The sequence below is a fragment of the Mus caroli genome, unplaced genomic scaffold (assembly GCF_978045245.1).
Source record: "Mus caroli unplaced genomic scaffold, Mus_caroli_1 scaffold_10, whole genome shotgun sequence".
Classification (NCBI taxonomy): domain Eukaryota; kingdom Metazoa; phylum Chordata; class Mammalia; order Rodentia; family Muridae; genus Mus; species Mus caroli.
In genome coordinates this window covers 6,070,001-6,325,000 of record NW_028227265.1, presented here as the reverse complement: position 1 = coordinate 6,325,000, position 255,000 = coordinate 6,070,001, and the positions used below count along the sequence as shown (strand labels likewise).

Genomic DNA, 255,000 nt, shown 5'->3' with positions numbered 1-255,000 from the left:
CTCCCGAGTGCTGGGATTAAAGGCGTGTGCCACCACTGCCCACGTTTTTTGTTTTTTGTTTTTTAATGTATATGAGTACACTGTAAATGTGTCCAGACATACAAGAAGAGGGCATCAGATCCCATTACAGATGGTTGTGAACCACCATGTGGTTGCTGGGATTTGAACTCAGAACCTCTGGAAGAACAGCCAGTGCTCTTAACTGCTGAGTCATCTCTCCAACCCCACCCCATCCCCTTTTTAAGTGAAGATTTTCTTGGTAAATTCATCTCCCTTTCTCTCTCTCTCTCTCTCTTTCTTTTTTTTTAATTTTTAATATTTTTATTACATATTTTCCTCAGTTACATTTCCAATGCTATCCCAAAAGTCCCCCATAGCGCCCCCCACTTCCCTACCCACCCATTCCCATTCTTTTGGCCCTGGCATTCCCCTATATTGGGGCATATAAAGTTTGCAAGTCCAATGGGCCTCTCTTTCCAGTGATGGCCGACTAGGCCATCTTTCGATACATATGCAGCTAGAGACAAGAGCTCCGGGGTTCTGGTTAGTACATCATGTTGTTCCGACAATAGGGTTGCAGATCCCTTTAGCTCCTTGGGTACTTTCTCTAGCTTCTCCATTGGGAGCCCTGTGATACATCCAATAGCTGACTGTGAACATCCACTCCTGTGTTTGCTAGGCCCCGGCATCGTCTCACAAGAGACAGCTATATTTGGGTTCTCTCTCTCTTTCTTTCTTTCTTTCTTTCTTTCTTTCTTTCTTTCTTTCTTTCTTTCTTTCTTTCTTTCTTTCTTTCTTTCTTTCTGTGTGTACGTGTATGGAAATCAGTTCTCTCCTTCTACCAAGTGGGTTCCAGAAGGTTGTGAGTCTTGGCAACAAGCGCCTTGTGAACTGAGCCGTCTTGTCAGCCCATGCTAAACCCTTTGGTGGCTCTTCCTTTGGGATGCAGCTGTTGAACAGGGCCACAGGTGACGCTGTCCAGCGTCTGCCTAGCGCTCAGTGTTGGAGGAATAAGTGAGTGGACATTCCATGACATCAAGGCAGGAAGTCTGCCTGGGGATCTGGGAACAGCCCAAAGGGCAGTGACCCAGAAGTCCTGTTGGGGAGTCCAGGGGCCCTGTGGGCACTGCTGGTCCTTTGTGGGGCTGGGGATCTGCTTTGAGCCTCGCTCTTTGTTTGGATTTCTCATTCTCTTTGCTCATGGTAAGTGCTGAGTGGCCAAGAGGTCCAGGGTCTGACCGAGAATGGAAGAATCCCAGGGAATCCTAGACTCTGGGATGACCATGAGTCCTTGTGAACAGAAAGCCACAACTACAACCCCACAAGCAACAGTGAGCTACAGATGGGTTCTCCCAACCCTACAGGACTGAGAAACCCAGAGCTCCCCAGGCTGGACTTAGCAGAGGGAAGGGCCCTGACTGGGGCCAGCTTTGGAGAAGGATGGACCGGAACAGCTGGGGAAGCAGGATGGTGATAGGTGAGCCTCAGGAAATGGAGATTAGATGCTGCAGCCCATAAGCAGACGCGTGGCTAATGGGAGGTGTTGTTCCCACAATACCCTTTGAGTTTACCACTTCATCGAAAGCTACGCTACCTCCCACACTCTCCTCCCACCGCCTTGTATATCCCTGTGTTGGTGTTAACACCATTTTGACCCCAGACTCTTCAGGAGTCTTGTTTGTTGATGCTGAACACACCACACCTCGCAATGACCCCACAGGCATATACATCCCGCCCTATACTCCGGATCTCTCGCCCCGTTCACCTCAATCCCCGCCCCAGCCATGGCTTTGGGTCCGGTTTCTGCCCTATATTTAGGCAGAAATTGGCAAAGAGAATGGGCTGAGGGCGATTGCTGTCCGAGCCAACACCTCCTCTTCCGAGTGCCTTTCTCTGGAAAGGAGAGGGAGGGTACAAGAGGGAGGGTAATGAAGACTCCCTTCCCCCTGGGGGAATGGTTGTGGACGCGCCGGGAGTGGCCGGGAGAGAACGCTCCTAGTCCCTCTCTGACCTTCAGCCATAGACCAGAGATTGATGAGGCACTCTCCTTGCCTGCCCCTGGCCTACAAATTCTGAGAAACAGGAACATCCTTCCTGCTGCCAGTGAGCGTCGGTCGAACAGGGAGCGCCCATTAAGTTGATCATTGGTTTAGGTGACAATCCCAAGAGGGACATGGGCTTTGGTGTGACTCTGGGGTGGCTAGTGCCTCTCTCGGAGGCTGTCTGGACGAAGCAAACCCGATGCCTAGGTTCGAGCAGTGCGGAGCCTCCAGAACCGATGGACCCTATAAAGAGACCACAATCCCATAGCCTGCGTGCAACCCAGACCCTATCCGCTCCAGTGAGGGGATCGAAACCCCTCTTCAAGGGGCGGCTCTCCGGGCTATCTCCTCCCCGCCAGGTCCCTGTGCTTTTCTCCGGTGGCCCCACCCAGGCCCCGCCCCTTCGTGGTCCCCTCCATCCCTTCCCCTCTGCATCGCCGCCCTACAGCCCCCGCTCCGTGGCGGCCGCCCGAGACACGTGTGCCCGCGCCCGGCGGGCGTGCGGGGAAGCGCGGCCACGCCTGGTCCGGCCACCATTTCTCCGGCGCCCACCGGTTCGAGTGCGGAGCCTGAAGCATGAGCGGCGACTCGGAGCGCGCGGTGGCCCCGGGGGTGGTGCCTGCACCCTGCGCCTCGAAGGTGGAGCTGCGGCTGAGCTGCCGGCACCTGCTGGATCGGGACCCACTGACCAAGTCCGACCCCAGCGTGGTGCTGCTGCAGCAGGCACAGGGCCAGTGGCTACAGGTAGGGCGGCCGATGTCCTGGAGCTGGGTACCTGAAGACCTAAGTGTGAGTTGAGATTTGGGGTGCTGGCAAGGGTGTTCTGAAAACTGGGGCTGCCGGGGCAAAAGAGGAGGTGTCCACCTGCTGCGAGGAAGGGCAGGGCAACGGGAGCAGCGGCAGAAAGGAACCTCGGTGGAAAAGTGCTCAGAAGTGCAGCCGAGGGTCTCAGCCTGGGGTTGTCGAGCAAGAGTGAAGCGCCCAGGCTAGACTAAGGAGCGCAGGAGGGAGTGCAGCTCAGGAGTGGGGACGCTGCCTGAGGCAGGTATAGGGACTGTCTAAGGTCATAGGGTCCCCCCTTTATTGGCTGCAGCAGCCATGAGCTTCTCGCCGGTGAAAGCAGTGGTGTTAGGGCTGCGAGCTAGACATGCTGGTTGGGTAGAATGGAGCTGGCCCTGGGCGGCACAGGGACTCCATCGCTCAGATTTAAGACGCCCTGGTTAGAGGACTCTCCACCCTACAACCTGTCTCCTCACTGCGATTTAGGAGAAATCGCAAATTGCGTGCGTGTGGCTACAGTTGAGGACTGAAAGCCCCTCCCCGCTCCTTAATGCCTCCTGCCGACCCAGATCTGAGTACCTGTTTCCAGCATGGGGTTTTTCCACTGGCCACCCATAAACCCGGGGTAGCCAGGGTCTTCAGAAAGTGGGCTTCCCCGTAGTCACCAGCTCTCATTAGCCCCCAGAAGGGAACTGCCCCTGTTCTGGGGTAGTGTCAGGATTCTGCCCATGTTCTGGGCTGCTGTTTTATATAGCCCGTGTTGTGGTGTGTATAAACCACTTTCTCAGATGCCAACTCCCATGGGACTGGCTTTGTCTCAAGAGTGGGAAACAGGGGCACACCTTAGTTGGAAGGCCTGACAGGCATAAAAAATTTGAACCTGAGTCTCTACTCAAGCAGGAGTGCCCCCCCCCAACCCTCCAACAGCAGCTCTGAGCCACCACTTGGCTGTGGCAGTCATATGCAGGAAACATGGGAGGAGAGCCAGGAAAGAGGTATCAGGTAGACTATGTGACTATCGTGGGGTAGCCAGGGCACCGAGAATGTGCAGGGGATCCAGAGAGGGAAGGGGAGGACGGATCCTGGGACCCACACAAGAAAGACAAACTCTGCATCTCAGCGTACTCCTTAGGCTCTGGGTCTGAGAAATCTTGTGGTTCGCTGCCCTAGAAGATAAAGAACCTGCCCAAAAGCATTTTGGTGCTCACGCCCCTAGAAGGTATTAAGGGGTTGCTCTGCTGCAGTCTGTTTAAGGACCATCTTGTGACCCAGGTCCTCTCATAGCATTGCCTGGCTTGATTGCTGCCTGGTACATACATTTCTGGGAAGGGCCCAGGCAGACCCTTGTCTTACATGCAGGAGCTTCCATGCTGAGAGGACTTGGTAGTCTATTAGCTAAGGTTTGTCAGTGGTGTATGTTCTGAAGGAAGGAGATGAACTCGGTGGGAGGGACTGGTGAACCCAAGTCCCTCTGGCAGGGAAATCCCTTTGCCACTCATCTGAGTGCTGGGGAAAATGTCTCCACATTAGGCTTGCCCTGCCCAGGACTAGAATCTGATTCTGTCCCTGACATCTTGGTCCTTAGGCAGGACCCTGCTGGTCCCTGAGCCTCAGTGTTACCATCTATAATGTGGAGATAGGAAGGCGGTGGTGGGCACGAGATGAGAGAATGCAGAGAATCTGCAGCCTGTGGCTGGCTAGGGGAAGGGTGCGCTTTTATCCCAGGCATGCAAGTATTGCTGGTGTACAATACGACCCTTCTGGGCAAGCAGCCCTATATATGCAGGTGGGAGCTGGGTCCCATGGATGGAAAACAGGCTTGGAATGGTACAGGTGAGTGGGAGGGGGGATGGCAGGAACCCAGACAAATCTGTAGGGAGGTCCCACCTGTGGGGATGGCTCATAAGATGGGACTTGTTGCAGGTGGACAGAACAGAGGTGGTGAAGAGCAGCCTGCATCCTGTGTTCTCCAAGGTCTTCACTGTTGACTACTACTTCGAGGAGGTGCAGAAGCTACGGTTTGAGGTGTATGACACCCACGGGCCTAGTGGACTGACTTGCCAGGATGATGACTTCCTAGGGGGCATGGAGTGTACCCTGGGTCAAGTGAGTTCCCCATCGTCTTGGAAGGGTAGGAGCAGCTTCTAGGGCCGAGATGCCCTCAGCTCAGGGATTCTGCATCTGGCTCCGCCCACCTCCACTTCTCCTTCAAACTGCTTTGTTTGTTTGAGACAGACAGCCCAGGCTGTCTTTGAAGTTGAGATCCTCCTGCCTCAGCCCCAAGGGCTGCTGGTGCAGGAGTGTACCAGCATGTCCACCTTTCCTTACTAGTTGTGATGTTGTCTCTTTGTTTTAGACAGTCTCACTGTGTAGCCCTGACTGACCTGAGTCTCACAGAGATCCATCTGCCTCTGCCTCCCAAGTGTTGGCATTAAAGGTGTGCCGCCAACCAGGGCCCTTATCAGGTTTTTTGTTTGTTTGGTTGGTTTGGTTTGGTTTTGGTTTTTTGAGGCAGGGTTTCTCTGTATGGCCCTGGCTGTCCTGGGACTCACTCTGTAGACCAGGCTGACCTCGAACTCAGAAATCCGCCTGCCTCTGCCTCCCAAGTGCTGGGATTAAAGGCGTGCACCACCATGCCCGGCTCAGTTTTGTTTTTTGTTTTTTTTTTAAAGATTTATTTATTTATTTATTATATGTGAGTACACTGTAGCTGTCTTAAGGCACACCAGAAGAAGGTGTCAGATCTTGTTACGGATGGTTGTGAGCCACCATGTGGTTGCTGGGATTTGAACTCTGGACCTTTGGAAGAGCAGTCAGGTGCTCTTACCCACTGAGCCATCTCACCAGCCCCAGTTCTGTTTTTTTAATGACTTATTATGTGTATAGGTGTTTTGCATGCAGCTATGTCTGGGTACCACATTCATCCCAGTCCTTGGAGAGCAGAGAGAGTAGCAGTGGCTCTGGGAGCAGAGTTGTTATTAAGCCTCTATGTGGTGCTGGGAGCCGAACCTGGGTCCTCTTGCAAGAACAGCAAGTATTCCTAACTGCTGAACAGTGTCTTCAGACCTCAGAGTGCCCGCTTGTTTTTGTTTGTTTGTTTGTTTGTTTTTAAGATTTATTATATGTGTGCACACTGCAGCTGCCTTCAGACACTCCAGAAGAGGGCATCAGATTTTTGTTACGGGTGGTTGTGAGCCACCATGTGGTTGCTGGGATTTGAACTCAGGACCTTTGGAAGAGCAGTTGGTGCTCTTAACCGCTGAGCCATCTCACCAGCCCTGCTTGTTTGTTTTTTAAGAAGTGTGTACCCAGCACTTGGGAGGCAGAGGCAGGTGGATTTCTGAGTTTGAGGCCAGCCTGGTCTACAGAGTGAGTTCCAGGACAGCCAGGGCTATACAGAGAAACCCTGTCTCCCTGTCTCAAAAAACTAACTAACTAACTAACTAACTAACTAACTAACTAACTAACTAACTAACTGCGTGTAAACACAGGATGCCATATAGCTCAGGTTGCCCTTGAATTCCATATGTAGCCAAGAATGATGGTGAATTTTGAATCCTCTTGCTCCCATCTTCCAATCACTCTAATTGCAGGCATGAAACACTGTACCAGTTTTTAATTTTGTTTCTCAAGACAGGGTTTCTCTGTGTAGCCCTGGCTCTCCTGGAACTCACTCTGTAGCCCAGTTCCGCCTGCCTCTGACTCCCGAGTGCTGGGATTACAGGGGTGCACCGCCACCATCAGGCTTAGTCTTGATATTTTTGAGCCGGGTTACATGCTCCTGTGTTCCTATAGACCTGTTCTAGCACGTCTCCCTCCAGCATCTCCTAGTCACTTCAGAGTCATGTTCTCATAGGAGTAAATAAACATATAATTTTTCCTTTAAAAATAGCCGGGCGTGGTGGCGCACGCCTTTAATCCCAGCACTCGGGAGGCAGAGGCAGGCGGATTTCTGAGTTCGAGGCCAGCCTGGTCTACAAAGTGAGTTCCAGGACAGCCAGAGCTATACAGAGAAACCCTGTCTCGAAAAAAAAAACTAAAAATAGCCAGGTGGGAATGTCCCTCATTTGGTGGGGTGCTTGCCTATTGTGCACAGGGGCCTGGGTTTGCTGCCCCCAACACCGTGTAAAAAGAAGTAGAGGCAGGAGGATCAGTAAGTCAAGGTTGTCTGGAGTGGTGGTGCACACTTTCATCCCAGCACTTGGGAGGCAGAGGTAGGCAGATTTCTGAGTTCGAGGCCAGCCTGGTCTACATAGTGAGTTCCAGGACAGCCAGGGCTACACAGAGAAACCCTGTCTCAAAAGAGGGGGGTGGTGGGCTATCCTCTGCTCTATGGTGAGTTTGGAACCAATCTGTATTAACGAGACTATCTTACCAAAAAAAAAAAAAAAAGGAGAAAGAACCGGGGAAATGGTCACCGGGTAAGAGCTCTTGATGCACAAACACGAGGATATGAGTTCAAATCTCCAGCACCCACAAGCTTTGAGAGGGAACAGACCAGAAATGTGTTGGAGCTTGTTGGCCACCAATCTAGCTCCAGGTTCTGTAAGGGACATTGAGTAAGGAAGAGAGTGGTAGACAAGACACCTGATGTCCTACTGTGGCCTTCACACACACAGCACGCATGCCCACAGGAACACACACACTTCCACTCCCTCCCACACACCAGGCATGGCATTGTATGCCTGTGATGCTAATATTTGGAAGTTGAAGGCAGGAGGGTCAGGAGTTCGAGACCATCATCACACACGTGTCACATCTAAGACTCAAAACCAGTCTAAGCGACTTGAGATCCTGACTCCACACAAGAAGGAAAAAAACAAAACAAAACTCAAGCAAACAAAAAGAAAAAGAAAAGAAAACCACAGCCAGCTGTAGCGGCCATGATCCCAGGCTGCGGCAGGCCGAGTGAGGGAGGAGGGCTGCCTCCCATTCCTCAGAAGCCTGGGCTGCATAGTAAGATCCTGTCTTTAAAATCTCTTACTCTCTCTCTCCCCCCACCCGGTCTCCCACTCCCGCCCCCACATACTCTACACACTGTTCTGCCTGCTCCTTGTGTTTGTCTCTTCATGAGTCTTTCTACAGCAGCACACACAAGCCTTCCTAAGTCTGACACACACACAGCTCCGTGGCAGTGTTTGCCTCTAATGTTTGAGGGTCTGGGTTCCGTCCCACACGTGACAGGGGGCAGACTCCATGTCTTTCCCTGCAGCTGGGGTTGGGATGGGAGTCCTAGGGGACTCCGCTAGCAGCCAGGAGCCACCGTCCTTGGCCTTTCCTCCTCTGTTGCCCCTGTGACAAGCACATTGCCCTGCTCGTGCTCTGGGCCTCATAGTACAGCCCTCTCACTTCACCTCGCCACAGGATGCCCTTTACATTAAGGGATAATTTGTAGATAACATGGAGGCACTGAGATGAACAGTTTCATGGGGCTGTCACCCAGCTGGGTGGGCATTTCTGTCACCCTGCAGGCTGCCCTTTCTGGCCAGTCCCTTCTGTTTTTGAGTTTCCTGTGTGTTCACACGAACCTGTTCTGGGTGTTTGATTCTCCATTCTGACATCATGTGTGTGACTCATCCCCACCACTGCCTGGTCAGGGCTCCTTCTCCGTAGATCTTTTTGCCATCCCCACTTTATGTAACAGTGGCTGAGATGAAGTGGGGCTCCCTCCCTCCCTGGTTCCTACAGAAGATGGCACAGGTACTGATCATGAGGCTGCAGTCACACATGCCTTCACATGCATACGCATATGCACCACAGTCCGGGCAGCACTGAGCTACATGAACATATATAGGCTTAGACATACATGACTACATGTGAATGGATACAGGTACGGCCACACACAGGCTCTGTACTTGAATACATCTGCATGCACTGTCAACTCTAAAGTCAACTTGGCCAACTGGTCAGGTGCCACAGTCTGTAGCTCTTTTTACCATGGTCCCCTGGTGTCCATTAACTAGGAGCAAATGTGAGCCGGAGGCCACTCCTGGGTGTCAAGGTGACAGCTACCCTATAGACCATCGTGGGCCCTTGAATACAGAGCTTTCTTCAGGGAGATGTGAAGGCCTGTTGTTCAGACCAGGTCTTGCTGCCCAAAAGGGTTCACCTTATCTTGTCCCTTCCTTAGACTCTGTTCCCTACTGGACAGGTGAAAAGCCATGTGCGCCCTGAGCCTGTGTAAAGTCATTTCCTTCCTTAGGTTAGGGGTACATTGCTCTGTGGGTGAGCTATGTACCCAGTGGGACAGGTGAGGTCCTCTCTAAGCAGGCACCTGTGCAGAAAAGCAAGCGTGAGTCTTGTGCCATCTCACGGCCACTCTGACTCATTTGGGACAGGAGGGGCCCAGAGCTCAGAGCTATTTAACCAGTCACCCTGAAGGCTTTTCACCCCAAGACCGATGAATATAATCATGCCAACTGTACAGTGAGTTCCTGGCTAATGGTGGATGGTTGATGTCCAAATGCATCTGCATCTGGTGCCCCTATTGGTACATGTGTACCCCACAGGCAGATGAGGGGAAGGCCCAGGAGAGATAGAAGTTCAGACACCAGCGGAAGGGCCACCAGAGGCTAGGGGAGGTGGGGAGCCAATGAGAGCAGAGCAAGCCCAGGGAGCCGAGCGATGTCCTCGTCCTCGTCCTCTTTTTTTTTTTTTTTTTTTTTTGGTTTTTCGAGACAGGGTTTCTCTGTGTAGCCCTGGCTGTCCTGGAACTCACTCTGTAGACCAGGCTGGCCTAGAACTCAGAAATCTGCCTGCTTCTGCCTCCCAAGTGCTGGGATTAAAGGTGTGCGCCACCACTGCCCGGCTCCTCTTCCTCTTTTAAGCCTGCCTGGCTTTCTTGGTTTCCAGATCGTGGCCCAGAAGAAGATGACACGGCCATTGCTGTTGAGATTCGGCAGGAATGCTGGCAAGTCCACCATCACGGTGAGGCCCAGAGCTTCGGGCAGGAGTGTCTTGGGAGGGGACGAGTGGGAGGTCTCAGATAGACTGTAGCTGTCTGTGTAGCTGCTAGGAGAGACCAGAACCCCCTCAGGACCAGTGGCAGCGGAGGCAGGGGGGTGAGACATCAGTCTCATCCTATGGGTCCCCTGTCCCACACCCAGGTGATAGCAGAGGACATCTCTGGGAACAATGGCTATGTGGAGCTCTCCTTCCAGGCCCGGAAACTGGATGACAAGGTGAGGTCAAGATCCCCTGCATGCTGGGCTCTGAGCCTCCCACAGGCCACTCACTGTGGAGACCTAGTTCCTGCTGAGCACTGGCTTCTAAGCTTCAGAAAACAAGAGACGTGCCGGGCATGGTGGTGCACGCCTTTAATCCCAGCACTCGGGAGGCAGAGGCAGGCGGATTTCTGAGTTCGAGGCCAGCCTGGTCTACAGAGTGAGTTCCAGGACAGCCAGGGCTACACAGAGAACCCACCCACCCACCCCCGCCAAAAAAACAAAAAACAAAAAAAGAAAACAAGAGACGTGAGAGACATGTGTAGAGCCGTTGGCACGCCGTGGTCACAGTCCTGCTCACTACATTCATTGTTAACCATTACTCTTTACAGTCATCACAGGCATGGCCGTCACCCTCCCAGCTACACACGCGCACACACATGCACACACATGCATGCAAACACACACACGTGCACACGTGTACACACATGCACACATGCACGCACACACATGCACACACATGCATGCACACACACATATACACACTCACACACATGCACACACACATGCACGCACACACACGCACACACACATACACACACGCACACACATGCACACACGTGCATGCAAACACACACACGTGCACACGTGTACACACATGCACACATGCATGCACACACTCACACACATGCACACACATGCATGCAAACACACACACGTGCACACGTGTACACACATGCACACACATGCACGCACGCACATGCACACACACGTGCACGCACACACATGCACACACACATACACACACTCACACACATGCATGCAGGCACACACACGTGCACACGTGTACACACATGCACACACACACATGCACGCACACACATGTACACACATACATGCAACACACACACTGCGATAAGCTGTAGAGAGCTTTGTTCCACCTTGGCATGTGACTATCAGACTACCTCCAGCAGCGTGCATATTTAATGATGGAGAGAGAGGCCCAGAGAAGACAAAGAGGTCACTGCGTTGAACTGGGACTGAACCTGGTTCATTGTTTCCTCTCATGGGTTGGAAACTGACCCTGCGTAGGTCCTCGTCTCCCTTGAGATATTTAAGCCAGGACAAGCAAGGGTGGGTGAGAGGGGTATGGACAACTGTTTAGACAGCAAGCAGCAGAGGTGAGGACTAGCAGGGTGGGGTCTGTGGAAGCGCACCCGGGGACAGGCTAAGTGAGGGTCCCCATGAGTGAAGCCAGTGAAGCCTCCAAACCATGACTCCTCACCACGACGGGCTCTCGGGGAGTGTTTCCAACTCGCTTACTCCCGGGAAAACTGGAGCTGGGGGGAGGGGGTGAATTACTAACCTGCAAAGGATGAAGCGAGCTGGCAGGCATCCAGCCATAAGGGATGGAGTCCTCCTCGGGCCAACAGCCGGCTAACCCTCTGGCACACCCTCTGCTGTCTCAGGACCTCTTCAGCAAGTCAGACCCCTTCCTAGAGCTGTATCGGGTCAATGACGACGGGAGTGAGCAGCTCGTGTACAGGACAGAGGTGAGGGTCACGCTGCCTGATGACAGAGGGGCTTCAGGAATCAAAGGAGGCGACCAGAAATGGGCCCAGCGTCCTCCCAGATGAGGGACAGGGAGATGCCATGACCCTGTGGCTGGGAGGTGGGGGTGGGGCTTTACTTCCAAGGCCCTCTACTCTCTCTCTCTCTCTCTCTCTCTCTCTCTCTCTCTGGAGGCAACAGCTGGCTGGATTGGCTCTCTGTCTGCCCAAATTTAGCGTGTCGGCTTTGTTGTTACCGGTCCTATTTTTAGGGATACCTGCTTCCTCCTGCAGGGAAACAGGATTTTAGTTACAGCGGGGAGAGAGTTTCCTTTTGAGACAAATTAATTTGAATGTAAAGAATCTATTTAAGGAGAAAACAGCCCAGGTGGTTGGCATGAGGCTGAAGCTATTAGGGTCAGGGGTGGAAGGGGTGGAGACTGGGAGCGTCTGGGCTACACCAGTTCTGTCTGCAGCCTGAAACAGGCATAGTCTCCTGGTACCCAGTCTCAGCTGAGACTCTGAGACTCTGAGAGTCCTGTACCCCAGCTAAGGGACCTATGACCTAAGGATTCCAGAGCTCCCTGGGCCCTAGCTCCCATGGGGTTCCCACCCAGGTCAGTCTTTTCTGGCCCACAGGTAGTGAAGAACAATCTTAACCCAGTGTGGGAACCCTTCAAGGTGTCCCTGAATTCACTCTGCAGCTGCGAGGAGACAAGGCCTATGAAGGTGGGGACGGGGTATGAAGCAGGGCTGAAAACGGGGTCCTGGAGTTAGGGGCGTGCCGTGGGGGCGTGGCCAGTGAGTTAGGGGCGTGGTCACAGGACAGGGCCAGCGTGTTGGGGGCGTGGCCATGGGGCAGGGGCAGGGCCAGGGCCCATGCGCAGGTAGATGTCCAGTTTCTCCAGACCCGCTGAATATTTGGAGAGTAAGGATTTGTGACTGAGGGAAGGTCAAGGAGGAGAATGATAAAGGATAGCCTGCCCAGGGCTGGGAGGGCCTTAGGTCCTCCGAGGAACGCCTCCACTGAGAGGCCTGGGCTCCCCAGTGCCTGGTCTGGGACTATGACTCCCGAGGAAAGCATGACTTCATTGGCGACTTCACCACCACGTTCGCAGAGATGCAGAAGGCCTTTGAGGAGGAGCAGCAGGTGAGTTGTTGGCCCTTCTCGGGCCACATAGGTTCTGACTTGTTCTAGTGGGTCTCTGGGAGGCTAGTCATTCTACCCCACCCCAGAGAAGGCACGAAGGTGACAAAGAGCAGTGACATCTACCACGTGGCCAGAACAGAGGCCTGCAAGCAAGTGACCCTGTGAGCAACCATGTCCTTCTGTGTGTCAAGGTGGGAGGGGTGCCCTTCCTGGGACCTGCCTAACCTTCTGTGGCTGGGTGGGCATGCCGGGAGAGTCGCCCTGGATCCTGGTGTCCCGGAGGAAATTCTACAGGTTCAGAATATGGCTGACCCAAGGCTGCAGTGTGTGCAGGGTCTAACCTCGGCCCCTATCTTGCTCATATCCTTATTTACATGATTGGTCTCTGTTCCACTGTGTGCTTGACGGTTCCCCCTGTGAAATGTGTATGCCCCCACAGAGGCCATTTCTAGCCCCCACAGGCAGCACGGGCTTCGTATGCACTGCTGGTGACAGTATTGTGGAGTGTGAGGTCCCCAGCAGGACTGGAACATCCAGGGGCTCCTGGCCTCTGTGGGGGAGGGGTCTGAATGGTGCTGCTCTGGGCGGGGTTTCTGCCTGTCCTTGTCCCTGTCCCAGGCCCAGTGGGACTGTGTGAATGCCAAGTACAAACAGAAGAAGCGCAATTACAAGAATTCCGGGGTGGTGATCCTGGCAGACCTGAAGGTGAGCCTCAGTCCTGCCGGAAGCCCCTAGGGAGATGGGTTGGTGGGATTAGCTTCTCCAAGTAGTCAGATGATTCTCAGAGGTTCAGTTCTGAGGTGCAGTGGGTTTCACTGTGGGGTCATGAAATACCTGGGAAGGGTGAGGGAGGAGGGAGTGGGGAAAACACTCTGACAGACTTCAGTGCCTAGGGGAGAGATGCCCAGTAGGCTCCATTCCCCCACTGACACAGATATGCTTAATGGGAGGGGTAGGGTGGGGTGAGAGGGTCACGAGTGGCTTTGCCAACCGCATTGCCTGGAAGCTCCACAGGGTCCACTCCTTCCTGGATTACATCATGGGTGGCTGCCAGATCCACTGCACGGTGAGTCTATGGGTCCTGCCTACCTCCACCCGACCCCCCCCCCCCCGTGTTACCCCCAGCCAACTGGGCAGGAGTGAACATAGAGGGTCAGGTTCCTAAGTGCTGTTTGTTCTCATCTACATTTCCCTGTATCTTCCCCTTAATGCTGATGAAGGAAAGGATACAGAAGTTCTGGACCAGCCCAGGGCCACCCTCCCTCAGCAGCCTCCAGGGCTTACCTTCTACAAACGTATAGGGTCAGGAGAACAAAAAAACACCTTAAAGAAGAAAACAGGAGTGGGCACTTCACTAATGAGGGCTGTAGAGTCCATCTGGCTTAGCCTCGAGCAGACCACAGATAGTCCAGGGGAGTCCATCACAGACTGTGATACCTGTGTGCACGCACAGCTATGCTGGGCTGCTGACCAGAGAGCCATTACTCAAGGTGGCTTTGAAATGAAGAGGTGGAAGGCACAGAGGGGACCATGCAGTTAAGAGAGAGTGTGTTTTCATGGGCCTTGTCCCTCTGAGGGGAGTTCAGCTCAAAGATTCTCCCAGAGGACAGGGTCAATGACATCCTGGGATTCCAAGGGTGACACTTAGAGTTTTCAGGTTCTGGGGAGCCTATCTCCTAGGGTAGTTCCAGCGAACAGTCAAGCTTGTGTAGAACTGGGGAAGCTGAGATTCCAGGTTCTTGACGTTAAGCTGGGCTTGGGTATCCTGTGCCTGTCCTGTGTGTGTGTGTGTGTGTGTGTGTGTGTGTGTGTGTGTAGGGGGAGGGGAGTGCAGGTGCACAGTGACATCCATCATCCTGGCCCCTGCAGGTAGCCATCGACTTCACAGCCTCCAACGGTGACCCGAGGAACAGCTGCTCCCTCCACCACATCAACCCTTACCAGCCCAACGAGTACCTGAGGGCATTGGTGGCAGTGGGCGAGGTCTGCCAGGATTATGACAGGTGTGGCCCCACCCATCTCTCTGGGCCAAGTTGGGCTTGGGGGGGGGGGAGCTCTTTGAAGTGGTGCTATGATTGACACCTGTTATGCAGGAGAGGGATCCAGCAGAGGCTGACAGTAGACCCAGTAGACACGAAGCTCAACTGACCTTGGGTACAGACCTTCAGGGGATGGACTTGGGAAGGGGTTGTGTCTTTAACATGGCCACATATCCCTGTGACACAAACCTGGGCATTGGCTGGAGATCATTTTATAGGGCAGAAAAAAATGCAGTCATGGAGGATGGGGTGACTGGCTATGAAGAGGCTGAGGGAAACCCAGATGGTCTGGTCTCTCTGAGCTCCACACCACGGCCCAGTTCCCCATCCTGAGCTCCCTGCCCCTGGAGGAGAACAGAGAGTACAGTGCGGTTAAAGTAGGTGTCTATCAGGAGCTACAACCTCAGGCCAGGGTCCTCAGGCCTGGAGGAACCAGGGTGTAGCTCCCAGTCTTCTGGTGCCAACTCTACCGTTTCCTGCCTGTGCTGAGGACAGTCTCAGCTCAGTTCCCTAGATTCTCCGCTGTAGCATGCATGGAATCCCTACTTCTGACCCAGCAAGGCCTAGGCCTCCTAGTCTCTCTCCAGGGTCTACTTCATTCTCCTGGGAACCTGGTTTCTGGAGCCATCAGTTTTGCCTCTTTTCCAGTGACAAGCGGTTTTCTGCTCTGGGATTTGGAGCCCGGATCCCTCCCAAGTATGAGGTAGGAGAGCCCTGGGCTGGGACCCCTTCTGCCTAGGCCTTTACCTCCCCAGGAAGGACTGTGTTGGGTATAAGAACCCTGGTTGCCCCATTCCCTTTTGGGATGGGCGTGGAGGGAGGGGAGACCCTGGCCTGTGGGCCAGAGACTGACTGTCAACCCCTCAGAGGATGGAGCTGCAGGCATGATGCATGTTCTTATCAGAAAGTGGCAGTTCAACTTCTTACATAGATGCTGGGATTTATTGCTTAATGTACCTTAGAAGATGCAGTTATTACGCATCCAGACACTAAAGTAATTGCCAAACATGAGTTTGTCTGTCTGTCTGCCTCCTTCTTGGCTTCCTCTTTCCATGGAGGTCTTTCCACACGGGCCCGAGAAGCAACAAACCAGCTTCCCCCAGTAAGTGGGAATCAAGCTGGTACTGGGAAAGTCCTGTCTGACTCTTGTCCCTACCAGGTGTCCCACGACTTTGCCATCAATTTCAACCCTGAGGATGACGAGTGTGAAGGTAGGAGCTGGAGGTGGGTTTGGCATAGCGCTGCATTGGGCCAGGCTCACCCCTCCGTTCCCTACAGGAATCCAGGGCGTGGTGGAGGCCTACCAGAACTGCCTGCCGAAGGTCCAGCTCTACGGCCCCACCAACGTGGCACCCATCATCTCTAAGGTGGCCCGCATGGCAGCAGCTGAGGAGAGCACAGGAGAGGCTTCTGTAGGTGACTGGGGACAGGGACTGCATGCCGCCAGCCGTGGCACCAGTTAACTGTGTCTGTAGTTGTGATGAAGCAGTTAGCTGGGTAGAGTCCAGGGCAAAGGCACTCAGGCGGTATGGGGTGGGATGAGGGACGGGGTCAGGTTGCCAGCTGGTAGCTCACTCAAAGCCCCAGGCAGTCCGATTTTTTAGTTCGGGGAAAGAACTGAATGAATCGCTTCAAAGTCAGCCCTTGGCTATCCAGGGCGGACACTGGTGTGCCTCAGTTTACCCTCTGTCCCTCTGCACCTCTGCAGGCATCAGCTTTCTTTAAGGCGTCCTCAGTGTGTACATTTTCCTCAGGGTGGTTTTCTGCTCTGTGTAGCCCTCTGCGTGTTGCTGAGACACAGCTGGCCTGCTGCTTTCTCTTAATTTTTCATTTTGAAAAAAAAAAATTGTATTTACAAGTGACCAGACTAGCACGTGACTTCTGGCCATCCACTGGGTCATAGTGGCTACCAGTTTGCCCCTTTCTTCCTTCCCTTCTCCCTCCCCTCTCCCTGGTCCCTTTTATCCTCTCCTCCTTCCCATCCCCCTCCTGCCAACGTCCCCTTCATGTATGTATGTATGAAGTGTTCTTCTGGACTATTTAAGAGGCTATAGCTTAGTATGGCTTCCTCCTCATTGCCTATGTCTGCAGAGTGGGCTTGGTGCACATCCCATGTCTGCCAGGGCACGGAAGGCAGCTCCTCCTGCTATCTAATCCTACCAGGTCCACATTCGTACCTGTCCCCAGATCTCCCCCAGGTGTGGTCTGATTTGGACTTTGCTTGTTTCCTTCATCTTGACCCCCTCCCCCATCCCACACACATACACAGACTCTATTGTGACCCTTCAGACTCCACTGGAATCCCCAGACTCTGGCCATGGGTAGTCCTGCTGCCCAACAGCACTCTGAGGGGGAGGAGGGTATAGAGAGCAGCAGCCTTGTCAGGGCCTGTTACACACTACCGGCAGTGGAGCCCTCTGCAGCGCAGGCTGTCAGGATTCCTCTGTGCTCCCGGAAGGAGCAACTCCAACGGATATCATCCTGGGCTCTAGGCAGTACTGTCCAGAGTGGACGGATATGGTGAACCAGTTTGTCTTCTGATGAGCGTACCTTCTCTTTTTTCACAATAACTTTTGTGCTCTTTGTTTTCCTTGGAAAAAAAACGTTTTTAAGACTTGAGGTCTCATAATGTTTTCCCAAAGTCAGGAAATTGCCAAGTGGGGCTGCTGAGGTGCAAGTCTGATGACCTCAGCTTGATTCCCGGAATCTGCACACAGGGAAAGGAGGGAGGCAGAAGGGTTGGCCCCTGACCTCCACATGGGCATGTGTGCATCACACAGTGATAATCTTTAAATTTTTTAACTTTAGAAATTAGAAATTGCAGCCAAGCAGTGGTGGCTCACACCTTTAATCCCAGCACTTGGGTTGGGAGGCAGAGGCAGGCAGATTTCTGAGTTCGAGGCCAGCCTGGTCTACAGAGTGAGTTCCAGGACAGCCAAGGCTACCCAGAGAAACCCTGTCTCGAGGAACCCTGTCTCAGAAGAAAAAAAGAAAGAAAGAAAGAAAGAAAGAAAGAAAGAAAGAAAGAAAGAAAGGAAAAAAAGAATTGCAAGATGATCCCCTACACTTTTTTTGTTGTTGTTGTTGTTTTTGTTGTTGAGACAGGGTCTCTCTGTGTAGCCCAGGCTGTCCTGGAACTCACTCTGTAGACCAGGCTGGCCTTGAACTCAGAAATCCACGTGCCTCTGCCTCCCGAGTACTGGGATTAAAGGCATGCGCCACCACAACCGGCTGATTCCCTACACTCTTAATCAACAAATGCCCTCTTGTCCCTTGTTCCTGAACTTAAACACTTTCACTTTTCACCTTGAGTTAATCTGAGACTTAGAGGAAAGTCCCAACAACATGGCCAAGAGCTCTGTCATATTCTCTTCTAGAGCTGTTTTGTGTCACGGTGGCTGGGCTTCAGTTTACTTATGTTTTGAAAAAAAATTGATTTAACTATTTTGTTGTGATAAAATACACACATACAATTGAAAATTTATGATTACAACTATCTTTAAATGCCCAGATGAGAGGTCTGAACACATTCCTGCATTTTGCAAATGCCCTGAGTTTCAGCTCTTCTTTTCTTACTTCACAAGGAAACTCTATACCTGCTTGCTTATGTGTTTTGACTGAATGGTGCTTTTACACACCTCAGTTCTGCATACACATGCATTTTGTGCACGTATGTATGTGCACACACGTGTATGTTTGAGAGAAACCTTGTTCTTTATCTCAGGCTGACTTAATCTTGCAATGTTGCTGCCCTAACCTCCTGGGTGCTGAAATCACAGTCAGCTTTATTTTTTGTTTGTCTCTTTATTCATCTGTAGCTCTGGCTAGCCTGAAACTTTCTGTGGAGACTAGGCTGTTCTCGGATTTGCAGCAGTACCTTGTGTCTGCCTCCTGAGTGTTGGGGATTCAAGTATGAGCCCCTGCTGGCTAACTTCCAGTGAATTCTCTGTTTTTGTTTTGTTTTGTTTTAAACTTTGCCTGTATGTATGTAGATGGTTGTGAGCTTCTATGAGTGCTGGGAATTAACCCAGGTCTTCTGGAAGAGCAGTCTGTCTCTTCAACCCCAATTGTCCAAGCTTTTAAACATTTTTTTTTGAAATATTTATTACACACGTCTCTTGCCTGCAGGCATGTATGGCTGTGCACCATGTGCATGCAGTGCCCACAGAGGCCAGAAGAGGGCGCTGGGTCTCCTGGAACTGGAGCTACAGATGGTTGGGAGCTACCATGTGGGTGCTGAAAATCAAACCTGGGTTCGCTGTAAGAGCAAGCAGTGCTCTTAACCACTGCGCCCTTTCTCTGGTTCTCTTGTCTCTGTCTGTACTTCCAGCCTAGAACTCAGGGATCAGCTTGCCTCTGCTTCCCTAGTGCTGGGATTAGGTGCACACCACCACATCTGGCTGGGTATTGTACTTTTTTTTTTTAAGATATATTTATTTATTATATGTAAGTACACTGTAGCTGTTTTCAGACATACCAGAAGAGGGCATCAGATACAATTACAGATGGTTGTAAGCCACCATGTGGCTGCTGGGAATTGAACTCATGACTTCCTTCTGATGCCTCCAGCAATATTACATACTGCTGATCCTCACGGACGGTGTGGTGACGGATATGTCGGACACTCGAGAGGCCATTGTGCGTGCCTCCCACCTGCCCATGTCTGTCATCATTGTTGGGGTGGGCAACGCTGACTTCACAGATATGCAAATCTTAGACGGGGATGATGGAGTCCTGCGTTCCCCACGGGGCGAGCCTGCACTCCGAGACATCGTCCAGTTTGTGCCCTTCCGTGAGCTAAAGAACGTAAGTGGCTGGAAGGGAGGGGGTGGCATTGAGAGTTGGGCCCTGGGGGCTGTCCCCACTGCTCTGTGCATGCATGGCCCCACTGCTCCGTGCATGCATGGTTTCCTTGCTCAGGATATGACCCCCTCACTGGAAGAGCAGGCCCTGGGGATGGCTTCTAGTCAGTCTCCACTCTGACTGCTGCCTGAGCAGTGAGCTTCTGACCCTAAAATCTATGACACAGAGAAGGCAGTGGGGGTTCTGTGGACCTGGGACACAGCGCCCCATGCCCACTCTACAGTAAACATCTCACCCCTTCACCTGTCTCTTTGTGCTGTGTTGGGAGAGATGTCCCCAGCACAGACATACTGGGGACAGTTGTAGGCACCTCCATAAGCTAACACTAGGACAGTCTAGGGGCTCGGAGGTTGCATTTCCAGTCTGTGTCCTTAGTAGCTCAACTGACTGCCAAGTCACACGTCCCTTAAGTAGATTTGAGTCCTAGGACTGTGACCCAGATAGGGAGATGAGGACATAGAAGGCCCTCAGATGTAACCATGTTCTCTCTGAACCCAGGCGTCCCCCGCAGCACTGGCCAAGTGTGTGTTGGCCGAGGTGCCAAAGCAGGTGGTTGAGTACTACAGCCACAAGGAGCTGCCTCCTCGAAGCCTTGGCGCCCAGACTGGAGAGGCTGCTGCCAGCTCAGCGCCATGAGGATGTCAGGGGAGGGAGCAGTAGGTCCGTCCATCTATGGCATCTCCCGTGCCCCCAGAAACCCTCAGAAACTGATCACCCAGCCCTGCTCCTGTGTTCTGCTGGCCTGCATCAGTGGCCTGGTCCCCAACATGAAGAGATCTAGACCTTGTGGCTTGACAGAAATCAGCAGCTCCCCCAGGTCCAGGCCTCCCTGCACCCAACAGGCAAGGAGCAGGGTGTTCTGAAAGAACTGGGGCTGCAAAGATGCTCTCCCCTCTTGCTTGAGGTCACTCTCCTGTCAATCATAGCACCACTTCAGAAGAGCCCTCAAGCCCAACTTGGCCTAGAGAGATGGGTGGGCTCATGCCTGTCATAATCCTGGCAGCTCAGCTATGGAAAGGGTGGTGAAGGGGTGGTCGACCTGGAGAACCTTGCCATTTGATCGTGTGGAGAGGAAGTACCCCAAGCCTTGAGGACACCCATATCTGGGCACTTTGTCCCCATAGGTTTCTCTGTCCTGTCTGGTGCCACTCCAACCTGTGCCCATACCTGGGGCTTGCGGGGCCTGGGAGGCAGCTTAGGGTGTAATAAAGTACCCCTCATTCTCACAGCCTGTGCCTTTCTTGCTTCAGGGGATCCGATGTGAATGTCCCTAGAATCAGGCTCACCAGGTCACCCACGCCAGTTGGGATTGTGGCCCTGGGCTTTAGGTGGCCCCCGCAGCTGATGTGTCAGGGAGAAAAAAGGATCACCAATTAATTTGTCTTGCGCTCAGGACTCACCAAGTACCACAAGCTGAGGGCAGCTTCCACCTGTCTGAGTGGGGGCGGGTTTTTAATTGAGATTTCCTCTCAATTATCTTGTCTGAGAAAAACAAATTGTCCCAACCCCGAATCAGACCCACCCACCTATCAATCTATCTATCCACTCTGGGGCTATTTTTAGCTACTGATTCATCTCCTGTTAAGCCCGGATAATAGGCATCACCATGGTAACCTGGCTATGATTCCGGAAGGGCCGGTGGATGTTGGTCTCTTTGGGGACAGAGAGGACACCAGAGAATTGTACCTTCCATGGATATATTGGAAAGGAGACACCAGCAGGGTGGGAGGTTGGGGGCCCAGGGTGTCAGCCACGTCTGACCCAGTCCACACAGTGCAAGAGCCTGACAGTTTTTAGATTTGCCTGGGTTCTTCTCTGGTGAAGCCAAGGCGCCTGGGATCCCAGCAGCAGCAGCAGCAGCAGATGGAAGAGAATGGAGGAAAGGTTTATGCATGTAGAAGAGTCAGTGTGGAGGGCTTGGGATAGCTGCTGCCTGGAGGGGTGAGAGATCACAAAGCAAGAAGAGGGTGAGTTTCTCCCAGCGCTTGAGGAACCTGGTCCAGAAGTGTGTCCTAGACTCTCACCTCACAAGGAAATCATGGCTCGGATTAGTGGAGGGACTTGCCTGGGTCAGGCGCTGGGTGGGGGCAGGGCCAGTACACCCTCGATTGGCGGAGTTCCTGTGTTCAGCCCCTTTGCTACTTTAAAGTGTGTGCTATATGATCTTGGAATCCAGGGGAGCCTGTGTGAGACAAAGCCAATGAGGCAGATAGAATGTGTTCCTAGATGCTCGGGGAGACTTCCAACCTAAGCTGGAGCCTCACTCTCCAGCAGATAGCGCGGGAATGACTTGGGTGAAGAATTTCCAAGTTGGCTGAACTAGGGGTCCTAGAGTGGCCACAGGCCCCACAAGCCCACCCACTGGGACTGACCCTGGAGGTTGACTCAAGCTATGGGATCAGCCCTTTCTCCACAGGCTCTGTAGAACTGGAGGCATTTGGGTGATCCGCCTAGCCAGCACCAGCGTTTAACAGCTGTGGACTTTTAACAGCTTTTGGCCTGAGATGGGGGCCTCTCCATCTGAGGGGGTCTGATCCTTGTTCCTTGTCTGCCAGAGACAAGTATGGCTACTTAACAGGGCTTTGAGTGTACCACTGAGGGGTAGGCTTACATTCTGTCTTTTTGAACTTGGGTTCCAATGTCACTTCTACAGCTAGGTCATTAAAATGCCAAGTGCTAAGTGATCTCAGAACTCAGAAAGTGGATATGTCAGATTTCTGTAAGTTCAAGGCCAGTCTGGTCTACATAGGAAATTCTAGGCTAGCCAAGGCTACATAAGAGGACCCTGTTTACAAAAACAAAAACAAACAAACAGAAAATGTTGGGTGGTGGTGGTGCACACCATTAATCCTAGTACTCAGGAGGTAGAGGCAGGCAGATCTCTGTGTTCAAGGCCAGCCTGTTCCAGAGACTGAGTTACAGGACAGCCAGGGCTACACAGAGAGACTCTGTCCTGAAAACAAAAATAAACAAAACTCCTACAAATACCACATACTGTCCTGCTCAGTTGAAATATTAGCCACCAAGGGGCCACCATGCCAAGAGTGGCCCATGGCCGGTGTCATGAGAATAAGTCTCCAGCCCCGGTGAGCTTCTGTCCTGTAGTAATACATGACTAAATGGATAAATGACCTCAGGACCCCTTGTGGTCCCCCTCTCTCAGTTAGCTGAGATTCAGCCCTGGCTGGCTGCTGTTAAGAGAGGAGAGACTTCAGGCAGAGCCACATAGCTGCCTTACTGAATCGACTGAGAGGATCCGTTTCTTATGCTCTGAGCGCTGCACTTCAGCTCGACCTGCCGTGCACTCTGATGTAACAGTAACATAAAGACTTTGGTAGGAGGTGGGGTGGGTGGTGGTCAGTCTGATTTGTGGTATCAGTTTCTTAGTCTAAGGGGACAGCCAGCTTCTGAAGGTCCCTCCTCTGTGTTCTAAATGTGTTCCCCCCTCACTGTCCCTCCTCCAGAGCCCCCTGGACCTCGGAGGCCAAGCTCTACCTGGCTGGATTAGTGCCTCTCCTGCTCCTCATCCAAGCTAGGCTGAGATGGAGGGGGTGGGAAGGACTAGCCCCGTCAAGGCTGTTCTTTCCCCTGCTGCTGAGAGGAAGTGCGGGCAGGAACCTGTGACTAAGTGCCTGTAATTGGTGTGGGGGCTGAAAAGCTGTCAGACAAGCCCCATGCAGTCCGGCCAATCACACAAGAGCTGTGAGTGAAGCCCGTTCCCTTCGCCACCTGGTCCTGTCCTGTCCTGTCTGTGCAGGGCCCTTATGGTGGGCAACCAGCCAACCCTAGGGGTGTGTCTTCCCTGCTCCCTCCCCTCTCTCTTCTAACTCTTTTCCCCCCTCCTCCTCTCACCAGATCCAGTGCCTGTACATGGTGGAGTATCCCTCCCTCCTCAGAACTCCCTAAGCGTTTGCTTAAACATTGCCCGCTGTGTTGAGTTCTCACAACAGCCCCACGTGATGGCCTCCTGTGAGTGCTTGTGTGCGTTTCATGGAAAGGGGAGCTGAACTCAGAGAAATGCAGCGTTTAGCCAAGAATGCACAGCAGAATTTTGAGCTGGGCCCTTCGTGCTTGACTCCCAGGTTTAAACAGAGCTTTGGTTATGTATGCAGGTGTGTTCAGGCATGTGTCTGTGCACGCACAAGTGTGTGTGCGTGTGTGCGCACATGTCTGTGTGTTATTTTACCATGTGTCTGAGTGTGCATGCGTGGGAAGGGCCGCACTCTCCTCTGTTGCTTTAACTTTTTTTTTTTTTTTTTTTTTTTTTTTTGGTTTTTCGAGACAGGGTTTCTCTGTGTAGCCCTGGCTGTCCTGGAACTCACTTTGTAGACCAGGCTGGCCTCGAACTCAGAAATCCGCCTGCCTCTGCCTCCCGAGTGCTGGGATTAAAGGCGTGTGCCACCACGCCCGGCTGCTTTAACTATTGAAGCCTCTTCCAAGACTCTCCCAGTTGGCCTACTCTATGGGGCTTTAACCTAACAGGAACATCCAGATTTAGAGAGGTTATTTGCAGGGTCTCGGTGAAGCCTGTATCTCTCTTGAACAGGTATGTCACTGTGCCCAGTTTGTAAATGAGCACTGGGGCTTGAAGGCCAGTGCACGAGAGAGCTATGCCCCTTACCACGTGCATGAAAATTCAGGCATTAGGTGGGTGCGTGGAGTTTGCTGTGGGTAGCCTCACCCCTAGAAGGTTCCATTTTACAAGTATACGAGAATCTCAGACAGAGGAAGTAGGGTAAGAAGCCATCTGTTCAGGGTGCCAGGAGTTACATGTCGTCCTCGTTTTAGGCTGTGGGTGGGGGAACTGATGGCCAAGGGTTAATGGGCTAAATCCTCAGAGTTACCAGTGTCAACAGAATATCCCTGAAAAACAGCCCTGGGCTAAAGGAGGTGGGCAGGGCTGTGAGGCAGCAGGGGGTCCTCCCTTGTTCAGGGCTCTAGCTTTCAGGCATCTACTTCAGCAACCAAGATGAGACTTGGGGACATGTCCTAAGACACCTCCAGAGCCAGCTGCTTCTCAGTGTTCTCTCTCAGCCAGGGCCACAACCCTGACCCTGGCCAGGCCTGAGGCCTAGACTTCAAGGTGATCCTTGGTGGGGTTTCAGGATAATAGATCTCAGTCATCATGTGAAACAGAGGGAGAGAGACAGAGAGACAGAGAGGGAGAGAGAGAGAGAGACAGAGAGACAGAGACAGAGAGAGACAGAGACAGAGAGAGATACAGAGAGACAGAGACAGAGAGGGAGAGAGAGAGAGAGACAGAGAGACAGAGACAGAGAGGGACAGAGACAGAGAGAGATACAGAGAGACAGAGACAGAGAGAGATACAGAGAGACAGAGACAGAGAGAGATACAGAGAGACAGAGACAGAGAGGGAGAGAGAGAGAGAGAGAGACAGAGACAGAGAGGGACAGAGACAGAGAGAGATACAGAGAGACAGAGACAGAGAGGGAGAGAGAGAGACAGAGACAGACAGAGAGAGACGGAGACATAGAAACATAGAGAGACAGACAGACAGACACAGAGAGAGAGAGAGAGAGAGAGAGAGAGAGAGAGAGAGAGAGAGAGAGAGAGAGAGCACTCCTTCTGGCTCACATAGTTTCCCTTTTTTCCTAGACTGCATTGCGTAGTCCAGGCTCCTGGCCCTAAAGGAGAGTCTAGCAGAGGGTCAGTATGTCCTTTAAGACTCCACTACACTCCCAATTCCAGTCTCTATTACCAAGAGAGCCTGCTCTTACTGTCTCAGCTCCATCCTAAGTCCTTGGGGAATCATCTAAAAAAACCCTGGGCCCATCCTGGATCATTAGCTATTGTGGCTCAGGACAAGTGTCTGTGCCTCTTTGTGGTCTGGAGCACCTCCTGGGAGCACCCTGGTGCTACTACTTCCCCAAATGGTCACAAAGTCACCGATTGTTTTGCTGGGCTTTGGACCTTATGTGCATGGAATCTCCATACGCGTGGCCCTCTTCTCACTGGCCTGTAGCGTCCAGCATACGTATCTCTCACCCCACGGTAGGAGGTTCCCCCTCCATTGCCTCTGTGCTGTGCATCCTTCTCTAGCTAGGGGGCTGCTCTGGACGTCCCTATACTCAGTTTTTGGAGGCTGGCCCGCTGGCCCCAGGGTGAACACAGTTCATCAGGAGGCAGGGCCCATCCAGAACCCTTGCCACCTTTTGTGCCTTCTTCTCAGCCCTTCTGGGCATGTGGCAAGTGCTAGGACTTGACTTTTATTTCTTTCTCTGCTGTTGAGATGCAGTGCTTCCAGGCCACTGGGGACTCCTGGGTTTTTCTTGTTGTTTTGAGACAAGGTCTCACCAAGTAGCACTGGGTGGCTTGGAACTCTCTATGTAGACTGTCTTAGTCAGGGTTTTACTGCTGTGAACAGACACCGTGACCAAGGCAAGTCTTATAAAAAAACAACATTTAATTGGGGCTGGCTTACAGGTTCAGAGGTTCAGTCCATTATCATCAAGGTGGGAGCATGGCAGTATCCAGGCAGGCATGGCGCAGGAGGAGCTGAGAGTTCTACGTCTTCATCCAAAGGCTGCTAGTGGAAGACTGACTTCCAGGCTATTAGGATGAGGATCTTAAACCCACACCCACAGTGACACACCTACTCCAACCAGGTCACACCTATTCCAACAAGGCCACACTTCCAAATGGTGCTGCTCCCTGGCCCAAGAATATACAAACCATCACATAGACCAAGCTGACCTTGACCTCCCAGAGATCCATTGGCCTCTGTCTCCCAAGTGCTACTAGGGATACAAGTGTGCTTCACCACATCAGGCTGTTTGAGCCAGAGTCTTATATAACCACTTACTATGTAGCTAACGATGACCTGTGGCTTCTGATCCTCCTATCCCTTCCTCCCGAGTGTCTGGATTCCAGGCATGAACCATCGTGTTAGGTTTCATGAATGCTTGAGATCATATTTGGGGCTTTCTGAACACCAGGCAAGCATCTCAGCGACCGGGTGACATTCCCAGCTCATGGGGTCTTTGGAAAAGTCACCTGTTGTCATAGGAACTCCCACTCTGGGACACATAGAAGGTCCAAAGTCAAGGCTGCTGCTGCTGTGTTTGCAACCATTATAAATGGCATCTATAATGAAGTCTGGGGGCAGTGCCCCTGGCTGTGGCCATTCAATTGTCCTTTAAGTACGAGGACTTGGGCTGCTAAGAGCAACCCCACAACAGACAGACCCTCCTTGGAGAACTCTTATGTAGTTCTCTCTCTCTCTCTCTCTCTCTGAGATAGGGTCTCTCTACATAGCCCTGGTTGTCCTGGAACTCACTATGTAGACTAGGCTGGCTTCCAGAAGTTGTAGAGTCCTTGCTAAGTGTGTGTGGATTCCTGGCTTCAGTGTCCAGTGCTGCAAGCCACCTTCCTTCCCTCTGCAGGCAACCCCAGTCCTATGTGCTTGATGCCTCCACCCTTGAGCTCCTCCTACCCATGGGCACTGGCGTGGAGGCATCCTGGGCTCTTGGCTGGACTGCTAAGAGCCCAGATCTGCATCTAAATGTTCACCCAAGAAACAGCGAAACAGAGCTTGGTGCTTCCCTGCCTCTCGCAGGATAGGCTCTACCTTTCTCTTCCAGGGCATCTTCCTTCCCAGTTCTCTTGATGTCCCCTGGTCTGAGGCAGGCAAGCTGGGCTTAGCTTTTTTATTTTTAAATAGTATATATATATATATATATATATATATATATATATATATAGTAGCTGTCTTCAGACACCCCAGAAGAGGGCATCAGATGCTATTACACATGGTTGTGAGCTACCATATGGTTGCTGGGAATTGAACTCAGAACCTCTGGAAGAGCAGTCAGTGCTCTTAACCGCTGAGCCATCTCTCCAGCCCCCTGGGCTTAGGTTTTTTTTTTTTAAGATTTATTTATTTATTATATGTAAGTACACTGTAGCTGTCTTCAGACACTCCAGAAGAGGGCGCCAGATCTCGTTACAGATGGTTGTGAGCCACCATGTGGTTGCTGGGATTTGAACTCCTGACCTTCGGAAGAGCAGTCGGGTGCTCTTACCCACTGAGCCATCTCACCAGCCCCATGGGTTTAGCTTTTGACCCCAAGATTCCGAGGGTGACAGCTCACAGTCACAGTACTCTAGCTGCCTGCCTCATACTCTGTACTCCCTCCTTGTAGACCATGGCTGGGGCTGAGCCGCGGATATCTGTGCCACAATGTTCCTGGCATCTGGATACCTTCATGTTCCACAGGCAAAGTGGGGGGAGCTTCCAGATCTGCAATCAGACCCCGAAAAGTCTGCATTCTCATGTGGCCTCATGGATTCTCTTGGCCTGGTTGGAGTAGGTGTGGCCTTGTTGAAGGGATAGATGTGTCACTGTGGGGGTGGGCTTCTATGCTCAGGCTATGTCTGGTGTGACACAGTCCTGTCCTGCCCAAAAAAAACAAAAAAACGAAAAACAACAACCCCCCCCCGAAACAACAACAAAAACAAAACAAAACAAAAAACCCCACAAGGGCCCTTTCCAATTGCTGAGCCAAGGCCCAAGGGTCTAGAGAGGGCTGTTCTCATCGCAGTGCGTGAGCAGACAGCTGCTATAAATGAAAACAGGACGGAGCTCTGAATCAACCGGTTCTGGAGCCAACTCCTTGGATCAAGTCACTCCTTGGCTCTAAGCCAGGGATGGATTTTTGTCATATTGCCATTAGAGTATTCCATGGAACTCAGGCAGATGGGCAGTGCACAGAGATGGAGAGGATGAGAAGGGACTTTCTGCCTCCACTTGGGTCTCATTATGCCCAGTGCTGCCAACCCTTCTTCTCAGAGCAGAAGCTTGCTGCTGTGCACATGTGGCTGTGATGGTAGCCATCTTGGAAGGCAGCCCACATACTCTGGGGGCCCCAATGAGTGGGCAGAGACCTTTCCCATTACTTGGGTTTGTTGGTGTTTGTTCCTAATGCTTGCTTTGGCTTCTCTGGTCCAGATTTGATCTCCTTGGGAACCCCACAGGCTCCTCCCGCTTTTCTACATTCTTTATCTTTGCCCTCTGGAAAAATGATCCTGGGGTATAAGGTCTAGGGAGTCTCATCTGGAGGTTCTAAAGAAAGTTTTGGGACTGCAGCCTAGTAAAGGGCCAAGCTCTAGAGAAAAAAGAGGGTCCCGGGGGTCTGTGTCCCCTTTTTTCCCTAACTTCCAAGGTAAAGGGTATAGTACACAGGTCTAGGCTGAGGTTGGGACAGAGTCTGTACAACATGAATCTGAGCTTTTATTGCTAGACCAGGAACATAGCACAGGATGAGGACAGGCTAGACCAGGGTCGTAGCACAGTAGGAGGACAGGCTAGACCAGGGTCGTAGCACAGGAGGAGGACAGGCTAGACCAGGGTTGTAGCACAGAAGGAAGACAGGCTAGACCAGGGTTTGTAGCATGGTGGGCCCATGTGAATAGGCTAGATGGGTCAAAAGGGTCAGTCCATGGTCCAGGGGAGGCAAAGGCCAGAGTCACCCATCTTGGACTGATAGACAGCGTTGAACTTCTCATTCATCTCAGGAGTAAAATATTCCTTCCAGTTCCCCACAACACCTAGAGTAAGGACAGATGGTGAGAGTCAGGCAGGGAGAGAAGACAATATACCACAGCTAACTCCTGAGAGCTTCTCCATCACCACATTCTGAATTATGTCCTGTAGGAGGCATGCAAACCTCCCATCTGGTACCTGGGAACATGACTTAATTTAGAAATAGGTTAAGAGGAGAGAGGCCTAATCTAGTGACTGGTGCCCTCAGAGTGTAGGAGTAGATCCTGGGGTTGTTTGAATAGGAATGGCCCCCATAGACTCATGTGTGTGATGCTTAGCCCGTAGAGTATAGCACTCTTAGGAAGTATGGTCTTGCTGGAGGAAATGTACCACTATGGGAGTGGGCCTTGAAGTCTTCTACGCTCAAGCTATGCCTGGTGTGGCACAGCGTCTCCTCCTGCAGATCAGGATGTAGAACCCTCAGCTCCTCCAGCACCATGTCTGCCTGCACACCTCCATGCTTCCCACCATGATGATGATGGCCTGAATAAATCCTCTGAAACTGTAAGCCAGCCCCAATTAAATGCTTTGCTTTGTAAGAATACCTCTCCGAAAGTGCCCCAAACTCCATCATTGCCAACTCTTCCAAAAGAGACTGACCTCCATTGTTAGAGGCAACAATGGTCAAGCATTGCCTGAGCCCAGCAGCGCCCACGCAGTTCTGAAGAAAGAGTAGCAGAAAGGTTCTTCTGCCTGAGTACCTGTGGTCATGGTGCCTCCTCACAGCGATGAAACCCTAATCAAGACAGAGCCTAACAGGGCAGTGGTGGCGCACGCCTTTAATCCCAGCACTCGGGAGGCAGAGGCAGGCAGATTTCTGAGTTCGAGGCCAGCCTGGTCTACAAAGTGATTTCCAGGACAGCCAGGGCTACACAGAGAAACCCTGTCTCAAAAAACCAAAAAAAAAAAAAAAAAAAAAAAAGACAGAGCCTAAAGTGATGTAGCCAAAAACTGTGAACACAGGTACCACAGGAGTAAAAGAGGCAGGAAGAAGGGTGGCCCAAGGATGCTCTGACCTTCAGGGCTGTGGGAGAACTCCCCCTAGTCTGTGTACTTTGGATGGCAGCGAAGGGATGTGGTCATGTACACCTATGGCTGCCCCATTCTGGACCAAGCTAAAACCTTGCTGTTTACAGATTTGGCTACGGGTTGGGGGCCAGTGTCTGGTTTCATGTACCCTGAAGACCTGCCCTGAGGATTTGTCTTGTTGGAGATGGTAAGGACAGTTCCAAGTATTCTGACTTTTGAGAAAGGCAAGGCCCAGTTTACACACAGGCCAGAGGTCCCCATGCACTGAGGGGTTTTATCAGGAGCAACGGCAAGGCGCACTCTTAGCTGCCATGAGGATCCACAGGCCCCTCTCTTTTCTACATCCAAGCATCCCACAAGTACACAGGCAGAGAGACCTTTTCTACCATCCATTCTTCAGAACTGGGTGGGCGGGGCTGGGCTCAGGCCGTGCCTGTACATGTTACCTGTAACAATGGGGAAGGTCAGTCTCTTTTGGAAGAGCTGGCAGAGATGGCGTTTGGGGCACTTTCTGAGAGGTATTCAGAAAGTTGAGTGGCTCTGGGAGGAGTGGTCTGAGACAGGGCTGTATCCTGGGGTCAAAAGGAGACCCCTGTGAAGGCAGCACCAGAATAGAATGGCACAGGGGCTGGGGATGTCCTCAGCATCACACTGATACTGTGGAGGAAAGAGGAAGTCCAGGAAGCAAGTAGACTGGGTAGGCTGGGGGCTGTTATCAGATGCAAAAGGATGGGGGTGCCAGGAGTAGGGGCTGACGCCTTTAATCCCAGCACTCAGGAGGCAGAAGCATGAAGATCTGTGTGAGTTTGAGGCCAGCCTGGTCTACAGACTGAGTTTCAAGACAGCCAGGACTGTGTAGAGACCTTTCTCAAAACCAAAACCAAAGCCAGGCGTGGTGGTGCACACCTTTAATCCCAGCACTTGGGGGCAGGAGAGGGGGGCAGAGACAGGCTGATTTCTGAGTTTGAGGCTAGCCTGGTCTACAGAGTGAGTTCCAGGACAGCCAGAGCTGCACAGAGAAACCCTGTCTCAAAACACCAAAACCAACCAACCAACCAACCAAACAACCCAAAACATACATACACAAAAAAGGGGTAGAATGGTCCCAGGATGGGCAGTGGGTATTTGGATGGAGGCTGGGAGGGAGGCCTACCTTTCCTGAGGAACTTGCTCTCGCTCTGGTCTATGATCTCCTTGGACAGCAGGCTGAAGTTGACCATGTTGCTCTGACTCATGAAGGAAAAGCTGCTGTGTTCCAGGATGATATCCTCCTCTTTTGGCCCCAGGGGGCGCCCCAGGAATTCACTTAACTTGCGGATGGTACAGCGAGGTTCCTGGACCCAGAGGAATGGATACATATTGAAGACATTAACACAGTACAAGAAGGGACGAGAGAAACAATGTAATGATTTAGAGCCCATTGTGCTCTTGCTATGGTTCCAAATCAGTTTCCAGCACCCACCCTGTAACTGTAGCTCCATGGGATCCAACTTAAATATCAATATAGACACAAATATACACTTAGATAAAAATAAAAACAATCAGTCGGGCAATTCCAGCACTCACGAGGCAGACTCAGGCAGATCTCTGTGAGTGTGAGGCCAGAGTGGTCTACAGAGTGAGTTCTAGGACTGCCAGAGCCACATAGATGCCTCAACACATCCCCCAGCATAGAGCAGTAGATAGCACAAGAGACTCGAAGTGTTGACAAACATACTCAATTCAGCATTAGCTGTTATAGGAAGTAGCTGGAGGGGCTGGTGAGATGGCTCAGTGGGTAAGAGCACCCGACTGCTCCTCCAAAGGTCCAGAGTTCAAATCCCAGCAACCACATGATGGCTCACAACCATCCGCAACGAGACCTGGCGCCCTCTTCTGGAGTGTCTGAAGACAGCTACAGTGTACTTACATATAATAAATAAATCTTAAAAAAAAAAAAAAAAAAAGGAAGTAGCTGGAAACAGTATAAAATCAACCACAAAGGGAATTTCTTTGGGCTATGTCTCTACCACAGCATATTTCAGAGTCATAAAGAATGCATGGGTGGGGTGTTGAAGAGACGAGACGGCTCAGCAGTTCAGAGTGCTTGTTCTTGCAAGAGGGACCAGGTTCTGTTCCTAGCAGCCACACAGAAGCTCAGAGCTGTCTGTAACTTGAGCAGTATCAGGCCAACACCACCAAGAGTATAAAAATCTTAAATAAAACCTCAAGTATTAATATATCTCTGTGTTTGGATCATGTTGTATTTTACATTCAGAAAGTGTCACATCTTAAAAGAATTCTTTTTTTTTTTAATTGAGCTTTAATTTTTAATACCAAGACACATTTTGTTGGGAAGGCCTAGACCTTGGCCAATGTGAATCTATTTATGATCGTTTTTGTTTCCCTTGTTTTAATGTCTTGAGGCCAAACCGATGCTGTCTGCTGGGGGGCAAATGTGTACAGTTTCTGAGGCCCAACAGATCTTGGATTCCTCCAAATCCCTAAGCACACAGAGCATCAACAGCTGGAGCCGAAGCTGCAGGCAGAGAAAGGTCAGCTTTGTGGGTGGAATTTAAAACATACTGTGAAGAAGTAGATCTCATCTTGTTATTCTGAGTTAGAATCTTGCTGTTTACACATAATATTGGAACAGCTCAGAGAACGCCAGGTTCTCCAGCATCGCGCATGCAGTTGCTGGCTGTGCCAGGGTGGGCTGAGTAAGCAATGGTGAGGCCTGTCTGTTCCGTTAGAAAGTGCAGGGGCTGGAAGGAGGATCAAATGAAGGGCCTGAATCCATGCAAAGCTGCTCGGAGGAGCTCATTTGTGTCTCCAAATGCAGTCGGTCGTGAATCAAAGATCACACTGATGAATAAATACAAAAGTAACATCAGTAGCCAAATGTATACATAGCTTAAGGCACAGGGGGAGAAGAGAGGGGTCGGCTCTCTGTCTCTACCCTATGGGTTCCAGGGACCAAACCAGGTCAACAAATGTCTTTATCCACTGAGCAATCTCATTGGTCCCTAAATTCTTGTTTCTCAGTGTGCCTATGTATTTGAGTCTCTCTCTGTCTCTCTCTGTCTCTGTCTCTCTGTCTCTGTCTCTCTCTCTCTATGTGTGTGTGTGTGTGTGTGTGTGTAGGCCAGAGGAAAATCTCAGGTGCCATTCTTTAGAGAAGCCCATTTTCTTTTATTGAAAGGTCTATCTCCACCCTTCAACTCACCAAATAGACTAGGCTGGCCAGCCAGGTGAGCTACAGGGATCTGCCTGCCTCTGCCTCTCCCTCTTGTTTTTACCAAACCTGGCTTCTTTACCTGGGTTCTGGGGAATCAAACGCAGGCCCCTGTACACATACTAGGAACACTTTACCAAGTTAGCTGTTTCCCTAGCCCCACAATATTAAAATTGTAAATGTATGTTAAAAAAATTCCTTGGGACTGAAAAGATGGCTGTGTAGTTGTGAGTACTTCTTCTGGAGAATGCAGGTTCAAATCCCAGCACCCACATCAAGCAGCTGAGAGCTCCCTGTAACTCCAGCTTCAGGGGATTCAGTGCCTTCTTCTAGTCCCCACTGACACTGGATGATACACACACACACACACACACACACACACACACACACACACACAAATAAAATAAATGTAAAACAATTCTTGAAACTCAGGTTGGAAAGATGACTCTGAAGTTAAGACTACTCATTGCTACTCATTGCTCTTGCAGAGGACCTGGGTTCGATTCCCAGCACCCACATGGTGGCTACAACTATCTATAATTCCCATTCCAGGGGATCCAGTGCCCTCTTCTGACCTCCTTGGGCACACGCATAGTCCAGACATACATGAAGACAAACAGTGATACACGTAAAATAAAATTGCTTGAAACTCCTACCAACGAGTCTCACAATGGCTGTTACTTTTGGAAAGCTGCAGGCAGGAGAGTATGTCTGACTCAGGAGCGGCTAGGAGTTCTGAGGGCACCAATATCGTTGGCAGTCCTGTCTTAGAAAAACAAGCTTCACCGAGTATTCTGGAAGAGCTGGGGACGCCACGTGCCAGGGCTTTGACTGAAAGAGATGGCCTGTTGGATATGTGGAAAGGGCGCCCACCTGGTGCATCTCCTCATAGGTGACAAAAAGCAAACTTAGGTCCTTCTGCAGACTCAGCCACCCCTTCACATGGTCAAACCAGGAGCCGAAGAAGCCTGAACCAAGAGGAAACAGAGAAGGTTCTGCAGCCCCAGCCATGTGTGGCTGGGCTCCAGGAGGAGCAGGGTGACCTCAGAGCAACTGGAACAAAGAAGCAAGGCTGCCCACCAGCTGGGGGACCAGGGGGGCTCTGAGAGCCACCTCAGTCCATGAGACTCACCTGTGCCCTCGAGAAACTCATCCACAAAGTCCTCAAAGGAGCTGGGATTGGGCAGGAAGCCGGCTATTCGGTGGAAGTGGAAGAAGGAAACAAGGACATCCTTGGGGTTCCGGGCCATGTACACCACCTGGTGGGCAGAGTCCTGAATCTCAGAGCTCTGAGCTCCAGGATGTCCCCCTGCTGCTCTTACTTTAAGTAATTGAGCCTGGGACCCCAGCTCCTGTCTAGAAGAGGGAAGAGTTGTGCAGTGCTGGCCTGTAGGCCCCACCACAGCAGTGATGAGGTGGACACCAGGCATGGACCATACCTGATCCCTGAGCGGCTGTGGGTGGAGTCCTGTATGGCTGGTGAATGGGTGGCCCATGGGGCGTGTTTTGATTTATTTATTATTACAGTTTACATTTTTATTGGGGGCGGCACTGTTCCTCATTCCCTCAGGTTCTAGGCAGCTTGTGGGCACTATCACCCCTCAGGGTAAGTGAGCACTGCCTATCAAGGCTCCACCAGAATCTACTGCCGGGAAGTCTGGTGTAGACCTGTGTCTCCAAGGCACACTTGAGTTTTTCTAGGGCCTTCCTACCAAGTTAGGAAGGGATCTCTCTTCCCCATGGACAATGAGTTAAACTGCTTGACGCATGCGCCCTCCTCCTCCTGGTCAGGGCAGCGCTGCTGGCCGGGGGCAAACTCCCTGCTGTGTAGACCCTGCCTCCCCTCCAGCCCACGTCTGCTGTTGCTGCTGCGATTTTTACCCACCTACACGTATTCCATGCCCATCACCCCAGGAGTCGAAGGTAAAGCCTTTAGACCCCCAAAGCCTGACTTCATCTTGGCTCTCGTGAGATGCTTAGGAACGTGAAGGCGCCTGTTCCTTACCTTGGCCTTGGACTTCATCAGAGCTGGGGACAGCCATTTAGCGTTCAGGTGGGAGGTGAGGAGCCGAGGCCAGGAAGTGTTCCGCTTGGAAAGGAGGCTATCGAAGGAGATTTGCTCTATCCAGGGCATGCGGGCCCAGGTCGGGAGGTTGTGAATGGGCCACAAGTGACCCTCACAGAAGAAAAGACTCAGAACCTGCTGCATCCAGGTGGTACCTGCAGGACCGGGGCGGGGCAGGTGTTGGGGTGTGGCTACTTTTGCCTAAAACATTCCCGGCTTTTCTCTCCCCCCGCCCCCCCCCCAGAGTAACAGATGTACTGTGTGCATCCCTTAATCCTTGAGAGGATTCGGAAACCAGCTAGGTGTGTGCGCAGACCACAGAACCCAAACCTGGTCCAGCTGAGAAATCTCCCACTCTTCCGTGTTCCTTACTCCGGTTGAGACCTTAATCAATATGTTTGTTTGTTGACAGGGAGTCTCTCTCCACAGCCCTGGCTGTCCTGGTTCTCATTATGTAGATCAGGCTGGCATTGAATCTACAGAGTTCGCCCTGCCTCTGCCTCCCGAGTGCTGGGATTAAAGGCTGGAGCTGTCATTCGGTGAGCTTTTATCTTCCTTATTTCTGGAACGTTCTGTACATGAGAACGCAGGGGTTTCCTAGACCCTCATCACAGCCACAGCGAGATAACTTCAAATTAGGGGTTTTCTAGAGAACTTGGGCTTTCTCTACAACACCCCCCCACTTCTGTTTTCTCTCCTCCTCCTCTCCTTGGGGTCCTACAGGCAGAACCCAGCCATGTGTATAATTTAAGCCTGAACTCTACCACTGAGCCAAATCTCAGCCACTTCCTCCTTTCTTCCTATGCCTTTACTACAGGACTGCCTGCTGTGGCAATGCACCTAAAATCCCTTCCCTGCATTCCCACCTATGGGTTTTCTTTTCTTTTCTTTTTGTATTTGTTATTGTAGAACCCTCGTTTTCAGCGTTGCTTTCTGTCTTGCAGCCCCAGGACTTCACTAAGAAGTTTGTTTTGCTTTGGGGATAGCATCATGAAGCCCTAGGTTTTTGTCTGTGCATCACAGGGGAAGTAAAGGAAGATAAAAAAGAAAGAGAAAAGTAAGAAGCTTTGGAAGAAAATCACAAGTCTTGGAACTGGAGACATGGCCCAGTCGTTAAGAACACTAGTGGCTCTTCCAGAGGATGTGGGTTCAAATCCCCGAGTGGCAGCTCACAACCATCTGTAACTCCAGTTCCAGGGGGTGTGACAACCTCTTCTGGCCTCCTCGGGCACCAGGCATTTACCATAAAGACAAACATGTACATTTTTTTAAAAAAAGCCATACATTAAACTTTCTTAAATTAATAAACGACAACAAGCAAAGCGGTGGTGGCACACACCTTTAATCCCAGCACTTGGGAGGAAGAGGCAGGCGGACTTCTGAGTACGAGGCCAGCCTGGTCTACAGAGTGAATTCTAAGACAGCCGGAGCTACACAGAGAAACCCTGTCTCAAGAAAACTGGAAAAAAATTTAAAAATTAAAAAAGCGATAATGAAGAGTCTTAGTTATCCTCATGGGCCCCAAAGCAACTGTGAGGTGCAACAGCAGAGAAAAGCTCCCCCCCCCCATCACACCAGAGAGAGACCAACAGGAAGGAACCAGTGAACAACAGCAGAGAAAAGCTCCCTCCCCCCCCCATCACACCAGAGAGAGACCAACAGGAAGGAACCAGTGAACAACAGCAGAGAAAAGCTCCCCCCCCCACCACACCAGAGAGAGACCAACAGGAAGGAACCAGTGAACAACAGCAGAGAAAAGCTCCCCCCCACCACCACACCAGAGAGAGACCAACAGGAAGGAACCAGTGAACAACAGCAGAGAAAAGCTCCCCCCCCACCACACCAGAGAGAGACCAACAGGAAGGAACCAGTGAACAACAGCAGAGAAAAGCTCCCCCCCCATCACACCAGAGAGAGACCAACAGGAAGGAACCAGTGAACAACAGCAGAGAAAAGCTCCCCCCCCCATCACACCAGAGAGAGACCAACAGGAAGGAACCAGTGAACAACAGCAGAGAAAAGCTCCCCCCCCCCCCATCACACCAGAGAGAGACCAACAGGAAGGAACCAGTGAACAACAGCAGAGAAAAGCTCCCTCCCCACCACACCAGTGAGAGACCAACAGGAAGGAACGGGTGAAGGCTAAGTGGGAAGAGCGTCCCCGCCTCTGTGAGGATGTGGGGGTGGGCTGGGCAGATGGAGAAGCTTCTGTCCTTAGACAGGATGTCTTAACTAAATAAACAGAGCAGCTCTCCCATGTTAATCTGTAAATCAAACTCAATTCCAATAAAAATACCCTCGGGTTCTACAGACTTAGGCAAGTCAGTGCAGAAATTATACAGAAAAGAAACACGCAGCAGCCGGGCCTCAACACAAGTGGAGCCCAGTGGGGGGAAATGTCATGGCTCCCGCGGGCAGCCCAGGGGTAGACTCAAGTGTGGTCATGAGTGTGGTGCAGGACAGCTGCTCTGGGTCGACAGAGTAGCTAGCCATTTGGCAAAACACAGCATGAGAGCTTACTTCACACCACACAGGAATAAACCAAGTGTGAAAATTGCAAACAATGGACAAATTCTTTAGTTTCCGTTGCTTTGTTTTATTGAGATAGGATCTCACCATGTAGCTGTTCTGGAACTTACAAACCAGGCTGGCCTCAAACTCCTAAGATCCAAGTGCACCAGACTTGGTGGCAGATGCCTTGGTAGCCTCCATACAGTGACTGTCCCTAAGTACAGCGCAAAATATTAGTGACCTCCCTCAAGCTCAGAGGCAAGCAGGACTAGGTCTGACAATACTTGCTAGCCAGCACGCTCGCTTGAATCCAGAATGTTTCTGAAGGGTTAACATGTTAGAGACTGAAGAGATGGGGACTGGTGGGAGGTCTTTGGATGATGGGGAAGTGTTTTCTGAGGTAATAGCGCCCCAGTCTCTTCCTTCTTTTGAGCAGGGTCTCCTGATAAACTTCTGATTCTCCTGCCTCCACCACCTGAGTGTCTTTTGAGTGCTGGGATTACAGACATGTGCTGCCTGCCTTGCCTGCTTCTTGTTTGTTTCCGGGCCTCAAACTCTGGGTCTTGCCAGTGCTAGGAATCATTCTTCCAACTTCCTGTATCCCTAGTGTTTCTCTTCTCTTGTTCTTTATATCTGGGATGGACCCAAGGGCTTTGTGCACAGCATGTGTGTGCTCTGTCACTAGACCCTAGTCCCTTTCACTTCTCAGTCATAGTGAATTTGCTCTGCCAAGTCCTCTCTACCCTGATGTGCCACAAGACCAAAGCCATGGTACTCCTGGGTCATGGACTGGGATCTCCAGAACCATGAGCCAACGGAAACTCTCTTTGCCTTGACTATTGGGGAGATTTTCTAAAGAAAGGGAAAACTGACTCACACTCACCGAGTGCTAGCTGTCAGTGTGGCGGGGTGAATTAGAAAGTTCCTACTGCCAGGAGTAGTAGAGCATACTTTTAATCTCTTGGGGAGGTAGAGGCAGGAGGATCTCTATGAGTTCAAGGCCTGTCTGGTCTACAAAGCAAGTTCTAGGCCAGCCAGGGCTCCATAGTGAGACCCTTTTTCCAAAAATAAAGAAAAGAAACAGTTTCCGTGTCCCAACAAGACACATTTTCATTACCAAGTCTGGCAGTAACCTACAGTAGTGGTATCTTGTGTGGCTTAACAATTACTTGTGGCAACTGTAACAATTCTGTAACAGGTTGTGGGAACACATTCTCCCAGTCTTACTTTTTCTTTTGTAAACCTTATTATACAAACACCATAGGCTGGGTCAATGTGGCATATGCCTTTAGTCCTATCAGGGGTAGCTGGATCTCTTTTGAGTTCTAGGTCAAACTGGTCTATATAGTGAGTTCCAGGTCAGCCATGGCTGCAAAGAGAGACTCTGTCTCAAAACAAAACAAAATAAAACAAAACAAAACAAACTTGAAAAACCCTGTAAATAAATAAGTAAGTAGAGCACACACCAAGATCAGTGGCAGCACCCTGCCATCAGTCATATCTTCCATCCATAACCTAGTGCCTTTTTTTCTCTGTGTCTCACCTGGCCCCAGGCTGGAGATTGCAGTTTGTTTCCCATGACCACAAGGGCCACTCTCTTCCTTTGTCCTGTGGGCAGTGGAGCTAGAGCGGGCACAGTTTGAGGGGGCACAGGCCACCCTACTACCCTCCCCAAAGGACACTCAAGGCCAAGCCCAGGACTTAAAGCTCCACTACCTTTTCCATGTTGCTCGGCGACCGATCTCACTCAAGGTAACAGCAAAACCAGCTTGGATTTCTTCCCTCGTTTTCATCCTTTCACAGATTGCTTTTCCCCCACAGACCTTGGCAACCTGAGACAATTTCTGTCTTTTCCTTATTAAGTTGAAAATGTGTACCTTTTCAGGGAGGGAAGTACTTTCTGGCTTTTCTGTCTGGGTTGGACGGCTCAGGTGCTCTGGGGCTTGAGGGCTACGTGAACAGGAGTACTGGGTTCTGTGGCCCTGGATTTGATAACTGGGAACTTTGATAAGAGATCAGTGGTGGCCACTACAGACGCAGCATGGAGAGAGTGGAAAAGTCACGTCCCAGGCTGGAGGAAGCGGATGGTGAGAGGTTTTCCTCACACACTTTAAGACAGGAGTTAGTGATTTCTAGAACTTTCCCTTTAATATTTTTACACTGAATTTGTGTAACTAAGATCACAAACAAGGGGAAAGGACTGTGTGTAAGACTTAACCCTATCAGGGCAGTAGTGGCACACGCCTTTAATCTCAGCACCTGGGAGGCAGAGGCAGGCAGATTTCTGAGTTCCAGGCCAGCTTGGTCTACAGAGTGAGTTCCAGGACAGCCATAGCTACACAGAGAAACCCTATCTTGGAAAAAAAAAAAGACGACATTATCAAGGAGATAGGAGACATGGATGTAAAAGACCCCAGTGAGAGTTCTGGGATCACACAGACCCGGGCATGAGTGGCTTCTAGGGAACACTAGGGCTTTTCACCTCCCTGCCTTATGGGCAGGTACACTTTAGCCATCCATTGCGTTTATGAAGGTAGGCTGAGACTGGCTCTGTGCCACTGGAGCAGGAAGGTACGGGTGTTCCTGAGGGCTGGGTGCTGCTCCATTCTACAGCTCCTGTCAGCCTCTGGGAGCTTGGGAAGGATACGCAGCTTCTACAGGAGTAGATGCAAAAGCAGGTTTTCTGCGAGGGGGGAGGAGAGACACCCACATCCCCTTGTGCTCTGCTAAAGCAAGACCTGGCCCTCAGCAGTTGGATGTCCACACGGTAGCCTGCTCAGGCCTCCATTTACAGCAGATCATGAGTGGCAGGCACCTGTACGGTGCTAGGTGTGGTGTGACCAGGATGTGGTCCTGGACATGGAGGCGGTGGTCAAGCATCTTCCTGGACACCACCGTCACCGCCACCATTACCACTGTCTCCTCCCATACAGCAGTTAGACAGGTGAGATGGTTCAATGGGTAAAGAGGTTTGTCACCAAGTCTGATAAACTCCCCTGAGAACTACATGGTAGAAGGAGAAAACTGACTCTTGAAAGTTGTCACCTGACCTCCGTACATCACGTACTGTGTCACAGTGTGTGCTGGGTGCTGAGTGGAAGTGATAGAAACATTTATGGCATTTTACTGGGATGACTTGGTCCTAGTCACTTTTTTCCCTTTTTTTGCCTATGATATTCTTTCTAATATATATTAGGGGGAGAAAATCTTATAGATCACATCTGGAAATTCTTTCCGGCTAATTTCATTTGGTCTTCTCAACATGTCATTTAGTAAGGTAGCTGTAGGCTTCTGAGAATGAAGCACACACACACACACACACACACACACACACACACAAATAAATAAATAAATAAATGTTCAGATAACCACCAAACCAGTGGCTTTCACCAACGCGCCTCATCCTGTAGCTCTGGTATCAATGCGCTAATGGGGGTGGTATTGCAGAAGATGCTGTTTCCTCACGATCTTTCCCTTTCCAGCTTCTTGGGGCTACCATCTTACTTCCAGACCATCTCATCCAAGGGCGAAAGCATCACCGTAGCACTGCCCCATCTCTCATCGGTCCCCGCTCCTGTCATCAGAACTCCTTTTATGTCTGAGCCTTACGCACCATTCTCTAGGGACACTGTGATGACACTGGGCTCCTTGATCCATGATGATCTGTCTCAAGGTCCTTAGTCTCATCATGACTGCAAAGTCCCCTCTGCCCCATGCGCTCGCATACCGTGAGGATTACATTATGAGCATGTTGGGGCTGCTGTTCAGGGGATGGCAGGCAGGGATAGACAGGAGGTTAGGACAGCCCTACATCTGCCAGGAAGGCATCAGATGCAGGAATGTGAGGGCAGGGCAGAGAGGAAGAGAGGATCCATTGTGGAAGAGCTGACCTGAGAACACCCGACTCCTACATGCCAGCTTCCTGCTTGGTTGTGTGTCCTTAGCCTACCGCCGCTCTTCCTGCAGAGTACTGGAGGGCCCTGGTCTGAGATGGACACTCACTGTATGAATGGTCGGGAGCCTCCTTGGTGTGTTTGATGCTATAGTGACCCCACCAGGCAGAGGAGGGAGATGAGGCAGAAAGAGGGCACAGTGTGATTCAGATCTTCAGAAGCCTTCCCAGGAAGGATGGCCAATGAACTGTGAGGATACTGGCCAGAGAAGTAAGAGGAGCAGTCGACATGGGCCTCTCACCTAGCTCCTGGTGGCTTTGAAGAAGTATTAAAAAAGTATAGCAAAGTAAAAACAAAATTCGAGGCTTTTGGGCCCAGGCTTGGGAGTGTAGCCTTTGTGGCTTAGTGCTCCAGGTGCTGGTCATAAAACAGATAGCTACATTCCTTCCTCCACCTACCCGCTTCCTGGGTTCAAATCAAAGAATGGCACCCTGACCATTACTGGAACCTACAATGCAAATGTGCTATCTTTAGGGGCTCTTAGATTGTTAGGGGTTCTTAGAAACTGTCTTGAGAGATAACCTGACACTTGTGACTTTATACTTCCTTGTGACTCTTAACTGGTATTTTTGGTATTTTCCAACAACGCCCTCCCCACCTCCTTGAGTTGTGGTTTCTTCCTTTAAATACCCCCTTACTCAGCTACTCGGGGCGCCATGGTCCTCTACCCCTGTGTGGTGTATGACCATGGGCCCTAGAGCGCTCTCGAATAAAAATCCTCTTGTAGTTGCAACAAGATCGTTTCTTGTGGGTGATTTTGGGGTGTCGCCTCTCCTGAGTCAGAACGTGAGGGAGTCCTCATGTTGTGGGTCTTTCATTTGGTGCGTTGGCCGGGAAACGCGACCACCCCTCACACCCAAGAACCGACTTGGAGGTATGGGGATCCCCTCTTGTGTGTGTGCCGGCCGGTGTCTCTGTTTTGAGTGTCTGTTTTCTGAAACGAACATTGGAACATGTGCTTGTTGTGCTGGGTTATTTGTGTCTTGGTTTTCAGGTTGCGAGATCGTGGGTTCGAGTCCCACCTCGTGCCTTGGTTTTACACCTAGCAGAGTGAGGGTCTCCCTTTGGGGGTCTTTCAGCTTCCCATGCATGTCTGCAGTCCCTGTTGTGAGCTCCCTGAGGGGAAACCATGGCACCTAATAAGTACCACTTTCTGGTTTGTTAGTTTGTTTTTTGAGCCAAGATACCTCTGTGTAGCTCTGACTGCACTGTAACTAGTTCTGTAGACCAGGCTAGCCTTGAACTCATAGAGATCTGCCTGCCCCTGCCTCTAAACTTCTAGGATTAAAGGAGTGAGCCACCACATTCATCTCTCTATTGCTTTCTAATGGAATGTTCCAGAGCATTCAAGCCTTAGCGACGGTCTTTCCAGAAAGCCTATCTGGCCTATTCCTCGCCTACACAAAGCAAACACTCCACCGGGCTGTGCCCCAACCCATTTCTCTACCTCAGACATCTGAAAAGGAGTTTTGGCCCTGGCCAGAGAGGAGGGTGCTCCGGGAGTTGTTCGGGTGTCTACTCCCCTCAAGCAACCACACTTTCCTGGGGTCACCTTCAGAGACAGCAAATCTTAGAGAGCTCAATAGGAATGGAAGGTCAGGGGCCCTCCCTTAGCTTCTCTGGCTTCCAGTAGGGGCAAGGTTATCACCTTTTTATTTTTAGGCCAGACAGAACCAGTCTAAGAAAAAGCAAACCAGAAGAGGTTCTTCAGAACAGGCATGGCCCTTCCCGTCCATCCCGCCTGGGCCCAGTTCAGGGACACGTGATTCAGCAGGGTATCTTCCCAATACAGGCCAGAACCTGCCTGCTCTGCAAGGATGGGCAGATGGTCGGTTCCCACCCCTGCCCACATACAGGGACAGTGACAGCCTGGATCCAGGATCCCATAGCTCTGCTGCCCTATCCTTTAAGATATACTGAGGCTGGAGGCACAGTCTGATAGATCTCAGCCCACCCACTGCATTCTTTCTGGTGGGAAGCCCAGCCCACAGACCAGGCCCCTGGGTAGATATGTTAAGATGTGAATGGAGGGATCTGATCCAGGGAGTAGGAGGGGGGCGGGGCAGGGCTGGAACTTGGGACAACTATGCAGGGTGGAGGGGAAAGGGGGTCTGGTGTGAGGGGAAGACTGTCAGGAATGTGGAATATAGGAGGGTTGCTTGGCCCTATCTGCTGAATTGCTGATTTACCTAGGTCACTACAGTCCAGGTGGCCCTGGTGGCCAAGTCACATGAGGCAGATCTTGCTCTCAGTGGCATTGTGTCCTAGCTGGGCTATGTCCAGGAGACAAAAGCAAACTACCCACTATGTGCCTTATGGATTCAGGTTGGGGAGGATGGTTATGCAGGGTCTGCAGCACTATGCTGCTACCCTGAGCACACTGGAGGAGAGTAGGCCAGGCAGGCTTACGGGATTAGGGAGTTCCTGTGCCCCACATAAACATACTTCACTGGGGTGATGTACACCATTCACCCCAGCATGATTCAGGACAAGGAAAAGCTTTGTCCCCCAAGGACCACACGCCTAAGAATAAAGCCGGATTCTCAGCACACACCCCATATCACCCCCCAGCATTCCTCCCATGGCCTCAGAAACACGTTTAAGCAAGTGCAGAGAGATTACAAGAAGCTTGTGTGAACCTGACCAAGGTACAGGGGGAGAGGGGGGCTGCTGGTACCCAGGATACCCTGCGCTTCTGAGGCTATTAGAAAGAGGAACAACCAGCCAAGGAGGCTAGTGAGGGGCTTCATACAGCTGGTACTGACTCAAGCCAGAAAGGCAGCCCTACAGCTTATATCAGAGTCCCAGGTGACAGAGAGGGCCCGGGTGTCTACAGTGCCGAGAAGGGGACTGAGGCACTATGGGTGGCAGGAAGCCCTAGTGTTGGATTGTCCAGGGTCCTTGTCCCAGCCTGTCTCTCACCTGATTTGGGGAATGTTACCAAGAGGATGTCTGTGTCCTGGAACTGGAAGGAGCAAGCCGCTTTCAGGGACTCTGGGGTGTGTATGAATCCTGGTAAGCGGACGCCATCGAAGATTTCAGTGGTGTTCATGCGCTCGGTCATGCTGGTGCTGTGCGGAACGGGGCTGGAGGTGAGGAAGTCTGTTACCCAGGGCCCAAGCTCTTTCCAGTAGATACAGACCAGTCTGCCATTCCCTCATGAAAGTGTTGAGATAGGTCCACACCCGGTGGCTACTGTTATTGCTCTCAGGCATCATCGCAGGACCATCTTAGAACCTTGGACAGACTTGTCTGTCGTCTGGCCCAAGGAAGGTCCCAACCCTATCAGAGGATATAGACCTCTGTGCTCTGGCCTTGGAGTGACAGTGACATCTGTCTGGCCTTGAGAGTGTGGCTGGTTGCTTGCAGAACTCTGCCCTAGCCACCAGCTCTTGGCCATCTGTATGCAGGGCTACACCTCGACAGCGAACTCGTGTGGTTGTGACGGATCATGAACATCCTTGCGGACTTGAGAGCTGCTTGTCTCGGTCTCAAAGCGTTGTGGAATCAGTATCCAAAGGCCCCATCTAGAGAGCAAGCAGCTCCCACCCACAGCCCCCCTCCAGTCTTGCTCTACAGCTGCCCAGACTGGGCTGACAGGAATGTTTCTACTGAATCCTGGAGCAGCCTCCGACAGAAGCCCCACCTCCCCTGTTTCCTCGGGATCCCCTACTTACCACAAAGTCCTTCTCCACGTGTGGTACCTGGCTGTGTGCACGCAGCTCAGACCTAGGAAATGTGGCTCAGGCTCTACTTGGGCACCTCCAAAGAGGCTCCACCCTAGAGTTGCAGGACCCTGGGGCATAAGACTGCAGGGTGCCCCGCCCCCAACCAGACCCATTTAGGGGAGGGGCTGGGAAGAGCGCCCCCATAGGCAAGCAATAAGTGGATAATCTTTGGGACAGAACCTATTTTTCAAGCAGACTAAGGTGCTCAAAAAAAAAAGCTTAACAGTGTCTGAGAATGACACAATTTTCCTGTTTCAACAATTCTCCCCTGTGAAGCATTCACTGGCCAGGAAGGGCCAGGAAGGGGCCAGGAAGAGGCAGTGCACCGTCCCTTTCTTGTATGCTGACAGCAGAAGGCAGCTTTCTCTACCACCCTAGGACCCACCATGCAGTTTATATAATTTTGACATTTGTGGTAAGATACAGTACGATCAGCTCTGACAGAGTACGTCCATGAAGACTTTTCCATCTTCTCCTCCAGCTGCCAACCAGCAGATTCCCTTGCCTCATCTTCTCATTAGGCAGCTGCCAACAAGCACGAAAATGTCTCACTGCCTACAGGGCCACTTGCAGCAACCAGAGTCCAGGAGATGTGTATACAACACAACAAAACTTCTTCCATTTGCTTAGGAGATTTGCGTTCATCCGTTTGGTTGGTTTGGGCTTCTGGTTTGTTTTGATCCATTTCGCTGCAGGGGAGTACCCAAGGGTCCTCATCCCCTTTGTCTTATAGGTAGGAAACTGTCAGCGTTATCCACACACACCCACAGAGCACACGCTGAGCCCGGTGTCTGCTTGTCCTCCCCTGTCCTTTAATGTGTAACTCTGGTCCTCATCCTTCTTCTCAGCTTCCCCGGGAGAAATCAGCACACGCAACCCAGAGAGACTCCAGCCAAGTTCTCCAAAGGTTCAGCTCAAACGATTTCACTAATTCACACACCATGTGACTACCACAGTCACGACTGGGACATATAAAACAGTTCAGGTCAGGCCTCCTTCTTACCATAAACCCGTGTCCTCCCCCGATAAGTTACACAAGCCTGTCATCACCTCTTGTTTCTTGGTTGTTGCACGCCACAGGATGCACGGCCTTGTGTCTGGGTTTGTTCCCTCCTCCTTGTGGTGTTTACGACATTCATCCATGTCATTGTTTGTATGGACAGTTCTTCCACACGGCTGTGTTGTGTTGAATAGCTAAGTGTTCACCTGCTCACCGTGTGTTTATGGACATCAGGGCTGTTTCTAGTTGTGATAGCTTTCTTTTTTGTTTGTTTGTTTGTTTTTGTTTTTTCGAGACAGGGTTTCTCTGTATAGTCCTGCTGGCTATCCTGGAACTCACTTTGTAGACCAGGCTGGCCTCGAACTCAGAAATCCACCTGCTTCTGCCTCCCAAGTGCTGGGATTAAAGGCGTGCACCCCCCGGCTGTGATAGCTTTCTTTCTTTCTTTCTTTTTTTTTTTTTTTTTTTTTTTTTTGTTTTTTTGAGACAGGGTTTCTCTGTGTAGCCCTGGCTGTCCTGGAACTCACTTTGTAGACCAGGCTGGCCTCGAACTCAGAAATCGCCTGCCTCTGCCTCCCGAGCGCTGGGATTAAAGGCGTGTGCCACCACGCCCGGCATGTGATAGCTTTCTTGAAGTGTGATTCATATAGAAGAGCTGAAGATGGGGCTCAGTCAGAAGAATGCTTACCTGGCATTCAGGAACCCTGGATTCAGTTTCCGCCATTGCACATACAAGGTGGCATACATGCCAATGCACATACATGGTGGCATATGTGCCATTGCACAAACTTGGTGACATATGCCTACAATCCCAGCATTCGGGAGGTAGAGGAGAGTCAAATATTTAAGGTCATCAGCTATACACTGACTTTAAGGCCAGCCTGAGCTACAGGAGACCCTGTCTCAAAAGCAGTGGGAGATTAGAGAGATGGCTCAGCAATTAACAGCACTTCCTGCTCTTGCAGGGGACTTGGATTCAGTTCCCAGTACCCACATGCTGGCTCACAACCATCTGTAACTCCAGTTCTGAGGGGTTTATGACTAGGACACTCTTCCGGCCATCAAAGTCACTGCCCCAGGTGGCACAAATATGTACGTGCAGGCTAAACACTCACACATGTAAGTTTAAAATATTTTTAAAAGATTTAATTCATATAACTTCTGTTATGGAATGAATATGTGTATCCCACCCCCAAATTAAGATGCTAAACTCCTAATCCCCAGTATAATAGTGCCAGGAGGTAGGTCTTTGGGAGGCAGTAGGCATAAAGCCTCCTGCGTTAGTTGTGAGTGGGAATAATGTATTTATTTGCTTGCTTATGGGTATCTTTACACAGTTTTTTTTTGTTTTGCTTTGATTTGCTTTGCTTTTTTGAGACAGGATCTCCCTATGTAGCCCTAAAACTCAAACCCCTCCTCAGCCCAGGGAGTACCAGGATTACAGGTGTGCACAATGAAGCCAGAACATTAGTGCCCCTTAAGAAGATGCACAGGGCCGGGCGTGGTGGCACACGCCTTTAATCCCAGCACTCGGGAGGCAGAGGCAGGCGGATTTCTGAGTTCGAGGCCAGCCTGGTCTACAAAGTGAGTGCCAGGACAGCCAGGGCTACACAGAGAAACCCTGTCTCGAAAAACCAAAAAAAAAAAGAAGATGCACAGGAGGGCTGGTGAGATGGCTCAGCGGGTAAGAGCACTGACTGCTCTTCCAGAGGTCCTGAGTTCAAATCCCAGCAACCACATGGTGGCTCACAACCATCCGTAATGAGATCTGACGCCCTCTTCTGGTGTGTCTGAAGACAACTATAGTGTCTTACATATGATAAATAAATAAATCTTTAAAAAATTATTTAAAAAAAAAAAAGAAGATGCACACAAGCCGGGGCATGGTGGTGCAATCCCAGCACTCTGGAGGCAGAGACAGGTGGATTTCTGAGTTCGAGGCCAGCCTGGTCTACAAAGTGAGTTCCAGGACAGCCAGGGCTATACAGAGAAACCCTGTCTCGAAAAACCAAAAAAAAAAAAAAAAAAAAAAAAGATGCACAGACCTGCTGTTCCCACATCACAATACAACAGGAAGAGGTCATTTGTCAACCAAGAAATGGGTGGTTATGAGCCACCATGTGGTTTGCTGGGATTTGAACTCAGGAACGTCAGAAAAGCAGTCAGTGCTCTTAACCGCTGAGCCACCTCTCCAGCCCAAGACCCTGTTTTAAAAGACAGAGTAGCCGGGCGTGGTGGCGCATGCCTTTAATCCCAGCAGAAGCAGAGGCAGGCGGATTTCTGAGTTTGAGGCCAGCCTGGTCTACAAAGTGAGTTCCAGGACAGCCAGGGCTACACAGAGAAAGCCTGTCTCGAAAAACCAAAAAAAAAAAAAAAAAAAGACAGAGTAGTTAGAACCATTCATTTGCTTCTAAATATGCTGTGAGGAGACCCTTACCTCCTGTAGCCGAGGCTAGAAGCGAAATGCAGACTCATCCTTTGAGTGGGAAAAAATGGGATCCTGTGATGGACCGTGTGCAAAGGCTCAGGCAAGCTGGGGACACTGAGCTGCTGTATCAGGAAGGGCAAGGTCTTTCCACCCCCAGTGGAACTGACCTTAGTTGGACTTTTCAAAATACTGAGAAAAACAAGTTCAGGGAAAAAAGATTCACTTACAGTTGAGAGATTGCAGTGCTCAGAGCAGGCAGATGGTAAAGAACAGGGCAGTGCACAGCATGACAGCCAGGACAGACACACACACACACACACACACACACACACACACACACACAGGCAGAGCAGGGGTTGGGGGTGAACTTGCTTGTCCTGACTGCTCGTCTTACCTTTTCTCTTTCTTCCACCCAAGCTGTAAGTCTACGGGATGGCACTGCCCACCCTCAGGGTCTGTCTCTGCTCAGTTTGTCTTCCCTGTAACTAGATGTCAGACCCAGAAAGAGACAAAAGAGACCACAAGAAAGCATCCCACGTGCCCTTGAGGGACCACTGAGCAGAGATGAAACAAACTTTGGAAATAACTGATCTGCCTTGGTTTATGGAGGAAAGATCCACCCGTGTAAGGACATTAGAATGTCAGTGGACAGGAGTTATACAGGTCCTTGCCTACACACTCAGGGAGGGCACAGAGGACACCCTGGGCTTCACAGCTCTATGAGACATTAAGTCTGAGTATAGAGTCTGAAGAGCTCGGGCACTGACTGGCCCAGAAGGGCAAACAGAAAGGCAGAACAGTGTGGACATAGGTTATTGTGAAGAGACCCCTGGCTGAGGGCCTCAGTGCCTTCATCATAGAGACAGGAAAACCATAATAGCAAAATCTGGACCACTTTGTGTAATTTATAGTTGTTCAGGGGCAAGTGGACTGTGTTCCTGAACATTGTGACCTTAGACAGATAGTCACACTGCATAAACTTCACCCTTTGACAGATTGGTTGTATGAGGGATGAGAGGTCTCTCAGGCAACAGGTTTTGTAGCAGCCCATCATTAGAAACACCCCAATGGGGCCTGGCAAAGTGACACAAAATTTTAATCAATCAAGAGGCGGAGACAGGGGGATCATAACAAGTTTGAGTTCAGCCTGGGCTACAGAGTGAGAACTCGTCTCTGAAAACAAAACAAACAAGCAAAAATCCCAACACAAAATCGTTAAGTGGACAGGCCCCTGAGAAGAGGATCGTGGTCTCCCTGCCATCAGCTCACTGATCACAGCTGATGGTCCTCCACTGCACTGAGGAAGAGTCTCTTTCTTCAGCCTCTTGGCATCTTGTTTCTACTTGGAGCAATAACGGACAGTCGGGCAATAAACACAGACACATCGGTTTCTGTGTGGATCTGCACACGTGGCTTCAGGACTCCTGGAGGAACGCTGTAGTTGCACAGCTAAAATGTCTACTATGGCGACTGAGGAAGGTTTGTCCCGTCCTAATCCGTAAGGCTCAGTGTCTCAGAGCTAACTTGCAAAGTTCAGCTGGCAGAACAAGGCTCCAGCACCCTAGGAGGGAAGTGCCGGGAGCCTGGCCTGCTGGGAGGCCATCTCAAGGATGCTCACAGGAGGTGTGTAAGCCAACAGCTATGGAGAGCAGCTCCACCCTGGGCTGAGGACTGGTCTTCTAGTGCATGAGGGCTCAGAAAGGAGGGGATTGGAGAGAATGTTCCTGCCTGCCTGCCACCTCTTCTTTCTTCCTGGTCCTCAAGACTTCTCCTCTTACCCCTCCTCCTTAATAAAAGAACCCAGGGCAGAAGTGGGGTTAGGAGAGGTCTGGGAGGGAAGGCAGGTGGTGGGGAGGAGCCAGCACCTGAGGCCTGGGAGCTGAGGAGACTAGGAGGGCCTTTCTGGGGCAAATCTGTATATTGCTTGGGTGAGTGGGCTGGGGTCAGAGGATGGGTGGAGACTAGAGAAGTATTGTCTGGAGGGAGGAGTTGTCCCCATCTGCGGGGCACCACAGAAGCAGAGGTTCAGGGAAGGGCTCTCCAGTGGTTCTAGCGGGTGGGAGAGCTGTCTTGGTGATGGCCTGTTGTGGTCTGGTCGTCTTTTTCAGTGAGCCTTCACCTCTGCCTTTGGCTCCAGCTCTCTCCTCCGATGCCCTCTTTGCCTCTTCGTGTCCCCTCTTTGCTTTCCTTTAGCCTCTCTACCTTGTCCCTTTGTTCCCAATGCTTTCCTGGAAACAGTGGTTTTTTTTCCTGGAACCAGGTTGGTTCTCTCTGAGCTTGGAATGTTCTGTCTTCCTGGCAGAGTAGACCTGCAACAGTGGTGACACAAAACAGCATCAGACACATTCAGGGAATGGTCTTTGCGTGAAGTGTAAAGGCATGTCCTCCACTGAATCTTCTTTTGGTATTCTAAATCTAATGCTTAGGACCTGATGCTTGCAGTCATCTGGACTGGTTCCTTGTGAGGAGCAGGTGCGGCTGCTGCCCCAAGATGGAGCCCAGGACGTCTGCCAGGTCTTATGACCTGCGCCTGACTTCCTCATTACCTCAGACTTAGCCACATCCCAGCCGCCTGCACTGCGCAGATGCCATGCCTCGTCAGCTCGCCTGAGGTGTCAAGCTGACGTCACTTGCTGTGAACCAATGGACTGCCGTTAAGTGACTGGGGTGATTGGGAGGAGTCAGTAGGGTATTTAAGGCGCACCGGGGGTTGTTTGGCGGATTCCCGTTCCTATGCGAAGTGTTCCTGAATAAACCTGCTTGAAGAAGGACAACATGGTGTTGCGTCTTTCCTGCTGCTCAGGGTGGATGCAACAAGTGGTGGAACCTGTACGGGGATGTCTGCTTTACAAGAGCGCTGTGGGTCCAGAACTTCAAGAGGTCAGGGTAGCTGGCTGGAAAGCTCCCAGGTAAGTGGGACGATTCAACTTCTCTGTTAGAGACAATAAGGTTCCCGGATTAGGGACTATTGAGGTAAGTGGGACATTCAAGTTCTCGGTTAGAGACAATAAGGTTCCCGGTTAGGGACGATGAAGATAAAACAGTTATGGGTAACACAACATCAGGGCAGTCCGTTTGCCAGGCATTAAAAGGATTTGCTGAAAGTAAAAGGAATCAGGCTGAAAAAGGAGACGTTAGAAAACTTTCTAAAGGCAGTTGATCAGGTGGCTCCGTGGTTCCCTGTGTCAGGGCATCTTCCAGGGCCTAGTTGGGAGAAATTAGGGAAGGATCTGAAGTTTGCTGAGGAGTAAGGGGTCCTCGTCAAGGGGGTGCTTCCGGTATGGAAGTTAGTACGTAACTGTATTAAGGACAGGGAAAAGGTCGGGGCTGAGTTGCAGAAAGTGAATGAGGCTTTGAACCAAGTAAGAGAGGAGAGATCACAGGAGTCTGATGTAGAAAGTAGCTCTAGCGAGGGGGACCTGTCCGAGGATGATTTAGAAAGCCTTGCAGACAGTCTCGAAAAAGTGAGAGTGAAGGTTCAGCCTTTGGCACCAGGTGGAGCACCTCGCTCATGCTTGCCTATCCCCGGGTCAGTATCTGGATTGGAAAGCATTTTTCATAGAATTTGCTGGTGAGCAAGCAGCTCAGAATGCTGGGGCAGGGCGGGCCGCTTGGGATCAAGATATGTTACTGGGGCAAGGGAGGTTTGCTGCAGCCCAAACCAATTATTCAAGCTTATGAGCAAATTAGTAAGGTGTGTACCAAAGCCTGGAAGGTGCTCCCCAACAGAGAAGTCAGCGGCAACTTAACGAAGATCTTGCAAGGCCCTACTGAGTCGTTTGCAGACGTTGTGGCTAGAATTGTGGAAGTTGCAGGCAAGATTTTTGGGGATCCCGACACAGCCATGCCACTTGTAAAACAGTTGATTTTTGAGCAGTGCACCAAGGAGTGTAGACAAGCTATTATTCCTTATAAGAATAGAGGATTGGAGGTCTGGATGAAGGTGTGCAGAGAGCTTGGAGGACCCTTGACTAATGCTGGCTTAGCTGCTGCTGTAGCCCAGGTTTCAAGAGGAAAGGGTGATGCCGGAAGCACTGGATGCTTTCCATGCGGTCAACCAGGTCATATGAAGAGACAGTGCCCTCAGCAGGCGGGAGCAGGAAGTGCTTCTAGGCCATGCCCTGGCTTATGTCCCAAATGTAAGAAAGGAAATCATTGGGCTAATGAGTGTCGCTACGTGAAAGATATCAATGGACAGCCTATTCCTCACAGCGGGGCTCGTCCCGTCCAAAAAACAGACGGCGGGGCCCCGACCCCAGGGCCCTCAAATATATGGGGCAGTTTCCGAGAGGTGGCCCAACCTGAGAATGCCAATGCAGTGGAACAGCCCCGGAGAGCAACAAGAGGGAGTGCAGGGCTCAACCACTGTTCCACCGCCAGACTCATATTAACACCTCGGATGGGGGTGCGGTTGGTCGAGTCTGATTTTAAAGGGCCACTGCCACCTAATACTGTAGGACTCCTGCTGGGCCGTAGCTCCGTGACCCTTCAAGGGTTGGTTGTACACCCTGGAGTGATAGATTCAGATTATACTGGACAGGTCAAAATTATGGTTTCCTCAACACGGGGAATTGTAGCCATTTCCCCTGGCGATTGTATTGCACAGCTCCTCTTATTGCCAAGTTGTCTTTCCAAGTTTCCAGCTAATGATAAAGAAAGAGGGAATAGAGGATTTGGTTCTACAGGAGCCACTTCAATTTACTACTCCATGGACCTTGATGAGAGACCTCTACTTGTATTGCAGGAAGAGGGAAAAGCTATTTCAGGATTGCTTGATACTGGCACTGACCAAAGCATAATTAGCGTAAAGGACTGGCCATCAGCTTGGCTATGTCAGCAGTCAGAACAAACCCTGAGAGGCCTGGGCTATGCCCAAATGCCCGAAGTGAGCTCACGCCGACTCAGTTGGAAGGACCAGGAGGGCCATTCCGGTTGTTTTCAGCCTTATGTGCTCCCTGTTCCGATCTCCCTTTGGGGACGGGACCTGATGCAAGAAATGGGATATAAATTGACAAATGAGTTGCCTAATAGCCAACAAGCTCAACAAATTATGCAGAATTATGGATATCATAATTCTGGAAAAGGATTAGGGCCTCGATTGCAGGGCAGGAAGTCCCCTATTCCTGTGAGTTTGAAGAAAGGTCGTGCTGGACTGGGCTTTTCCTAGGGGCCACTGAGGAGGCCATCCCCATTACTTGGAAGACTGAGGATCCAGTATGGGTTCCTCAGTGGCCTTTGCCCTCAGAGAAATTACAGGCTGCTAAAGAATTAGTTCAAGAACAGTTACAGATGGGCCATATTCGCCCCTCTACTTCTCTTTGGAATACCCCCATATTTGTCATTAAGAAAAAATCAGGGAAATGGAGGTTGTTACCTGATCTTAGAGAGATTAGTAAACAAATGGTCATTATGGGACCTATTCAAAGAGGTTTGTCCTTACCATTGGTGCTTCCAAAAGCATGGCCGATGATAGTTTTAGATATTAAAGATTGCTTCTTTTCCATCCCCTTGCATGAACAAGATGCAGTAAGATTTGCATTTACTTTGCCTTCTATAAATCATGAAGAACCAGATAAGAGGTTTGAGTGGGTTGTTTTGCCCCAGGGCATGGCCAATAGTCCCACTATGTGTCAGCTATATGTAGATGCAGCCTTATATGAGGTTAGACAGGAATTCCCCAGAATAAAATGTTATCATTATATGGATGATGTCCTTCTGGCAGCACTGACGGAGGAAATGCTGGATTTGGCATATAGTAAGACCATACAACAGCTACAAAAGAGAAGGCTTACAGTAGCCCCTGAAAAGGTGCAGAAGGGCAAGGTCATCCATTATTTGGGAAGCAAAATAACAGAACGATATATAACTCCACAGAAGATTCAAATCAGAACTGATCATCTAAGGACTTTAAATGATTTTCAAAAGTTGCTAGGAGATATTCAATGGGTTAGGCCTTATCTGGGTCTAACAAATAAGCAATTGCAACCTCTTTATGACATCTTGCCAGGAGCGACAGCCCTGGATTCAGAGAGAGTTCTTAGAGAAGAAGGAAGGGAAGCCTTAAAGTTAGTAGAGAAGGCTATTCAAACTGCTGCTTTGAAGAGGAGAGAGGTTGATCTTCCTATATCATTATGTATTTTGCCATCAGAAAATAAACCTACTGGAGCCCTTTGGCAAGGGGCTCCTTTCTTATGGATCCATCCTAAAATTTCCCCGGCCAAAGTGTTATCCTATTATCCTGCCTCGGTTGCCCAATTGGCATTGCTGGGTTTACAGCAATGCGTGCAGCATTTTGGCACCCTTCCTGATGAAATTATTGTACCACATGATAGTAGACAAGTTGAAGTGTTGTCTGTCACTATAGATGACTGGGCAGTTTTAAGATGCAGTTTTTTAGGCAAGATAGATAATCATTTTCCCAAAGATCCTATTTTACAGTTGTGTAAAGCTCACCTGGTAATTTTTCCTGTGATTACCTCTCGAGTACCATTGAAAGGGGCTCCTCTAATTTTTACAGATGGATCAAAGTCAGGATGCGGAGCCTATTTAGTTCAAGGCTCTGCGCCTATAGTTTTACAATCCTCCCCCCCCCCCACCTCACTGCAAGTTATAGAATTACAGATTGTGATTAAAGTTTTTGAACAACATTCAGGGGCCTTTAATATCAGATAGTCAATATGTGCTTAATGCTCTTGCTACCTTGGAGGTGGTTGGTAGGGTGAATCTTAGGTCCAGCATTGGGGATTTATTAAGTAAATTACAAAATTTGCTATTGCATAGATCCTCCCCCTTCTTTGTTCTGCATATCCGAGCTCATACTGGGTTACCAGGTCCATTGGCTGAGGGTAATGACATAGTGGATAAGGCAGCACAAGCTGCTGTATTTCTGGCATGTCCTGCCCTCGACCTTGCTCGTGATTTTCATTCTAAATTTCATGTAAATTCTAAAACATTAGCCTCTCGCTTTGGGATCACCCTAGCCGAGGCCAGGGAGATTGTCAAGGCCTGTCAGGCCTGCGCTCCTTTATTATCTCAACCCTCCTTTGGAGTTAACTCCCCCTACACATTTGGCAGATGGATGTAACTCATTTTGCTGAATTTGGAAAATTACAGTTTGTTCATGTTTCAATTGATACTGCCTCTGGAGTCATTTTTGCTTCTTTGCATACTGGAGAAAAGGCCCGTCATGCCATAGCTCATTGCTTTGAAGCATGGGGCACTTGGGGTCAACCCAAAGAATTAAAAACTGATAATGACCCTGCTTATACTTCCAATACTTTTGTTAGCTTTTGTAAGATGATGGGCGTTCATCTTGTACATGGTATTCCCTATAACCCACAGGGTCAGGGAATAATTGAACGTGCTCATCATACCTTAAAAGAATGCTTAATAAAACAAAAAGGGGGAGTTGCCCTAGGGGCGACTCCCCAGGAATGCCTTATTTACTCTTTTTTTTTTTTTTTTTTTGGTTTTTCGAGACAGGGTTTCTCTGTATAGCCCTGGCTGTCCTGGAACTCACTTTGTAGACCAGGCTGGCCTCGAACTCAGAAATCCACCTGCCTCTGCCTCCTGAGTGCTGGGATTAAAGGCGTGTGCCACCACACCCAGCTACCTTATTTACTCTTAATTTTTAAAATAAAGATAAATTTGATTGTACTGCTGCAGAGAGATTCAGTAATCCTGATGCATCTCAGAAGGGAACTGTTATGTGGAAGGATGTGTTGGATGGCCAATGGCATGGGCCAGATCCAGTGCTGATGTGGGCGAGAGGGTCTGTTTGTGTGTTTCCCCAGGACTGCCACCAGCCAGTGTGGGTACTTGAACGACTGACTCGAGTGCTGAAGGATGACCAGAGGTGTGATCCTGGGAATACTGATGACGGTGACAGGGTACATAAGTGAGGAGCTAAATCAGAGAGTTGATCTAGTGCAGGAACAAGTTGATGTATTGATGTGAGTGGATCTCACAGGGAACTGGTCAAATCAACTTGATGGTATGCTGAGGGACCTCCGACAGTCCATTGTTCACATCGTCACAGCAATATCGCACCTCAAGGAATGGGCTAGCATAGGAGGGCTGGCAATCATCTGCGTTGCCACAGGAGTAATGGCTCTGTGGTGCATTTGCCGTATGCAAAAAAAGGCATACCCGTGGGCAGGCACTGTTGATTCAGGCTTTTGCAGCACTAGAGCTGAGACAATCTTCTCAAGTGTGGCTTGGCATGCTAGAGAAGTAGTCAATGATGGGTAAGACTCCCTGGAGGTGTTACCAACCTAAGACAGGGACCAGACCACTGCTGTCTGTCCTCCCGATGATGGGTAAGGAGCATTATCGCAGGGGGCAACCTAAGACAGGCATTCTCTCTGCCAAAATAATAAATAAGGGGGAGATGTGAGGAGCGGGTGCAGCCGCCGTCCCAAGATGGCGCCTGGGATGGCTGCCAGGTCTTATGACCTGTGCCTGACTTCCTCATTACCTCAGACTTAGCCACATCCCAGCCGCCTGCACTGTGCAGATGCCATGCCTCATCAGCTTGCCTGAGGTGTCGAGCTGACGTCACTTGCTGTGAACCAATGGACTGCCGTTATGTGACTGGGGTGATTGGGAGGAGTCAGTAGGGTATTTAAGGCGCGCCCCGGGTTGTTTGGCAGATTCCTGTTCCTGCATTGCAATGCGAAGTGTTCCTGAATAAACCTGCTTGAAGAAGGACAACACGGTGTTGCGTCTTTCCTGCTGGTCAGGGTGGATGCGACAGTTCCTGTCTACACCGAGTCTATCTGGTCACGATCAAGCACCTGACTTGTTCAGATGTAGCTTCTTTTTTTCTTTTTTTCTGAGACAGGGTATCTCTGTACAGCCCTGGCTGTCCTGGAACTCACTTTGTAGGCTGCCCTCGAACTCAGATATCTGCCTGCCTCTGCCTGGGATTAAAGGGGTGTGCCACCATGCCCGGCCAGATGTAGCTTCTTTAAGGTGGGTTTTAATCTTAGCAGTCAAGAAGCAGAGGCAGGTGGATCTCTATGAATTTGAAGCCAGGCTGGTCTACATAGAGGGCTCCAGGCCAGTTAGCAAAGCCCAATCCCAACAGCAGCAAAGAGAACTGTTTGTAACAGTTTTAATTGCCTAGGACTAGGGTTGGATCTAGAGCTCAGTGGATGGGTGGGTGCCTCGCCTGTGTACCGCCCTGAAAGAAGGTTCAGCGTGATTGCCTTTCAAGTCGTGGTGATTAATCTTAGATTTGACTTTCTTTGTTTCATCTTAGGGATGAATTGCTGCCCAGAGATGGGAGGAGCTGACTCTGAGGTGGGAGGAGCTGACTCTGAGGTGGGAGGAGCTGACTCTGAGGTAGGAGGAGCTGACTTCTGAGATGGGAGGAGCTGACTTCTGAGATGGGAGGAGCTAACTTCTGAGATGGGAGGAGCTAACTTCTGAGATGGGAGGAGCTGAGTTCTGAGGTGGGAGGAGCTGACTGAGGTGGGAGGAGCTGACTTCTGAGATGGGAGGAGCTGACTCTGAGGTGGGAGGAGCTGACTCTGAGGTGGGAGGAGCTGACTCTGAGGTGGGAGGAGCTGACTTCTGAGATGGGAGGAGCTGACTTCTGAGATGGGAGGAGCTGACTTCTGAGATGGGAGGAGCTAACTTCTGAGATGGGAGGAGCTGACTTCTGAGGTGGGAGGAGCTGACTTCTGAGATGGGAGGAGCTGAGTTCTGAGATAGGAGGAGCTAACATCTGAGATGGGAGGAGCTGACTGAGGTGGGAGGAGCTGACTTCTGAGATGGGAGGAGCTGAGTTCTGAGATAGGAGGAGCTAACATCTGAGATGGAAGGAGCTGTGGCCCATTGGTGTTGAGTACCCGTGGCTTGGGCTCCTAGGCAGAAAAGACACCAGGACATCTCCCTAATATTCAAACGCCACCTTGTCATGCTTTCTCTGGGCCAGGTGAGTTCTCCTGTCTGTAAAGGAAGCAGCTCTCACTGAGGGATCTTGATGGAGCCCTAGGTCAGTGTCAGCCCTGAAGGCTAAGGTCAAAGAAACGGCATTATGAGTTCCCTGAGGGCAGGTGAGCACAACAGATAGATGCTGACCTCAGTTCCCCCAGGGAAGCAGAAGCAGTAATGGCGGCCCTTCTAAGAGGCAGATTCTTGGTTTGGTATGAGCTAGATGGAGAAGAGAGGTATTAGAAGGAGTTAGGGCTTTTCATACTGGATTCCCTTCCACCTCACAATAGTCCTGAGAGTTTCAGGGTCGGGAGAGCAGCCACAGTGGCCCAGGTGAGAGTTTAGAGCCCATCTGACGCTGTGCCAGAGTATGAATCATGGTGCTGCTCCTATGGCTCTGTGCTTTCACTGCTTGGTTTACAGAGTTAAGCAAGAGGGGTAACAGCAGGGCTTGCTCCCAGGGAGAAAGGATATGAGTTTTGGAGAGAGGGCACCATGGAAATTTGGGATGGTGCCAAGCGCTTGGCGAAAGTCCTCAGAGTCTGTAAACGGAGCCCACCATCAGCAATTCGGAACAGCTTTCCTGAGTGACTGACCTGTCGTTGTCCCCCAAGACCCTGATCAGACCATCAAGAAGAGCCAGTCAGGACAGTTGGCAGAGGGCGGCTGCCTGATGGATGTTAGTGCTGACCGGACTAGGTGCTGATAGGACTAGGTGCAGGGAGACCAGCTGTGTGGCTGGGCCTGTCTCCTTATCTGAAGTTCAAGACTGACAATGAGTAGCCTTGCAGGGCACTTGCCTGAGACTAGCCTGAGTGCCTGGCGTTCCTCCTGAGTGTTCACCGGGGTCTTAGGGTTTCCATTGCTGTGAAGAGACACCATGACCAAAGCAATTCCTAATAAGTGCCACTTCTTGGGCCAAGCCTATTCAAACTACCACATCCAACCTCAGGCTCTCAGGTTGTGAAAAGCCTGAAGAGGCACAGTCCACACAGGAGCCCCTCCCCCGTTCTGCATTCTGCCCCGACCCTGTCTTTGTTTTCTGGCATGACCTGTGGGAGGCTTCTGAAGCCACAATCAAGAGTTATCAAGAGATTTGCTGATGAAGCACAGAGGTGTCAGCAGCTAGGCTGGACCCACCCCATCCAGGGAGAAAGCTCAGGGCCAACTTCACCAAGATGATCCTTTAACAAACTGTCTCAGAATAACCAACAGGACTTACCCAGGGCGAGTCCTGACAAGGTGTGCAGACCTTCAAACTCCCTGACAGACATTGTATGTTCTCAGATGCCACATTTCATAGCAGTGGGAAGCACCAGAGTGGCCTCACTTGACCTTGATCTAGAAACTCCAAGTGGGGCCGGAGAGATGGCCTTGCTGGTTAGGAGAACTGGCTGTTCTTCCAGAGATTCTGAGTTTCAATTCCCAGCAACCACATGGTGGTTCACAACCATCTAGAAAGGGTAGGTCTGATGTCCCCTTCTGGCATGTGGGTGTACATGCAGGTAGACCACTCAGACATTAAAAACATACATAAATAAATAATTTTTTTTTAAAAAAAGAAGCTGAAAGTATGGTCATGGAAAGCCACTAGGAATAGCAGATAGGCCATCGTTGGGACAAACCACTCTTCTCCCTTCAAAACCAACTGGAACTCTGGGCGTGGCCGTGGACCCTAGGCAAAGATGGAGGTCATGTGTGGAAGCAGCCCTGGAGCCAAGGTGGCTAGGCAGGCTTCGGAAAGACTGAGTCTGCGCTTCACTCTTTGACCCTTCCATGTTTCACTCTTGGCTGGAACATGTCAGAATGAACAAATCAGCCTCCAAGGTCACAGTCGGCTCCCTAGGGGGAGGGGCAAGAGGTCAGCCAGACCTGAGCAATCCACAGCTGCTGGATGCTCAGCCAGACCTGAGCAATCTACAGCTGAGGGATGCCGGAGAGGCCGAGGCAGCTTGAGGCAGTGCTGAGGCAGGCCGGCCAAGGGAGGCCTGGAGTGGCTTCAGAACAGAATGTCCAGGTAGATGCCAATGCCCTGTGGCCCCAGGTGTACCTGGAGAGTCACAAGGGTGGAGCAGAGAGGGGTGAGGTCAAAGCTGGGGTCATATGTCATTGAAGGTCTCTTAAGAGTCTTCTCTGTGCCGATGGGACTTCTGAGGGTTCTGACAGGTCCGTAAGCCAGGCTAAAAGATGGTACCAGCCAGGCAGGGGGTGTTGCACACCTTTAATCCCAGTACTCGGGAGGCAGAGGCATGTGGATCTCTAAGTTCAAGGCTAACTTGGTCTACAGAGTGAGTTCCAGGACAGCCAGGGCTACACAGAGAAACCCTGTCTTGAAAAGATGCTGCATCACAGTATTGAGAACACAGAAAGAAGCTAACTAGGTATCGGTGGGGCACGCAGGGGATGAGAGAGTTGAGAGCAGGTTCCTCTGGCAGGGTTTACTGAAGGATGTACATATGGCACAGGGTCCTTGGAGAAGCAGAACCATCAGAAGTATGGGTAGTATGTAGAGCTTTCTTACTAAGGCTTGGTTCTACAACCAGCAAGCGGGGTGGGGGTGGGGGTGTGTCTTAGCTTAGGGTTTTACTGCTATGAACAGACACCATGACCAAGAAAAGTCTTATAAAGGACAACATTTAATTGAGGCTGGTTTAGAGGTTCAGAGGTTCAGTCCATTATCATCAAGGCAGGAGCATGGCAGCTTCCAGGCAGGCATGGTGCAGGAGGAGCTGAGAGTTCTACATCTTCATCCGGAGGCTGCTAGCAGAATACTGGCTTCCAGGCAGCTAGGATGAGGGTCTTAAAGCTCACAACCACAGTGACACACCCACTCCAACAAGGCCACATCTCCCAATAGTGCCAGGGCCAAGCATATACAAACCATCACACAAGGGGTCCCGGAGTGCTGGGGTACAAGCTCCAGCTGATGCTAAAGTCAGGTGAACACAGTCCTACTCAGGCAGCAGTGGAGAAGCAGGCTTACACTTGGGAACCCCGTGTTCCATTCAGGCCCCAATGGCACCCAGGAGACCCACCCACCTCAGAGGTATCTGCTTTGTGAGGCTAGAGGAGTCATGGCAAGTTTCATCTAGAAACAGCTTCAGACACTCTAAGAGCAAGGGACCTACTGCCTGGAATCCTGAGGGCCCAGTCACTCTGACACAGCATTAACCATCTTACTGGGCAATGGTGGTGCACGCCTTTAGTCCCAGCATTCAAGAGGCAGAGGTAGGAAGATCTCTGTCTTAGGAGAACAACTGTCTCATGGTTAGGAGACATTTTAGAGATCTTGAAGGAGCTGGAGCTTGCAGGAAGAGGGAAGGCCATGATGAGACAAGGTGGGGAAGTGTGCTGAGTAGGAAGCGCTCTGGATCTTCAGCCGTGGGTGTTCAGGAAGCAGCAGGGCCTGGGAGCGAGGTCCAGGCTCTGGGGGATTCTGGAGAATGGGGAAGTCATAGGAGCAGAGATGGGCTCTGATATAGGCAGACAGGAAGGTACAACCCATCTGTCAGGGGCAGCAGCAAACAAGGAGATAGGTCCTGGACTCAGTCTCAAGGAGGGGATACGGCAGAGCTTGCCTGGAGAGGGTGGTAGAGTCAGCCAGTGGGGACACCAGGCTGACTCTGAGGAAAAACTGCCTCTGAAAGAGGGAAAGGCTGGCTCTCAGCAGAGCCGGGGCAGGGGTCCGCTAGGGAATACCACACCTAGTGTAGATTCTGGGTGTCAGGTCCTGCAAGAAGGACCAGAGGCTGAGCTGCTGACCTGGGAGCCTTAAGCCCGGAGAGGGAGCCCTAAGGGTGATGACACCACCTGAGGCTTGTCATTAAAGTGGTGACCTAGGACAGTTAGGAGATAGGTAAGGCTGAAAACCAGCAGGGCAGTGACGGTTTTACCAGGAAAGCGAGCACACAGAGTGAGAGGAGCCAAAGGGCCGAGGCATCTCCAAAAAGTGAGGACAAGCTCTGTGTTCAGAAGGCAAAAATTCTAGGAACCAAGGGTGAGCGCCGGCCGTTGTCCACCCCTCTTGGGTGAAGAGCTGAGAAGTGGGCTGAAGGGCATTGGAGATGGTCTGGAGGAGGCCTCTGCTTGGCTAGCGTTAGGGACAACTGTCTACTATGACACACAAGAGCCATGATAGGGTCAGATAGAAAAGGAACAGGGAGTGTGTTGCATGCAGGGACTCCTGGGAACTGGCCTGGGAAGATGCAAGAAAGCTAAACCTAAAGACATGGACCCTAGTTGATGGAGAGGCAGAAGGAGAACGGAGGGCTCAAGGACAGAGCCTAGCCTTCTTTCTTTTAGGGACGTCCAAGTGCACAGGGGTGTGGGGAGTTCTGCCTCACATGCCACAGGCCACTAGGCTCCCTCAGCATGTGCCAGTTGCTCATTTATCATGAACTCTTACCCTGCACACACATCCCTGGAGACAGAGGCCTTGTCTATCTCAGAGGCTTCAGGCCAGCAGGTCAACAGTAGGAAGCGGCAGTGTCTGCAGTGCTGAAGACAGACAAGGAGGCCACACCTGTGCCTAGGAGGTCCCCTCAAGCTCGGGGCTTTATAATATAGGTGCATCAGACTTGCCCATAAAACACATCAAAGATGGGGCTGGAGAGATGGCTCAGCTGGCTGCTCTTCCAGAGGTCCTGAGTTCAATTCCCTGCAACCATATGGTATCTTGTAATCATCTATTAATAGGATCTGATGCCCTCTTCTGGTGTGTCTGAAGACAATGACAGTGTACCCATGTATACATAAACTAAATCAATAAATCTTGTAAAAAAATATATCAGAGATAAAAAACCAAGACTCGCAAGGTGATGGCAGGACTTTAGGGCAGCTCGGGGCTTCCTGGGCTGTTGATGGGACTCATCTCAGTGCTTCTGACCTTAAGCACTGCTGTCTCCGCTCAACAGGCCTTGTGTGCCTTCTCCCAGAAGCCCCACTCAAGCAGATGGAAAGCCTTCTGCAGCCTCATTCCCAGAGGAGATGGGAACCTAGGACTTGTCCTGGTGTCGTTTGCTGGGGGCCATTTATGAGGGGCTCCTGATTTAGCAACTTGCTAAGATGTTTCCTCTCCAGGGACTTTCAGAAGGATTAGTGAGCGTTCCCAGTTACGAGTGCCCTGCATCCTGTGTCTTCCCAGCATCCCACTGTGTGAGGAGACTGAGCCTCCAGGCAGAACCTGACAACCCCTAGATGAGCTAAGGATTCGGGAGTCATCTGGGGACCCTGCCTGTAGCCAGAGTTAGCAGGGATCTCAAAGCTATGCAAATGAGTGATGTACCCATTTGCTGGGTCTTTATCCTGAGCCCTCAACTCCCCCAGGACACAGGCCTTGCTAGCCACGCCTCCCTAGTCCTGGTCCACCCTTGGACTCACAAGAGTATGGTCTCCTAATAGTGGCAGTCTGCACTGGTTTGCTAAGGGAGAGTTAATTGGCTCCAGGGGGGGGAATAGGGTATGGTTTGTCCCTGTCTGTCTGTGTCCCACTCTCTCACCTATAGGGAGAAAGACACCCTGCCCCCCCCAGTCTGGCTCTCAGGCTCTTTCACTGTCTCTGTCCCCTCCTAAAACCTGGGATCTCAATGTCTTATGGCATCACTGGATAAATAGGTTGTCCTCGTCCATACACAGGATGACTGAAGCTCTGAGAGGGAGCAGCCCACACACAGTTACACAGCCAGGCCAGGGAGTGGGCCAAAGGAGGGGCAGAGGGCCCTGTGTGCTCCTTTTTATTGTGCCCTTCCCTGGCGACTGACCTGGCCTTTCCTTCTGTCTTACCACCAGAACCACCCTGCTGTCTGCTTCCACAGAATCTTAAAGCCACCGAGAAGCCCTGCCTCCCGCTTACAGAGAGGCACCAGACCCTCCCACAGTTTCGAAAGGCCTGTTGTTCTGCCAGAGAACATTCCAATCTGAGGTTGCTGTTGTTTCTCCTTATGGTGAGGATGGAGAGAGATCAACCCTCCTCGTTGGAACAATGGATCCAGGGGCTCCCAGGGGTGGGCCTAACAGTGCTGGCTCATTCCTGGGTTGGGGAACTGGCTGTCCCAACTGGGAAGCACGGGTCATTTTCACTTCAGTAATGAGGGGACTGATAAGGGGGTCAGAAGATGGAGGAAAATATGTGACTCCAGATCCCAAGGCCACCGCAGGACATTGAGCTCAGCAGAATGCACTGAAGAGTGTGTACATACTTTGAGACCACAGCTCAGACTCCTCTAGTGGCTCCCTAACTCTGTTCGCCTGGTAAATAACTCATTGCCCCTGCGCTTCGACCTCTGCGCTGGAGAGCTCAGGTTACTGGCTATGGCCCCAAAGGTCTATCATTCCCCAGACTTCTGACCCAGAGACCCGGACCCACCGGATGCTCTGCGTTACTGAGGGCTTGCGTGCCTTTCGGAGACGAGGAACAGCTGACACGTGTGATGAATTAGTCTCTGCTCTCCTTGGCACTCTGTGGAGCCCCGGGGAGTTTCCCTTTTAAAGAGGTGGCCCTTCAAAGCTGGAGGACTCAGGAGCAGGCTGTCCCGGCTCTCTGGGTGTCAGCCGCAGGACTGAAGCCACATTGGCACCCCTGACCCGCGTGTGCTCGTGGTGAGTGTTGGGGTGCTGGGAAGTAGCAGTGGGTGGAGGCCAAGCGGTAATGAGGGACAGAAAGCCCTTTCCATTTCTGGGTAGAAAAGATCCTGAGAGCAGAGGAAACTTACGGATAGACCGCAAACAGGACCTCAATGTGGAGGATGTCGTCGAGCAACACCTTGAAGGAAGAGGCTCAGCGAGGCAAGGGTGTTCAGATGATAGGCACGGAGGGGCAGGCAGAAAAAAAGTGTTCCCTCTGGATGCCCAGTCTGGTGTAGGGGAGGGTGAAGATGAAGCTAAAAGCGGGACCCCGTTTTAATGCAGGCAGGGCATTGAAAGCTGGGGCGATAAATGAGAAAGATGACCCTGTGGGGCAGAAAACTAGGAGCTATGTGAGACTCATAGGCAGGGTGAGGGGAGATATGAAGAAGTCACACCTGGGGATAGACTGGAGGTGTCAGAAGGAAGAACTACTCTTCAGGTGGCCTGCAACGTCATATGGCACAGCCATATGGAGCTAGGCTTTGGGGACAGAGGTCAGGGTGAGGGTTGGGCTGTTGGTCCTGAAAGTCTAGAGGTCTGAGGGATCTCTGTGCAGATGTCAGCCTGGTATACAGCTGGGAGACAGGCTGGTCTGCTGAGCCACTAGTGACCCAGTGACGTCCCCCTGGGGAAAAGGCATACGGATAGATGATGGGCAAGTTACTGCTCCATACAGCCTCGCCGGAAACCCTTCCTGGGGAGCCCCAGGTTCGAGACCCCACAAGTATTCATATGAAACTGAAGGCAGCATTGTAGACACCCAAGAAGGCATAGAACTGGGTGGTACCCGAGTGGCTGAGCGCATCCACCCCCGGGCCACAGGTAAGTGTGGCAGGAGCCATATGGAGACTGTATGTCCTGACAGATGATAGGCCTATGTGGGCACATATGTCTACAGTTGTCTGGGCATCTGAGTATCTGCTTAATACGTGTAGAAAAGTCCACACATGGATTCCAAAGCATATCCATGCATTTGGAACTCTTTGTTTGGGAATGCCCAAGCGTTTCTGTCTGTGGTGACCAGCGTGAGCATGTGGGACCCGGGCAGGTCCGTGTCTGCGTGGATCCCTCTGTACAGAGAGTCACGTTTAGATGTGGATATGTGTGTTCATATATGTCTACATGTATGTACATGTCTACTGAAGATGGTGTTTATGAGGGACTACCTGTGTAACAAGTAGTGTGTAACGTGTAGTTTTACAGGCATACATGTGGAGTATGTTTTTACTGTGCAGGGATGCCACCCCAACCCGTGTGTTGAGATGTCCTTGTGTTTGGACATGCGCTGTGACCTGTGCTTATGGAGGACATGAGATCATAGATCTGAGGTCTCTGTGCTGCGGTGCAGTTGTCTCTACTGCCCCATGGCTGGCTGGTGGCAGGACCAAGGTCAAATTAGCCCATTTGGGTCTCAAGTTACAAGAGGCTGCTTATAGGCAACTTCCTAAGGTCCCGTATCCCAAGGAGCCTTGGTAGAAGGATCTGTGATAAGTTCCGGCTAGTGATTCATTCCGGGGTCTTCTGTGTCAGGACTTGGTAACTGCAGGCCCATTGAGGCACCCTCTCAATGTAGCACATTTTTTAGGGGTTTGGGATATGGTTTACTGATTGCTCCATGGCATCCTCTCTGACTCTGGTTGGAGTTGAAGAACACTGTTTAGGTAGCATGTGTTTATTTTTACTGTGTTCTTTCTGCTTTTGGCAAGTAAGCGTGTTTTTCTAGTGAGTAACACCATCCTATACATAGAATAAAGGGATGTGGTTCAAGGCCAACTGTTAGTTTGAAAGCGATACTTGAGGCCAGTGTTGGGTATGGATCTCTTGAGAAGCAATCACCAAGGCAGGCAGAAAGCAGTGTCTGAAACACACACACACACACACACACCCACACCCACACACACACACACATCAAATAAAAATGTAAAAAGGAAAGCTGGCTGGCCCAATGAAGCCAGCCACCTGGCTTCTGGCCTGGGGCTGTCTGTGCACCTAGGCTGTTAACTGGTCCCTCAGTGGGGCCATGCCAACACCACATGGTATCAGGTGCACTCCAAAGGGAGCCCTGTGGAGAGTGTTTGCAAAGGGTCTGTAGGGAGGCTCCCAAACCCAGCAGAGATGTCGCAGACAGCTGGGGTTGGCATTGTTTGACAGTGGGATTCTGAAATGCCCAGGATGAGATTCAAGAGAGACAGAGAGACACAGAGGGAGTCAGAGAGAACTATACCCTAGTCAAGGCAGGAAGAAGCCACTGAGAGACACCCCCACCCCACCCCCGAGGCAGAAGTCTTCCAGAACCAGGATAGCTTTTCTCAGCAGTGCTTCTGGTTCACTTGGAGAACCTCACTTTGGGGGCAAGCTCCTCTTGTTGCCTGTCAGCCCAAGTTCCAGTCCCACACAGCCCTGCCCTGCCCTGCCCCACCCACTCAGCTGCTGCTCCTCTACCTTAAACTTCAGGTAGAGGAGCATCGGAGATTGCTGGTCACGGGACACTGTCAGTGCCATGGAAAGTCCGGAAATGGGAAAACAGAGGCTGGAGTCCATTCAGCAAACCAAAGGGAACAAAAGAAAATAGTGTTCCTGCAGAGGGAAGTGGCTTTCGCAAGCAAAGCTGAGTGCCAAGGGGAGAACAAGAAGCCAGTCTTGGGAAGCTGAAGATATAATTTCTGAGATAAAACATGAAGACAAAAGAGAGGAAGTCACCCAGGGACATAGAAAAAGAAAAAACACACACACACAAATGCATGCATGCACACACACAAATGCATGCACACACACAAACACACACACACACCTGAAATGAGGCAGGGCATGGGGTGTGAGCCTAGGCAGGAGTATTGAAAGTTCAAGGCCAGCCTAGGCACCTCCTCAAAATGAAAAGTAGGGTGTGGCCAGATAGTTCAGAGGTAAAATACTTGACACAAAGACATGAATGAGTACATGAGTTTGATCCCTGACACTCTTGTAAAAAAGCTGGGGGGTGGGGGCTGGCGAGATGGCTCAGTGGTTAAGAGCGCTGACTGCTCTTCCAAAGGTCCAGAGTTCAAATCCCAGCAACCACATGGTGGGTCACAACCATCCGTAATGAAATCTGATGCCCTCTTCTGGAGTGTCTGAAGACAGCTACCGTGTACTTACATATAATAAATAAATAAATCTTAAAAAAAAAAAAAAAAAGCTGTACGGGAGAGACAGAGACAGGCAGATCCCTGGAGCTCTTGGGCCAGCCAACCAGGCCAAATCCATAAATCCCGGTTCCCAAAGAGAGACCCTGTTCCCGAGAAACACCATCAAAGTGTGTGCACAAAGCTAGAGTCCAATCCCACACATTCCAGAAACAAAGTAGCCTTGTGGGCTAGCCCACTTACATACAAGCACACATCCACCTACACGTAGACACACCCGTAAGATAAGTGAAGAGGGCTGGGACGGGCAGAGGGGGCACGCGAGAACAAAGCGTCACATATGTATGTATGAAAGTGTCCATAAAACAGGGAGCTAGAGATGCACCTAAAGTGGCAGAGTCTTCTCTAGCACTCACGATGCGCTAGGGCTCTAGTCTGTCTTCCACATATAATTAGGTGTGCCCCACACCAGGGAGGCCAGAAGATCACAAATTCAAGGTTACATTCAGCTAGTAAGTTGGAGAATGCAGGAGACCCTGCCTTTAGAAACAGAAAAATAAAACAAAACAAAACAAACAAACAAACAAACAAAACCCTCTCCAGGCAGTGGTGGCACACACCTCCCAGCACTTAGAGGCAGAGAGGCAGGCGGATTTCTGAGTTCGAGGCCAGCCTGGGCTACACAGAGAAACCCTACCACGAAAAAATAACAAAAAACAACAACAAAAAGAACTCAATGACAAACATGTAATTCACTGAGAAATCACAGAACTGATATCAGGAGGAGGCTACAACTCCCCAGAAAAGAAAACAACATGCTGTCTGCAAAGAACTCGGGTAACAAAATATTATGATTTTATTATTATTTATATGCGGCTGACCCGACATCGTTCCTATCAACAGCTCAAGTGAGACAGACTTTGGAGCCTTCAAGTTCATGGGGAAATTGTTTACAACCCAGAACTGCACATCCAGCAAACCGTTGACCTTGTCTGAAAGCTGAATAGACATAATGCAGGCTTGCAAAAGCTCAGAAATGCGGTCCCTGCACACCCACTGCCAGAGGATGTTGTGAGAACTTGTCCTAATCAAGTACGAGGCTAAGCCAAAAAGGAGGAACAGTTAAAGCACAGATAATAAGTGGAACCCGTAGGCTCCAAGCTGGCAGCTAGGGATCCTGGAGGAGGCAAAGCCAGATGAGAGTGCTTGGGAGGGAGGAGGCTGTGGTATGAGGAGCCTGAAAGACCAGGAGAGTGTGGGAGCGCCACCCAGTGGGAGGACCTGGGCCAATCATAAGTTCAGAACAAATGGGAAGACAAAGATTTTTTTTTTTTTTTTTTTTTTTTTGGTTTTTTGAGTCAGGGTTTCTCTGTGTAGCCCTGGCTGTCCAGGAACTCACTCTGTAGACCAAGCTGGCCTCAAACTCAGAAATCCACCTGCCTCTGCCTCCCAAGTGCTGGGATTAAGGGCGTGGGCCACCATGCCCCGCTAAGACTCATCTTTTAAAGACAAAGGTTTTACTCTGCAGCCTAGGCTGGCCTCAAATGTGCCACTGCCGACCTCAGCCTCCCAAGTGCAGGATTATAGAAGTTATAAGGATGAGCAAGTCAATGTCTAGCCCTCTCCCAAAGGCTCAGTTCTGAGTCCTCTGACTCAGTGGTTCACAGCATGTGGGTCAAACGACCCTTTCACGGGGGTCACGTATCAGATATCCTGCACACCAGGTACGTACAATACGAATCATCAGAGTAGCAAAACTACAGTTCTGCAGTAGCAATGAAAATAGTTCTATGGTTGGGAGTCACCATAGCGTGAAGAACTGTATTTAAAGGGTCCCAGCATTAGGAAAGTTGGCTTTTTCTACTTAAGAAAAGAAGGCGACACAAGGACTTCTCAATTCTGAGAAATGTGAGCAGCTCATAAAATCCCGGATCGACCTACCTACAGTTGACGAAGTGGGATTCGAACGGGGAGCTTCAAGGCACACTATTCTGCTTTTGTGCTTTCCGCATCTGAAGCAGGAGCGGAACTCTAGCTTGATGCAGTCTAGACAAAGGCTGCAACACTGAGCGCCAATCCCCAGCTCCTTTAGGGCTTTCCAACCAGCACAGAGAAGACCGGAAACATTTGAAAAGCAGTTTTCAACAATCCGAGCTGGGCGTGGTGGTGTGCTTATACAATCCTGGTACTTGGATCACATGGGTAAGAGGCTAAGAGTTCAAGGCCAAGCTGGGCAGTGGTGGTACATACCTTTGATCCCAAACACCCAGGAGGAAGAGGGAGGCAGAGCCCTGAGTTCAAGGCCAGCCTGGTCCACAAAATAAAGTTCCAAGACTACACTGAGAAATCCTGTACAAAAAAAAAAAAAAAAAAGCAAAATTGCAAACAAGCAAAATAAATATCCCAAGAGAAATGATAGAGAGAACAGATGAACCCAGGGGGTGCTGCTCCTAAGGGGATGTTGTGGAAAATGATTTAGGCACTAAGGATTCTGGGAGGGAATTACATAAGGCTGCTAAACAAGGAGAGAAATCGCTACCAAAGGAGTAACAAAGAAATAATTGTTATGTCTAATTGAAGGGGTTGAGGAAGGATACCGATTTAAAAACTGTAGTGAAAGCAGCAGGGTGGGAGGCTGGAGAGATGGTTCAGTGGTTAAGAGCACTGACTGCTCTTCCGAAGGTCCTGAGTTCAAATCCCAGCAACAACCGACCGTAACTAGATCTGACACCCTCTTCTGGAGTGCCTGAAGATAGCCACAGTGTACTTACATATACTAAATAAATAAATCTTAAAAAAAAGAAAGAAAAAGCAGGGTGTGGTGGCCATGCCTGTAAGCCCAGATCTTGGGGGGCGAAGACAGCAGGATTACCACAAATTCCAGTCCAGCCTGGGTTACAATGGGTTACAATATCTCAGACATATCCTACCCAGAAGTGACAAGTTCTTTCCTGTCCCCGCACCCACCCACCCACCCACCCAACAGCCTTAAAACACAGACACTGATCACTGTGCAAACCCAACTCAGGGAACATGGCAGCGGCAGCTGGCAGAGTAGAGCAGGCAGGGCTGAGTGTGTATGGTCACCTGACCCAGATACCACAGAGGTACAAGGACAGTGGCTCTTCCTGGGACTCAGGATTCTTGGGGCCTCTTTGCCAGGCACAATGGGAGCTGGGAAGATGACATATAAGATATGCTGACGGCTGCTTCCTGACCCAGTCTCCCCAGCAATCATTGATGTGCTCTCAGCGGGGGGTGGGGGGGCGAGGTGGGGGACGACGACTCAGGCTCAGGGGCTCAGACACCCGCCAAGGAAATACAGCTAACTGAGACCTTTCCTCTCAGGATCAGGAGGAAAGCGAGGCCTTAGTGCCTGGAGGGGGTAGCCACAGGGAGGACCTTCATTTATTTTATTTTCTTATTTCTTGTTTTTTTTTCGAGGCAGGGTTTCTTTGTGTAGCCCTGGCTGTCCAGAAACTCACTCTATAGACCAGGCTGGCCTTGAACTCAGAAATCTGCCTGCCTCTGCCTCCCAAGTGCTGGGATTAAAGGCATGTGCCACCACTGCCCAGCTAGGAGGACCCTTATTAGATGTTATAAAGTTACCAAGCCTCCAGGAGCAGATGCACCAGCAAGCCAGATGATAAGCAAACTGCTTTGTGCTAGCCCCTTCTGAGTCTGTCTTGGGGTCTAGAATCCCAGTTTCTTCCTAAGCTTCTACCTGGCCAGCACAGCAACGCCCAGTGTGGAGTCATCTGTGCTGCCTATCTTGAAAGGGAATGGAGTAGTTACTCATTGAACACTGGAAGTTGTAAACTGGACTCAGTCTTAATTACCTGGACCAAAGGCCTCTGTCCTTTCTCCTGATCAGGCACAGCAGCTCCATCTGGCCCTTAGACATTTTTTTCTGTTCTGTGCATAGGCACGGAGGTGCCAAAGTAGCTGTGGAAGCAGATCCCTGGGGACCTTGAAATGGTGATCATCTGGTGGTTCTGGTCTCTGCTGGCCATCTGTGCTTCAGACTCATTCCGGGACCAGGCAGTGGCTATCATGAGAACCACACCGGTCATCGATGGGTGAGTGGGTGACCCCCTATTGAGATGCCTGCAAGGGTCAGGGGCTTCCAGACCTCGGGAGCGGGGGGGGGGGGACCTTTCCACCTGCTCAACCATGGATCCTGTCTTCTTCTGGCCTCAGCTTCTCAGTGGAGTATCTTAGGACCCACACAGTTTCAGCAAAAGAGAGTGTAAGAGGGACAGGAAAGGAGGTAGTGTCCTGGTCCCCAGATTCCAGGGCTCATGAAGGTCAGAGTTTGGCTGCGTCTGGGGGATTCTGAGGTTTCCCGACTCTCTAGCCATATGTCTGAGGGAGGGATCCAAGTCCCTTCCCTAGATCCCAGCTGACAAGCTGAGGTGAGGGTGGCTTTACACCAGGAAGGTCCTCTTGAGCATCCTCCTGGCTCCCTTCCATCTTGTGCCCAACCCAGTGCCAAGTGTCCCATTGCTTCTCTCATTTCTTCATGGAGGTCACACAGTATGTGGAAGTGCAGTGCATGTCCATCCCAAAGTGTCCCATCCCTCTGATGTCATTGGAATACCTGAAGACCTCTTGCCAGCTCCTTACCACGCAGCGGCCAGAGCATGGTCACTCTACAGCTAGCTGTCCCTTCCTCCTACCCTGCAGGCCAACCACTTGCCCATTGGGTCATCCCTCCAATGGCCCTTCCACCAGCACCCTTGATCCCTGAGGCATACAGATTCTAGGGCCACTGTTAGACCTGGCAGAGATGGCTTTGCTTCTTCGGGAGAAAGGAATCCCATTTTGTCTTCCCATGGAGAGAGAAGAGGAGAGAGGTGGGCAGGGTGGCTCCAAGTATGGCAGGGGGCTCCTGAGGTATCTGGGGCCTCTTTCAAGTGTTCCACCCCTCCCCAGCACCTACAGTGGGGATGAGTTTCCTAGAAAGGCTGTAAGTGTCCTCAGATTAAAGATTAAAGTCCTTTCCCTGGAAGCTGCCTAGCCCTGCCATACAGAGCTGGAGAGGCTGCCTCAGCCAGCCCAAACCTGTGCCTTTATCCATTCAGTAAGTGTATCATGAGAAATCTGTGCCAGGTGCAGGGTGGGTGGGGCCAGAGAGGGAGGACAATCCATTCTGCCCATTCCGTGGCTGCCTTCTGAGAAGCTTGTATCCCCTTGTTGAGCGATGGATTGAGCACTGGCCTTAGGGAGGGGCCCATTCCCTGAGCTTTCCAAAGGAGCTTCCTGGACTGACTGGCTTTGGAATAGCTGTGACTGGGAGTGGATGGTGTTAAAGTGAAGCAGAGCTGATGGGTGGCAAGTGGACATAGAACATGGATGTCACAGACCTGAGTCAATTAGCACGTGATGCTGGGCCTCCTTGCTTCCACTTGTAACCCCATGACTTGGGAGGCTGAGGCTAAAGGGTCACTGAAGGCTTGAGGCCATCCTGGATCTCATAATGACGTCATGCTCCATCTAGGATAATGGAAAGGCCCTGTTTAAAAATAGAAATGACTCCAGCCACAGTGGTACAGGCCTTAAATCCCAGCACTTGAGAAGCTGAGGCAGGTGGGTCTCTTTGAGTTTGAGGCCAGCCTGGTCTACAGGCTGGTCTCTGGTCTACAGAGTGAGTTTCAAGACAGTCAGAGCCACATAGTGAGATCATGTCTCAAAAAAAAAAACAAAAAAAACAAAAAAATCACAAACACAAGCCAGGGGTTGGAGAGTGGGCCCAGTGATTAAGAAAAGTTGTTGGGGCTGGTGAGATGGCTCAGTGGGTAAGAGCACCCGACTGCTCTTCCGAAGGTCCAGAGTTCAAATCCCAGCAACCACATGGTGGCTCACAACTATCTGTAACGAGATCTGGCGCCCTCTTCTGGAGTGTCTGAAGACAGCTACAGTGTACTTACATATAGTAAATAAATAAATCTTTAAAAAAAAAAAAAAAGAAAAGTTGTTGCTCTTGGAGAGGACCAGGGCTGGTTCTTCTTATTCTTCTTTTTTGGGGGAGGTTTTTTGGTTTTTTGGTTTTTCAAGACAAGATTTCTCAGTGTAGCCCTGGCTGTTCTGGTAGACCATACTGGCCTCAAACTCACAGAGATCCACCTGCCTCTGCCTCCCAAGTGCTGGGTTTAAAGGTGTGCACCACCCCTGCCCAACTCAGGATTCAGTTCTTAATATCCACACAGTAGCTCACAGCCATCTATAAATTCAGTAAATTCAGTTCTGGGGGAATCCAATGCTTTTTTTTTTTTTTTTTTGGTTTTTCGAGACAGGGTTTCTCTGGATAGCCCTGGCTGTCCTGGAACTCACTTTGTAGACCAGGCTGGCCTCGAACTCAGAAATCTGCCTGCCTCTGCCCCCGAGTGCTGGGATTAAAGGCGTGCACCACCACACCCGGCGTAATGCTGTCTTCTTATCTCTGTGGGCACAAGGCACACACATGGTACACATATATATGTGTAGGCAAAAAATAAAATACACACATAAAATTAGATGAATAAATCTAAAAAAAAAAAAAGCACACAAACAGGTTGGGTAGGGTGATATGAACCTGTAATCCCAGCATGGGGAAGGCAGAGGCTGGCAGATCACAGCAAATTTTAGGCCAGTTTGGGCTACAATAGAGAGTTTTAGGCCATCCAGAGCTGCATAGTAAGACCCTGTCTCAAGAGAAGCTAACTCTCAAAACAAAAACAAACAAACAACAACAAAACTATGTGTTTCACAATGACATTTGGGAAAGGGGCTGTGGACCTCCAGGGGCTCTAGGATAATTGCCTAGTGTCTTAGTGAGGGTTTTACTGCTGTGAACAGACACCATGACCAAGGCAAGTATTTTTGTTTAAAGATTTATTTACTTATTTATTTTATGTGAGCACACTGTAGCTGTCTTCAGACACACCAGAAGAGGGCATCAGATCCCATTACAGATGGTTGTGAGCCACCGTGTGGTTGCTGGGAATTGAACTCAGGACCTCTGGAAGAGCAGTCAGTGCTCTTAACTGCTGAGCCATCTCTCCAGCCCCCAAGACAAGTATTATAAAGGACAACATATATTTGGGGCTGGTTTACAGGTTCAGAGGTTCAGTCCATTATGGCAGCATCCAGGTGGGCACGGTGCAAGAGGAGCGGAGAGTTCTACATCTTCATCTGAAGGCTGTTAGTGGAAGACTGACTTCCAAGCAATTCAGATAAGGGTTTTATAGCCAACACTCACAGTGACACACCCACTCCACCAAGGCCACACCTACTCCAACAAGGCCACACCCACTCCACCAAGGCTACACCCACTCCAACAGGGCCACACCTCCTAATTGTGCCACTCCCTGGGCCGAGCATCTAGAAACCATCATACCTAGTGACACATAGCTGTCCTGTTTTTATAGAAGCTGACAACAGATATAAGATCACCTAACGAGTAACTTATTCACCTTAATAATGCACTCTCCCTGGAAGATACCCCATGTCGCCGATGAGGAAACACAGGTGTAGCAAGAGAGAACTGGGATTAGAAACCGAAAGTGGGACAAAACCAGAGCTTGGGAAGGGAGACGGTCTCTGCTCACCTTACAGGGCCCTTGAGGCCCCACTTAACACAACTGCAGCCACAAGAAGGGTGGCACACCGGCCTCCTCAGCAGTCCTGCGCATGCAAATCAGCAGAGTGAAGATCCGAGGCAAGAGTTCTGACGGCCTGAGCCTAGAGTCTTAGAATAAGCCTGCCCTGGGTGCTCCTGGAGCATCTGCTGGAGCACAGTGACAGGTCAGGCTCTGTAGCAGCATAGGCAGGGGTGATAAATACATAAATAGATGAATGAATGAATGCCCTCCTGCTAGCTGCTGCTAGCTCAGGGGCTAGCTCCTGGAACTCTCCTTCCTCTGTGAAAACACCTGCTCCCTTGGGACTTCTCAGAACTCAGGGGATCAAAGCCCTTTGGAGTCAGATGAACAGGCCAGAGGTGACCCTGGGTCGGCCTTAGGAGAGAGATAAAGAGTCTGAGTCTCAGAAGGGCAGGAGCCTCGCTACCCCCACAGGCCATGGCTTTCCCTTCAAGGGGCAAACTTAAGTCTTTGAACCGAAAACATCATATTCCTGTTTGGTACCTGCATGAACTGCCTGCCTCAGGAGGTTTTGCAGCAGAGCAGGGACCTGCCCTTTCCCTCCGCCTGGCGGGGTTGGGGGGCATAAGAAGACATACCTAGGGCTGGCAAGATGGCTCAGTGGGAAAGAGCCCTGACTGCTCTTCCGAAGGTCCTGAGTTCAATCCCAGCAACCACATCGTGGCTCACAACCACCCGTTAAGAAATATGACACCCTTTTCTGGAGTGTCTGAAGAGAGCTAAGGTGTACTTACTTATAATAAATAAATCTTTGGGCTGGAGTGAGCAGGGACTGAGGGAGCGGGGCGGACCGAAGCAAGCAGAAGTCCCAAATTCAATTCCCAACAACCACATGAAGGTTCACAACCATCTGTACAGCTACAGTGTGCTCATATGCATAACATAAGATAAATAAATCTTTAGAAAAAAAAGAAGAAGAAGGCGGCATACGTAGCCATACTCAGCTCGTGGTCACTTGGCCTGGGGCACGACTAGGAATTTCACCTGTGTGCAGGTGTGTTCTAGTTAGAGGTAGTCCACCTCTGAGGCCTGCATGTTAGCCTTGAGCTGTGGGAGTCTGAAGTGGAGAAGGGCAGCCTGCAAGCCAGCTGGTTGAGAAGCCTACAGGCCCAAGCAGACTTCCGAATCCACCTTGGACCCCTCCTTGCTTCCCCCTCAGGCACAACGACTTGCCTTGGCAACTGCTAAATTTGTTCAACAACCAGCTGCTGAGACCAGATGCTGACTTGAACAAGCTAGCCCAAACACACACCAACATCCCCAAGCTGAGGGCTGGCTTTGTCGGAGGCCAGGTACATCTTCTAGTCTCCTGTTTGCTGCGCTGGGGTCTCCCCTGTGTTCTCTATGGGACTGGTTAGATATGGCCTGCCTTAGAGAAGCAAGCCCCAGGGATCCCAGGGATTCCAGGAGGGCAAGAGAACAGACCCATTGTACACTGGGGTCAAATGTCAGTGGTCTGGGCTGTCAGCTCTTCCCCTCGAACCCCCAGTTCTGGTCCGCATACATGCCTTGTGACACCCAAAACAAAGATGCCGTGAAGAGAATACTGGAACAGATGGATGTGATACACCGCATGTGCCAACTCTATCCTGAGACCTTCATGTGTGTCACCAATAGTTCAGGTAGTGTCCCACCAAGGCTCTGATGTCCTCCTGCCTGCCAGACCTGGTCTTTAGTAGAGGGTGGGAGCTTTGAAACCTGGAGGTTTCGTGCCAACCCCCTGCTCTGTTTTCTGTAGACATCCTACAGGCTTTCCGGAGGGGGAAAGTGGCCAGTCTGATCGGCGTGGAAGGCGGCCACTTAATTGACAGCAGCCTTGGTGTCCTGCGGACACTCTACCATCTGGGCATGCGGTATCTGACCCTCACCCACAATTGCAACACGCCCTGGTAAGGAGTCCCTGTGAAAACCCTGTGATAGGGTCAGAAAAGGAAACCAATGGCCTCTATTATGACCAGAACCCTGGCCTCTCCTGAGCTCCAGACCAGGCCCTGTTCTCTGGACAGGTGAGGGTGGGTTGAGACCACTGCCCTGTTCCCTAGACACATGTGTGTATCTCTCTTCAGGGCCGACAACTGGCTTGTGGACAGAGGGGATGATGAGGCTGAGAGCCAAGGACTGTCACCCTTTGGGAAGGTGAGGGGAAAGGATTACCGTCCCCAAAGGATGGGGCAGAGTGTCACACCTCAATGGACTTGTTTCCCCCTCAGTTTCATGGAGCTAGCAATGCTTGTTTCCGGGGTTCTGCTGGAGCCCTTGAGTATTCAGGATGCTGAATCCTGGGTACCCTACAACTTCCAGCCACTTAAGGCACAGTTAACACCTAGGGCTGCTTTTCCCCCGTGCCAGATTCAGAATGTCTGTGAAGTGTACCCAACCCTATCCCCTGCCCCCCAGCGCCTGCTGAACGAGATGAACCGCCTGGGTGTCATGATTGACCTGTCCCACGTGTCTGTGGCCACCATGAAGGACGCTTTGCAGACCTCCAGGGCACCAGTCATCTTCAGCCACTCTTCTGCCTACAGCCTGTGTCCACACAGGCGGAATGTGCCCGATGACATACTGCAGCTGGTGGTAAGGAATGGAGAGGTGAAGGGGAATCCCCCCTTGCCTCCTGGGGGTCCTCTCTAACTTTCACCCCCCTCCCCCTCCCCCCCCCCCGCCCCGAGCAGAAGAACACGAGTAGTCTGGTGATGGTGAATTTCTTCAACAACTTTGTGTCCTGTTCAGACAGCGCCACCTTGCCCCAAGTGGCCGGTAAGTGGGTAGGACCACATAGTGGCAACATAAGGGATGGCCTTGCTTAGGACTCACACCTGTTACTCCCTACAGACCACCTGGACCACATCAAGAAGGTGGCAGGCCCTGGGGCTGTGGGCCTTGGAGGAGATTATGATGGTGTTACCATGTAAGAGTGACATCTTGTTTTGTTTTGTTTAATTTTGATGGTGTTATGATCCTATTTATGTGTCCTGATGGGACAGGGGAGGGAGAACGTGTCCTGAGTACAGTGCAGGACATTTTACTGCAAGGCTGCTCTTTGCATCTTCATGGACCCGGAGATTGGCCCATCTGCAAAGCGCATTCCTCTTGGTCTTGGCCTAGGCTTCCTGTGGGACTGGAGGATGTTTCTAAGTACCCAGACCTGATAGCTGAGCTTCTCAGGAGGAACTGGACAGAGACCGAGGTCAGAGGTTTGCTAGCTGACAACCTGATTCGGGTCTTCTCTGAAGTGGAACTGGTGAGGAGAGAGTGGCCGTCCCTCCCTGCCCCCTCTCCCAAACACACACACACACAGGGCAGACTACCTAACTTGGCTCTGTCTCCAGGTAAGCAATAACATGCAGTCTCCTGAGGAAGTCCCTATCACCGTGAAAGAGCTGGATGGCTCCTGCAGGACATACTATGGCTACTCTCAGGCTCACAGCATCCACTTGCAGACAGGAGCCCTGGTGGCCTCTCTGGCTTCCCTGCTCTTCCATCTCCATCTTCTGTGACATCCGAAGGACCAGAACCTCCTCCAGTGCTCTCTGAGCTCAGGGAAGACTGGACAAGCCCAGAGTCCCTGTTGTCCATGCAGAACCACACCCTTTCCTGAATAAGCAGCAGGCTTACCTGGGGACAGCTCAAGACACAGGCATGCAATAAACGCAATGAGCCTTTGAGTGCTGAGTGGGTACGCTGTATCTCAGCCCTGGGAGATTCTTCTGAACCTCTGGAGAGCAGATGCTGAGAACGGCCCTGTGTGAACAGGACGTGGGAGCACCCGAGTTCTTGGAGGAGAGGACTAGAAGGGACCCAGAGGTTAGCAAAGGGTCTCACGTAAGCACTGGCTAGTTTGAAAAATCATGTTCTACGTTTAAGTGGCTACCTTCCCCCCTCACTGTGCATGTACCACATGCACATGAACCCCTCCCCCCACAACACATGTACTCATGTGCACACAGGCACACATAGACATTCAGACGCATTATACATATCATACATAGGCACATGTACTCTGACACATACCATATAAGAGTCACACATATCTCTCTGAGTTCTGTAATTCAGATTACATAGGTAATGGGTAATCTCAATCTGGTCCAGCCTTGGCGGGTGGGATCCAGGTAGGATGGGTGCCTGGACTCCCGGGGATGATCACACAGCTAACTGTGGGTGTTTCCTGAATCACAGGGCAGAGGTTGTCCCCTATGTGTTACCTAGCATGGTTGTTAGTGTGAAACAGGGCACCAAGCCTTCCCATGAGGACATTCAAGGATGAGTCTTGTGAATAAACTTATGAGGGACAGCGTTCACCTGAATGGCCAATGACCCCTTTGTGGTTCATGCTGCTGAGATCTCCTCATGGACACGGGCAAGGACTCCTTTGTCGAGAGCCTGTCCCTAGGTACCCCACAAAGGGCGCACGGTATGAAGCCCCGTGGCCATAGATCCCTTTCAGATCTGCCTTCTGAAGATCTGAAAAGTGGGTAGAGGATAGCCATAGCCCGTGGGGCTGACCACACCCATGGGGCTGACCACAGGGACATCCCTGCCTGGCTTTGATTGTCTGAGACAGGCTCTCATGTACCCCAGGTGATCCTCCAACTCACTATGCGACCACAGATGAGCTTCCTGCCCTAACCGCCAAGTGCTGCCATGACGGGCACAGACCACCTCCCTTGGTTTATATGGTGCTGAGGATCAAACCTGGGATGTTGTGCATGCTAGGTAAGCATGCGATCGACCGATGCCAGTCCCAGGTTGGCTTTGAGAGTCCCAGGCTACTCATTTGCCCATGCCACCAAGGAACGAAAGGACAGGGGCCTGCATACCTCCAGGTCTGTGGGTATTAGCACAGAACAAGACTTGGTCCTATCCCTGTGTCTGTCACAACCTAGTTCACTAAGTAGCATCCTTTGTAGTCTGGTGTAAATGTCTCGAGGAATACCCTCTGACTATTTAGTATCGATTTATAAGGGGAAATGCTTAGGAAAGGGTTCTGTGCTCAATGTCTGGACAAAGCAGTGGGAAAGCTCCCTCTGGTGGACTTCCAGGGTATTACACCCCATTTTGCCAACTGGGAAATAAGGGGGCAGAAGTCCTAAAACAATCCCAGGTCTGAGCTGTCAGGGGCTGAGGGGAGAACCCAAGACTGAGATCAAGCTAAGGCCTTGTCTTGATGCCAGATTGGAAGAACCTTGAATTCAGAGCCAGCAAGGCCCCGTCTCAAGATTTCTAGTTGCCTAACGTCATCTTTTTTTTTTTTTTTTTTTTTAAGATTTTATTTATTGATTATATGTAAGTACACTGCAGCTGTCTTCAGACACTCCAGAAGAGGGCGCCAGATCTCGTTACAGATGGTTGTGAGCCACCATGTGGTTGCTGGGATTTGAACTCTGGACCTTCGGAAGAGCAGTCGGGTGCTCTTACCCACTGAGCCATCTCACCAGCCCCCTAACGTCATCTTTTTTGTGGTTGTTGAGTCAGGGTTTCATGTAACTAAGGGTGGCCCCCAACTTGCTGCGTAGCCAAGGATCACCTTGGATGCCCGATGACGCTGTAAAATCACACGATAGCACCCGCTGAGGTGACACGTCTCATCTGGTTCTGAAGAGTCTACCGCTTGATGAAGTGCCGTTCCCGTATCCCCTTTGTCCTACTTCGGGTCACCATCTTTCTTTTTATTTTAGAATGGCGGGGCTGGCCTTGGTGGCGCACGCCTTTAATTCCAGCACTGGGGAGGTGGAGGCAGGTGGATCTCTGTGAGTTGAGGTCAGATAGCTAGGGCTAGGTAGAGAGAGACCCAGTCTCGAAACAAGCGAAAACTGTGTGTGCGTACATGTGCGTGTAGGCATGGGTACAACCACATAGAGGCCACCATTTGAGAATTGGTTCTTTCATCTCATCTCCGGCTGTGCCAGTTCAGGTCAGCAGGGTCAGTAGCAGGCTTTGCTCTATCCACCAACCGTCTTCACATCCGACGTTTCCTTCTAAAGCATCCAGGCCTTGACAGGGCACCTGAGGTCAAGGATTCTGCAGAAGGTTTCACACAGGTGGGGGGAGAAGCTAGAGCACACCCCGTGGATGCAGGTTCTAATCTTGGTGAATGGGGACATGATCTGGATTTTTCTCTATTGGTCTCATCCAGATGAGTAAGGCAGCCCTCTGAGCTGTGAGGACCATGTGGGAGGCCGCTGAAAGGCATCTGAGGCAAACCAAGCAAAGTTCTAAGTGAGGCAGACCTTCTTGGAAGGCTGGGTTATTTCACACACTCCCCCAAAAGATCAAGTGTGTTGGGAGAGCCGCCCACAATGCAAATGAACCTACCAGAACTACACAGGCTACCTTGAACACTATAAACACACACACACACACACTCACAATCTGTTAACTGGATGTAGTTAGTAAGTTTGTCCCTGACTGTTGCGGCCTGCCCACAGTCCACAACACGAACGGTTCAACTGAGAATGGCAGTTCAGGCTGAAAAGAGAGGAATCTAGACGGGGCGGAAGAAACAATGGAGCCAAGACAACAAACATTCTGATCAAGGCTCAATTTTACTAATTCCAGACACTCAGTTATAAAGGAAGGGGGAGGGAACCCAATATCCCGCCAAGTAACTCAGGGTCCAGTAGCAGGACGAACACGTGTGTGCCTCCAGGCAGCAAAGGCAGGTTCCAGCAGTAGGTAGGCGTGACAGGACGAATGAGCACTTAGCTCCACCTTTGAGCAAGCAGGTTCCAGGCTGGGGGAAGGGAGGCCACACCTGACCACTGTACTCTACCACTGAGCTAACCTACCCCAAACCCCAGGAAGTCAGTCTGAAACTACTTTGGGTACAAAGCAAAGCAGAGGAGAGGTAGTTTTCACACTGGAGGACAGTAAATAAACGAGGTGTGTGTGGCACCCACATATAAGCTGAACCCCTCAAGAGACCAGAGTGGGAGGACCTTGAATTCAAGGCCATCTTGGGCTACAAGTGACATCTCCTCATTCTTAAATTCCTTGCAGACTAATTTTTGTGTACAGATATTTTGCCTATGTATGTCTGTGTACCATGTCTGTGGGCCCAGTGTCCACAAAGGTCAGAGTGTGTCAGGTACCCTGGAACTGGAGTTACAGATGGTTGCTGGGGATTGAATCCAGCTCTTCTGGAGGGGCAGCTACTGCTCTTAACTGCTGAGCCACCTCCCTCCACCCCGAGAGCTCCTAAAAAAAAAAAAAAAAGCAGAGGAGAAGGTGGCTCACACCTGTAATCCTAGCTCCCAGGAATCAGAATCAGGGTCACTGTGAGTTTGAGGCCAGTCAGGTAACTCTGCTTCCTAAATAGGCATGGCTATTTAGTAAGGCCTTGTCTCAACAAAAAAAAAAAAAAAAAAAAAAAAAAAAAAAAAAAAAGGAAGGAAGGAAGGAAGGGGGAGAGAGAGAGAGAGAGAGAGAGAAAGAAAAGAAAGAAAGAGAGAAAGAGAGAAAGGCAAGAAAGAAAGCAAGCAAGCTTCAAATAGTTGGGTCTGTGATACCAGTAGTAGGCCGATCTCTGTGATTTCAAGTTCACCTCACTATAGTGAGTTCCAGGACAGCCAGAGGTCCATATGAAGACCCTGTTTAAAAAATACTTTAAGCCGAGCAGTGGTGGTGCGCACTTTTAAGATGTATTTATTTTATGTAAGTAGCTGTCTCTGTCTTCAGACACACCAAAAGAGGGCATCAGATCTCATTACAGATGGTTGTGAGCTACCATGTGGTTGCTGGGAATTGAACTCAGGACCTCTGGAAGAGCAGTCAGTGTTCTTACCTGCTGAGCCATCTCTCCAGCCCAAAATGTGCAGCACAGGCTGGCTATGAACTCATGGTCCTCCTGCCTCTGCCTCCTTCAGCAAATCCTACCGGCGTGCGCCATCAGAAGTGGCGGTGGTGGTGCACACTTTTAATCCTAGCACCCAGGAGGCAAGCAGGTGGATCTCTGAGTTCGAGGCCAGCCTGGTCTAAAAAGTGAATTCCAGGATAGCCAGGGCTACATAAAGAAACCCTGTCTCAAAAACAATAACAAAAAAGGTACAAGGAAGGAAGAGGGTGGCTAGGCTGGCTCTTACAGTGCTAATACACGGTCCTAATATGATCAGAGGGGTACAGTCAAGCATCTTGTGAGCTAGTCATCTTTCTTGGAAGCACGAGGTGTGACAGGTAGGCAGTTTTGCTGGTGTGAATGTGTACATGTTTATAGCTCAGGGGTTGACAGCTGTGTTTCAATCATTTCATCTTTAGATCTTTTTAACTTATGAACTTAATGTACACAGGAGGGTGTTCTTCCTGCATGTATACCAGAAGAGGACATCAGATGACATGGGACTACAGTTACAGATGGTTGTGAGCCACCATGTAGTGGCAGGTATTGAACTCAGGACCTCTGGAAGAGCAGTCAGTGCTCTAAACCTGTGAGCCACCCCTCCACCTTTTGAGATGAGGTCTCTGATTCAGACGTTAAGTAGCCTACTAGCCTGTGAACTCCAGGGATCTGCCTGTCTCTGGCTTTCTAAATACCAGGGTTACTCCAGGCCTGGCTTTTTAACATGAGTTCTTGAGATTCAAACTCACGTCTTCCTGTTTGTTCAGCAAGCACTTTGCCAAAGGAGTCGTGTGTGCACGCACCAAAGCCTATTGTCTCAGCACTGTTCCCCTCTCAAATAAATCATCAATGGCCAGGTTGATGGCAGAGAAGCCAAGAGAACCCTGACTCCTGCAGTGCAGGGGAAGCTGGGAAGTAGGATGTGCTGAAATCAAGAGGGTGGGCTGAAGGGCCCAGGAGCAAAAAAGAAGCATCTTAAATTGGGAAGAATTTTTGCATCAATACTTTTTTATTGGTTTTTTCGAGACAGGGTTTCTCTGTGTAGCCCTGGCTGTCCTGGAACTCACTTTGTAGACCAGGCTGGCCTCCAACTCAGAAATCCACCTGCCTCTGCCTCCCAAGTACTGGGATTAAAGGCGTGCTCCACCACGCCCGACTCTGATTCCACCATTTGTATAGTCTGAGAATCATTGCTCATCCTTGCCTCCCCTTTCCTCCTGGAAACAAGGCCTCCAGGGACACTACCCCTCCCCAGTTCTGACTCCACCCTGAAGTGAGACACTGGATCATCCACATGGGGTGCAGCCCACAGCTCACAACCCTGCCCAGGACACCAAAGCAAAGTCTGAGACGTTCTTCACCAATCCCTTTATTTACTTACGACAGCACTGTGAAGGCAGACACGCCCATTCTGATGAACCCAGCCCAGCTCCCCCATCCCTACTACTGTTCCACAAACCCTGCACCCTCCAGGACCCAGGGAACTCACAAGTTATCCCGAGACTGCAGCTACTCTCAACACCTAACATAGAAGTTGATTTCAGGAAGCCTTGTGGGGGCCATGGTTAGATTGTACCTTGGTCCCCACATCCAGGGCAACAATTCCAGCCCCCACCTATAACATCAACTTGTAATGTGGAATACCCAGGGACTCCAAAGTGCAGAACAGAAGAAACCAAACACAGGTAGCCTCCAAACTTGTGTGTAATCCTGTGGGCACCGCTACACTGCTCAGCCTATAGAGAGGGCTGGGACAAACACAACCCGTCCACTGTGCTTTCTACGTTGGCAAAAGAACAAAATCACCAGGAGTTTTAAGAACATGAGTAAACTTCAGGAGATAGAAGACCAATCAGCAGCCGTGCAGTTTCCAGGTCTACCTGCTCGCTGCCAGCTTCCTCACTGCGGAGGGGGGGAGAGCTTGCTGCCACCAGCCAAAGGTGACTGACTCAGGCTCCCTCTGTTAGCCAGCCAGGCTCTCCCTTGGAGACGGCAGAAAGCAGCAGCCTTTGTCTAAAAGGGCAGGGGAGCCAGTCATTCAGGAATGAGCAGCTCTAAGGCGGCCTGGGAGCTGACACTAGGAGTCTGTCAGCATCAGGCAGACAGTTCAGCCCCAGCAGCCCAAAGTTCTTCCAGAGGCAGCTGCAGATTAAGGTGGAAGAATCTCTTAGGAAGGAGCTGGACTTGAAAGTGGATGGTACTTCTGTTCCTGTGGGCTGGGAAAGGGAGCTGAGGGACAGAAAGCCCACGCAGACTCAGCCGGCCGGCAGTAGACACCAGGACCGCAGCCCTGGGAAGATGGAGGAGAGCAACCATTTGTAAAGGCCCCAGGTCAGTGTTGGTGGCACTGGACACCTTGGTACACAAAGTCCACAGGAACCTTAAGGGCTGTCACACACTGGGATTTCCTGTCTGCAGAAGAAGGGGGAGAGACTCCCAAGAGTTACCTGGCAAAGGAGGGATGGTTCTGACCCTCACTGGCCACAGCACAGAGTGGGTGTGCAGTCACTGGAATCTGAAGGCCCCAAAGTACTGGGCTCAAGTCCACACACATCTGCAGGCCAAACCCTGTCAACTCCACATAGGCAGAGGACAACAGAAAGCTTGCCATCCTCCAGCTGTGGCCCACACGCATATATGTCACCACACACTTGTGCAAATTCAGTACCAGGACAGAGACCCGCTGCCCAACCTAAGGCTCAGTTCTAAGGCGCCAGCCTGACAGGTTGGAAAAGAGCCCAGGCAGCTACGAAGGGTTGGAGAAAGTGGAGCGCAGTTGGGCAGAAGCCTCCAGAACATCACAGGGCAAGGGAGGCAGCACCTGCCACGGACATGCTAATTCCTCAGGGCAGCCAACCTGGAAACCAACACAAGAAACTGTGGTAAGAAAGGCAGCAAGCAGAGGGCACTGTGTGCAGAGCTAGACCTGAACCCAGAAGTGAGGACCCACTTAGACTCAGGTTCTCAAAGCTGTCCTGGGACAATGGGTGACAAGATGCCAGAAAGAGTCACGTACTGTGACATTCTTAGGAAGAGCATAGAACTTCCTTCTGTGGTGAGCTGCTGGCTACAGGGGGTTACCCACCGCATTCTGATGGAAGGGGGAGCTGTGCAGTCCAACACGGGTTTCCCTCTGCCCTTCCCAACAGTCCATCAAGTGGGATGGTCTTTACAAGACTGTGCTCCATCCCACAATGTCCTCAGGGTCAGCACAGAACACTAGAGCAAGTACACGGCCCCTCAGACAGCACCCTACCTCCGGGACAGCTGGTCCTCCTGGCTGCGCACAGAGCTCTCGCCCACAGCAGACGCTCCCTCTGGCAGCTGGCTGAGCTGGTCTAGGACCTCCAGGCCGTTTTCCTCAGCTATCTGGACAATGAGGCTGTCGACCTGCTCCTGAGGTGTGGTCAGCGTGGTGGCAGAGCTCACAGAATCCTCCATTACCTGAGGAGACATTCACTCTGGGCAGTATGGCTGCGGAACCCTCCATGGCGCATGAAGCCCACTGCGATTGTTTTGTGTCTGCTGTGGACATGTGCGGTACACACGTGCTCGTGTGAAGTCCAGAGGCTAAGACTGAGTATCCTCTGGACGCTGCAATCTACAAGCCTGTCACTAAAGCCAGTGCCTACATTTCAGCCAGACTGGTCAGTAAAGCCCTGGGGCTCTCCAGTCTTTGGTCCCCAGCACTAAGGCTGCCACATACTCAGCCTTTATGTGGGTGCCCTTGGGTTTGTGCAGGAAGCACTTCACCCGCTGAGCCATCTCCCCAACTCCACTGTGGTTCCTACTCTCTGTCTCCTCAAAGGGAACTCTAGGAAGCCTTTCCTGGCTCCCTTGGCCCTTCCTGCCCCATATCTGCCAGTCCCACCTCCAAGGGCAACCAGTTCCTGGAGCGTGCTGAGTTTCTGCGTGCTTGCTATCATGTGGGCCTCCCCAGAAAAGCTGGTGTCCCGTGTCCAGCTCCGCACAGCCACCCTGACACCCTGTCCAGCATAGCACCACGGCCACCACGGCCACCTACCGATGTGTGCACATCCAGGTTCTGCACCTGCTGCTCAAACCTGTCCATCACTGCAGACACCTTCTGAAGGTCCATGGCGCTCAGGGCCTTGTCCAGAGCCTTGGTCACCTGGGCCATATTCTTGGTCACCTGGGATAGAAGAGGATTAGGGATAAAAACAGAGTTAACAGGCGAATGAGGACTGCAGACCAGGGACAGGCCACCAGGGCCTCAGCTCAGCTACTTGAACACAACTGATGACACAGGAGTCCTCGGGTCTCTCCAGTTTGAAGGGAAGCTCTGCTGTGGAACCAAGAGCTCTAACTCCCAGCCTCTTGTAGAATGACACTAGGAGTCCCAGGCTGTCCTGAGGCCTCCCCGTGTCCCGCGCTGCTGGTCCAGCTTCCCCCTACTCTAGAAAGGCACCAGGTCCTGCCACTAAACCCTACAACAAACGCTGGTCACACGGCCCCATGGTTTGGCACTTACCCCCTTCATGGTCACAGCTGTCTGCACCTTGGAGGCCACTGCGTCCACACGGGAGGCCATCCGGAGCCAGTTTACACCTTCATTCTTCTTGCGGATGGCATTTTCAGCATACACCCGGGCACACTCCACATTTTTCTGCTGAAGGGCCTATGATTCAGAGGGAAATATTGATGGAGGAACTCTGTGAGCAGCTTGCGTGCCTCTCTAGTTTCCCTAGGAATAGCCCTGAGGAACAGGCGAGCTCTGTGAAGTATAGTGCCACAGTCCAGAGGACGGGCATCCAGACAGGGATGGGTGCCATAGAGCAGCCCAGGGGGTCCAGTCTGCTGTTCCTCCAGAGCCACATCTGCACAGCAGACAGGTGACAAAGGCCAAAGGAACCACAGTGGGGGAAGGCGCAGAGCTTCACCCGAGAGGCCTGAGCAGCGCGTGATCACCAGCAGCCACAGCCTTGGAGCTACTGAGCCTTGAAACAACAGGAAAGAGCTGGGCAACATCTGGCTGAAGGTCTGCTCTGTGTATCTTTAGGATGCCTTCCCACCTCTGCCCGACCATGACACCCTAGGCTGCAGCCCTGAAGGAGGGAAAGCCAGCTGATGTCACTGGAGCAGGGACAGCCTGGAGGCCATGCCTTGCCAGTTCAGGATGCTGGAAGGGAGGGAGGAGGTGGCATGAAAGCCATGCACCTGGGCTGCTCTGGACGTCACCGTGGACGTCACCGTGGGCTTGGGTGGGGAGGCAGAGGAGGACGGTTACTCCTCCTTCAGGCTCGCTCTCAAGTACAAAAGCAAACACACTGACACTCTGGAATCAGTGAGATTAAATCACAGCGCGCTGGAAGGAAGAGTCTCGTGCAAAGAGAAGATGCAGAGCACCCCGGAGGGAGACAGCAGGGGATGGTGGCTCCTGCCTACAGTTTACCAAAGCTGAAGCCGATGCAGGATGAGTCACATCGGAGGTTAGGTTAGCCTGGGCTACACAGTACAGTTCCAGGTCAACCTCGACTACAGCACTCAATCTCAATAATGAAATGAAGTAAAATAAAATAAAAGACAGGGGATGGGGAGAAAGGAACCCGGGCCAGAGGAGTTACGCACCTTCTTCACTTTGGCCTGCTCAGCCTTGGAGTCCTTCTCGGCCTTCTTGGCCAGTTTCTCCAGCTGCTTCGCTGTGAACTAAACAGAAGCCATAACATCCTGAGATGCTCAGGTGAAGTTCACCCTTTAGCCCAGGACCTCTTCTCTGCCTGTCCTTGGCTCAACCCTGTGCTAAGGCACAAAGCCTCAAAGCTTAAGTCCAGTCAGACACTGTGGGCTGTTAGAAACTGCAACAGCCCAGGGACGAATCCCCCTAAAGCCCCACCCAGGACCTAGGCCCTGTGTGCGAGGGGAGGCTGCAACAGGTTTCCTAAAGTGTCCATCATCTCTAGTAACACCCTAACCCATACCCTCCCCCAGAGTAGAAGGCTGGCAAGACAATTAATGCTCACCAAGCCTGTCCCTGCTTGTGGGGACTGGCAGCTCACAGAGAGCACACATAGCCTCCTTCAGGCTACTCAGGCAGTGACATAAACTCGTATAACTCCCTGTGGAGAACTCTGCATACACAGCTTCCTCACTCTGCCACAAGAGGAAATGTCAACATGCCCAGGACCCTTCTGGCAATGGAATTCAAGGGCTGGAGACCAGATCCTGGCCACCAGCGAGCAAGGCTCACACACTGCCCTTCATCAGCCCACATGCCACCACCTGGTGGCCGAGGTGACACCAGAGCCACATGCCACCACCTGATGGTCCAGGTGATACCAGAGCCATGTTCAGCTGCTTGTTACCTCACTCCTGCCCAGACCCTCAGAGCCAGGGAGGAAGAAGCCAGAGAAAGTTAACTCTGTCACGTGTGAGGCATGGGAGCAAAGAGGCAGAAGCAAGCCATGGTGAGCAGGCGGGGGCAGACACTTCCCAGGAGGAAGCACTTTCAGGCGCCCATAAAACTCTCCTTCAAGTTTTTAAAATTCAATCTGTGGTTTTAAATGCTTAGTAAAACATCAAAGCATGCATGTCTCGCCCAGTTGTGTTTCTTAGAAATAACACACTCGTCCTCATGAACAAATCAGAATGATCTGCTTCTACTTAGCCAAAAACGAAGAATGAGCCTGTGTTTGGTCAGCCGTCTGAGTGAGCGCTGTGTGGCTGCCATTCAATTACAATAACGTCCCTGGGACTTTGGGGTCTGGGTTCCAAGCACCACTGGTTGCCGCTGTGACTCTCATCGTCATTTGCTGGGTCCCGGGACAGGACTGGGGAAGGGTGATTTTGTACAAACCTTCAACTGGAACAGGGTATCTGCAAAGACAGAGGACACAGCTTAGAGCACTTAAAGAGACGTAACCAGCAACGCATCTGACAAGGTAGCAGACTCAGGGGATCCTTGCAGATGCCAGGGGCTGGCTCACACCAGACAGGAAGTCTGTCTGTCCTACAGTGCAGTCAGAAGATAGAGCCATGTTAGACACAGGCCTCCAAACCAACAGGGATCCTCACTAACTTTGTCAGGAACACAGGACAATCTCAAAGGGCTACTTTAAGGACAGACAGGGTGACGTATGCAGCTTTTGGCCATGGTCAGAGTGGAGATGGTGGCTTACAATTTATTCAACTTTACAAAACACATGGCGTTCTTTATCTTCAGTACCAAACTTAACCGTTAATACTTCACGGTTGGTTTGGCATAGCCTTTCCTTTATCTTCCCAAAGGCAAATAGATGGAATTAGTGTTGGGGGTAAGCCTGAGGTCACGGAAGAGGCTACTCCATGACAGCTGGGATTTCTAAGCCACAGCACCAGGCTCCAGCACACACTATCCCCACCTGTACTAAGCCAAAATAGGAACCAACCAAACTAGCTACTCATTCAAAAACTTGGGACAGAACAGGCGGTGGTGGCGCATGCCTTAAATCCCAGCACCCGGGAGGCAGAGGCAGGCGGATTTCTGAGTTCGAGGCCAGCCTGGTCTACAGAATGAGTTCCAGGACAGCCAGGGCTACACAGAGAAACCCTGTCTTGAAAAACAAAAACAAACAAACAAAAAAAAAACCCAAAAACCTGGGACAGGCAAATTCAATTTCTTACTTATCCGAGGCTGGGGTCACTTTGACCTCTTGACCCTTCTGTCTACCTCCGGAGGGCCGGCATTACAGTTGGAGCCACCGCACACCGCCCCGGTAACTGGCTCTGTTTCTGAATCTGCAGAGTGCTGTCATACTTGATTCCTAAAGCCTTACCCTAGCAGTCCAGACTCAGGGCACTGAGGGTCTGTGGATGCAGACAGGGCCTGGCAGAGACCTGCCGGGCTGCAATCACCTCTGTGCATCTCTCACCACTCAGTGTAGGCTGACCATGACACAGAGACTGGAGGAACAGTGTCACCTAGGTATGGTCCAGCCATTTCACTAGCTTTAGGACACTGGCCAAATGGCCCCCATTTTAGCCTGTACTTTCATGTAGACTCTAGAGGGACTCTAGAGGGACTGGACTCTGAAAATCGGGAGAACCCTGTTGTGCGCTGCAGAGTGAACTGTAATGCCAGACAAGGGTCCATCTTCTTCCCAAGGGACAGTCTAGGATTCTTAAGTATGTCTTCCACAGCAATGACACAGTACTTTGGCTTTCTACATTTCAGAAAGCAGTTTAAAAACAAAACAAAACCTCCATTACAGCCCTAGGCGGTGGCACAGACCTTTAATCCCAGCAGTGGGGAGGCAGAAGTAGGCAGATCTCTGAGTTCAAGGGCAGCTTGATGTATACAGTAAGTTCTAGGCCAGCCAAGGCTACACAGAGAGGCAGTCTCATACAAACAAAAAACTAGCCCATAAAACCTATTATGAGTTCTTTGGGAGTCTAGAGGTTGGAGCCGAGGCAGGTCAAAGTGACTCGTGACTCATACTGCTACAGGTGGTTCCCTCCCAACCTGCTAACCTAAGGTTAACCGGTCCCTCCTACTAGGAGGGAACCCAAAATCCTACTGTTTGGTACTTGAACTCCTTTGTATCTTAATACTATTTCTCTGGGTACTTTTCTGGTGCCTTCTGACCACACTCCGGGGTCCCCAAACAGAAACAAAACAAAACAGGGAGAGTGGCTAGTGGAAGGACCTGGATCGGGGGTCGGGTGTAGGGGTGGGGTCATTTGGACAAGATTCAGGGTTTGGATCCCGGGCGTGGGGTGCAGGCCTGGGGAGATGTGGGTAAGGAAGAAGACCCAGGGGTGAGAGCTGTCTGGGGTCTGGAGTCAGGAATCGGGAGCTGGCTTCTGCTGGGTTGTGCGATCGAGGCCCAGGAGAGGGTTTCAGCTAGGATGTCAGGGTTCAGGCACCCGGTCGGGTCCTGGTGGCTACCCGGGCTGCAGGCCGGAGGGCAGGTCCTAGTCGGGGGTCTCGAGCCCAGTGAGCTGGGGGGGCGGGTCCCGGTCCGAATACTGGGTGGAGACTATGGGTCCCAGGCCCGGGGGATAGAGTCTGGGGCTGAAGCCCGGGGCGGGTCCGGCTGGGTTATGGGGCTGAGGCGAGACGTCCGCAGACTCCCGCTCCGACCCCGAAGTGGATGACAGCCCCTTACCGTCCATGGCCGGTCGGGCTAGCACAGCCCTCGGGGCGGCGCAGGGGACGCGATGTTACGGACCCGCAGTCTCCGCGAGGACTTCCGGGGTCGCCACCGCTTCCGGTCGCGCGGCCGGCTGTCGCGAGAAGATAGCTCCGGGGGCGGGGCTTGGGCGGGGCTTGGGCGGGGCTCAGGCACGGCTCGCGCGGCACGCGGTTGCCATGGTAACGAGCGCCCAGCGCGGAGTGTGGGTTTTGTGAGTCGGTCGGGTTAACCGGCCCCGAGGCCGCCCGGCTGGAGCGGCGGGGTCACCTAATGGGCCAGTCGAAAAGCAAACCCAGAGAGAAGAAAGGTAAAGGGCGCCGCCTGGCGGCGAGGCCCGCCCTCCGTGCGGGCGTCCGCGGGCTGTAGGTCTAACGGCTTGTCCGTCCGTGTGTTTCAGAGGAGGAGAAGAGCACTACCACTTTAGTTACAAAGTCTAAGGAGAAAGGAATGGAGAAGGAGGCCAAGCAGTCTGACAAGGAGTCGCAGCCTGCCGAAAGCCTGCTGTTCGCGACATCCAAGCACTCAAGGCCGTCGTCTTCGTCTGAAGGTAGGGAGATCCAGAGGAGACCGGCCGCGGCAAGGCAGCAGGGAAGGGTCCCCTTTCTAAGGATGATGACCCGGGAGGTAAATATTTCAGGGTTCTCGGTGCAGGGAAGGTGAGCGAGAGCACTGCCCTTGGCTCCAGGCTAGGCTATAACAGGGATTTCAAGGGCATCTTGCATATCTGGAGACCCTGTTTCAGAAGGAAAAAAGAAATCGAGAGGAAACTTGAGCGATCCATACAGTGTTCCCCAAAGAGGGTTATAGGGTGCTCTCTGGTCCCACAGTGATCCCTTCAACATGTAACAGCTTGGAGCAGAATTCTCCTCGGGTGATTGGCCAGGCTGCTGTGTGACTGACTCCCGAGCGGAGAGGGCTTGGTGTCCCTCAGCCTGGCCACAAAGATGGGAGGGCGTCTCAAGGTAGAAAGGACCGTGAGTGGGACAAAAGTGTTTCTTTTCACATCCAGCATTTGGCAGACAGCAGAAACTGCTGCGGATTCCACTTTTCCCTGAGGCAGACGTTTGGCCTGTTTCTTCCTTTTATAGTAGCTTGGTATGGCCACGCAGAAGGAAACGTACAGAGCCTTCCGACACTGTGACACCCCCCCCCCCGCCATTGTCAGAAATAGAACTGTTGTTGCGGGTTTAAAACAAGGAAGGCATTAGGAAAAGCAGAGCCCTGGGAGGACCTACCCCAGGCTCACTGCGGTAATCTGGTGGAAGCCAGAGGCACAGTTGCCGAGGACAGTTGAGAAGGATTGGAGGTAGAAAGCGTAGACCCTCCTCTCAGATGAGAAAGAGGTTGAGGCACCCGTGGGACTTGGGGGAGGCAGTTTGAAATCCAGGTGCTGGGACTGGGAAAGAGGTCTGCCCTTGAAGCTTAGGGGCCCCTCATCCGAGGCTAGAAGGCTACACAGAGGCTGCAGACCTAGGGAAGCTTGTGATGTGATATCTGTCGCTCAGGGCGCTTTTAGTCAGAAAAGCCAACTAAACAAGATTTTGTCACCTTGTGGTTTGATGTCTCACCAAAGATGGGTCAGAGATGGCGACCACCACCATGCCTGGCATCGGCATCAAGGACTCTGTGCTCCATTGTGTCGCCTTCAACCTCAGGAATGTCTTCCTTCACAGTGCCAAGGGATCTGGAAGGCTGCAGCCTCCCTGGCACACAAACCATGCTGACCCTTACGAGATGTGGGACTTTGCTTGCTATTGGCAAGGAAGCCTTTCTGAGGTAGGCTTCGTCTGCCCAGCCTCTCTAAGATGGCTCCAGCTCTACAAGTTTGTGAAGTGTTGGAGGTGCTGTAAGGCATCAGGGTAGACAAGGCCTTTGCCAGCGAGGAACTCCCCATTTGAAGGCCACCGGTGACACCTGTCACACAGCGTCAACGTCTGGAGGAAAAGCAGGTGGACATGAAGAGAAAACCAAGTGAGTCTGGTGTCAAGAAAAGATGACAGAGCAGGCTCAGCAGTCACAAGAACAAAGCCACTGACACATGTGACCCTGGAGGGAGCCTCAGAGCATGAGGTCAGAGGAAGTCAGGTGTAAATGCCCATGTACATTATGACCTCCTTTCTTTTTTTTTTTTTTTTTAAAGATTTATTTATTTATTATTATATGTAAGTACACTGTAGCTGTCTTTAGACACACCAGAAGAGGGAGTCAGATCTCATTACGGATGGTTGTGAGCCACCATGTGGTTGCTGGGATTTGAACTCGGGACCTTTGGAAGAGCAGTCGGAGCTCTTAACCACTGAGCCATCTCTCCAGCCCATGACCTCCTTTCTAGGAAGGCCTTGAACTCACAGTCCCTTTACTACAACTCCCCAGGTGCTGGGCTCACAGCACATGAGCTGCCAAGTCCATTTGGAAAGGATTCTAAAACTTCACAGGCTGGGTATGGAGTTATAGTGCCAGCTACTCAAGAGACTGAGGCAGGAGGATCATGTGAGCCCAACTTGGGCAACATTGTGAGACCTTGTGTTTTCAAAGCCCTAGGGAGAGTGTCTACCATACACAAAGCATAAAGGTGTGGGTTCCTTCACCAGCGCCCCATAAGGCAGACATGGTAGCACAAGCCTGGAATCTTAACACCTGAGGCAGGAGGAGTGTGAGTTCAGGGGAAGCTGTCATTACATGGCGTGTTCAAGTCCAGCCCGGGCTACGTGATGCCTGGGAGAGCTGACTCAGCATTAAGAACACTTGCTACTCTGACAGAGAACCTGGCTAACGTTCTCAGGATCCATTTGGTGGCTCCCAGGCATTTGTAATTCCAGTTCCAGGGGAATCAGGGCCATCTTCTGACCTCTGTGGATACCAGATATGCACATGATATACATACATACATACATACATACATACATGCATGCATACATATGCACATGATACACACACACACACACAAACACACCCCACAAACTAACCCATGGTTGTCCACCTCTGAGGCTCTGGGTTGCACCATAGTTGGGAACCTTGGGCTGGATCTTTGAGTGAACATTGGGTGACTGTAGGCTCTGGCCTTTGAGGCTTCGCAGCCTGTTGCTATCAACAGCACTTGTAGCCCAGATAAGTCTCCAGAGGACACAGCCTAGAAATAATCCAACTGTGCCAAGCACGGGACCTCAAGTGACACTGCCTAGACAAGCCTGTCCTGAGTCTCTGACCCATACCAACGACAGACAGGTTATTCTAAGCTGCAAGCATTTGGAGTCAGGTGTAACACAGTAGTCATATTCAGATCAAGGGGTAAATGGTGACAGAGAGTGGAAATTTGCCTGTCACTTCCAGAGCACTCCTGTGATTTCCCAAACTCAGAAGGCCAAGGCCGGAGGGTCACGCAAGCAGATTGAACTACATCCTAAAGCCCTGTTTTGTTTTTTAAAAAAGGTATCATGCCAGCTTGTAGATGGGGTATGTTATTTTATACATACTGTATCTATATGTTTAGGTATTTTTACATTGAAAATTCCACAAATATATACAAAGAGATTAGGACACCACAGATTTATAGTCAGCCTACTCTACAATGTTGAATGTTCTGTGCCCCACATGATCCGATTCCTTCAGCACATAGACATAGAAGGAGTTGGAGAGATGGCTCAGTGGTTAAGGGCTTATGCTGCATTTCCAGAGGACCTGCGTTCAGCTCTGAGCACCCATATTGGGTAGCTCACAACCACCTTTAATTTCAGTTCCAAGAGATCAGATACCATCTTGTGTGTGGCCTCTGTGGACAGTGCATTCATGCACAAATTCATAATCTGACACACACATATACTTTAAAATTAAAATAAGAGAAAGGCAATTTTTATAAATGAAGCAAAGAGTGTAGACCTAGGCTGGGCCATCTTCACAGTCAGTTTGGATAGTAGATGATAATAATGAAGAACTGACCATGGACTGCGGTGTAGACTGCAGTGTAGCTCCGTGGCAGAGCGGTTGCCTAGCACGCTGAAGGCCCTGGGTTCTGTCTCTACCACGATGAAAAACAAAAGCAACCGGACCCTGCATAGAGAACAGCAACCCCCAACACCTCAGGCCCTGTGTGGCCCCCTTAGGAATGTTCTCCAAGTGACAAATTAGAGAGGTGAGGAACAGACCTGCGTGCCAGGTGTTAGGGTTAAAGGGACAGGGAAAAGAGGTATGTGCAAAAGGGGGCGTCAGGAAGGGGTCTCTGGCGGAAGAGGCCTGCGTGCTATGCAGGTGGGGCTGCTCCCTGAACATAGATGGGCACATGCCCCACACTCACGGGGACAATGTCAGTTTCCTGGATTGACACTGTACTAATGTAAAATGCTACCACTGGGGAAACCGTGTAAAGGGAACAGGGGGGTCACTTCTTGCTGCTTTTGCAACTGTTTGAATTTATGAGTATTTTTTTAAAATAAAAAAAGTTTAAAGATATAAAATGTTATAGTTTTAATTATCCTATTCCAGTTTAAGAAAAGCAGACCAATTATAGAAGACAGGGAGAATAAGTGGAGTGGTTGTGTATGTGTGTGTGTGTGTGTATGTGTGCACGCACACGTGGGCATGTGTGTGTGGTAAGTGTACAATAACGCTGACACAAAACACCAGCAGCAAGGGTCAGGGCTGTAAAGTTCTGCGTGGAGAATTGATACGTTAAAGATCTGCCTGTAGCCTCTTGGCCATACACAGATTGTCTCCACAAGAGTAAGAGTGAATAGAAAAGGTGCTTGCGAGGAGACTGGGAGATGACTCAGCGGTTAAGAGCACAGGCTGCTCTTCCAGAGGTCCTGAGTTCAAATCGCAGCACTCACATGGCCTCTTGTAACTATCTGTCCTTTCAGTTCCAGGGCATCCCATGCCCTTTCTGGCTTCTGAAGACAATAGCCACACACAGCATTACAGTGAATGAAGGTGGGGTTGGCGGTGCTTGGCGGTGCACCTTCAGTCCCAGCACTCAGGAGGCAGAAGGATCGCTGGTGAGCTGGAGGTCAGCCTGTGTAAATGGGGAGTTCCAGGCCAGCCAGAGCCACACTGTGAGGACTTGTGTCAGAAAAGAAAAGAATGTGTGGAGGTTGAGCATGGAGCACAGTGGGTAGACTGTGTGCCTCGGGTTCCATCACCAGCGCTGTCGGAAGCGTTCCTGGTGCAGCTTGCTTGTAATCCCAGCACTTGAGAGGTGGAAGAAGGAGCGCCATAGCTCAGATAATTGAATTTTATTTCTCAGTGAGGAGCATCACTAAGGGACACTGCAGGCTACGACCACACTTTATGGAGATACAGCACCTGCAGTCTCTGCAGTTATGGGGCAGAGGCAGGAGAAATCTCTTCCAGGCCAGCAATGACTATAGAGACAAAACAAAATGCACACACACAACAACAACAACAACAATAACAACAAATCTCTCCGAAAACTATAAACACTATAAAACTAAAAACAAACAAACAAACCCTCAAAGCAGTGAAAAATCATTTACAGTTCCGTGGCTCCCGCCTGTAATCCCAGCATTCTCAAGGCTGACCCATATCCCAAGCAGCCCAGCACCCCAGGCCACAAGAAGGAGGCTGTCTCAAAACCAAGGTAAAAGCGACATGTCTGAGAGGCCAGAGAAACCTCTCAATATCAGAGCAGGTATGAGCAAGTATTCTGGATCATTGTAGAACTCCCTCTCTCCCCTCCCCCTACCCCTCTCCCTCTCTCTCTCTCCCCTCTCCCTCTCTCCTTCTCTCCCCCTCTCCCCCTCTCCTTCTCTCCCTCTCCCCCTTTCTCTCTCCTTCTCTCCCTCTCCCCCTCTCCCCCTCCCTTTCTCCCCCTCCCCCTCTCCCTCTCTCCCCCTCCCCTTCTCCCCCTCTCCCCCTCTCTCTCTTTTTTTTTTTTTTTTGGTTTTTTTGTTTTGTTTTGTTTTTTGGTTTTTTCGAGACAGGGTTTCTCTGTGTAGCCTTGGCTGTCCTGGAACTCACTTTGTAGACCAGGCTGGCCTCGAACTCAGAAATCCGCCTGCCTCCCAAGTGCTGGGATTATCTCCCTCTCTCTTTCTCTCCCTCGTTTTGTTTGAGACAGGATTTCTATATGTAGTCATGCCTGTCTAAAACTTGCTCTGTAGACCAGGCTGTCATCTGCCTCTGCCTCCTGAGTGCTGGGATTAAAGGCATGCACCACCACCACCAGGCTAGAAGTACCTATCCTTGAAGGTGGTTTGACAGTGTGGTACAATCTCCCAATCCCTGTCCTCTGTTGAATAACCTTATGTGATCTCTCCTTGAGTAGGGTAGAACTACTTCAAAGGAAGAGGTGCGGTTGCTGTGGCTAGGTTTTAGTCAGCTTTAACCCAATCAGAACAGAGGTTATCTGGGTATACCCAACCTAACCATAGAGGGCTTTAGAAAGACACAGGCAGAGGTGGGGAGGAGGGGTCCATGTGCCAAGCCTGACCACCTGGGATCAGTCCCTGGACCCCATATAGAAGAAGGAAGAAAACAATAAAAAGTCCTCTGTAGTCTACACCTGCAGCATGGCATGTGTGGGCCCCGCCACGACACAGGTGCAACAAAATAGAACTTAGGACGTTTCTAAAATGTTACAGGCAGACAGGATGGGTGATGGTGCCCACCAGTAATTCCAGCACTCTCGATGCTAAAGCCAGAAGATCCTGACCCTCATCTGAACTGTCCATGAGGAAGTAGCCTCAGGCCCTGAGTAGAAGACTAGCCAATCTCTGCCTGAGTTCCTGGGGCACCAAGACTGAGAGACTTTAAGTATGGACACTGATAAAAGCCACCAACTTTGAAGTCATTTGTTCTGCAGAATGGCTTTTGTGACTCAAAAGTAAGATGTGTACCCAGCATTCCCAAGGCTCTGAGATGCGTGCCCAACACTAGAGAGGCAACGTGAGAACATGCAGGCATGGTGCTTGAGACAGGAAGATGGAAACAGGTTCTAGGCCACACAGCAAGACCCTGTCTCAAAAATTAAATAAGTAGTTCGGGCATTGTGTATGAAGAACCCTAAGTCAGCTATTATGTCTGTATTTCCAGCATTCAGGAGGCTAAGACAAGAGAATCTTGAGTTCTAGACAGCTCACTACATGGTTAAGACTTTTGTCTCCACAACTAGACAGACAGACAGACATAGATAAATGGATAGATGATAGATAGATAGATAGATAGATAGCCCTAGTGGTTAGGTTATAACTCAGTGGTAGAATACTTCCTAGCACATGCAAAGTCCTTAAGTTTCAACCCCAACACAGCAAAAATAAAACAAAGAAAAGAAGACCAAAGAAAAGGGATGTATATGCTGCACCCTCCCGCCCCCTCTCTCAGACAGGGTGGCCTACAGAGTGAGAGGGTTCAGGGATCTGCTTGCCTTTGCCACACCCAGCACATGTGTCCAAACCAGTCGTTCTCAACTTGTGTGTCTGAGACCCCTTTGGGCACCAAATGACCCGTTCATTTTTGTTTGTTTGTTTGTTTGTTGTTTTTTTCGAGACAGGGTTTCTCTGTGTAGCTCTGGCTGTCCTGGAACTCACTTTGTAGACCAGGCTGGCCTCGAACTCAGAAATCTGCCTGCCTCTGCCTCCCGAGTGCTGGGATTAAAGGCGTGCGCCACCACGCCCAGCTCAAATGACCCGTTCTTAAAGGCATGAGCTGCTGCCACCACCACCCGGCTCAAATTTCTTATATTAAGATGGACAGTTTTAATCCCAGCACTTGGGAGGCAGAGGCAGGCAGATTGCTGAGTCAGAGGCCAGCCTGGTCTACAGAGTGAGTCCCAGGAAAGCCAAGGCTATACAGAGAAACTGCCTTCTGAAAAACAAAAAAAAACTCACAGAAAAAAGAAAACCTTCCTATAATATACCAAAGGGCGACCTTGAAACCTTCCTATAATATACCAAAGGGTGACCTTGAAACCTTCCTATAACACAGGGCGACCTTGGACTTTGACATCCATGCCTGTGCTTCCTTAGCTGCTACACACAGTGCTCTTCATAGTCTTCCGGCAGAAACATACATTGATATGTGCTGGAGACGGAATCCGGGACTTTCAGCATGGTAAGCATGCAATCTAGCATAGAGGAAGGTTCTCTTAGGTAACTCCAGCTGACCGAGAGAGAGATTACAGGCTTGTGTGCCACCAAGCCCCCTTCTTCCAGTTAATTTGAAAACATGCAGTTTGATCCAGAGGTTCTGCTTCTGCCCAGTAAAGCTGTGATGGGTCACACTGCCAACTGGGAGGAACTAGAAGCACCCAGTACTCTGGGCCTGGGTGTGAGGAGGTTTCTAGAGAGGGTTAACTGCATGAGACTCATCACACATGTCCGTGCTGGTACTGCATACATGACTGCTTCATACTCTGTGGCCATACCTTCTGGACATAATGGACTGTTTCCCCTCTTAAACTATAAGACAGAGTAAACCCTCCCTAAATTGTTGTCAGGCACACACACACACACACACACACACTTGGGTGAGAGAAACAAATGCCACAAAAATATATAAAATTTAGAAATAATCTATGTACATCAAAGGGAGTTGGTCAAACAAAGGATGGGAACTGCAGATAGGCGTAGGCTCAAATTTTATTATTTGGGGGGGGGTGTTTTGTTGTTGTTTTTCAAGACAGGGTTTCCCTGTTGTACTGGCTAATTTTGTGTCAACTTGACACAGCTGGAGTTATCACAGAGAAAGGAGCTTCAGTTGAGGAAATGCCTCCATGAGATCCAACTGTAAGGCATTTTCTCAATTAGTGATCAAGGGGGAGGCCCCTTGTGGGTGGTGCCATCTCTGGGCTGGTAGTCTTGGGTTCTATAAGAGAGCAGGCTGAGCAAGCCAGGGGAGGCAAGCCAGTAAAGACCATCCCTCCATGGCCTCTGCATCAGCTCCTGCTTCCTGACCTGCTTGAGTTCCAGTCCTGACTTCTTTGGTGATGAACAGCAACATGGAAGTGTAAGCCAAATAAGCCTTTCCTCCCCAACTTGCTTCTTGGTTGTTGCGGCCTGCCCACAGTCCACAACACGAACGGTTCAACTGAGAATGGCAGTTCGAGCTGAAAAGAGAGGAATCTAGACGGGGCGGAAGAAAGAATGGGGCCAAGACGATTTCATGTTCAAAGCCCGCCTTTTTAATTCCAACATTCAGTGATAAAGGAAGGGGGAGGGAACCCAATTTCCCGCCAAGTAACTCGGGATCCAGTAGCAGGACGAACACGTGTGTGCCTCCAAGCAGCAAAGCGGACAGGGTCCAGCAGTGGGCGTGGCAGCACGAATGAGCAGGAAACGCCACCCTTGAGCAAGCAGGTTCAAGCAGGTGGGGGAAGGGAGACCACACTTGGTCATGATCTTTGTGCAGGAATAGAGACCCTGACTAAGACACCTGTGTAGCCCTGGCTGTCCTGGAACTCACTCTGTAGACCAGGCTGGGCTTGAACTCACAGAGATCTGCCTGACTTTGATTCTAGAGTGCTAGGATCACACACGCACACACAGTGTTTTGGGTTTTTTTTTTTTTTTTTTTTGTCTTTTTGAGGCAGAGTTTCTCTGTGTAGCCCTGGCTGTCCTAGAACTTGCTCTGTAGACCAGGCTGGCCTCAAACTCAGAAATCTACCTTCCTTTGCCTCCCGAGTGCTGGGATTAAAGGCTTGTGCCACCACTGCCCAGAGGAAAAAATATTTTTAATATAATATATTTTGATTCTGATTTCTCCTTCCCCAATTCCTCCCAGGCTCACTCTCACCTCCTCACTCACTGTCTTAGTCAGGGTTTCTATTCCTGCACAAACATCATGACCAAGAAGCAAGTTGGGGAGGAAAGGGTTTATTCTGCTTACGCTTCCATACTGCTGTTCATCACCAAGGAAGTCAGGACTGGAACTCAAGCAGGTCAGGAAGCAGGAGCTGATGCAGAGGCCATGGAGGGGGATGTTCTTTGTTGGCTTGCCTCCCCTGGGTGGTTTTGTTTGTCAACTTGACACAGCTGGAGTTATCACAGAGAAAGGAGCTTCAGTTGAGGAAATGCCTCCATGAGATACAACTGTAAGGCATTATCAAGGGAGAAAGGCCCCTTGTAAGTGGGACCATCTCTGGGCTGGTAGTCTTGGTTCTATAAGAGAGCAGGCTGAGCTAGCCAGGGGAGGCAATGGGCAGAGAGGCAATGCACAGACTCCTTCATTCCAAAGGAGGAACAAAGGAAAATACAACAGGCATTTCCGGTTTTTGAAGGAGCCGAGGGAGGGCGTGTTCACGCTCCGGTAGAGTATATACAGATTAAAGAGCTTGCCTAGTCAGTCCGTAACTATGGAGTCAGTGCTAATTTCACTATAGCACAAGTCGAAAGGCTTGCGAATCACGCTATGACTCCTGGTGATTGGCAGACTGTAGTAAAAGCTGTAGCCCCCAGTATGGGAATGTATTTTGAGAGGAAAGCCTTGTGGCAGGACTCCTGCCAGACACAGGCAAGGGCCAATACCACCATGGAAGGGGATCAAAGAACGTGGACTTTTGAATTACTTACAGGTCAGGGACAACACGCTGCTAACCAGACAAATTATCATTGGGGAGCATATGCTCAGATCTCAGCTGCCGCTGTTAAGGCGTGGAAAGCACTACCTAAGAAGGGAGAGGCAAGTGGGCATTTGATCAAGATTACTGAAGGTGCACAGGAGTCCTCAGATTTTGTGGCCAGAATGACAGAGGCAGCAGAGCATATTTTTGGAGATTCGGAGCAAGCTGCGCCTCTGGTAGAACAGCTCATTTATGAGCAAGCCACACAGGAGTGCCGAGCGGCCATAGCCCCAAGAAAGAACAAAGGCTTACAAGACTGGCTCAGGGTTTGTCGGGAGCTCAGGGGACCTCTCACCAATGCAGGTTTAGCGGCCGCCATCCTCCAATCCCAAAAACGCTCCATAGGCAGAAATGATCAGAGGACATGTTTTAACTGCGGGAAGCCTGGGCATCTTAAGAAAGATTGCAGAGCTCCAGACAAAAGGGGGGGAACCCTCACTCTTTGCTCTAAGTGTGGCAAGGGCTATCATAGAGCCAACCAGTGTCGCTCTGTGAGGGATATAAAGGGCAGACTCCTTCCCCCGCCTGATAACCAATCAGCTGATGTGTCAAAAAAACGGGCCATCGGGCCCTCGGTCCCAGGGCCCTCAAAGATATGGGAACTGGTTTGTCAGGACCCAGGAAGCAGTCAGAGAGGCGACCCAGGAAGACCCACAAGGGTGGACCTGCGTGCCGCCTCCGACTTCCTACTAATGCCTCAAATGAGTATTCAGCCGGTGCCGGTGGAGCCTATACCATCCTTGCCCCCTGGAACCATGGGCCTTATTCTTGGCCGGGGTTCACTCACCTTGCAGGGCTTAGTAGTTCACCCTGGAGTTATGGATTGTCAACATTCCCCTGAAATACAGGTCCTGTGCTCAAGCCCTAAGGGCTTTTTTTCTATTAGCAAAGGAGATTGGATAGCTCAGCTGCTGCTCCTCCCCGATAATACCAGGGAGAAATCTGCAGGACCTGAGATAAAGAAAATGGGCTCCTCTGGAAATGATTCTGCCTATTTGGTTGTATCTTTGAATGATAGACCTAAGCTCCTCCTTAAGATCAACGGAAAAGAGTTTGAAGGCATCCTTGATACCGGAGCAGATAAAAGTATAATCTCTACACATTGGTGGCCCAAAGCATGGCCCACCACAGAGTCATCTCATTCGTTACAGGGCCTAGGATATCAATCATGTCCCACTATAAGCTCCGTTGCCTTGACATGGGAATCCTCCGAGGGGCAGCAAGGGAAATTCATACCTTATGTGCTCCCACTCCCGGTTAACCTCTGGGGAAGGGATATTATGCAGCATTTGGGCCTTATTTTGTCCAATGAGAATGCCCCATCGAGAGGGTATTCAGCTAAAGCAAAAAATATCATGGCAAAGATGGGTTATAAATTTTCATAACAATTTTCATGTGATGGCTGAAACATTGTTACTCAGTGTCAAAGCTGCTGTGAGTTCTTGCCAGTTCCTCATGTGGGAATAAACCCACGTGGTATTCGACCTCTACAGGTCTTGCAAATGGATGTTACACATGTTTCTTCCTTTGGAAAACTTCAATATCTCCATGTGTCCGTTGACACATGCTCTGGCATCATGTTTGCCTCTCCTTTAACTGGAGAAAAGGCTTCATATGTGATTCAACATTGCCTTGAGACATGGAGTGCTTGGGGGAAACCCAAACTCCTTAAGACTGATAATAGACCAGCTTATACATCTCAAAAATTCCAGCAGTTCTGCCGTCAGATGGACGTGACCCACCTGACTGGACTTCCATACAACCCTCAAGGACAGGGTATTGTTGAGCGTGCGCACTGCACCCTCAAATCCTATCTAATAAAACAGAAAGGGGGAGTCAAGGAGGCTCTACCCCGAGTACCAAGTGTCTGTGTCTATGGCACTCTTTACACTCAATTTTTTAAATCTTGATGCTCATGGCCATACTGCGGCTGAATGTCATTGTTCAGAGCCAGATAGGCCCAAAGAGATGGTTAAATGGAAAGATGTTTTAAGTAACAAATGGAAAGGACCGGATCCTATTTTAATAAGATCCAGGGGAGCTGTTTGTGTTTTTCCACAGAATGAAGACAACCCATTTTGGATACCAGAAAGACTCACCCGAAAAATCCAGACTGACCAAGGGAATGCCGGGCATGGTGGCGCACGCCTTTAATCCCAGCACTCGGGAGGCAGAGGCAGGAGGATTTCTGAGTTCGAGGCCAGCCTGGTCTACAAAGTGAGTTCCAGGACAGCCAGGGCTACACAGAGAAACCCTGTCTCAAAAAAACAAAAACAAAAACAAAAAAAAAACAAACAAACAGACTGACCAAGGGAATACTGATGTCCCTCGTCTTGGTGATGTCCAGGGTGACAACAACAAAGGGAGAGCAGTGTTGGGAGATACAGAATTGGACGGCTAAATTTGAACAGACCCTTCGAAAATTGAGACTTGCCATCATTCAGGTCAACTCCACGCACTTGGACCTGTCCCTGACCAAAAGATTATCTCCTCAACATTTTCCTTCTTTAAAGAATGGGTGGGGGTGGGATTATTTGGAGCTACACTTTGCTGTGGATTAGTGTTGCTTCTCTGGTTGGTCTGTAAGCTTAAGGCCCAAACTAGGAGAGACAAGGTGGTTATTGCCCAGGCACTTGCAGCACTAGAACATGGTGCTTCCCCTGATATATGGTTATCTATGCTTAAGCAATAGGTCGCTGGCCACTCAGCTCTTGCACCCCACGAGGCTAGTCTCATTGCACGGGATAGAGTGAGTGTGCTTCAGCAGCCCGAGAGAGTTGCACGGCTAAGCACTGCAGTAGAAGGGCTCTGCGGCATATATGAGCCTATTCTAGGGAGACATGTCATCTTTCAAGAAGGTTGAGTGTCCAAGTGTCCTTCCCCCAAGAAAAACGACACGGGACCAGACCAGGACCCCTCCGGGTGATGAGCCTGGGAGGAGGTTTTGTGTATGGCTCCTTTACCTGCACACTGGGGATTTGACCTCTATCTCCACTCTCATTAGAATGGGTGGCCTATTGCTCTTAAATAAAAGAAAATGGGGAGATGTGAGGAGCCACCCTCACATTCGCCATTACAAGATGGCGCTGACATCCTGTGTTCTAAGCAGTAAACAAATAATCTGCGCATGTGCCGGGGTAGTTTTCCACTCCATGTGCTCTGCCTTCCCCGTGACGACAACTCAGTCGATGGGCTGCAGCCAATCAGGGAGCGACACATCCGAGGCGGAGGACAATCCTCCATAAAAGGGACAATCCTCCATAAAAGGGACGGGGTTTTGCCATTCACCTCTCTCCTCCTCTTGCTCCTGAAGAAGTAAGCAATAAAGCTTTTGCCGCAGAAGATTCCGGTTGTCCTGAGCGTGTTCTTGCCGGTGGGGACAAAAGCTCGGGATAGTCATGGGTAATTTGGCAGTGGTTAAAATGAATTTGCTTAGTTGGTAGATTGGTTGCCTAACATACAAGACACTCTGGGTTGGATCCGCAGTACCACATAAGCCATGCATGCAGTCCCATGGCTGTAATCCCAGCTCTAAAAGACAGAAAAGACATTAATTCCAGCACTTGGGAGGCAGAAGCAGGCAGATTTCTGGGTTTGAGGCCAGCCTAGTCTACAGAGTGAGTTCCAGGACAGCTAAGGCTATACAGAGAAACCGTGTCTTGAAAAACCAAAAAAAAAAAAGACAGAAAAGATGATCACCAGTTCAAAGTTCAAGGTCATCCTCAGCTGTGCACTGAGTTTGAGGTCAACTGGGGAATATGAGAAACTATCTCAGGAAATTAAGTAAAATGAAGTTCTTATGAAGCATCAGAGGCCTGGATACCAGTGTTGCCCTCGCTACCCAAAGCTTTGTTTAGGTGGCTTAACCTCTCTGTGCCTGTTTCATAATGTTCAAACATAAGTCATGGGAACCTATGTTGGTATGTGCTTTTATTTCCTAGGTTTTTTGTTTTGTTTTATTTGTTGTTGTTTTGAGATAGGGGCTCACTATGCAGTCTTGGCTAGCCTGGAACTAACCATGTAGAGCAGCCTGGTCTCAGAACCATAGAAATCCACCTGCTTCTGTCTCCTGAGTGATGGACTAGACAGCGCATGCCACCATGCCCAGCCACCATGCCCAGCATTTCCTATTATTCTAGGGCTCAAGACACCTGGCACATAGGTTCACTCAGCAACTGTTCTCACTGGGTCTTTGGTTCAGAGAGAAAAGACACATGCTTTCAGGCCTCAGGGGCTGAGTCAGGTCTCCAGTCCCCACAAAGTGAGAGAACTGGCTCCCTCAGCTGTCTTCTCACCTCCACATCTGCATCATAACATATGTGAATCCCTACACACACATTCACAAGTAAATGTCATTTTAAAAAACCTAATTTCAGCGGTAGATTCACTTTCTTCCAGCTTGATGGGAGAGGCAGGTGGCTGGCTCAGTAAATCAGGAGGTCCCGAAGCTCTGACTAACATTGTGTGCACTGGAATCAGCCGGCTGTGCAGCGCCAGACAACAGGAGGCTGCTCACACTGCGACTCAGGGGGACACTTCAAATCTTCTCTATAATTTTTAAATTCTCTGAGGTGGCTCAGAGGTTGAGAGCACCGGCTGCTCTTGCAGAGGTCCTGAGTTCAATTCCCAGCAACCACAAGGCAGCTCAGAGTCATCTACAATGTGATCTGATGTCCTCTTTTGGCCTGCAGGTGTACATGCATAGATAAAGCACTCATATACATAAAATAAGTAAATAGAATATCCTTTTAAAAACCAGCTCTACTCATTTGCTCCTGAAGATGTACAGTTGGACATCAGTAAATGGCATGGCCCCAAGTCTGGGAAAAGACCAGTGTGAGAACTGTTAACATGAAGAACCCAGAGGCCTCAGGACTGGTGGGATCCTAGCTTATCTGTATTAAAGACTCAAATGAAGGCAGTGCCCGGCACTTGTCCCCCTGAAGCTGTCCTGAAGTTCATGGAATGTAAAGTCTTCTCTACTTCTTCCTTGCATGAGTATGCCCAGTAACTCAAAGCCTGACCCTCTGAGCTTCGAATCTGTTTGAGTCAGGCAAAGTTGTTTCATTTGTTTGCTCGTTTGCCTTTTCTTTTTTTTTTTAAGATTTATTTATTATTATATGTAAGTACACTATTGCTGTCTTCAGACACACCAGAAGAAGACAGCAGATCTCATTACGGATGGTTGTGAGTCACCATGTGGTTGCTGGGATTTGAACTCAGGACCTTTAGAAGAGCAGGTGGTGCTCATAACCTCTGAGCCATCTCTCCAGCCCTGTTTTGTTTTTCTTGCTGGTGCTGACTCTGTTCCCTTTGCCGCGAGCTAAGAGCGGCTTTGTCTTGATTGTGGAAGATGGACGTTTCCACACACACACTAAATGGATGGATGTTTTCTTCCCTCTAGACAAACCTGAGACAAAGCAAAGGTCAAGCAAGAAGAGAAGTGTCATCCCGCAGATCATCATCACCCGGGCCTCCAACGAGACGCTAATCAGCTACGGCATCCCCGACAACGATGAACAGAGAACCATTCGGGAGCACGCTGACTGGGGCCCTTACCACCGACACAGGAGCCCCAGCACAATAGCAGCCTATGATGTACAGAACACAGAATAAATGAGAGCTCTCTGTAGCTGGGATCCTTTCCTGTGACAGAAGGGCCACCCCTCCCTGACCTGCAGCCGAATACCCATCTGTCTGTCTCCAGGCTTTGACGTTCTGTCTCAGTGACTAGTTTTCCCAAAGTCAGTTTCAATTCAATGGGGAGAGGGTAGCTGACTGACTCAGAGTAAATCCGGAGGTCCTGAAGGTCTGACTGAATTGGCAACAGCCAGCTATGTAGTGCCAGACAGCAGGTGGCCACTCACACTGTGACTCAGGTGGGCATTTAAAATCCTCTCTGCTCATCTGCATCTGAAGGTGGAAGCAATCGGAGGTCAGTAAATGCTCTGCCCCCAATCTGGGAAAAGGCCAGTGTGAGACCTCATTGTTAAGTTCAAGAACAGAGCAGACCCCGGACTGGTGGGGTCCTAGCAAGTCTCGTAAGACTTGTTACTGACGCAAAAGAATGAAATGTGTCCTGGAGGTGAGGAGGGCATGGGGCACTTGGGACTCTGGCAGTAGTCTGTGAACGCTGTATTGTTCTTTTGGACCTGTGGATGAAGGGTCTTTATGGCGAAGGACCACTAGGAATGCCAGACATGTTGGCCATGAGACAAAACTGCCATATTGGTTGGCCTCTGGGGGCTAAGCAGAGACAGTGGTATACCCATCAGGATCACAAACACCACCTCCGCCTGTACAGGCTGGGGGGTCTGCTGCCTGTAACACATCCAACAGATCCTAACAGATACACCATACCAGCTAGTATATAAAATACATACTGCCCTAGCTAGTATATACTTGCAGGCCTGACTGTATGCATGCATGTATACATACATGCACACTCACATATTCATACACATAACGTAAATGAATTTTGATGTGTTTTATAATGTGGTATAATGCAACAGGAGGGAGCCCCTCCCATGATAAGGAGTCCCATTGAACCATCACGCAATGCCACAGGCCTACTAAAAAGAAAGTTCATTGGGAAGGGGAGTGGAGCAGGGAAGGGGCAGAGGCAAAGAAAATGGGGAAGGGTAAAGAGAGAAAGAGAGGAAGAGAGAGAGAGAGAAGGGGAGAAGCCAGCAGGGAACATGTGGGGACAGAGAAAGAGAGAATGAAGAAGGGGGGGAGAGAGCATAGGAGGTAAGAGAAAGCTGGGGTGTTAGCAATCCTCGAACAGGCCTGGCTCTCACATAACGGCAGATGATGACATAAGCTGTTGCTGTTGCTGGGAGGAGCCTAATGGAACTGTCTGCAAGCCACTAACTTTAAAATTGCTTTGTAGTTGGGCGGTGGTGGCACATGCCTTTAATCCCAGCACTCGGGAGGCAGAGGCAGGCAGATTTCTGAGTTCGAGGCCAGCATGGTCTACAAAGTGAGTTCCAGGACAGCCAGGGCTATACAGAGAAACCCTGTCTCAAAAAAAAAAAAAAAAGCTTTGTGTATGTAGTTCTAAGGAGTGACCCAATGCTAGGCAGGCGCTCCACCACTGAGCTACAATCCCAGCTGGAGTTCTGAAACAGGGATAGGGTCTCACATCCAATCCAGTCTGGATTAGAACTCACTATATAGCCCAGGCCAGCCTTGAACATGCAGCCCCAACCTCCTGACTGCTGCAATTACAGGTGACAGTGTGCCCAGTGGAAAGCTGAATTCCAAAGTTAAAAAGAAATGTAAAATGGCAAACAATCCATTAGAAATCTTACAGTATTATTATTTATGACTTTTTTCTTTTTGGTTTTTTTTCGAGACAGGGTTTCTCTGTGTAGCCCTGGCTGTCCAGAAACTCACTTTGTAGATCAGGCCGGCCTCGAACTCAGAAACCTGCCTGCCTCTGCCTCCCGAGTGCTGAGATTAAAGGCGTGCGCCACCACACCCGGCATGACTTATTGACACACTACTGAAAGCCTTTTAAGATAGGCTATGCACCCCATTCTAGCTTTGAACTCAGAATCTTCTGGCCTCAGTCTCCAGAGTGCTATGATTGCAGGCATATGGCACTATGCCAATACCCACTAATCTGCTTAGCATTAACCTAACTATAGTGCCCACATGGGCCTGCACTCTGGCCATTTAGAAGCAGGAACATTCATCTTCCTAATCTATATAAACCCTTCACAGATGATCAGAGCCAATTGGTGTTCTGAGTTCATTACTCAGTACAAGAGCTGAGTGCAACTCTTGCAGCGCTAGCTCAGCGATTAAGGGTGCAGAGCTCCAGACAGAAGGGACTAGGTTCAAATCCCAGCAGCCGGGCACTCTTATTGCGGGGCAAAACCAACCCCCCCCCCCAAAAAAATAAAAGCGGAGTGAGTGCAGCCTCCAAGAACCACTTGGACTAGAGTTGCTCTCCAGTGGTCAGTACATTAATTATCTTCATTTTCTCGTGTACGCTGCCCGGGCTATACAAGGCTTCCTTCCGTCTTGTCCTGGGCTAGTGATGGGGACGAGACACATCCAGCTTTCGGGGAATGTACCCAACCATTATCAGAAAGCATAGCTCTCAGCTGTGGTCGTCTGAAAGGGCAGAAAGCACGGCTGGTCGCTGGAATTGGTCTCACTTAAATGGCAAACAGGGAAGAGACGCATTTTCCTCTAGTTGATCAAAACTAATATGAGTCTTCTGCATGCTGGCCTACGGATGGTACTTTGAGCATCTTTGTAGAAGTGTGTCTGCATCTAACGCTGAAAAGACGACGGAGCCTCTGCGCCCGGAGCAGATCTCGCCCCCAAGTCCAGAACAAACAGGAAGTACGTCATGCGCCTGCGCCGAGGGGCGTTACGCCTGCGCGCTGGAAGAGGGCGGCAGCGGCTTGGGCATGGCGGAGGTGGACCAGGAGTCGGATCAGATCCGACTGAAGTGTATCCGTAAGGAAGGTTTCTTCACCGTGCCTCCAGAACACAGGGTGCGACGGGGTGCCACTCTTGCGGCTCTGAGTGGCAGGGCCAGACTGAAGCGCACCGGGGCTCTCCGTGTCGCGTTCAAGTTTGAGGTTCCAGCGTCGGAGGGGGAACGGCAGTCCCCGAGTTTGCCGCGGCGTGGGCAGAAATCGGCAGCCCAGAGGCTGGGGCGGGGTGGGACCGAGGGCGTGCGACCGAGGGCGAGAAGAGTGGGAGGTTCCCGGTGGCACCTGCAGCCGCTGGGGTCTCACCTGCCGTTACCCACAGTCTTGTCCCTTTTGTGTGATGCGAAGGTGAACCTTAGGGGCACCGATTTCTGCTCCAGTAGACGTTTGGTGGGAAGAGGTTTTGCCGCAGCCCACGTATTTTTAACTTCTTGTTTATGCTTTGCGAGGCCAAGGCACATTAACTAAGAGCCTCAGAGCACAAGGCACGAGACAACACTTAACAACTAGTTAACTCAGAGCACTGCGCTGAAAGCCGAGGTTGGGAAAACCGTTCTTAAAGAGGGAAAAAATGCACGTGTGCAGTGGTCCCTTAAGTCAAAAATGTCAGAGTCCTGCGTGGTGGTTCACACTGGTAATCCCAGTCAGGGAGTTGAGGCTGGATGGTCACTCCACGTTGGAGGGGAGCCTGGGCTACAGAGTGAGACCCGGACTCAGAAATAAGCAGAGATACAAAATAGTGGAGACGTTGGAGAAAAGGAGTATTCTGTAAGAAGTTTGTAGAAGAGTTGACATTTGTTTTGGACCAGGAAGTGTTGCCAAAATTTGGGCAGATCTGACAAGGAATGTTATGCCACACTCAGGTGGCAGCACAAAATCCTGGTGAATGAAATTTCGAAGTGAACAGGGATCCTCGAGGAGAGGGAGGGAAGGAGCTAAGAGTGGATCGCGGGCCATCAGGTATCAGAGTAACAAAACCCAGGACAGGGCAGTTAAGAGGAGGGAAGCTAGCAGGGGGCTGGTGGAATAGAATCCTAAACTTGCTCAGGTCCTTCGGTACCGAAGGAATGCTTGCTTAGCTAATGCACTTAGAAAGGCACCTCACACTTGAAAAGTTGGCACTCCCTGTTGGAGGCCGGATTCTCCTGCACAGAGGTGTTTGTGTCCATGGCTTGTGGCCATTTGGTACTAGACAGCGGACATCTGGAACACCGGGTTGGAGGGAATACTTAGGCCATCTTCAGTATGCTTCAGTATTTCAAAGTGATTCCAGTGGTATCTGTCCCCTTTACTCATCAGAAAATTCCAAATACATGGTTGCTTTTCTGTTTGGTAAGCAAGATGCAAGCACGTTTCTCAGTGCCAGGTATGGGTGAGACTTGTCACTTGTGCGGTTAGCTTCCACATCTCCACACTGGCTGCCTCTCTCTTTCAGCTGGGAAGATGCCGAAGCGTTAAGGAGTTTGAGAAGCTGAACCGGATTGGCGAGGGCACCTATGGCATCGTGTGTGAGTGGTCAGGAAAGAGCTCTGTGGGGACTGGAAGGCTCACACTCTGTACTGGTGTGATGCTTAAACATAAGCCTCGGGTTGCTAATGTCAGCAATCCATGTGTGTAGCGATGGAATGAGATACCTGACCAGTAAAATGCACTACTTCCCAAAGCTCCCTGCAGCTCCCTGCAGCTCCAGAGCTGCGAGGCTTTTGCCAAGTATTTGGGAGTTGCACAAGCCAGCATGCTTTGTAAGCCGTTATCATATAAAGTAAGTCTTTCCCCCTAGATAGATCACCTTCCGTGGTGTTGTGATATTGCATTAGTGAACTCAGAGCAGTAGGCTGTGTGAGAGATTGCTTGGAGAGCTCCTCTCCACCTGAGTTGCTGATGGCCAGGTTTCCACTAACTCCCAACCCAGCTCAAATGAGAATTCCCAAGCTCACATCTTGGGAATGGAAGAAGGAGCGAGTGTTGCTTGACATTAGGTTGTCAGAGAAAAAGAAGAATTTCAGCAAACTCTTAAGAGAGGCTTCCTCCCATGTGGCAAAACTGTGACGATTTGAGGTAGACCCCATTGCACGTGTGCTCCTGTTTCAGATCGGGCCAGGGATACCCAGACAGATGAAATTGTTGCCCTGAAGAAGGTGCGGATGGACAAAGAGAAGGATGGTGAGCTGGGGACAGGATGCAGGAGTACCCTGCCTGCTCGGGCATCCAAGCAGGGAGGCGCACAAGCTCAGGTCAGCTGAGGTTCCTCAGGACTGACGCTTCAGAGGGCACGTGCACTGCAGTTAGGGAGCTGGCCCAGCCTGTCACCGCAGCCTGTCACTGCAGCCTGTCACCGCAGCCTGTCACCGCAGCCTGTCACCGCAGCCTGTCACCACAGCCTGTCACCGCAGCTGGAACCTGAGTTCCCTGAGTCCTTCCAGACCTTCCTCACCTTGACCAGCTGTAAAATTGTATATTCTCTCCAAACCCTTTTGCCCCTGTCCTCTAGGGAGGTCATTGTCACCCTCCAGATCTACCCCGCCCGTTTATCATACATCTGTAATGAATTCAAGAGTAAGAGCGGTGTTGGTGTCACCGTAATTGTCCCCGACGGGAGGACAGGATGTGTGGTGTCCCGGGTGGCACTCACTGAGCACCTTGGGTTACAGGCATCCCCATCAGCAGCCTGCGTGAGATCACACTGCTCTTGCGTCTCCGCCATCCGAACATTGTGGAGCTGAAGGAGGTGGTTGTGGGCAACCACCTGGAGAGGTGTGTGGTTTCCTGAGTCTGTCCCACACAATAGGGTCCGTCATCTCCCAGGGTTAGCCTTCCTTCAGCGGGGAGACTCTTTACCTACTAGGAAGAAAATAGAAGATACCACACATTTTCTCTCTTCCCTCTAGCATCTTCCTGGTCATGGGTTACTGCGAACAAGATCTGGCCAGCCTATTGGAAAATATGCCAACACCCTTCTCGGAGGCCCAGGTGTGAGAGGGAGGTGCTGCACAGGTGCTCTCTGGTTGGTGGCTGGCTGTGTTGACTGTGACAGCCGGAAATGAGTGCCTCTTGCACGGCATCTGTGGCACAGGCCGGTCAGCCCCAGGTCTTCTCAGTCCATATGGCAGGTCCCTGGAAAGGAAAGGGGGACTGGAGAAATGGCTCAGAGGGGGAAGTGCATGTGTGCATGCAAGTGTGGGGCGTGAGTTCTGATCCTAACACCCATATAAATGTTAGGAGGCTATGGCAGCCTGCCTGTAATCGCAGGAGAAGTTCTAGGCCGACTGGCTTGGTAGAGCAGCTAAATTGGGTTAGCCCTAGGTTCAAATGAAAGATGGTGCTGCCATATATAACACAGAAAGCAGTTGATGAAGACACTGATGTCAACCTCTTTAGACTAATGCATGCAAACATGTACACCATATATATTTTCATATATATACAATAAGTCTGCTGCAGTACTGTCTTAGTTGTGCAGGACATATCGACAGCCACACTTTGGAGGCTGCCAGTGACCTGCAGGCAATATAGCAAAGCTCTCCAACCTGTGCCTCTGGACCTCCTCTTAGGTTAAATGCATCATGCTACAGGTGCTTCGTGGCCTTCAGTACCTGCACAGGAACTTCATCATCCACAGGTGGGCAGGGGCATCCAGGAGGAAGGTGTGTTGGGAGTGTCTGAGGGGTGGGAGGGAGGGAGCCAGGAACAGCTGTGGTGTCCCCCAGTGTCTCATTCTGAATATATTCAAGAGAGGGCAAACATCCAGTAGAAGTCTCTGACTGCTCCCAGGCAAGGCTCTTGTAGGAAACAAGTCTAATCAGCCCTCACTTCTCTGGGAAGTAGAAGGTGGGTGGATGGGAAGGCAGCAGCCAGAAGCCTTCAGTAGAGAGCGCCCACCCAGAGTCTTATGCCAGGAGCAGCTGTCTCTAGAGATGCCTGTGAGGGCTGGGGCTGCTGTAGCAAGACATGGGTGAAGGAGACCTGGCCTCTGTGCACCTTCTTGATTTTAGAAAAACCCAGTTAAATGCCAGGAAAGTGTGTCGGGTTGTGGTGACAGCCTGGTTGCCCTTTGGGAACTTTCTCGGGAAACCATTGCTTTCTTTCTGACCCAGGGACCTGAAGGTGTCCAACTTGCTCATGACAGACAAGGGCTGTGTAAAGACAGGTGCGTGCTGGGTGCTGACCCTGCGTACGTGCAGGTGGGGCTCTTTGAGCATGGCTTTTGGGGTGTGGATGTCAGTGTGGCTCTGGAAACCAGAGATGACTTGTCTGTTTCCTAGCCCCAGGCTGCCTTAGTCCAGTTCTCTTTCCAGACAGCCGCTTGTTTGTCCTCACTGAGTGACGGATCGTCTTTTCTCCTCTCCCCCCTGCTGCAGCTGATTTTGGCCTGGCTCGGGCCTATGGTGTTCCCGTAAAGCCAATGACTCCCAAGGTTGTTACCCTCTGGTGAGTTCCGTAGTCACGGTGGCCTGCAGGGCTTTGTGTGTCTTCTGTGCTTCAGAAGGGCCTTAAGGATCTGATAGAAGCTTTAAGGGGATGTACATGCTGCGGATGCCAGGGTCTAGGCCACCTGATCAGAACAGAGCTGGGCTCAGTGGCCTCAAAACTGCTCTGCTCAGATGAAATGCCATCCTGTGCTGGACAGCGGTTGTGCCTTTAACCCCAGCTCCCAGGAGGCAGAGGTAGGCAGGTAGCTCTGAGTTGAGGCCAGGATGGCCAGGGCAGCATGAGAAACCCTGTCTTGAAAAAACAAAAACACCCAAAGAAAGAAATGGCCATCGCACACTGAAATAGCCATTAACAGCCTGGCTCTGTCTTGGGAAGCGAAGGTAGCTTTCTGCAAGGTTTTTTAGGGGGTGAGGGGAGATAAGGTTGGAGAGAGGGGTGGTATAGGGGTTTTGAGACAGAAGTTCTCTGTGTAGCCTGCTCTGAACTCATTCTATAGACCAGGATGGCCTTGAACTCATAGAGATCTGCTTGCCTCTGCCTCCCAAGCTGAGATTAAAGGTGCACGCCACCACGGCCCGGCTGCCTTGGTTGTTTTTAAGGCAGAATGAGGCTGTGGTAAGGGCAGGACATTGATGTCCCTCACATCCTCAAGGACCCTTCCATGGTCTCAGCTTCATGCTCTCTGATCGCCATCTGAAAGCAAGCTGATGACCGCAGATCTGTGCTTGGATCCGTTGGTTCTTAAGAGATAGACATGGTGGCTCTCTCGGGCTTAGGGTAGAGGGTAATCCAAGGGCCACTAGGGACCCTGAGGGAGCTCAGGCTGAAGGGGCAGAGCTGACCAGAGGTAAAATGGGGCCTTTGTCTGCAGGTACCGAGCCCCAGAGCTGCTGCTTGGAACTACCACCCAGACTACCAGCATTGACATGTGGTAGGCGTGGTTTCTGCTCCCAGGGCCTCAAGTCTTCTGGCCCTGGAGGTCAGCCCTGGTCAGGGGGAGCAGGATTGGTGTGTTAGCGAGTCTGACCGCAGCACCCAAGGAGGGGAAGCACGAGAACATGGCTGGGGTGCTCGCTGGCTCCGGCCTCAGGTTCTCACGAGGCACTGCAGACCTTGTGGGAGAGCCTTATGGCCATTTGCCTGCTTCTTCACGTGTGTGTTGATACATTGCTAAGTGGAGGTCGGCTGCTTCTACAGGGCTGTCGGCTGCATCCTGGCAGAGCTGCTGGCCCATAAGCCCCTCCTCCCTGGCACTTCCGAGATCCACCAGATCGACTTGATTGTACAGCTGTTGGGGACACCGAGTGAGAATATCTGGCCGGTGGGTGTTACCGACAACTCTCAGTCTCCGTCCATGCCTGGTGGCCCTGTCGCTCTAGCCCCTGCCTCTTACAGGGTTTCTCCAAGCTGCCGCTGGCTGGCCAGTACAGCTTGAGGAAACAGCCCTATAACAACCTCAAGCACAAGTTCCCGTGGCTCTCAGAGGCCGGACTCCGTCTGCTCAACTTCCTCTTCATGTATGACCCTAAGAAAAGGTACAGACCTTTCCTTTAGGCAGCCCTGCCCCTCAGGAGGACAGGGCCCTGGCTTCTGCAGAGATGGAAGGGCACCTTAAACCCAAATCCATAATGCACTTTTTCTGGTCTTGGGAATGGAAGCTAAGGCCAAGTTCCTTGCACACACTAGGTGAGCAATGTAGCACTGAGCCATCTCAATTCAACAAACCTTTTAAAGATGGTTTCTCACAACACAGACCATAGATACCCACTTCCAGACACACCCAGACACCCATAGGTGCCAGGTGTCCAGTGTGAGTGGCCTAGGTCTTAGAGCCATTCTGAGCTGCCTGTCAGTGTCTAGGTCTCAGTCCCCATTTATTGGAGATTAGGTTGGGCTGTTGAGATTGGCTAAGTTTGAGTGAAATAGGCCTCTCTAAGGCCAAGGTCACTATCATTCCCCAGGGCAACCTCAGGAGATTGCCTGGAGAGTTCCTACTTCAAGGAGAAGCCCCTGCGTAAGTTCTTGGGATCACCTTAGGTTCTCTTAGGGGCTTAGCGAGAAGCCCTGCTTGTCCATATTGGGTTCCCAGGGACCACAGGCCCCACAGGGGAGAAGAAAGGGAGAGACGGGTCAGGGCCAGCTTAAGTGAGGAGTCCTGTCTAGACCTGGAGCACGCCCCACCAGGAGCCCCTTCTCCAGCTCCAGGCCAGCCCTGAAGCTGCCCTTCTCCTGCAGCCTGTGAACCGGAGCTCATGCCTACCTTCCCCCACCACCGCAATAAGCGTGCTGCCCCAGCTGCCGCTGAGGGGCAGAGCAAACGATGCCGGCCCTGAGCCTGGGTCCAGCCCACCCCTCCACATCCTCACGGATCATCAGCCGACGACTGGGAGGCCCCAGAAGGCCTTTGGCTCCTCCAGTTGGCTTTCCTCTTCAGCTGACTCCTCCCTGATATTTCCCTCTGTGTCCAGATGCAGAGGGGATTTGTGGACAGGGATGTGGCTGAGTAGGATACCCAGGATAGACTGGGCAGTTGTAGCACCATCTGGTGGCCTGTCTTGTCCATCAGTGAAGGCCCACTTCTGGGGGAACAGAGCTAGAGCTGAGAGGCCTAAAGGTCCCATTCAGTGTGTGTGGGAACTGGAGCTGGGCACTAGCCTGGAATGAGTAGGCCTGGGAGATAACTCTTCTTGGAGACCAGGAGCTGCCCAGGACAGATGGACAGAGTGACCCCGGGCAGGAGGGAGCAAGGCTTAACTGGAGTGGGATACTTGTAAGACTGTCAGGATGAAAGCCCTTGGTAGATGTGGCTGGCACTGGTGCCCAGGGAGAGGATTGGTGGACTGTGAGATAAAAAAAAAGCCTTTCCAGTAGACAGTTTGGCAATCCTTTAATGTACTGTGGGGTTTCGATCCATGCAACATGGACAGTGTCCTCTGAGGGCCTGCATGAGGAGCAGGGGCAGGCTCGGCTGAGGTGGACCCATGTCCTCTGAGGGCCTGCATGAGGAGCAGGGGCAGGCTCGGCTGAGGTGGACCCATGTCCTCTGAGGGCCTGCATGAGGAGCAGGGGCAGGCTCTGCTGAGGAGGTGCCACTAGAGGAAGTGTGGTAGAGTGGTGATCTCTGGGCCTGGGCCTTTGAGTGGTTGATGAAAATCCAGCCCTTCACTATCCCTATCCTGAGGATTGGCAGTTTAGGGACCCTAATGAGGGGTCCTGGTTAACTGCATGCCCAGAATGAGCTACATGGGGTGGGGCGGTGAGCTGCTTTTTGGCAAAAGCCTGCGAAGTGGCTTGTACATGCTCCCTTCCTCTCTGGCTGGTAGGTAGCTGATGGCAGAGAATCACTCCTGCTGGGTGGGAGTGACAGCTCCTCCCACTGCCTGGGAGTGTGCCTCACTAACAGCAGAGGTGAACCGGGGTCCTCACAGCTAAGTAAGCTCTGCTCTTTCAGACCCTCCCATGTGGCCCAAATCTAACTCAGGGATCTTAACTGTGTCACCTGCAAGCCCCTGGGTGAGGGTTTCTCAGCACGTGGAAGAGGGACATGTCCTCAATCATACTCCACAGGGATCGGGTAGGGAGCTTCAGGCAGTTCATAGGGTGGGGTCTTTCTGAGTTTGGGTACTGTAACAGGATAACCTGGACTTCTCTACCCAGCACATCTGGGCATGAGGCTAGGGATGAGAGGGAAGGATCTTTTGTTGATTGAGCTCGGCCTGCTGCACCAGGGCTGAGATGGCACCAGGTGAGAGCCTTCCATGAAGGCTCTACCCTCTTTCAGCTGCAGGTCCTGAATGGCCCCTGGGGAGTAGGAGGGCCAGGGTAGCCAGTGGCCTAGGCCCTTTTCCAAAAGAAGCACCATGGAAACTGTCCCCAAAATTGTTGGGGTCCATCTGGGCCTAGGGATGGGCCCCAGGACTGTCATAGAGCAGGTTATCCACCTGTGCTCGTTGCAGCCACAGGCGTCTCTGGTTGTCACCAAGAAGAATGCGCAGTGAATGAGTCGGGCGGCAGGCAGATAGGGCAGTGCAGTGAGTAGCGTGGAGCTGGCGGCAAGTGTCACAGCAGAGGGTGGGTAGGTTGCCAGGGCTCAAGCAGCTGTGTGCCTGGTAGCTCAGAGGTTCAACAGCAGGCCCATAGGCTGAGGATGCTGCTGCTTCTGCCTGCCTGTGTCGGGGGCTGGCTTGCCCGGGGCTTGAAGGGGACTCAGGAGGAGCTAAGTCTCCTGAGCGACTCAGCTCACGGCGCAGAGAAAGGAAGGAGAAAGCAGAGGGCTCTGGCTCCAGCTCCTCTTCCAGAGCTCCATATGGTGGGCTACTGGCCCGATGCATATCATCAGCTGGCGGTTCCCAGGGCTGACCTCCAGAACCCCATAGTTTGGCACTCTGCTCCCAGAGTGGTGGCCTGTAAGCCAGCTCCACAGGAGGCGAGTCCAGCCCTGGGGAAGGCTCACCATACAGACTGGCCTCTGAGCTCTCATCTTCCTGCAGGTCCTGATACAGGTCCACTGGGGCCCCATAAGTGGCAGGTGTGCCCCGAGGGGGCAGGGGTGGTGGCTCCTCATCTTGGGCCAGGCGCTGCTGCAGCCAGGCCACACAGGAGGCTACGTCCCCACTAGCCCGCCGAGCTCGGAGCAGCTCCTCGGCTGGCAGCACGCTCGTACCCAGCTGAGTCAGGACCTCACTTAGGATCTCACACTCCAACCGAAGAGCAAAGCAACCTAGGGCCACCTGCACCAGCTGGCAGGCAGGGGGTGGGGTGGTCACCATTAGGCGGTGGTTGTCCCTGCGCACGTAGCCCATCTTCTGGAAGCTTCGAGTCAGGAGCTCCTCAGAGAGCACGCCCTTCAGCACATGCACATAGCCCCCTGAGAAGGTCTGTAAGGAAGGGTCCTGGTCAGGCATGCTCTTCCATAAAGGGTCCTAGATGCAGCCTATGTGGGTTCGGGCCTGCCTTGACCTTGGTGCACTTCTGAAGCTCCTGTCCACCCCCTGATATAGTTTCTATCTGTCTGGAGTGAGCTCGGATGTCAAGACATTGTTTTCCTCCAAGGGAGAACTTAAACCCTTGTGTATGCTAAGCAAGCATTGTGTCTCTGAGCCTTAGCCCTTTAGGTCTAGACAAGGTCCTTGTATAGCCCAGCTTGACCCCAAACTCACCATCCTCCTGCCTCAGCCTACAGGAATATTCCACTGTACCTCACTGGCAGGTAGCCTCCCATGACTGTAGTATTCCAGAAAGTCCAATGTGCTTTCTAGATCCAAGCTACCTATGGAACCAAAGCTCCAAGGTTTAAGCTTGGGTCTTTCTAAGTGTGACTGTCTACAACAGCTCTAGACATCCTTGGAGCACTTCTGTGCATAGCACCCTTAGGGAGAGGATGTCTACATACAAGGAGCACTGGCCAGAACACCCTCCTTAGGGCGTTGCACCTCGACTTAAGAGAAAAGGGACTTTTCCTTAAAACCTCACAGCTAGGAGGCTCTATCCTTGCCAGCTCCACCCCAACACTATTCCTGAACTATTCAATGTGAAGGCCAGGCCTGGCTGCCTCTGTCCTCTGGGGCTGATGGGTGGGCTTCTAGCTTGACAGAACTGAATGAAAGTCCTGGGATCTCAGGTATCCGCAGGCTGGTGGGGTGTGGAGGGGGAGACGTTACCATGACAACCAGTGGAGGTTTACCTCGCCCACGTGCATTCTGACGTCATTGCCTTCCCACTCAAAATTAGCTCAGAGCGGCCCTACCCCCTCTAGGTGGTCTGCCATCTGACCTAAGGACCAGGCCAGCCCTGGACCTGGCCGCCTAACCTGGACCCAGGCAGGAATAAGGTCCCCGCTGTTCTGATCTGCCGTTCTCTTCCCAGTTTAGCAGCCTCCTTTTACAGATGGGGACCAGTCCACGTCCTAGAGGAGTTAGGATGACCATAGGACATCAAGTACCTCCCTCACCCACCCACGTCTACCCTAGAATTTCCATGGCAACTAGGGCAGTGAGACTACTTTGAGGACAGCCATATAAGTTCTAGGTGAATGACTCTGGTAGGCATGCATCCCAACACGCCACGACCCCTCAATGCAGAACCCTCCCCTGAAGAGGACCTGCAGCCCTCAAACAGTCTGGACAAGGACGGGAGTGAAGGAGCACCACTGACACCATACCTTGATAGTGGTGAACTCCTTTCTCCAGGGCAGCAGGTACAGGTGCACAGCGGCCAGCTCTAGGAGCTCAAAGGCGCGGGCCAGATCTCGGAGGGCCGGTGCCAGGTCAGCCCGCCCCCACAGGCCATCAGTGAACAGGGCTAGCGCATCGTCCTGTAGCGCCCCGTGCAGGTCAAAGTCCTCCACCAGAATCTGCCAGAGCACCGCGCGCAGCGAGGGGTCGCCGCAAACGCCCGCGCGGCCGCGCCGCAGCTCGCGCTCCAGGCACTGGCGATAGTCCTCGGACAGTGAGCTGCTGCCCATCCTGATCAGGACCCGGACGAGGTGTCAAACTAGAGACCATGTCATCTCAGCTGTGTGTGCGACTCTCAACCCCGCACCCAGCAACCCCAGGGCTCGCTCCCTCCAACCTGGAAATAGGGACCTTGGCAGCTTAGCAAGTCTCGGAATCTATGGTCCCTGAGACGTGGACGCTGACAGCTCAGCGTCCAAATACCACAGTATTTGTAGCCTCCCCTCCCCAGGACACCTTCAGCCCCGCTTGCTGAGCGTCCTCGTATCAACAGCTCCGCTCCCACTAGCTGAACCTCTTGCAGCCAGAGCCCCTCTCCCACTGACCGTTCCCGTGGGCGGCGGTGCTACCTGCTAGTCGCCAGCTATCCCAGAGAGCTCCGCTTGGGGCTGGGTCTCTCCTCGCTCTTCCGCAGAGAGTCAAGCCCTCCCCTTGGCCTTGGTTGTGACGTTGGTGGGCGAGGCTGGAGTCGGGTGCCGCCCTTTCGGCTAAGTAGGAGGGTGGAGGTGTAGGCGTGGCCTGGGCGAAGCTGGGCGTGGCCCTCCCCTGCAGCTCACCTTTTGAAGTTCTCTCAGATTCTCTAGTCTTTCAGCTAGTCTGAGTGGGAGTACACAGTGGGTGTATGATTACTGGTCGCCAAGATGTGCCTAGCGGAACCGGTCTGAACCAGGCTGGACTTTGGCTCTTCAAGCCAACCCACAGAAGAGCCAAATACCGGCTAGGCGGGGCCTGTCTTGGCAGGCAGATCATGGACCAAAGGAGGTCAAACACACGTATTTAAGTACAATTTAAAACGGGTGGGGTGGTGGACTGCCCAGTGGGTATGAGCACCTGCGTGACAGCTCATAACCGTCTTTAACTCCAGTTCCCAACATCCACTTCTGGCCCCTGCATCTGGTACACATTTGATGCACATGCATGCAAACAAAATAATTATAAATAATAGAACGGGAGGTCCTTCGGACTGCCTCTGCAGGCTTTGTTTCCTGGTCTCTGGCACTTCATTTCTTAGTCCCTGAGAAAATCGGTTAGGGAGTATTTGAGGTAGGATGAATGTATTCACCCTCCAGGGCAAGGTGTTCCTTAAGTGTGTGACCTACAGACCTTCAAAATGGACCGGGATCATAAAATCCAAGAATTGGTCTGGGTGACCTCAGGGAAACTGTTAACCTCAACTTGCTGTGGTCTTAGGCAACTCACTCAGGACCGAAGGCACCTTCTTCTTAATCTTAAACCCTAAGCTTCGTGTAAGCAGTAGCTTTTGCTCCATCCGCTTCTGGGCAGCCTGCATCCTCCATCTCTCCAGCTCACCAAGCCTAGGCCAAGTTTGATCAAATAGAACCTGGCATAGGGGAGGTATCTGTCTTCTTGAATTTCTCAGTCAAAGGACTTCAAATAGTGTAAGCAGGCTGCAGTCCCCAGGCACCCTGCTGGCTATCACTGAACAGAGGTCTTTTGTTGTGGCCTCACCGATCCAAAGGGGAACGAACCTTGGTTGGCTTTCGAGGTTGCTTCAACTCACAGTGACATAGTTTAACTTCTGACAAATCATAAAGATTCCATGCTTGCCTTGTTTCAAGACAAGCCTGAATCCCGCCTGCGGCAGAACAAGGGGGTTAACAGAAAAAGGAAGAGGCCTTGGGGGCAGGGGTGTGGCCCTGAGGTGGAACAATTGCCTACTTTGTGTAAGGCCCCCAGGTTCAGTCTCTAGCATTGCAAAAAATTATGTTACACTAATGTTGAAGCTAATGTTCACCTGCAAATGTGTTCTTTTCTTCTACTTGTAACTTGTAAATTATTCTGGATTGAGATGAGCCTTGAACTAACAATATTGATGTTCTTCCTCCAACCCCTATGTGTGTGTGTGTGTGTGTGTGTGTGTGTGTGTGTGTAGCACTAGCTGTCTTACAAGTATCTTTGTAGACCAGGCTGGCCTAGAACTCACAAAGAGCCACCTGCCATTGCTACTTACTTTTCTTGCTATCTCAGGGCAATGTGTGCTCTGCACATCCTCCACGAACCTTAGTTTCAGCAGGGCAGATTGGCACAAGTGAGGCCATTCAAACTCATCTTGCCTGGGACTGTAAGCTGCTTCCTACTCAGCCCATCCACAGCTGTGTCTTCCCAGCTCCATCACAATGGCAGCATTGTCCAGTTTCCAAAGGTTTTCCTCAACCCAATGTGTGTGTAGTTGTTATTGCTTTAACTTTCTTTTTTCTTTTTTTTTTTTTTTTTTTTTGGAGACAGGAGCTCATGCAGCCAGGTTAGCCCACCACATTCCGTTTTATGGTGGGCTGGGGCTCTACCCTGGGGCGTCTTGTATGGATAGGCAGGAGCACTGAGCAACACTCCCAGCTTCAACTTGCATTTCTTTCTTTTTTTTGGGGGGGGGGGCTTTTCAAGACAGGGTTTCTCTGTGTTGCCCTGGCTGTCCTGGAACTCACTCTGTAGACCAGGCTGGCCTCAAACTCAGAAATCCACCTGCCTCTGCCTCCCGAGTGCTGGGATTAAAGGTGTGCACCACCATGCCTGACTAGATTTTTTTTTTTTTCTTTCCTTGTTAGTTTTCCTGTGTAGCTCAGCTGGCTCAACTTGTTCCTCTGGCTCCTGCCTGTGGAATGTGAGTTATAGGTGTGACACACATACTAGGTCTGGTTACTGTGATTTTTTTTTTTAAGATTTATTTATTTTATGTGAGTACACTGTCCCTGTCTTCAGACACACCAGAAGAGGACATCAGATCCTGTTACAGATGGTTTTGAGCCACCATGTGGTTGCTGGGAATTGAACTCAGGACCTCTGGAAGGGCAGTCAGTGCTCCTAACCACGGAGCCATCTCCCCAGCCCACTGTGATTTTTTTTTTTAATATTCTATCCGTAGCTAATAGTAGTACTGTTTTTGTAGTTTTTGGTTACGGCTACTTCTTGTTACTATATAGGATTTTCAGTGGAAAAATTGCTATTCATCCATGGTCTATGGAGGAACCATAGTTTAAAAATGCTGATGAACTAACCCAAAGGCACAGCTTTTTTTTTTTTTTTTTTTTCCTTCAGCCAGCCACAAAATGACAAGCTGGTACTCGACAAGGCCAAGGCCACATTTAGTGAAATCTTGCAGCCCCATGGTAAGAAGCTCAGGGGTAAAGGAATTCAAGTCAGGCGTCTCCTGGGTGCTGCCGGAACCAAAAGAAGTTAGACTTCAAGGTGGAGGCATAGGCTCAACACCACGCCAAGGAAATCCAAAGCGATGCTGGGAGAGGGGAGAGGTACGGCAATTTCTGTTGCAGTTCAACTGCAATCTTCAGAAAGCCAGGCCAGCTGGTACGAGAGCTAGGGGGAACTCAGTACGAAACATTACTGCTGTCAGCTCCAAAGCAACCCAAGAAAGCTGTGCATAGAATAAGCAAATGCCTTAGAAGGCACAAGGCGATCCTGCAGACAGTGTCTTCACAAGCGACACTGTGGGCAGCAGAAATGGGAGGACAACGGGCTCATTAAGGGTCCTGTGGGAGGCTGGGGCTGTGGGTTAGATGTGAGAGTGCTTGCCTGGCATGTAGAAAGCCTGGTTCCTACATATGAGTACATTACCTAACTCAACGAGAGCAGAGGCCTGTAAATCTATCGCTTGGGAGGTAGCTGGTGACCAGGCAGGAGAATTAGAAAGTCAAGGTTATCCTTGCCATAAAGCAAGTTAGGGGCTATCCTTGAATATATGAGGCTCTGTCTTTAAGGGGGGGGTGTCAGTCAGCTGGGAGGACAAAGCACAACTTTGATCCTAGCATTTGAGAAGCAGAGGCAGGTGGATCTCCGTGAGTTCAAGGCCAGCTTGGTCTATAGAGCAAGTTCCAGCTAGGACAGCCAGGGCTACACACAGACACATATACACACACAAATCCTGTGTCAAAAAACAGAACAAACAACAAACAAAATAATTTGTATAAAGATTAGTAAAACAATAGAGTATTGGCTGAAATGTTTTCTGATTGTCTATAAGAAATTCACAGCCGGACGCAGTGGCGCACGCCTTTAATCCCAGCACTTGAGAGGCAGAGGCAGAAGTAGATGGATTTATGAGTTCGAGGCCAGCCTGGTCTACAGAGGAGTTCCAGGACAGCCAGGGCTGCACAGAGAAACCCTGTCTCGAAAACAAACAAACAAACAAACAAACAAACAAACAAAAACAAAAAGAAATTCACAGGCAAAGTGAATTTTGAATTATGAGTTTCAGTTATATACAAAAGATGATTCTGACACGCACACGCACATGCACACACACAGAGGAAGCACATTGTACACAACTGGCTTCATCTTAGTGCCATGGTCAGCTGAGCAGCACTGCATGGTCTATCCCAGGGGTGCCGCAAGTATGTTCTGATTTTATCCCAACCCAACAGGTACGCTCAGAACTGGGATTTACGTTGTTAACCCAGTAACCCTGCTTCTGTGAAGGGGGCTTTAAAACTGACTTGAAAGTCAGAGCAGAAGCCTGCAGCAGGTCCATTAACATAAAGCTCAGTAGTCCCCTGGCGTTCCCATCCAAGGTGTCTCTACACCTCACCAGAGCACGAGCCTTGAGGAGCCGACAGTGCCAAGGATCCAAGTCAGCTGAGACACACGGTATCTGTTTTAACATTCATTCATCTTTCATTCATTTTTGGAGACAGGGTTTCTCTGTGTAGCCCCGGCTGTCCTGGAACTCACTCTGTAGACCAGGCTGACCTCGAACTCAGAAATCCACCTGCCTCTGCCTCCCAAGTGTGCCTCCACTGCCCAGCAAGTGCTCTTAACTGCTGAGACATTTCTCCGGCCTAACTGAGACCTGAGTCTGTGCTATTCCTGATGCAGGTGCGTGGGAAGTCGCTGCTGGGGGCTTCCGGCCCATTCCCAATCTGCAGAGATCTCGACCATAGGTCAAATGCCCCAGGAATGGGTTGTTGTCCTGCCCAGGCTGACCTGGGCCCACCACTTGCTTTTGGTGTCATGGCCTTAGGCTTCTCTTGCACCATTTGCAGACTGGACTCTGAGGTCAGCCTACGAGGCTCAAAGATACATCTCCTTGCAGGTTGGAACACAAGTGTTCAATAAATGCCCAATAACTGAGTTACATCTAGCCTGACTCCAAGAGGCTCCAACGACCCCACTACTACTGCCGTCTGGGACTGGAAACTCCCCCGTGTCCTGCCACCACCTCCTCACAGCAACCCCAGCTGCCATGGGTATTTCCTTTCCTGGGTGGGTCAGCTCGCCTCCGTGGAAGACACTGCCTGTGCTCGGATGCCAGCATCACCCTAGGGCCCCAGCAGAATCAAAGGGCATCGCTGTGTGTCCCTACACGTGGGGTGGTACTGTGGGACATTTCATTGTGTGTGTGAGTAGGATGATTACTCAGACACCTTCAGGGAACTGCTGTGGGCTCAGGACTACAGCAATGACTCAATTCCAGCCGTCCTAATGACACCCTGCAGACACTTGCTATCCCAGAGCGGGAAGTCCACAATTTCCTGGCTGGGAACAGCCCTGGGAAGAGACTGCTTCTGTGCAGAGGCTCTGGGGTTGGGCTGTCAGCTGTGATCTCTAGGAGACTGGCAGAGGCTGGCTGTGTTGCCTGAGTCCTGGCTGCCCAGTGGGTAAACGAACAAGTCACATGGACTTCGATAGAGTGACTTCTTTATTTTAGGCTGAGTTGGTAGCCACTTAGAGACCTCTAGACTCTGACATTGAAGAGTCTGTACAACTGTATTTGTTAGCCAGTGTTCTGAACATATTTCACTGTCCCCAACCAAGATAAGCCCAGGGCAGGATGTCCTGGACCTTGGTAGGAGAAAGGCTCATCACCCAGGCCTGGGCAGTGACACCCGGGCCTGCAAAAGCAAACAGGGAAGTTGCTACCTGGTAAATAAACAGCACATCTCACACTACCTACACCCAGTTCTCTGGGGGCAGGGTAAAGCCCACTTGTGACTAACAAGAAACTGGCTCACACAAACTTGGGCTGTCTCAGGAGACTGGAGGCGTGTAAAACTAGACTGGCCCGGCAAGGTTCCCAATACCCACTTCTGTGCTGATACCCCAGTCGGGGCTGCCTCGTGTCCATGAGAAGAGGTCAGAGCCACCAATCAGTGCTGCAGGCTCCCCAGGGAACGGCAGCTAGAATTCTCCTATGGGGTCTGGGGCAGGCCTGACTCAGCCAGCCATGCCCTGTTAAAGAGGCACTGTCCTAGGCCTCCAGGACAGATGCATGGTAAAGACAGTGAGCAAGAGCTATAGAGTGCTACCACAGCAGGCTGGCCTCCAGTGTCCCCACACCAGATATGCAGTGCAGTGTGGAGGTCCTGTGGCTCCTTTGGTCTGTGAGGTCCAGCCACCACTACTTGTCCAGCCGTCCCCGGGACAGAAGTTCCACATAGCTCAGGGCGCTCTGCAGTGATGTCAGGCAATACCCTTCTTCTCCAATCAAGTACCTGTGTGGAGTGGGGAAGGACATGTCGACTGAGAGGACAGATGGACAAGCCTAGTCCTCCGGAGGGCAACAGCTTCCCTTCTTGCTTGGGCAATGACACAGTCACGGGTAAAGTTGCTAGAGAGCTGGGTCAGGGTGGACCTTTCCCCATTGCCAGTCCAGGTCCTGTGATGGCCCTGCGGTGCATACTGCTCTTCCCCGGGCAGATGCTGCTCGGGGACACCCTCTGGCTCCTGCACAGGGTCCTCTGAAGGCTACAGAGCATGCGGGTAAGAGTGTCCCGTGCACAGTGGATCTCAGAGGGATGTCCGAACGTGGTGGTGGGGCTGCGGGCCCCCTTGTGGCTCCCATGGCTTACTATAGCCATTGCTTTTGTACTGGGGGGTGAGGTTCCCTTGTCCCCCTTGTCACAGCTGCTCCGTCCCCAGCTCTTCCCACAGAGACCCTTCCCCCACATCAGCCTCCTAGCCACCCACTAGCCTGGGCCCCTTCCTACCCCTCGTGAGTGAACTCTTCCAGGGCCGCGCACTCTGACACCAGCTGGGGGAGGCCGCTCCTCAGCACCACGAAGGACAGGATGGGCAGCAGGTCGTCAGCGCCACTGCTGGGCAAAGGCTAAGAGGTCAGTCTGCAGGGCCTGGGCCGAAGGGCAGCACTCTGCCTCTCTGGGGCCATCTTGGCCAGGCTGGCTATAATCCTTGTACCCCTGTTCCCCAACAGCCCCGGAGACCTCCTGGCCATGGTAATACAGGCCCACGTAAGACTCTCAATGGCAGGATACACTAGGTTTCTTCTGATGTTCTACTTGGCTATGGACTTAGGTGCTTTTGGAAGCTTGGGAGCAAATGTCTGAGACTGGAAAATAATCACCTCTGCACTAGGTCCTCTCTCTGGGCCCGGCTCAGGAGAGGTCTAGCTGCACTAGTCAGGGTACACATGAGAGCTTCTTGGAAGAGCATGGGACCAAGAGGTGAGGGGGCAGCTGGAACCCGAGGCTATGGCTCTGACCTCTTTTTCCATGGGCCAGGGAGGCTCCACACACTTGCTGCCCCTGCTCAGTGTCCTGCCACCCACAGAGACACAATAGGCACACACCCCCACCCCCCACCCCCCACCCCTGGTCAGGTATGGCTTGGGCCAAGGCTGTGTGATGTGCAAACCCTTAGCCTGGGAATTCTTTTATAAAACAGTAAAGGCAGCGAGTGCGTGGCAGGCTCTGTGGTGAGGATGGATAGCAACCCAGCCTTAGAGTGGCTGAGAAGTGTCTGCCTTCCTTCTCTTGGGTCGAACTCCTCATAGGTGACCTCATACCTAGCTCTGATATTTACTTGTGGGCTCCAGGTACAGGCCAGGGTCACAGCCCCTTGGTCTGCCAGCAGGTGTCCAGGCTGATCCTGGTCCTTGGGACAAGGTGCAAAGGTCTGAGCTCATGCAAGAACCATGAGGGACATTGACTCCAGGTCAGAGGATTCAGTTACCAGCTGAGTTGAGGAGAGGTGGAGATAGGCTCAAGCCCTGAGGCTGTGTGTCCTGAGTGGGAAGAACCTGCCCCATCTTGGATGTGCCAGGGAGCCCTCATGCTAGATCTATTCAGGAAAGGGGCACCCTTTGAAAGTGCACCTTCCCCGCTCCCTCTGAGTCCCTGGGGTCCAGGCAGGCCTTTCTCAGTCTCCCCAGATTAACCAGGACCCAGGATCCCTAAGATTTCTTGGCCTTGCCAGAGGACACTGCAATAGCAGCTTGTTCAGATGGACTGGAACACACGGTTGTGGGGTGGGAACCCTTCTTCTTGCCCTGACTCCATCCAAGGTCTTTGGTAGCTATGAGCTGTGCTCTGAGGTGAAATGGTCCATCTGGGGGCTACCAGGGTCCTCGCTGGACAGTCGCCGGGCAGGGACACATACCCCTCCAGACACTGCGTCCACTCTGAACTCACATGGCAGCGGCAGGGGGCTGGGGCTGCCCCTCAGGCCTGGCCTCTTGGGCACGGCAGTAGTCTTCCGCGCAGACGCAGATGACCCGCAGCGTCCGCACTATGGAACAGAAAACGGCTTCAGCGGGTGTGATGTAGTGAAAGAGTATCTGACAAGGGCAGGAAGACTTAAAGGACCCGGTGTGAGGGAGACTATGCTGTTTCCTATATCCACAAGTCTCCTGGCATTGCCCCATCTCTCCTGGGAACGCAGGTCTGGAGAAAGCTGAGGGAACACTGCCCCATGTTTGCTTAGTGAGGGACCTGCAGGCTAGCACAGGGAAGGCACAGCCAGCGGGGAAGGCACAGCCCCATCTTCCACCTCTCAAACCTCTGGGCCCCTCAGATCCCCGCACCGATGCACTCCAGCTTCTTCTGAGGGCAGCTCTCCAAGACCAGCAGCCCCAGCTCCTGGGCTGCAGTGCAGTAGGGGTAGGTGGAGGCTTGAGCTTCGGGGACGCGTGGGAGGAGCTTGGTGGGGATGCCGAGGGCTGTAGGGGGTGCGTTCCTGTACAGCTCCATGCTCCTGCTCACAGCGGCCTCCCTGGTACGGTGCACACTCCTAAAGCAGAGAGGCCAGGCTCAGTTGCACTCTTCCAGAGGCAGGTGGGGTTACGGCCGGGGACCTCTGGCATGCATCCTAGGAGAGCCTGACAGTCTCTAGACAGACAAGTGGCTTAGCCACCTGCACACTTGCAACACCTGAGGATGGCCTCAGACAAGTCGGTGGGAGACTAGGACGGAGACTCCAGCTCCTGGGGATGCTAAGCTAGGCTGGGGGCAGTACCTGTAGAGGGCCAGCAGCAGAGGCCACAGTGGGGAGAAGAAGGGCTCCTCGATGCAGGCCAGGCAGCGGTCTTTGGAGGTGGCTGTGTTCAGGCTTTCGAAGGCCAAAAGGGTCAGCGAGAGCAGTCTATCTGCCAGGAGCAGAGTTTACAATGTTCTAATGTGCTATTGCCTGCCCCCCCACATCTCTAGCAACTCTAAGTTCAAAGTCAAGGCGCCCTGTTTACCAGATCCAGCTCCTGTAGAGCAGAGCTACAGCATCTAGGCTTTGGGGCTGTTCTACCTGGTTGTTCTAGTTGCTCAGTCTCTCATCCCCTTCCCTTGCCTATGCTTCGTCCCGTGTCCTGGGGGCCAGGTCTTGGGTCTTCTCCCCTAGGGTTGACTTGGGCTCCCAAGTGGCTAAAGGATCTGCCAAAGGGAGGGGTGGATGGTCCTGTTCTGGAAGGACTGGCTCCTAAGTCTACACAAATCCCAGAAACTTTAGAATAGTGAGTACAGGCCCAGGCTGTTAAGACCTCCTCACTGGTTCATGCAATGTCTAGAAGCCTTGGAGTAGGCACAGCCAGGCCACCGCTGTGATTCAAGGCACCACATCTCTTAAGCTCCCACATCAGCTCCACCCACTGTCTGAGGCACTAAAGTAGGCTAGGCCCTGCTCTCCTGGGCTGCATGCTTGCCCCTGTGGGTGGGTAGACACAGGTCCTTGCTGTCCTGGGCAGCAAGCTGCACTTGAGGCTGGCAGATGCAACTGGAGCAGGTCCTGTGTTGGTCCCTGCAGGCTCACCGATGGCATTGTGAATGTCCTTGACTGTGCTCTTCAGACACTCCAGCAAGGGTTCCCTCTTTGCTCCTGGGGTCTGTGGCTCAGACATAGCCAAAAACTGTTCCAGGTCCTCAAAGGAGCTGTCCTTGTCTGGCAGGTGGGATAAAGCATCTACCAGGGGCGAGGAGGGCCCTGCTGGGCTGCCGTCTGCCTCTCTGTCCAGGGGGCCTGAGTGGAGTGTGGGGACAGAGGACGTGGGAGGAGGTCCATCCAGCACTCGTGGGGCTGTACTGGGCTCGGAGGGGGAAAGCATGCAGTAGAGGCTCTGGGAGGACCGAAGTCGCCGGCTCCCAGGGGCCAGGAGGCCGTTGGCTTCTGGGGGCAGGGAGCAGCTGCCTGGGGCAGGTGCAGCACTGGTGGCAGCCCGGCTCACAATTGGGTACAGTGCACTGTATACCGCACACTGCAGCTTCTTCAGGAGCTGGGAGATTGGGTGATCGGGAAGGCTGCAAGGGGGAAAGCAGGCAAGATGGGCCTTAAGTGCCTGCCCAGGCGGGCACCTGTCATGCCCACCCATCTTCCTCACCCCAGCCGAAGTGAGTGCCATAGTGGCCACCCTCACAGCTGGGCAGGGCTTCAGTCTACTTTTTAGCCTGAAGCTTAGAAATCTGAGCGTAATTTTTATTCACCGACCTTAGTCACCTGCTCCTTATGCCCTCATCTGTGATAATGCCTGTACAAAAAAATTCCCCCACGTGACTTCTCTGACATTCCCTGTTGGTGAATATCACAAGTGTAGTGTGACCCATGCAATCTGGGGAAGCTAATGGAAGCCAATGAAAACCGGTCAGCACAAGAGGCCCCTCTGCAGGAGCCCTCTGCCCGCAGGTTCCCCTAGCCTAGCCTTTCTGATGACTCTCCTTCTTTCCCCTCCCCCATCGACTAGCAGGGAGCCCCTCAGGCTGGGGAATGGGCTCTGGGAGTGAATACCTGAGCAAGTGGGAGAGCAGGCTGGTCACTAGCGACAGGTCCCCTGGGTTCCTCTTGAGCTTGGCTCTCCAGTGCTTTGGCCAGTCCTGCAGGACAGAGGACCTTGGAGGAAAGCACAGTCGGATCTCCACGATGGGGTGCCCTGCAAGGGCTGTGTGGGGTGTCCTGGGGTGTGGGAAGGAACCGAGTCCTATAGGCCCATGTGATCCCAAGTCTGCCACCCCTCTGCTTGGACCAGTGGGAGTTGACTCACATGGTCTTGCTCATACTCCAAGATGGCAGCATAGAGGGCTCGCTGCTCCCGCTCCTCCGGGGTCAGAGCAAGTTGACTGCAGAACCTCCTGAGGAGGAAGATAGGCTGGGATCAGGGATGGCCCTATGGGCTCAGGGAGCCCCTTCCAGGCATACCAGCATGCCTATGAGACAGGGAAGAGACACACCTGTTGGCAGCCTCCTGAAGGCGCAGGCGGCGCTCCTCCATCTTCCGCTGTAGCTAGGGTAACAGAGTCAAGGGGCCAGTAGTGTCTGACCTGAGTGGGCCTCCACCCCTGCCCTGTAACTCATCTGCTTCATCTTCTCCAATATACTTGATGTCCCAGGAGTCTAGGTATGTAAGGCTGCCTCTGCCTTCGAGCGTTGAGTTCGGCCAGAACAGCCATTAGTTCAAGGAAAGGCTTTACTCAGGAAGGCAGACTTGATGGTAGAGAGCAGCTAATTAGTGCTAAAGAGGATAGGAGGGTAGAGTCTAACTAGGTCCCCAAGAGTGGAGGAAGGGTTAAGGCCATGTTCTTGAGGGGACACTATCTCACTGCTGGGAAGGCTTACAGTCCCACACCCACCTCCTGGCACCTGGCCCTTCTCCACCCTCAGCTCAAGACCTCACTCTTAAGCCCCTGTAAGGATGCTGTCTCTTCTCTTGCTTTGGCGATCACCAGATTCTCCATCATCTGCCGCTGTAGAGACAGGGTCTAAGGGAAAAAGGAGGAAGTAAGGCCTGCTCCTTTGACTCGACCCTTCTCTGAGCAGAGCAGTTCCTCTCTGGGTCTTGCTCACCAGCGATGTCTTCTGCATGGCCTGGCTGGGGTCCAGACGGGCCATCCGGGCTTCATACGTGGCCCTCAGCTTCTGGTTTTGTAGGGAGGCCTTCTCCAGTGGTGTCAGCTCCCTAGAAATAATACCAAGCTGCTCTCCATGTGCATGAAGCCCAGGAATGATCTAGAGGCCTGGACGGGGCAGTGATGGGGCCCGAGCAACCATCCTCACACCCTTAGACCTTGTTCTAAGACCAAGAGGAAGACGCCGCCAGTGAGGAGGAACGGGATGCAGAAGTCAGATCTAGGGCAGGCGAGAGATCCGGTGCCTGGACACACGTGTTTGTAATGCTAGGACTTGGGGCTTCTCAAGAGAAGCAGGACACCTGGCCTTTTATGGAAATAAGTTATGCATCTGTGGCAATAAAATGGAACACCTGGCAGTAACTACAGGGGCCACAGTGCAAGATTCATTTGCAACCCACCGAAAAGACAGATGTGTCTATTCAGGGACAAATGGCAGCCTGCCACACAAGCTAGCAGACAAAAGGGCATGGAGGAGACTGAGAGCCCGCCCTAAAGCTGAGGTTTGTGTCTGCCCAGTGCTGATGCCGCACACAGACAGGTGGGGCCTGGGGAGCCAGGGGGAAGCAGGTATGGCAGGGAGGTGTGGGAGAGCCTGATCCATCCATGCTGGGTTCATGGAGCTTTCTGCACCTGTGTCTTGGTATCTTTTACTGGTGTAAAAAACTGTCTTGATTGTAGCTGCTTCTTCTTCTAACAGTCCCCTGCCCATTGCCTTTCTTCTCTCTGTAGAACTTCAAGGAATATGCTAGGCCTTCTGTCTTCTTATTTTTGTCTTGTTTCTATGACATCTACATTTTTATCTTTTGCCTGCTTATTGGTGGGATTAAAGATGCATGCTGGCACCACCTGGCTGGCTTTTCTTTTCTTTTTTCTTTTGCCTGCTTGCTTGCTTGCTCTCCCCCTCCCCCTTCTTTCTTTCTTTTTTTGAGACAGAGTAGCCCAGCTTGTTAGTGAATTTACTATATAGTTAAGGCAGGCCTTCCTTGACCTTCTAAATTCTGGGATTACAAGCATACGCTATGACCTCTGGCCAGGCTAGCCTCAAATTCAATAGGTAGCTCAGGGTGGACTTGAAACCACGATCTTCTTGACTCTACCTCCTGAGCACTACGATTATATGAAGCACCAGGGAACAAGTCCAGGGCTTCATGCATGCTAATGAGGCACTCTTCCATTCAGCTACATTCTCAACTATCTAAGTAGTTTTTATTTATTTTTAATTATGACTTTATTTTTGTATGCATGGGTGTTTTTTGCCCACATATATGTCTGGGCACGAAGTATGTGTGCCCGGTGTTCAAGGTGGCCAGAAGAGGGCGTTAGATCCCCTAACTAATTTTAAAAAACAAATTTCGGCATTATATTTTTCATTTTTTATTATTTATTTTGGTTTTTGGAGACAGGGTTTCTCTGTGCAGCCCTGGCTGTCCTGGAACTCACTCTGTAGACCAGGCTGACCTCGAATTCAGAGATCCGCCTGCCTCTGCCTCCCAAGTGCTGGGACTAAAGGCGTGTGCCACCACTGCCTGGCTAAACTTTGTATTTCTAAACAAACCTCAGTGCTGTTTGGCCATTGCCTAGGAACTACCTGAAAATTTCCCAGGTCTGTTCCGTCATCATTACCTCATCAAGTCTGTTTTCTATATGGCTGTGTCTGTTTGCCGTTCACTTTTTAGTTTGCACCTGCTTCTGTCAGGCCAGGGTTTGTCTGCTCTGGGAGCCACTTTAACCAACTGCTCCAAGGGGAGCTCACTGGGTGCAGCCTCCAACCCAGCCACAGCGCCAGCACACCCCCCACTCTGCCCATCTTACTTCTTAGAGTTTTGTGATTCTGCCACCTGCAGCTTCTGGAAGATCTCAGGGGGCAGGAAAGGAGAAAGCTTCCCCCCTTCATCTGAACACACTCGGCGGTGTCGGCTGGTTGGCAAGGGTGTGGGAGGAGCCGCAGGTACGGCTGGCTTCAGGCATATTCTCCCTGCAAGGCATGCACAGCGCCCTGGTCAGCAGGCTACGGACCAGCCCACAAAGCAGGCCCCAGGAGCCCTCTTCTTTGGGTACCCACCAAGCTTGGTAGCTGTTGACTGGGCCCGCTCCAGACACTGTTCAGCCAGCTTTAGCATCTTTGAGGTCTCAGGGGGCACAGTTTCCCCAGCTTCTAGGGAAGGAACATAGGGGACAGTTAGCCCTTCTGCAGTGACTCACATTCTGACTAAGGAGAAAGAACTGTAAAAGCTAGGCAAGCTCACACATATTCATCTCGGAACCGTGGCTCAACACAGGGCACGCACGTGGGATTGGCAGCCAAGCATCCCGCTGACCTGCCCTTCTCTGGTGCCCGAGGGTCAGGCCTGCTTGTAATCACAGCTCCTCTGGGGACAGCCATGCAGCCCTCATGGCTACTGCGCAGAGACATGGGTGCTACAGGGTCTCCTCGCCCACCTACTAGCTGCCTGTTCCACAGACCTGCCCCCCTGCAGGTGCTACGTGTGCACGGCCGGCCTCCTTCCCCGGTGTCTCCCATGGGTGACTCTCGGGTGTCTGTGCTGCTCCCTGCCACCCATGGCCCACTTCCATCAGCAGACACGTCCTTTTGTGCTTCGATAGTCCTCCCAGCTCCTGCAACCACTCTCCTGTTTCCCCCTTCCCACGAATGCCTCATAAACTCCATTCCCTCCTCAGTCCATACCCATTTTAGTACCCAGGTTCCCCTAAACCGTCCTTACCCAGCCTGACTATGCCAAAGACGGCAGGTCATTCCAATTTTTTCCTGTCCTCTAAGATACTACTGCCTTAAGTTTTCTCTGGAAACCCCTGGCTTCAGATCCGTGAGGACTCAGCTGGGCTCATGCGTTCCCTAGTAGCTCTCCCTAACTGTGTTCCTATGTCCAGTGGGTTGCCTGTGCCTCAGACTTTACATGTTCACAGACGAATTCTCTACTTCTAAAAATTTGAGACAGGGCCTCATGTAGCCCAGGCTGGCCTCCTACTCACTATGTAACTGAGGACGATCGCAAACCTCTGATCCTCCTGCTTCCGTTTTCTAACCACTAAGACTGCAGACTTGCGCTAGCACATTCATCTACGCTGTGCCAGGGACAAACCCAGGGCTTCCTGCATGCTTGACAAGAGCTGTCTACCAACCGAGCTACATCCGTAGCAGCACACCGGGATTCACCATTTCTCCCCTTATGTGATGTCGCCCCTCGTCTGCTTGGAACACCCCCTGCGGCTAGCAGCTCACCACCCACCCCAGCAAGTCTGGTTGGCTTCTCTTTCAGAATACACCCAAGCTCTATGCTCCTCCCTATGCTGGGTAGAGCTCTGGGAGGTTCCCAAAATTCCCTTCCACATCCGTCCAAGATGTACAAAACACTAATTTAACTACTTCCTCTGCCAGGACCTTTTAAACGCACTTTTGCTGGCCAGGTCCCCGCTTTGTGCATCTCACTCTTACCTGCCTTGAAGCAGTGTCTTGACCCAATTCACAATCCATCCCCTAATCTCGACCACTTCTCCTCAATGCCAGCATGTCACACTATGACATCATATGCTAACGGTAAGGACCAGGTTGGAAAGAGACAGGAGACCTCTGGAAGATCTCAGAAGGCAGAAAAGGAGACAGCTCCCCGCCCCCATCTGAAAACATTTGGCGGTGCCGGCTGGCGGGCAAGGGCATGGGTGGGTGGGGCAGCACCATTTTGCTATCATGAGAGGAGTAGCAAGTCTGAAGGCATACCTGTAGTGTTTTCCACGTCTTCGAGCAATACCTGGGAGATGTAGTGGATGCTCCGCAGGTATTCCACGTACGCTTCCTAGATGCAGGGGAGAGGATAGCAATGGTCAGGCCTGCATCCTGCCTGCCTGGTGAATGCCCAGGTACAACTGCAGGGCCAACAGTGCCTGCTTGTTTTTTGACAATACTTCCTTCTAGGCTTCAGTGATGGTCCAGCTAGGACACGGACGGTATCTATACTGTCTAGACTTGAAGGGAAAAAGAAATCAAGTGGAACAAAAATCAAAGAATTCCTTCCTTCAACACTGCGCTGAGGAGTTCCCAGATGGACACGCCTCTCCTCTCATTACTATCCACCACATGAAGGAGCTGAGCTTCAGTCAGGAGGCTTCACAGAGCTGCCTGAGCAGCAATTCGGGTTTCCACTCTGTGTAACAAAGTTCTCTTCCTGTGCAACTCAAAGACTAGTGTCTTATGAAAAGCACTTCCTGAAATCTGAGGAGAGGATAAGGGCTCATCTGTCAATCTCAAGTTTTGGCTTAGGTGAAGAAATAACATTCTCCAGACTCCAAAAATAATTCCCTCTGCTCAAAGGAGCCCAGAGCACTGGGCTGCAGGTTTCAGCTGTGTGACCCCTCTGCTCTGGGCTCTGTGACAGCTCAAGACAGAAACTCTGGTCTGTATGTGTTTCGTTTTACTCGTTGTCAAAGTTACCCACCTTTAATTAGCTCAGCACTTCAGATAAAATGGGTTTCAGGTAGGATTCTGGTCTTGTGAGGATGCCCTAGAAAACTAAGTTGGGGCACTGGACAACCAGTGATTCGTCCTGTCCTATGGAAGCTCTGGGTGGCCCAGCCTGCTTTTCTACCTGGTTGCCATCCCCTTTTAATTAGCAGTCATTCTCAATGACAGGCCACACCCCTTTTGTGCCTGGGTTTCTTTACAAATGACCTTTGAAGGCAACTGCAGACAGAAGCAGCATCCTGAATGAGCCAACAGTCGGGTCTTTTCTAGATTAAGTCTACACAGACTCTGTCAAGAATACACACACATCTGTCATCTACATCTTGGATGTAGGTCCTTTGCAAACAGAACCTCCTTCTTATGTCACACCGCCTCATCACACAGGTAAACCTGAGGCCAGTGCAAGCTGAGCTGTTCCAGGTCCCCGCAGAGCTCGGCGCCCTTAGCCTCCGGGCCCCGAGCCTCCGGGCGCGGTCCCAGAGCCGCCGCCGCGCGTCGGGAGCGCCGGATCCCTCTACACGCCCGCCCTCTCCCACCCACCAGGGGCCAAGGGCCTCCTGGAGCTGCTTCCGCGACCCTCCCAGCCTTACCCGGGGCCGGTTGCCGGTGTCTAGCTCGATGGCCTTGTTGGCCAGTTTCATGGCGCTCTGCAGTGGCTTCGCCGCGCCGTCCCCGGCCGCAGCGGCCATGGCGCTGGGCGGGGGCGGGGAGCGGGGAGGCCGCGGCGGTAGGGGCGGGGCGGGGTGGACACCTCCAGACCGGAACGCGGAGCGCGGAGCTGAGGGAGTCGCAGGAGCTGCGCACCGCCGGAAGGGGACCGGGACACACTTCCGCCGGCCCTGCCCCGCCCCGCCGCGCCCCGCCCCGCCGCGCAGACTTGGGTTTAGGGGACCGGAGGGGTCAGTGGCTCTTGTCACCTCCTCCGGCCAACTTGCTGCGAGCGCGGACGGGAAGACTGGCGGAGAGAGCCGCTGCTCTGGAGGGTTTCTGTTGGGCGCCACCGCCCGGGCGGCAGTCCGCGGCCGTTCACCCTCCGGGCTGCCCCTCCTTTAGGGGCCTGTCGCGAGTTCCGAGCGACCCGAAGAACTCCGGGCTCCCGACCCCGCCGCGGCCGCTGCGGCTCCCCGGGCCGCTCCTCGCTTCGTTGCAGCCCTCGCTTCCTCCGGCTCCGATCTCGGGGAGTCGAGCGGAGCGGGGCAGCGCGGCGGAGAGTAGCGGAACGGCACGGAGTGAGCCAAGTTAAGTCCGCTCTAGCAAGAAGTCAGCGGGCCGAGCCACACCGAGCAGCGCGGAGCAGGGAGCGAGTGTCGCCTGCCACCATGAAGCGGGACCGCCTCGGCCGCTTCCTGTCTCCCGGAATAGCTCGGCAGCGCGGGGGTTCCGGCGGCGGCTGTGGAAGCGGTCGGACTCGGGGTCGCCCTTCTCGCAGCGGCGGAGTGAGCGCTGACGGGGCGGCTGCTCAGCTCAGCTGGGGCTCGACGACGCGCTCCTGCGGGGACACAGGCGACGACGGTACAGACGAAGCTGGTGGGTTCCAGGCATCCTCGGGCCCCGGTGCGAGCTTAGTGATAATGAGAGCAAACCAGGCCTCCTGGTTCTGGAGAACGCGGGCTCTCTGGCTTCTACTCTTGATAGAGGCCCTTTCCTCTGCCGTCCAGACAGCTCTGTATTGCTGCTATTTAGTGCGTAAGATTTGAAGGCACACAGGTGTGGCTTCAAGTTTGCTCTTCGTGCTATGGACTTTTAGGGTAATTGCTTAACTTTTCTGAACCTCAGTTTCTTGACGGTTAAAACAGGCCTATAACCTAACCTGCGTTGGGAACTGAGTTAAGTAAACTAACTGCTTGTTCCTCGTGCAGCTGTGAGTTTGTGAACAAGCAGCAGCTAGTTAGGTTAACAGCCTCCATGTGCATCACGTTAGTGTGGTGTTCTTCAGTCACCTGAGAATGGCTTTCCTATGTAAGCTGTCCTTTACTCCCACTAGGGGCAGTTGGGTGGCATCATGCACATGCTGCAGGCAGGGCACCTATAGATGGACAGGGATGAACAGTGAGTTAGTTTCTTGAGGCATGGCTTGGACACATTTTCGGAATCAGGATGTTAAGTTTCATCTTCGTTGTAGGCATCTGGGGTTCCTTGAATATTGAGTGTTCAGTGAGGAAGGCCAGCTCCCGAGTCCAAGTCCCGCTACTCATGTGTTTAGGAAGCCCGGTGTGGGCACTTCTCTGCTTGCAGGCCAGGGGGAAGTGTGATCCTTGTACTTCGAGTACCTCGCTTACGTCACATTTGCTTATCTGCGCAGGAGCAGGCCGGACTCTCGCTATGGGGCACTGTCGACTCTGCCATGGGAAGTTTTCCTCTCGTAGCCTCCGAAGCATCTCTGACAGAGTGCCTGGGGAGACCTCAGAAAGACTGTCCCCAGGAGAGCGTGTCTTCATTAGGGACTTCCAGCGTCTGCTGGGTGTTGCTGTGCACCAGGACCCAACCCTGCCTCAGTTTGTCTGCAAGAACTGCTACACCCAATTCTATCAGTGTCACAGCCTTCTCAGGACCTTCTTACAGAGAGTCAATGTCTCCCCAGCTGGCCAGAGGAAACCTTGTACAAAGTAGGCCCTTGTTGGATTTCTTGGGACCTTTAGGGGTTCGTCGCCCTGTGTTCTAGGTGTTGACTTAGGGCAGTGACTTGGGGTGGACAAAAGCTCATGGTGTTACAATGGGGTGCTGTGGTGGCAATGTTTGCAGAGATCTGAGGGTGAAGAGCTGTCACTTAGGAGAGAGGAAACCAGAGCAGCTGACAGAGGGGCCCTGGGGAAGACGTTTGTGACCTTGAGCGGTTCCTAAACTGTGGCCACTGATGCTTTGCAGGGTTGGTGTTCAGCCTCCCACAGTGGCAGAGGAGGGAGCATGTGTGGGTGAGTGCTATCCGTGTCAGGGTGGGCGTCCCAGGGCGGGCCTAGCGCTGGCCACGGTGAGCCTGACATCTCTGTTGATTCTCCTCAGCTGACCTGATCGCCTCCAGCCCTCGGTGTCTGCACGGCTTGGTGGGCTGGGTGCATGAGCATGCAGTCAGCTGTGGGTCTCTGCCCAGCCTCCAGAGGACACTGTCCTCTGAGTACTGTGGCATCATCCAGGCTGTGTGGGGCTGCGACCAGGGCCACGACTTCACCATGGACACAGCCTCCAGCTGCAGAGCTCTCTTTTTGGACAGTGCATTAGCAGTGAAATGGGCGTGGGGCAAGGATCTGTCACCACGGCTGGCCCAGAACTCAGAGTCCAACCCCACGGGAGCTGCCTCTCGGCTCTGCCAGGCCAGAGAAACCCAAGTTGGATCTGAGACCAAGACACTGCCCAGTGTGGATGTGGCCCTGCTGCACTCACATGGAGACTCTGTGGGACCTGGGCTAGGCCCCTGTACGCAGCCACACTTGGCTCCCAGTGAGGCCCCAGGTAAGCAGCACCTGTGGCTTATGCTGGAACAGGGCTCAGTGTTCTGAGCCAGGCTGTCGTCAGCAGACAGTGGGTTCTGTACTGTCTGCGTGTAGAGCACGGTACAGCATAGGAAGCTGTGCCTTCTCCTAGAACCTAAGCGTAGGGTGGCCCGACCAGCCTGTCTGACTTCCTGTCTCTTCACCAGTAGGCCTCTAATTCACCAGTCTCTGCAATGGTGCTCATCTGGCATTCAGTCTTCCTCTAAGTCTGTCTGTCCTTCAACCACAGGGGACTGGTTGTTCCTGTAGGCTGAGGGGGCTGAGGGAGAGAGAAGAATGGGGTTATTGTCTGCAGGACATGGAGGCAGACAAAGAGACTGCTACTTTACCATAGTGTGTAGGCCAGTGTGGTAGCTCTTCTGCTGACTGGCCCTTCTGTGGAGCTCAGACCCCACCCACACATGCTGTGGGTTGGATGCAGCTGTTCCTAAGCATCGTGTTGGGAGAGCTGGGAGCAGCCTCCTGCCTGCCTCTTGCCTCTGTGAGCTTCATGGCCAGTTAGGACGCTGCAGTTTTCACCTGCAGTTCCACACTGGGGCTCTTTAAAAACTCTGGACAGGTGCCAAGCATAGTGGTGTACACCTTTAACCCCAGCTCTTGGGGAGGCAAAGGCAGGCAGGCCGACTTCTATGAGTTTGAGGCCAGTCAGCTAGGTCTACGTAGAGAGTTCCAGGACAGAACCAAGGGTACATAGAGAGACCTTGTCTCAAAAAATTAAAAACAAAAGCGGGATTGAAGATAAGGCTTAGCAGTTAAGAACACTTGCTGCCCTTGCAAAAGACACACATGGTAACTAATGACCATATAACTGCAGTTCATAGGATCCAAGGCTCTCTTCTGGCCTCTGCCAGCACCAGGCATGTACACAGGAAAAACAGTCACACACATAATTTTTTTTTTTCGAGATAGGGTTTATCTGTATAGTCCTGGGTGTCTTGGAACTCACTTTGTAGACCAGGCTGGCCTCGAACTCAGAAATCTGCCTACCTCTGCCTCCCGAGTGCTGGGATTAAAGGCATGTGCCACCACGCCCGGCTTAAAAAAATTTTTTTAAACACTAAAAATGTAGGTACCCCTGTGGTTCAGCTATAGGTGGGCTCTAGGCGAGGCCCTAGGATGACGCCACAGACTTTAGAATGCCTGGCTGTATAAAGTGTTTGTATACAGTGTCCTTTAACATGTTGTAAACTATGCAGAGTGGGCCGTTCTCACAATGCCCTGAATCTGAGCAGGAGTGAGTGTCAGGAGTGAGAACAAGGAGGTTGAGGCCACAGGCCTCCCAGCCCCAGTAAGGAAGGTGTGTCCTTAGACCGGGAGAGACAGCATTGCCTCCTTACAGGAAAGTGCTCACTATTGGTAACCAGAGCCTGTTCTTTGTTTCCCAGGGCAACTGGGTGAGACGCAGGTTCCATCGTCAACCTCGGATGATCGGGTAAAAGACGAGTTCAGTGACCTTTCTGAGGGGTGAGAGAAGAGGGGGTTTCATAGCCTAAAATCTCTCCTTCCAGACCAGACTCAGCCTGTCTAGAGCTGCTACCCTTGGTTGGCATGTTTGCCATCTCTCCTTCTTAGAGGTGGGGAGGAGAGGAGTGGTCAGGGTTGTTCTGAGGTCCCTGGCTCCTGATTTGGCTTTCTGGTGATGAAGCATGCTGCAGGGGCAGTACTGTTCTGTTCTGACCCACAGCAGTCCCGATTGCCTCATTTACACTGCCCCAGGATTGGTCCTTTGCTGTTACCTGTGTGTTGCTTCTTTAAAGGCCTTAGTCTTGTACTAGCTCCAGCATCGCTAGAACAGAGAGAGGATGCTAGATGCAGGCGCTATAGGGTAGTAGTAATGTTGAGAAAGAAAGAGCAGAAGCTCTGTGTAGGGTGAGGAGAGGAGGACAGGCCTCCCTTGGAAGGAAGGGGTCAGTGGGTCTGAGTGTTTCAGGGGAAGGTCATAAAGCCCCCCTTCCTGCTGTGAACTTTGGAATGGCTAAGAGTGTGCCTGTGCTCAGTTGATGAGGGATGTAGCCACTTTCAGATATGCTTTTAAGCCTTCACACTCTCCCCTGCTGTAAATAAATAAGCTCTGTTAGAGTTTGGGGTCCTGGTCTTCCAAAAGAGTGGCTTACAGGGAGGAGGGTTGCTAGCTTGTTTTGTTTCAGTGAGATTAGGGCACAGATTGAGGAGTTGGGCATTTTAGATTTCTTAGGACATGTTCAGAAGTGACACTCGGACTATGGGGTCTGTAGCCCTGAAGACAGGAGGCCGTGCTGGGTTTGCTCCACCCATGTCAGTGCTTTGCTGAAAGCTCTCTCGTCTTTCCTAGAGACTTCCTGAGCGAAGATGAGAGTGATAAGAAACAGACAGCACAGTCCTCGGATGAGTCCTTTGAGCCTTACCCAGAAAAGAAGTAAGAAGCTAGTCCTGTTTCAGCCTATGCCTATGGAGGGGTGGTTTACAATTAGCAGTGGTGCCCAAGAAACTCAGAAGGGTGTAAGCCTGGGGAATGGAGGCCCACCCTCCCTGACTGGCCCTGGTCAGCTCACCTCCTAGTCCCCTTTGGTCCATCTCCCAGGTCCAGTGAGCCTTCCCACCCTCCCACCCCATCTGTCTGTTTATCTCACGTGTGCGGGGGTGTGTGTGTCAGAGAACCATTTCCACTATGTTGGTCGTAGGTGTCCATCTCAGATTGTCGGGCTTGGTGTCAGGAGCCTTTTACCTGCTGAGCTATCTCACTGGCTTCTAAGTGAATCAGAATGTCTGTTTGAAAGGCCAGGTGAGCAACTGAATATGATAAGATTCCCCTTGGTCTTGGAGCCCTCTTTCTGGAGGTTTGGTGACCTGGCCTCAGTATGTATCAGGAGGTGGTAGATAGCCCTCTTGGTAAGACATAGTCCGGTTTTAGGGAGTTTCTTAGTAGTTCTTTTCTGGCCCTGCTCCTAGTGTGTCCCTGAGCATCTCTGGCCCCACTGCAGCTGTTCCTTCTGCTCGCTCTCTGGAGCATGTTTCTTGGGAAGCCCAAGAGCTGAGCCTTCAACCATCCTTCAGTTGGCTCTGAGTTCTTTAACCAGCGGCCATTGTTCATGGGGCTTTGCTTTGGCTTTCCCTTTCTTTCAACAGACAGACAGAAGCCTCTAAAAAGGAGAGGCAGAGATAGTTTTTACTAGTGTCTCTGTCCTTCTATCCCTGTTCCAAGAATACACACATACCCAATAGCTAGTTAGTGACTGCCTCATTGCCACAGTGCTCTGAGCATTTCACTACTCACAGTGGAAATGCAAAGAGCATGCAGCTCTGGACTCCATACGATCAGCCCAAAGTAAGCATTTCTGGGTTTCTTTCTTTTTTAATGTAAATTCTAATATTCCTTATGGAAAGAGGAAGAGAAATAAAGGAGACATTGAGGGATCAGAGTCAATGCAGTACCAAGCAAGGCGTGTCACTTCAGCAGGTGCCACAGGACAGAGACCTGGCTGGGGACCTAGAGGGATCAGACCCAAGAACGCATGGCCAGAGTGCAGGCTGGCTGCCATAAGGAATCCCTCTTCCCTTTCCAGTGACTTCTCCTTTGAGCCACTTTTGTAGGTAGTTGGGGGCCTGGCCTAGGCTAGGAGGGTTAGTAGGTTTCTTTTTTTTTTTTTTTTTTTTTTGGTTTTTCGAGACAGGGTTTCTCTGTGTAGCCCTGGCTGTCCTGGAACTCACTTTGTAGACCAGGCTGGCCTCGAACTCAGAAATCCGCCTGCCTCTGCCTCCCAAGTGCTGGGATTAAAGGCGTGCGCCACCACACCCGGCTCGGGTTAGTGGGTTTCATTTTCAGACAGGTGGGGAAGTGTTGTTGTGCTGAGCTCCTGTTGCTGAGATGTAGCAGCATGCTGTCTAGCCCTGTGCATGGACTGTCACCCTAGGAAACGGGATGAACATAATGCACGATGGGTGGGACACCTTTAGTACAATATGACTTTAGTGGAAGCTGTACTTTGCAGGAGGCAGTGGATATAGCATCTGGTCATGATGCACAGTGGCCTGATACTTCCTCAGGCCTCGCTGGAGAGTGTGTTTTCAGGATAGGGTTTCTTCATGTAGTCCTGCTGTCCTGGAACTCAGATTCACCTTTCCCAAGTGCTGGGGTTACAGTCATGCATCCCCACTGCCTCTGGCTTTTTTTTTTTAAGTGTGTGTGTGTGTGTGTGTGTGCTGGATTCATGTATGTCTACCGAGTGCATGCTGGAACCCTTAGAGGTCATAGGAGCGCAGCAGCTCTCCAGGAACAGGAATGATAGACAGTTGTGAGCCATCATGTGGGTGCTGGGTACCTAAGCTGGGTTCTCTGCCAAAGCAGTGTGTGCTCAGCCACATGTGTGCCGCCAGCTCCGCCCCCACAGCTGAGGACAGGGCCACAAGAAACCCGTGGGCTGTGCCCACTCACATATCTGCCTCCTCAGCCCTTTCTCTTAGCCTTCAGAGCTCTGGTGGCTGGGTCCTCCTCCTGAGTGATTAGCAGAGCTTCTGATGGGCCGGTCAGAACACCATGGTTCAAGCAGAGGACACCTGGGCCTAGAGGACAGTGCAGTCAGATAGGATGGAGATGCCAGTCTAGTGTGCAAGGAAGTTACTGTCAGAAAAGGCCACCTCCCTCAGCTGGGATAGTATGGAGTGGGACCCTGGACAGTTATCAGACGAGGAGACGTGCTGTAGCCTAGTGATTGTTCTTCTTTTGGGTGTTTTGTTTGGGACACTGCCTTGCTATACATGGCTCTCTCTGATCTAGAATCCCCTGTGTGGCCACACTGGGTCACCCTCCCTTTGTGACTATATCAGGCTTTAAGAATCTGATCCTGGGGGCTGGCGAGATGGCTCAGTGGTTAAGAGCGCCAACTGCTCTTCCAAAGGTTGAAAGTTCAAATCCCAGCAACCACATGGTGGCTCACAACCATCCGTAACGAAATCTGATGCCCTATTCTGGAGTGTCTGAAGACAGCTACAGTGTACTTAAATATAATAAATAAATTAAAAAAAAAAAAAAGAATCTGATCCTGCCAGGCAGTGGTGGCACACACCTTTAATCGCAGCACTCGAGAGGCAGAGGCAGCTGAGTTCGAGGCCAGCCTGGTCTACAGAGTGAGTTCCAGGACAGCCAGGGCTACACAGAGAAACCCTGACTCGGGGGAAAAAAAAAGAAAAGAAAAAAGAATCTGAAGCCGGGCGTGGTGACGCACGCCTTTAATCCCAGCACTCGGGAGGCAGAGGCAGGCGGATTTCTGAGTTCGAGGCCAGCCTGGTCTACAAAGTGAGTTCCAGGACAGCCAGGGCTATAAAGAGAAACCCTGTCTCGAAAAACAAAACAAAAAAACAAAACAAAACAAAAAAAGAATCTGATCCTTTTGCTCCGGCCTCTTGAGGGGTGTGCGCCACAGTACCGGGCTACTTAGATTTTGTTGTTGGTTTGTAAGAATTATTTTATGTATGTGGGTACACTGAAGCTGTCCTCAGACACACCAGATCCCATTACAGATGGTTGTGAGCCACCATGTGGTTGCTGGGAATTGAACTCAGGACCTCTGAAAGAGCAGTCGGTGCTCTTAACCACTGAGCCATCTCTCCATCCAGCTCCTTGTTTTTTTTTCATTTATTTATTATATGTGAGTACACTGTAGCTGTCTTCAAACACTCCAGAAGAGGGCATCAGATCTCATTACGGATGGTTGTGAGCCACCATGTGGTTGCTGGGATTTGAACTCCGGACCTTTGGAAGAGCAGTCAGGTGCTCTTACCCACTGAGCCATCTCACCAGCCCTCCTTGTTTTTTTGAGACAGGGTTTGATGTATCTCAGGCTGACCTTGAACTCAGTGATCTTCCTGCCTTGACCTCCCAGATGTTAAGATTATAGGTGATTCTATGCTTAGCTATTTCTTTGTTTTTTCCTCTCTCTGAGATGGAGTCTCGTTACGTAGTCCTGGCTGGTGTGGAACTTTTTATGGAGATCAGGATGGCCTCAAACTCAGAGAGATTCATCTGCCTTTGTTTCCTGAGTGTTGAGATTAAAGTGTGGACCATATGCCTGGTCCCCTTAACTTTTAAAAATTAACCATTTGTTTTATTATTACTACTACTACTACTATTATTATTATTATTACTGTTTTTTTTTGACAAGGTTTCTCTGTAGCCTTGGCTGTTCTGGAACTGTCTGTAGACTAGGCTGGTCTCACAAGAGATCCGCCTGCCTCTGCCTCTTGAGTGCTGGCATCAAAGGCATGTGACATCATTGTCCATGTTTTACTATTATCTTAAAGATTTATTTAGTTTTGGTTTGTTCATGGTGTTGGCCTGCATGTGTATCTGTGCACCAGGTGTATAAAGTGCCCTCAGAGATCAAAGAGGGTGTTGGGTCCCCAGAACTGGACTTACAACTGGTTGTCAGGTGCCATGAGGGGTCTGGAACGTAGGTCCTCTGCAAGAGCAAGTTATCCTAACCGCTGAGCTATCTCTTTTTATTATCAGGACAGCTTAGCCTATGAGCCCCTGCCTCACAAACAACACCAACACATACCTTGTTTGGCTCTTCAGTGTCTGCTCTGTTTCTGCCCCCATAAGGTCATTTGTGCATTTGCCTATTTTTGCATCCTGGAAGTTGAAGCCAGTCTTTGCATGTGCTCCATCTAAACAGGGCTGGACTCACCGCTCTTCTGCTGTTGCTCGTAACTCTCGGAGGTAGGGCCTGGCTTCTGCTACTGATTCAAAATTATATCTTGGCTCTAGAGAAATGGCTCAGCAGTTAAGAGTATCTCTTGCTTTTGCAGAGGACCAGGTTTTTGGTTCCCAGTATTCACATGGCAGCTAACAATTCTAGATCCATAGGATCTGACCCCGTCTTCTGGCTTCTGTAGGCAATAACACACATGCAGGCAGAATACCCATACACATAAAATTTAAACTACATTTTGGAGGGTGGATCGGATCTAAGCCCTTGTGCACACTGGGTGACTTCTGAAATGTTTGCTTGTTGAGATGGTCTTGGTGTATTGTCTGGGCTGTGCTCAAGCTTCTGCCTCGAGCAGTGCTCTGGAGTTATCTCTGAGTCGCTGTCGGATACACACCGTCGTGCCGGCCTTTCATCCTTCTTGGTGCTATTGAACACGAGTGTCTCCTCTCTGAACTCTTCATTGTTGGCATATGAAATATAACTAGACTTGGGGCTGGAGATATGCCTCTGGCGGCTGGGTGCCTGACAGAATCTCAAGTACAGCAGATTTGCTGAGCCCCTTTCGAGCATGAGGTCGTCTGGGAACAGAACTGACAGAATTCTCTCTCATTTTCCCTACCTCCATCTCTTGATTTGGATGCTTAGCACCCAGGCTTAAGTTCTGAAAATGTGATAGCTGTGTGATAGTACACGTGCTCCACACAACCATCGGCTCTGCCTTCTGGGCTGTACACCCTTCCTGAGGTGTCTGCTTCAGCCTCTGACCCTCCCAGGGTTGTCCTGACTGTGATGGCTAATGGTAAATGAGGTTCTATTCTGCACCGAGGCAGCCGAGTCAGGAAAGCATGAAGAAAACTGCAGATGCAGGAAGAGGCAAGAGTCAACTGCAAGCTAAGATTTAAAATAATAATAATAATAAATAAAAAGCATCACTAAATTGTTCCCCACTTAGGGTCTCCGGTAAGAAGAGCGAAGGCAGAGAAGTCAAGAGGCCTGAAGAGCCCAAGATCAGAAAGAAGCCTGGGCCCAAGCCCGGATGGAAGAAAAAGCTGCGCTGTGAGAGGTGAGCAGGCTGCAGTGTGGGGCATTTGCATGTTGTGTCAGCGCCTCCACATATGCTCTGCCTTACAGGGAGGAGCTGCCCACCATCTACAAGTGTCCTTACCAGGGCTGCACAGCTGTATACCGTGGCGCTGATGGCATGAAGGTGAGCCTGCTGGAGGCACCAGGTATTCCTGTGGAGCCATGTGCAGGCTTCCCACAGGTTCCCCGGATGCTAGTGGATGTGGAGTCGGTCCCTTGCTTAAATAAGGAGCCAGTGGTATAGGGTAGAAGTAGCTGTCTTTCCAGTAGTCGGTTGTCAAGTGCTCAGATCACTACAAAGGGTCTCCCGGGAGGAAGGATGTGTTCAGATGAAACAGCAGCATCTCTCGTCCCTGCTTCCTCCAGAAGCACATTAAGGAGCACCATGAGGAGGTCCGGGAAAGGCCCTGCCCACACCCTGGCTGCAACAAGGTATTCATGATCGACCGATACCTGCAGCGACATGTGAAGCTCATCCACACAGGTACCTGTCCCAGGCTTTGCCTTCTGAGCCTGGGCTGGGCTGTCAGTGGCTCCCAGGTGCCCAGCTAGAGGGACATAGCCTACCTAGAAGCAGGTAGTGCCCAAGTAGTTTACAGAGCTTAGTATCGGGTGCGTCTGTGTCACACTGGGATTCTGGATCCATACAAATTGGAGTCCTCTCTGTTGAATTCCTGATGGTAGTAGGGCTCTCCTACTCACTCCTTATAAGGTCTGGGTAACTTCTCAGCATTGATAGCACAGAAACCCTAGTACTCTTGTGAATTCACCTTTAGAAATTAACACTAGCGCCAGGTGGTAGTAACGCACTCCTTGGAATCCCAGCACTTAGGAGGCAGAGGCAGTTGGATCTCTGACTTCAAGGCCAACGTGGTCTACAGAGCTAGTTTCAAGACAGTCAGGGCTACACAAAGAAATTTTTTGTTTTGTTTTGATTTTTTGACAGGGTCTCTCTGTGTAGCCCTGGCTGTCCTGGAACTCACTCTGTAGACCAGGCTGGCCTCAAACTCAGAAATTTACCTGCCTTTACCTCCCAAGTGCTGAGATTAAAGGTATGTGCCACCGGCCACAAAGAAATTCTTAACACCTCACCCTCCCCAAAACAAGCAAAAAAGAACACTAGAGCTGGCAGGATGATTCAGTGGGCATCTACAGTCAAACCTGATGACTTGAGTTGATCTCTCCAGGACCTACATGGTGAAGAACCGACTCCTACATTGCCTTCCGATCTACACACACTTGCTACATGGCATGTACACACCCCCCAAAATTTAGAATGTAGAAAAAAAAACATTGTGGCATTCATTCAGATAGATTTGTTAAAGTTTTCAGGGGTTTATATAAATGACCAAAATCTTTTTACATTAGCGTTCCGCATTTTATTGATGGATCATTTACTTGATTTTATGGTGAAACCCAGCTAGATAGTGATTTTCCTTGATAAGCATTTGGGAATGTCTCCTGATGACTAACTTCCTTTGGTCCAGATCTTCAAGCTGTGTAGCCAGTCACTAGTGGACACAGCAGCAGCTCTCTGCAGAGGTGAAACATTCGTGGGGCCGTGGTAGCCCACGCCTTTGACCCCAGCACTTGGGAGGCAGACACAGGAGGAGTTCTTAAGTCTGAGGCCAGCCTGGTCTACACCAGAGAAACCCTGCTTCAAAAAACAAAGAGGGGAAACAGACTCTTCAGCTGAGAGGTCAGAGGTGTTTTATAGCTGTGTAGACAGCATGGGTTGGACAAGTACAATTGGTGCACAGTGTGTGCTGCAGTGGCTGCGGTGTAAAGGAAAGCATATGCGCACGCAGCATGCATGTGGAGCGCGTAGCTATCGGCTCTCAGACCACAGAGATCTGAGACCTAAGTCAGGTTGTTAGTCTTGGTGGCAAGTGACTTTACCTGCTGAGCCTTCTCAACAGTTTTTGTTTTTGAGAGTTTTCATGTAACGGCTGGCCTCAAATCCGATCTACAGCAGAGGATGGATGGTCTTGAACTATTGAGCACCGAGACTGCAGGCGTGTGCCACCATGCCTGATGTGGCTGTAGTTTCTGTTGAGAAGCTGATTTCCACAGTGCATCAGCCTGCTTCCCCTCCACCTCGCTGTTATCTGCGCTGATTGGGGCTCACTTTGGGGTGAGTCCCAGAGAGAGATCTGTGCCCGCAAAGGCCAGGCTGGGCATGGTGGTGCACGGATCTCTCTATGGGTCCTCTGGAAGGCCAGCCATGGCTACGCAGTGAGATCTTGTTTCAAAAGCAAACAGAAAGGTTTGAAATGCAAACAGTTTCCGTGGGGAAGACCTAGCTATGTAACAGTGTTTTGAGGAACTTGGAAATCTTTTTTAATGAACTAGTGTATATTGGAAACTGGTTTTCTGTGTAGTCCTGGCTGTGCTAGAACTCGCTCTCGTAGACCAGGCTATCTTTGAATCACCTGTCTCTGCTTCCCAAGTACTGGGACTTAGTGGTGCACCACCGTAGTCTAGCTAGAAACTTTTTTTTTTTCAAGACAGGGTTTCTCTGTGTAGCCCTGGCTGTTCTGGCACTCACTTTGTAGACCAGGCTGGCCTCGAACTCAGAAATCTGCCTGCCTCTGCCTCCCGAGTGCTGGGATTAAAGGCGTGCACCACCACGCCCAGCTTAGCTAGAAACTTTTATCAGTGAAGTTCTTCATATCAATTTCGTTTTAAATAATGTTGGGTTCTTAAAGGTCCCTGGTGTTGTATAAAGCAGTGATAACTGTCCTCTCCCGGAGCAGACTGGGTAGTGGTGGTGGCTGCTGCTCACACCCCCTCTGGTCTTGCAGAGGTACGCAATTACATCTGTGACGAATGTGGGCAGACCTTCAAGCAGCGGAAGCACCTTCTTGTCCACCAGATGCGCCACTCAGGAGCCAAGCCACTGCAGTAAGTGTGGGCTGGGCACTGCCTGTGACTGGGACAAGGTGCAGCTCACCTCACCTGCCTCTGCCCTCCAGGTGTGAGGTCTGTGGGTTCCAGTGCAGGCAGCGAGCGTCCCTCAAGTACCACATGACCAAGCACAAGGCGGAGACTGAGCTGGACTTCGCCTGCGACCAGTGCGGCCGGCGGTTCGAAAAGGCCCACAACCTCAACGTGCATATGTCCATGGTACATCCTCTGACCCAGGCCCAGGACAGAGCCCTGCCTCTGGAAGCAGAGCCGCCACCTGGGCCTCTGAGCCCCTCTGGGACCATGGAGGGTCAGGCTGTGAAGCCGGAGCCTACCTGAGAGACCGCTGGCTGGGCGTGTTGAGCAGCTTGAACTCAGCAGGTGACGTGAGGTTAAGGACACTTTCACTCAGTCCTCACTTCCCTGCCGGTGTAGTTCTGCTTGCTCATTGGACCCCAGGCTACACCCCACCTCACAGAGCCAGCAGCCATATGGTAGAGGGCACCTCTCTTGGGCTGAGGGTGTGTACTTCAACCTGCTGTGGTACCAGCAGTTTTATTTTCCTATGGATACTGAACAATAAGGCCAGACACAGATTATGAATAATTAATTTTTCTTTTCCTAACTAGAGCAATCAAGGAGATTGGTAATCTACTTTCTAGTGTAACAAGAGCTCCATGTTCTGCTGGCAATAAATTATTTACAAAGGTGCCGGCTGGTGCACTGAGATCGGTGCAGTCAGAACAGCTGAGGCTCCTGGTAGAGGTCAAAGCTGGGGTCAGCCTGCTGCCTCTGCCAGAGGGCGTTGCTCACCTCAGGGTCACAGTCTCCTCGGCCAGCCAGCAGCTGTGAGAAAATACAACGCTTAGTGCCTTCAGCCCCAGGCCAGCTTGACAAGCTGTCTGCAGATGAGGAGCTGGTGGACACTTGAGTTATGCTGCCTGCCTGATGGCTCTGTGGTGTGCAGCCACCATCTCAAGTGTCACAGGGCTGTGGCTTCATTTGATCTAAGTTGGGAAATCAGCTCCGGAGGACACTCTGGGTTTGTTACCTCTGTCATGTTGGAGAAGCACTGTTTTGGGCACTGAGGTATTAGCTGCAGCAGAAAAACACGTGCCTTTGTTATCAGTTGTACAGGGCTGCCCTAGAACGGAGACAGGCAGTCAAGGGTCAGGCACACTGAAGTGGCACTAGCACACCTCACTGCTGCTCCCAGGGAGTGTCTCCCTCGACGACGTGGGGCACTCACTTGGGACTCAGAGTGCCCTTGGAGCCTGGTTTCCCCATCCACAAAGAGCTGTAGCAGCTTGAGGTACATGTCAACAGCAACGTGCAGGAAAGCTGCTTCCCTGACAGCGGGCCCTTCACTGAAGCAGGAAAGGAGACTGTGGGGGAGGCAAGACAATGAAGGACCGGAAGATGCTGAGAGCTGAGCAGCAGCCCAGCCCAGCGACTATACACACATTTGTAGAACAAACTGACAGGCACCTTTCCCCACCCAGTGAGTAAAGGCCTTGGGAAACACTGCCTTTACTCTGACCTCCAGGCCCCAGGAGCTTGGGCTCCCTCCCTCACACTCACTGACTTACCTGTAGAAAGCAAGTGGTAGCAGCCTGGTGTGCTGATCTGGGGCCAAGTGGAGGAGGTGCCCCAGCTTGGTATCTGCAAAACCGAGTTCAGTCAGCTCTGTGGGCTCCTGAACCCAGTGTCAAGTGCTGTGGAAACTCGGAGATGTCCTATGCCCTGGAAGCTTTCTGTCTAGCTGTGGTGACAGTGAGAGGGTCTTGTGGATGACACTGAGGGCACCTGTAAGAGCTGCTGGGAAGAGGGGTCTTTTTCCCCTTGGTCTCACACAGAATAGAGACAGGGAGTTGAACAGGTCCTTCTCCAACTGCTTTCCCTACAGCGTGTCTGCTGGTAGACCTCTGAGTGCCCGGAATGGACTCTTCTGTTGCTTTAAAAGTGTGTGTGCCCTGAATTAGTACCCCAAATAAAGTGTAAGGTTTTATAAACTCAGTAAAAAGTAAAACCCATAGACGTTTGCTGCCCAGAGTTGTCACTGTTTGGAGGTTGCCATGACAGTGCATCCATTTATGTCTGTCTCATCTTGGGTAGAGCCAGCCTTCCCATACTGTTTCAGGGACACGTGGCTCCTCACCTTTCTCTGTCAACTGGAAGAGCACCAGCCAGGACACCTTCCTTCTTTCCAAGCACGCGAGGACCTCGGCACAGATGGCCACAGCCTTCAGATGCTCCGCAGCATCCTGTGGTTCACAGAAGAACCTCAGAAGAGCTGAGGGGGTGGGAAGCTAATCACTGTGCTCCTTTTTACTTTGCAAAGTCTAAAAGTGGTGACCCAAGCTGAACAGAGGCGCCCATACCCACCAGGTGACTGCCAAGCTCAGAAGCAAGACCTCAAAAGGAAAACCAAACAAGAAACAGAGCCTCAGCTACCCAGAGATCTGAAGTCTGAGCGGAATGTACTACCTGGGGCTCCTGCCCAGCTAGGATTGCAGGGAAAAGGCTACCTCAGCTGAACGGTCTGACTTACCCGTTGGGTCAGGTAGGACGAGAGTAGACCCATCAAGGAAAAGAAGAGGAGGGCGATGAGCAGCTAGGAGGAAAACAGTTACTGCATCAAAGTCCCACACTGACACTCCAGAGCCTAGGGCCTCAGTGGATCTCAGGACAGGAAGAAATCCTAAGTCACTTTTCTTGAGACGCCCAGGGTGGCTGAAACCCACGTCAGCAATCTGGTAGCTGTATTCCAGGTTGTAATGCAGGCAAAACCAAGCCCAACAAAGCACTTCCAAAAGTCAAGCATTTTACCAATGAACAGGAAGCTAAGCATTTAACTGTGAGAGAGTGACAACCCCAAATCCGCTTGTCTTCGGAAAGCCAGTGGGCCAGCCTCGCTGGAGACTCTCTCACCTCCTCTCTTTGGCAGTCCAGCCTTTGCAGATGTGCAGTGACATCTTCCTTCCTAACTTCTCTCCATGCAAAGTGCAGCGCAGCAGCTGCGATCCAGGCGGGGCTGGGTGCTGGGGAAGCTGACGCGGAGGCGAAACTGACACACAGACATCATTGCAGAGTTAATGGCCACACTCCTGGCCATCAGATATCTGTGTTTAACAGCAAGGGGCTCTCCTCTCAAACACAGTGCAGGGCCCAGAATCACTACAGATGATTGTGTCTGTCTCCTCAGGGAGGACCTGATAGGTGGGGCCATCCCTGTACGTAAGGCACACGGTGTACAGCACTGTGAGGGAACCAGCTTAGTCCTACCCACCTCAATGGGATATCAGGGCCCCAGCAGCTTTGAAGGAATAGGCCATAGTACTACTAAGTTCTCCGTATTCCTGCTTGTTCATGTGGGCCTGTGACTGGGCTAGCCCAAGAGAGTCAGGCCTTATTACTAGCATGATATCTTAGTTTCCGTGAGGGTAAGAGTGGCAGCAAACTCATGCTGTTCACTGCAGGCGTCAGAGGAGTAATCTGAGCTCCTGTAGCAGCAGGGTCGGCAGCAAGGCCTGCTTGGTTACTGAGCAGGATCTGCAGTACTTTTGATCAGGGGAGGACACAGACATCATGGATTCCAAACCAGCTACCAGATGAAAGTCCTCTATAAAGAGCACTGTCTTGCCGAGGCCTCTGAGGACTCCCTGGATGCTGCAGGGGCTTGCTGTTGCTCTGGGATGTCAGCTAGCATTGGCAGAAATCAGACTGGGCTCTCATTCAAGTCAAGAGAGAGGTGAGAACCTGCTCCCTGCCCTGTGCTGCCTGCCTTGGGCCTGTGGCGAGTGAGTTAAATAAACATTAGAGCAGAATGCAGGGCAGGGCAGGGCGAGCTGGATCAAACCTGATGAAACCAGTCTTCAGGAACACTAGAGCAGCCTCCTTAAACAGGCCAGCCAGCCATCAGGGTACTGATGGCAGCCCAGTACTCAGAGGATGCCCATAGACACAGCCCAGCCAGGGAACAGCTGGGCTCCCCCGTGACACTGCAGCAGCTTACTTGCTAGCAAACTCCCGGGCCTCCTGGAGCCTCCGCAGCTCTCGAGGCAGTGTGCTCTGATAACACCTCATCCACCGACCACACAGCACTGGCTCCAGGCTCGACCACCACAACTGAGAAGTGAAAGACCACCAGGAAGCAGACTAAGGGGGTTGCCATGGACAACCATGAGATATGCTGCCCCTTGGCCACCATCGAGACACCTAATTGCCAGTCAGCTAGGAATTCCTGAGAGCCTCACAGGGCTATGTCACAGTGCTGTGCAACTTTGAGCTTTCCTTTTTCTGAGCCCGAGTCTTAGGCTATAGCTCTGGCTATCCCGGGACTCACCAGGCTGGCCTAGAATTCATAGGTCAGCCTGCCTCTACCTCACAAGTGATGCGGTGAAAGATGTAAGCCATCACACCCAGCTTATAGGGCCTTCTTCCTTTTTCTTTCAAGACAGGGTCTCTCTGTGTAGCTCCAGCTGTCCGGGAACACACTCTGTAGACCAGGCTGGCCTTGAACTCAGAGATCCTGTGCCTGTCTCTGCCTCCCAAGCGCTGAGATTAAATGTGTGCTCCACCACCACCCATCTATGAGGCATTCTTATGCTCAGGGGCAAGGCTTGAAGGGAGGGCATCATATGAGGAAAACCCTGTAATGTTGGCATTGCACTACCTGACCCGCCTCTATATGCCACTTTCTAAAGAGAGCCTCTGAGAGCAACTTTGTAAAGACAGACTAGTTCATCAATATTAATTCCACCCAATGAGCTACAAACTGAAACGAAGCTGGCCATGGCTTGACCTGTCCACCTCCCCTCTGGTTAGAGTAGTGAACCAGATGAAGGCCCCAGGGTTCCTAGGAAGCTTCAGTAGCTCCCGGGACCAGTCACTAGCATCTGCAGATATTGTGCTTTGGGATGCAGAGCAGCTGACAGCACTGAAGAAGAGAGGATGTCTCTGTGAGCCAGTGCGCGCTACCTACCGTGTGTGTGTGTGTGTGTGTGTGTGTGTGTGTGTGTGTGTGTATGTGTGTGTGTGTGTATGTATATATATATATATATATATATATATATATATATATATATATATATATATATATATGATGGTTTGTATATTCTTGGACCAGGGAGTGGCACCATTTGGAGTTGTGGCCTTGTTGGAATAGGAGTGACCTGGTTGGAGTAGGTGTGTCACTGTGTGTTTGGACTTAATACTCTCATCCTATGTCAGTCTTCCACAAGCAGCCTTTGGATGAAGATGTAGAACTCTCAGCTCCTCCTGCACCATGCCTGCCTGGATGCTGCCATGTTCCCACTTTGATGGTAATGGACTGAACCTCTGAATCTGTAAGCCAGCCCCAATTAAATGTTGTTCTGTATAAGACTTTCCCTGTGTCTGTTCACAGCAGTAAAACCCTAACTAAGTATGTATACATTCATATATATTTATATATGAGTTTTTGCCTGCATGTATGTTTATGTAATAAATGTGGGCACATGCTTTGTGCCTGTAGAGATCAGAAGGCGTTAGATCCCCTGGAACCTGAGAGATGAGTGATGAATCACCATCTGGGTTCTCTGGAAGAACATTGTTTTTAAATGCTGAGCCAGTGTTCCAGCCCCTACCACACATTTTTGTGAATACTGACCACCAGGGTAGGACATTGAACCTCCCAGGAAGTGAAGATCCCAACTCTTGGAAAAATATCCTAGACGAGGGTCTGTGAGAAGTCTCAATGGGAAAAGGTGCTTTGTCCTAAATCTGATGACCTGAGTTCAATCCCAGGGTCCCATACAGTGGGAAAAAAAGAACTGGCTTCTGCATGAATACATACAGGGAGATCAGGGTATGGGGAGGAGATAAATAAATGTAACTTAACAAACCCAACTGGGCCAGACCTACCAGTGCTGAAGTCAGAATCACGGGACACTTAGTCTGGCATTCTGTCAGTGTCTGGTTGGCCACCAATGCTGGGTCTTGACTTCGGAGACACACACGAAGGAGCCCCTGCAGCAAAAGCATCCTGAGGCTCAGCAGTCTGCCAACCCAGGTGCCATGGGAGCCCAGGCCCTGAAGGAGGCATCACATTACCCTGAAGAAGTGGATGGTAATGTCAGAGGTCAGGACACTGCCGTGGCAACAGAAGTTTCTCTGGAAAACAGATCCAAGTCAGCACAAACCAACAGAGGTAGAAAGGGCAGCCCAGAGCGTCTGCACCACATACCAACTCAGAGTTGACCAGGTTAAAGAACTCTTCACAATTGGGGGAGACAGGTCGTCCAGCCTGGGGGCCACCCACAAGAACAGATGGAGGCAGGCAGAGGAGAAGCCTTGGAAAGAAAGGGGTGCATTGTGGTGAAGACAGACAGCATGGACAGGGTGTCCTTGCCCTGTACAGTACTTTCCAGACCAAGTGATGCTGCGCAAAGCCACAGCCCTTCCAGTTCCCACTGAGCTTGCCCTTGAACTCATGTGTTCTCAATACAAAGCCGTCTTTGTCCACAGCTCTTAATCCCTGCTTATTCACTGTGGATACCCCAAGTGCACTTCAAAAACTATAAATAAAATTTCAACAAGCAGGTGGAAGGATGCACCAGTGTCTAAGGAAGCAATCGTTAGCTGGAAAATTCTATTATGAGAACAGTCACACTGCACTTTAAAGACAAAAACGTGTTCTTTATAGTACATCTTCTCTAGAGGGATTCTTGAGTCTAAGAAGAAAGACTAGAATCTGAAACACCTTTTACACTTGTTCCTATGAGAGCCAAGACCCTGAAACCATTCCAAGCTTGGCTGGAGTAGACATAATAGAAATAAGCACTTAGTAGTGGAAGCTAAAGACAGACTCGGGCATGAGAGTCAGCCAGATGATACCGTTTGCATATGAGCAGTTCTTGCTGTCTCCTGAGGCTGGTAGCCATGCTGTCTGGCCTTGCCAGAGCCTGCAGCCGTCTTCTGAACACCCGAAACAGAAAGTGACTCTGAGGTGTAGAACAGCCATGGGGCACAGCAGAACCTTGATCCAGCTCCAAGTCCAGAGCGATCTCCTGGAAAAGAGCAGGGCTTATTTCACCTTCCAGCTTGGACCTGTCACCAAACAGGAACCAGGGCAGAAGAGTTCTCAGCTCGCTGTGGACCTTAGTTGGGGACGCTGAGAGATGACCTTGAGAAGGTTGTCTCCACAGGGATGAGGAGTAAGGAGGGACAAGGACACAAGCTTTTACATGTGAAGGCCATCTCTAGCCAGATGTAGTAGCCCAGCTATTGGGAGACTAAGGCAAAAGAACTGCAATTTCAGGGGCCTGCATAGGTTACAGCACTTGCCTGGGATGCACAGACTCTAGATTCAGCCTACCCCACCCCGCAACACACGATACCATAGAAACGAACACAGCAATCTTTAAGTTGTAAACATAAATGAGCACAGGGGATACCCAGCATACCACCACAGGTCTCCCTGGGGCCACACACTGCCCTTTGTGCTAGGTGTTGACAGGTGTACACATGTGCAGGAATGAGCTGAAGGGGAGTCCTATGTATACACTCTTTAAGGCTGGTGTCAGGCTCCAATGGTCCCATCCCTACTAGCATAGCTCAGATAGACTTCTGTCTAGTGTCAGGCCAACATTTTGCTGTCACAGTTCCTGAGACCCTTGTACTTCGGAACATTTCTAAATATGGAGCAAATTCTCACATATACAGGCCTTTGTTGTGTAAACCTTGCTCCTGATTTAAAGCTATTGGTTAAATAAAAGTGGCTATAACCAATTACTGGGGAGAATAGAGGTAGGCAGGGCTTTGGTTACCAGGCTGGGGGTCCCAGATAGGGACCACGAGGGGAGAAAGAGGAGGAAGGAGGAGGGGAGAGAAGAAAAGGAGCCAGAGAGAACTGGAGGTCTCCACTAGATGGGATGGACCTCGGCAGGTGGCCGAGGGAAACGCCCCCTAGGACAGACTGAGTAGATTCAGACAGCACTTGAGTAGAGAGCTCAGCTGGGAGGAGACAGGCAAGCATAGAGAGGGATGGATTAGGCGTGGTTCCCCTAGGCATTGTGCTAAAGCTGATTTTAAAAAACTCCAAAGAAATCTTTCTCGATTGTTGAGCAGCTGGCCAGGTCGTAGTAAGAGCTGGGAGTTATTAAATAACATGCAAAAATACCAGTTATAGTAAGGTGTGTCCTGTCTATTCCACAGAAACAATACACCCAGCACCCACAGCCTGATGTGTGACCCTAAGGACCACATGCAGGCTAGATCCCTCTCAGGCTAATCTGACATCTAGGAAAGATGGATGGGAAGACAGGTTGAGCTGAAGCCAGGAGCTCAGCTTCTCTTATCCTGGAGGATGCTCTCATTTGGGCACATTCTACGGGATCCTCGGTTCTTACTACCCACAGTTCTCACTCCCCACGTTTCTGAATTCAGACTCTTGAGGAATGGAACCCACAGATATGATTGCGTCTAATAAAGTGACATGTACTACTCTGGCTTGGATCTGAGATGTCCCCTAAACACCAGGCGTGGAAAGCTTGTTGCTAAGCACCGGTGTTCAGAATGAGAGGCTTGTGAGGGCCCTGACCCCATCTGGGGCTGGGGGCCTCACTGAATGGACTACCGGGAACGGGGAGAACACGTAAGAGGTCGGGCTGGCTAGAGAATCCTCAGTAGGGACGGGCTCTGGAGAATCTACCTTGTCCACAGTCGCTCCTTCCCTGTTTCTTGGCTGCTATATGTGTCATACCCTCCCTCAACTCAACCACAGGACCACAGCCATGAGGACAAGTGGCCTTTGCTCCTTTAGCTCAGTTCTCAGTTACTATGCCACAGCAACGGAGGACTGGCATGCCTGCTCCTCCCAAGGGCATCAGGCACGGACGGAGGTTTGGAAACAGGCTCCTTAGAGACGCACTGGAACCTCAGCACGGCTCCGCTGCATTCTCCCGCTCATTCTGGGTTCCCCAGGGGCCTGAGGGCTCCATGCGCTCTTTCCTCTACGTAGGCTACCTTGTTAAGGTCACTTCTCAGAGCCTGCAGCCCAGTGGAGGAAGCAGAAGAAGCAGAAGACTGCACAGCAGTTTTGCTGTCAGTTCGGATGTCTCAAAGCTGGGAGACAGTTTTGGCATCACAGCCACAGTGTCTGGGCCTTGTGACGCTCACCTGTGGGGTAAACTCAAAGGATGCGGTTGCTCTAGGCCTCTGCCATGGTGTGGACAATGCAGGCTCTCACCCGGTTCTGCTGAGTCGGGCACCGTTATGCAAACGTCATAAATACCTTAGCAGAGGGCAGGTTTGCTGCAGCAAACACATGGAGCTCTGTCCTCTCACTCACCTGTAGCCTGGAAAGAATATCCTTGTTTCCTGTGCGGCCACCAAGAACCAGGTCTGAGTCCTCTGAGTGATTGTAACTCCTCGAACTGAGAAGGAAACAGAAGCCGGCTCAGTGCTGCTGCGGTGCTGTCGGCAGAGCTTGCTGTGGTGCCCCTTCCTCCCTCCCCGTCTCCACAGTGGAGCGTCTGCGGGTAACTGACAGCACGAAACAACCAGCAAAAACCCAAAGTGCCAGCGGTCCCGATTACCAACAAAGGAAAGAATGGCAGGACACATGCATGCACCTTCTGCACTCAAGAGGCAGAGACAGGAGGATGACTGCAAGTTTGATGCCAACTTGGCCAACACAGCAAGTTCCAGGCCAGCCATGGCTAAACTGCAAAAGCTTATCTAAAGAAAGGGGAGTGTTTGAGGGACAGCTCAGTGGTTAAGAATGTGTGTCCACTCCAAGTGGCCGACATCCTCTCCTGGCTTCTGCATTTGTGCTTAAGCATAGACACACACACACACACACACCTTTGTTTTTAAGGGAAGAAATATTTACCACAACCAAGTGTGCTTTCTCGTCCAAGGTTTAACATCCCCTAACTAATCATACCCTTGACAATGGCACAAAGCTGCAGGATGTCACCAACGAGGGACATGACTTCACAGGCAATAAAGCCTGAGCGACTCACTCAGAAAGAAGCTGCAGCAAGGAACTGAGTTTGCTGCATCAATAAACAAACCTCAGCTGTATTTCTATACATTATCCATGAATAATTAAAAAAAAAAAGCCAGTCATTCTATTTACAGTCACACTGAAAAGAAAATGTGCAGGCAGGAGGATTTCTGGGAGTTCAAGGTCAGCCTAATCTACATATCAAGTTCTAGGCTAGACAAAGCTACACAGTGAGACTATGTCTTTAGACAAACAAATATAAAATATTTATTAATAAAGTCTTATATTTAGCAAATATTAGACTTGTATCATGAAAACCTAAAATATTGGTAATAGAAGTTAAAACCTAAATAAACAAAAAATCATCCTGTGACTATGAACAGGAAAACCTAAGTACTGTTAGGATGGCATTATTATCCTAAGTGGGAGAGATCTAATACAGTTCCCATCAGGATCCCGAATGGGTTTGTGGAAAAAACAAAACAAAACAAAACAACCAACCACCAACCCCTCCCCGCAAACAAACAAACCAATTTACTGATGGTAAAATTCAAGTGAAATCACAAAGGACCCAGGATAGCCAAAGCAATCTCTAAAAAGAGCAATGTTGACAGACGCACACTTCATAATCTCAAGACTTACTTCAAAGTCACATCACAGAATAACACCCTGAGACAGCAGATAGAACCAGGGCCTAGAGATAAACCCTCCTGTAAGTGGCCAACTGATCTGTGACAAGGACATCAAGACCATGTGGGGAGTGGGGGAGAATTCAGTCTTCTCAACAAAGACATGCAAAAGAATAATGTGGACCCCTACCTCACATGAAGGAAGTAAAACCAAATGAATCAGACCCCTGCAAATTCATCATTCATTCATTCATTCATTCACTCACTCACCATTATCAAGGGCGTGAAAGACAGTTGAGGGTACAAGAGAAACTGTCCCAGGCTGTGTGCTAAGTGCCTGTGCAGATCATGTAAAGAGCTACAACTCAGACTGTCCAGTTGAAAGGACTGGGCTGTCCTCGGAAGCAGGTTACTAGCAGGTCTGTGTGGGGCCCTGGGTTTGATCTCTAGTAGCACAGAAGACAGCTGGGATGGGCCGGTTGGGAGTCGGGAGAGAATTCTAATAGAAGAAAAAATAAGTCTCAAACAGTGGCAATGAACTTCATACCCTAGAGTGGCCGTCACTAAAACGAGAAGAGAACAGTGTTGGCAGTGCTGGGGGCACTTGCAGTCCTCTCTACTGCAGGCAGAGCCAGCATGTGAAAACACTTTTTTTAAAAAAGAAAAAAGTATTATTACCCATTAATGCAGTCTTATGCATATGTCCAGGAAAAACAGTGACTCGGAGCTCTACAAAACCTATGTTCAAAAGGTCACAGTGATGTTACAGCAGCCAAACAGCAGAAGCAACCAAATGCCTACTGATGGACGGGTGGACGATAAAGGTGATTATAAAGATGATGTATACTGTTTAGTGTCGGGAGCCTTCTCGGAAAGGCTATGGCTAGCAGGCGGTCTTCCTGAGACGGTTTCATCATGGATTGTGAACTACGGCCCTGTATGCAAGACCTGAGGGACAAATCTCAGGGTTTGATTCCTGCAGCTGATATGCCTTTCCTGTCCTTATAGAATTAATATAACAACCCTTCTGCGTTAGCCCACTCTGCTGGGCAGATTTTATGCAGAACAGCGAAGATGGACTGTTTTATAGTGATGCTATACAAGCAAATAGGTGATTTCTTAATCCCTAATGATGATTCTATAAGAATTCCTAAAATTAAACTAGTAGTTATTAAGCCTTTTATAGTTAGGGCTACAACTCGAGCTCTCTGATATAAAAGCTGTAATCAGATTAGAACTCTGCCAGGCTTCACGCGCCATGAGTTATTGCTTCTGAGATAGAAAGGAGGCGCTGACACGGATTCACAACTTGGGAATACCTTCCTTAGGCTGTAAAACAATTAACTAAAGGTCCTAAGAGGGAACGAACTATTTATTGTAGGGATAAGAACAGAAGGTAGAATTCTGACTGGGTTTATCTATACAAAACCTCACTGTTAACTTATACTAATTTTCAATGAACCTGTGGAGCTAGTGAGAGAAAGTGAGTGTCCAGTTAGATATCTGGTTTAATGGAAACACATACAAACATCTCTGTTGTAAACATCTTATGCAATTTATGATTTGAATTTGTTTAAACTTGTGGTAAATTACCATGTGATCTATTCTCCTAAAAAGGTACAAAAAAACCCTAGAAATGTCATTAGGTGGCAGAAGGAGAGGACAGAATTGGAAGGAAGAGGAAGAGAACAGAATGCAGAATGCAGAGAGAAAGACAAAGAAGAAGCTGCAGCGAGAGCAGAGAGAGAGCAGGCTTCTCCTCACCATGAGATGGAGCAGGGCTTTGCGTAACAAGGCAGGCTGTCTTACTAAAGAGGACAGCGCTTTCTTCTTACAGACTCGGGTTTAATTCATTTCGCAATAAAAAGGTAGAAGCTTTTCCTTTCTCTGTGCAGTAAAGGTTGGAGCTCATTTTTCACCCAGAATGACTGAGTTCTTTCTGTGCTGGCAGCTGGGCTTTTGCTCCATATGCATACGTACGTATGGATGTGTGTATCTATGTATGTAGATATGAGATAAGTAGTTGGTTGGACCCAACAGGAGTGTATGTAGGTATATGAACGTGTGTGCATGAATGTGTATATGAATGTGTGTGTGTTTATGCACATTTGCTTGTGTAAAACTGTTTCCTTCTGTGATCTTGACTCTTCTCTTGCTTGGTTCAATACAAGTTTATTGCTCCAAACCTCCCTCCAGCCTGGCAAGCAAGAGGCAGAGGCACAAGGCTTCTGGGCAAGAGAGAGAGAAGCCATACCAGTTACTTAGTCCCCTGCTGTAGCCGCCCTACCAGTTACTTAGTCCCCTGCTGCTAAGCAACAGGTGTTAATTCGCCCAGAGGCCTGCAGCTTCTGCTTCAGTGTAACGTAATGTCAAAATAGAAGGCAACCCTAATCTCTTGCAAGGCCAAGTCTTGCTCCCACCACTGCTCTTCCCCTTCAACTTCCTTCAAGAGAGGACCCAGGTGGGCTAAGCAACCAGCAGCTCAGCAGCATCATATATCCATAAAGGAATGAAATACTACTGCATGGATGGACCCTGAAAATATCTGCACAGTGCTTAAGCCAGGAACACAAGCCCACATGCGATTCTGTTTCTATGAAATGCCCAGAGCAGGCAGCTCTGCCGGCAAGAGGTAGACTGCTAAGCGCGGCAGTCACGGGCACATGCAAAATACGCCTCCTCCAGAGTTGCTCAAGAGCTGAAGAGGGGACTGACCAGCTTCACTTTGCTGTAACCCTCAGGAGGCTGAGACAGGAGGATTGAGTTCTAGATGAGTCGGCTACAGAGTGAGACCCTGGACAAGTAACTTCCTACAGTGCTATTGCACGGACATGAATGATCACCATGAAGAAGCCATGGTGTGAGCTTCGATGACTGAGGAATTCCACACAGAAGACGACACTGAGCTTCTTTGAGTTGTGCTGACCCGTGCTGTCACTAGCAGAGAGCAGAAGGTTTGAGGACTGTGTGGCTGACCTTTGGTGGAAGTCCATGATCTCGCTGACAAGGACTGTGCACGCCTCTTCCAGGTCTCCACCACAGCCGCCCAAAGCCGTCGGAGCTGGCAAGTAGCGCTCATAGATTGCCCATTGGTGGAAGTCATGTCTGCAATGGTGGAAGGCCGAGGTCAACACTGAGCAACACTTTGTAACCATCCTGAAGTGGTCTCTCTCAGAGGAACACAGTGCCAGTGACTGGGCAGTGGGAGCTAGCCCCAGCAGCCTGAGAGCTCACGGGTGAGTGAGGCTCCACTGTCTGCAAGGCAGGGGACAGAGCTGTGGCCAAGCCCTCTTTCAGGGGCGATTCTGTGACCAAGGCCTAGGCAGAGTGCTAATCCCGCAGGGTGGCTGCTGACTGCATCTATGAACCCAGGAAAAGGAGCAGCAGCTGCGCAGCGCAGGCTGAGTTAACCCGGTGGTCTGAACCCCAGAAAGCCTGAAGAGGACCGGCTGAGGAATCCCCACTGTAGATTACTGGTGACTGTTCTAAGTAGAAACAGCCAAACACAAGTGAGGTAGCTCACACCACAAAGACCGGGCGAGGTTCACGGAGGGGCATCACTTTGTCCATGTGGGCTGATATCTCAAGCATTAGGAGTGTGACTAAAGCAGGGAGGATGGCTGGGAATGGCACCCACCTGTGGAGAGCTTCCCTAGCACGGAAAAAGCCTGCGCTTCCAGTCTAAATACGACCTCAAGATAACAGTGACCCAAGGGCTTAAAACTTGAGCCTGGTGAGCCCCGTGAGGCGGCTCAGCTTTTAAGAGCTCTGGCTGCTTTGGCAAAGGACCTAGGTTCACATCCCAGCACTGACATGACAGCTGCATCTGTCTACAACTTTAGTTCCAAAATATCTACCACCTTCTTCTGACCTCTGCAGGTCAGGTGCGTGTGCGCGCGCACACACACACACACACACACACACCCCACCCATACATATCAAATAAAAATAAATAATTTTTTTAAAGTGAAGTTATGAGGCCTTTAACAACAGCATCCCGTCACGATGCACTCAGTTTCTAGTGCCCACCTCAAGTAACTCCTAGGAGCCTGTCCACCCATATACCCCCATTACCTCAATCAGACAGCCCAAGTGGTCACTTGTTCTTAGACAGGGCCTATTTTGTAACCTCAGACCACTCATTGTGTCTACTGTGGTTTTACCAAAGTGCACGGAAAAAAAAAAATGTGTGTGTGTATGTGCATACACATACATATACACATTCTCTTAATATAGGCTCTGGTGGGTTTAGGGTCCCTGCATAGACCTCATTTGTCTTTATCTGTATGAGGGTACTCTCTCTCTCTCTCTCTCTCTCTCTCTCTATATATATATATATATATATATATATGTGTGCGTGTGTGTGTGTGTATATGTATATATATATGTATATGTATATATATATATATTTATATATGTAGCATGGCTTTGTTACGCTGTAACCCCAGCATCTGGGGCATGTTGGCACATGGGTCTGTGCTCACGAGTTCCTCAGTTAACTGGAACGTCCGTCACTCAGGACGGCTGTATGGACAGGCTGTGGTGATGCTTCAGTGGTCAGCTCCCTTGACCTCTTACCTTTCCGTGTCTGAGAGAACATCAGCTTCAGGTTGAATTTCCAGTTCCAGCTGTACCCAATCTCTGTAAGTTAACTGAGTCACAGAATCGTTCAGGGCAGGGATGAAACACAAACCACACTGTTTATAAGCATTTGCCAGTTTACCTTAAAAACAAAGGTCTGAGCTGGGCGTGGTGGCGCACACCATTAATCCCAGCACTGGGGAGCAGAGGCAGGCAGATCTCTGTGAGTTTGAGGCCAGCCTGGTCTATAGAGCGAGCAGGTTCCAGGACAGCCAGAGACACAGAGAAACCCTGTCTTGAAAAGCCAAAAAAACAAAACCAAAAACCCCAAAACCACTACCAGCACCACCACACCACTAACAAAAAACCCAACCCCACCAACAAAACCCTCTGCAAACCTCTGTGCTCCGTGTTGTAATGAACTGGGAACTGGTGCATTGTTGCATTAAGGAAAGCTCTGAGTATGACATTAAAACTGTGAAACCAGCACATTTTGTTTGAGACAGTCCTCACTCAGTACCTAAGGCTGGCCTCAAGTTCGTGGCACTCCTGTTTCAGTTCCCCACGTGCTGGGCTCACAGGCATGCGCTGCCACACTTGGCTGCACCAGTCACTTACCCAGCATGCTCTTCACTTTTTTTTTTTTTTTTTTGGTTTTTCGAGATAGGGTTTCTCTGTGTAGCCCTGGCTGTCTTGGAATTCACTCTGTAGACCAGGCTGGCCTCGAACTCAGAAATCTGCCTGCCTCTGCCTCCCGAGTGCTGGGGTTAAAGGTGTGAGCCACCATGCCCGGCGGCTCTTCACTTTTAATCAATTAGCTTGTACCTGGCTACATTGTTATCTGATAAGAAAAGAAATTATTTTATAGGCCAGGAGTTGGGGGAACAAATCTTGGTATAAACTGGGCATTGCGGTGCAGTGTTTAATCCCAGCACTGGAGGAAGAGGCAGGGGATCTGTGTGAGTTTGAGGCCAACGTGGTCTACATAGGCCAGCCTGGGCTAGTGAGATCCTGTCCGAAACGACCAACCAACCAAACAACCAAACAAAAACCAACCATGACCTTGATGTAATACTCTGCTTCAACTGTTCATGGCATCTTACATTTTGTTTCTTCTTATGAAAATTCTTAAAGCAATCTCACTCACCAGATCTCAAAATCTTATTTTCCATAACAACAACAACAACAACACATTATAGACCAACCCTCCATGCATTTCCACTTGGACAAAGGCCAAGGTAAACAGGAACACAAACACAGAAACAGACAGACAGACAGACACGCACACACACAGACACACAGATACACACACACAGAGAGGCAGAGTTAGGCCATGTGAAATAGTGGAAGACAGGGAAACCTACATAAAATTCCTTGTCCTTCAAGAGCTCTTGGAAGCTGTCCCATCTCCACAGAGAGAGTGCAGCACTCTGCCAGTCTGCAGAAGGAAGGTACAGAGGTCTCCAGGGGACGCAAGCTGCATGCTCTGGAGTACAAGGTGCTCTGGCCTCTGGGAACAATCTTAACACAACGAACTGAAACTGAAACAGACAGGGAGAAGTTCACAGTCAGCATGAAACATTCACAGGGGCACACCCAGGGACCATGCCCACCAGGACATCTTACCTGCCACCTTCTTGTGAACCCATTATAGCCCTGACAGACACAGCACATCATGAGCAGGGGCACAGGAGGAGCAGGGAAGCAGAGCAGGTCTCCCTGGGGTCTCCCTAAGCCCTGGCCTTGCTGAGCCCCTTCAGTGCATGCAGGCTGCCCTACACCTGTACTGTCTCTCTCTCTCTCTCTCACACACACACACACACACACACACACACCGAGCTAGCCAAGCAGCAATGACACCAGAAGTGTCTCCTCAGTGACACGTTGAGAGCATTTCTTGCTTATCAGGGAGACAGAGAGGACTCTCGGCCCCTATTTAACACAAACTTGACTATTCAAGTGCCCACCCCTTTGCACAAGACCATGCTGGGTCTTCAGTCTGCACCTAGGCCCTAGAACCAGGTCTCTCAAAGCATGGATGTGGCCCAAATTCCTAGGATGCTTCAGGAATGACTTCATCTATCTGGGCAGGGCTTATGAGTACAGAGACTCTTCAAAAGCTTGTGCTGAGTCTTTTTATTATTTTATTATTTGGAGACAGGATCACAGGAAGCCTAAGCTAGCCTCAACCCTGCTACATGGTGAAGAATGACCGAGTTTTTTTTTAATCAAGACCTTTTGATCATCATCAGCTCCCGAGTGTTGAGGTTACAAGGTCTGCCACACTCTTGGTATAAACTGCGCATTGTGGTTTATCTGGTGCTGGGGATCAAATTCAGGGCTTTTGATTAGGCAAGCACCTGACTAACTGAGCTACACCATCAGCCCTGTTCTTTAAGATTCTCACTTTTAATGTGTGTGCATGTGTGCGTGTGTGTGTGTGTGTGCACGCGTGCGTGCGTGTGTGCGCGAGCTTACAGAGACCAGGAGGTTGTGTTGAATTTTGCGTAAGTGCTAGGATCCAACCTCTAATCCTTCCAATGAAACAAGCGCTCACAAGTACTGATCATCTTTCTAATCCCACTTATTTATTGTGTGTGTGTGTGAGAAAAAGCATGTGTGGAGGTCAGAGGTCAGCTCATAGGAGCTGGTTGTTGCCTTCCAACATACGGGTTTCCGGGATTGTACCCAGTTCCCCAGACTTGGCAGCTAGCATCTTTACCCATGGATCCATCTTGCTAGTCACTCCTCCTTTTTGGGTCATTCATTCATTCATTCATTGAGATCAAATTTCTCTATTCCATCAGGCACGGCCTGAAACTCTGGAGCTGGAGAGATGGCTGAATGGTTGCGGTTTCTTGCTGCTGTATTTGTCTGTTTTTCTTCCTTTCTTGCTCCCTTTCCTTTCCTTTCCTTTTTTTTTTTTTTTCCTTTGAGACAGGGTTTGTCTGTGCAGCCCTGGCTGTCCTAGAATTTGCTCTGTAGACCAGGCTGGCTTTGAACTCAGAGATCTGCCTGACTCTGCCTCCTGAGTGCTGAGATTAAAGGTGTGTAACACCACTCTCAGCTATTGCTCCTCTGTTATAAAAACCAGAGTATAGTTTCTAGATAAAAACCAGAGTATAGTTTCTAGCACCCGTGTTGGGTGGCTCACAACTGCCTGTCACTCAAGCTGACCTGTTCTGGCCTCTGCTGGCGTCTGTACTTGCCTTCACACATAATTAAAACTCAATCTTACAACAATGAATGAACAAAAAACCCCCAATTTTCACAATTCCCCTCATTTCTACATCTCAGATGTTCTCTCTGTTATCTCGGATGCAGAGCTTACAGTCATGATCCAGGCTTCATACCTAAGAGGCGCTCAGCAAAGCTCAGGAAAAGGAGGCTGGGCTAGTAGCCTGGTGGTGGGCACTTGCTTAGGACATGTGAGCGATCCTAGTGTTGAAAAACAAAACCCAACCAGCCAAACGAACTAACAGACAGACAGACAGACAGACAAGCCTCCACAAGCAAACAGGGATAACTGTGGTGTAAGGGCAAGACTCCTCTTTTTTTCTTTTTAATGAATTCTTACCTTTTAACTTACTTGTGCTATAAATATCAGGATCTACTCAAAGGAATAGCATCTCCTGACCAGCTGTTATCTCAGCCCCAGTTTGAATTCATAAGGAGATGCAGCAGCAGTATGCAGCATGAAATCCTCCCCAAGCAGACAGACAGACAGACAGACAGACAGGTTATCCCAGAGTCAGCCAGACACGTCATGCATACGTGTGCTGAGGAAAACACAAGAAAGCCGCAGAGGCCAGACACCGTCAGGTTGAAAGCAGGAATGTGAAACACGTACCTTTTTGATCAGACCCGGAGACAAACAGTTGCGCAGGGCAGAGAACTTGCACAAACAGTAAGAAACCGCTGCTGTGCAGAAGCTGCAGCGAGGGAGAAGTAAACTGAGGTCACTGGACGACATGGCCTGAGATCACATAATCTGAAGGACAGTTAGAGCACCTTGCTTCCAGGCTCAGTGCCTCCCGAGGGGAAGACGCTACCTCTAAGAACTCACATCTGGGCTGGAGAGGTGGCTCAGGGGTTAAGAGCACTGACTGCTCTTCCAGAGGTCCTGAGTTCAATTCCCAGCAACCACATGGTGGCTCACAACCATCTGTAATGGGATCCGATGCCCTCTTCTGATGTGTCTGAAGACAGCTACAGTGTACTCACATACATAAAATAAATAAATAAATAAATCTTGAAAAAAAAAAGAATTTTAAAAAAGAACTCACATACACACTGAAGGCAGAGACAGGACAGACACACAGCCCGTGTGAGCAAAGGCACTGGCTGGGTGTGTGTGAAGAGCCATACTGAGACTCAGGAGGAACGACACATACCCTGCCTGGCTCTCTGTCATTCAGTGAAAGGCACAGCCAGGAAGGAGGTGCAGGGGCCTCCTGCTCAGGTGAGCATCACTTGTGGGGTTTTCTTTTTCTGTGGAAGAATCTGAAGAGCTACAGAGAAATCATGTCCCATGTCTTAGGTGAAAAGAGCGTCTGCCACAGGACAGGGACAGCCTCGGCTGCAGTACAGCTCGGTGGCTAGACAGCCTCGGCTGCAGTACAGCTCGGTGGCTAGCAGACACGACCAGCCGCACCGCTGTGTACAGGCAGAGACGATGACACAGACCAAAGCTAGGACTCGGGGACTCCAAGGATGGAAGCAGCGAGAAGGAAAGGGAAACTGAGGCAGGGACGGTGCCGAGCCGGCATCACCATCCACGTCTGGGCAGCCTAACACCCATCCCAAGGAGCCCATAAATGTCACAAGCAACAAGAGACAGCACTGCATGAGATGTAAGCCCCAGTGACCACGGCACAGCACAACATCTGTGAGCTACAGATGACTCAACATTAGAGCAGGCCGGAAACACAGTGCACGCTCATCCACTGTCTCCGTTTAGTTTCTGTTTTGTTTTACAGACATAGCTTCTCTGTGTAGCCCTGGCTATCCTGGAACTCACACTGTAGATCAGGCTGCCTCAGACTCAGAGATCCTCCTGCCTCTGCCTCCTGAGTGCTGGGATTAAAAGTGCGCCACCAGCGCCCAGCTTTGTTGCCTCCTCTTACACTTCCCTTCCTAAGCAGCAGCATTAGAGAATTTCATATTCTGCTCTTTCCTCTTGATGGATCTTGAGGAACCCTTGTGTCAGCAGAAGAGGCGACCTAACTATTCTTCCCTAGTTGGATGGAGTCAGGCTTTCTTTAACTGGAGTTGGAAATAGATGTGAGCTGCCACGTGGGGCTGGAATAGAACCTGGGTCCTCTGGAAGAACAGCCAGTGTTCTGAACCACTGAGCCATTTCCCCAGCCTGAGGCCTCTCATAATTTACTTGTCACTTTTTAAGAGGGGAAGACAACTGCTGGGAGACTCAGGAATGGCTTACTTCATGCAGAAGAGCAGAGAGTCCCTCGTGCGGCAGGTCAGGAGGGTGTTTAAGAAGTCAGGGACACAGAGGCTGCCAGCAGAAGGAGCAAGAACATCTGGATCCACCTCTGGAAGCATGGACCTGCACTCGCCCAGATGGACAGTAAGAGCAGCCAAGCCCAGGATATGAGAGGTGCTCAAGCTCTGGCCCTGGAACAAGGACAACGTTATCAGTCTGCTCCCTAGCTAGGTGGCTCAAAACCACTGAAGAGCAGCAGCTGGCATCAGTCTAGGCTCCATGCAGCCTCGGGAAGTGACCTGCAGCACGCAGGCACCTGCCTACCTGATGGCGGAGCAGCTGGCAGAGTCGAGTGAGTACTGCAGGGAGAAGCACGTGTCCACAAAGGGTCCTCACGAAAAGGACAGCCCAGGGGCTCTGCCTGCAGGCAGAGGACAAGTCACTGGCTGGTTAGAGCTCTGTACATTGTTTCCATACCAGTCTAGGCCTGTGAAAGGGCCAGGGCTTTTCCAAACAGTGGTCTTTATATCACACGGAACATCAGTCTTCAATGGCATCCCTAACCGACAAGCTCAGCCTCGTCATCCACCTTGGGAACAGAGCTCACCCTGCTTGGCCTGTGATCCCAGTACCCCAGGACAGATGCAAAAAATATCCCTTACCTCTCTGGGGGCACAAAGCTAGAGGCTGCCATTAGGTTCTGACAGAAGGCTGTCAGCAGGAGATCCACAACCTGGGAGGAGACACATCACTGAGAGGCCATGGCCTCACATCTGAGAGCGACAGGAAGCAGGTCTATACAGCAAGGACCATAGCAAAGGCTGCATGTGATTTTTATATATTTTGTGTTGTGGATGTGTGTGTGTGTGTGTGTGTGTGGTCCAGCCAGTTGTCTGCTTCCACCTTATGGGAAATGGAGATCAAATTCAGGCTGTCAGGCTTGCATTTAGAAAGGAAGTTACATTGCAAGTTGGTACCAAATCAGAGGACTGGATCAGTGTACCATGTTACTACACAAGCTAGAAACTTGAAGGTGCTTTGTGGGAAGACAGGAAAACACTAACTGTAAAGGACAGAAGAGTAAACATTATGGGTTCTAGTGCTACAAACAGTTTTTGTCACAAGGGCTTCTTTAAAATGCAACAACGAGGTGGTGGAACACAGCTGTAACCCCAGCGCACCTGTCACCCCAGCACACCTGTAAGCCCAGCGCACCTGTCACCCCAGCACAGCTGTAAGCCCAGTGCACCTGTCAGCCCAGCCCAGTGCATCTGTAATCCCACATTTGGGATATGGAGACACAAAGCCTCACTTACAAAGTGGAATGAACACTTTAGCCACAAGCAGACAGATGAGGCTGACCAACAGTGGCATGGCCATTGCCTGAGTGCTCAACATCTCACCGTGGCACACCTTTTACCCAATCTAAGAAAGGCCACCACTGGGTCCTGAGGCCTCATGGACATACCGCCTGGTCCTGTCTCTGCAGTGTGGAAGGAAGGGCACTGAGCTGAATCTTTGCTCTCTGGAGGCTGCCACCATCGTTCCTGTGTCCCAGAACAGCATTTAGTTTTTCAGAAACCACGGCCACCTGAGCAGAAATAACTGCACACACACATGCAGTTATGTAAGGCATGGAAAGAACAATGTGACCAAGCGCCAGTGTGGCCTCACAAGACGCTAAGGAGCACTGGCCAAGCTGTCACACCCAACTTGGAGCCTGCTCTGAATGGAAGGGTGGCCACATCGTCGCCATCACTCTGAACCCCCACTTAGTCTGGTCTTTGGGCAGGTGCACCTGCCAAACACCCATCTCCAGGAATGTGCCAGCCAGCCTCTGTCACTATGGCGGCACGCAGGCACCCAAGCACAAGCATTACCACACACTGCCTCATCCCGCGTCTTACCACTGTACTGGGTCGGGTCTGTCATTAAAGCTCTGAGCTCTTCCAGTGCTGCTGTGAGCAGTCCCAGGGGCTCTTTGGCACAGTCGGCCTCTGTCCTTTGAGCCGAGGTGGCATCTGAACCAGGGAGGGACATTTTAAAGATGAGGTCAAATGGGAATCACACTCAGTGACATTATTATAAATACAAAAAGCTCATATGCTTGGGTAAGTGTGGCCGAGCACCACAGCTGAGCACCACAGATGTGCACCATTACTGAGAACCACAGCTGTGTATGTCAGATGTGCACTGCATTGTGTGGAGAGCGGGCACTGTCTCTGGGAGGCCTTCTCTTTGATGATATGGAAATCACATATAATATCAAAAATAAAAGCACTGAAACAGGAGATGTCATTCAAAATGGAGCATGTGCCTATAGCGCTCAAGGCACTGGGTTTAACTCCTAGCAACACACAAAAAAAGGAGGAGGAGCCTGGAGAAATGGCTCAGGGATTAAGAGTGGTACTTGCTGCTTGCGCTTCCAGAGAACCTGAGTCTGAGTCCCAACAAACAAGCTGCGGCTAGCAACCATCTGTAGCTCCAGTCTCTGATGCCCTCTGCTGGCCTCTGAGGGCACCACACACATATTGCAGCAAAACACCCATATACAAAAAATAATTTTAAAAATTACAAAAAAGTGACATATATAACTGTGACACACACGTGGAATGCTTGCTCAGCGTGCACAAAGCCCTAGGCTCCATGCCAGTCCTACACATGAAACTGGGGATGGGCACAGGTCTGTAATCCCAGCGCTTGACAGGTGGAGGCAGAAGGTTCAGAAGTTCAAGGCCAGCCAAGGATACAGAAGACCCTGTTTAACGTAAGTACATTAATAAATAGTTTAAGCTGCAAAGACCAATCCTGAACACCGGCTCCTTCTCTAGATGCCCCCTCACTGCTGACAGAGCCACACGGCACTGAGGAATGGTGGGACATGCCAGCCCCACTCGGCCGGGACGTCTGCTCACGGGTCACGGCTTCCCAGGGCCAACCAGCTCTATCACTGTTCTCATAGGTACAAATATCCCCAACCCAGGCTGCTGGGTTTGATTCCACGTGGTGGATCATCACTGTCTGTCTGTACTGGAGATCCAACCCCCTCTCCTGGCCTCTGCAGACACCGGCCATACACATGATGCACAGACATACAATAGGCAATAACATATGCACATATATAAAATTAAAAAAACCCTCTAACATACTACAAAGCAAACTGTCCAGTTAGAGAATAACCGTGCTTGACTGCAGTATGCTGTGGCCCTGAACTGTTCATGGAGACGCCAAATACAGAGCAGGTTGTACACCATGCTTCCTAGAAGGTAGGGGCGTGGCTAACTGTCAAGCCCTCCAAGACAATAAGCCCATGAGCTCATTGTTTGGTCCCCAGGTACCATGGGCAGGCAAAATCTCAAGTCTGCCGAACCTGGGTGAGAAAAATCAGTCCACTGAGGACGGATGCAGGTGACCAGCATGTCACAGGAATGGAAAGTACAGGAACTGAAGGTGACCTAGAGCCTTACCTTCAGGCTGGTTCTCAGCAGAGGCACAGGCTTTGCGGTAGGCATCGTATAACGAGGAGGGAATCTTATCTGCTCTAGATAAAAAGAAAGCAATGTCACCATCAGCTATGACAGTGTTTCGGTTCCAGAGCCACCCCAACAGTGCACACTGTATCATTTTGTGTTTTATTCCTTTTTTTTGGTGCTGGGAATGAACCCACTAGGCAAACGGTCTACCACAGGGCTACATCCCTAGCCATTTATTAGTTAAAAATCATTAAAATCTTCAGGTGACATGCAGCAGCCTGTGTGACCATCTCTAGACTGTCTCTCTCATGATGGTTCTGGACTGTCTGTTTGGGACTGTCTTTTTCTCTGGAGCACAGCCTCCTGTTTGAATTTTGCCAGTCTCAGAAGGTAGGACTGAGGCAGCCTCAGTTCCACGAGACTATCTGTGCTGACCTCTCTCTGTGTGTTATTTCCAGTGGCACCCAAAGCCACGTGTTACTCAGTGAGACACCTAAGTAGGTCCACCCTGCCAGGTGGCTGTGGCCAATGTCACTGCAAACCCAGACAGCCCTGGTTCCTATCAACACTTCTACGTCACTATGACAAACAATGTCAGCGAGGGACACTTGCAGAGGAGCAGGAGTGTAGCTCAGTGGTAGAGCACTTGCCTGGTGCACACAGGGCCTTGGGTTCTATTCCCAGTACAAGAAGAAGAAGAAGAAAAAAAAAAAAAACCTAGATAAAATAAAACTTTTTTTTTTGGTTGTTTGTTTTGATAAGAAAATCTCACTATGTAGCCCTAGCAGACCTGGAACTTATTATGAAGACCAAGCTATCCTCAAACTCACAGACATGAGCCTGCCTCTAATTCCTGCTTCTACCTTTCAAGTACTGGATGTACCACGGGGCCCAGCTTGAAATAAAAGAAACCTAAAAAAAAAAAAAAGAAAAGAAAAGAGAAAACAAAGAAGAGAAAAGAAAAGAAGAGAAGAGAAGAGAAGAGAAGAGAAGAGAAGAGAAGAGAAGAGAAGAGAAGAGAAGAGAAGAGAAGAGAAGAGCAAAGCAAGCCAGCCTCGGACCAAACTAACAATCATTTACAAAACTGGGTCCACAGCCAATGTCTATGAGTCTGCGAAAGTCAGCCGACTAATGTTTTCACACCACATTCTGCTAACCCTTCAGTAGAGCAGAATCTTTGACTCAGCAAACAGAAAGAAGTTAACCAATTCATATTTTAAGATACTAAAAGCACCCAAGGTACCTGAGAGGACTAGAGACACAGGCACTAAATGGAGTTGAGATCAGACATGGTGGTCCATGCCTGTAATCTTAGCACTTAAGAAGAGACAGATGTAGGGAGGTTAGCCTGAGCTACACAGTAAGACCTGTCTCAAAACAAATACAACCAGGTGTAGTGTGGATACCTGTACTCTGCGCTTGGGAGATGCAGCAGGAGAATCCGCAGTTCCAGGCTAACCTTCGCTACATAATAAGCTCAAGTGTGGGCTACACGAGACTGTTTCAAAAGTCAGCAACATATGGATGGTGTGGTGGTTTGAATGTGCCTGGCCCATGGGAAGTGGCACTGTTAGGAGGTGTGGCCTTGTCAGAGGAAGTGTGTCACTGTGGGGGTGGACTCTGACGTGCTATGCTCCAGTTCCACCCAGTGCAAATGAGTCAGTCCCTTTCTGGCTGCCTTTGGATCAAGATGCAGAACTCTCGGCTCCTCCAGCATCTTGTCTGCCTAGATGCTGCCATGCTTCCCACCATGATGATAATGGACTGAACCTCTAAAACTGTAAGCCAGCCCACACTAAATGTTTGTCTTTCTCAGACTTGCCTTGGTCATGGTGTCTCTGCACAGCAGTAAAACCCTAACTAAGACAGATGGCTTGTGGCATTTGTTTTTTTAAAAACAGAACTTTATACATTTGCACGATATCCTTCCAACAGAGGCCATTTATGTTTTGTTTCACGTGTACGACACGGCCAACTGAAGTAAAACATCGTGGATGCTAAGCAGTTAGATGCTTAAGTCTAGCTTTACTTTTCTGTGTATTTGAGTTCCTTTTCATGATTTAAACTTGTCTGACAAATTCACACGTGGCCATGATGTAATAATCTGACTACTCCACCCCCCACGCCCCACCTCCCCATTACCTGGTCTACAGATCTCCTCCTGTTCATGTCTATTTCTATAGCTTTGTGACCCGCTGAATTTAACGGGGGGTGAAATGGATTGGGAACATTCTCTTGGAGCCTTGTGGGCTCAGCAGGCTCTATCAATAACCAGTAGTTCAGCAGAAAGGAATGTGACTGCCTCGCACTGTGACTGGCTATACACAGGGCCTGTCTTACGTGGGCTGCTGCAGACAACCAACCATACTTGGAAGGTAATGACCGCAATGGCTGTCCAGAGTAGAAAGGATGGCGCTTCGCAGCTCTTTACCTATCTGTGGCTCTTACATACGCTAAGGCTCAGGAAACACTGTGGGAGGAAGGACTGCAAATATGTTAAATATTCTATATAATAAAGGCCAGAGTGGGGGCACATGCTTTAATCCCAGCACTCAGGAGGCAGAGATAGGGGTATCGCTTACTGATACTCTATTTCAAATAAGTGAATAAATAAATATGATGAGAAATATATAAATAAACTAGGATCTCAGGAATGGCATCTCCTTCCACCATTTTGGTCCCAGGGGTTGGACTCAGGTTGTCTGGAGTGACTGACAGTAAAGCCTCCATCCACTGAGCCACCCCACTGAGCCACCTCACTAGCCTAAGAAATAATCTTACTATGAAATATGAAAAATAATTTTTACTATCCCGGCTCTGTACCCTTTTTATCTTCTTGTGGGTCCCGTTACATCCTAAGTCTAATGAAAACTAGAGTAGCTTCCCGCATCCCTCAGGAAGGGAGACCTTTCAGACATGAAGCAGTTGGCTGCTGGAGGCCATCGTGTGGCGAGCCAGACGAGGCTGCATGCTCTGCACACAATCAGAGCTCATTCCTGCGCCTCTGAATGGGAGGCCTTCCAGGGTTCGTATCCTGTCTTCTAAATCCACCTCTTGCCATGGCTGATCGATACATTGGCTCTAGTTCCCAGATCAATTATCCTAAAACCTCAGTGAAGAATAATGGGAAGGAGCTATAGTTAGAACCAGTCTGTTTTTCTAAAAGATCATGACCAATTAATTTGGAGCCAATTATCTTAAGAATAAAACAAATGTGTGATAAATTTTCTCTACTGAAATTCTTTGTCCCATTAAAACCCATTGGAAAAGCCTGGTGTGTAGGCGTATGCCTTTAATCCTAGCACTTGGGAGGTAGAGGAAGATGGAGTTGGAGGCCAGCCTGATCTACAAATCAAATCCAGGATAGCCAGGGCTACACAGAGAAACCCCGTCTTGAAAAACCCAAAACCATCTACCCAACCACACAATGAAACACCCTACTAACAACCCACTGGACACAGAGCAGCCTCTGTGGAAGTCCTTGCTTACCTCTTCAGGGTCTCTATAAAGGCCACCCGGGGGTCAGGAACCTCTGGGAGCTGTGAGGAGAGCAGTCCTGTGAGTGGGGGCAGAGAAAGGTCTGCCCAGACACCACAGAAGCTGAGATGCACTCACCACTCTCGGAGCAAGCAGCGCGGGGAGGAAGTGTGACACATAGTAGGACCTCCTGAATATGCTGTGGCATAGGAAGGTAAACACACTATGATGAGCGCAGGAGAAAGGCTTCTCCCTCTAAGCCACTCACATCCCAAGGATTTCCTCTCTGTTTGACTCATTTCATTTTGTAAGACGGAGTCTTATGTAGCCCCGTTAGCCTCAGACGCACTAATGTGACAAAGGCCTAAGATCCTGTTCTATGTCCCCATGTCTCAAGCACTGAGGTCACAAGTGGGTGCCGCCAGGCCTGGCCAGGCCCAAACACTCATCATGTGGGTTTTGTTTTGTTTTGTTTTATTGAGACAATTTCTCAATATCTCAGTACTGCTGGTTGGCCTGAAACTCAGAGAGATCCTCCTGCCTCTGCTTCTGAAGTGCTGGGATCAAAGGTATGCACCACCACATCTGGGCTTGATTCATGTTTCTAAGATATTTTGTCTTCACTATTCTAAGGCAATGGGGGTTGCGGTGGGGCCACCATGGACTTTCTGCTTGGAGCTGATAAGCTGGGCTCAGGTCACCAACACTGACAGCAATCACAGTACAAGATGTTCAGGGTTTACAATGAATTCAATAAAGCTCCCAGTTCCCCAGGCTGCGTCCACACTGGTCACCCCAGAAGCAAGTGAAAATCTGTTGCTAACCTGTAGGTCAGTAATCCTTTATTCCCACATGGCTTCAATTAGGTACCATCTATTGCCTGTTTCAAATATCGAGGCACCATGTGCTGTCGCAGAAGTGAACAGGCTTGGCGTGGAGGCACGTGCCTTCAATCTTAGGAGACCGAGGCAGGCAGTGAGTTTGAAGCCAGCCTGTTCTACATTGAGTTTCAGATCAAAATCAGACATAGACCTGCCCTCATTCTATGCCACCTCAGACATCATTTTTGACACAGCATCCACACCGGTCTCCCATGATAGAATATGACCCTTCCATCCCCATGTAACCTTGAGAGCAAAAGGGGACCAACTTCAAGATGCCCAGTAAAGCAGTGTCGGCCTGGCCATGTCTCAAACATGCTGCAGTGGGCAGATGTTACCCTGCATCTGAACATGCTGTAGTCGGCAGGTGCTCCCCTGCATCTGAACATGCTGTAGTCGGCAGGTGCTCCCCTGCATCTGAACATGCTGTAGTCGGCAGGTGCTCCCCTGCATCTGAACATGCTGTAGTCGGCAGGTGCTCCCCTGCATCTGTATATGCTATAGTTGGCAGGTGCTCCCCACAGCCTGCACCTACCTGGCCTCCAGGACAGGCATTGGGATCTTCCCTGTTTGTTCAAACACCATGATGGCCTTCTTAACATCCTGGACCGCTTGGCTCTCACGCTAGGTCCATGCAGGGTGGGAGAGAGAAAGAAAGAAGATTTGAAAGCCAGTAAAGAAGCAGGCAAGCTGGGCCGTGGTGGTGCACGCCTTTAATCCCAGCACTCGGGAGGCAGAGACTGGTAGATTTCTGAGTTCGAGGCCAGCCTGGTCTACAAAGTGAGTTCCAGGACAGCCAGGGCTACACAGAGAAACCCTGTCTCGAAAAAAAAAAAAAAAAAGAAGCAGGCAAACCAGACACCAACTTGGCTCCTGCTGCTCTGAGTGTTAGACACCGCAGCGGTAAAGGGTGAGATGGGCACCATTCAGCCTAGAACATTCCCAGATCCCCAGGCCCTGCTGTGTGGACACACGTGAACCCTAAGGTTCAAAAAGCCAGTGCCATCTTCCAACTGCACTCGCTCAAGCCTCTCTCTCTCTCTCTCTTCCTCTTCCAGACGAGAAAGAGGAAGGCTTTGAGGTGGGATGGGCTGGAATAGAGGCTTAACTTTGAGATTTAAAAAAATTACTAAATGTTGGGGCTGGAGAGATGGCTCAGCGGGTAAGAGCACTGACTGCTCTTCCAGAGGTCCTGAGTTCAAATCCCAGCAACCACATGGTGGCTCACAACCATCTGTAATGGGATCTGATGCCCTCTTCTGGTGTGTGTGAAGGGAGCAACAGTGGACTCATATAAATAAAATAAATAAACCTGTAGAAAACATTGTTAAATGTCAAAGCTAGGTGTGGTGGCAAATAATCTAAGTACCCAGGAGACTGAGGAGTTTAAAGCCAGTCCGAGCCACATGATAAGAAAATAGGGAAGACAGAAACAGAGAGGGGCAAAATGGCTCAGTGGGTCATGGTGCCGGCCATACAGGCCTGGGAGAAAACACAAAGCTGTCCTCTGACCGCCACATGTGCACATGTATGGCCCATCCCTCTGACATAGTTTATTAAATATAAAAATGGGCCAAGCAAGCTGGTCCAGGAGGTAAAGCGTTTGCCACCAAGCTGGTGTTCAACCCTCAGGATCTACGAGCTGCGAAGAGAGAACCAACTCCTGTGAGTTCTGTTCTAACCTCTGCACGAGTACCATAAAAAAATCAGCTCAGGTTGGTTGGTGGGGGCGCACGCCTTTAGTCCCAGCACTCTGGAGGCAGAGGCAGGCAGATCTCTGAGGCCAGTCCAGTCTATAGATTGAGTGCCAGGTCAGCCATGCTACACAAAGAGACCTCGTGTTGAAAGAACAACAACAACAAAAAAGTAGATAAATAAAATTAAGTTGGGCTAGTGAGATGGCTCAGTGGGTAAGAGCACCCGACTGCTCTTCTGAAGGTCCAGAGTTCAAATCCCAGCAACCACATGGTGGCTCACAACCACCCGAAATGAGATATGATGCCCTCTTCTGGTGTGTCTGAAGACAGCTACAGTGTACTTACATATAATAAATAAATAAATAAATCTTAAAAAAAAAAAAAAAAGAATTATGTCAATAAAATTAAGCTAATTTAAAAAATTCCGAAGAGCATTCACTGCATGTGACACAGGCCACTCTCCTCTGCTAGTGTGGTCAAACAAAGACAGACAGTACAAACACTTTCAGGAAAACAGCCAAGCCAGCCTCACCAGAGATGAACCAAGTGGAAGATGTGGAGGGTCAAAATACTCAGGCCCAGAGGCAAGGGACCCAAAGACCATGGGTCAACCAAAAGCAACTTTCATTACCTCGGCAATTTCCCCAGGAGATGACAAATCCTCGTAGAGCCCCACGTTCTCCAGGGAAACCTTCAGAGGGGTAAACAAGCAGGTGAGGACAAAAGCGGGCACTGGGTGTTTCCAGGCAAGACTAGGACAGGGACCAGACTTGCCTTGAGGTCAGCAAGCCTTGTCTTGGCCAAGGAGATGTAGTCTGTAAGGAGGGAGTGGTACTTGCTTGGCACCAGGGGTGGGTGGAAAATATGCACCTGCAAGAGAACACAGCACAGCAGTGTCAGGCCAAGGGAGAGCATGGCGCGTTTCCTGGGGACCTGAGCGGTACTTGCTAATGGGGTACAGTGCTGATGGTAAGAGATGGTTGCTAACAGGCATGAGACGTGTAACTATTGACATCAACTCACAAGGAGTCTGTTGTAATGATGCACACCCGTAGCCCAGCACACAGGAGGCAGGGGTAAAAAGGATCATGCCAAGTTCAAGGCCAGCCTGGCCTACATAGCAAGTTCTAGGCTAGCCAGAGGTATATAGCGATAGTGTCCCAAAAAAACCCAGAAGAGAAGGCCCTTCCTTCTTGGGAGAAAATGAAGAAAACTGTACTGTGGCTGGTTCTGTGAGTGGCAGGGAAAGCAAGGCTATAGAGAGCTCTGTGGACAACCAGCAGCTCCACACCACGGTCCCTGCCGTCTAGAGAGAGAAGACGCTGTATGCGCAGTCGGTCCATGCAGAGTCACGCCTGTGATTGCACAACGTGCTTTGGCTGGAAACTGACCACAGTGCTAGGATTGAGAACCACAAGTCCAGTGAGGGCTTTGAGCCAGGCGGCCATGCTCCACAGCACGAGGAGGGGTCAGAAGACACGAAGGAAGAATATTTCTCAAAATCGACAGGGAACACAGGTAGAATTTGCTCACAGGTGTGCACAATGACCTCGCCTTCCATGTACGTTTGGTTAGAGTCAGAGAGGGGGAAGAAAGGCTCTCGGTGTCCAGACCTCTCCTTTCTCAGAGCTGAAGGCTGAGACACTGAGGCGCTCAGGACAGGATACAACAGCGATGCTGTGTGTGTGCTTGTGTGTTCTCGAGAGTGTGTGTCGGTCACAGCCCTATTACCCATACCAGCACCTGACAGTCTTAAAGACTTGGCCACAAACAATAATGTATAAGATGGCTTCCCATGATGGCTGAAATCTGCCAGTCCCTTTGCCCATATATCCCTGCCATCAAATTTGGCAAAAACAGAGCGCCAGAGCGTCACGTACCCAGCGCAGCCCCAAAATAAGCGGGGGACAGGGTTAGCTGATAAAATGAAAATAACACCAGCAAGCCTCCTTCCTCGTTTGAGATGGTGTTCCACTGCTCCTCACAATGGATTTGAATTCCTGGGCTCCTGAGGTCTCATGGCCAGGCCTTGAGTGGCTGAGACCGTATACCACCGTGCCCAGCTTCAGACCCTTTGGGAGTTTGAGACAGCATCTTGCTGCAGAGGCCTGGACAGAACTTAGGATCCTCTCACCTTTGCCTCTGAAATGTTGGGGTTGGGACTACAGCACTGGGCCACTATCTCTGGCCTCAGGACTTGTTGCTCTTCTCGTTTTGAGACAAGTGTCTCACAAAGCAGCCCAGGCTGTCCCAGAGCGCCTGTGCTGAGCAGACCTCTCTCACGCTTGTGATGGTCCCACCTCTGCCTCCCAAATGCTGGCATTCAAAGTGTACGCCGTCTTACACAGACTTGTTACAAATGTCCCAACAGTAACTTACACAAACCCCTTTTATTAAAAAGAAAACAAAACCTTCTGGAAGAAAAAACCATTGTAAATTTGGGGGTCTCTCTATGAAATTTTTTTTTTAGTAAATTTAATATGTATGGATGTTTTTAATAAGTATGGTGGTCTGCCTGCATGTCTGCCCATCGTGTGTGTGCCTGGTGCCTGCAAAGGCCAGAAGAGAGATCCCCAGGAAACTGGAGTTACAGCCAGTGGTGAGCCACCATGTGGGTGCTAGGAACCGAACCCGGGTCCTCTGAAAGGACACAATGCTGAGCCACCTCTCTAGGACCTAGACCTTGAACACATAAAACCGTATCATTTCATTGAGGCAAAACCAGACCTGCCTACATTTACTGATCTCCCAGTCACTCTTCCTCCCAGACCCCACCTGGACCTGCTCATCCTTCTGAGAGCCTATGCAGCGGGCAGTCTATTACACGCTGGCAGAATACATTCTCTTCCCCTGAGCTGGGAGTGTGGGTGCTCCTAGGTGCCTGTGCGGGCTCACTGTACATCAATGCTGGGCATCACCTGAACTGTCTGGAGAAGCGCAGAAAGCAGCCCTGGCTCAGCGTGATCTACAGAGGAGGCTGGGGTGACCCTTATAGGTAGGACATCACAAGCAGACAGCCATAGGATGCAGCTGTCAGCTCCCTACCTGCATGTACCGAGGGGCTTCCCAGGGCACGAGGTCAGACAGGAACTTGAAGAGGAAGACCAGTGTTTTCTTGCTGCAGCTGTGGTAGCCATGTGAGCTCCCAAAGAACTCCTAGAGAAAGAAAGAGAGAGAGAGAGAGAGAGAGAGAGAGATCATGAGCCCCAGGGGCCGCTTACTGTCAGTAGGAGCCCACTCTGTGCTCAGTAGCTACACCTGCTACTGAAACACTGCTGCTGAAAAGAAAAAGTAACTTTGGTTCAGACTTCAAAACGTGCCAGAGATGAGCCAAGTTTATTAAAGAAGTCACAATTGCTGAGCAAATAGTATCTCTGGACAGGATGTGGAGGCTCAGGTCTGTAATTCTAGTACTCGGAAGGCTGAGGCAGGAGGAGTGCTACTGGGATGCATGGCGAGTTCCAGGGCAGATTAGACTAAATGTGAAACCCTGTCTCAAGACAACACTGACAAAGAGAGGGTGCAGATAGAGCCTGGCTGGTGCAGATACAGCCCAGCTGGTATAAATAGAGCCCGGCTGGTGCAGATAGACACACACACATATCAAGTATCACTTTTAAAACATTACAGTGTACAAATATACATGAGGAAAAAAACCACCCTTATACACAACATAATACAAACATTTTTCCTTCTCGCTCTGTCCCCAAGATTTATTTATTTTACTATATGTGAGTACACTGTAGCTGTCTTCAGACACACCAGAAGGAGGCATCAGATCCCATTACAGATGGTTGTGAGCCACCATGTGGTTGTTGGGATTTGAACTCAGGAACTCCAGAAGAGCAGTCAGTGCTCTTTTCTACTGAATCATCTCTCCACCCTCTGCAAAAAACTTTTTTCCAATTTTTTATTAGCTATTCTCTTCATTTACATTTCAAATGCTATCCCAAAAGTCCCCTATACCCTCCTCCCGACCCTGCTCCTCTACCCACCCACTCCCACTTCTTGGCCCTGGCGTTCCCCTGTACTGGGACATATAAAGTTTGCAAGACCAAGGGCCTCTCTTCCCAATGATGGTCGACTAGGCCATCTTCTGCTACATATGCAGCTAGAGACACGAACTCCGGGGGTACTGGTTAGTTCATATTGTTGTTCCACCTATAGGGTGGCAGATCCCTTCAGCTCCTTGGGTGCTTTCTCTAGCTCCTCCATTGGGGGCCCTGTGTTCCATCCAATAGCTGACTGTGAGCATCCACTTCTGTGTTTGCCAGGCACAGGCATAAAATTATTTTTTAAACTAAGTAAAATTACATCTAACTAAAGACTATGATACGATACGACAACACTGCTGAGCTAAACTAGTAGGTTTTGTTGGTTTGTTGTGTTTGTATGTACGTGTGACAAGTTCTCATTCCTGGCTAACATCGAATTCACCATGTAACCTCAAACTCAAGATATCTACCTATTTTGCCATCTGGATGCTGGCATTAAAGGCATATGTCATAACATTTCAGCTTACATTTATTATTTTTTTAAGATTTATTTTTATTTTATGTATATGGGTGTTTTGTCTGCCTGTATGCCCGCACACCAGAAGAGAGCATCAGACCCCATTACAGATGGTTGTGAGCCACTACATGGGTGCTGGGGCTTGAACTCAGGACCTCTGGAAGAGCAGGCATTCTTCTGAGCAGCTGAGCCATCTCTTCAGCATTAATAGTTTTTAAAAAATATGTAGGGCTGGAGAGATGGCTCAGCGGTTAAGAGCACTGACTGCTCTTTCAGAGGTCTTGAGTTCAATTCCCACCAATCACATGGTGGCTCATAGCCATCTGTAATGGGATCTGATGTCCTCTTCTGGTGTGTCTGAAGAGAGCAACAGTGCACTCATAGAAACGAAATAAATAAATAAATCTTTTAAAAAAAATATGTAGATAGAGAGCCCAGCAAAAATAGTTGACTCTGACCTATGATCTGTCCTGATGATCAGGACATCAAGATGACTCAGTTGGTAAGGGCACTTGTACACAGGCCTGACATCCTGAGATGACACAGAAGGCAGCGAAGATTGGAAACTTGTCCAAGAATGGATCCGAGTGAGGAGTCTGAGTGCTTGTGAGAAAACAAGACAAGTGTGACCTTAGTTTCTTCAGAACCGTGGACTTGCTCTTGCGTGTGCGTCCCTGCTCCTCCCAGGAGTAGCAGATAGGGCTTGGTTTAATTTAGATTAGCCTTTACAGCTGGCCACTGTTACTTGTTTATTCGCCTCTACAGAAAACCACATCTCCACCTTGGGCTTGTCCTTGTGGTTATTTACAGCGTGAACTCATGAGAACTCTACTCAGGTGATCTTTATTAACCCTCAGAGGATAATGTGATGCTCTGGATTAAGTTGGCTGTAGTGTAAGAATTTACTCCACTTCATTTTTAGGCTCCCCTCTCCCAGGTCTGACTGCCTCAAGAATGGTGAACAGGAAGGATTTCTAAGGGCCTTCTCTGGCCTCCCTCAGACTACCGTCTATGTGCGTGCATAGTTATACACAGACACACACACACAAATTAAGAATATTAAAACAGGGCTGGTGAGATGGCTCAGTGGGTAAGAGCACCCGACTGCTCTTCCGAAGGTCCAGAGTTCAAATCTCAGCAACCACATGGTGGCTCACAACCACCCGAAATGAGATCTGACACCCTCTTCTGGTGTGTCTGAAAAAAAAAAAAAAAAAAAAAAAAAAAAAAAGAATATTAAAACAGCCGGGCGTGGTGGCGCACGCCTTTAATCCCAGCACTCGGGAGGCAGAGGCAGGCGGATTTCTGAGTTCGAGGCCAGCCTGGTCTACAAAGTGAGTTCCAGGACAGCCAGGGCTACACAGAGAAACCCTGTCTCGAAAAACCAAAAAAAAAAAAAGAATATTAAAACAGGCACTCAAATACTAAACATAAAAATATAGACAACTAAAATGCAACCAACAACACAGGTAAGTTGGGTACATTTTAAATTACATCTATTTTGAATGAGCCAGGGAAACCGTCCGATCTGATGACCTGGATCCCACGTGCTAGGAGATAACTGAATCCATGTGTACTCTGTGCTACATGTGCTGCCCTGGAGGTGTGTGCTATTGACTTTAGTTGGCTTCAGGGCTTTTGAACGTGGCGTTCTCATGCTTGCACGACAGATATTTTACCCACTGCACCTTCTTCCCAGCTCTAAATTATATCCTGATGAAGCTGATTTTTAAAAGTAAAATAATAAAAAAGCAAACAAACAAAAACCAAAAAACAAGCACATCTTTTCAACAACATCAACAACAACAAAAGTAAAATAAGGGATGGCTGAAGAAATGACACAGAGGTTAAGAGCATTGGCTGCTCTTCCAGAGGACCTGGGTTCAATTCTCAGAACCCACATGGTGGCCCCAGGGACTCCAAAGCCCTCCTCTGGCCTCACTGTACCAATCACACACAGGTATATAGATATACATGCAACTAAAACACTCATAAACATAAGAAAACAAAATTAAAAATAAATTAAAAGGTTAAAAGGAGGGGTTAGCGATTAAGAGCATGTGCTGTTCAGATCTCTGAGTTTGAGCCCAGTCTGGTCTACAGACTGAGTTCCAGAACAGTTAAGGTTAGACAGAGAAACCCTGCGTCAAAAAAAAAAAAAAAAAAAAAAAGCAAAAAACAAAAAACAAACAAAAATAAACTAAACTCCCTTCCTTTCTCCCACCCCCTGCTCTGTCTCTGTCTCCTTCCCTCTCCGTCTCCCTCTCCCTCTCCCACACACAGAAAGAAAAGAACGTGAAGTGGAGCATGGTAGCACATGTCTTTAATCCCAGAACTCAGGCAGCAGAGATGGGTGGATTTCTGAATTTGAGGCCAGCCTTGTCTGCATAGTGAGCTCCAGGTTAACCAAAGTGAGACATTATTATTATTATTATTATTAAAAACAAACAGGCGCCGGGCGTGGTGGCACACGCCTCTAATTCCAGCAAGTTCGAGGCCAGCCTGGTCTACAAAGTGAGTTCCAGGACAGCCAGAGCTATACAGAGAAACCCTGTCTCGAAAAACCAAAAAAAAAAAAAAAAAAAAAAATCCAAACAGGCAAGATGTCTTAGCAGCTCAAAGTGTTGCAAATCTCACATCCTGAGTGATTCCTGGAACCCATAGTGCATGCACATGTGCGCACACGTGCGTACACACACTCACACACACACACACACACACACACACACTCACACCGGTCTAAACCTGTATCCACACGAGCTGACCAAGGATTTCCCTGCAGACTTCACCTTAGGAGCACAGACTCAACACTCCTGGGGTGACCTGAGATCTGTACTTTCAAAGCCCTTTGCAAGGTGAGTCTGAGGACTCTCAGGCTCAGCAGCACTGCGCAGACAAAAACACAGGTTGCAGCCAAAAGCAGAAGATGGACATGTAAGTAGGGTCCATGTAAGGACGAGGCGCACACCTCAGAACCTTCAGGAAAAAGCAAGCAGTGTGTCTGACACAAAGAAGGCGCTACTGGTCCTACTCTTGCTGAACGGTCTCCTATCTTAGGAAGGTTCCAGTAAAGGAGATTCCACCCAACAGGCGACTGCTGAGGACGCAGAGCTGGGTTGTGTGCAGAGCATAGTAGACAGCTTCTGGAAACATGCATGAGCGAGGATCTGCCTCGGCCAAGCTTGCCACACTCACCTCCGTTACCCGCAGTTCCCTCCACCCCGAAACCAAAGCTCTCAGTTTGTCAGATAACCTGCTTCCCCGGTAACTCACCTTGAACCAATCTGCATAGGACGGGAATACATAGGGGCCCTCCAGAGTAGCCTGGCGCACAATCAGGAACGCAGTGACCATGCTGTCTAGGTGGTAGCTCTCAAAGGCCCGGGCCATCAAAGAAGCTACCCAACCTGTGAGATTAGGACACAGTCAGAAGCAGGCGAGGGCAGGTCACTCACATAACGAGAGCTTTACTGGTGACTGAGTATCTTTGCTGGGCTCTCCTCACACTGCAACAGCCACCTCATGCTGGACATAAGCTGCCTCGGTCACACAGAAGGAGCACTCATACAGTGTGACACACATGCACACAGGGTTCTATTAAGTTCTTAGTGAGTGACAGGCTCCAGTCATGTGCTCGCTCAGCCTCTACAGTGTGGGACAAGACTCACATTTGCATGCAAATCACAAGTGTGACAGGGCTCCCATGAACACGTACCTTTAACCAGCTGCCGTGCCTCGGGAAAGCAGACGACCAGGGTAGACACACAGGAGAGTACATGTTGCCAGTTAACCTCCTGCATCTCCAGGACTTCCTGCAAACGGCCAACTGACTCCTCTGGACCCAGGGTCACCAAAACCTGGAATAACAGTCCCAGCTCCTTTCAAAATCCCAGTATACCATTGCCAGCCAGGTGCCAGCTCTTCCGCTCTGTCTAGCCCCTCCACTCCAACACCAGAGAAGTGCAGACTTCATGAGGAGCCTCAACAGTGGCCGCCATATTTCTCCTCTCTGCAGTGGTCAGCAGTGGCTGGAAGAATTCTTGTTCTGAGAAGGAAAAGGCTCTGCCCAATGACAAGTTCCATCTCCCGATCCTGAACTACCGTCCTGGTGAGTACAGTCTCTTGCTGGAGACTCTGGAACCTTCTCACACATGCAGTGTCCATGGGAGCCACTGATCCAGTCTTACCCGTGAAGTCCTGCTGCATGGAGTGGACCAACCCCACACTCACCCTGCAGTACAGATCCGTGAGCAGATGATGTGTTTTAGCAAAGCTCCACTCTTTCTGCATTTCAATGGCATCAGACACTGGGGAGGAAAAACAAAAACTTCAAGTCAGCGTTTATTTTAAAACAAACAAACAAACAACCCAACCAACCAAGCAACCAACCATCCAAAATACCCTGTTTTTTAAGTTTCTATGTCAACTGTTTTAATTTGTTCAACACTGTTGACACAACCATTTCCTTTTGTTAACTGAGGTCATTCCTCTGAATCAGAGGGATGTGGGTTCCAGAGGACAGGATGCCAGACCCTGAGTTGGTGTCACGATCTCAAGGGCCTTAAAGCATTCCATTTCACCCCCAGGTCTCAGCGCTCAGGAGACTGCGGAGGACAGAGCCACAAGCCCACCCAAGGGTCACTGATATCTCTGTGAGAGTTCCACCATAGGTATAGGGGAAGAGACCCCAAAATGAGCAGACAGTGGCCATGGCACGGAGGCCTACCTTTCAGCACGGGCTTGTGAGTCAGAATCTGAGTTAGCGTGTGACTGAAGAAGCTCTTCAGAGAATCCTCTGTTACCATACCACAGCATGTATGTCCGGAGTAGATAGGAATCCTGCAAATGACATGAGGGGTGTCCAAGAGGGAAAGCACTGTTCATAGCCTGGATCCTGTCTAAGAACCAATGGGGCTCACCATCCTGCAAGCCAGGAAATCACTTTCTCAACCAGGCCATGAAGCCACACGTGTCAAATGAATCATAGGACATGTGGTTTCATCAAGAGAGAAGTGAGCCCTCTTAGGATGTCAAGAGTCCAGAAGCAGGCAGGAGATTAGACACACTAGGAAGGCTGGAGCTGCATACCACAGCTGAAGACAGACACGTGGGAGGGAGGTCACACACGCGGGACAGAAAAGTGGGGCTGAAGGACCTTTAGGGTCCCACATCCTAGAAATCTGGAGGCTGAACAGGATTCTACAATAAGAAAGAGATTTCTTGCCCCACCTCAGAAAAGGCTGGAGAGACCCCCTGGGCTTTAGCAACAATCTTCCCCGAGGTCTCCAACCAGTAGGGAGTACCTAGCTGGTTACTGCTACCACCCAAGTGTTTAAGACGCCATGCTTCATAGCGAAGTAAGACCGTCTTTCACACGAACAGCAGGCCTCGAAGACGTACCAGCCACTCACTGCCTGGCAATCCAAAGTCGTCTGTGGATCAGCCTCCAGGGTATCAAGTGAAACTGATGACAAAACATAGGGTGGAAAAACAAGATCAGCTCCGTGGGGGTCCCTGTCCTGTGTCACCCCAAGCACTATCAGACAGAAGGCCAATGTCTGTCACAGGCCTCTGGAGATCCACCAGGTCTGCCAAGAAGACATCTAAGCCCTGTCAGAGCACTGGGATCTGTGAGCTGTAAAGCTAGGGACAGCTCGCAGGACTGTGAATGCTGTACTGAGCTGGTGACACTTCATCACTCTAGACATTCTGTGGGGCTAGCGATGGAATGAATGTGCAAGCTTAGTGTTCTACCTCTGTCCTTAATCCCATCACTCGGGAGGCTGAGGCAGGCAGATCTCTGAGTTCAAGGCCAGCCTGGTCTACAGAGAAAGTTCCAGGACAGCCAGGGCACTCTTCAGACGACCCAGGTTCAATTCCCAGCACCTGCCTGATAGCTTATAACTGTCTATAACTCTATTTACAGGGGAAGCAACACCATTGTCTGGCCTCTGTGCACGGAGATATATGCATGCATGCATACACATACACACACACACACACACACACGAATCTGCTAGAACTGGTAGTAAGGGAAGGAGTCGCTTATATCCGGAGGTTCACAGTGAGCAACTTACAAGCCAGCATTCTCTGCAGTACATCAGTGGCAACCTGTTGACGGAACACAGATCCACTCAGTAATTAGTTCTCAAGCAGTCACACGCTGACTGGCAGTACACAGGAGGATGCCTTGCTATGCTGAGGCAAAAGAAGAAATGGTCTCACTCTTGGGAGCTCTTTCTCACTTCTTAATAAATCCATGTAAGTTCTGATGTGTGTGTGTGTGTATGTGTGTGTGTGTGTGAGAGAGAGAGAGAGAGGGGAAGAGGGGCAAATGTAGGCAGGCATATAGGCAGATCAACTTTACACATCATACAAGTGGGAGTGGTAGTTAATGCAGAGCTATGCTCCCAATGCACTTGGGAGGCGGACTCAAGAATAGAAAGTCAAGGTCAAGCCATGCATGGAGGCACAGGTCGTTAATCCCAGCACTAGGGAGGCAGAGGCAGGCGGATCTCTGAGTTCGAGGCCAGCCTGGTCTACAGAGTGAGTTCCAGGACAGCCAGGGCTACACAGAGAGACAAAAAGAAACTTCAAGATCATCCTTTCCTGCATGAGGTTGTCTCAAAGCCCAGTCCTCCTCCAGCCTTTGCCTCCCCTCCCTACCTGGGGCAGCCTTTCGGGCTCTACAAGTCTTCTTGGGTCTGAGCTTCCCTGAAACCCCCTTGAAATTAACAGTTGCACAAGACCTGAAAGATAAAATATTCAAAGTAATTTATATGCATTAGGGTCTCCAAACAGCAGTGGCTCGTGCTGACCTAGCTCCAGGGAGTACACGTGTGCAGACTGCAGAACTGTTCATGCGAAGGGCACCTAGCCCTCAGTGAACCCCCACGCCTGCCACGGCCCGCCTGACTGAGACACAAGCGTTTATCCAGCTACTTAAAGAGTCAAGTTTATGGAAAAGAGGTCTAAGATTTTATTTCTACTTTATGCTTCCTTTTGCTTTGAGACTGGCATCTTGCTAAACTGCCCACATCAGCTTCAACCTCAGCAACCCAGTGAAGAAAACCCAACCCCGCCACAAACACTCCTCACGAGGATTCCAACCAGTCAAGAAGACAAGAGGGGAGCTGGAGGGATGGCTCAGTGGTTAGGAGCACAGACTGCTCTTCCAGAGGTCCCGAGTTCAAATCTCAGCAACCACATGGTGGCTCACAACCATCTGTCATGGGATCCGATGCCCTCTTCTGGTGTGTGTGAAGACAGCAACAGTGTACTTCACATACATGAAATAAAAATAAATCTTAAAAAAAACAAAAAACCAAAAAACAAAAAAAAGAGGCCCATGACTGACCTGGTTAGCTCATTTCACACTAGATCCACAGGATTGGAGAGACTGCTCTCTTTTCCAGTATCAGAAGGAATAATTGTCCCCAGGAACCTGTCTGCTATGAACATACCAGAGAGCATGGCTTCCGTAGTATCTGGGGATGGGCAGGATGCGCCTATCTGCTCACACAGAGAGCGTAGGTTCCTGAAGAGCCACATGGCCATGGCTTCCGAGTCAGGATGGCTGGGGACAAGAAGAACAGAGGCTGGATTCCCCATCCCACCACCTTCACAATTTCATTCATTTGTTATTTATTGCAATAGTCACTTAAGTAGGAAGCACTGGCTAGCAAGAACAAGATAGCAGCTGCCAAATCCTGTCTCAAGCACCTGCATGGCTGCTGCTAATGCAAGAGAAAAACCATCACATCATTTTTAAAAGTGTACCAACGAGAGGGCTGGAGGAGATGGCTCAGAGGTTAAGAGCACTGACTACTCTTCCAGAGGTCCTGAGTTCAATTCCCAGCATCCAGATGGTGGCTCACAACCATCTGTAATGGGATCTGACGCCCTCTTCTGGTGTGCAGGTGTACATGCAGGCAGAACTCTATACATAGCAAATAAATAGATCTTTTTTAAAAAAAAAACAAGTTTACTAATGAACTGGGTGTGGTAGCACATGCCTTTAGTCCCAGCACAGGGGAGGCAGAGGCAAGTGGCTCTCCGTGAGCTCATGGCCAGTCTACTCTAGTTCCAGGATAGCCAGGGTTAGATAGTGAAACCCTTTAAGAACGTTTAGTGATAGAGATGGCTCCAAGATTAAAGCACTTGCCACTCTCGCAGAGGACCCAGTTTGAGTCCAGACACCCACATGCCAGCTCCAGTTCCAGATCCAAGATCAGGCCCTTTTCTTTTCTGGCCTCTTCCTGTACGTATGTCTATGCATCCGGTATACAAGCATACACGCAGGTACACACACACAGACGTAGAACAAGTAAGTAAATCTAATATAGTGATACTAAAGTGATCGCTCATGGGTTCTGTGTAAGCCACTGCCAACCCACTGCTCCGCCACTAAAAAAAAAAAAAAAGCAACAAAAACCTGTGTGGGGGCAGAGAGCCTATTTTGAATTATTTCAACTCTTTAAAGCTTATTCCAACTTCTTTTATGACCTATACTTTCTGCTGTTTCAGAAATCCTGTTTTGTTTTGGTTCCCTTTGTTTTTGTTTTTAAAAGCTTATTTATTTATTCTATGTATGTGAGTACACTCTAGGTGTACAGATGGTTTGTGAGCCTTCATGTGGTTGTTGGGAATTGAATTTTTAGGACTTCTGCTCGCTCCAGTCAACTCTGCTTGCCCAAAGATTTATAATAATAATAATAATAATAATAATTTATTATTATATGTAAGTACACTGTAGCTGTCTTCAGACACAGCAGAAGAGGGCGTCAGATCTCATCACGGGTGGTTGTAAGCCACCATGTGGTTGCTGGGATTTGAACTCAGGACCTTTGGAAGAGCAGTCAGTGCTCTTACTCCCTGAGCCATCTCACCAGCCCTCCCCTTCTTTTTGAAAGAGGGCCTTAGACAGCCCAGACTACATACACACACTAACTACATAACCGAGGCTGGCCTCAAATGCCTGAGCTTTCTGCTTCCAACCCGCAGTACCAAGATTAGAGGTGTATGCCACTACATCTGGTGGCACTAGGAACTGCATCTAGGGCTTTGGGCATGGTAGACAAGTACTCTGCCACGTGACCTACATCTCCAAACCTCTGTTCATGTGCTCACGTGAGCTCTCCCTGGCCGAGTATCCTAGGGTGACCAGTTAGTGTTTTGCCATGTTCAGGTAACCTATGGCTCTATTAAATTTTTCTTAAGCTGAGGTTTCACTATATAACCCTGGCTAGCCTGGTACTCTACTCACAGAAATTCCTGCCTCTGCCTCCTGGGTGCTGACACTGAAGGCACGAGCTGTCATAACTGCTGATCTAACTAACTATCCAGTACCAAGAGGAATCCACAAGTCTACCAATTATTATCAAAGCGTGCTTTTCACCTTTAATTCCGTCCACTATTGTGTGGCAGACTCCGATGTCCTGGTGTGTATGTATTAGGAGATGTGCTCTGTGTGCAATTAAGTTTATTGATCATTTCTAGCCTCTGAGCTTTATTATAAATAGGTCTTCCTCCTTTAAGATCTTAAAAACAACTGTCTGGGATTTCCTCTTTTGTTTTTGGAGACAAGGTTTATCTGTGTAGCCTTGGGTGTCCTGGAACTTGTTCTGTAGACCAGGCTGGCCTCGAACTCAGAGAACGCCTGCCTGCCTCTGTCTTGAGTACTGAGATTGAAGGCGTGTGCCACCTCTGCCCAGTATTTTCTCTTGTCTTTTTATACCTCTATTTTTATTTCTTTGATTCACTCAAGCCTTTTGTGGGTAGGGTTTAAGGAAAAAATTCAACTTAAAAAAAATTCTTATGGGAACTGGTGTCGCAGCATGACCTGGTTTCAAGATGGCATTTTCAACTATGCTTGATGTCTCAAGCTAGACCTCAGAAAAGCTCAGACTGCCAGCCTTCTGATGGACCAGACAGGCAGGAGGTCCCAGACACGTCATGTAAGGCCTTGTACTCTTTTTCATCCAACCTCCTGAGGTATGAACACTCCCAATTCTTGAGCCTTTATGAATAAATAAAATAGACCGGTTGATTATCTTCATGGTTGGTTGTCTTCATGGCTGGTTGTCCTCACAGTTGGCTATCTTGATGGTTGGATATCTTCACAGTTGGTTAGCTTGATGGATGGTTGTCTTGTTGGTTGTATATCTTCATGGTTGGTTGTCCTCACGGTTGGTCATCTTCATCCACACCGCTGGCACAGCATAATCTGCTAAATCTCTTACTGCCGGTCCACCTGCTTCCCTTCTTCCAATTTTTTTATTTTTTTGCTATCTTGTGTACTATTCCATTTTATCAGGTAACGCCTTGTTATAAAAGTTTCTCTCTGGGCTGACTAATAATGTAAAGACACTTGCCACCATGCCTGACAACCTGAGTCCCATCCCAGGGAGCCACCGTATCCCACATGTTGTCCTCTGACTTGCACACAAGTGCGATGGTACATTTGTATCCTCACACAAATTAACAGTCTGACTCCTGAGGTGACTTCAGAAAAGAATAAATACAGCTACGTACATTTTATCAGCCATGTTTACCTGAGCATCTCTCTCTCTTTTTTTTGGGGGGGTGGGGGGTTCAAGACAGGGTTTCTCTGTGTAGCCCTGGCTGTGCTGGAACTCACTCTGTAGACCAGGCTGGCCTCGAACTCAGAAATCTGCCTGCCTCTGCCTCCTGAGTGCTGGGAATAAAGGTGTGCGACACCACGCCCGGCCCTCTCTTTTTTTAGTTGACTTTTTGTTTTGTTTTGAGTCAGAGTCTTATGGAGCCTCGGGTGGGTCTTTGATCTCGGTATGTAACCGAGAGTACCTTTAAGTCATTTGTTTGCTTTTTAGTGACTTTATATTTATCTTTAAATCTGATTTTAAAGAACCCTTCTTTGTGCAGGAGTATGTTTGTATACCACACGCATGCACTGCCTACAGAAGTAAGATCCCCTGGACCTGGAGTTACGAATGCAAGGAACTACAGTGGGTGTTGGAAACCAAACCTAGGTCCTCTGCAAGTGCAACAAGTGCTTCTAACCTGAGCAACTCTCCAGCCCAGACCTTGAACTTGTGATTCTCTCTGCCCTCCCCCGACATCTGGGCTTAGAGGACTGAGCTACGGTGCTGCTTCGTGAAATGCTGGGGACTGAGCTCGGGCTTCATGCTCTCAGCGCCAATACTCTACACCCAAGTCCCTCTTTCTTCAGCTTTGGTTTTTATTTTGTTTTGAAACAGTAACACTATGTAGCCCTGGCTAGCCTAAAACTCACCACGTAGTGGAGGCTAGCCTTGAACTCACAGAAATCCACCTACCTTCCTCTGCCCTGCAAAATTCTTTCTTGTCTCTTTTTCCCCACATTATTTTTTGGTTTTTCGAGACAGGGTTTCTCTATGTAGCCCTGGCTGTCCTGGAACTCACTCTGTAGACCAGGCTGGCCTTGAACTCAGAGATCCACCTGCCTCTGCCTCCCGAGTGCTGGGATTATAGGCATGTACCACCATGCCAGGTTTATTTCCCCACATTTTAAAAAGTAATCATCATGACGGGCTGAGGGCGCAGCTCAGTCAGGGAACTGTTCCCTGTGCCCAGGGCTAGCGAGACACACACAAGATCCCTGGGCTTGCTGGCTAGCAAGTCTAGCCATATCGGCAAGCTCCTACTTCAGTGAAACCCTGTGTCAAAAGGTAAGTGGAGAAAGATTGTGAAAGACACACAATACTGGCCTTAGGCTTCTACTAGCATGTATGTACCCATGTACATACGAGCATGTGTGTAATTTATGTACAGACTATGTATATACAAGCATGTGTATAACTTATGTACAGACTACACCCATACAAAGCATGTACATTTACATATACGTATTAAAATCATCATCATGAGACATGTACAAAGAAAACATGCACAAGTATACTTTAATACCACTAAATGTTCTCATAACAAAAAGGACAAGCCAGTCAGGCAAGCCGGCTTAGCAGATAAAGGCTCTTACCAGCAGACTCGACCCCAGAACCCACACAGAGGAAGGGGAAAACTCGGCCCTCTTCTGAGCTCCTCACGTGAGCCACGGCACACGCACCCCCCACCCCACAATAAACAAACAAACAGCGTTTAGAGACAGCTTAGAAACACAGCTATGGAACAGAGAAAGGCGGCGCGATGGTAAGTGGTGAAGAGTGAGCGGGGTACCTCTGCAGTAGCTCCTGTAGGCTCACGACGCCGTGCCTGTGAAGACGCCACACAGCTTCCAGCAACAAAGAGTTCTGAAAAGCACAACAGCGGTTATCTCGACGTGGGCTTTGTCCTACAGAGTGTCCGGCCCAGGGTATGCTCATCTGCCCAGAGAAAGTGTCTAAAGGACTCAGGTCACACAGCATTCATGTCCCTTTCTGTTCTGCATGGCTTTCCCTCTGCAGTCTGTGACAGCTCTGACCTCACAGGAGTCTCCAGTGACGTCATTCCCAATCCTTTCTACACTCTGGGCCGGGGCGAACAGAGGTCCTGAGTCCAATTCCCAGCAACCACATGAAAGCTCACAACCATCTGTACAGCTACAGTGTACTCATATATACATAAAATGAATATATAAATTGTAAAAAAAAAAAAAAAAAAAAAAAGATCTTCATATTCACCTGTGCTTTCCATAATTCCTGACAGAAGGTGAGACGGGAGACCATATTTTGTGCCAACAAATGCCGGGCATTCACTAGTAAGGAAGACAGCTTCTTCTAAAGAGAGATATGATCTGGTTTTTTTTTTAAATGTAAATTATCTAAAAACAATATTAAAGGAACATCTTATTTTCCCAAACAGCTAAAACGGACAGGTCGTATTTAAGGGGCCGGCTTCTCACACTTTGTTCCGGGCTGAGCAGCACGGGGTGGCTGGGCTCCACGCAGACCTGCTGCACACTGTGAGCAAACACTTTGGCAGATAGCACCCCCACAGGAACTCCCAGCCTCAAGGCCTGATCCTGGAAAGCAGAGCCTAAAAACGAAAGCAAGCCATGACTTTCCCTTAAAACACGACAAACACAACCCTCCAAAGACTTAAGTTGAAAACGGCTTCTTATTTAGTGGTAGCATCATGGTAGATAAAGAATAGACAGAAAGAGAAAAACAGGAGACACAAAATGAAGATGATTTTGTGGACAAACTGGCAGCTCTCAGTACACTCAGAGGCAACCTCTGAACTCCAAGCCACGCACATACGCACGCATCTTCTACCACAGCGGATTCGCCCCATTACAACATACAGAGGGCACGTTATCACCCCCCATAGAAAGCAGCTCAGTGAGCAGAGCTCATCGGGCTTCCAGGGATGCTATGAGGAAGGCTCCACAATGAGTGGATCACTAACATATATGTTTAAAACTATATGGGCTAGGGATGCAGCTCACGTGGTAGGGTGTTTATTGAGGCACTGGATTAGACCCTCAGCTCCTTATGCCATGACAGGGATCGAACCCATGGCCTCAGACACCGGACACAAGTGCCACACACTGTGGTTCACCCTGAGTCCCTAATTACTTTAGCCCCCAGGGACCTCACAAACATTCAAGTCCAAACTGGACAGGATTTCCAGACACTCTGCCTTGCACCTGAAAGGGAGCAGAGGATCATGGGTACACTCAGACAGAGGCTAGAGAAGCTGATCCTCTACAGCAATCACCAGGCTCTTGACCCAGTTTGTGGTCAGTAATCCTGAAGGTGAAATGTTCGGGGGAGCCTAGAAACAGGCAGTGTTTACAAGCAAATCATTTCTGATTTATTTCACTTCCAAAACTAATTGTCAAGGAAAAAAAAAAATAGGAAGGCTGGAGAGAGGGCTCAGCAGTTAAGAGTACGTGTTGCTCTTCCAGAGGACCCAGGTTTGAGTCCCACAAGATACACAGTGGCCTATAACTGTCTGTAACTTCAGCTTCAGGGGATCCAACGCAGTCCACAGACATACGTGCAGAAAAAACATCCACATAAAAAAAACTAAAAAAAAAAAAGAAAAAACCTAATATATATATATATCTGTGTGTGTGCATATATATATACATATATATGTATACACACACAGACATATATATACGTATATATATACCACACACCCATTATCTTCAAGGCTCTAAAAACTCACTCACATCAATGAATAAGGAAAGCCATATGCAATAATTATAGAGGCTTCAAATTATAAGTGTCAGAAATCAGAGCTGGAACTGAAGACAGAAGCCTTTAATTCCTGTTAACAGGAGAATCAAGGGAAGACTGAAAACCCAAGGCCAGCCTGGATGACTTAGTCAAAAATCGTTTAAAGGGCTAGAGACATAAAATACCCTAGGTTCAAACCCCAGTCCATCAAATAATAACAGACTTAAAAAAAGCAAGCGTGAGGGACTGGAATGTGGCCCAGGAAGTGAGACCACCTGCTCTGCTCCTGCACAGAACACAAGTTCATTTTCAACTCCCCAGTCATTGCAAATTCCAATCCCAGGGCACCCAGCACTTTCTTCCGTCCTCTGTGGGTAGCCCCAAGCATGTGACATATACTCACAGATATTCATAAATTAAAAAAAAAATTACGAGCCGGGCGTGGTGGCGCACGCCTTTAATCCCAGCACTCGGGAGGCAGAGGCAGGCGGATTTCTGAGTTCGAGGCCAGCCTGGTCTACAGAGTGAGTTCCAGGACAGCCAGGGCTACACAGAGAAACCCTGTCTCGAAAAATCAAAAAAAAAAAAAAAATTACTGAGGGCTATCAAGATGTCCCAGTGTGTGAAGCTGCCTGAAGTCAAGGCTGAAAACCTGAGTTTGGTCCCCAGCAATGACACGGCTGAAGGGGAAAACAGACTCACATAGCTGACCTCCGACCGCCACATGATCACCGCAGCACGCAAGCTCACAGTGAGTGAATGAATGCATAATGAAAACAGTAGACTAAAAAAGGAACGAATCATGAAGTGATTATCACTTTCTGAAAGAAATCACAGATAGGGCTGGAGAGATGGCTCAGCGGTTAAGAGCACTGACTGCTCCTCTGAAGGTCCTGAGTTCAGATCCCAGCAACCACATGGTGGCTCACAACCATCCATAATGAGATCTCATGCCTTCTTCTGGGGTGTCTGAAGACAGCTACAGTGTACTCACACATAATAAATAAAGAAATCTTTAGCCGGGCAGTGGTGGCGCACGCCTTTAATCCCAGCACTCGGGAGGCAGAGGCAGGAGGATTTCTGTGTTCGAGGCCAGCCTGGTCTACAGAGTGAATTCCAGGACAGCCAGGGCTACACAGAGAAACCCTGTCTCAGAAAAACAAAAAACAAAACAAAACAAAAAAGAAAAAAGAAATCTTTAAAAAAAAAAGAAAAAAAAGCCAGACTCGATGGCGCACGCCTTTAATTCCAGCACTTGGGAGGCAGAGGCAGGAGGATTTCTAAGTTCGAGGACAGTCTGGTCTACAAAGTGAGTTCCAGGACAGCCAGGGCTCTACAGAGAAACCCTGTCTCAAAAAACCAAAAAGAAAAAAGAAAAAAAAAGTTGTAGGTAAAAATGTGAAGTACAAAAAACAAAACCTTATTTATTGATAACTACCCCCTGCCCTGCTTTCTCTGACTCTCGGGAAATGGGGAGAGTGACACCTGCAAGCACGTGACAGACACACACACACATACAGAGAGACAGACACATACACATACAGAGACAGACAGACACACACAGACAGACAGACAGACAGACAGAGACAGACACACACACATACAGAGAGACAAACACATACAGAGAGACAGACAAACACACACACACACACAGACACACACGAGGGCAGGGAAGAACAATAAATACCTCCAATACCTCCGGGCGGTGGTGGCTCACATCTTTAATCCCACCACTTGAGCGGCAGAGGCAGGGGCAGGTGGATCTCTGTGAGTTCGAGGTCAGTCTAGTCTACATATAGAGTAAGTCCCAAGACAGCCAGAGCTACACAGAGAAACCCTGTGGGAGTGGGGGGGGGGGGAATAGGGTGCGGTGGGGGAGTGGGGGAGTGGGTTAAAGCTAGGAAATAACTCCAAATCAAGTCATAGAGCCCATGGAACTGGTGATGATACAAGAGAAAGGACATTGTTAGGTGGAATCTGAATGTCCACGGACTGTAAACAGATGGTGACTCTTTCCCCTTAACCGTTTCCTAAGTGAGTGAATTGAAAAACACAGTGACAACTCACAGATGAAGGAAGCGGACCGGTCGGAGGAAGCGTCGGCACTGTCGCAGTCAATCAGCTCGCTGAGACGCAACCTTTTACACTGCGGCTCTTCTACCTACAAACCGAAGCGGTAGGAACAGTAAGAAAGAGGGTTTCAAGACCCCAGCAGTGTGAGGCTCGCACAGCAGGCAGGTTTGCTTTGTTTTGGTTGGTTATTTTGGTTTTATTTTGTTTTGCTTTTAAATTCATCTTTGTGTGTGAGAGTGTGTGTGACAGTATGTGTGTGTATGTATGTTAGAATTTTTTAAAGATTTATTTATTGCCGGGCGTGGTGGCGCACGCCTTTAATCCCAGCACTCGGGAGGCAGAGGCAGGCGGATTTCTGAGTTCGAGGCCAGCCTGGTCTACAAAGTGAGTTCCAGGACAGCCAGAGCTATACAGAGAAACCCTGTCTCGAAAAACCAAAAAAAAAAAAAAAAAAAAAAAAAAAAAAAGATTTATTTATTGTATATATATATATATATATATGTGTGTGTGTGTGTGTGTGTGTATATATATATATATATATATGAGTACATTTTATATATATATATGAGTACACTTGTCACTGTATTCAGATATGCCAGAAGAGGGCATCAGATCCCATTACAGATGGTTGTGAGCCACCATGTGGTTGCTGGGATTTGAACTCAGGACCTCCGGAAGAGCAATCAGTGCTGAGCAGCTGAGTGACCTCTAGCAATGACCTACCCTTCGGTGTCTTCCCTGTAAACGAGATTATCGGTAGCTCATGCCTTTCACTCTGGTTTGGAGAAACAAAGGAACTTACAAATATAAATCATACAGATCAGTGTGTGAAAAACTGAAGTTCTGGTGTGCCGATGCTGCAATGGTTTAGTAAAACCAAGTCCAGAAGTAAACAGGATGCTACAATGCCATCCCTATTGTTTAGGAGCATTTTAAACCATGTGAATATGCCTGTGCTTAATTGTCATATTTAAAAATGAGAATTAAATTGTTTGTATGCCATTCTGAACTGTGTTTCAAAACGACAATGTGGAATTAGAGCAGCAAAGGCCTAATTGGTTCTCTTTGGTGGATTATGAAAGACTTCAATTGCCCTCATGTTTCTATATATGCATTTTCTGTCACAATCTGTATTTGCTGCAAAGAAACAATGTTTATCCTAATAGTTAGAACAATTCCAGTGTCTGCAGTGAATGTTTCAGTCAAAGTGTCTCCAAGAGAGGGCTGTCCATCCAATTTGGATGCAGGTAAAGTCGGCTTCTGGAAGTAAAAGCATCCCTTTGTCAGGAGTGAATTCCTCCACCCCGCACCCACACAGGTTACAAATACTGCTCTCTTCCCTGGGTGTCTCTCTGGAACACCACTGAGCCATCTCTCCAGCCCCCAGAATCTCTACTGCTGTAATAAAAACACCATGACCAAAAGCAACTCCGGACGCTTCTTTCAGCTTACAACTTGTACTCCATCTTGCTGGGCGTGGTGGTGCACGCCTTTAATCCCAGCACTTGGGAGAGAGAGGCAGGCGGATCTCTGAGTTCGAGGCCAGCCTGGTCTACAGAGTGAGTTCCAGGACAGCCAGGGCTACACAGAGAAAAACCAAAAAAGCCAAACCAGACTGTACAGGAATCATCCCTCCAGCCCCTCGAGTACTTCTCCCCAGAAGGAACTTACTAAAGCCTTTCATGAATTAGTAAATGTACTACCCAACTACTTTCATCTCCAAAGACATAAAATATAAAATAGACTCAGCTCTCCTCCCACCTGGTGCCGGCACCAGTTACTCGTCAAGTACACAGGCTTAGAAGGACATTAAAAAGATTATGATCTGGCTTGGCTCCGAACATCCAACCTGCTCAGCCAAGACAACTTCCTCTTACCTCTAGCAAAAGGTCATGCATATTTTGATGGTATCTCAGGAGTTTCAGAGCAGAATCCTTTAATTTCTGTTCCCTTTCAGGATCATATTTTTGCTTTTTGACTCTGCCCGCTAAAGATATTTAAAAAAAAGAAAAAAAATTGCTCAGAAAATTATAGTGCAACGTACACAGGGTGACACACTGAGCAGAGGTCCAGAGAGAAACTGTCCAAGTCTGTACAGTCACTTGGCGCTGCAGCAAGCGGCAGGACCAGGAAGCCTGGGGCCCACAGCCCTAAGAGGACCAGCGGCTCAGGACGGCTGACTCGCCGGCAGGGCTGAGCCACGCTGGGATCTGGACCCCGAAGAAAGGAGGGACCGCACTGGGCCTGGTTGGGGTCAGAAGGCAGAAATGGCAAGACTTACCCAGCAGCTCGGTCCAAGTTTTTCGGAGGCCCCGGGGGCCACCGCCCACGGCAGCACCCCTTGCCGGCGAGCCCGGCATAGCGTCTGGAACACCGGCTCTGCAGCCCGCGCTGCCTTCCGATTGGCCGCGGCCAGGCGCTGGCGCTCATTGGCTAGGAGCATTCTTGACCACACCCCTGAGGGCGGACCCTTGCTCTGTGGCCCTCTTCCTCTTGGTTGTAGTTCTTGTCCCGGAGTCTGGCAGCTTTGGGGTGGCAGGGAAGGCAGTGTGGTGGCAGCCTTGGTGCAATACACCTGCGCATGACAACTTGGAGGGAAAGTGGCGCAGAATTGCTAATGGCCCAGAGCTTGGCCTGGGGAGATCACGTGGCAAACTGGACCCAGGTTTTCGGTAAAAAAAAAAAAAAAAACTTTAACCTGCTTTGTTCAAAACTACACAGGATCGATCCGAGTACTCTGCAGTGCTTATTTGACTCTGACTGCGGGAAAATTGACCAAAGGAGTTCTGGTGCTGGGGTGTGACTTTCAAGAGTTGAAGAATAGAGTTGCTATCACTCCCCGCTAAGCGCTCAAAGTACTTAAGAAGGAAAAAGAGCCACAAAACGCTGTCATTCTTGTTTCTTCCTTTATTAAATGCACCTTACGTGCGGCGCGGTGCTGTAATCTCAGCATTCCGAAGGCAGAGGCAGGTGGATCTCTGTGAGTTGGAGGCCAGCCTGAGCTACCGAGCAAGTTCCAGGACAGCCAGGGCTACACAGAGAAACCCCCGACTCTAACAAACAAACAAGCAAACTGAAGGAGGGCATTATGTGCACTGCAGCAACTGTCCTTGATTTTCAGCATTACCCCAGGTGTGTGCACACGCAGACACTAGTGGAAGACAGGACACTAGAGACAGGCTTGAACCGGCCATAGTAGCCAGGTTGTGATTAAAATTCACCCAGCCTGGAATCAGTCAGCAGCTGGAGGAGCCATTATCAGAGCCAGAGCAGAGCAGACAAAGATTGACCAAAGTTTCCCAGGAATCAGGTTTATCTGCCTTCATGACCTGGAGGTGCTACGGTCACACTGGGAGCCAAAAAGTCACTTTATGCATCAAAGAGAACACTTAAAGATATAAAACTGAAGAGAAACAATTTTTTAAATGTATTTCTACAAAAATTCATCACTATGGCCAGGACTCATCCCAGTTCAGGATCAAATGTGTCTGACAGCCCCACGTTGCCTCTAGCATCAGAAGTGCCATCAGAGAGGAGCATCAGAGAGCTGCTCTGCCACATCAGATGTGGCTCAAGGCTGGCTCAGTTAAGAGCACCGACTGCTCTTCCGAAGGTCATGAGTTCAAATCTCAGCAACCACATGGTGGCTCACAATCATCCATAACAAAATCTGATGCCCTCTTCTGGAGTGTCTGAAGACAGCTACAGTGTTCTTACATATAATAAATAAGTAAATCTTATTTAAAAAAAAAAAATAATAATAAAAAAAGGCTGTACTTCCATCATTGCCCACAAGATGGACCCCCTCCAACACAAGCCCTCCCCACCCACACTGTTCCTTGCCTGCTGCCCTGTTGTTGTTGTTGTTGTTGTTGTTGAACTCAGAGATACACTGCCTCTGCCGACTGAGAGCTGGTATTAAAGGCATGTACCTAACCCTGGCAAAATGCAGAAAGGGCCATTTTCTGCATTTTGGTCTACAAAGTGAGTTCCAGGACAGCCAGGGCTACACAGAGAAACCCTGTCACAAACAAACAAACAAACCCCCCCCCCAAAAAAAAAAGAAAGAAAGAAAAAGAAAAAGATAATCTGCTCTCAGCCAGAGAAACCCTGTCTCAAAAAAACAAAAAAAAAAACAAAAAACAAAAAAAGAAAGAAAAAGAAAAAGATAATCTGCTCTCAGCCAGCCTACAAGGACAAAAAAGAGTACTAGCTTACCCCAAATTACACCAACAGACCACCACCACCGCTGGTACTTACTGTGTGTTTTCAAGCTTTCATTGGAAACGTTTTTCTTTCCATGGCTGCTTCGTAATCTGCATTTTCAACAAGTGCAGTAGCACAAGCTAGAGATCCTATCAGCTCTGGAAGCTGAGGCAGGAGGATCATTTCTGCCTAGGAGTTTGGGGTAGCCTAGGCAATATTGCAAGATTCCCATTTCAAAAACAGAGTTAGAGAGCCGCCGAGGTGGAAACTGGCTAAGATACCCAGTGTTGACCTCTGCACTCTACACACATGTGCACACAAGCATTCACACATTCATAAGTAGGAATGCACGCACATACACACACACACACACACACATACCATACATACACATACACACACAACGGGCCTGTCTTATCCACAGGCATAAATATCTTCTACTTTGTGGATGTAGCCTTCTCCCACATTAATTTCTTATTGTTCTCTGTTGAGTCCCACTGCTCAACAGCACTGTTGCTGATTTTTTAATTAATTGGTTTTCCAAGACAGGATTTCCTCTGTGTAACAAAGCCCTGGCTGGCCTGGACTCGTTTTATAGACCAGGCTGGCCTGGAAGTCACAGAGATCCACCTGTCTCTGCCTCTGGAGTGCTGAGTGCTGAGTGCGGAGTGCTGGCTTTTGTTTTGTATTAAAAGATTTATTTTTATTTGTGTGGCTGTGCGTTTGTGCGAATGTGTGCTACATATGTGGTTACTGCAGAGGCCAGAACAGGACACTGGATCCTTTGGAACTGCAATTATAGGTAGGTGTTAGCCACCTGACATAGCCACTGAGAATACTCCCTGAGTCACCTCTCCAGCCTAGGCTTTGTTTAGTTTTTGGAGGGGACAAAGGCTCAGGTGGCCCAATCTGGCCTCAGGCTCACTTTGTAGCTGAGGATGGGCTTGAATCCCTGTTCCTCCTGCTTTTACTTCACAAGAATCACGGAAATAGTCATTGCAGATATAACAGCGGCTCTCAAGAGCATCCCAGATTGTCTAAGAGACCCCCAAATCCAATAACAGTGTCAGGAGATAGAATAAAAGATGACCCAGGAGAAACAAGGACATAAAGATACACTTAAGACCAGATGTAGCTCATACATGTAATCTCAGCAATTGGGAAGCTGAGGCAGGAGGATTGTTATGAGTTCCAGGATAGCCTGAATGACCGTATGAGACCATCTAAAAGAACAAAGAGAGAGTTGGGGGAGAGGAGAATATATTGGAGTGAGGATGAGGAAGTCTTCCGATGCCTCTCGAGGGAGCCTCTCGGCCCACATACACTTTGGCTTCTGGCCTCCAGAACCCCATAAGATTGGGTTTCTGACTAGATGGTAGCATACACCTTAGTCCCAGAAGCAGAGGCTGGTGTTGGTGGATTGGATCTCAGTGAGTCTGAGGTCAGCCTGTTCTACACAGCGAGTCCCAGGACAGCCAAGGATACTAGTGAAACCCTGTCTCAGCAAAGAACAAAAATGAAGGAATTTCTGTTTTCCGAGTCCCTAGGTCATAGGTAGTCATGTGTTTTGGCAGCTTCAGGAAACTTCCGCAGCCACCACTGCTTCTGTATCATCCTAAGTGTCAGCCCAGTGGAAAATTAGACACTGGCATCAGTACGGAATTGACTTTGATGTAGTGGACCACATGAAGGGTGCCAGGAAGCTCTGACTATGGAGCGCAGGTGGGGGCCAGCTGCCCCAGCAGAGGGAGAACGCTAGTGTAAAGGGCAGAGGGCAAACATTCCAGCCTTGTGGACCACACGGTGTTTATCACAGCTACCTGACGTGCTATAGTAGCTTAAAGCAGCCACAAATATGTCCCAAATAAATGTAGCTGTGTGCCAATAAAACTTGATTTAGAAAACAAAACAAAACAAAACAGGGAGTGGACCAAAATGTGTCCCAAGTGCCAGAGTTTTTCTAGGTTCTGGTCTCTTCAAAGATCCCTGTTCCACGAATGAGGATAATACTGGATATGATGACTTAGCCTCATGACCCCAGCAATTAGGAAGCTGAGTGGGAGGGATTGCAGTGAGTTCCGGGTGGGCCTGAACTGCAGCATAAAACTCTGCCTCAAGGGGGAAAAAAAAGCAGAAATCTTGAGTGTGCCCCAGCCTTGGCATCTGAGCTCACAGACAGACAGTAGTAAAGATCATAATACAGTCTACCCATCTCACAGAGATACGGTGAGACTATAAAGAAATGTCATTGGTGAGATTACTGTGACTATTTTACTAGTATTAGCAAAATGGTGAGAGCTATGTGCACACAGGTACTCTCCTCAGCATGCTTGGCTGGACTCTCACCACACACCATTCTAGGCCTGAGGACACCTCAGTTTAAAAACAAAAACAAAAAAAACAAAAACAAAAACAAAAACAAAAAACAAAAAAAAACTGACCTTTGTGGGTAATATGGTCTAGCAAGAGCCATAAATAAGTAAAATATAGCGTATTAGATGATGTTTGGTGCCTTGAGATATTTAAAGAACAGAAAGCAAAATAAGGGCCTGGGTGTAGATCAATAGTGTTTGCTTAGCATGCATAAGGCCTTGGTTCCATGCACAATACCATAAACAAAGATTTGCAGTGGGGAGGTGGGATGGACAGGCCCACTAGGGCTTCGTAAGAATCATGAAAACCTTGGCTTCCACTCAAGGGAACCTTGCTAGCAACCACCGGACCTGCTAACGACATGCTGAGGGTGTCGGGGACAGACAGAGCAAGCCAGTGCTTCTGCTTATCAGAAGCAGTTCATCTCTGAGAGTTGATCTTCCAGGTTAAAGGAAACACCACAGTTTTGGCCCTCGGCTATGGGGATGCCAGGAGTTAGAGAGGAGAGCCGGTAGGTTTGAACGGCAAGGGCAGAACTGGATGACTCCTATCGTCAAAGCATCCTTTGGCCATGAGATTTGCACACACTCCCAATCATCGCCATCCTTCACTCTCAGCTTTAAACGGAGATGAAGAGGGCTGGAGAGATGACTGCTTGTCCAGAGGAGCAAGCTCCAATCTCAGTTCCCACACGATTAACAACCAACTGTCCTTAACTCCACTTCCGGGGAGCCACTGCTCTCTTCCGGCCCCTAGGGGGTGCACTTTTGCTGGCAAAATACTTTTTTTTTTTTTTTTTAAAGCCAGATTTAGTTAAGAACACCTTTGATCACAGCACTTGGGTGGCAGAGGCAGGCAAATCTCTGTGAGTTCAAGTCACCGGACTTGTGGAGCTGAACATGCCATTCTGACAGTTGCCAGTGTGCATATGCTTTCTGGTTCCTAAACAAAATTGCTAAAATTTTTTTTTAATGTTTTTATCACCAGTTTTTTGAGCCATGGTTTTGCTGTATACTACAGGCCAGCCTTGAATGCACAATCCTCCTTGCTTCAACCTTCTGAGGCATGGGCTACCACACCTGGATCCCAAGTTTTTCTTTAAGTGATCTTGATTGACTTGGGTTGGACATCTTAAGTAACCTGGGAATTCTTTTGTGGAAGGCTGAGTCTCATGCAGCTGAGTTTAAAATTTGTGCTATTTACTAAAGTACCTACCACCAAAATGTACCAACTTATAGTTTTATATGAATGTTGATGAGTTTGTATCATAAATAGAATAATTTGTGCAATATTGTATGAAGAGATTGAGTTGTCAATTAAAAACACGCATCTTTATGATCCTAAAAAAAAAAAAAAAAAAAAAGCCAGATTTAGTTAGGAGCACCTTTGATCACAGCACTTGGGTGGCAGAGGCAGGCAAATCTCTGTGAGTTCAAGGCCAGCCTGATCTCCAAAGTGAGTTCCAGGGTAGTCAGGGATACATAGAGAAATCCTGTCTCAAAAAAAAAAAAAAAAAAAAATTAGAAAAAGAAAGAAAAAAAAGGGGGGGCTGGTGAGATGGCTCAGTGCGTAAGAGCACCCAACTGCTCTTCCAAAGGTCCAGAGTTCAAATCCCAGCAACCACATGGTGGCTCACAACCATCTGACGCCCTCTTCTGGTGTGTCTGAAGACAGTGTACTTACATATAATAATAAATAAATAAATCTTAAAAAAAAAAGAAAGAAGAAAAGGTTAGAAAAAGAAAGATTAGAACAATAATAAAACAATTTTAAATCTGTTCTTCACTCTAACAAGCAAAATACACATTAAGCCATATGTATCTATGAAAGAGTCACAAGGATTTTAATTTTTTTTTTTTAAAGATTTATTTATTTGTCATATGTAAGTACACTGTAGCTGTCTTCAGACACTCCAGAAGAGGGCGCCAGATCTCGTTACGGATGGTTGTGAGCCACCATGTGGTTGCTGGGATTTGAACTCTGGACCTTCGGAAGAGCAGTCGGGTGCTCTTACCCACTGAGCCATCTCACCAGCCCGGATTTTAATTTTTATTTATTATTATTATTATTATTAGTGTGAGTGAGGAGGAAGAGAGGGGGAGAGAGAAAGAGAGAGAGAGAGGAAGAACAGAGACACGGGTGTGAGAGGATTCAGAATTCAGGATGCCATGGGGCGGGCACATACAGAGTTAGAGGGAAACTTTCAGGAGTGGATTCTCTCCTTTCCCGGTTAGTTGTGGAGAACATCAAGTTTGGGCAGAAAAACCTTTACTTGCTGAGCCATATTCTGGGCCCAATTTTTATTATGGTATGTGTGAGTGAGTGTGCACGCGAGTGGGGGCAAGCCTCTCAGCGTGTAATCCTGGCTGACTTGAAACTCTCTGTGTATGCCAGGCCGGCCTTGAATTTTCAGAGATTCAACTGCCTCTGCCTGCAAGCGCTGGGACTAAAGGCGTGCACCGCCACGCCCAGCTGTTTTGCTTTCGAGACAAGGTCTCCTACGCAGCTCATGTTGACACAAGGACTCCCCATCCTCTCACTTCTGCCCACTGAGTGCTGCATCACAAGTATGAGCTACCACATCTGGCAGATTCAAAATCTGCTCCTACTCTCTGTCTGGGGAGCCAAGGAAAACAGATTCCTTCAAGCGTTATAGATGTGCGCCTAAGTGGAGACAACCTCTTTGGTAAGCAGTTCGCTGATACTTGTTTTAAGTTCCTACTGAGGCAGGAAGTAGGTCAAATGTAGAGTACTGGCTGAGTGGGCGCTGGGTTTAGTTCCTCGCTAGTCCTGCAAGAAAGTTATACATTTATGTTCTTTTTTTTTTAATCTAAAAATTCAAAAAAAATTGTATGTTTGTGTTTATTTTATGTGTCTAAGTGTTTTATCTGTATGTATGTAGGTGCACTGTGTGCATAGCTGGTGCCCCTGGAGCACAGACGAGGGCACTGAAACCCCTGGACCTGGAGTTACAGATGGCTGTGAGATAACATGTGCGTGTTGGAAACTGAACCCTAGTCCTCTGAAAGGACAAGGTTCTTGATTGCAGAGCCGTCGCTCCAGCCTGCTGGGCGTCCATTGCTTGAGATTAACAGCACATGTGCAGAAATGGACAGGAGTCGTCTCAAAGTCTCACACTGTGAAAAGTGGTTGGTGCGACAGCGAGTGAGCAAACAGGGTGGACTGTTGATTAGGATTACACACAACTGGACTGGAGAGGTGGCTCAGCGGTTAAGAGCACTGACTGTTCTTCCAGAGGTCCTGAGTTCAAATCCCAGCACCCACATGGTGGCTCACAACTCATCTCTAATGAGGTCTGACGCCCTCTGCTGGTGCGTCTGAGAACAGCCAGCTACAGTGAACTCCTCAGTGAGGACTGGGAGGAGCTTCTGGCCTGCTCACAGAGAGCCCCGCAGCCCTGTAGAACCGCTTGTCATAGAGGTATGAGTTCTCGCATTGTGCAGAGTAGGGTCTGTGATATGCCTCTCTCCACAAACAGAGATGTACCTATTTGTCATGGGTATATGATATTTCAGGAATGAAAACAAAAGCCCCTGTGTCTTATTTGGGATTATTTATTTATTTATTATTATTATATGTAAGTACACTGTAGCTGTCTTCAGACACTCCAGAAGAGGGCGTCAGATCTCATTACGGATGGTTGTGAACCACCATGTGGTTGCTGGGATTTGAACTCTGGACCTTCGGAAGAGCAGTCGTGTACTCTTACTCACCGAGCCATCTCACCAGCCCTTATTTGGGATTATTATTGCTATGATAGAACACCAAATTGGGGTACACATGGTTTATTTGACTTACACTTCCAAATACTTACATCATCCATCACTGAAGGAAGCCAGGACAGGAACTCAAGCAGGGCAGGAACTTGGAGGCAGGAACTGATGCAGAGGCCACAGAGGAGTGCTATTTATTGGCTTGTTTTGTTATAGACGCCCAGGACCACCAGACCAGCAGTTTTCCCACTCACAATGGGCTGAGCCCTCGCTCATTGATCACTAATTAAGAAAATGCCTTGCAGCTAGATTTTTTTAAAAATAAAGATTTATTTAATTATTTATTTATTGTATATGAGTACACTGTCACTGTCTTTAGACAACCACAAGAGGGCTTCGGATCCCATTACAGATGGTTGTGAGCCACCATGTGGTTGCTGGGAATTGAACTCAGAACCTCTGGAATAGCAGACAGTGCTCTTAGCCACTGAGCCATCTCTCCAGCCCCCACAGCTGGATCTTATGGAGACATTTTCTCAGTTCCCTTCTCTTAGATGTCTATAACTTGTGTCAAGTTGACATGAAACTAACCAGGACACCATTGCAATAACTGTCTCTGAGAGGAATAAGAATTGGGACCAGTTGGGCAGTGGTGGTGCATGCCTTTAATCCCAGCACTTTGGAGGCAGAGGCAGTCAGATTTCTGGGTTCGAGGCCAACTTGGTCTACAGAGTGAGTTCCTGGACAGCCAGGGCTGCACAGAGAAACCCTGTCTTGAAAAACAACAACAACAAAAGAGTTGGTACGAGTATCAGGTATAAGAGTTTCCAGTGTGTACCATTTTTGAATATTTGATCATGAAGCCGGATCAATTTGAACAGCTTGTATCACGACCATGACTTCAGTCTTCCAGTGTTCAGGCCCCCAGAGAAAGTAGAGGCTGCTCATATCATCATCCAAGACTGGACGTCAGCGGTGAGGAGCAATTGCAGCGACCACGAGCTAAGTGTCACAGTAGGAAGGGGTTCCGTTCATTTGTGGTCATTGGTTTTTCTGAAAATTTCAGAAAAATTCAGATTTTCTGAAAATCCAGAAAACTGGATTTCAGCTTCAAAATGCATGCAACTTCAACCCTTCTCAATGGGCAACAACAGGGTGCTTAGATACTTTCCCCTCCTGATCTTGGTGAGAGGGGGCCCTTCTCACCATCTCCAGCCTCACCAACCTTCTGTGTGTTTTGACGCATCCTGCATCCCAGAGGATCCTGAGTGCTGCTCTCTGGGCGGTTTGGATTTTAGGCTCTCTCTCTTCATCCCGACTCCACTCTGGATCCCTTATACTGTGGCAGTACGTGGTCCCGTGGTCCTATTCTCTGGACCCTTTCTCACTGCCCAGGTTCAGCCTCTCCATCTTCAGACACTAGCCCAGAAACCCTGTGACACCCATCCCCAGAGTTCCTCCCTCTCAGCTGCCCTGGGTTCTTTCATTGACTGAGCACAGCCTGGCTCTGTCTCTTATCTCCGGAGATTCATAGCCCTTATCATTATCCCCAAAATAAACCTAAATACAAAACCAGACTCTCAAATTTCAGCTTTTCCTCTTGGACCCTTGAACTCTGCTCTGCCCGGCTGCATAGAGTGTGACAAAGAGCACATTCAGGGGCCTTTGAATTCAGGTAACACGAAGCCTGCTTGCTCGCTGTGAACAGTATACGCAGAGTCTCTCGGGAGAAGCCGACCTGAATCTGAAGTGGCCTTGGATTTGGATGGCAAGGGCCCCTCCGCTCTATTTTTGGCAGGTGGATCGATTCTGCCTGCGTCTGGGTGAACGAAGGAGACCTTTGCTCTGAAATTGGCTATGTGCCAGATCCCCTGTGGCCTTGGTGCCAGGCACCTCACCTGCTCTGCTAAGACACAAGAGGCTCTGGAGCCCTGCAGCCCTGCGGTAAAATACCACGGAATGGCCTCTAAACTGCAGTCACAGAGTAGCTGAGGATCCAGCCTTCCCTTACCCAGGTGATATACAGAAACCTAAAATTGGAACTTTCTAGTGTCTATGTCTTTACAGATGCTCACAGATTAACTTCTAGAGCTTTCCCATTTATGGACGTATAGTCATCAACCCACAGCCATCCCCCTGCGATGCTACTACAGAGGATGATTTTCAAAGCACCCAGCACGGAGCATGGGCAAAGGGATATATAACCCAGTTCCTTCCTATCAAGTACCCAAAATCCTCACTACCCTTCCTCCACCTCTTGATTTTTGTTTGTTTGTTTGTTTGTTTGTTTGTTTGTTTTTAGAGACAGGGGCTCACTGTATAGCTCTGGCTGATTTGGAATTTATTGTGTAGACCACACTGGCCTTAAAGTCAGAGATCTGCCTGCCTCTTCTTCCCAAATCCTGGGATCAGAAGTGTGCACCACCATGATTAGCTGCCGCTTCTCTTCCTCCTGTCTTTCTTTTCTTTAAGATTTACTTATTTTATTTGTGTGAGTACACTGTTGCTGTCTTCAGATACACCAGAAGAGGACATCGGATCCCATTACAGATGGTTGTGAGCCACCATGTGGTTGCTGGGAATTGAACTCAGGACCTCTGGTAGAGCAGTCAGTGCTCTTAATCTCTGAGCAATCTCTTTTTTTCATTTTTTTATAAAAAGAATTGTTTATTTATTATTTTATGTAAGTACACTGTAGCTGTCTTCAGACACACCATAAGAGGGTGTCAGATCTCATCATGGATGGTTGTGAGCCACTAAGTGGTTGCTGGGAATTGAACTCAGGACCTTTGGAAGAGCAGTCAGTGCTCTTTCCCGCTGAGCCACCTCTCCAGCCCTTTTTTTAAAAGTCAAAAACCAAGATGTCTTGTTTCTAAAAATCCACATAGAAAGCTGGAGGTGTGGAAAACATATTTCTTCTTTATTTTAGTTTATTACTTGATTTTTTAAAACAGCATTTCTCTGTATAGCCCTGGCTCTCCTGGAACTTGCTCTGTACAACAGGCTGGCCTCAAACTCCGAGATCTCCAACAGGCTGCCTCTACCTTCTAAGTGCTGAGACTAAAAGCATGTACCACCACCACCCAGCTAGAAATATTTCTCCCAATTGTGATTCAACTTCAAAATTGTCTGCAGACAAACTGAATGTTTTAGCCCAAGTGTCACTTTTTTTTTTTTTTTTGGTTTTTGGAGACAGGGTTTCTCTGTATAGCCCTGGCTGACCTGGAACTCACTCTGTAGACCAGGCTGGCCTCGAACTCAGAAATCCACCTGCCTCTGCCCTCCCAAGTGCTGGGATTAAAGGCATGCGCCACCACCGCCTGTCTCAAGTGTCACTTTTAACTGAAGGAAACAGCCATCTTAACAGACTTCAATTCCAAACAGGTAGAGTTCATTACTGCACCCAAGAGCACCAATCAGGTCAGAGGACAGTTCATCTAGTCACAGGACTGAGGTCAGTTTAATTAGTCTTTGAATTGATCTGCTCTTTAATTCTGATGACCCACTGTAAGACACCCGGGGCTCCCAGGTAGAAATCCTTCTTGCTACTATGGTGACTATTAAGAAGTTTGGGACTAACGTCTCACCTAAGGTCCATTTCTGGGTTCCTCTGGCACTGTGCGCGACATAGAAGTAAATGACCTGGGAGGAAAGAAAGTAATGCTTTCTGTAGGTGACCACAGTGCTGACTAACACTTCTGCTTCCTCGTGTTGGCCGTGGCTACGAGGAATTGTCTTTAGATAAGAGGAGATAGATAGCAGAACCTAACTTGTATATTTATTAGGATCAGGGCTTGGTTCAGATTTACAGTGTTTACCTAGTATACACAGGCCATAGACTCAGAACTATCCTCTGTATCCTCTGTGTGTGTGTGTGTTTGAATGCACTTTGAATGTGCATGTGTAACCCATTGTTTAATTATTATGGGATGCACTTAGAAGTACGTAGGGATTTTCTTAAGTTCAGGGTGAAAAAGTTAGCAGCTTCCTATAGCAGAACTCAAACACTTGAAGCCAACAAAGAAAATCCAAAGCTTTAAGAGGAAGAGAGTCGGCATGGAAGATACTTTGTTGCTACGACAGAATTCCTTAAGAAACAACCAGCAGGAAGGAGAATTGATTTGGCTTTGTTGCAGTCAATGGTCACAGGGCTTTGTGAGTCCTGTGTGGTGAAGCAGGGCAGAGTGCTTCACCTTGTGACCTCGTGACCGACCGGGAGAGAGAGGAACAAAGTCCTAGAACACTGCCTAGTCCCTAAGTACTTGCTTCTGGTGACCGACTCTCCCTAGCTAGGATCCACCTCCACGAGTCTGCACCCCTTCCCTGAGACTATTTAAATGGCAATTCTAGGGCTGGGAAGACAACACAGTGGGTAAAAGCCCTGCCACAAAAGCCTAACTATCCGAGTTCCATCCTTGGAAACCACAGTGGGAGGAGAGAATCACCCACAGAAGTTGCCCTCTGGTCTCCACACACATGCTAGGGCAATACACATCTGCCCTCATATCACACACAGACAATAACAACCAATAAGAAATACGTAGAGCCGGGCGTGGTGGCGCACGCCTTTAATCCCAGCACTCGGGAGGCAGAGGCAGGCGGATTTCTGAGTTCGAGGCCAGCCTGGTCTACAAAGTGAGTTCCAGGACAGCCAGGGCTATACAGAGAAACCCTGTCTCGAAAAAACCAAAAAAAAAAGAAATACGTAGAATATCCATTGATTATGATTGATTATGTCAGAGTCCTCACAATCTATGGTTGGCGCAAACAGTTAAGGCTCAAATCTTCAAGGCATGAGCCCTGTGATGATAATGTGAAATAGTGTGCTGCATCCTAAGTAACTTCCTTGTGGGTAATTTCCATCCTCTGCCCATTCACTTCACTGACACCAGAATGATGCATCTCCTGTGGGTGCTTCTGCTGCTAAAGTGGGGCAAGGCAGTACCACTGAGGGAGCCTGGGAGGTGCCCGCACACATACACACTGCCTGCCTTCTGCCTGGTCTCTTGCTGCCCTCTGGGTCAGGGACCCACACACACTGGGTCTCCCTGAGAGGCACTTCCTTACTGTAAATCCCCAGCTGTGGTCCATCACTCCCAGATCACCGCACAGCGCGTGGGTGGCTCACTCCTTAACTGAGTTGTGATTCCAGGTTCTGAGCTAGTAACATCTCTCCATGGCCTCTGCATCTGCTCCTATTTCCTGTCTTGTGTGAGTTCCAGTCCTGACTTCCTTTGGTGATGAACAGCAATGTGGAAGTGTAAGCTGAATAAACCCTTTCCTCCCCAGCTTGCTTCTTGGTCATGATGTTTGTGCAGAAATAGAAACCCTGACTAAGATACCACCCATTAGAAATACAGAAATAGCTCTCTTACCTCTTATTCTCTTGTTCTTACTCCCTTGCTCCCCCTTTCTCTGCCTTCCCTTCCCCTCTCTCCATGTGGCCATAGCCAGCCTCTACTTCTCTACTCTCTCCCTCTCTCTGCCTTTCTACCATAAACACCTTAAAACGATAAAAAGAAAGAAAGAAAGAGAAGAAAAGAAAAAAGAGAAAAAAAGGGAAAGGAAAAGAAAAGAAAAAGAAACACAGAAACCATTCTATGAGCCGGCCAACCAGAAACAGCCCGGCCTCATCAGTGGGCGCTGTCAGCACACACTTGGTATTGTGTGAGTCAGACTTTCCTTAAACTACTTGGATACAGGCTCTCATTCCTAACATAAGCAAGGAATGAGTTTCTTTGTGGGAGGTTCCTACTGTTCCTTCCCTACTGAGGTAGCCTGTGAAGTTTCTGAGGATTAGGGAAGAAGAGCCCAGAGTTCCAGGTTGTCTGCACACTGTATCCTGAGCAGAGGGAACCTTCTCTTTCATTTCCTCTTCTCCAGTGTCCTTTGGTTCTGCTTAAATCTGTTGTGTCTCATAAGCTTGTGAACTGGTTGAAGGATGTCACACTCGCCCAGATTATAAACACTTTCAGGCAAAATTCATTTGTATCGTTTCTTTCCAATTGAAGACGAAGAATCCAGAGGAGATTGTCAGCCACCCCTACACCAAGTCTCTCTCTTACAATTATGTCCCAGCCTTGTGCTTCCTAGGTGATAGTTCTACCGCGAAGCAAAGCCTGAGACCAACTGCCTTGTTATCATTTATTCTCCCAGCTGTGTCTTCTTGCTCTGTTCTTCTCAACCGTCGTAAAGATGGCTGAATTCAACTACTTTCAACAAAGCTGTGTGCTGTGCTTAGCTTGCTACCACTTTTGATGTGCCTTGGAATGAAGGCAACACACTCTGAGAATGAGGTGGTGTGTCAGCTAGGTCACATTGTCACTAAGACACTAAGGGTTTGAAGCTGGTCCTTTCGAGCAGAAAAAAAAAAAGGACCATTTATGAAGTACTTCATCCCTGAAGGCTTGCATCATCTTTGAGCCAATCACACTATAGTGACCTCCTAAGGTCCAGGCCTTCCACAAAGACCATCACAGGCACTGTCTGCTTTAAAGAGCCAGAGCCAAGGGAGCGCGTGTACGTGCGCCTCTGTGTGTGTGTGTGTGTGTGTGTGTATGTGTGTTCGTGTGTTCATGTTCAAGGTTCCCACCCCATTTCAGTCAGCTTTCCTCCTTGCACCCCCAACCGGTTTCTAACAAACCTCCCTAGTCCTCTCTTGTTCTGCACCTTCCCTCTCCGGCTGCCCCTCCTAGCTCTGCCCCTCCCCCTGGCTCGCCACTCCCTACCGGTCTTCCCCTCCCTACCCGCCCGGCCTCGTCTCTTTGACCATTAGCCTCCTCCTCCTCCATCAGCCCCCGCCCTCACCTGCATCTGCCCGCGAGGGGCGGGGCCGGAATGACAAAGCACACGGGCGGCGCGGGACCCGCCCCCTCGCTCCGCGGTGCGTCGCCCCGCTGTTATGGAGACCCGCCGCGCGCGCGGGCGGCGATGATGGGCGGCCATGGCCCGGGCGGGCGGCGGCGGCGCAGCAGCTCCGGAACGCGCGGGGGGCGCGGCGCGGCCCGAGCCGTGGGAGCTGTCCCTGGAGGAAGTGCTGAAGGTGTACGAGCAGCCCATCAACGAGGAGCAGGCCTGGGCGGTGTGCTTCCAGGGCTGCCGCGGGCTGCGGGGCGAGCCGGGCGGCGTGCGGCGCATCCGGGACACGGCAGACATCCTCCTGCGTAGGGACGGTTCGGTTGGCGCGCGGCTGGAGCCCGGTAAGGCGCACCGGAGTGGGTGGGGGTGTGGCCGGCGCGGCGGGCGAGCTGGCGGCCGCTGAGGGCACCCGGGTGCCTAGTGACGGGGCCTCGACCTTTCTCACACCAGCGCCCAGATAGCGCTCTGCCGGACCGGGAAGGCCCCACCCTGCCCTCTGGATCTGGGACTCCTTGTCTTCCTTTCGACTTAAGAGAACCCCACTATCACACACACACACACACACACACACACACACACACACACACACACCTACGCAGTCTGGGATAACCCTACCAACAGCCCATCGTTCTGATGTGAAGCAGCCGGTTGGCAGCTTGCGCCCAGGGAGCGCTTTCCCCAGGGGAGAGTGGCTTTGGTTAAAAGCTGGAGTATCTTTTACGGTCAAATCCTGAATTTCGGAAGCCTCTCCTTTAGCCAGTTCCCTTCAAGATGGGTTTGGGGGAGTCTGCAGTCCTCTGGCCTTGCTCTAGCAGGGCCTGTCTGTGGGTGTTCCCCTGAAACTGGTACTCTCTCCTCTGGCGACACTGCAGACCTTGAGGTTACTTAGAGACCTGTGCCTTTTTCTAGGGGTAGGGAGAGCAGGAGTAATGTGCCTTGTTCTGAGTCTGTACTGAATTAATACCAATTTCCTGAGTTTAATTGTAAATGTAAGCAGAGTGTATAATCTGTGATTTTAAAAACAAAAAACTTAAACAGTGAGAACCAACAATTGAGCGTTTGAAAGATTATTGAAGTCTATTCAGAGCGTTGAGTTCAGGCTGCTATCTACTGTTCCGCCTCACTTTCCCCCCTGGAGAACTGTAGTTCTAGTATGGGGCATACAGTGATAGTACCCCAAAAGTTGATACCCGGTAGGGAGCACAAAGGCAGGCTGTGTGTTTGCTGAGGGAAGGCTGGCTTCCCTCCAACCCCGAGAGCTGTGGGCTTGCAGAAATTCTCTCAGGCAGGCATCTGCGGGGGACTAGGAATGATAAGCAAGGCCAAAGAGAAGCAATGGACAACAGCTGCCTCTGGAGCAGGAAGGGCCCATTGTGCGCACAGAGGAGCCGCCACCCCGGCTTTCCCAGGCTTCTCAGCCTATACCCCCACTTCCTCCCTCCCTCCACACCCCTGCCTGACACTTCCAAGCTGTTAAATTTTGCACAAAAGCCCCGATATATTGCATAGGAAAATAATAAACATAACACCCAGGTAGGCTGAGGTTTAACCTTGGCCAGTGCGCTCAGAAAGTGGCATGATTTGCATAAACCCTGCTGGGCTCCCTCTTCCAAGGCTGGCCTGAAGGGGCAGGTGCACTGCCGCCGTCAACTCTTCACAGCCTTACCACTCACTTAACACTCTGTGGCTATTCCTGGGCCCACCCCATTGCTTACCATAGAGAATATAAGCCGGGATCTGGCTCCCAGCACTGCAGAGCAACACAGGATTGCAGGCAGCCTGCTTGGTCTGGCCTGTGATGTTTGAGACAAGGAAACTGAGGCTTAGGGTTGTAAGTGGCTTGCCACTGTAACAGGAGTGGGCTGCCCTGTGAGCAAACCCAGCTTAGCTCCCTGCTGGGTTTCTCCCTAACATCAAAAAGGACACTCAACAGCCTAGCTCTCCACCCACTAGAGTTGTACTGCCTTTTTGTTCTCAGACCAGTAGCACTTCCTGCTGGGTCAAAGTTCAGAGAAAGCACTCTATGTTGACCTTTGGGGAGAGGAACCTGTCTGAGGCAGGCACCAACTTCACTTTCTATCCAGTGTTATCTTTGACGTCTGTTGGTGAACATACCCCATGAAGGCATATGAGGGTTTTAACTTGTTTTGGGGTTTGGTTGATTGGTTGGTTGGATGGTTGGTTGGTTGGTTTAGGACAGGATCTTGCTATGTTGTTTGGGCTGATATTGAACCCTTGAAGTCAAGCCCTAGATGCTGGGACTATAGGAACTTGCTGGCTCTTGAAGTTTGTTTTTGTTTTTGTTTTTTTAAATGTATTTAGCTGGAGCGAGCGGGGCTGGAGAGATGGCTCAGCGGTTAAGAGCACTGACTGCTTTTCCAGAGGTCCTGAGTTCAAATTCCAGCAATCACATGGTGGCTCACAACCATCTGTAATGGGATCTGATGCCCTCTTCTGGTGTGTCTGAAGACAGCTACAGTGTACTCACACATATTAAATAAATAGATAGATAGATAGATAGATAGATAGATAAATCTTTAAAAATTCTATTTACCAGAGCAGTCTCTGAGCTTCATAAATCCACTGAAACTTTAAGGTAGCCACTCCCTGAAAGCAGCTAGCCCAGTGTCTTTCTGGACTTGAGGTACTAGTGAATTCCCTGTGTAGTTTATTCCTGAAGAAGCTGTTTCTGATGCCAGTAGAGCGTCTGAATCGCTGCTGTGTGGGATGTTGGACACCCAGGTCAATCTGTGAGCCACGCTGGTCTGATTCTCCACCCTCCACTTGACACAGAGCCTCTCACTAATCTCGAAGCTCACCATTTTGACTTGACGAGCAGCTGCTTGGTGTGCCACTATCTCCAGTCCCCAGCACTAGGGCTGTAGGACCCTGTGGCTAACTTCCGCTTTTACACGGGTGCTGCGGATCCAAATTCAGTTCTTCATGCGGCAGGTACCTTATCCCCTGAGCCATCTCCCCAGCCTCCTGATTTTGTTTCTTTGACACAGCATTTCATGTAGCCCAGGCTGTCTTGAATTGTAGCTCAGGATGGCTTTAAACTCATGAAGATCCACCTTTGTGTCCTGAATATTGAAATTTCAGACATGAGCTACCTTGCCTGGCAGTCTCCTAATCTTAAATTGGAAGATGTCTCCATAGTCACTCCTAAGGGTGTGTGTGTGTGTTTGTGTGTGTACACATACATGAGTGCAGGAGGAGTCTGCAGAATTCAGAGGTATTGGATACCCCCTGCATCCAGAGTTACAGGAGGTTGTAAGCTACCTAATGTGGGTGTTAGGAATTAGACTCAGGTCTTCTGGAAGAAGAATAGATGCTTCTAACCACTAGGCCACTTCTCCAGTGTGAAGGGTGAGCAAGTTAACATGGAGAGGTACTAAAGCTATGTTGCAGAAAGGGTGACATTATTTTAATACATATTATTAAAGTATATGTATATATGTATGTATGTGTGTGTATGTGTGTGTATGTATGTGTGTGTATGTGTGTGTATGTATGTGTGTGTGTATGTGTGTGTGTATGTATGTGTGTGTGTATGTATGTGTGTGTGTATGTATGTGTGTGTGTATGTGTGTGTGTATGTATGTGTGTGTGTATGTATGTGTGTGTATGTATGTGTGTGTGTGTGTATGTGTGTGTGTGTGTGTGTGTGTGTGTGTGTGTGTGTATTATACATTGGTGTTTCGAGGCAGGGTTTCTCTGTATAGCCCTGGCTGTCCTAGAACTCACTCTGTATATCAGGCTTGTCTTGCACTCCTAGCGACCTGCCTGCCTCTGCTACCCGAGTGCCGGGATTAAAGGCATGTGCCATCACTACCTGCTATATTTTCACTCTTATTGCCCAACAATGCTAAAGACTAGGTGCTTGCACGTCACAGAAAAGTGGTGGGGATCGGTTAGAATGAGGCTGTGTGTGCTCACTGTGTGTCCATAAGGAGGCCAGCGCTCTGGGGTCCTCTCCCTCCACCTCAGTTGTGTTCCTTGTTACTGTAATGAGTGTGTAAACGGCCACCTGTCTCACTTGGGTGCTCACTTGCCTATCTCCCAGCCCAGTGCCCCCTCTTTGAGATAAAGTAGATCTTTGGCTACTAAGAAATGTCACTGGACCTCTGGAGTTGGAGCCCTTGAGCTTCATCAGAGACCAGGGGCTGCCTGTTCCCTGGCTTTTCTTCTTAAGATTTATGTATTTTTATGTATGTGAGGACACTGTAGCTGTCTTCATACACACTGGAAGAAGGCATTGGGTCCCATTACAGATGGTTGTGAGCCACCATGTGGTTGCTGGAAATTGAACTCAGCACCTCTGGAAGAACAGTCAGTGCTCTTAACCACTTAGCCATCTCGTATTACATGTGGCCCTGTCCAAGGACAGTGCTCTCCCAATCATCACGAGGGAACCCAACACTGATTAGGAGGGGGGAATTTGTCCCTCCTGAGGCTCCTGGGTGCCAGACTATTTGTAGTTGAAACATGTTTGTTTGTTGAGCCAGGTCCTTCCCATGCGGCTCCTGCTCATGTTTCTGGAGTCCTGGTCACAGCTGTGTTGCCCACCTCATGACTGCAGGGCACCCAGAGCTGTAAATCCTGTGCCCCATGAAGGTCACTCAGCTAAGTCGTGGTGGGCTAACGTTGGGCCACCTTGGATGGGTGCATGTTGGATCAGAGCATGTTCCGAGATTCTCCTGAGGCAAGGACCCAACAGGGTTGGGCTTACTCTTCCTACCAAAGCATCCTCTTGAGATCCCCACTCTCCACATGAAGAAACGGAAGATCACAGAGGAGAGGCAGGTGCCCAGAGTCAACAAGAGGGGCATGGCATGGCACCTGCCTCAGAGCCAGCCTTTGTGTGTCTGTGGCCTTAGAGCACGCCACCAAAAGGGAGCCCTGGCCTGAGGCACAGCAGCAGGTGTCCATGCCACACCCCTGTGCACCTTGGCCACATTCAGTGTGGGATACAATATCCAGGGTCCATGCAAATGAACCCTTGGCACAAATGCAGGCTGTAGCCTGAGGAATGCAGTTCTGCAAAGTGCCTCTACTGTACTTTTTGATGGCCAGTGGCCTATTCCTAGGACTCAGGAAGGGAGAAATGGTTTTGGGGTGGGGTCTTAATGCTATGGGGTTGTGGCAGGATGCCTGAGCGGTATGGGTGTGAGTGTGAGCTGGGTATGTGCAGTTTTACCTCTGAATTAGGCCTTGCAGGAAGACAATTCTTCAAGTGTATTTTCCCTCTGCCATACTGCCTGTGCCCAGGGTTGGCTGCCTAGAAGACTTCAAGACACATGAAGGCAGGATGCTGGTTCCTAGCCCACCTATTTTTTTTTTTTTCAAGACAGGGTTTCTCTGTGTAGCCCTGGCTGTCCTGGAACTCACTCTGTAGACCAGGCTGGCCTCGAACTCAGAAATTCGCCTGCCTCTGCCTCCCAGGTGCTGGGATTAAAGGCCCTAGCCCACCTATTTATTTCCATGTTTTGTACGGTGCTTCCGGAAGGATAAAGCCCGGAGTCTCAGGCATCCCGTGGAGTCCCTGTGTGACTTGAATGGTTCCGTCTGTAATAGGAGTGCAGCCCAGGTTCACTACCATGGTCAAGGCCCTGGATTTCCCCCATACTCTCTGTCACCACTCCACCCCTGTCTCAGTGTCCAGCACAGCACAGGTGTATTAACAGTGCCGGCACAGTGAAGGTCCTCTCCACCCTTCATACTGGGAGTTCTGGTCCTAGAGCGTAGACCATTTAAGCATCTCTGGCTGTTAACCGGTTCCTCAGAGGGAGTTGACCTCTGTGTAAGACATGTAAGGGGTGGGGGAGTAGAGATGGCCTTGCTGCCTGGCAATGCCACCCTGCTGGTTAGGCAAAGCAGCTGAGGACAGAGTACCCAGGAGAAGTGTTCAGCCCCTGCTTTCTCAGTCCAGTGACTTGTACTTTATTTCAGGGCAGAGGGCTTGTGGTCCTTTCTCCAGGGAAGCAAGAGGAGAGAGTGGGCAGAACTTACAAGAGAATGTATGAGGTTCCTTTGACTTGGTAAATACACTCTTACACCACTGGCTTAAAACAACACTAGCATATCCACTTCCGGCTTAAGAGGCCATGAATGCAGAATAACCTCTACCTTGAGGGTAGCTGTTTCATCTACCACACATCACAGTATATCCACAGGACATAGCCTGCCTGTGTAAGGATATTAATCCCCTGGACCCGGAGTTACAGAGAGTCATAAGTTGTAAGCCTCCGTGTGGGTTCTGGGACTTGAACTCTCCCTGGTCTTCTGGACGAGCAGCCAGTGCTCTTCACTGCTAAGCCATCTCTCCAGCCCCTCCTTGTGATGTTGTCATACACGAACATAGTGTATTCCCATCAAGATCTCTCATTCTCCATTTTATTTTTAATGCATTTCAATGAAATTGTTGACACTTCCCAACCTCCCAAGCCCCCAACCCTCCAAGCCCCCAACCCCCCAACCCCCACTGTGTACTTCAGCATGGATGTTATTTGCTAGAATTTAGCATTTGCTTGGAGCCCACATGCAAGCTTGGGATGGAATCCAAGGCCTTGTGTCTGCTGTGTAAGCATACTACCACTGAACTGTAACAGGCCCCTAAATATTTCTTTCAATAATAATAATAATAATAAAACCCGGCATGCAGCTGGGTGTGAGGGCATGTTCTTAGGGGGTAGAGGCAGGAAGAGCAGGTGTTCAGGGTTCTTTTCAGGTACACAGTGAGTTCAAGGTCAGCCTGAGCTGCATCAGATCTTGCCTCAACAAAACAAAACAGAAAGCAGGAAATGAATTTAAAACCGCACGTCACGAACTGCATGAACGTCATGTGTGTATTCATCTCTCAGCTCTGTGCCAACACTTCTGCTGCGGAGGCTGCAGAGGTTTCACTACGTCGGTAAAGTTTCCAGAACTGGTTACCTTCTCATGGCCCAGAGCTTGCTTCCAAATGGTGGTTTTACCAACTGCTTTCTTGTTTGTCCCTGGTGGGCACGTTATACCAGGCCCTGGATTCCTACCACACTGTGTTGACTAGTTTTATGTCAGCTTGACATACCTCAACTTGGTATAAGCTGACATCATCTGAGCGGGAGAAACCTCGATTGAGAAATGCCTCCATCGCTGGGGGTTGGGGGTCGGGGTGGAGGGCGCACGCCTTTAATCCTGGAACTCAGGAGGCAGAGGCAGGTGGATCTCTGTGAGTTTGAGGCCAGCCTGGTCTGCAGAGTGAGTTCCAGGACAGCAGAGCTGCGTAGTGAAACCCTGCCTCTCCCCCCAAAAAGAAGGTTGGAATGGTAAGTGACCCGAAGCTGAGCACGGAAGTTTAAGTAGAAAGAAAAAAAAATAAAGAAAAGTTTGAGACTGGAGAGATGGTTCACGGGCTGAGAGAACTTGCTGCTCTTGTGGAGGAATGGGGGTTTGGTTCCCAGCACCACAAGGCAGCAGCTTACCCCTATAACCAGAGCCAAAGGATCTGATGCCCTCTTCTGGCCTCTGTGGGCACTGCATGCATGTGGTGCGCTTACATATATGCAGGCAAGGCACTCACATACATAAAATATGATGGCTCAGCCAGTAAGAGCACTAACTGCTCTTCTGAAGGTCCTGAGTTCGAATCCCAGCAACCACATGGTGGCTCACAAACACCCGTAATGAGATCTGACACCCTCTTCTGGTGCATCTGAAGACAGCGACAGTGTACTTATTTATAATAATAAATAATAATAATATATTAGAAAATAAATAAAAATATAAATATAAACAAATAAAATAAAATATATAAATATAAAATAATAATAATAAGTAATAAATAAATCTTTGGGTTGACTGGAGCAAGCAGGGGGTCCTAAAAAAATTTAATTCCCAACAACCACATGAAGGCTACAGTGTACTCACATATATAAAGTAAGTAAATAAATACATCTTTAAAAAGAAAAAATTAAACCTTTAATATATATATTAAATTTATGTTAGATCTATCTATCTATATACACTATTGTGTTTGTGTGTGTGTGTGTGTGAGTGTGTGAGTGTGAGTGCAGACCCCACGGCACACATGAAGATGACAGGACAACTTGCAGGAGCCAGTTCTCTCCTACCACAATAGGGACCCCAGGGCTTGAGCTCAGGCTGTTCGGCTTGGTGAAGCTCACCCTCACCCACTAAGCCATCTCATCAATGTCCCACCCCAAAGAATAGCATCTTTCTAACCTATTTTCACCCAGTTTATTTTCTTTCACATTTATTACTCACATTCTATGTGTGTGTGTGTGACACGTCTGTGACTACGAGCATACGTGCGCCATGACACATGTGGATAACTTCCAGATCTTTCCTCCCCCTGTGCTTTTGAGGCTGGAACTCGGGTCTTCAAGCTTACAGAACAAGCACTTTTACTGGCTGAGCCTTCTTGCTGAATCTAATTCTGCCAACTTCCTGCACTGTCTTCCGGCTGGGACCAGTGGTGAGGCCTTAGTGATGTCCCCAGATGTGCTGTCAGAGGTTGGATATGGAGGTGTTCAGGAACACAGAAGCCAGGCCTGCCCATTGCTTTGTTTTAGCTGTTAATTTATCCTCCAGACTCCAGCCCCCAAGACTTGCCCATTGTTAGAGAATCGTGAGTGTTCAAGGTTTGGGGTGCAAGGCAGGCCTCAGCCCTGTGCACTGCTGACCGGGCTCACCTGCCACTGGTGGACAGGGCTCCTGCTGTAGCGAGGCACTTCCTGGGAGCGGTGGGTGTGTGGGCATGGCGAGTGTGGGTGAACACTTAGAGGAGCCTGCCGCTCTCACTCAGGCCGGGATCAGCCACGCCCAGCTGTGGAAGAGCAGGGTGGCCACACCTGAATCCATCCCTTTGCCCCACAGAATTCTGTTTGTTAAACAAACACGGGACTCTGACTGTGTGCCTTCCTGTGGGTGGTTCTCCCTCTCTAGCTTTCTCCAGTTTCCAAGGCTGATGCTTGTGGCCCGGCTCACAGCTCAGTTTTACAGTTCATTTCTCGACAGTGGAAGCCACCCCCACCTGTACGTGTGGCTTGCTTGCCGAGTGCCAGTCACTGGGTGTGTTTCCACCCAATCCAGGCAAGCCCTCTGTGGTGATACCACTGTGCGAGAGGAAACTGGGACTGCTCAGTCACGTGATCTTTGACGCCAGTCTCTCTACTGGAGGCTGTACCCAGACCCAGGAGAAATGTCGGTGGTGTATTTTCTCTTTCCAAAATTTATTCCTTTTTAAAAAAAAAATTCGAGACTGGTTTCTCTGTGTAGCCTGGGCTGTCCCGGAACTCACTCTGTAGACCAGGCTGGCCTCGAACTCAGAGATCCACCTGCCTCTGCCTCCCAAGTGCTGGGATTAAAGGCGTGCGCCACCACGCCCGGCTCCAAATTTATTTCTTGGGTTTAGCAAATCCATGTATTTTAAAATTCAGACAGCTTCTTCTTCAATTTTATTTCATCTGTATGAGAATTTCCCCTGGATGTGTGTATGTGTACCGTGTGCATGTCGGATGCCCGTGGAAGCTAGAAGAGGGAGCTGAATCCTCTGAAACTGGAGACTGTTACACGGTGCTGTGGGGCTTTCCTGTGAGTGTGGGGGATGTCGGTCCTCTATAAGAGCAGCCAGTGCCCAAATTCAGAAAGTTTAAGGGAAGACCTTGAAGGAGGCCTTGTGTCGGTGTGCCTGGATGCCCGCCCATCCTCCCTCCTCACGGGCTGCCAAGATCGTGAGTGTTTCCTGCACATACCAGCACTCAGGCATGTGTACTTCCTCCTAAAGGCAGGCGTTGCTTTCTGTTTTGTTTTTCTCCCTGAGTGGGAGCCTCGGATCAACTCAGCACACAAGAGACATCGTATTGGTCCTTTATTTGAAACAGGGTCTTCCTTTCTGTGTTACCGAGGTTGACCCTAAACTGGAAATCTTATTGCCTCAGCCTCCCAGATCTGGTTTCAAGTAAATTTCTTTTTCTTTTCTTTCCTTTTCCCCCCTTTCTTTCTTATTTTGGCTTTTTGAAACAGGGTTTCTCTGTGTAGCCCTGGCTGTCCTGGAATTTGCCCTATAGACCAGGCTGGCCTCAGACTCAAAGATTCATCTCTGCCTCCTGAGTGCCGGGATTAAAGCTGTGCATCACCGAGTAAATTCCTTAATCGACACCTTTCCTTGCTTTTTTCTTTCTTTCTTCTTTTTTTTTTTTTTTTTTTTTTTTTGGTTTTTCGAGACAGGGTTTCTCTGTATAGCTCTGGCTGTCCTGGAACTCACTCTGTAGGCCAGGCTGGCCTCGAACTCAGAAATCCACCTGCCTCTGCCTCCCGAGTGCTGGGATTAAAGGCGTGCGCCACCACGCCCGGCTCCCTTGCTGTTTTCAGTGATACCTAATGTCCTGGGTGCAGGTGCCCCGTGTGTCTGTCTTTAGAGGACACTGGAGATTTTGGTGCAGGATAGATGTAGCACTGAGTGATCTTGTAGGTGTCGTGACGCAGAGTGGTGTGCCTTCTAAAAGCCCACAAGCTATGTGAGAAGGTGAGAGAGTTTATAACTTTGAGAGACTTGGCAAGCCGCCTTCTGAGGGCTGTGGTCAGTTCCCTTGTCCGCCAGGGACTGCGTATGCCACATCTTCATTGCCCTGTGCCTGAGATGCAAGACAGGAAGTCTTTTGATCTTAAAAAGGCTCTGCTCCTTCCAGCCTTCGTTCACTGTCAAAATACTCCCAGAAGCCCAGGCATGGGGCAGTGAGTGTATAGCAAGAGGCCTCCCTAAGATGTATAAAGTCCCCTTTAGCAGAGTCAGGGGTGAGGTGGGGTTGTATCATATAGAGTGGGTAATTAACCCTGACCCTGACCCTGACCCCAAGAAGGAGTTAGAGTCAGGAGCTCCTACCACTGCATGCATTACTGCACGGCCGGCCACTGCATATCCATCCGGTATCGCACCCTAGGAAGCGTCTCTGCATCTGTTAGCTCACTTCTTCCTTGAGGTGATACCATGAGTTAGGCAGGAAGGTGCCATTTCTGTCCCCTAGATGATGAAGTGATGTCATCTGCTTACCCATGACCGGGACCTTGAACCAGACAGAACCTGACTTGAGGAGGCAGCTCCGCCCACCACCACTGGTGGCAGAGGCACTTTCCACTGGCAGTCCTCTTACTTCCGTGGCACAGGCTCGTTTCCAGGAAAACTCCCTAGCCCCTGGATTTCTCATCTGCTATTTAACTAAAGAATCTGGAGTGGCCATCTATGCTCAGGGCAAGGGTAAATTAGCACCAAGCCGCTTCCATAACAGAAGCAATGCTGACAGAAACCAAGTGTTTTGCTTCCGGCTCCCATCCCGCCCTCGCATTTCAGACCTAAAGGGGACTTGTTGGCCCAGCTCCATTATCTATCATCCGCATGTTTTCAAGTAAATTTCTCAGTCTGCCCGAGCTCCAGTTTCCTCGTGTGTAGAGAAGATACCTTGGCAGTGGGGTGTGACAGCACACTTAGAGCTGAGGACATCACTCACATTTGGTAGTTTACATTATCTCTGGGCCTGGCTGTGTGGTCACTGTCATCCCAGGAGCTCACAGGCCGTAGCTTGCTCATTGAAACCCAAGACCCCCCCTGGAATAGTGATTATCCCTGTGATCCGAGCGCTCAAGACACCAAGGCAGGAGGATTGTCATGACTTGGAGCTAGACAATAATATTCTGTCTCAAAACAGCGATAAACAAACTCCCCAAATCTTCTGCAACTTGAAGCATAATTAGATCCATAAACAATTTTGGGACATCTTTTGTTATCATAGTGACTATTGTACTGGCTGGCTTTGTGTGTCAAACTTGACACAAGCTAGAGTCTCAGTCATCCGAGAGGAAGGATCCTCAGCTGAGGAGATGCCTCCATGAGATCCAGCTGTAAGGCATTTTCTCCACTAGCGATCGATGGGGAAGGGGCCATCCATAGTGGGTGGTGCTGTTCCTGGACTGGTGGTCCTGAAATCAGGCTGAGCAAGCCAGGGGAAGCAAGCCAGTAAGCAGCACCCTCCATGGCCTCTGCATCGGCTCCTGCCTCCAGGTTCCCGCCCTGTGTGAGTGCCTGTCCTGGCTTCCTTTGCTGATGAAGAGCAGTGTGGAAGTGTCAGCTGAACTTGTCTTTTGACCATGGTGTTTTGTTGCAGGATTAGAAACCCTAACAGAGACAGCTATTAGCACATTAAAAACATTCTACTCACGGGCTAGGATGACTGCTCACTCAGTAGAGTATTTACAGGGCACACAGAAGGCGGTGCTGGGCTTAGTCTCCACCACAGCATACACTGGTTGCATTTGCACACATCTCTAATCCCAGTCCTGGAGAGGAGGAAGCAAGAGGGTCAGAAATTCAAGTTTCTCCTCAGCTGTGTGCTGAGTTCCAAGGCCAGCCTGGACAACGTGAGACATTGTCTTTTTAAAAATCCTATGGGGGCTGGAGAGATGGCTCAGTGGTTAAGAGCACTGCCTGTTCTTGCTCTTCCGAAGGTCCTGAGTTCAATTTCCAGCAACCAGCTGTAATGAGATCTGACACCCTCTTCTGGCACTTCTGAAGACAGCTACAGTGTACTTATTTATAACAATAAATAAATCTTTGGGCTGGAGTGAGCGGGGCCAACCAGAGCAAGCAGATGTCATAAATTCAATTTCCAACAAACCACATGAAGGCTCACAACCATCTGTACAGCTACAGTGTACTCATATACATAAAATAAATACATAAATCTTTAGAAAAATAGAAATCAAAATTCCAGCCAGGAAGCTGCTCTGGGCTGAGGACTAGGAGTCAGAACCAGCTCACGTCCACCCCCTTCCCCGCCTTCCTGACGTCCACCCCCCTCCCCACCTTCCTGGCCCCCAGCGTGACTCAGCGTGGGAGCTTTTCCACGAAGCACCCTTATTCCTGCTCAGTTTTCTTTCAACTTTCCAGCGTCCGAGTCCAGTCACAGCTACAATGTTTTGTTAAGCATCTGATGTGTGCTGGGGACAGGGGACAGTCCCTGGGATGGCAGACCTCCGACAGCGCGCTCTCGTGTGTGTGTGTGTGTGTGTGTGTGTGTGTGTGTGTGTCTCTCTCTCTCTCTCTCTCTCGCCTCACTGATTGTTTTCCATTATTTTAATGGGGCTCACAATCTCTATCTTTGGCAATCTTCCTGGTTCTTGATGCAATTTGAACGTATTTGTGGCGTTAGCAGGTTTACTTAGTAGACGGTTTCATGGCTTGCTGATTTTTTTTTTTTTTTATGTCTCACTTCATTCTAGAACTTAGGGAGTCTGTGGTTCACGTCCTTACATGACTCTACCTTTATAGGAGATTAAAGGAGGCCTGGGGAACGGGGAGGGTTGGAAGTGGGGTAGTTGAGGGATTGCTGGTGGCCACCTTCTAAGATCTCTGGCCTGCCTCCTTGAGCCACCCTTACCTGCCAGCTGTGATGCCTGAGAGTCATCCGTTGCCTTCAGCTCCTCATCTGTGAAATGGGTGTGGAAGTTACCCATGTCCTGGGCTGGGGCTGAGCCAGTGAGTAAGCCCTTGAACGTGCTGACTCACTTCTTGGCATTCATGCTGACGTGCTTAGTAAATAAAATGCAGAGTCTTGCTTCCCATCTGCTCTCCAACCCCGGGGACTGCTCCTCTGAGAGGTGCCGTTGGAAAAACCCCAACCCTTGAGTCCACCATGAGAGGTGGATTTGTTTACCCACTGGCCCAGGGTTTCTTACCTTCCTGTGTGTCCTGGCTCACAGGGCCTCAGTTCTAGGGAGCCCATCTCAGATTACTGTCTTCCCTGCAGTGACAACTAAGCAGTCCCCCCTCTTCGGATGTCCTCACACAGCCCTGCTGACTCTGCATCCCTGACTTACTCCTCTGAGCTGTCGCTATGGACCGTGGGATGGAAGGCTGCTTAGGAGGGTCCTCCTTATAGATGCCCTGTAGCCTGAACCCTGCTCACACTGGCTTAGGCTAGGCCTCGGGGTTTCTGTTCAAGGTGCCATGTGTCTCAGCCCGTTGTGAGATCTCTGGTGGTCCTTTGAGGATGCGCTGTACGTCTTGGGGAAGATGGAACAGACGGGGATGAGCAACCTTGTCTGTGAGGTCTTTGGGCTTCTAACATAAACTTGACTATTTTCTCTTGCAGAGCCTACAACCATGGTGGTACCACCAGCCAGCTCAGAAGCCCAGGTATTGAAAAGCAATTTTAAACTACTTGATATGTAATAAAATTGATCTATTGCACTGGATAGTTTTTGTCAGCTTGACTCAAGCTATAGTCATCGGAGGGAATGGAACCTCAATTGAGGTTGTGAGCCAAACATGTGGTTGCTGGGAATTGAACTCAGGACCTCTGGAAGAGCAGTCAGTGCTCTTAACCGCTGAGCCATCTCACCAGCCCCTGATGTTTATCTTTGTTGTTGTTTTGTATGGTTTTGTGTAACCTGTACTGGCTTCAACTTACCATGTTGCTGCGGCCAATGAGGCTTTGAAACACCCCTCCCCATGCTCCTGCCTCAGTTTCCCAAGGTGTGCACTGCTCCGCTCTGATGTGTGCTCCGCTTTCCACTGCCTTTTTGCTTTGTTTCATTTTGTTTTTTTCAATGAGTTGTGATATTTATCTGTTGTGATATTCCATCTGTTTCTTCTACTGGTTTCTCAAAAGGCAATCAAGACTCGAAACTACTTAAGTCCTAGGATGAGAAGGGACCTTTGGGAACCAGAAAAGAGCAGCGTGTGAGCGGCAGAGTTAGAAAGTGGGGTTCCAGGACAAGTGGCCTGCTCTGATGTTTTCTTCCTTTGAAATGTGGCCTTTCAAAGTATAATTTTAATAGAATAATTTATAAGGCTGTATGCAGGGGTAAAGACCTGAAACGCCAGCTTCTTGGGAGACTGAAGCTTTGAGGGAAAATAAGTAAGAGATGGAAGGAGGGAGGGAGGGAGGAAAGCTTTGCATCTATGTATTTAGTGTGTTAGGATTCTAAGGTGAAGTAAGCATTGATCAAGGGGATTCCATGCATTACATAAAGACAGCAACAATCTGTATGCCTCCTCCTCCCCCTCCTCCTTCTCCTCTTCTTCTTCCTCCTCCTCTTCTCTAACCTAAACCTTTCCTCAAGAAGAAAAATATTACACTTCCTTACATTTAATTAAATTGTTTGTCTATTTGGTTTTGTTGAGGCAGGGTCTCTCTATCTAGCCCTGGTTGGCCTGGAACTCACTATGCAGACCAATTTGGCCTCGAACTCACAGAGACCCACCTGCATCTGCCTCCCAAGGGCTAGGATTAAAGGCACGTGCCAATATACCGGACTGGCACTACACCTTACCAGCACACATAGCTCTTAATGCCAGTGGAAAGAAACCCTGGGACCTTGGAATGTCACATCTAAGCTCACTGCGGAGCGTCGCTTGTGACCTATGTGAAAATGGCACTTTGATATATGTTTAGCTGGAAACTGGGAGATGAACAACTGAGCTTCTAAGACATCTGCATTGCCGTCGGTTAACTGTACTCACAGCTCTATCAAATCCTGGGTAGTTTATTTCCCTGAGTCCTGGTATGCTGGCCTGGGACATCAGCTGACCCTTGGTATCCAGAGCTCACACAGGTGCAGCTGCTACCACCCACTTAGAAGATGCCTACCATAACAATCTGGTAAAGAGCTTTGAATGAGGGAGTCCTAGATGGACTGTTCTCAGAGGCCCACATGTGAACCTAAATGCTCCGTCCGCAGGAAATACAGCAAGGGAGCCACTCAAGAGTTAAGCTTCATTCTGGCTTCTTGGGTTGCAGGAACTGCCTGGGCAGCCCCTCTAATTGCTGTCAGATTCCAGGCTGATGGCCATGCTTGAACTTGTCGGGTCGGAGGTCCCGAGAACTGGCCAGCTGCCCAGCTTTGCTAATGGAAAGCATTCTCTGGGTTCCAGAGAAAGTTTCCAGTGAGTTGGGACACAGAAAAGCTTTCACCAAAGCAGCCATCAGATAAGAGGCTTGGCTGGACTTAACCCTTCCCCTGGCTTGCTGCTAGTGGTGTGGAGAGACTGGGTTACTTCTCTGCAGTGTGCATTGGGATGGGTGGATGGGGGCTTCCAGCTTGCTTCTCAGTCATGTGGAGCCCCTGCCAGTACCACACAGCTGAGCATCACTGAGCCCTGAAGCACACAGAGATCTTGTATCTCCTTACTCCTACCTGGCATCTACCTCTACAACAAATGAATTTACTGTGTGAACTCTCCATGTTTCTGTCCCTTTACCTTGCTACCTCCTCCCCTTCCATGGTCGTACCCAAGAGCGGTCCTGAGATGGTCCCTAGAGTCTCCAATTTCCCAGAGCACTCTACCCTGGCTGCTGGCTAAAGCCCTACTGTCTTCCACCTGCCGGGTGTGACCAGCCAATAGGTGATAGCGCCAACCCTACTCACTCTGCATTCACGGGTGTGCCCTGGAGCCAGTCTGTGACTCTATCCTGCTTTCAAGTCGAGAAAGCCAGAGTGGAAGCAGCCCAGGGATGGGCCAAGGCTTTGCTCTACCATGGCTTTACCCTTTCCACCAGTCCTCTTGGAACCTTAGGCTCCAGTGTCTTCTGAGATGGCCCAGAGACCTTATCTCTTGCCCAGCTCTGGCTTTGACCTGTTATTAGTCTGCCTGCCTCAGGCTCAGGTTTCCTGGGATACCGGGCTAGCCAGACATGAGTGGAGAGACCACTGGTGCATGAAGAGACTGTAGAGCATAGCACAGACAGACCCAACTCCCAGGTCTCGCCTGTCCAGCTTCTAGGTGGGATGAAGTGGCCTGAGCTCTCCACGCCTCTGTCCTTCTGTGTGTGAGATGGGAGGTTGTGTCAGGGCGTGGTCGTGAGGTTAAGTGGGAGGAGTTTTATATAGGCCCAGCATAGACCTGTTATTTGTGTGTGCCTTTGATATTCTTTTCTTTCTTGACAAATATTTATTTTGTGTATACAAGTGCTTTTTTATGTCTGTCTGTCTGTCTGTCTATCTATCTATCTTGCTTGTATGTATGTTGTACTTTGTGCATACCTGGTGCCTGAGGAGGTTAGAAGAGGGTGTTGGATCCTTTGGAACTGGAGCCGTGGACATTTGTGAGTCACCATGCAGGTGCTGGAAACTGAACCCAGGTCCTCCGTAAGAGCACCTGGTGCCCTTAACCACCGAACCATCTCTCCAGCTCCAGATAGTCTGCTCAAAGAAGGAAAATATGAAAACCATTCATTCAGTAGTACTGGAAATTGATCCTCAGGTCTTGCATGTGCTAGGAAGTATCTCCAGCCTCAGTTTATCTTTTTATTTTGTGATGGGATTTCACTAAATTGCCTAGACTGGCCTCAGACTTGCAGCGTAGTCCAGGCAGGTCTGGAACTTGAAATCTTCCTGCCTTTGCCTCCTGAGTACCTGCGGTTATCAAACTGTGTCACTAACTTCAGCCTGCAAACCTTATAGTTGTATTTATTTGTTTTGAGCCAGGCTTTCATTCTGTAGCCCAGACTGGCCTCAAGGTCAGAATTCAAGGTCAGAATTTTTTTTTTTTTTTTTTTTTTTTGCCTCAGCCCCTCACAGGCCAGGATCACAAGTCTGTGCCACCTCAGCCAAATTTATCAAAGCCTTTTGAAACATAAAAGCAAGTGTTAGGCAGATTAGGGGCGCTGTTAATCCTCCTGTGTGCTCAAATGTGCTAGCGCCCATTGCAGTGTTCCATGTCTGATTAAACCTAACTGATGGAGGGGGATAGTCACATGGGCACAGAGAACGAGGTTCAGACAGCTGGAGACCGAACACGAAACAACGTCCTCCAGTGTACTCCCCAGCCACTGTCCCCAGGTCATTGACGGCAGCTCTGAAGATAGCTCTGAGGGTTCCTTGCCAAGTGAAACAGAAATGCTGAGGTAAGAGGACGCTACAGAAAAACCTCAAGTATGTCTAATGTGCTTTAAAAAAAGAATTACTGGGGCTGGAGAGATGGCTCAGTGGTTAAGAGTACTGGCAGTTCTTCCAGAGGGTCTGGGTCTGATTCCCAGCATAGACATGGCGGCTCACAGTGTCTGTAACTCCAGCCTCGGGGGACCTGGCATTGCTATTCTGGCCTCCACAGGCACTGCATGCATGTGGTGCACAGACTGACAGGCACCCAAAACACTCACATACATTAAAAATAAAATTAGAAATAAAATGAAAGAAAGTTAAAAGAAGACTTGTTATAAGGCACAGAGGCACATGCTTAGAATCTCTTGGGAATCTAAGGCATGAGGCTTAGAACTTTGGGGCTCTCCAGGGCTACATAGCAATACTTTGTCTTGAAATAAGTATTATGGAGAATTTCAGGAATGCAGTCAACTGAGGCACCAATGGCTCTCACAGTGAGTTCCACCAGTCGCCAGGTCCTGACCATGTGCCTCTGTACCTTCTCGCTCCATCATGTGCCCTCAGTGTGGTTGCTTTGTTTCCACTTTGGTCAGGCTAATGTATATTCCTGTAAAAAAGATGTGAAGCTGGGTGTAGATGGCGAAGCATGGCTGGGTGTGGATGGTGGAGCACTGCTGGGTGCAGTGTGGAGCACGGCTGCAATCTCAGCATTCAGGAGGCTAAAGCAGGAGGGTCATGAGTTTGAGGCCAGCCAGAGCTACATAGATACCCTGTCTCAAAAGCACAGGCTTGTGACGCCCAGCACTGGAGGATCAGGAACACTAGGCTATCCTAAGCTACATGAGGAACACTGTGCTATCCTGAGCTACATGAGGTACTACCTCAAAAAACAGACAGACAAAAATAAAGAGAGTGCCTGGAGAGATGGCCTCTCAGCTAACAGCACCATCTGATCTCCCAGAGAACATTGGTTCAGTTCTCAGCATCCACATGGCTGCTCACAAACTATCTGTAACCCCAGTTCTCGAGGATCCCACAGCCTCTTCCAGCCTCTGAGGCTACTGTGTACATGTAGTGCATAGAGATCCATGAAAGCAAAACACCAATCAACACACATAAAACCAAAATAAATTAATTGATTAAAAAAAAACAAAAAGGAAGAGAAGGAAAATAGTGCTAGAGACTTAGCTCAGTGGTTAAGAAAACTTGTTTGTTTGTTTGTTTGTTTGTTTTTCCAGAGGACCTGGGTTCAAGTCCTAGCACACACATGGGCAGCTCACAGCTGTCTGTAATCCCCTCTTTACTACAGAGGACATTAGACACATACATGGTGCATATACATACATCTGGACAGAACACTCATATACATTAAAAAAATGTAGTCAGGTGTGGTGGCACAGGTAGAGGCAGGCGGATCTCTGTGAGTTTGAGGCCAGCTTGGTCTGCATAGTGAGTTCTAAGACAGCCAGAGCTAGGTAGAGAGAGAGAAAAACTCTGTATTCAAAAACCAAATAAATAATAAAAGTAAAGGAAGTATAATATTTTCCTTTGGGGGGCAAGATCTAACGATAGCCCTGATTGGTCTGAAAGTTGGGCTAGCCTCAAACTCACAGAGTTCCTCTGCCTCCTGAGTGCAAGCATTAAAGGTGTGAGCCATTACACCCAGTGTGGCATCATTTCTTTGTGAGTACAAATGTCAAACTGTTTTCACAGTGAGGCGGGCCGGGCCGTTACTGTAACAAACTCCTCAGATAATCAGAAAGGGGAGATTTGGCAGGGAGTGGGGCTCAGTGGTAGAACGCTTACTCAGCATTCCGCATGGCTCTGGAACTCGCAGAGGTCAGCCTGACTCTGCCTCCCAGATGCTAGGATTGAAGGTGTGTATAGCCATGCCCAGCCTGGCCACCTCTTAAAAGTTTCAGCAATTCCCCATGGAAGCAAGCCGAGGGCGAAAGCTTTAACACACAGGCCTCTGGGGGCCGTCTAAGAATTCAACACAGGGGCTGGGTATGCTATAGTGGTAGAGCACTCATATCATGTGTGAAGGCCTGGGTTTGATACCCAGCACTGCGAAACAAAACCCCCAACCCCCCAAACTACAGTAGGTAAGCAGCCTCACGGCCGCAGTCAGAGTCAGCTGGCCTTCGATTTACGCCCCACTGCTACATGACACGAGACACCAGCGCTTATCTAGATACTTTCCTAATTATATTTTTGGGGGCATATACACAAAGCAGTCAGCACCAGAGCCAAGACAACCCCTTTCCTTTTACATAGAGGCCTCACGAGCTGCCCCATCCCAACTGCGCCCTGGCTCGGGGAGCTGATAACCTTTCTATTGAAGTGAATGGGCTCCGCTTGCTTAGAGTCCAGCTGATGCAACCACAGCATATAAAGGCTTTTCATCCGATCTATGGTGTATGTGTGTGTGTTGGTCTGGTCCCTGTATTACGGTACCCCACTGTGGGCACATGCCACCTTGTCTCTGCTAGGAAGAACACATGGCTAGTGTTATGCCCGATTCTGAGGGAAACCTAGAAGAGCTCAAGAATTACGAAGTATCTTTTTATTTCGAGTCCCGACTCAGATCACAATCCCCCACCCCGCCCCCTCTATACAGCGTAGGTTCAGAGTGTGTGACCCCCAGCTTGGGTGCTTTAACACATACAGAGGCAGTAGAAATTTTTGAATGCTTAGGGTGGAGAGGAGGGGAGGCAGGTTAGGTAAGTCGTAGGGCAAAACTATGAGGCTGGGAGGGGGATTAAAGAGTGTCTTTTGTGGGGCTATCAGGAACTAGTTTTGTGGCCGGCCATGACTGACTGTGACCTCTGAGTATGTCTTTTCTATGATTGAAGCATGGGACCCTAATCTCTTTTCTCCAAGAACAGGCACCAGCTGCACCTGGTTATCTGGCCTGGTGCTGGCCTGGGCACCACTGAAGGGGAGGAGTTCTCGTCATTTGTCTTACTTGGGCTGGCACTCTCGGCTCCTTGAGTCCCCTGAGCGGCTAGGGAGGTGGAATGAACCCCTGCGTTTGCTGCAATGGGGAGAGAGGAGCAGGATTTCTGAGGGGCAAACTCCAAAAGTGAGCCTTATAGTGCTTTGCTGAGGGAGGGATCCTAGGGGGACTGGGGACTTCTACTGGAGGGTGCAGAAGCTGGCCGTCTGTGCATCCCACTAGTTTATGAGCAAGTCTGGTGTGGACATAGTTTTCCATTTCTCTGGGTTAAATACCTGGGAGGGGAAGGTGCCAAAGCCATATCCAGTGCATATTGGTAAGAATTTTCCTGTTTTCTAAAGTGGCTGCGCGGTTTGGGGAACATCTTTTTAACAGTGGTCCATGGTTTGTGCCACGATGATTCCCCTGTGGCAAAGCTATGCTGAGATCTCCTCTCCCTGCCTCTCTTTCTGTCTGGTATCTAATTGGTCTTGTGGTTGTGGGTGCTGCTGGTTGCGAGCTCCAGTACCCTCGTGGCTCAGAATGACCGTATGACACCTCTGTCCCTTAGATGGTGCAGTCACTGGGCTTTGCCATCTACCGTGCGCTGGACTGGGGGTTAGATGAGAACGAGGAGAGAGAGCTCAGCCCACAGCTGGAAAGGCTCATCGACCTCATGGCCAACAGCGACTGTGAAGACAGCAGCTGCGGGGCAGCAGATGAGGGCTATGTGGGTCCAGAAGAGGAGGAGGAGGCTGAGGGTGGCCCCAGAGCTGTGCGCACCTTTGCCCAGGCTATGCGGCTGTGTGCTTTGCGCCTGACCGACCCCCACGGCGCGCAGGCCCACTACCAGGCAGTGTGCCGAGCTCTCTTTGTGGAGACACTGGAGCTTCGTGCCTTCCTGGCCCGGGTGAGAGAAGCCAAAGAGGTGAGCAGGATGTGGGCTGCAAGTGGTTGGGCTGCTGATGGGCGGAACTGGGAGGGGGGGGGCGGGGGGAACTGATGTTGGACGGAAAGGCGGAGATGGATGGGAGGTGGGTGTACAAATCGGGTGGAGATGGAAGTAAGGAGGTGGTGGGGTCCACCTTTGGTCATCCAACAGGGAAGATCCTTGGTGCCTGACTGTACCTTCCACAGAATACCTCTAACTTTCCCCCTCCTCCAAGCTGGGCACTGTCCTAAATGTTCATCCGTTTTTAACTTGATGCCTTCTTCCCACCGGGTTTTCAGAGAAGGAAATCAAAAGTGGCTCCTAGCCTTTATTTCTCCTGTATCACCCGGGTTCTTCTAAAGTAGCCACTGCCCGCCCAGACCTCACTTTCAGCTCTGCAAGAGGGAGATCTGTTTACCTGCTGGCCTCTCTGAGCCCCAGTTCCTTTGGAAAATGTGGTTCTGAAGATACCCGAGGAAGAGGCTATTCTTCCCTTGCAGAACCGCACAGGCAGGCCCATGGGCTCAGAGCTGTTGGGGATGGGTAGGTGAGGGAATCTCTTCAGGGAGTTTGCCAAAGTCCTACTTCATCCTTTGGTAGCTCTAGGTCCTAAAAATGAACAGGGTTCCCAGTCCCAGCGCTGAAGCCTGTGTAGAGGCTCCTGAGCTAGATTCCTCTAGGTCGTCCTGACTTCCATAACACAGAGTTAGGGCTTGACACCTTTTGACTGTATCCATTCTTTGTTGAAGACGTTGCTACTGCTTGAAGAGAACCATTTTTTTTTTTTCTGTGAAGTAGGCTGTCCTGCTCCCTCCCCAACAATCTACTGATGATGGAGGTGGGCGGGGACTTGGCAGAGGTCAGGTGAGGCTCACTTCATTCTGTCTTGCTCAGGTAGACGCTCGTTTTTAAGTGAGTTGATGCTGATCTGTGATCCCACCTTGCCCTTTTCTGTGCTGGATCGCTCTTCCTGTAGCCTAAAGGGGTCATAGCTAGCATCCTGGCCCCCTGGAACCGGCATGGGCTCTAGGGGTGTTGGAGTAATGGAGTTTAGGCTTGAGCCTGTTGATCCTCAACTTGTAACTACCACATAGCCAACCTTGAAAGGCTCTCTTGTCGGCTCCCAGGAGTCAGTGCACCGTGCCCGCCTCCCCTCTCCACTCCTCCCTGGCATCTTAGGGGCACTCTTCTGACTATGTCCCTGTGGCTGTCCTCCATCCCCTTTGCCCCAGGAATCCCATACAATAGTGTGTCTCAAAGCAGTTTGGCAAGTAGCTTGTGGGGTGAAAGCCGGGGTAACTAGCTGGCTCTGTCCTTAGTGGGTGGGAGCTTTTAAAGAGTAGATATTTCTCTGTAGTGAGGACTTAGTGAGAACAGATGCCCCTGGCTACTGTCTAGACCCAAAGCCACCAAGACAGTAAGTCCAGCATCTTCCCCCAAATTTCCATGAGTCCCTGGCATCTTCCCCGGCCCCTCACTTTATATCTGGACTGCTTCCTGGGTCCTGCTGGCAGCTCATCCTGTCATCTGATTGCTATCAATTCCACCCTTATTTGAAGACATAAGACACTTGCCACGCTGGGCTGGGGACTTAGAACAGCAGCCAAGGGAGCAGACACGCTTCTGACACACTAGCATGTAGTGTGGGCTGTGCATAGAGAAGCAGCCACAAGCACACCAAGAGAATAGATGGGCTCACGGGTTGGCTAGGGTGTCCTGGGATGCTGGGTGAACTGGGATCTGGAGGGAAACGGGGGGTGGGAGGTGTTTCCTGGGCAGGACTGTGCCCCTCTGAGACATGTACATCAGATGGCAGCCTGTGCCATGTGGACACGAGGCTCTTTCCAGGCCCTGCTTAAGGGACGTGACCAGGGAGGAGATGAAAAGTCTCCTGTGCCATTCCAAAGCCAAGGGACAGTTTCCCAGATCTTCCCCAAGCCCCACAACCTGGGCCGGGCGCCTTCATGTGTCTTTTCTAGCTGCCCAAGTGGTAGATGCATGGTAGGGAGGTGCCTCCTGCTGGATGGGATTCGCAGGGCCCTGCTGTGTCCACCCTTCTGCCACTTCCACACTAACCAGCCGTATGTACGCTCCCAGATGCTGAAGAAACTGGGGGAGGAGGAGCCACAGGAGAAGCCGCTGGCCGAGCTCGACCACCTGGGACACACAGACTGGGTAAGACGCACACGCCTCCCGGCCTGGGACAGAGAGCACCCAGAGGGGTACACCCAGAGGGGTACACCCAGAGGGGCTCCTGCTGGGAGGGCCGTGCGTGCTAGGGCTGAGGCCGTTTTGCTTCCTGGGTCAGGCCCGGCTGTGGGTCCAGCTCATGCGGGAGCTCCGTCACGGGGTAAAGCTGAAGAAGGTGCAGGAGAAGGAGTTCAACCCGCTGCCCACCGAGTTCCAGCTCACCCCCTTCGAGATGCTGATGCAGGATATCCGTGCCAGGAACTATAAGCTGCGCAAGGTCATGGTGAGCCACGGCCCTGTCGCCCTCTGCAGGGGCCTACCCATTGCCCTCTGCAGGGTCTTGTCCTGCCGGTTGTCGCGCCCTTCGCTCACCGCTGGCAGCCCTTGTCCCTTCGCTTGTGCTTGACCAGAGTTTAAGGCAGGAAGAAGGTTCTTGGGGATCAGGAGGGGCCCTTAGAGCCAGTCACGTTTTTTCCCATTTTACACACATGCGCACAGCCTTATGTGCATTGGTATCAGTCTTAACATTTTATACAAAGAACTTCACTTCATTTTTTTTCTAAGATTTATTTATTATATGTAAGTACACTGTCGCTGTCTTCAGACACATCAGAAGAGGGCATCAGATCTTATTACGGGTGGTTGTGAGCCACTGTGTGGTTGCTGGGATTTGAACTCAGGACCTTTGGAAGAGTAGTCACTGTTCTTAACCGCTGAGCCATCTCTCCAGCCCCAAACAACCCATGAGATGGGCTCTTCAGCACCGTTTCCTGAAGAAGCTTTGGTTCCGGTAGTTCTGGCAGCTGAGTGTAGGGCTCATTAGGCCTCCAATGCTGTAGCCACTGCTGGGTGTGGCCCATGCATCTGCTATGCACCTGTTAGAGAAGAGCTGGGTCCCAGCGAGCAGAGGCCAAGGGAGGGAAGTTGGCTACAAAGCCCAGGCTGTAGTCAAAGTTGTGTGAGCCACCTTGGTCACCGTAGCACCAGCAGTTGGTCCTTGCGAGCTCAGCATGGCCCCGCTCCTCCTGGCAGGTCGATGGGGACATCCCTCCCAGGGTGAAGAAGGACGCACATGAACTTATTCTGGACTTCATTCGTTCTCGGCCTCCACTGAAGCAGGTACCCGCTCCACACCTTCTCCTCTGGAAATTATGGGGCCTGCTGCTCTCCCGTGACCAACCTGGGGATGTCACCTGCTTTCTGAGGGATGCCATTGGGGGCTCTTTTGCCCATTCGCTGGAAGGCTGGACGTGTTCCTCAGCGTAGGGCTTTTGGGTCTATATCTTCTTCCTCTTGGGGAGACTTTTGGGCCTTTTACACCCCACAACACATGTGCACGAAGCTTCCTTGGGCAGTACTTCCTTCTGGGTTACTGAGAGGTAGCACCAAGTCTTCCCGACTACTCCAGCGTTTCCCTAGAGTGGGGTGGGGGGGGGGTGGCATATCACCACCTCCCTCTCCCCCCTATCCCCCACTTAGTGTGTCATATTGGCGGCAGGTCTCGGAGAGACGACTTCGCCCTGTACCACAGAAGCAAAGAACACTGCACGAGAAGATCCTGGAGGAAATCAAGCAGGAGCGGAGGCTTCGTCCCGTCGGGGCCCAGCACTTGGGAGGCCGTGGTGAGCGGGGGCAGGGTGCATGATGGGAGAGAAGACATCCCTCGGTAGACCCGGCTAGGGCCACAGATCAAATCTTGGGATTGTTTTTAGCCCTTAGAGCTCCTTAAGTTTATTTTATTGTAAATTTTTTTCTTGTAAACCTGTGAAGACTTAACCTATAGAAGTGACGCAGTCTTGCACTCCAGGTGCCGATCTGATTTTTTGCCTTTGTGTGTTGTTATAATGGATGACAAATCTCAACACTTGAGAGGCAAATGAAATGAAAGCCAAGTTTCTAAGTGATTGGCAGCCAGGTGTGTTGAGATATCTGAGACCTGGTCTTTCCTGCAAGATGAGGCTGGCGAGCTCAGCCCTGCTTCTTCGGGGCCTTTGGGAGGCTGGGTGGCTCTCCTCTCTAGGCCAGAGTTACCCGTTGTTAACGGATGGCCAGCCTGTGGGTCCCCCTTCTGAGTGGAGAATTAAACCAAGTGGTGCTCATTAAGCTGTCCGTGCCGGAGGCCCCTGATCATCCACCCCGGCACCCCCCCTTCCTCCTGCTCACCGTCCATGTCCACTCCTGTCTTCCCTTAGCATCCACTGCCTTGCCCCTCCCCCCCAGTTCAACACCTATTCTTTTTATGTATTCTGAGAGGGGGTGGGGAGGTCTCTCTGTGTAACCCTGGGTGGACTGGAATGCTGTGTAGACGGGGCTGGCCTCAGACTCACAGAGATACCTACCTCTGTTCCTAAGTCCTCCACCACTCCCAGTTCAATATCTGTTCCTGCCCTGGCCTCCGTGTCCTCCTCACTTCCTCTCCACTCCTACAGAGGCCTCCTTGTTGTCCCTGGTCACTGTCCATGTCTACACTGGACCCTTGTCTTCCCTGATCACTCTCTATTCCTCCACTGACCTCCACATCTTTCTTATTCGTGGTCCACCCTTGCCCTGAGCCCCTGTCTTTCTTGCCAGTCCTGCACTCTGGCTTTGTGCTCCGTGCCCTCCCTGCCCCACATCCACCACTGCCCCGGCCTCCCTGCCTCTGCTGCTCCCCGTCCACCTGTGCTGGCTCCCTCTCCACTCACCGTCCACCCCTGCCTTGTTTTTTCCTGCCTTCAGGGTTTGGTTCCCTGCCCTGCATCCTCAATGCCTGCTCCGGGGACATCAAGTCCACTTCCTGCATCAACCTGTCTGTCACCGATACTGGGAGCGGGAGTCAGCGCCCACGGCCCCGGGTCCTGCTCAAAGCCCCCACCCTTGCAGAGATGGAAGAAATGAACACGTCTGAGGTCAGAGAATAGAGATTCTTCAAAAAATCATGCTGACAGGGCCAGGAAGGGCTTAACAGGACAGGGTCTATTCGGTCAGCTGAGTAGGCCTTCTCTAGCCATTGGGTGGCAGGTTGCCCCTTCCCTAACTTCCAGCTCAGAAGTACCCTGGACCAGAGGGACAGAGCCCTCTGAACAGCACAACCACAAAGGCTAAAACTGGGAGTTGTTTTCTCCTCGCGGCCAGATGAGTAGCCTCAGATGACATGAGGAGCTGGTCCCAGGGAGGCTCCCTGGCCCCTAGGATGACAGGGGACCTCAGTGCTGGCCATCTCCGAGGGCTCAGCCTGCAGAGCTGCCTTCTCCAGGATTTTCTGGTCCAAAAGACCAGAGAGCTAGTGATGTATAGAGGAGAGCCTAGGCCTCAGTGGGCTCAGTCAGTGCCCTGGATTCACTGCCTTGGTCCAAGGATGAGCAAGAGGACATGGAGACAGTGGTCAGAACTGGAGGCGGTGGTCAGGAGGGGTCGGTGGTGACAAGGGGCAGCAGTCAGGAGGTGGCTCGGCCCAATGTGCTTTCAGGAAGAAGAGTCCCCATGTGGGGAGGTGGCACTGAAGCGGGACCGCTCTTTTTCGGAACACGACCTGGCCCAGCTTCGGAGCGAGATGGCATCTGGCCTTCAGTCAGCCGCTCAGCCCCCAGGAGGGACGGAGCCACCTCGGGCCAGAGCAGGTAGCATGCACTCCTGGAGGCCCAGCAGCCGAGACCAGGGTAAATACTGCCTTTACCAGTGCCTGCTTCTCTCACGTTCACTCCACGGACTTTGTGTTGCAGCCTGGGTCTCACGACTTCTGTGAGGAGGCAACTACCCAAGGCGTGGAGCTGTGCCCTGCAGGGAGAGGGCATGGCCTGTCTCCACCTAAAGCAGGCACACTTGCTTTCCATTTGAGACTAACCAGCCTGTATTCATTGCAAAACATTTTCTTTTTTTTTTTTTTTTTTTTTTTTTGGTTTTTCGAGACAGGGTTTCTCTGTGTAGCCCTGGCTGTCCTGGAACTCACTTTGTAGACCAGGCTGGCCTCGAACTCAGAAATCCGCCTGCCTCTGCCTCCCGAGTGCTGGGATTAAAGGCGTGCGCCACCACGCCCGGCTGCAAAACATTTTCTAAAGCACTTGAACCCTTGGGGGATGGAGAGATGGCTTTCCTATTGAGGCACAGTCACCAGCCCCTGTCCCCACCAGAGGGCTTAAGCTAGAAGCAGAGGTGCTGGCCCGGTTGCACGGGGTTAGTCCTGTCAGTTAGTGGCTGGACTCGCCCAGGAGTGGTCAGTGTTAGAAATGGAGTCCCGAGAACATGAACAAACAACCCAGAGGATTTTGGCACGGCCACAAGTTTCAGTTTAGTAGAAGTGTGCGTAGCCATTTCAAGTCAGGCAGTGACACCCAGTGAGTCACTTTCATCTCTAAAGGAGTCCCGTGTCTCCGAGAGGTTAGAGCTCAGCCTCATGCTCTTACATGACTGGCTAATGTTCAGCCACCATTGATCAGCAGAACCCAGTGTTCATTCAGCACCGCGTGCAACTTGCTGCACATATTTTGACACCAGGAAGTGAAAACTCTGGAGGAATGTGAGTTTTTCATGTGGCTTCCGTACAAAATTTTAAGATTAATTTTAAAGCTTTTTTATCTTACATGTATGGGTATTTCATTAGTATGTCTGTGTACCGTGTGTATGTATGTGTGCCTGGTACCTGCTGAGGTCAGAGGAGGGTGTTGGATCTCCTGGATCCAACACCATGTTGTGATTCACCGTGTAGGTGTCGGGAACTGAACCCTGGCCCTCCGCAAGAACCACTGAGCCAGCTCTCCAGCTCTCTGCTCGACTTTTAGCTTGCTGGCCATCCCCGACTGGGACGCGCACGCTGTCCCCATTGTCCACTTGGCACAGCACCTCCTGCCAGGTGGTATTCACGGGCCTGTGTTCTCTCTCCAGGTTTCTGTCCTGTGAGCGGCCAGTCCCAGCCTCTCCCCAGCTCTGCCTTGCCCAGCAGCTTGAGCTCAGTGGGTGAACCTGAGGCTTCTTCACCAGATACCAGACACCTGTGGCTGGTAAGTGACAGGGCAGGTTGCTTGGGTGGCCTCTTCAGCATCAACTTCATCCTTTCTTTGTGCTCAAGAGGAGGAGATAGATGTACAGCATCCCTCCCATGTGGCTGGGTTCCCTAGGGTCTGGTCCCTGGTGCTGGTGAGATTGTTCTTTGCTGCCACTTGCTGGTACACATTGGTACTGCAGCAACTGCAGAGACTTGGCTAAAGCGGTTTGTTTTAATTCTAGCGGGATCAGGATAGACAATGAACCCTGAACTTTTGGACTTGGGGTCAGAACAGTCTTTCAGGGAGTGTGCTGTTGGCTGGGACTTTGACATGCTGGGTCCCGTGAGTTTTGTGTTGTTTGTATGAAGAACTAATAGTTACTGCTGCCCGAACGAGGTAGCGGGTAAACAACCAGAAGAGAGCATCAGACCTCGTTACAGGTGGTTGTGAGCCACCATGTGATTGCTGGGATTTGAACTCAGGACCTTCCAGAAGAGCAGTCAGTGCTCTTACCTGCTGAGCCATCTCACCAGCCCTGTGTAGCCATTTCTTAATGGCTACAAAGTTAAGGCCCATTTCTTGTTCAAGGAAGAGAAGAGCATGCTTTAAAATTCCATGAGTCCCATAGTGGCTTTTCAGTGCTGAGATCTCAAAAAGCACTTTCTGAAAGGCAGGCTATCAAAATCAGAAGAACCTGCCGGAGGCCCTGAGAGGTGGCTGCTAATCTCTCTGCATTTGATGGGGAGCTCCCGGCCATAAATACCAAAGCTGGAAGTCCTGATGCCTCGGACGGGGCGGGGCATGAGAAACTCCTTTTGCTGTTCCAGGACTAACAAGCCCTGTGCAGGGTTACCCACTGCACATCCGAGGAAAAACATCCAATTTCCTCCCTTGTGGCGGCACCCTGTATGCCGGTCCCCACCCTACCTCCGTGAACAACAGCTAGCATTTTGAGTTGTGTGTGCCATGTTGAGAACAGTATGTTGTATTGCCTCAAGGGAGCTGAAACAACCCCATTTTACAGAAAAAGTAGGCTTGGAAGATCTACTGATGAGGGGCTGGAGAGATGGCTCAGTGGTTAAGAGCACCGAGTGCTCTTCCAAAGGTCCTGAGTTCAATTCCTAGCAACCACATGGTGGCTCACAACCATCTGTAATGGGGTCTGGTGCCCTCTTCTGGTGTGTCTGAAGACAGCTACAGTGTACTCATATACATAAAATAAACCTTTTTTAAAAAAATAAAGAAGGAAAGAAAGAAAGAAAGAAAAGAAAAGAAAAGAAAAGAAAAGAAAAGAAAAGAAAAGAAAAGATTCAGTGATGGAGGCCCCCCGAGAGAAAGGTGGAGTGTGTATTTCCCAGCAGGATGGAGTTTCAGTGTGGATGGAGTTAATGAGGACAAGGATGGAGTCCCAGGGCCATGGGATTGGAGAACCTTACAGTAGCAGGGCCTCCTTGAGGCAGATCCAGCCCCCAGCAGTGAATGAGCTGACACCCATGCTTTAGTAAGGACTGAGACCAGGTTAACCGTGGGGTCCCCAGGGCGTTGAGCAAGCAGGACCCTACCCCTCACCCACAGGAGTTCAGCCACCCTGTGGAGAGCCTGGCTCTGACTGTGGAAGAGGTGGTGGACGTGCGCAGGGTGCTGGTGAAGGCAGAGATGGAGAGGTTTCTGCAGGACAAGGAGCTCTTCAGCAGCCTGAAGAGGGGGAAGGTAAGACTCTCGGATGCCCTGGGCGCAGGGCAGGGGCCGACCCGAACCACGGAGAGTCTCGTGAGTCTCGCTCGCGCTTGGGTAGACGCCCCAAGGCAGTTACGTGTTGGGACTGGGCCTGGCTCCTGGGGCTTCACACAGCCGGGCTCTAACGTGGCCTCTCCCTACAGATTTGCTGCTGCTGCCGAGCCAAGTTTCCCCTGTTTTCCTGGCCACCTACCTGTCTCTTCTGCAAGAGGTGAGCTTCTGTCAGCAGACGGTCTAACCAGGGCATGATCCACCACATCCAGCCGATTCAGTGTTTTCTTCTCTCTGCCTCTGTCTCTGTGTCTCTGTCTCTCTCTGAGACAGGGTCTTACTGTGTACCCCAGACTGGCCTCAAACATGATCTGCCTGCTTCAGTTTCTTGAGTCTCAGGGACTATAGGTGAGTGCCACCATGCCTCATTTAGGTTACATTTATTTTGATTTGTTTGCTTGGTTTTGTTTGTTTTATTTTGTTTTGAGACTGTTTCACTATGTAGCCTTGGCTGGCCTAAAATTCACTATGTAGGCCAGGGTAGCAACCCATAGAGGTCTGCCTGCTTTTGCCTCCAAAGAACTGGGATTAAAGGCCTGTGCCACCAAACTGGCTTAGGTTAGATTAGTGAAGGGACATCCATGTTTAGCCAAAATGAGGTAACAGCCACTTTCTAGTTGAAACAAGCCCAAAAAATCAAACAGAGTATAAAACAATAAGCTTTAAGACTGGGTATCAGGTAACAGTAAGAAGCTGACGGGGAGCTTGTGCCAGCCTGGGGATGTTTGTCGTCATCAGTTGGACCTGGGGTAGGAGGCTAGGGCAGCTGGAGATCTTAGAAAAGGAGTGGGAGGGGGCTGGTGAGATGGCTCAGTGGGTAAGAGCACCCGACTGCTCTTCCGAAGGTCCAGAGTTCAAATCCCAGCAACCACATGGTGGCTCACAACCATCCGTAATGAGATCTGGCGCCCTCTTCTGGAGTGTCTGAAGACAGCTACAGTGTACTTACATATAATAAATAAATAAATCTTTAAAAAAAAAAACAAAAAAGAAAAGGAGTGGGAGAGGAGAGAGCAACACAGACAAACCTGGAGATCTTCCTCTGAGATGTACGTGTGCACAGAGCAGTCACATGCTCGTAATCCCAGTATTCCAAACACTGAAACAGGGGGATCATGAATTTGAGGCTGGCCTGAAGAAAAATAATACTTATTTAATAACTCTACTACTTCAAAAGAAAGCAAAAAAATGAAAAAAAAGGAGCAAATATATGTGTAAAAAATAGCAAGATGATAAACATAAACACAATTCTGTCCAACTACTACATTAACTGTAAATGGCCTAAATAACCCAATTAAAATGTAGACTATGCTGGCATAGCTAACCTGCCACCTGTCAACTTGCTGTGGAAAATAGCTATGAATGAAACACAACACACAAAAAAATTTACATTATAAAGTAGAGCTTTTATTGTTTTAACTGAAGTGTAAACTTTGTAGATGGCCATGTCAATAGGTTGAACGTGGGACCTGGAGAGATGTGTCAATGGTTAAGAGCTCACACTGCTTTTGCAGAGGATCTGGGTTTGATGCCTGGCTCTCACAAGGCCACTATCAACTGTCCCAGGGCATCACTTGACCTCTGCAAGCACTGCATGTTGTGCACAGACATACATGCAGGCAAACACCCATACACATAAAATAAAAATAAAGGTTAAAATTTTTTTAAAAGTTTGGACATGCCTGAGTTGTACACTTCTGAGTTTGAATAAAAAAGCAAGACCTAGGGGCTGGGGAGATGGCTCAGTGGGTAAGAGCACCCGACTGCTCTTCCAAAGGTCCGGAGTTCAAATCCCAGCAACCACATGGTGGCTCACAACCATCCGTAACGAGATCTGACTCCCTCTTCTGGAGTGTCTGAAGACAGCTACAGTGTACTTACATATAATAATAAATAAATCTTTAAAAAAAAAAAAAGCAAGACCCAGAGCTAAGATAAAGTGGCTCATAACTGGAACCCTGGAACCCTGGAACTCAGGAATCTGGGACAGAAAAATTGACAAGAATCTGAGACCAAATCCTGTCTCCAAAAAAACCAAAGACAATGAAGAAAGTAGATTTTAGAGCCAAGACTATTTCCAGTGATAAAGCAGTTCGTTCCCTAAGAAAGAATCACAATCTATATCATTAATAATCATAACAGATTCCAGGTGCAAGCAGCAAAAATGATGCCGCCCCAAGGAAAAGTGAGCACTCGTTCACATTTAGTGATGTCAGCACTTCTCACTCAAAGATCAATAA

At 50.2% G+C, this 255,000-nt stretch overlaps 11 protein-coding genes and 1 long non-coding RNA gene across 21 annotated transcripts in view; 6 read left to right on the top strand and 6 right to left on the bottom strand.

The window, feature by feature from the left end:
• Positions 1-2,497: 2,497 nt before the first annotated feature.
• Cpne7 (copine 7) lies at positions 2,498-20,807 on the top strand. Its single transcript, XM_085843527.1, has 15 exons — positions 2,498-2,786; positions 4,746-4,928; positions 9,675-9,749; positions 9,929-10,003; positions 11,455-11,538; positions 12,175-12,264; positions 12,584-12,685; positions 13,304-13,390; positions 13,692-13,751; positions 14,555-14,688; positions 15,373-15,427; positions 15,884-15,935; positions 16,003-16,136; positions 19,294-19,530; positions 20,086-20,807. The coding sequence occupies exons 1-15, from the start codon at positions 2,619-2,621 to the stop codon at positions 20,221-20,223; spliced, it is 1,674 nt and encodes a 557-aa protein (XP_085699653.1). The 5' UTR covers positions 2,498-2,618; the 3' UTR covers positions 20,224-20,807.
• An 8,010-nt stretch (positions 20,808-28,817) lies between these two features.
• On the bottom strand, positions 28,818-45,762 carry LOC110300719 (sulfotransferase 2B1-like). Of its 2 annotated transcripts, none has more exons than XM_021170979.3 (7): positions 45,599-45,762; positions 44,844-45,007; positions 35,398-35,612; positions 34,525-34,651; positions 34,266-34,360; positions 31,332-31,512; positions 28,818-29,154 (listed from the first exon to the last, which is right to left on the bottom strand). In XM_021170979.3, exons 1-7 carry the CDS (start codon positions 45,760-45,762, stop codon positions 29,039-29,041), a joined length of 1,062 nt encoding a protein of 353 aa, XP_021026638.2. In that variant the 3' UTR covers positions 28,818-29,038. The 2 variants fall into 2 exon arrangements, with proteins under 2 accessions (XP_021026638.2, XP_085700381.1); XM_085844255.1 differs by having other exon boundaries at positions 44,844-44,992; positions 45,599-45,658.
• A 4,394-nt stretch (positions 45,763-50,156) lies between these two features.
• Positions 50,157-60,802, bottom strand: LOC115031724 (uncharacterized). The gene is made up of 2 exons (XR_003837373.2): positions 60,239-60,802; positions 50,157-52,009 (listed from the first exon to the last, which is right to left on the bottom strand). It is a non-coding gene; the product is annotated as an uncharacterized LOC115031724 (long non-coding RNA).
• Positions 60,803-60,939: 137 nt separating this feature from the next.
• Positions 60,940-80,070, top strand: Dpep1 (dipeptidase 1). The gene is made up of 12 exons (XM_021170195.1): positions 60,940-61,033; positions 64,804-65,613; positions 72,688-72,841; positions 77,565-77,697; positions 77,895-78,027; positions 78,144-78,294; positions 78,472-78,541; positions 78,803-78,979; positions 79,078-79,162; positions 79,238-79,313; positions 79,511-79,646; positions 79,735-80,070. Exons 3-12 carry the CDS (start codon positions 72,738-72,740, stop codon positions 79,900-79,902), a joined length of 1,233 nt encoding a protein of 410 aa, XP_021025854.1. The 5' UTR covers positions 60,940-61,033; positions 64,804-65,613; positions 72,688-72,737; the 3' UTR covers positions 79,903-80,070.
• A 5,519-nt stretch (positions 80,071-85,589) lies between these two features.
• Positions 85,590-93,449, bottom strand: Chmp1a (charged multivesicular body protein 1A). Its single transcript, XM_021170676.2, has 7 exons — positions 93,341-93,449; positions 91,051-91,070; positions 89,826-89,903; positions 88,729-88,875; positions 88,261-88,389; positions 87,493-87,680; positions 85,590-87,093 (listed from the first exon to the last, which is right to left on the bottom strand). The coding sequence occupies exons 1-7, from the start codon at positions 93,345-93,347 to the stop codon at positions 87,072-87,074; spliced, it is 591 nt and encodes a 196-aa protein (XP_021026335.1). The 5' UTR covers positions 93,348-93,449; the 3' UTR covers positions 85,590-87,071.
• Positions 93,450-93,531: 82 nt separating this feature from the next.
• Positions 93,532-109,647, top strand: Spata33 (spermatogenesis associated 33). 2 transcript variants are annotated; one of them, XM_021170780.3, is made up of 3 exons: positions 93,532-93,674; positions 93,765-93,914; positions 109,339-109,647. In XM_021170780.3, the coding sequence occupies exons 1-3, from the start codon at positions 93,638-93,640 to the stop codon at positions 109,548-109,550; spliced, it is 399 nt and encodes a 132-aa protein (XP_021026439.1). In that variant the 5' UTR covers positions 93,532-93,637; the 3' UTR covers positions 109,551-109,647. The 2 variants fall into 2 exon arrangements, with proteins under 2 accessions (XP_021026439.1, XP_085699652.1); XM_085843526.1 differs by lacking the exon at positions 109,339-109,647 and adding an exon at positions 94,941-95,475.
• Positions 109,648-112,331: 2,684 nt separating this feature from the next.
• Cdk10 (cyclin dependent kinase 10) lies at positions 112,332-119,688 on the top strand. Of its 2 annotated transcripts, none has more exons than XM_021169377.2 (13): positions 112,332-112,447; positions 113,823-113,895; positions 114,479-114,550; positions 115,039-115,141; positions 115,276-115,357; positions 115,939-116,006; positions 116,482-116,534; positions 116,746-116,815; positions 117,690-117,749; positions 118,016-118,139; positions 118,214-118,353; positions 118,780-118,832; positions 119,054-119,688. In XM_021169377.2, the coding sequence occupies exons 1-13, from the start codon at positions 112,361-112,363 to the stop codon at positions 119,149-119,151; spliced, it is 1,083 nt and encodes a 360-aa protein (XP_021025036.1). In that variant the 5' UTR covers positions 112,332-112,360; the 3' UTR covers positions 119,152-119,688. The 2 variants fall into 2 exon arrangements, with proteins under 2 accessions (XP_021025036.1, XP_021025037.1); XM_021169378.3 differs by having other exon boundaries at positions 112,335-112,409.
• On the bottom strand, positions 119,689-124,259 carry Spata2l (spermatogenesis associated 2 like). 4 transcript variants are annotated; one of them, XM_029480651.2, is made up of 3 exons: positions 123,597-124,259; positions 122,979-123,310; positions 119,689-121,695 (listed from the first exon to the last, which is right to left on the bottom strand). In XM_029480651.2, exons 2-3 carry the CDS (start codon positions 123,279-123,281, stop codon positions 120,718-120,720), a joined length of 1,281 nt encoding a protein of 426 aa, XP_029336511.1. In that variant the 5' UTR covers positions 123,282-123,310; positions 123,597-124,259; the 3' UTR covers positions 119,689-120,717. The 4 variants fall into 4 exon arrangements, with proteins under 4 accessions (XP_029336511.1, XP_029336510.1, XP_021025034.1 ...); XM_029480650.2 differs by having other exon boundaries at positions 122,979-123,388; positions 123,621-124,259; XM_021169375.3 differs by having other exon boundaries at positions 123,621-124,259.
• Positions 124,260-128,771: 4,512 nt separating this feature from the next.
• Vps9d1 (VPS9 domain containing 1) lies at positions 128,772-140,538 on the bottom strand. 3 transcript variants are annotated; one of them, XR_015048590.1, is made up of 15 exons: positions 140,427-140,538; positions 139,096-139,171; positions 137,422-137,514; positions 137,172-137,334; positions 135,295-135,406; positions 135,147-135,209; positions 134,682-134,734; positions 134,495-134,582; positions 134,242-134,327; positions 133,273-133,757; positions 132,490-132,619; positions 132,059-132,264; positions 131,635-131,763; positions 130,227-130,331; positions 128,772-129,731 (listed from the first exon to the last, which is right to left on the bottom strand). XR_015048590.1 is itself a non-coding variant. In XM_021170571.3 (15 exons), the coding sequence occupies exons 1-15, from the start codon at positions 140,523-140,525 to the stop codon at positions 129,638-129,640; spliced, it is 1,947 nt and encodes a 648-aa protein (XP_021026230.1). In that variant the 5' UTR covers positions 140,526-140,538; the 3' UTR covers positions 128,774-129,637. The 3 variants fall into 3 exon arrangements, 2 of the variants coding, with proteins under 2 accessions (XP_021026230.1, XP_021026229.1); XM_021170571.3 differs by having other exon boundaries at positions 128,774-129,731; positions 131,667-131,763; positions 137,422-137,511; XM_021170570.3 differs by having other exon boundaries at positions 128,775-129,731; positions 131,667-131,763.
• Positions 140,539-140,666: 128 nt separating this feature from the next.
• On the top strand, positions 140,667-154,711 carry Znf276 (zinc finger protein 276). 2 transcript variants are annotated; one of them, XM_021170572.2, is made up of 11 exons: positions 140,670-141,363; positions 142,139-142,442; positions 142,702-142,748; positions 142,837-143,283; positions 144,710-144,788; positions 145,636-145,719; positions 150,963-151,073; positions 151,142-151,217; positions 151,460-151,577; positions 153,898-153,997; positions 154,069-154,711. In XM_021170572.2, the coding sequence occupies exons 1-11, from the start codon at positions 141,156-141,158 to the stop codon at positions 154,337-154,339; spliced, it is 1,845 nt and encodes a 614-aa protein (XP_021026231.1). In that variant the 5' UTR covers positions 140,670-141,155; the 3' UTR covers positions 154,340-154,711. The 2 variants fall into 2 exon arrangements, 1 of the variants encoding a protein (XP_021026231.1); XR_015048589.1 differs by lacking the exon at positions 154,069-154,711 and adding an exon at positions 145,985-146,085 and having other exon boundaries at positions 140,667-141,363; positions 150,963-151,217.
• Positions 154,712-154,738: 27 nt separating this feature from the next.
• On the bottom strand, positions 154,739-207,258 carry Fanca (FA complementation group A). Its single transcript, XM_021170569.3, has 43 exons — positions 207,180-207,258; positions 206,776-206,885; positions 204,893-204,986; positions 201,541-201,674; positions 201,320-201,415; positions 200,877-200,950; positions 196,148-196,260; positions 195,351-195,433; positions 194,762-194,795; positions 194,085-194,148; positions 193,411-193,523; positions 192,915-192,991; positions 192,400-192,541; positions 191,958-192,091; positions 187,218-187,328; positions 184,947-185,042; positions 184,804-184,863; positions 183,011-183,099; positions 181,733-181,793; positions 181,607-181,656; positions 178,112-178,185; positions 176,552-176,665; positions 176,113-176,249; positions 175,307-175,377; positions 174,969-175,065; positions 174,645-174,835; positions 173,052-173,133; positions 170,566-170,742; positions 169,199-169,272; positions 167,597-167,725; positions 163,332-163,416; positions 160,877-161,049; positions 160,227-160,332; positions 160,094-160,153; positions 159,905-160,009; positions 158,016-158,128; positions 156,932-157,067; positions 156,552-156,614; positions 156,159-156,264; positions 155,590-155,662; positions 155,250-155,385; positions 155,052-155,144; positions 154,739-154,846 (listed from the first exon to the last, which is right to left on the bottom strand). The coding sequence occupies exons 1-43, from the start codon at positions 207,256-207,258 to the stop codon at positions 154,739-154,741; spliced, it is 4,317 nt and encodes a 1,438-aa protein (XP_021026228.1).
• Positions 207,259-222,050: 14,792 nt separating this feature from the next.
• The window catches only part of Spire2 (spire type actin nucleation factor 2), a 38,273-nt gene continuing 5,323 nt past the window's right edge, over positions 222,051-255,000 (top strand). The window contains exons 1-12 of the mRNA XM_021170336.2: positions 222,051-222,410; positions 236,220-236,263; positions 243,462-243,818; positions 245,919-245,996; positions 246,130-246,294; positions 247,044-247,130; positions 247,510-247,633; positions 248,730-248,899; positions 249,460-249,649; positions 250,872-250,987; positions 252,548-252,682; positions 252,853-252,920. Of these exons, the coding sequence (XP_021025995.1) occupies positions 222,155-222,410; positions 236,220-236,263; positions 243,462-243,818; positions 245,919-245,996; positions 246,130-246,294; positions 247,044-247,130; positions 247,510-247,633; positions 248,730-248,899; positions 249,460-249,649; positions 250,872-250,987; positions 252,548-252,682; positions 252,853-252,920 (1,790 nt within the window). The 5' untranslated portion in view covers positions 222,051-222,154. The remainder of the gene's footprint in view (positions 222,411-236,219; positions 236,264-243,461; positions 243,819-245,918; positions 245,997-246,129; positions 246,295-247,043; positions 247,131-247,509; positions 247,634-248,729; positions 248,900-249,459; positions 249,650-250,871; positions 250,988-252,547; positions 252,683-252,852; positions 252,921-255,000) is intronic.

Bases quoted from the DNA above. Each gene is read 5' to 3' on its own strand.
- Cpne7 (XM_085843527.1), top strand. From the start codon at position 2,619: ATGAGCGGCGACTCGGAGCGCGCGGTGGCCCCGGGGGTGGTGCCTGCA. The intron at 13,752-14,554 runs GTGAGTCTATGG...TGGCCCCTGCAG, and splicing joins GCTGCCAGATCCACTGCACG to GTAGCCATCGACTTCACAGC. The intron at 15,428-15,883 runs GTAGGAGAGCCC...TGTCCCTACCAG, and splicing joins GGATCCCTCCCAAGTATGAG to GTGTCCCACGACTTTGCCAT.
- Vps9d1 (XM_021170570.3), bottom strand. From the start codon at position 140,525: ATGGCCGCTGCGGCCGGGGACGGCGCGGCGAAGCCACTGCAGAGCGCC. The intron at 134,328-134,494 runs GTGAGTCAACTC...TCTGTCCTGCAG, and splicing joins TGGAGTATGAGCAAGACCAT to GACTGGCCAAAGCACTGGAG. The intron at 133,758-134,241 runs GTATTCACTCCC...TCCCCCTTGCAG, and splicing joins CTGCTCTCCCACTTGCTCAG to CCTTCCCGATCACCCAATCT.
- Spata33 (XM_085843526.1), top strand. From the start codon at position 93,638: ATGGGCCAGTCGAAAAGCAAACCCAGAGAGAAGAAAG. The intron at 93,675-93,764 runs GTAAAGGGCGCC...CGTGTGTTTCAG, and splicing joins CAAACCCAGAGAGAAGAAAG to AGGAGGAGAAGAGCACTACC. The intron at 93,915-94,940 runs GTAGGGAGATCC...GTCTCACCAAAG, and splicing joins GCCGTCGTCTTCGTCTGAAG to ATGGGTCAGAGATGGCGACC.
- Fanca (XM_021170569.3), bottom strand. From the start codon at position 207,258: ATGCCGGGCTCGCCGGCAAGGGGTGCTGCCGTGGGCGGTGGCCCCCGG. The intron at 185,043-187,217 runs GTAGGGAGCTGA...GTTCTCTTGCAG, and splicing joins AAGCCCCTCGGTACATGCAG to GTGCATATTTTCCACCCACC. The intron at 174,836-174,968 runs GTAGGCAGGTGC...TCCTTGTTCCAG, and splicing joins GCCAGCTGCTCCGCCATCAG to GGCCAGAGCTTGAGCACCTC.
- Dpep1 (XM_021170195.1), top strand. From the start codon at position 72,738: ATGGTGATCATCTGGTGGTTCTGGTCTCTGCTGGCCATCTGTGCTTCA. The intron at 78,028-78,143 runs GTAGTGTCCCAC...TGTTTTCTGTAG, and splicing joins GTGTGTCACCAATAGTTCAG to ACATCCTACAGGCTTTCCGG. The intron at 78,295-78,471 runs GTAAGGAGTCCC...ATCTCTCTTCAG, and splicing joins CACAATTGCAACACGCCCTG to GGCCGACAACTGGCTTGTGG.
- Spata2l (XM_029480651.2), bottom strand. From the start codon at position 123,281: ATGGGCAGCAGCTCACTGTCCGAGGACTATCGCCAGTGCCTGGAGCGC. The intron at 121,696-122,978 runs GTATGGTGTCAG...CCTTCCTTACAG, and splicing joins AGGAGTTCACCACTATCAAG to ACCTTCTCAGGGGGCTATGT.
- Znf276 (XM_021170572.2), top strand. From the start codon at position 141,156: ATGAAGCGGGACCGCCTCGGCCGCTTCCTGTCTCCCGGAATAGCTCGG. The intron at 143,284-144,709 runs GTAAGCAGCACC...TTTGTTTCCCAG, and splicing joins GGCTCCCAGTGAGGCCCCAG to GGCAACTGGGTGAGACGCAG. The intron at 153,998-154,068 runs GTAAGTGTGGGC...TCTGCCCTCCAG, and splicing joins TCAGGAGCCAAGCCACTGCA to GTGTGAGGTCTGTGGGTTCC.
- Chmp1a (XM_021170676.2), bottom strand. The intron at 89,904-91,050 runs GTTTGTACAAAA...GCTTCTGTTTAG, and splicing joins ATACCCTGTTCCAGTTGAAG to TTCACAGCGAAGCAGCTGGA. The intron at 88,876-89,825 runs GTGCGTAACTCC...TCTGAATCATAG, and splicing joins AGCAGGCCAAAGTGAAGAAG to GCCCTTCAGCAGAAAAATGT.
- Cdk10 (XM_021169377.2), top strand. From the start codon at position 112,361: ATGGCGGAGGTGGACCAGGAGTCGGATCAGATCCGACTGAAGTGTATC. The intron at 116,007-116,481 runs GTGGGCAGGGGC...TTTCTGACCCAG, and splicing joins AGGAACTTCATCATCCACAG to GGACCTGAAGGTGTCCAACT. The intron at 116,535-116,745 runs GTGCGTGCTGGG...CCCCTGCTGCAG, and splicing joins CAAGGGCTGTGTAAAGACAG to CTGATTTTGGCCTGGCTCGG.
- LOC110300719 (XM_021170979.3), bottom strand. From the start codon at position 45,762: ATGGGTCTGGTTGGGGGCGGGGCACCCTGCAGTCTTATGCCCCAGGGT. The intron at 34,652-35,397 runs GTAAGGAACAGG...TCTGCCCACCAG, and splicing joins TGATGAAGTCCAAGGCCAAG to GTGGTGTACATGGCCCGGAA. The intron at 34,361-34,524 runs GTGAGTCTCATG...CTCTTGGTTCAG, and splicing joins TGAGTTTCTCGAGGGCACAG to GCTTCTTCGGCTCCTGGTTT.